This window comes from Salvelinus fontinalis, chromosome 26 (genome assembly GCF_029448725.1).
Source record: "Salvelinus fontinalis isolate EN_2023a chromosome 26, ASM2944872v1, whole genome shotgun sequence".
NCBI classification, from domain to species: domain Eukaryota; kingdom Metazoa; phylum Chordata; class Actinopteri; order Salmoniformes; family Salmonidae; genus Salvelinus; species Salvelinus fontinalis.
Window position 1 is genome coordinate 40,371,170 of NC_074690.1, and position 287,207 is coordinate 40,658,376.

The window sequence follows — 287,207 nt, forward strand, 5'->3', positions numbered from 1 at the left end:
CACCCTAGACCCACTCCAATTTGCTAAGCGCCCCAATAGGTCCACAGACGATGCAATCGCCATCACACTGCACACTTCCATATTACATCTCAACAAGAGGAATACCTATGTAAGAATGCTGTTCATTGACTACAGCTCAGCATTTAACACCATAGTACCCTCCAAACTCACCATTAAGTTCGAGACACTGGGTGGTCCTGGACTTTCTGACGGGCCGCCCCCAGGTGGTGAGGGTAGGAAATAACATCTCATGCTGATCCTCAACACTGGGGCCCATCAAGGGTGCGTTCTCAGCCCTCTCCTGTACTCCCTGTTCACCCATGACTGCGTGGCCATGCACGCCTCCAACTGAATCATCAAGTTTGCAGACGACACTACAGTGGTAGGCTTGATTACCAACAACGGCAGGAGGTGAGGGCCCTCGGAGTGTGGTGTCAGGAAAATAACCTCTCACTCAATGTCAACAAAACAAAGGTGATGATCGTGGACTTCAGGAAACAGCAAAGGGAGCATCCCTCCATCCACATCGATGGGACAGTAGTGGAGAAGGTGGAAAGTTATAAGTTCCTGGGTGTACAGATCCCGGACAAACTGAAATGGTCCACCCACACAGACAGCGTGGTGAAGGCGCAACAGCACCTCTTTTTATATAAAAAAAAATGTAACTAGGCAAGCCAGTTAAGAACAAATTCTTATTTACAATGACAGCCTAGGAAAAGTGGGTTAACTGCCTTGTTCAGGGGCAGAACGATCAATTTTTACCTTGTCAGCTTGGGGATTTGATCGAGCAACCTTTCCGTTACTGGCCCAACGCTCTAACCACTAGGCTACCTGCCGCCGCAACCTCATGAGGCTGAAGAAATTTGGCTTGTCACCTAAAACACTCACAAACTTTTACAGATGCACAATCGAGAGCATCCTGTCGGGCTGTATCACTGCCTCGTACGGCAAATGTTCCGCCCACAACCGCAGGGCTCTCCAGGGGGTAGTGCGGTCTGCACAACGCATCACTGTGGGCAAACTACCTGCCCTCCAGGACACCTACAGCACCCGATGTCACAGGAAGGCCAAAAGGATCATCAAGGACAACAACCACTGCCTGTTCACCCCGCTATCATCCAGAAGGCGAGGTCAGTACAGGTGCATCAAAGCTGGGACCGAGAGACTGCAAAAACAGCTTCTATAGCAAGGCCATCAGACTGGTAAACAGCTATCACTAACATAGAGTGGCTGCTGCCAACATACAGACTCAAATCTCTGGCTGTCACGATCGTGTGGAGGATTGACGGACCAAAACGCAGCAGTAGGAAAATAAGCCATATTCCTTTTAATGAATACGAAGGCAAAACGAAACAAAAACACTTATACACTAAACAAAACAAGAAAACGATCGTGAAGCTAAGAATGAAGTGCACACACAGGCTACAAACGTATAACATAGACAATTACCCACATCAAATGAAAGCCTATGGCTACCCTAAATATGGCTCCCAATCAGAGACAACAGAAATCAGCTGTCTCTAATTGGGAACTCATTCAGGCAACCATAGACTCTCCTAGAAAACTAAACCAACATAGACACAGCTAGACACATGCACTCAACACAAACCCATACACTACACCCAACACCCCCTTTACCATATAATCACCCAAAACCGACAAAACACAAACATTCCCCATGTCACACCCTGACCTAACTAAAATAATAAATAAAACAAAGAATACAAAGGCCAGGGCGTGACATAACCCCCCCCCTTAAGGTGCGAACTCCGGGCGCACCAGCACACAGTCTAGGGGAGGGTCTGGGCGGGCTTCCTTCCACGGTGGCGGCTCCGGCACTGGTCGTGGTCCCCACCCCACCACAGTCACTAACCGCCTCCTTAGCTTCCTCCAAATGACCCCCCTCCACATTAACCCCACTGAATTAAGGGGCAGTTCCGGACTAAGGGGCAGCTCCGGACTAAGAGGCAGCTCCGGACTAAGGTGCAGCTCCGGACTAAGGGGCAGCTCCGGACTAAGGGGCAGCTCCGGACTAAGGGGCAGCTCCGGACTAAGGGGCAGCTCCGGACTAAGGGGCAGTACCAGGGTAAGGGGCAGTACCAGGGTAAGGGGCAGTACCAGGATAAGGGGCAGCACCAGGATAAGGGAGAGCACCAGGATAAGGGGCAGCTCCGGACTGAGGAACGGCAGCTCCGGACTGAGGAACGGCAGCTCCGGACTGAGGAACGGCAGCTCCGGACTGAGGGACTGCAGCTCCGGACTGAGGGACGGCCCATGGCTGGCTGACAGATCTGGCTGCTCATGGCTGGCTGACGGATCTGGCTGCTCATGGCTGGCGGATCTGGCTGCTCATGGCTGGCGGATCTGGCTGCTCATGGCTGGCTGACGGATCTGGCTGCCCATGGCTGGCTGACAGATCTGGCTGCTCATGGCTGGCTGACGGATCTGGCTGGCTGACGGATCTGGCTGCTCATGGCTGGCTGACGGATCTGGCTGCTCATGGCTGGCTGACGGATCTGGCTGCTCATGGCTGGCTGACGGATCTGGCTGCTCATGGCTAGCTGACGGATCTGGCTGCTCATGGCTAGCTGACGGATCTGGCTGCTCATGGCTAACTGACGGATCTGGCTGCTCATGGCTAACTGACGGATCTGGGTGCTCATGGCTGGCTGACGGATCTGGCTGCTCATGGCTGGCTGACGGATCTGGCTGCTCATGGCTGGCTGACGGATCTGGCTGCTCATGGCTGGCTGACGGATCTGGCTGCTCATGGCTGGCTGACGGATCTGGCTGCTCATGGCTGGCTGACGGATCTGGCTGCTCATGGCTGGCTGACGGATCTGGCTGCTCATGGCTGGCTGACGGATCTGGCTGCTCATGGCTAGCTGGCGGATCTGGCTGCTCATGGCTGGCTGGCGGATCTGGTAGATCCTGTCTGGTTGGCGGCTCTGGCAGATCCTGTCTGGTTGGCGGCTCTGGCAGATCCTGTCTGGTTGGCGGCTCTGGCAGATCCTGTCTGGTTGGCGGCTCTGGCAGATCCTGTCTGGTTGGCGGCTCTGGCAGATCCTGTCTGACGAATGGCTCTAGCGGCTCCTGACTGACGAACGGCTCTGACGGCTCGGGACAGACGGGCGGCTCTAATGGCTCGGGGCAGACGGATGGCTCAGATGGCGCTGGGTAGACGGATGGCTCAGATGGCGCTGGGTAGACGGATGGCTCAGATGGCGCTGGGTAGACGGATGGCTCAGATGGCGCTTGGCAGACGGGCAGTTCAGGCATCGCTGTGCAGACGACAGACTCTTGCCGGCTGAGGCGCACTGTAGGCCTGGTGCGTGGTGCCGGAACTGGTGGTACCGGGCTGGGGACACGCATCTCAGGGCTAGTGCGGGGAGCAGGAACAGGGCATACTGGACCCTGGGAGCGCACATTAGGCCTAGTGCGTGGTGCCGGAACTGGTGGTACCGGACTGGGGACACGCATCTCAGGGCTAGTGCGGGGAGCAGCAACAGGACGCACAGGACTCTGGGGACACACAGGAGGCTTGGTGCGTGGTTTATGCACTGGTGGTAAAGGGCTGGAGACACGCACCATAGGGCTAGTGCGTGGAGGAGGCACTGGTGGTACTGGGTAGGGGCGGGGAGGTGGCGCCGGAAATACCGGACCGTGCATGCGTACTGGCTCCCTTGAGCGCCGAGCCTGCCCAACCTTACCTGGTTGTATGCTCCCCGTCGCCTGACCAGTGCGGGGAAATGGAATAACCCGCACCGGCCTATGTAGGCGAACCGGGGACACCATGCATAAGGCTGGTGCCATGTATGCCGGCCCGAGGAGACGCACTGGTGACCAGATGCGTTGGGCCGGCTTCATGACATACGGCTCAACGCTCAGTCTAGCCCGGCCGATACGTGGAGCTGAATTGTACTGAACCGGGCTATGCACGTGTACAGGAGACACCGTGCGCTCTACTGCGTAACACGGTGTCTGCCCGTACTCTCGCTCTCCACGGTAAGTACAGGGAGTAGGCGCAGGTTTCCTACCTGACTTCGCCACACTCCCTTTAAGGCCCCCCCCAAGAAATTTTTGGGTTGTACTCACGGGCTTCCAGCCTTGTCTCCGTGCTGCCTCCTCATATCGCCTCCTCTCGGCTTTAGCTGCCTCCAGCTCTTCACGGGGAAGGCGATATTCTCCCGGTTGTGCCCACGGCGCCTAACCATCCAGTATCTCCTCCCATGTCCAAGAATCCTGTGTAGATGGGTCCTGTTGCCGCTTTACATGCCGCTTGGTCCTATATTGGTGGGTAATTCTGTCACGATCGTGTGGAGGATTGACGGACCAAAACGCAGCAGTAGGAAAATAAGCCATATTCCTTTTAATGAATACGAAGGCAAAACGAAACAAAAACACTTATACACTAAACAAAACAAGAAAACGATCGTGAAGCTAAGAATGAAGTGCACACACAGGCTACAAACGTATAACATAGACAATTACCCACATCAAATGAAAGCCTATGGCTACCCTAAATATAGCTCCCAATCAGAGACAACAGAAATCAGCTGTCTCTAATTGGGAACTCATTCAGGCAACCATAGACTCTCCTAGAAAACTAAACCAACATAGACACAGCTAGACACATGCACTCAACACAAACCCATACACTACACCCAACACCCCCTTTACCATATAATCACCCAAAACCGACAAAACACAAACATTCCCCATGTCACACCCTGACCTAACTAAAATAATAAATAAAACAAAGAATACAAAGGCCAGGGCGTGACACTGGCCACTTTAATACATGTAATAAATTTATTTAAAAAAGGTATCACTAGTCACATTAAATAATGTCTACATATCCTACATTACTCATCTCATATGTATATACTGTTCAATACCATCTACTGCATCTTGCCTATGCTGCACGGCCATCGCTCATCCATATCTTTATATGTACATATTCTTATTCATTCCTTTACATTTGTATGTATAAGGTAGTCGTTGTGAATTTGTTAGATTACTTGTTAGATATTACTGCACTGTCGGATCTAGAAGCACAAACATTTTGCTACACTCGCATTAACAGCTGCTAACCATGTGTATGTGACCAATAACATTTGATTTGATTTGAAATGTATTACATAGGCGTAAATTAAATAGATTTTATGTACAGCACTAGACGGATCAGATCCTAGAGAGATGTTAGTACCTATGGCTACAAATAGGCTATTGACGGAGCTTAATATGCTTACCCAATAATAATGCACTAAATCACAGATTCATTTGTCACACATCATGAAACACATTGAGGCAAAAATGACAGACAGTAGCCTAGTTGTAAAATAGAACTCAGTTGATTGAACATAAAATAGATTGAAATATGATTGAAATAGCCTATATAGGCCCATGTATATTGGAATTCAGTCATCTGGGTTTTCATTTGAAACATAATTTTATCCTTCACTTGTTTGTAACAATTGCAAATATTTTTGCAACTTCGTTTTGAAGGTATCGGCAGTCACAATTAGACAGATCAGATCACAATCAGACATCTCGACGCTAGGTTTAGCGGATATCTTCTGTAAATAAAGTGACGCGGAATGGAAAAAAAGATCTAACTATGCACCCCCAAATAAATCGTTTTTTCGTTAACTATGTGAACGGTACAGGCCCCTTCTCACATCCACATACATATCTCAACGAATAATGAACACTGCACCTATCCAATATATGTCACAATGATTAAAAGGGTAGGCTAGGCCTAAATATTTATATTAAAGTTTGACCAACAATTAGCCTGTGGGTTACATAAAAAGCAACAATAAACCTAATAATTCATGAAATCAGCATTTTGTAATAACCAAAAATAATTTGTCACTGATATTGTCACACAGCCAAACCTACAGCAAATAACACTGCATTCTTTTAGGTAGACAACCTTAACATATTCTTCAACGAATCCAGCAACTTCAAATGAATCAACTTCAAATGAGTTGTTTATCTAAACAGATCCATTTAACAACCTTTGGATTTCTAGTCACTGGATATTGATTACCAATCGCATCGATAGGACATAGGCCACGCTGATCAGTATTCTGCCCACAGTCCGTCGGTCGTTGCACGCCAAAAGCAATCCCCTGTTATGACGAAAAGCAGAAACGGTAGCGTAAACATGTGGAAGTCCGTTTTTTATACTTCAGACACCACCAAGACCTAGAGCGCAATTATTGCTAATTTATTGTGTTATAACTATAGCCCTAAATATAATGTGTGAGAGGCAATATCTCGATATCATACGGGCGTAGGCCTATCAAAATAAATAGAGCAACCAACCTAGCCCCACACCCCTACAGACAAATATACTTTCCCGTTTCCGGAAAATAGACTATGAACAATAAAAATAAACTATGAACACAAAATTGATTTCATAGACGAGGTTTTAGGCTTACTTACTGTTTTTTTTAGGAAATAACCATGCCGAACATTGAGAAGTGTATGAATTTGGTCAATAAATCGAATGAGTAAATCAATTGATTTAAAAAATATATATAGTTAAGTACCAGTACTACCCATAAGGAGGAAGATTTGTGTGGTTAAAAAATTAACGTTTATTCAGTTTTATTTATTAGTAACTAGAGTCTCCTATTACAAAACTAATAATGATTCCAAATTATGTTTAATACGATTTAATATGGATAATATTATAAATTGAATACACATTTATTTTTTTACCTTTCAAAACAACAGGTTGACTCTCGTGGTTTCTAAAAGCACTGTATTATTCCCTAGAAGACTTGTAAAAATATACATTAGCCTAAATAAAATCTAAACTAAATATTTTCTACTAAAGCTGAAAAACTTCTAGCAGAAGATCTTAATAAATAAGGAGGCCTGCCAGTATATTAATCAAAAGGAATTCAAATATTTTTTTTAAGGCCCAAACATTTATGCATTGCCTAGATAACACAGATGCTCAAACTTCTAGTTTACTTTTTCTATCTATTTTCCACACACAAGGGTTTTCCTGACGTAACATTAAATTGGTTAGTTCCATCTTACCAGCCAGACAACACTGACAACAGGTGCCCGTAAAACTCACAGCTGGAACATCTGATGTCTTCATCTCCTGAAATCTTCGTTCAACGGCTACCATTTGTTGATATCAAAATGGGTGTGATGTTCAGTTGTATATATTAAGTGTTTCTAACAAATTCCTTTGAGGTGTACCGTTCAATTTTAACTTCATTTTATCCCATCTAAATGTAAGATTCAATATATTTTCAGAAGGGCCATGGTCACATGAGAGACAAGTGTGCAGCCATCGTGCAATCAAAAGTGATCTAATTCATGAACAGGATTATTAAACTAAATTCCTTTATTGTCAAAGAGACAATCTTACATAGTTGCATCCTTATATGCGTATCATTTCTCTAAATTCTGCACAAAAAAAGTTATTTACAGCATTTGTGCGGTAGTCATGTATTTTTTCTACTAGGGCGTACGTAGTTCTTGTCACAACCAACAAATAAAATACGTACAAAATAAGTAAAGTCCATTGGAACTGATAGGCCTATCTGTATTTGGTTGTGTCCATCTGCCACACTTTAAATCACACATCACATTTTACCGTAGTTATTCAAAATGTATTTTATTTTGCAATACTGTGAACATCAAAATAAAGAGTGGATTGGACATGTTTCCGCATCACAGTGCTGTATTGTGGACAGGAAAGAAACGTCAAGATTCGATAGCCTCTCAGTACATCAAAGAACTAGCACATACAACAGGGCCAGAAAACAACCATCTCAACGTGTAGAAAGTGCAAACGAGCTGGGTCATATAGCTACAGGTCCATGGTCTAAAGCTGAATTTCAACTTCCACAAAGGGCGCACACGCACACACGCGCACGCACGCACACACAGACACACACGCAGTACCCTATAGCGCCACACACACACAAACACACACACACCTACACATACAGTACCCTATAGCGCCTCAGAGCCAATACCCAGGGTAAAGAAGCGTTGTGCATGCCGAGGTAACGGATTCTCTGGCTATCCAGCGGGCATTTATTTCCTGGTTGCAGTGGGTCATCGATAGAGGGAGAGTAAGGGAACCCGGGGAGACACGTTCACACACTGCATGCTTTTTCGAAGCTGCAACAGTGTGACCAGTGAAACCTCTACCTATACCCACTTTATTCAGGATAAGGCCTATACGCTTCAAGGTATGGTCCATTGCCTGGTATTTCCTTATACTGTATGATCAAATGGGAATGACATAATATTTACCAAATAAAAACTATTTTGTTTATTTCAGATTTAATGGAGAAACGACTGTGCTGAATTCTCTGAAATAAGTGACCAGAAAGTAGGCCTTTGTAAATCATGAAAATACAATCTGAAACCGGACTGTTAAAATGAAGTTCCCAAATACAAGCAATTATAATACAATTGTAATGTTGCATACGCAAATGCTATAAACAAGTATTATGATTAGGATTATTATTTGTATTATTATATATATTTGATTATTTTCCAGTCTGTCCTGATAAATTAAAGAAGGTTAGTAGGATGGAATCCTATGGTCACAAGTTAAATAAATATCTGAAAACAATATAAACGTGTTTTTACGCGAGATCAGAACTATAAAATAGCATTTTATATAGAGGAACAACTTGTTTATTAAGTCTACGTTCACGTGTCCATCTTGTCTTTTGTGACGAACAAATATCTCGACGTACCATCCGAGTGAACCTCAGAATGCCCGGCTGGAGATGAGAGGGAAACGATTCAGAACAGGAGACCGTCCTCTCTTTTTCCTTACCATCGCCATGCACGGCGTTAGGATCCTAACTTTGTGACCTCTCCATCCCTCCACCCCTTAACAGGGCCAGGCCACGTCATTAATCTCTGTCAATCAATACATTGATCAGGTTTATCACTAAGCGCATAAATGCCAAACCATTCACTCCGTGGGAAACACAGTTTATTTAGAAGGGGCACTTGTGTGCCGAGTGAATAAAATGTAATTGTGTATATACTGCAGTAAAGTACTCAGAGAGATATATTGTTACTTTTACATTGAAATCTCTCTCTCTCTCTCTCTCTCACACACACACACACACACACACACACACACACACACACACACACACACACACACACACGCAGGTGTCTGCCTTGAAGTCCTTATATACTCCTCACACACCACTACAGTGTGGTCTGTCTGTGAATCCCACACGACTATCATGCGCGTAACCGACACAGTTCTAAATACACAGGGGGCGCGCTCACATACACACTGACACGCGGCTCAGCCAGTTTTCAGTGGAAGCGCTGTTGGACAAGGGATGAGATATAGCCTACGAGCGCCTATGACACAGGACACCAACACATGTAACGTGGACGAGGACTATACTCGATATTTAACCACATTGGATCAAGATAAACTATTTACAAAAAACATGTTGGATTGACTGGGGGAAAACTCGTTTGGTAATATTATCGCTCCAGGAAAGCGAGAGGGAGGAGAGTGAGCGCGTGCCTCTGTCTGTTTGTGTGTGTGTGAGTGAAAGGAGCGAGAGAGGGAGGGGAGGGAGGTGGGATCGGGAAAGATATATTCTTTCAGCGATGGAAGTCACAATGGAAAACCTTGGCAACCTTCACGGCGTCTCGCACTCACAGGCGGGGGACCTGATGAGCTCCTCACACGCTCGGCAGTCCTCCGCCCCTTCTCACCGGAACCTAGTTTCTCACGCGCACGGCCGGTCGGCGATGGTGTCCAGCATGGCCTCGATACTGGATGGTACCGGGGACTACCGGACAGACCCCTCGTCGCTCTCCGGCCACCTTCACCCGGCCATGAGCATGTGCGAGTCCGGGATGAGCCTGAGCAACACCTACACCACCCTGACACCTCTCCAACACCTACCTCCCATATCCACCGTCTCCGATAAGTTCCACCACCCACACTCCCACCACCACGCAGCCGCCCAACAGCGACTCTCCACGGGGAATGTCAGCGGGAGCTTCACGTTGATGAGGGATGACCACCGGGGGCTGGCGTCTATGGGCAACCTATACTGCCACTACCCTAAAGATATGTCCGGCATGGGCCATGGGTCCCTCTCCCCGCTGTCCAACGGCCTCGGCTCTTTGCACAACTCCCAGCAGACGCTCTCAGCCTACGGTCCAAGTGCTCACCGCTCCAATGATGCCAAGATGCTCTCCCCGGTGACAGGCTTCGAGTCCCACGCCGCGATGCTGTCTCGGAGCGAGGAGCACATTGCCAGGAGTTTAGGTGGCCATGGGCACGGCATGATCTCCAACCTCAACGGGATGCACCATACGCACAGCCACCTCCACTCCCAGGCCAATGAGGCAGCGATGCTGGCCGAGCGGGAGAGGCACGGCGCTGGGCCCGGCCAGGGAGGAGGGTCAGGCGGGCAGGCGGAGGAGATCAACACCAAGGAGGTGGCTCAGCGGATAACAGCGGAGCTGAAGCGATACTCCATCCCCCAGGCGATTTTCGCCCAGAGGATCCTATGTCGGTCCCAAGGAACCCTCTCGGATCTTCTGCGGAACCCCAAGCCGTGGAGTAAACTCAAGTCCGGCAGGGAGACGTTCCGGAGGATGTGGAAGTGGCTCCAGGAGCCCGAGTTTCAGCGGATGTCTGCCCTTCGGTTGGCTGGTAAGATGCATCTGGTCTCACTGCCGATGTCGTGTGGGCTTCGTATTGAACAGTCAATCGTAACCAATTGACGTTTTGCGCTTATTAAAAGCACATGTTCTCGCTTTTGTCAAACTCGCTCTATTTAAACAGCTAGCTGTATAGGCTTATGTAATACATTTGATATGCTATACAAAGCACTTGTTTTATGCTGAAGACTTAAACGAACTTTATCAGACAAAAACCTCAACTTCCAAACGATTCAGCACCATGGACAGCGGTCAGTGTAAAACGGTTGCGAGCAAAGCTACTCACGAGACCAAGTAGCCTAAATGGTTTGCCAGGAGAACTTCAGAGCGAATCTTTCTCTCTTTAAATCACAGTTTTAGAGAGATATCTGCGGTACAGTAAAAGTGATTGCACGGTATCCATGTCACCATATGTTGGTATGACACGTTGCAAGAGAAACCAGCTGAATGCACTGTCTTACGCCTCAGCCTAATGTTAACAGGGTTTATGTACCCATATAGCCAAATATAATCACTGAGAGGACCTGGGCATTGTCATATAAGGCTAATATGATGTCCACAAGGTCCTCGAGATAGAGGGAATGTGTGCTCTCTAATGCGCCATGCCGGGTGGGTGTGTGTCTAAAACATGTCACCCTGTCCATCGTGGGTCTCTCTAGTAATTCCCATGTGTTCCAAACATGTAACTCACACAGTAACTCTCTCTCATGGGTCCCGTGTGCTCCACCAGCTTGAACATGGAGGCATATAAACTAGTCGCGCGGGAGGAGAGCGCGTCAGCGGCGCGTGACCTCTGGCTGCTGATCAATACGCGACGTCCCACTCTACCCTTTAAAATGTGGCACCCGAATCAATATTCGAATCCGACCTGAAAGACAGCCAACCACACGGCCGCGCCGGCTTTTCATTTAGACCCTTAACGGTCTAAAATTAGACTACATATGGGTTGTCTGTCTACAACTGGCTTCCCTCTGCTTCGATGACGCAGGTTTTAGTTCATGCCATATTTAAAATCCTATGGGGCCTATCCCTTGGGCATAGAAACACATCTACTACTCAAGTAAAATACAAAGTATTTTCGTTCAAAGGACATTTCTTGCTTTTGGCAATACTAGTAGGCGTATTGCCAACCCTAAATAATCGAAATAAAGGCCACAAACGCGTCCATTTTATTTTTATTAGATTTGCTCTCTGCAGTTAATTGGTTTGATTAATTGATCAGATTATGGTTTTACATTTTACTTATTGTCCAATCAATAGTTTAAAAACGAGAGACATTCGAAATTAGTGTAAGAGAAAAATGACAATAATTGAATCAATAAATAATTCACATTTATAGGGAGAGTTGTTTTTCCAAATGGTTATCTTATTTCTGAGAAGATGTATATTTTTAGTGTAAAACAGGAGGGGATGTTTTGAGGCAAAACCTTCATGCTCGGTCCACACCACTGAATAAATGGGCGTCCCCTATCGTCCTCATCCTGTATAATTTCAGAATAGTCCAGACATTTTATTTAAGAAACGACGAGGAATTTCCGTTTATGGCCAATGCTTTAATATTTTCGAATGTCTTTTCCAATTTACTCAAAAACAGGCAGTTGAAAAAAGAAAAACAACATCCGTGGCTTTTCACTGTTCTAATCTGTCAAATCAAAATCACTCTGACCAATGTAGGCGTGTGTAAATTCCCTTGCCAATAGCGGCCAGAGGGGTTGACTTTAGTGCCCCTCCCCATACCACCGTTTTCAATTAATTCAGGTACATCTGAATGGCTGGTGAGGCTACTGACTCATGAAAAGTGTGTGCGTAAGCCTTTGTGCGTGTGTATGTGTGTGTATGTGTCAGCAAGCATGTGTTGAGTGGAAATGTGGATCTCACCAATCTCGCTATCATACCATACACATTTGTAAAAGCATTGAACCGACACAAAAACGGTTTGAAGCTCAGACTGGATCAGCAGGCTAGCGCAGGGGTCCGTAAGGACAGCCTTTGGGAAGGTGTTGGAGCTTCTAGCAGGTTGTCGGAGATGGTGTTGACACCACCAGATCGTGTTCTTGTAGCATATGATTTTTCCCAGGTGTTACAGTCAATAACTGATTCCTCTGCACTGTCACACTGTATACATGGTGTTGGGATCCCAAGCTGCAGGCCAGACAGTGTTAGAGCTGTCTGAACTTGTACAGCCACATACCGGATACAGGTGCAACCTTTTCCGTATAGGAAGCATATTTAATAAATAGTGAAAAGGCAAGACAGATAGCTGGAGCCAGCAGCCATAATAGTGTGGAGGGCCATTCATAGTGTAGCTTTGTCCTTTCCCTGTTTGCCTGGCTTCGCAGATAGGAGATCAATAAAGCTGCTTCCAATTCCCAACCCCCACTCTCCTCTCTCTCTCTCCCTCTGTCTCACTTTCTCTCCCTCTTTGTCTCTCTCTCTCTCTCTCCCCCTCTTTTGTCTCTCCCTCCTTCTCTGCAGTACATCACACAAATGCAACCTATAATCCATTATGATTGCCATTGCCGCTAGCACTGGACTGGCTGCTTCAGTGGATTGGAAACCCACACACTGCAGGACAAAGAGTTGAGGGATAAAGCTGGAGGATAGAAGGAGAACCGTCTGATAAAATATGACAAAATGGGCAAATAATTGCGAGTTGGAATAGTTCCAAATCCATGTAGCAGTATTCTGTCTGTACATGTGAATTTGACTTTTGCCCACTGATATTAAGTTAGGATTCGGCCAATGGTGTACCGCAGTTGCCTTTGTGGTTCATTCTTTCTCTGCGACGGTGTCAGTTAGTGGTCACAAATCATGGTCCTAGAGAGCTACAGGGTTGGCATGCTTTTGCTCCAGCCTAGTCCCAACTCATATAATTGAGCAAAAAGGAGACCTGGCCAAGAAGGCAGATCTACATAGAAATAACCCTCGCAAGACAAAGGCAGTGCTTTTTTTTTTAGGTATATAGAGCCAGTTAGGCAGCTATCCTTGGTCCTGATGATTCAGACTGCTGTGGTTCTGAACGGACAGCTGGGAACATTTATTCAGATGCTGGCCCCAGGTTTCTGTTTCGTGACAGTGGACGTTGACTTGGATAGAGTGAACAACCTCATCGTACATCAGATGTTGCTTGGTTATATTCATCGGGGTTCAATGCTCAGAATTGTGTTGTTGTTGTTATTAGAAACGTGATATACAGAATGGATTGATAGAGATACGTTTTTGGAAGAACACTATGTATATATACCCTTACGTCTCTGTGTTGTGGGGGCGCCCATACCCTAACACTGCCAGCTGGGAGAGCAGGCGTTGATCGAGGGTTGGTGAGTTTGGGCTTTGTGTCAACAGGCAGATAGAGGTAGGGTAGAGAAAGGATCAATAGAGACTTTAATAATTGATAAGAATGAGGGAGAGGGAGATGGAGGAGAGTAGGAAGGGAAGGAGGAGAGTGGTGTAGCCCTTGTAGCGGATTCGCTTCTGGGTAAGCAAAGTCAAATGTGTGGTTAACAACACGCAGCGTCAACCACAACCCAACATATGTGTGGTAGCTACAAACAGAAGGGTGTACAACATGCTGTTTTTAACACCTGTAGGAAAATAACAAAATCACATCTCAGACAGTAAAATAACTGGGTTACTTAAGAATGCACTGTTTAAATGTGTTGTTAACTCCGACGGCATACTAATATCCAAACACTTTCTAATCGAACTTTTATTGAAACCTGAAGGTCCTTTTATGATAAAGAATCTCTTGTAGAAAGGCTACCTGGCCAAGAAGGCAGATCTACATAGAAATAGCCCTCGCAAGACGAAGGCAGTGTTTTTTAACAGGGGGATTCTAGTGTATGTAGTCAGCCATAGTAATGATCTGTTTCTGCTTATGTCAGCAAATCGACCTCAATGCAATCCAAGGTTGTGATGTCATTAGATTTTTAAAGGTTGTTATGGTTTATGGGGTATGTAATGTATCTTTATGTGGGCATGCAAGCACATTTCACTGTGTGTGTGTGTGTGTGTGTGTGTGTGTGTGTGTGTGTGTGTGTGTGTGTGTGTGTGTGTGTGTGTGTGTGTGTGTGTGTGTGTGTGTGTGTGTGTGTGTGTGTGTGTGTGTGTGTGTGTGTGTGTGTGTGGTGTGTACGTGTGTGATTGGGTTATAGAGTGTGTCTGCACTATACATTGTTCAGGCTTATCTGACTCCCTCTGAATCAGAATCGATTTCCTCTCCCCTCCCTCCCTCCCTCCCTCCCTCCCTCCCTCCCTCCCTCCCTCCCTCCCTCCCTCCCTCCCTCCCTCCCTCCCTCCCTCTCTGGCACTGCACCAGCAGCGCCAACCGAGCAGATCTGTCCAACTCCTCCTCATCCCCTGTCCTCCCCCTCCTCCCCCCTCTGCATCACAGGCTCCCCCATCAATGGTCTTCCCTGCTACTACAGAGCAAACACCACATGTTTAGTAACACCCTGCATGCACTGGACCACAGAGCATATCACACTACATCAATGCAGTAACCTCCATACAGTAGGCTAAAACAATGCATGTTATATATGTATATATATAAGGCCAATAAGTCAATATTTGCATGACATACACGCCTCATATTCACATTTGGGGTTTAATAGAGGAATTAATTTGAACATTTTAGATGAAAAAAATGAATAAACGCTAAATGCAGTCCAATTATGTAGCCTAATACAATGTTGTGAAAGACTGGGTAGGATCAGTTCTATTCAGAAAAAAAAACGTGGACAAACACAGAATATGAAGAGGTTGAGAAGTAAAGTAAACCTGAGTAGATTAGGTCAAAAATGTTCTGATGGATGTCGAATGACACGCTCAGCTGTGAGGGTTCGGGCTGGGAAGGCGCAGTCCAGGGTTCTTCTGTACATAGTTCTCTCGGCAAGTGAGGCGCTGTCTGGGGTTCTGAAGAGTATTCGGTATGCTTTTGAGGCGCTGTCCGTGGTGATGACGAAAGTTCTGTGTGCCTATGAGGCGCTGTCCGTGGTACGGAAGAGTGTTCAGAGTGCGGATGCGCGCTGTTTGTGGTCGACTGTTCGGTCGACTGGGGCCTCATTTATCAAACGTGAGTACATTTCTCACTCAATTCTGGCATACATGGAGATTCTAGAATTTGCGTTTGGTGCTCATCAAATTATTGGGATTTATCAAACTGTCCCACGTTACATAAATCAGAGCCATACTATACACTGAGGATACCAAACATTACGAACACCTTCCTAATATTGAGTTGCACCACTTTCAAACTAAAAAGGCATTCTGCCTTTAGCAAGTGCCAAACCCTGGCCGCGCATATTACACACTTCTAAAGAATATATGAAATGTTGTTCAACATTTCGTTTATCCTGCCATGGTATATATGGGCGCTGAATTGAAATGGTCTATGATATCCTATCGCACAGCAATACTATAGCCTACGAATACCAAATATTTTAAATGGGCTACCAGTCTATTTACTTTCGAGCTTGGCTATTAAATGAGCTATGGGTAAGAGCATCTGCTAAACGACTCAAATGTAGGCCTAAATGTAGAAGAAACACATTAGGCTACATGCTGCTATGTGACCTCCTTACCAACGGCAAATGCACCTGTTTTATCATTAGGCCCACGTTTGAATGTTTTTATTACCCTCCCAATTATTATAATTCCCGTGCATCAATCACCTCCAAATAACAACATTTGCTTGCAAAAAAAACGGATGGACCACTAGAAGTTATACAAGCATACACATGGCCTGAGAAACGCACACTCTTGCGTCAAGTTCACATTTTATAAATACCAATCTTTATGCGAGAACTGGCGCACGCAAGGTTTAGAGTCTTTTATGTGCCTTCGCACCTTTGAGCGTTGTCCATAGTTCTGGGGGAAAGTTCTGTCGGCTGACGAGGCGTTGTTTGGGATTCTGAACAGAGTTAGCATCAAAGGACAACAGCATTCGTATTTGCATTCTCACTGGAGCTTGTAGACTTCATTAGAAAGCACAAGATTTCATCAAAAATAAATGAAGTGATTCATCGAAATAAAACCATTTTCTATTTGGTGGCAACATTGTACCCCTTAAAAAAAAACTGTCAAGCTGACCTAGCCAGTCCATAGTCCCCAAATTCCCCATTTCAGTTTTGTAAACCCTGCAGTGCAATCACTAGGCTACTTGAAACTTGAAACCTGTGTGTGTGTGTGTGTGTGTGTGTGTGTGTGTGTGTGTGTGTGTGTGTGTGTGTGTGTGTGTGTGTGTGTGTGTGTGTGTGTGTGTGTGTGTGTGTGTGTGTGTGTGTGTGTGTGTGTGTGTGTTAATATTTTCAGTGGGGTTGACACCTATTCTCAGGTTTAGAATGTACAATCATAACACTTAATTCACACAACTTCAATTAAATGCAATCCAAGACGAAAACAAAATACAACGGCAACAGCAACACCGCTTTCGCATAATATAACGGGTTTAAGGATTCAATTATTCGACTAAAATGTACAAAAAGAAATGGAGCAACTATGACATAAATACTTCAATCCTGCATGATATGATTAATCCATACAATTTCTAAGTGTATTTTTAAAGACACGAATCAGCATTGTCACGTCAGTAACTTTTCCCTCTTTTCATGAACATTTGTATGAATAAATACGCATCACCGATTTCTTTGTTTCACTAATTTTATTCATTTATGAAATGTTAACTTTTTTGCTCCAAATTATTATCATTTAAATGTTTTCCATAATTTGGAGGAAAAACGAAATAATTTTCGGAGCTCTAAAGGCCCTTATTTGAACCTTATAGCCAAATGAATTTTGCATTAAGAGCCCGTGACCTATATGCAATATATTTAGGCATATCCTTTTCAAAACCATAGCTTATAAACACCATATAAACACCATACGAATAAACTGCTTTGAACAAATCTCGTGTGCACAATAGGATAGCTTTTAAATTACATAACAAACTAATAAACAACACACCAAACTATTCAGAAACCGTATTGTCCTATATCAAATGGCTACAGGAAGTAGGCTCTTTAAATTGTGATTATATTTAGAATTATTGTGAATTATTTTTCCAAACATGCATTATTACAATTTGCAAAAACGTCTGCAATGAATAGCTAATGTTGGCTAAAATGTGAACGCATGTTGGTGTAGCAAGTACAAGGTAATTCAACTGCAATAATGCTTGGCTTGTAGACTTCATTAGAAAGCACAGGATTTCATCAAAATTAACGAAATGATTAATCGAAATCAAACAATTTTCTATTAATTACGGCAGCTTCTAATGTAACATTTTGTGACGGCTGTACAGTTGCTGTTGCATGTCTTTGTGGGAATCCAACCGTTGACTTTACAGCAATATATGGGCTCTAATCAAGACAACCAATGAGCGTAGATCCCAGAGGTGTGACCGACAGTGATTGATTGACATAAACTGTTTCTCGCCTGCAGTAGTCCGGCCGGTAAGGGAGAGGGCTCATCTCACCGCACGCAAAACGCGATCACGTCATTCCGCCCCTGCCTCGGTCCCAGGCACGCCCAGGCTCAGGGGCACACCACTATAGCAGCATGGTGCGGTCAGTTATGAAACACACACACACACACACACACACACACACACACACACACACACACACACACACACACACACACACACACACACACACACACACACACACACACACACACACACACACACACACACACACACACACACACACACACACACACACACACAGAGAGAGAGCAAGAGAGAGACACACACTTACTGTAAAGGGTGACTGAACTTCCTGATTTGGCCTTGTTTTAGAGTTGGTTCATTATGAAAGGCTAGTGGCTATGACTGAATTCAAACCTAGGTTGGTTTCAGGGTGTGGTTTGATGTGGGTGTCTCCAATTAGCTTCAGCTGGCTGGTGTGCGACAGTGACAAATATATATAAATATACATTTTCAACTGCATTTACTAAAACAACAACAATACAATACAAAGACTATACAAATGGCTGCTCCCATGAGCGGGTGCCCTGGTCAGTGGGTGCGCTTGCTCCCACCCACCCCGAGAAGCCTGCAGAGCGAAGCCCCCGGCCCAAAGGGATTTTCCAAGGGCGGGAAGGACCAAGCTTTGCCTGACTCCCGGGTGGGCATGGAAGCGAGCGCACCAATAATCACCAGGACCAGCACCAGAAACCAAAACATACATAACTAAACACATCCCCACCCTCACCCCTGATTGGAGGACCTCAAACATTTATACTGTGCATTTGTGTATGTATTTATTCCAACACTCGTTCATTCCAGCCACAGATCACCCCATCTTTCACCGTAAATCGCCATTCTACCATTTCCTCTTGCAATATATCCCTCCATTCTCCCATGGTGTCTCACTAGGGACTTGTACCTCCCCATCTGCAGCATTTCTGCCCGAAATTGCACCAAAAATGTAAATGTTACCAAAGAGCACAATGATATTTCCTATTGACTGACTGTGATCCTTCAAATCCCCCAACAATACAGTTTGCGGGTTCATTCACACCCTGATATTATAACCTAACAACCATTCCTGGACCTGACTCCAAAAACAAGCCATAGATGGACAGTACCAGAAGAGATGCTGTATTGATTCTGTTTCCATGTTGCAGAGTCTGCACCGGTCTACTGTTTAATGCCCCATATACTGACCTTTCTTTTTGTAGTGAGAATTTTATCAAATGGCTTAAATTGAAAAGAACAGTGGCAAAGTTGGTTTGACTTTTGGATAGCCTATCTCCGGGGCTGGTTAGGGCCCTTCAATAAATTCCACAACGTACAGTGTCTTCAGAAAGTATTCACATCCCATGACTTTTTCCACATTCTGTTGTGTTATAAGTTCAAGAGTAAAAATGTGCTTAACACATCACATAATACGTTGCATGGACTCACTCTGTGGGCAATAATAGTGCTTAACATGATTCCTGAAAGACTATGTCATCTCTGTACCCCACACATACATTCTGTTTGCAACAAGGCACTACAGTAATACTGCAAACAAATTGTCAAAACAATTCACTTTTATTCCTTAATACAAAGTGTTATGTTTGGGGCTAATCCAATATAACCCATTACTCAGTACCACTCTCTATATGTTCAAGCATGGGGGTGGCTGCATCACATTATGGGTATGCTTGTAATCGTTAAGAACTGGGGAGTTTTTCAGGATAAAAAAAATAATGGAATGGAGCTAAGCACAGGCAAAATCCAAGAGGGAAACCTGGTTCAGTCTGCTTTCCACCAGACACTGGGAGACGAATCCAACTTTCAGCAGGACAATAACCTAAAACACAAGGCCAAATCTACTTACGAAGAAATCTACTTACGAAGAAGACAGTGAATGTTCCTGAGTGGCCGAGTTACAGTTTTGACTTAAATCTGCTTGAAAATCTTTGGGAAGACCTGAACATTTTGGTTTAACAATGATCAACATCCATTTCGACAGAGCTTGAAGAATTTTTAAAAGAATATGGGGCAAAGGTTTCACAATCCAGGTGTGGAAAGCTTTTAGAGACAATCCCAGAAAGACTCACAGCTGTAATCGCTGCCAAAGCTGCTTCTACAAAGTATTGACTCAGGGGTGCGAATACTTATTTAAAGGAGCTATTTCTGTATTTAATTTTCAATACATTTGCAAAAAATGTCATTATGGGCTATTGTGTGTAGATGGGTGAGAATTATATATGTTTTAATACCTTTTGAAATCAGGTTGTATCACATGAAAATGTGAAATAAGTCAAGGGGTATGAATAGTTTCTATTCCAAATTTAGCACAGGCATTACGATCAGGTTGTGTGCATCTGCACTTTAAATTAATTATTACTTGTGTGCTGCCAGCTGTGGGCATGTGGGCAGGATTGAAACAAACCCAACTTTTACGTTGTGATGCAGTCACGACCACAAGTCTCACATAGCTCAGTTTTGGACGAGACTGACTTTATAACCAAAATTATCCTATTTAAACTTTGTAGTCAATTTTGACAGTAGAATAAATGTTTCTGAAGCGATGCCACGTAGGCTGTTCTCGAAATGAGAGGTTGTTTTTTAGGGGCAGTTGCTATTTAAAGCAGAAAGGGCAAAATATACAACAAGTTCTGACCTCAGAATTAGATGTTCATCCACATTTCTCAAATTTCAATGTTGTTGGATATCATGGCCGGTTGTTATACAGCCTGGATTTGAACCAGGGTGTCTGTAGTGACGCCTCCAGCACTGAGATGCAGTGCCTTAGACATCTGCACCACTCGGGAGCCCTACATTTAAAGGTTAGGGTTAAGTTTAGGCATTAACTCCTAAATCTTAAGGTTAGGCATTAACTGCGACTGGTTAAGGGTTAAGGTTTAGGATAGGTGTTACATTTTTTTCTCAAAACCAACTTTTTATTGTTGGATTCCAACATGCAACCTTGGGCACCAACGTTTAGCAACAGAGGCAGATGCTTACGCCCATCCGCCATGCCCATCCACAACGCCCAAGCAAAACTGAACCCGACTTGAAGTTAACAGCACTCATTGTTGCCCCTAGTGGCCAGTTTCCACGTCATCTCCCGACGTCTTCAGACATGGATGGACGTTGAATACTGACTTGAATCACGGGTGACCTGGCTGAGATATAAGGAACCCTTTAAAAAGTAGGCAAACAGTAATTTTAATCAAATACATATTTCAACAATCACACCTAAAATAATAAATATGCCTGGACCTGTTTATCAGTGGTGTAAAGTACTTAAGTACAAATACTTTAAAGTACAACTAAAGTCATTTTCTGGGGTATCTGTACTTTACTTTACTATTTATATTTTTGATTACTTTTACTTTTACTTCACTACATTCCTTAAGAAAATGTTGCACTTTTTACTCCATACATTTACCTTGACACACAGAAGTACTCGGTACATTTTGAATGCTTAACAGAACAGGAAAATAGTCCAGTTCACGCACTTATCAACCGAACATCTCTGGTCATCCCTACTGCCTCTGATCTGGAAGACTCACTAAACACACATGCTTTGTTTGTAAATGATTTCTGAATGAGTGTGGCCCTGGCTATCTTTAATTTTAAAAACAAGAAAATGGTGGTGTCTGGTTTGCTTAATATAAGGACTTTGATATGATATATACTTTTACTTTTACTTTTGATACTTAAGTACATTTTAGCAATTACATTTACTTTTTATACTTAAAGTATATTTTAAAGCAAATACTTTTAGACTTTTACTCAAGTATAATTTTACTGGGTGACTTTGACTTTTACTTGACTTTTTCTAATAAGGTATCTTTACTATTACTCAAGTATGACAGTTGGGTACCTTTTCCACCACTGCTGCTTATACATAATCACTTGCTCACCAACGTTTCGGTCAACATTTTTGCAGTTTTCACATGCCTTTTGGGATCTTCTTTCAGGCCTATTACGCAAATGTTTTAGATAAGCTTTTGCTATTGTTATAAACCTATACAAATCTAGTTACTCTCTCCAAAATGGTGCTCGGAACATGAGGGTTTTTATTTCACAAACACATCGATATTTGCATGTTTTTTATGTAGGCCTACCCTTGGGCCTCCTGCAGCCTAAATTACAGTATGTCCCTCATGATACCAAGCCCAAGGGAAATCCCTATACGGTAACCATCTCTCAATGCCCTAAGCCCTATGTTACTATCTTACACTCTGAGCCCTGGATAACTAGGCCCCATCTACCTCTCACATCTCTGTCATTTCCTGTACACTCTCAAGAGTTATAGCTCACAGTAAGGAAGTACAATTCGATCAACTACCTGCTACCCTTTTCATCTTTAAAGGGTAAGAAGCTTGAGTTTTTACTCACCAATTTAGGTAACTTAGGTGTAGTCACGATCCGGTTACCTATAAGTACAAACACACTTCTGTTTTTGGGTTGTTACGTATTTATTCACTTATTTCCGTATAACATCTAAACTACCGACAATGCACTATTTCTCAACTACATATGGAGGACCTATTCTGCGCTACCGAGTTCGTATGCTAGCCTGGAAGCTAGCTCAAGCTGGTTACGGTTAGCCACACCTCATGCTATTCCGGACTTTGTGGATGTGTTGTCTAGTGGAAACCCATTGGCATGGCAGGCTCTGATGCTTTCTTGCCGTGAGCTCAAAACGAAAGAGAAAACCATATCTGCTTGATCTAATTGTGTAGTACCTCGTCTGTTCTCCTTTCTTTGTTTTGTCAACTTTTTGTCATGTTTTCTGTGAAGTAGGCTGCGGGAATTTTGTAACTTTTCCCACCTTGGCTCAGTGCTAGCGCGCTAGCTTACTGATATCTGGAATCTATCTATGTTGAATTTTGGCCCAGTGAAGCGCCCACCCCCTACTTGCTTTGGGAGCTAACTCAGCCTGCAGTCTTTTGAAAGTTTTACCATCGGATGGTCTCTGCTTGATCTTTGCGTTTAATCTGTGGTTGTGTTTTAGTTGTATTAGTTGTGTTCTAGCAGGTCTCCAGTAGTTGGGCTATGTTGCCAACCATAACCATGGTGATTGGCTAGGGTGGCTAGGCTAATAGCTAGTTGGCTAAATAGCTAACATGAGCTGGCTAGCCAGTTTGCTGGCTAAGATAACTGCATATAGCTAACAATCTTTGATAACTGGTTGGATAGTGTAATGTATTTCCAAAACTTTGGTTTACTTTAATGTAGCTGTGAGCTAGATGTTGATAGCAGCTGGCTGACTCATTCAGTGCTAATGTAACATTAGGGCTAACATTAGCAGGCTAGTAGAGCTAACATTAGCAGGCTAGTTGGATCACAACCTTGCAAGTTGATTTGTAACAACAATACATTTATAAAATATTAGCTTGTAAATTGGCTGAAAATTCAATTGAAACCAGTAATCATGAGTGCAACGATTTGGTTTCATTAGAAGTTTTACATTTGAAGTTATTTCTGCTGGAGTTTACATTAACAGGGTGTAGGCTGGCTTGCAGGGTCCTCCATATTAGAACACACACCGGAAAAAACATTTTCCGACATGACCTCTGTATTTTTCGGAATTCTAATCAGTTTTATGTAATTACTCAAAAAATAGAAAAGTGAGGTATAACTTTGCATTGGGATTTATGATGTGTATACTAATGCAAATCCACATGTTACATGTGGTTACGTTTATGTTACCTACCCTTTAAATGTGTGACATCACGTGTACATGTAAAGGTGATGATTATGAAGAGTAAAGGGAGGCCAAACTTTATTTTTTTTGTTATTTAACCTTTCACAAACAAATTATAATGCATTGGAAGGGAAGAGTATGTCTTCAGTGTGGGTCTTTACGGATATATAAAATCAAAGTTATTTGAATGCCCTGGTATCTGCACAAACAACCCTGGAGTTTAGTTTCCGGGCTGGTTAGAACAGATTCTAATAACCCAGTGGCAGTCATACCAAAACTAAAAGCAGAGGAAGCACCTTTGACCGGAATTGAAAGTTACAGATTGTGGTTTGAATGGTCCATGATTAAGTTGGGTTGATTAGAATTAGGCTTAACCCGAGAGATGTAAGTATATGTGGATAATATAGCCTGCATTTGTAGGGCCAATATAATAATATGTAATCCTCCCAGTCCTTTGTTCGTTTTAGTAATATTAACATGATATATTAATATATGAATATTGAATTCAAACATAATATATTGTACTGACCATTATAAGTATGTGTTAACTTATTCTACAGAAGATTTTCAATGTAGACCTACACTGCACCCTGGGGTCTGCCGCCCAAGTGTTTGCGATGTTATTGGTTGAGCTAATGGGAGAGAAAGGAAGGGGAGAGTGGTGTTGGCATTGTAAAATGGCCGGTAGCAGCAGCTGTTTGAAAACATGCATTACGTATTGAAGTATCAGTATATTAGCACTAGTATTCAGTCATTACATTAGTCAGTATTGAGTTGGGTTGGAACGTCACTTAGAAAGCCCGGGGAGAGCTTGGCATGGCCGAGCCTGAACCAATTGAATAAACGTTCCATGGAATGGTTTTGAAGCGTAGATCAATCAATATGGGGACTATCAATCTGAGGGCAAATGAAAACAATTGAGATCAACAAGGGGAGCTAACAGACGAAGCAGACCGGAGTGGATGGACTTCTGCTGCTTTGCTTTTAGCCCAAAATAGGGAGGAAAGGGTAACACTATAGAGTTAAAGTGTGAAGTGTGTGTGTGGATCCGCCAGTTGTTGTTAATGCCAAACTGAAGACTTGGAGAGACAAAATGAGTTAAGTAATTACTAACCTATAGGGCTGTGGAAAACAAACAAACCTGAAAGATATCATACAGTGCATTCGGAAAGTATTCAGACCCCTTCACTTTTTCCACATTTTGTTGTTTTACAGCATTATTCTAAAATCGATTTTTAAAAAAATGCTCTCATCAATCTACACACAATACCCGATAATGACAAATTGAAAACAAGATATATATATATATTTTTTTAATTTTTGCAAATGTATTTAAAAAAAAAATTGAAATACCTTATTTACATAAGTATTCAGACACTATGCTATGAGACTCGAAATTGAGCTCGGGTGCATCCTGTTTCCAGTGATCATCCTTCAGATGTTTCTACAACTTGATTGGAGTCCACCTGTGGTAAATTCAATTGATTGGACATGATTTGGAAAGTTACACACCTGTCTGTTTAAGGTCCCACAGTTGATAGTGCATGTCAGAGCAAAAACCAAGCCATGAGGTCGAAGGAATTGTGTGTAGAGCTCCGAGACAGGATTGTGTCGAGGCACAGATCTGGGGAAGGATACCAAAAAATGTCTGCAGCATTGAAGGTTCCCAAGAACACAGTGGCCTCCATCATTCTTAAATGGAAGAAGTTTGGAACCACTAAGACTCTTCCTACAGCTGTCCGCCCAGCCAAACTGAGCAATCAGGGGAGAAGGGCCTTGGAGGTGACCAAGAACCCGATGGTCACACAGACAGAGCTCCGGAGTTCCTCTGTGGAGATGCGAGAACTTTCCAGCATGACAAACATCTATGCAGCACTCCACCAATCAGGCCTTTATGTTAGAGTGGCCAGACGGAAGCCATTCTTAAGTAAAAGGCACATGACAGGACGCTTGGAGTTTGCCAAAAGGCACCTAAAGGTCTCTCAGACCATGAGAAACAAGATTATCTGGTCTGATGAAACTAAAATTGAACTCTTTGGCCTGAATGCCAATCGTCACGTCTGGAGGAAACCTGTCACCATCCCTACGGTGAAGCATGGTGGTGACAGCATCATGTGGTGGGGGTGTTTTTCAGCGGCAGGGACTGGGAGACTTGTCAGGATCAAGGGAAGATGAACGGAGCAAAGTACAGAGAAATCCTTGATGAAACCTTGCTCCAGGGCGCTCAGGACCTCAGACTGGGGTGAAGGTTCACCTTCCAACAGGACAATGACCCTCAGCACACAGCCAAGACAACACAGGAGTGGCTTCAGGACAAGTCTCTGGATGTCCTTGAATGGCCCAGACAGAGCCTGGACTTGAACCCAATCGAACATCTCTGGGGAGACCTGAAAATAGCTGTGCAGCAACGCTCCCCATCCAACCTGACAGAGCTTGAGAGGATCTGCAGAGAAAAATGGAAGAAACTCCCCAAATACAGGTGTGCCAAGCTTGTAGTGTCATACCCAAGAAGACTTGAAGCTGTAATTGCTGCCAAAGGTGCTTAAACAAAGTACTGAGTAAAGGGTCTGAATACTTATGTAAATGATTAATTCTGTTTTAGTTTTTTTTATACATTTGCTAAAATGTCTAAGAAACAGTTTTTGTTTTGTAAATGTGGGGTATTGTTTGTAGATTGATGAGGAGAAACTTTAGAATAAGTCTGTAATGTAACAAAATGTGAAACAAGTAAAGGGGTCTGAATACTCCGAATGCGCTGTATATGAGATTGAATGCAAAATACATTTCAGAAAATAAATGGCAAGACATTTGGAGTAATGGTGATGTATGGGGCGGCAGGGTACCGTAGTGGTTAGAGTGTTGGACTAGTAATCGAAAGGTCGAAAGTTTGAATCCCCGAGCTGACAAGGTACACATCTGTCATTCTGCCCCTGAACAAGGCAGCTAACCCACTGTTCCTAGGCCGTCATTGAAAATAAGAATAACCTGCCTAGTTAAATAAAATTATTTAACTAGGCAGCTTTGCTTTGCTTTCAGAGACAAAAACACAAACCACACACACTCACATTGCTCCCCCACAAACATAGCCTAAAAGAAGTAGCATGTCCTTTCACCCATGGAATTAGCTGTTAGGGGTTCAAAGGTTAGGGGGGTGGGATGACCTGAAATATTCTGCTTTTACAAACTGTTATGCTGTTCTCAAATGAAACGCAATACCCTGCTCTTGTTAAAGCTTTTAGAATGTATTAGTTCAGTCAGGTTGCTCAAGATCCAAGGCAATTGACTTCCGTCCAGATACCCAGGACGTTGCCACCAGGGACCCTGCCACTAGGGAAAATGGTGAGCACTATTACCATCAAGTAGTCCACGAGCTCCGGGCCCGAGGGTCGGATGTTAAATTCCAGCGCAAGCCACGCGTTTATATATTTTTTTAAATAAAAGTATTACCCTACCCCAAACCATAACCATTTCGAAGGAATGCCTAAACTTAACCGTCAAGTTTTTTCTGTTATTTTTTCTGTTGTTTTTTCTGTTCCCTTTTTTAAATTGTTTAATTTCACCTTGATTTACCAGGTAGGCCAGTTGAAAACAAGTTCTCATTTACAACTGCGAACTCGCCAAGATAAAGCAAAGCAGTGCGACACAAACAACAACACAGAGTTACACATGAAATAAACAAACGTACAGTCAATAACACAATAGAAAAAATCTATATAATGTGTGTGCAAATGAGGTAAGATTCGGGAGGTAAGGCAATAAATAGGCTGTAGTGGCGAAGTAATTACAATTTAGCAATGCTGTAACCCTATCCCAGACCATAACCCTTAACCCTTCGGAATGAATGCCTAAACTTAACCAGTTGTTTCTGTTGTAACCGTAACCCTATCCCAACCTTAACCGTTGAAATTTGACGTCTGGGAAAACTTCAGAATTGTACATATTGGAGAAACTTGGACAATCGTCGGAATCTGAAGTCAAATTAGTTAAACCGTGAGATGTTGACAGTATAGGGCCATACACACACATCAACCGCATTACCAAATCAGTCAAATCATTCACAAACACAGACACACACACACTGGCGCGCGCGCAAACATACACACACACACACACACGAACATGCAGCTTTCACTGCCGACCAACCAAAGAAAGTCTGCTGGCACACCCGTTACTTTCCCGTATACACCTCAATGATTTTGTTAAAAGGAAAAGCTATATAAATTGCTCTGATTCTGATTTTTAAATTAAAAGTGTTGAGATTTGTCTTATTTTATGATCTGCAATTCATGCCACTGTTTCAGCACACACACATTGATCACCTCCACACAGTCATATTTGTTTACTGGTGTTGTCTAAATTCGCCGTTCAGTCATCCATAATTTTCATACAGCACCTCAACATTGCAGAGAGCATTACTCGCACACACGGTCATGCACGCACGCACGCGCACACACACGTTGTGAGAGGAGGAAAGGCATTCCTTTGTGTTGTTCCACAGCTTTGGTAGTATTTTCACAAGAATGTGGTGCATTTTCAAAACTCTTACAAAACTCCAAACTGGAAACACTTGTAATGCAACCAGTCTTACATTCAAAACCTTTCATTGTGCATCCATTTTGTTTGTATACATCCAATTGGCGACAGATTTTCATGCGAATATTCTAAAATCCGCATAAAAACAATATGCGCATTTTCCCACCAGAAATGTTTCTATCAGATTGACTTGTTAGGGATAAAATACTGTGCGTGATGACCCTTGATATTAATTACCAGAATAAAACCCTGGATATTTATTGGAAAAGAGCATCAAGCTCATCACCATGCACTTTCAATCACCCTGTAAAGTTCATCATCATTTATGTAATATATAGGCTGATAAACTGCATGCTTTCCCCACGAGTTGTAGTGGGAGGACCACACAACATGTCATTGTGTGACACTCCAAATATATTTCGATATGATGGTTATTATATCAAAAGCCTATTTGGCCATAAAAGCGTTTCCGCCAACATTTCTCGCATAATGAATTTTACCGAAACAACAAAAAAGTTTTTTGTTGTTGGCATTCCACCAGCCCTGTCATTAAATGTTTTATCCGACATGTACCTACTCTACTCGCATAAAAACGTTGGATCGGAACCTGGTTACTGTGAAATATAATGAGTACATTGGTTTAATCACCAAAACACAACACAATTATATCAATCACTTATTCCAACTACATTTGAGATACATGTTTCAAATGCTAGAGTACTCTAAATGACAGTACATTACACTATATTCACATTAGGCAATACATATGCATTACCCATTACAATGAACTGAACATCACGTGTCTATAATATGTTTGATAAAAGGTCTGATCATTGAAGACATCTTTCACAATGTAATCAAATGAAAGAAACATAACGTTTCTTGAGCATTTGGCAATAGGTTCTCTCGTAGAAAATATCGCAGGAAATATCCTCATTGTTCATGCCCCTGAGAAAAATATTTTGGGCATGGCGAATTCAAACCTGCCATAGGTCTGGATTTAAATCATTGTATGCCTCATCCATGGCCTTGAAGGAAGGTTGGTACGCTCATGGGGATGGCAATCATACACCGTCCACTTTTATTGTAATCATGTATTCTATTTTACAGTATTGTATTTTACTTATGTATTGTAGTGGTTCAGACAGTCTGTCCACAATTGCTTTTCCTCCCGAGATAAACCATTTATTTTCTGGCTGTCTGTCACATGCTCGCTCATGTTCTCTCCCCCGCCGTGAGTGGACGCGCGCGCGTGCACAAGCCCACACACGGGTGCACATGCGCGCGCGCACACACACACCGCGGGCTCGCAGATCAATACGGATCAATTGGGTGGGGAAGGGAGCCCTGATTACTGGACCACGTGTTCAGGAGAAAACCGCGGAAAATCGATCATTGCAGCTTTTAGACCAGCAGCACAGAACAGCTCAGAAACCCTAGGCCTAGTATTGCACCCGACAAAGCAAGAAGATACTCTCTACTCCACCGCTCCAAAAGCTACCAATGTAGTTTAAAGATGAACAAAAGGCCGACCACAGCAAAGGCAAACAGTATGGTCCAGTTCCAACATCTCGTGGTGTAGGCGAAACTACAGTGATTAGGCGAAACAATAGAAATAAACTAAAAATGCAATAACCAATGACATGCAGCTTTCACTGCCAACCAACCTTTGTAGGCTAAGTCGCGAAGAAAGTCTGATGCTACACCCATTATTTTACCTGCATACCTCAGTGATAATGCGAAAAGGAAAAGTTGTATAGATTACTCTGATTCGCGATAATTCAATTAAAACTGTTGAGATTTGTCTTCTTTCACGATCTTCAATTTATACCACACACACGTCCTTGTGGGGACCAAACAATTGATTCCCATTCAAAATCCAATTTTCCCTAACCCATAACCGTAAACCTTAACCTAACCCTAAACAAAAACACACGCACACACACACACATGAGTTAGTTCAGTTAAGATGAAAAATCCGTTGCCATACCCCCTTCACATCCCACTCATGTCTCTCTCAACATCACATCATGTCTACATTGGGTAATTAACTCTACACCCCTCCTCCCATCCCCAGTTCATTTTCATCTGTCTGTCCACCCATAGTGCTGCGCAGATTGACTCATAACCCACGGTTCTATATGTGGGGCGGGTTGAATTAAGAGAGAACAATCCATAAATGTATAATTCTTGTCCTTTTGGACCTAACTTTATGCGTGCCATATTGCCTACGCGCCAATTGCCAAATGCTTTTGGTAACGGGCAGAAAAAGTTCATGTATATCCACTGAGGCAAAAAGGACTTAGTCAGAGTTTAATTCAATAAGAGAAACGCCAGAAAAGTCATGTTTGGGAAAGATGTGGTGAAATGGAAAGAGCCGATGATAGCAGTGCTGGCTATGTTATGTGTGATGTAGTTAGAGGATGATAGCAGTGCTGGCTATGTTATGTGTGATGTCATTAGAGGATGATAGCAGTGCTGGCTATGTTATGTGTGATGTAGTTAGAGGATGATAACAATGCTGGCTATGTTATGTGTCATGTAGTTAGAGGATGATAGCAGTGCTGGCTATGTTATGTGTGATGTCATTAGAGGATGATAGCAGTGCTGGCTATGTTATGTGTCATGTAGTTAGAGGATGATAGCAGTGCTGGCTATGTTATGTGTGATGTAGTTAGAGGATGATAGCAGTGCTGGCTATGTTATGTGTGATGTAGTTAGAGGATGATAGCAGTGCTGGCTATGTTATGTGTGATGTAGTTAGAAGATGATAGCAGTGCTGGCTATGTTATGTGTGATGTCATTAGAGGATGATAGCAGTGCTGGCTATGTTATGTGTGATGTAGTTAGAGGATGATAGCAGTGCTGGCTATGTTATGTGTGATGTCATTAGAGGATGATAGCAGTGCTGGTTATGTTATGTGTGATGTAGTTAGAGGATGATAACAATGCTGGCTATGTTATGTGTGATGTAGTTAGAGGATGATAACAATGCTGGCTATGTTATGTGTGATGTAGTTAGAGGATGATAGCAGTGCTGGCTATGTTATGTGTGATGTAGTTAGAGGATGATAGCTGTGCTGGCTATGTTATGTGTGATGTAGTTAGAGGATGATAGCAGTGCTGGCTATGTTATGTGTGATGTAGTTAGAGGATGATAGCAGTGCTGGCTATGTTATGTGTGATGTAGTTAGAGGATGATAGCAGTGCTGGCTATGTTATGTGTGATGTAGTTAGAGGATGATAGCAGTGTGGCTATGTTATGTGTGATAATTATAAGGCGCTTTACACATTTTACAGTCACACAGATGGGTACTTCAAATAGGCCCGAGGCACTTCAAGGGAACTGTAGCCTACAGTTCAGATTGGTTCAATGGGAACTGAAGTCTGGACACTGATTGTAGTTCTATAACCTCTTACATAGCCTTAATATTAACTCCTGTCGAATTAAGTATTACTTGCAGTAAAATGATACACTAAATGGACATTTTGACACGGGGAACAGGAGTGGACAAATATTATTTATTTATTTCAGCATCTTCAGAGAATGCAAATGCACAGTTAGGGACCATCTGCAGAGGCTCTATCTTTATCAGCATCATAAAAGCTGATAGTATTTCAACCACATGAAATTTGCATCCAAGCCTATCTAAAATATTATCCAAAACATGTTGGGTCTTTTTCACAGCTTTCTGTTTCTTTTAATACAACTGGTGAAACTGATGTCATTTTGAAATTTTGCACAGAAAATCATTCCCATTTTTTTTTGTTATTGCATTTTCTCCCCGGTGCCTTAAAGGCCTTTACTCCGCGAAAGAAGCGTGGATGACAGAGAAAACTTCACGCATGTCAACTAAATTGAAGTGTTGATTCTATCGACTTATGCCATTATTGTGGTGAGAAAGGGTTTATTTAGTCTTCTAGGGCAACATATAATCACAGAAGAGATGCTGCATGTATCTAATTATAGACAGATGATTAACAAATGGAGAGTTTGGGACTATAAGGTTCTATCTGCAAAAAGATGATTCTGAAATATCTGGCTTTAAAATTCCCGAACCCTCATTGGTTTGAATGGTGTCAGCCATGTTTGAATTGTATTCTTTTCAACTTATCAACATGAATTAGGTAGTTAGAGTACTATATAGAGAGGTAGAGACCATTGAACAGAACAAGACAATGTCAATAACTACATTTGGACAAAAATGCAGAAAGAACCTTATAGTCCCAAGCTTTTTCGGGATAGAAACCTATCTAAACTAGGCAACAACAAGAAATCCTGCACTCCCTGTCAACAAAACGTTCTGCTGTCTCTGACTGTAGCCTACAGTGCATTTTCTATATTTTGCGGGTTAGGGTCAGATTTTCCCTTTATCACATATAGTTGGGCATTTGCGTATAGATTATTAGCAATTGCGAGCAGGTGCAGGTGAACAAACAGTTGAACCTCGCACTGCTATCCTCCCACTCTATCACTCTCACCTCTCCATCACCTAAACACCCTGTCCCTTCACTATATTAGTCCTTCATTGGATCCCTACATCCCTCTATTTCGCCATCATTCCACCTGACAATCTATGTACATCCATCCATCCATCCATCCATCCATCCATCCATCCATCCATCATCTCACTTTACTTTATCTATCCATTCACCCCATTCTTGACACTGCCTGCATCCCTCCTTCAATATTGACTATTTTATGTAGTATGTTCCTGTTTGAAATAGACTTTTGTATTATCAATGTTACCAGTAAAATCAGGGTCAAATTCAACAGTGTAGGGGGAAATACACTTGGAAAGACAGGAGGAAATTAAACTCTCCCCCTCTTTTCTCTCCCTCTCTTCTCCCCCTCTGTTCTCTCCCTCTCTTCTCCCCCTCTGTTCTCTCCCTCTCTTCTCCCCCTCTCTTCTCTCCCTCTCTTTCCCCCTTCTCCAGCCTGTAAGCGGAAGGAGCAGGACCAGGGTCGCGAAAGGAACCTGGTCCCCAAGAAACAGCGGCTGGTGTTCACCGACCTGCAGCGCCGCACGCTGGCGGCCATCTTTAGGGAGAACCGCCGGCCCTCCAAGGAGATGCAGATCACCATCAGCCAGCAGCTGGGCCTGGAGCTCTCCACCGTCTCCAACTTCTTCATGAACGCACGGCGACGCTGCCACGACCGCTGGGGGTCCACCGGAGGCGCTGAGGGGAACGAGCACGGGGATGTGCATGGGAACGTGCATGGGCACGGTCACATGCACGCTCATGGGAACAACAACAACGCCGGTTCATCCACGGCGCAACCGGGTACCTCCTCTGCTACCGCCTTCTCCAAGGAATGAGAGAGAAGGGAAGGGGGTGGGAGAGGATGGAGGGGTTTGGATCTAAAGCAGTGGTCGCTGACCCTGGTGTGCAGGCTTTTTGTCCAGCTCAGCTGATTCAACTCCTGGTCTTGATGAATAGTTGATGAATTGAATCAGGTGTCTATGACCATTGGTCTGAAGGTGTTCTCTTTCTGTGTGGGATCTCACCCTTTACTCCATTTTGTTTGTCCATCAGAAACCAATGAGAAACCAACAGGTCTGAGAGCAGAAGGGTGTATTGGTGTCCCAAATTATCCTCAGACCCTTAAGTTTGAGCAAATCTGTCTCTAACCCCCCCCCCCCCGCCCCCCCCCCCCCCCCCCACAAAATGAAAATAAAAATAAGATACGGAGTCTAAAATAGCTAAGATAAGGTAGTCCCACAGAATAGCTTTGTCCTCCTTTTTTGGATTGATAAATCCACAAGCTGAAGTCTATGACTAATGGGCCAAGCAAATACACCAAAGACAACCCCATGACAATAGACCTGACTGCACAGCACCAGTGGCCATGTGTTTAAAACAGGCAAGTATAAACAGTCAGACATGTCCTCTCTTCTTCTGCTCAGTCAGAAAAACACATATTTCACTGTGTGTTTGTGTGTATGCTATGCACTTGCATGTGTGCTTGTGTTTGTACAATCACACTCCAGCAGTGTGGTTTCTCTGCAGCAATCTGGTCTGCTATGCAAGTGCAACAGTGCCACCTGCTGGTCGTTTCAGCACACTGTTGCGAGTGAGGAGGTATCTGACTCCATGCACACATCTCAATAGTCTAACGGTCTCCTTTCCTTCATCTGCACTGATATAAAATACCTAGAAAGGTGAAAGCCAAACACCAGGAGAACAATCATTACACTGCTTTCACCTATTTTGCACTTTCAGGTCAGCGCAGATGAAGAAGAGGTGACATGGGGAGACAGACATGCACACACGCACATGCACACACGCACACGCATATGCACATGCACATGTGCATACCCACACACAGCCTGAACTGCTTTGTTTTGGGAACAGAGGACATGTCCAAAGACTATCATCCATAGTCATAGTCATATTTTGATTTTGATTTGATTTGACTAAGATTCCATATTTTGTATGGCTGTTAACTATGTAGCTACTGGAAGGTATGTTCAGGTACCAAAGAGTTACAATCAAATGGGAAAAATCTGGACCTTATTGAGTGTTCGATTGAGGTAACAGGAGGGGACTGCCCTGCTCTAGTGGCCAAACACAAGGGTCAAACGTCACAATATAATTTGAGTGCCAATGACATTTACCCTTTTATGATAATCAGAGAGAGCAGGTGCAACTACTTCCCTTACCATGCCCCCTAGTGGGCGGCCAGTGCCATAGCAACCAACAAATCATTCTAGATCCTCCCATAGAGAACGAGCTCTATGGGAGATGTGGTTATTCCATTTCTCACAAGAATGGATTAATAGATCTTATCAATACTAACCAAAACATACTGAAAATTAACTGTAAATAAACTATGGCTTTCGAGCTTTAGCTCTCTGTCTTCCCTCCCCCTCCCCCTCCCCCTCCCCTTCTCCTCGCCTCTCCTCTCCTCTCCTCTCCTCTCCTCTCCTCTCCTCTCCTCTCCTCTCCTCTTTCTTTCTATAATATTGATGCGGGTAAAAAGTAGTACTATAGACACAAAGTTTCTCTTTCTTGTGACTATTGTGCTCTGTAGTGCTGGAAATACATGTAAAGAAGCACCTTGTTAATAAAACATAAAACATAAAAAATAATAGTTAAAATAAAGAAAATCTACATGGAAAAGACTGATCATTCACAAACGAAACAACGGAACACAACAGAATGACTGTGCATATTTGTTCATACTTGTGTGATGAAGTAGATGGACTCCTAGCTGGACTTACCGAAGGACCTCTATGACCTCTGAACTTTTACCCCTGAACTGGACTGCCACCTGCATTCCTCTCTGCTGAAAGCTCCAATGAGGGGGCACCGAATTGGGCGGGGGAAGGAATGACAATGTCACTTCCTCTTTAACCTCTTGTTTCCTGTTGGAGAGGTCTAGTGGGGGACATACTGTAAAAGGCAGGAATCAGGAAGATATATTTTTTCCAGGTTACCATGGAAACCGATGTGCTCCTTTTCCTTCCACTTGTGTAGCATCTTCTAGCGGGCGATAATCATATTTAAGGTGGAGATGCGAACAGGGACTATGGGGGGTGTAGAGCACAGGAGGTTGGTGGTACCTTAATTGGGGAGGACAGGCTCGTGGAAATAGCTGGAGCAGAATTAGTAGAATGGTTTCAAATACAATTCCATCCGTTCCCGGGCCTTATTATTATGAGCCGTCCTCCCCTCAGCAGCCTCCTGTGATATAGATGGGTCTCACTTAGAGGCAGAGAAGAGACCTATAGGTGTCCAGGGAGAGATTTGTAGGTTTGTAGCGAGGATGTTTAAAGCATTATGTTCAAATCCAAAGTGAAGCTGAGACATGATAGAGACACCGTGTGGCTACCTCACAGAACAGAGTGGACTGTGACACAGCCACGGATACCAAAGATACTTCAGCTGCCGGTCTGACGCTAGACCCAGGACTCAATCCTAACACACACACATATACATATAACACATATATATATATATATATATATGCACGCAAATACACAGACATACAGACACAGACAGACAGACAGACAGACAGACAGACAGACAGACAGACAGACACACACACACACACACACACACACACACACACTGTAAATCATAAACCCGCACACAGAGCAGTTGCATTGCATATTGACCACAGGGAGGTGGTAGCTATGCAGACAGAGTTGAGTGCCTTTTTCCTTCAACCGCGGGTTGGACTGCTCTGAACACACACATGCACAAACAGACATGCACAGAAGTACAAATGTGCACAGACACTCACCTCATTAAGCGCATGCCAAGGTGTAGGGGGGCACATACAGGATGGAACGGTATACACAAGCTTAGAATCAACTCCCATTGGAATTCAAAAAGCACTTTGCTTTGTACATTTTATTACTCCTATTATTTATTCATTCTTACCTCAACCAAAGGATCACATGGGTCATTGAATGAGACACATTTGACATGGGTGGTGTTGGTTTGATCAACAGAGAGCCTGTGTTTGTGCACGTGTGTGTGTGTGTGTGTGTGTGTGCGCGCGCCAGTGCGTGCAAGTGTGTATGTGTGCTTGCAGTCGGATGTTAATGTGCCCCGGGTATGGAGGTGTGTCTGTATTTTGTCACACACACACACTCCTACCAGAGATATTTTTGTGTAATTTATAGCGGGAGTGTGAGTGTGCCACGTGATGTGTCTGCACTTTCTGTGATCCAAAACCACACCCTCAGATATCTCTCTTTAACTGGCTAGCATTGGGGTAAATCAATGGCCAATCAGCTACTCCCAAAAACATACAGTGTTCCACCGCACTCCACTCTAACCCTCTTCACCTAACCCCTGTCCCGGCCCTAACCCTCTTCACCTATCCCCTGTCCCGGCTCTAACCCTCTTCACCTATCCCCTGTCCCGACTCTAACCCTCTTCACCTATCCCCTGTCCCGGCTCTAACCCTCTTCACCTATCCCCTGTCCCGGCTCTAACCCTCTTCACCTATCCCCTGTCCCGGCTCTAACCCTCTTCACCTATCCTCTGCCCCGGCTCTAAACCTCTTCACCTATCCCCTGTCCCAGCTCTAACCCTCTTCACCTATCCCCTGTCCCGGCTCTAACCCTCTTCACCTATCCCCTGTCCCGGCTCTAACCCTCTTCACCTATCCCCTGTCCCGGCCCTAACCCTCTTCACCTATCCCCTGTCCCGGCTCTAACCCTCTTCACCTATCCCCTGTCCCGGCTCTAACCCTCTTCACCTGTCCCCTGTCCCGGCTCTAACCCTCTTCACCTGTCCCCTGTCCCGGCTCTAAACCTCTTCACCTGTCCCGGCTCTAAACCTCTTCACCTATCCCCTGTCCCGGCTCTAACCCTCTTCACCTATCCCCTGTCCCGGCTCTAACCCTCTTCACCTATCCCCTGTCCCGGCTCTAACCCTCTTCACCTATCCCCTGCCCCGGCTCTAAACCTCTTCACCTATCCCCTGTCCCAGCTCTAACCCTCTTCACCTATCCCCTGTCCCGGCTCTAACCCTCTTCACCTATCCCCTGTCCCGGCTCTAACCCTCTTCACCTATCCCCTGTCCCGGCCCTAACCCTCTTCACCTATCCCCTGTCCCGGCTCTAACCCTCTTCACCTATCCCCTGTCCCGGCTCTAACCCTCTTCACCTGTCCCCTGTCCCGGCTCTAACCCTCTTCACCTGTCCCCTGTCCCGGCTCTAAACCTCTTCACCTGTCCCGGCTCTAAACCTCTTCACCTATCCCCTGTCCCGGCTCTAAACCTCTTCACCTATCCCCTGTCCCGGCTCTAACCCTCTTCACCTATCCCCTGTCCTGGCTCTAACCCTCTTCACCTATCCCCTGTCCCGGCTCTGGACCTCTTCACCTATCCCCTGTCCCAGCTCTAACCCTCTTCACCTATCCCCTATCCCCTGTCCCGACTCTAACCCTCTTCACCTATCCCCTGTCCCAGCTCTAAACCTCTTCACCTATCCCCTGTCCCGGCTCTAACCCTCTTCACCTATCCCCTGTCCCGGCTCTAAACCTCTTCACCTATCCCCTGTCCCGGCTCTAACCCTCTTCACCTATCCCCTGTCCCGGCTCTAAACCTCTTCACCTATCCCCTGTCCCGGCTCTAACCCTCTTCACCTATCCCCTGTCCCGGCTCTAAACCTCTTCACCTATCCCCTGTCCCGGCTCTAACCCTCTTCACCTATCCCCTGTCCCGGCTCTAAACCTCTTCACCTATCCCCTGTCCCGGCTCTAACCCTCTTCACCTATCCCCTGTCCCGGCTCTAACCCTCTTCACCTATCCCCTGTCCCGGCTCTAACCCTCTTCACCTATCCCCTGTCCCGGCTAGCTTGACAACTAGGCAGGCATGTGTAGACAATTCATCCCAATATACCTCAAATCTTTAATATAAAGGTTACGTAGTAAAACAATGACAACGTTATTAGCAATGAGAGTCATGAGTCACTGCTAAAATAATTGTTTTTATTCATGGAGATTATGTACTAGAAGCCTTTTTACTGTTTGATATGGTTTGTTGATTTATTGATTTATTCCTCTGTATCCTGTTATGAGGGAGACTGACTGTAACTAAAAGTAATGGGATGGGTAAAGAAGAATGTGGGAAAGATAGAAGGTAAAAGCTGACGAGTTGTGGAAAGAATAGGGAAGTAATGTGGTAGGGCTGTAGGGCAGAGGGGAAATGAGGTAAACTGTGCGGGTGGTATGGTGTAAGAAGATAGGATTATGGGTAGAGGGGAAGTGTAGGGTGTAAGAGTTGTAGGGTCAAGTATAAGGGAGGCAGGGTGTGTTTAAGGCCATAGGGGAAGGATGGTGAGAGGGTTCTATGGCATAAGGAATGGTGTGAGGGGAAGGGTGGTAGGTTGTAAGAAATCTAGGGTGGAGGTGTATAGGTAACGTCCAGTATGTAGGGAAACATCAGGGTATAGGACTAAAGAATGGAAAAAAAATACAGGATAGTAAATAAAAAATGTTCATTTGAAAACCAACAACGACACATTGTGGACAAATAGTGTTCCTTTTTTTATTTTCTTATTTCTTTTCTTTAAAACTACAGCTTTGTAAGCCAACTGTCTCCTGTGTGTGTTCAAGTGATCCCCATATTAAAAAGAGAACCAATCCACCAGAGCACCTCTGTTGTCAGGGGCGACGCGAGCGATTCTTATATGCATGGATATTATATAGCTGTATAGAAACTGCAGGATGAAATGTACTCCCGGGGAAAGGAGAGGGCGAGAAAAGGAAAGAACGACTGGGGCTGGAAAAGAGAAGTTAAGAAAAGAAAAGGGGTGATGCCATGTGACGCTTTCTTTTCTTTCAGTTGTTACTTTGTTTGTGCTGGTTGTGTATGTGTTGTGCGTATGTACTGTATGTGTTGTCTCTTCCTCCCCGACTCTGTCTTTCTTCCTGGTCTGTTGTGTCTGTTGTTGTGTTTGTAACCCTGTCCTGATGTATGCTAGTGAGGGATGATGGTGATCTTTTGGTCTATTCTCTGTATTATTTTATGTGTATTCACTACTTGTTTCATGTTGTTGAATTGAAGGCACCTGTGTGTATCTCTCAAACCAGCACTGTCCTGAAGTAGTGCCCTGGGCGCCTGACTGTTTTTGCATTTACCAAAGCTAAGATAAAGTGTAATGCAGAAGCAGACTGGCACTCAGGCTACTGAAATAGGCTCATGTATATGATGTAAGGCATCCATTTTTGCTCCAGAGTGCAGGAGAGTCCCAGCGCTCTCTCAGCCCTTGTACAAAATGTTCTCTCCCTCTTCCCTTACCTGCCAATCAATCAGAACCAAGTGTCATTGTGATGGTAGAAGACAATCAATTTCCAATAAAGAGGAGAGAAATGGAGAGAAAAGACGGAGAAAGGCAGGCAGAGAACTGCTGAACGGGACGGGAGGTTAAGAGGAGGAATGGCTCTCAGGGTGAAACAGCCATTGTGTGTGGCCCCTCCCCTTCGGCCTTCAACCTTTAGGATTGACCTCTGCTGCAGAGGTCAAGGTGCCAGGGACTCTCCCCAAGGATAATCTGACTGGTTAACTGGACATTTAGTCAAAGATATTTTTCAAATGCCTAAATACACACAAGACATGTACACACCTACACACACACACACGCTCATGTACTACACACAGACACACGCACTGACACATTGAATTGGACTGGACTGGATATGTGAAAGTAATAAGGTGCTGGGCTTACACGCTTACAGTGTGGAGTCTCCAGTGTGTTGCTCTCACATATCAAGCCCTGTAACAAACACATAGTACCCTTTAATTCATTGATTGGTTTAATGATTACTTGATAGATTGGCCCTAGGGTTAGCTACCAATTTCTCAGAAATTGAGTTTCTCCAGGCTCAGAAGTAATTCTAGTCACATCGTATGTGTATTGTGACTAGATGTTGATTTTAAATGTTCATGTACTGGTTCCCTTTAGCACAGAATTCTTTGCAAACACCACAATGTTCCCATCTACCTATCTAGATCCATTCACTCAGGGTTCTGTGACTCTAATGATATACCACAAGACTTATGAGAGCAGACATCCGTGTGAACGCACACGCAGACAGACACACACACACACACACACACACACACACACACACACACACACACACACACACACACACACACACACACACACACACACACACACACACACACACACACACACACACACACACACACACACACACACACACACACGCTATTCTAGTATTTACCAATATAGTCCATACAATCACACACACTGCCTGAGAGCCATTCTCCCGTCTCTATTCCACAGTAGCATAGAGAGCCTGTGCAGTTACTCATGATTTTCGCCTGCTGAGACCCTTAATGAGTAATGACTGTAACAGAAAATACCCAAAGTGAAAAACCAGTATGGGTCAAATGTGTGTTTTGAGTAATTAAATAAATAAACAAACAATTGGATGGTAGTCCTATCTTTGATTTTCATTGAAGTGAGAGAGAAATTAAAACATGTTTTCGGTCTGTGCAACACATTCTAATTTATAGACAATGTGTAGAGTTTTCTGGCTTGTTTTGGCCTTTGACCTCAAAAGTTTGGGGTCACTTAAAAATGTCCTTGTTTTTGAAAGAAAAGCAACATTTTTTGTCTATTAAAATAACAAAAAATTGATCAGACATTGTTAATGTTGTAAATGACAATTGTAGCTGGAAACGGCAGATTTTTTATGGAATATCTACATAGGCGTACAGAGGCTCGTTATCAGCAACCATCACTCCTGTGTTCCAATGGCACGTTGTCTTAGCTAATCCAAGTTTATCATTTTAAAAGGCTAATTGATCATTAGTAAAGACTTTTGCAATTATGTTAGCAGAGCTGAAAACTGTTGTTCTGATTAAAGAAGCAATAAAACTGGCCTTCTTTAGAATAGTTGAGTATCTGGAGCATCAGCATTTGTGGGTTCAATTACAGGCTCAAAATTGCCAGAAACAAAGACCTTTCTTTTGAAACTCCTCAGTCTATTCTTGTTCTGAGAAATGTGAGAAATTACCAAGAAACTGAAGATCTCGTACATCGCTGTGTACTACTCCCTTCACAGAACAGCGCAAACTGTCTCTAACCAGAATAGAAAGAGGAGTTGGAGTACATTAGAGTGTCCAGTTTGAGAAACAGACGCCTCACAAGTCCTCAATTGGCAGCTTCATTAAGTAGTACCCGCAAAACACCAGTCTCAATGTCAACAGTGAAGAGGCGACTCCGGAATGCTGGCCTCCTAGGCAGAGTTGCAAAGAAAAAGCCATATCTCAGACTGGCCAATAAACAGAAAAGATTAAGATGGGCAAAACAGACACTGAACAGAGGAAGATTGGAAAAAAAGTGTAATGGACCGACAAATCTAAGTTTGAGGTGTTCGGATCACAAAGAAGAACATTTATGAGATGCAAAAAAAATGAAAATATGCTGGAGGAGTGCTTGACGTCATCTGTCAAGCATGGTGGAGGCAATGTGATGGTCTGGGGGTGCTTTGGTAGTGGTAAAGTGGGATATTTGTACAGGGTAAAAGGGATCTTGAAGAAGGAAGGCTATCACTCCATTTTGCAACGCCATGCCATACGCTGTGGACGGTGCTTAATTGGAGCCAATTTCCTCCTACAACAGGACAATGACCCAAAGCACAGCTCCAAACTATGCAAGAACTATTTAGGGAAGAAGCAGTCCGCTGGTCTTCTGTCTATAATTGAGTGGCCAGCACAGTCAACGGATCTCAACCCTATTGAGCTGTTGTGGGAGCAGCTTGACCGTATGGTACGTAAGAAGTGCCCATCAAGCCAATCCAACTTGTGGGAGGTGCTTCAGGAAGCATGGGGTGAAATCTTTTCAGATTACCTCAACAAATTGACAACTAGAATGCCAAAGGTCAGCAAGGCTGTAATTGCTGCAAATGGAGGATTATTTCAATTAAAAATGATTATTTATAACATTGTCAACATATTGACTATATTTCCTATTCATTTTGCAACTCAACAAGGACATTTCTAAGTGACCCGAAACTTTGGAACGGTAGTGTTTTGAAGGATCTTGCGAGTCATCTAGCTTAAGTTTCAGTATTGGGATGCACAGGAGAGGATAGTCCTTATCAGATGATACTGCTGCCCTCTAGTGGCAAATAACCAGAATGACCAGACATATTGTGTGTCTCCGTGAGTGTGTGCATGCTGTGCACGTCAGTGTGAAATTGAATTCATATTGACTTTAAACCAAGAGACAGATGTAACAGTGTAACGACATGCTTTAATGACAGAAAATAGATATTATTTTACAAGACAGACAGTATAAAACATATGTACAAATAAAAAAGCCTCCAGATAGTCGAGAGACAGATGTATAGATATGTACCTCTCCTACAAGTCAAGTTGCTGTGTGACTGGCTGAAATGGATTGAACACTTAGAGAATATATGCTAGAATATTATAGATACTTCCTATATCCTACACAACCATACCTACAGTATTTAAAAATCAACAGCTATTTTACTCTGTCAGGCATGGCAGAAGAGGTCTACAGATAAGATGACATGGTATATATATAGTATGTACAGTTCTGTTCTCCAAAGCCAAGGGTCCAAGCACTATTTGCAACAGGAAGTGGAACAGTACTTAGTATTTAGCATACTTCCATATCTCCATTGAATTAGAATTGTGATTTTGAGATTAGAACCTTTCCCCTGTAACTGTGTGTGAGTGTGTGTCCCTGGGATAACCTTCAGGTGGAGCGACGGAGTTCAGCACCCATTTCGAGGTTCCTCCAGTAATACTTCGAAAATATGAAAGGTTCCAAACTTAACCAGGCTATATCGCCAGGATGAAGCGAAGCTTTAACATTGTAGACTTGACCAACAAAATACTTTACTACAATGAAACAAACAAATAGAGAGACAAACGGAGAAGCCACAATGTGCGTGTTTCTCATAATGGTCTTGAGTCGCTCCACACAACAACCTGAAATGGCTGTTCTTTGAGGTTGCACAGTGACTCCTTGGGAAGGTCCACTTTGGGACCTCAGAGAGATGTCCAGCTAGAAATTAAAAGAATGAAGAAGAGATAAGGAAATCTATGGTGGTCCCATGGTGGGAATTTGAATGTTGTAGTACAGAGAGACTTATTTTATATCTGAACTCTTCTTAGGAGTGGGAGAGGCTAAGTACAGCAGCTCAGACCTGGTAGAGAGAGATTCTCTTCCGGACACCGTCTTGTTTTGAAATAAATTACATCATAATAACGTTGAACATAATATTGGAGATTAGAAACCTAGGAATGAGTGCTGGTCAGACTGTAAAGTATCCCTCCTCCCACTCCTGAGGTTTGAATCCTATTCTTACACGGCATTTATCTGAGTCACACATTCATGAAATGTAGTCCTACAGTAGAACCTATGCACAAAACAAAAGATTCCTTTAATTAGTCCTTCATTTACATTTCAAAATATACATGATCTGAGGTACTACAAGATCAAAATCACCTGAGGTAAGTCTCTCTGTATTCACCTAGATCGGTTCTTGAGGACAGGAGTCCGTTTTTTTAATGGCAGTTGGGTTTCACTCAAGTCCCATGGCTAGCCTCCCGGGTGGCGCAGTGGTCAAGGGCACTGCATCGCAGTGCTAACTGCGCCACCAGAGTCTCTGGGTTCGCGCCCAGGCTCTGTCGTATCTGGCCGCGACCGGGAGGTCCGTGGGGCGACGCACAATTGGCATAGCGTCGTCCGTGGTAGGGAGGGTTTGGCCGGTAGGGATATCCTTGTCTCATCGCGCTCCAGCGACTCCTGTGGCGGGCCGGGCGCAGTGCGCGCCAGCCAAGGGGGCCAGGTACACGGTGTTTCCTCCGACACATTGGTGCGGCTGGCAATATACACATATCGACCAAACAGCCTGTGTGATGATGAATAGTTCTGTATTTATTTTTTTATTTATCTTTTTAAAATATATGTTTTCCTTTATTATTCCTTGCAAACCCTACCACCCCTTCCCTAATTGGAGTAAACTAATAAACAATAACACTTAGGCTTCTACTTCCAACTTGTACATACTATATACATTTTACAGACACAATCTATTTTACAATAGTTACATTTTGTTTGTTTTTAGTCCTGGCCTTCCTCTATTTCTGATGTCCATCCAGTTTGATTTCTATTTTGATTGGTGGTTTTAAGTTTGTATCCATCAAAGTTGATCATAGCAAAGAATAAAATACTTTTTTACATTTCACGCTGTGTAGTCACAGGAATCAGGACTAACAAAGCCAATGCAATGGCCTGTATTACAAATGGTGGGCCTACCACTTGGATGGGTATTCATAAAATTCCATTGTGGGTGTGACATGGTAGGCTACACCCCAGTAAGCACAAGCCAACATCTTTTGGACGCCTTTTTTTGGTCCTGTTCAGACCGGACATCTTTTTTTTGTGTTTTACAAACGGTAGGCTTACCACATATATGGGGATTCATAAAATGATATTTCAGGCAACACTGTAGGCTACACCTCAGTAAGCATGGAACGAAACCGACGCCTTTTGGATGTCTTTTGTTGGTGCAGTCTGGATCGGCCTTGATTTCCACATCCACGGACATTGATTTTTGGTTCAGTCCGGACCAAATCGGAACCAATCATAGACGTCTATGTTTGGTTCAGATTTTGTGCGGTCTGGACAAGCCTTGATTTGGCCAAACATAGACGTCTATAAATTACTTATTTTCAACTTTCATTCAGAACCAAAAATGTGCCTGATTTCAACATCCAGAAAATGAATGTTTTCAATGTCTGGAAAATACGTATTTCCACCTTTCATTCAGAACCTAAATTGAATTTAACTTCAACGTCTGGAAGTTACGTCTTTTAGACGTCTTGTCAACGTCATTTTGCTTAATGGGATTATTCTAGTTTTGAGGGGGCTGCATTTTCGGGGGTCTTGCCTAGGGCAGCAGAACGGACCTGCTTTGGGTAAGCTATCTGTGGGGCTAGTTAGGGACCGTCAATAAATTACACAATGTAAATGGGACAATATTTTCATGTTGCACATCTGTTGGTCTCATTAAATGCTTTCAATATTTGTATATGAATTTCTACAATTTATAGTTAGTTTGAGGTCTTTAAGTCATTGCAATTGGAGCTATTTTCATTTAAAAAATAGGGATATCGAATGTCAAACAAAATTGACCATGGGCATTATCATGTGGTAGAGTGCAGACCGAATTGATGATTACTTGTGTGCTGACAGATGTAGGCATGATTGAAATAAACCCAACCCAAGGAAGACTGTTACAGTACCCTTCATTCTGTAACGTACACATTTTCCTAATTATCTCGCAAATCTCAGTTTTGGACGAGACTGACTTTATGACCAAAATTATCCTATTTACACTTTGCAGTCAATTTTGACATTCAAAGAAATGTTTCTGACTAATATCGATGCCACGTAGTTCGTTTTCGACCAGGTAATTTGTTTATTGCTGTCAGTTGCTCATTAATTCACAGACAGTCTGAGCCACAGTCAATGGAGCAAATTTCAGATAAATAAATGTTCTTTAATCTGTACATCTCTCTCATGTCTACAGGTATAGCACAGCTATGATGTCAAACACTCAACATTCTATTGAATTACTGTTTTTATTAGTAGGATATCAAATCAGTAAAATACTGACTTGCGAAGCTTGCAGTCATTTTGTTTTCTATGACAGTGTTTTGTCATGGGTAGTGACAAAAGTTGTTACAATGTCATTTGAGATCCAGTGCAGGCATATAATGCTCCCATCAATAACGTAGTTTGTGAACTTGGTCAATGCATGTTATCTGATATGTCCCACTCTCACCTCTAGGGGCCAGTGTGGGCATACTGAAAGGGGGGTGACTGTCCACAGCAGTGTTCTGATCAAGGCTTTATTGATGTAAATATCATGGTCTGTTTACATATTGCCTCTTGTGTGTTCCTTTAAAATAGTGGGTCCTTATTTGTTATGGGAATAGATTGCTTGAACCGTGTGTCATGGTAAGTCGACCCAAGGAAATAGCGACCTTGACAAATATTTGAGTCTGTGGAGAACATGGTTCTCTGCTGCAAAGACAATACTAAGAGGACGTTACCTATGAGAGCGAAACGTTCACAAAACCAGCTCCAAACCTCTTCCCTGGGATCATATTTCTTATTATCTCAGCCCAATTAGTTCAGTGATATCTTGAATGGCAAGTCTAATATCAGACCTAATTTCCTTTGAAACATGTTGTTGAGAGGATGATTGAAGATAAGGGAAATGGTAACATAAAAATTGTGTGAGGTGAGTGGTTAAAATACTCTTCTATCCTACTTTTCTACCCAAATAAGGGTGCTAAAAACTAATTATTTTGATGTTGTTATTAATGGGCTAGGGAGGGGTGGGTGATTAAGGCCTCTGTAATCAAGAGCAGAACCCCACTGCTTACCCTAACCTTGGTGTAAAATAGAGAAAAATCTATATATTTCAAAAGTTGTCCTGTAGCTGTTAAGGATCCCCCTTTTATCTGAGACTATAGTTTGTGTTTTTCATCAGTGCATTCTCTGGGCCAAACATAAAGGGGTTTCCCATTAGGGGCTATCCTATTACAGGGGCTGCTGAAAAAGAGATGTCTCGCCACTAACAACTAACACACAAGCACGCACACACACACACACACACAACACACTCCACAGGCAAGGACAAACTGGGGGAGGCAGAGGGGAGAGCTCAGCCAAGATTCTCAAGACTTTCTCAAGACGAGACACTCGCTCAGTCAGTCTGATGTCTCCCATTCTCCCGTAGAAACACGAAAGGCTACAAGTATATTCCGTCTAGAACACTATCGTGTTCTCCGTGTTCTATTCAGGAATGTTACAGTTGAATAGGGAAACTTTTTGTCAGTCCACCCTTTAAATGTCATCCATTAGAATCAATTAGAATGTGCAGCACGCTCCACAAAGGGCTAAATGAATAGGTAACCTAGGAAACGAGTACTCTCGCTCAGGTAGAGAGGTAGAGGGATGGAGATATAGAGCAGGTTGAGTGAAGTTCAAAAGGCTCTCAGTTTGAAGTGCACCGAATGAAGTACACTACAACCCTATTTCCACTTACAGTCAAGGACCCTTGAAGGTCGAATGGATTTCATATGTATGCAAATGCTTATCTTCAAACCTGAACAGCAGTACCTACCAGGGAGAAAAAAATAACAAACTATTCTCCCCTTGACACAATAAAAAAAAACGGAGATGTGCTCGTCTCAGATGAGTACAGAATGTTTTCGGGTTTGGATCAGATTTTTTGAGCGTTCAAACAGTATTTCCCTCTTTTCTTTACTGTTGTGGGTTAGTGACTTGGACAGAATATTTGCAGACATGTTACATACATGTAGTCTTGAGGTTTCTGTACCCAGAAAAATATTCCAGAATGCAGTGTGTAGTTGGAATGGAAGGTTATAGAAGCAGGAGTTTGGGTAGGGTGGTTCCAAGAGGGGAACCAACGTTTCAAGGAACCTGGGTCACCACTTATCATTATTTCAGCTGCATAAGTCCCTGCTCCACGATTGATAACATTACTCAGAGCAATGACTCAAAACACAACAATATCGAATCACCGGCCAGATAGAACATGTGTCTACTGCACTCTTAGAAAACAATTTGCTGTCTAGAACCTAAAAGGGTTCTTTGGCTGTCCCTGTAGAATAACCCTTTGAATAACCCTTTTTGGTTCCAGGTAGAACCCTTTTAGGTTCCATGTAAAACCCATTCCACAGAGGGTTCAATATGGAACCAAAAGGGTTCTACATTGTACCAAAAATAGTTCTACCTAGAGCCAAAAAGGGTTCTCCTGTGGGGAGAGCCGAAGAACACTTTTGGAACCCTTTTTTCGAAGAGTGTACCACACGACCATACTCCAGCCTAGTTACTGTGGATGGGAATAATGAGGTCTGGGCATGAACTGATGAAGAAGAGAAGGAGGGAAAGATAACAAAACGAAATACCTTCCTCGAATCCTTCCATCTGTGATTGACGTTCACACCATCAACAACACAACAACGGGAATATGGAAAACTACAGGATTGGAATGAGAAACATCAGGTGAGTTATGACCTCTATTCCCAAGACCGGAGCCAAGATGGATTCTCACACGTCTCTTCTGGCAGAGAGAAAACCAGACAAATGTCCTAATCTATTTCCATTCAGCCTCATTAAACTTTAATAAATACAGAACTATTCATCATCACACAGGCCGTTTGGTCGATTTGATCTACAGATGTACTACAGGATAATTTTAGAGCCTTCAGAATGAATCTGATTCGAAAGCATTGTGACCTTGCGTCCAACACTAAACTCCTTCTAATTTCCTAAACTTTTATCCGCATCACGGCAAAAGGTTAATTCTCCACACGCATGCATGCGCGCACACACACACACACACACACACACACACACACACACACACACACACACACACACACACACACACACACACACACACACACACACACACACACACACACACACACACACACACACACACACACACACACACACACACACACCTTCAGTAATGGAAGCTCATGTTGAGAAAAGGAGTAATCTCTTTGACAGAGTCTAAGTGGTTAATGGTAAACAGTTGACGTAAATGGTTTATGGAGAACAGAAAGGAGAGAACTAAACGAATGAAAACAGACCACATCATAATAAATCCCACTGTACTCTCCACTATATGATGCATATGGCATGGACAGGGTTCACACGACTTAATTTACATTTTTTGTTATCGGTCTCCAGCCCGGGACCCCTCCCACAGGAGGACCAAGTGGGGGTGCAGGATGCGGGATAGAGAGGGGACATACTGGTCTAGTGGGGCACAGACATTTGATAATAGGAGGCTGTCCTGGAGACTATACCTCTGTAGTGTTGTGAGTGATAATATGGGGCTGTCCTGGAGACTATAGCTCTGTAGTGTTGTGAGTGATAATATGGGGCTGTTCTGGATACTGTAGCTCTGTAGTGTTGTGAGTGATAATATGGGGCTGTCCTGTAGACTATAGCTCTGTGGTGTTGTGAGTGATAATATGGGGCTGTTCTGGATACTGCAGCTCTGTAGTGTTGTGAGTGATAATATGGAGCTGTTCTGGATACTGTAGCTCTGTAGTGTTGTGAGTGATAATATGGGGCTGTTCTGGAGACTGTAGCTCTGTATTGTTGTGAGTGATAATATGGGGCTGTTCTGGATACTGTAGCTCTGTAGTGTTGTGAGTGATAATATGGGGCTGTTCTGGATACTGTAGCTCTGTAGTGTCGTGAGTGATAATATGGGGCTGTTCTGGATACTGTAGCTCTGTAGTGTTGTGAGTGATAATATGGGGCTGTTCTGGATACTGCAGCTCTGTAGTGTTGTGAGTGATAATATGGGGCTGTTCTGGATACTGTAGCTCTGTAGTGTTGTGAGTGATAATAGGGGGCTGTTCTGGATACTGTAGCTCTGTAATGTTGTGAGTGATAATAGGGCGGTGTCTCACTATCTATCTGGTTGTCTACGCCACTCTACCAGCAGAACTACAACAGATGGTCTTATGATGATTCTGATAGCTCACAAAAATGGTAATGGTTATAACAATGATCACTATACTTGCGCGTGTATCATACAGCTACTGCTATCCGTTGTAGGATACGAAAACTTCCAGCACTAATCTAATGCTATTGCTTTATAATGAAAACTGTACATTAGTAGCTTCATAAAGGATTTATGTTTGTACATACAGTATTGCTAGAATGTTATCCTGTAAACTGTGTGTGTGTTTGTGTGTGCGTGTGTGTTTGTGCATTAGACTATGTGTATATATATATATATATATATATATATATATATATATATATATATATATATATATATATGTATATATATATATATATGTATATATATATATATATGTATATATATATATATATATATATGTATATATATATATATGTATATATATATATATATGTATATATATATATATGTATATATATATATATATATATATATGTATATATATATATATATATATATATATATATATACATATATATATATATATATATATATATATATATATATATATATATATATGTATATATACAGTTGAAGTCGGAAGTTTACATACACCTTAGCCAAATACATTTAAACTCAGTTTTTCACAATTCCAGTCAGTTACGATCACCACTTTATTTCAATAATGTGAAATATCAGAATAATAGTAGATAGAATGATTTATTTCAGCTTTTATTTCTTCCGTCACATTCCCAGAAGTCAGAGGTTTACATACACTCTATTAGTATTTGGTAGCATTGTCTTTAAATTGTTTAACTTGGGTCAAACGTTTTGGGTAGCCTTCCACAAGCTTCCCACAATAAGTTGGGTGAATTTTGGCCCATTCCTCCTGACAGAGCTGGTGTAACTGAGTAAGGTTGTAGGCCTCCTTGCTCGCACAAGCTATTTCAGTTCTGCCCACAAATGTTCTATTGGATTGAGGTCAGGGCTTTGTGATGGCCACTCCAATACCTTGACTTTGTTGTCCTTAAGCCATTTTCCACAACTTGAAGTATGCTTGGGGTCATTGTCCTTTTGCAAGACCCATTTGCGACCAAGCTTTAACTTCCTGACTGATGTCTTGAGATGTTGCTTCAATATATCCACATAACTTTCCTACCTCATGATGCCATCTATTTTGTGAAGTGCAACAGTCCCTCCTGCAGCAAAGCACCTCCACAACATGATGCTGCCACCCCCGTGCTTCACGGTTGGGATGGTGTTCTTCGGCTTGCAAGCATCACCCTTTTTCCTCCAAACATAACGATGGTTATTATGGCCAAACAGTTCTATTTTTGTTTCATCAGACCAGAGGACATTTCTCCAAAAAGTGTGATCTTTGTCCCCATGTGCAGTTGCAAATCGTAGTCTCGATTTTTTATGGCAGTTTTGGAGCAGTGGCTTCTGAGCGGCCTTTCAGGTTATGTCGATTTACTGTGGATACATATACTTTTGTACCTGTTTCCTCCAGCATCTTCACAAGGTCCTTTGCTGTTGTTCTGGGATTGATTTGCACTTTTCGCACCAAAGTACGCTCATCTCTAGGAGACAGAACGCATCTCCTTCCTGAGCGGTATGACGGCTGCGTGGTCCCATGGTGTTTATGCTTGGGTACTATTGTTTGTACAGATGAACGCGGTACCTTCAGGAGTTTGGAAATTGCTCCCAAGGATGAACCAGACTTGTGGAGATCTACAATTTTTTTTCTGAGGTCTTGGCTGATTTCTTTAGATTTTCCCATGATGTCAAGCAAAGAGGCACTGAGTTTGAAGGTAGGCCTTGAAATACATCCACATGTACACCTCCAATTGACTCAAATGATGTTAATTAGCCTATCAGAATCTTCTTAAGCCATGACTTGATTTTCTGGAATTTTCCAAGCTGTTTAAAGGCACAGTCAACTTAGTGTATGTAAACTTCTGACCCACTTTAATTGTGATACAGTGAATTTTAAGTGAAATAATCTGTCTGTAAACAATTGTTGGAAAAATTACTTGTGTCATGCACAAAGTAGATGTCCTAACCGACTTGGCAAAACTAAAGATTGTCAACAAGACATTTGTGAAGTGGTTGAAAATCGAGTTTTAATGACTCCAACCTAAGTGTATTTAAACTTCCGACTTCAACTGTATGTATGTGTGTGTGTGTGTTTGCCCTCTATATGACTTTGTGTTTGTCTTGAGAAAAGGTTCTGTGTACTTCTGAATGAGTGCGAACATGTGATTGTGAACGTTTGTGTGCATGCTTGCATGTATAAAAGTGAGTATGTGCTCTGCACTGCATGTGACTCTGAGTGTGTCGTGACTTCCATGCTGCTCCCCTGGCAGCTGTGTGGAGGTCAATTCTGTCCCAGCACAGCCGAGGGCAGTCGGACGGGAGCAGGGCTAGAGGGAGGTTAGAGATAGGGGGCATATACAATCCCTTCTCCACCTCCCTCTCCCCACATCCCGCAGTGGTATGGTAGTAGTATTATTCAAAGGTTAGAAAGAGGAGGCATAAACATACTCCCTCTCCCCTTGTCCCACTAACCCCACTACTCCCTGCTGCACTGGGCTGTGTATTGGTTGTCATGATTACCATGCGGCCCGTGCCCAATGGGTTAAGCTTCCCAACCAAACCCTTGGGGCGTCGGGCCGTCATGGCAACAGTCGGCCAGTGTCTTTGTTCCAACTCACACAGCTAACCTTGTTGCAAACGGTCACGTCTGAAAGTAAAGTGGGCCCAATTTAGAATATATGGTCAGAAAATACTTCCTTCTACATGTTTTTTAATGTTTCTTCTGATCTTTTTTTGTCATGAATTTGAAAGGGTCAAATGATTGAAGTAATTTTCTGGATTCATTTCACTTGGATTCAATATCTATCTGGAGTCCTTGTCTCAGCACATCCTTCCTCAGTTCAGCTGTGGCCTTGATGCTGTCTTATAAATGTGACAATGGAAATCGTATCCCAAATGTCTTACAAAAATGGCTTGTTTTTATTCAATACTATAATCTTATTACTATACAACTTACTTTAAATTGCAATATTTACATGCTATTGCAATATTTCTCAAAAAGGCAGAATTTAAGAAAGCAAGACTACAAATACTGTGATAAGTTGATGGCCGTGTCTCTCCATGCCCTCTGTGCAATGACCACTACAAGTACACAGCTTCCAGGAAATCCTTTTCACTTCCTGTGATGTCACTTCCTGTGAGAGAGACATAACTACAAGCATTTCACAACACAGTAATCACCCAGTAAAAGATCAAACTAAATTCTTAACTTCTATAATTCTTATCAAGCTCAACGACAATGTTATATTTTTTCATTGGAAAGTTCTTATAATTATCTTAAATACACATTTGTACCACAAGCTGAATAACACCAGTAAGAGCTGGTGAGATCAAGGTCATCATCAAATCGAATCTGGCCATGTGTGAATACTGTATGGATTTAATTTAATTATTAAAAAAAAATCTTTGCGAGTCAGCGGAATGTGTTTTGTCAAACACATTTCCGGGACATGCTTATGCCTCCCCTGTCTGGCCCTTGGCTGCGTTGTTTCATATCATCTTCATGTTGAATTTCCGGGCCCCTCCAGCACTACCCGTGGCCGCAGGCCCCTCGGCCTTCCGGAAAGGGGTCTCCACTGTGAAGTTGTTCTTGCGCTGGCCCCGCCCCCTGCTCCATGCGAACAACAACAGGAAACAGAAGAGCACCACGCCTAGGAAGGTGATGCAGCCCATAGCCGTGGAGACAAGGATGGTGGTCAGGTCCAGGGTGAACTTGAGGAAGACACGCGTGCTGTTCAGGTTTGTGTCGTTGAAGAACTCGCCGCCGTACAGCGAGCGGTTGGCGAAGAAAGCCGACGCGGCATCCAGCGGCGCGCCCCGGACGGTGAGCATGGCAAAGTAGGTGTCGTTGCCGCCGGCGTTACTGGCGATGCACATATAGGTGCCACTGTCGGTGACCTGGGCATAGCGGATCTCTAGCGTCCCTCCTGGGAGGACAGTGATGCGGCCATTGCTCTTGGCTGTGATTATTCGGCGCTGAGGGGAGATCCACATGATGTTGGGGGCGGGCTCTCCCACGGCACTGCAGAGGAAACTCACTGGCTGGCCCTCACGAGCCGTCACCTAGAGGAATGAATGAATATATAAATGAATGAATGAATTAAGTATTAGGCACAAAAATGAAACAGGCAACAAAGCTGTAAGTACAACATATCAATGTGTACCTACACTGTAGTTACATTATGCTTACGTGTACAGCAAAGTGAGATAATAACTCTTACCTGTTGAAGTTTGCGGTTGCGTATCTTGGGCTTCTGGCATGTGAAGTAATCGAAGAGCGCTGAGTCGGTGAAGGTGCTAAGGCTATACCCCTGCACCTCCTCTGGCCCAGCGCACACGGGCACCCTGCCGTCAAAGTTGAGGGTCTTGCGTCTCTGCAGGATCCACAACAGACGGCAGTCACACAGCAGCGGGTTCCCGTCCACCCGCAGCGTCTCCAGACTGTTGACAGAGTGGAACGATCTCTCCTCCAGGGTCTGGAGTTGGTTGGAGGAGAAGTTGAGGACCCGGATCTGTCTGAGGCCTCCCAGGGAGTGGGGCTCCACTGTAGCTAGGCCCGTGTTCACCATAATCAGCTCCTTGAGCCTCAGCAGGTCCCTGAAGGCCCAGGGCTCCAGGGTGGTGATGGGGTTGAAGGACAGGTTGAGATGAGTGAGGTGGATCAGGTTCCTGAATGAGGACGAGGGGACGGAGGTGATGTTGCTGTTAGTGATGGACAACCAGGACAGGTCCAGGCCCTGGAAGCTGAGCGGGGAGATGTACTCCAGATAGGGCCAGTTATCGATCTCCAGTCCCCGCAGGTTGTTAAGCTTGCGGAAGTTGTGGTCTTCTAGGGCGGCGATGCTGAGGTGCCGTAATCGCAGAGTGACCAGGCTGCGTAGGTAGGACAGTGTCTGGCCAGAGATGGACGTCAGGTTGCAGTGCTCGATGGTCAGGTCCTCCAGCCCCAGCAGACCAGAAAAGGCCTTCCAATACAATCAGATTGAACTTGATTAGATGTGAGTGCCAATTGTGGACACATAATATAATCAGTAAAAGGTTAGAGAAAGTACTTGGAAAACAGATGGATAACAGTTTACCTTATGAGAGATGTAGACCAGGTCGTTGTCTCCCACCTCCAGGTGTCTCAGACTCCTCAGGTCCTGGAAGGTGTAGTCCAACAGAATCACCATCTTGTTCTCACTCAGGTCCAGCGTGGTCAGGTTGCCCAGCTTGGCGAAGGCCCCCATGGGTACAAGCTTCAGCTGGTTCGCCCTCAGCCGTAACACCCGGAGGCTCTGCAGGTTGGCGAACGCGTTGGGCTCCAGCGTGGCAATGAGATTCTCACTCAAGTCCACTTCTTCAAGGTGTGGGTACGGTGCCAGGTCGCCCATTTCGACCCAGCGGAGCCGGTTCCGGCTGAGGTCCAGGAGGCGGGTTTCCGTAGGGACGCCCTCTGGGATGCCGGTGAGGCGCCGCCGTTGGCACGAGACTGACCGGATCTGGGCCGAGCACTCGCACCGCGGCGGGCATGCCTGGCAACTACCTGGCAGCAGGGATATAATGGTAACCAGCAGCAGGGCCGGCCCCCAGAGACTCACCCACCGCCACGGCGTCAGGGACCACACACCGGGGCCCAGGGAGCCAATCATGGTCTGACTTTTAGCCTATCACAGGCAGGGTCAGTGTACTACACACCTATAGGGAAAGGGAGACAGAGGGAGGAGAGGTTATTGAGAAAGCTTGGGAATAAAGAGTAGAGGAGTAGGGAGGAGAAAGGGAGAAAATGTGGAGGAGAAGGTAGATAAAGACAGAGAGAGGGAGGTTGAAGAAAGAGAGGGAAAGATGGAGAAAAATAGAAGGGAGAATTAAGGTAAGAAATTGAAGAGATGGGGAAGGGATAATGGAAAGTACAGACAGAAAAGAGTGTGGGTGAAGGGAGGAGAGGAAGACAGATGGACTAGTCTTTTAAAACACCTATCAACACATTTATGTTCATAAAAATTACATTCAGTGTCCTGGATAATCCATGCACCTTACTATACAACTGTCATTATGCCCCTGACAACCAGAGAGCTTAGACATCACAGCTACTTTACAAAGCATTAAACCACCACTGACACCATCACTTTATAGCACATTATTTCGTTTATGATAGTTAAAACACAGATGTAGGATCTTAATTGGATCACCGTTCAATACAGAAAATATTAAACTTGTATTTGAGGTTTAAAAAGACTTATGAAGTTTGTAATTTCCAGACTTTTAGACTTGATTTCCCATTATGAAAAATGTATCAACCCCTACAAAAATGTCCATTAATTATAATCCACATAATAATTCCCATTTCCTGTTGCTGCAGGATTATTTTCCTGCTGTAGCAAACTGGCTCAAATTAAGATCCTACATCTGTAGTGAGGATACTTGTTCATTTATCTATGAGTGTAGCAGTAGAACAAGGGCATTGGGAATCACGGGAGTGAGAAGCAGCCTGTGAATTCATGCATGTTTCCTCCCCTTCTTTCCTCCTCGCTATGTGCTTTCTTCGTACCTCGACACACACGGAATTCATCACACACAACATACGATGCGATGCGAAGAGACAACAGGGTTAGCGTGGAAACATCCCCTGAAATGCCTGTAAAATCTGTGTGTATGTGTGTCACAGTGACATGAACACGACGTTTTCTTCATACAAAGACACACACATTTTACAGACATTTCAGATAACGTTTTCAGGCAAACCCCGTTGTCTCGTTGCCACTATGAGTCCTTCTGTGGTAATGTGTGTGCAAGCGACTATGAGTGTGTCTTTGAATGTGTCCTTTTACTTTGAATAAATAAAAAATGCATGTTGTTCTTCTCTCCACAAAAAAAGCAAAAAAAGCTCATGCTTAAATGTTCCTTCAAGCAACCTGTCAAGTCGCCCACTCAATGTTGAGTGATTTGCCAGAGGACACCAGCCAAAAGGTTCAGAACGTTCAGTACTGCCCCAATACACACACACACACACACAAAGGTTCAGCATTGATCGCACCGATTCTCATTTACATCAACAACCTACGGATGAGCTACAGGTGATTAGGTTGCCAAAGTCAGTGACCTTGGTTGAACATTTTATAAAGAGGATGTGATGACAAGTTGGTGTTTTTATATTGGAACCAGGACCCAGACTTCACCAGGCCCCTGGCTTACAAACCTAGAGCTCCATCTCATTAGTCCTGTATCTCATTCCCTCCAGTGAAACACTAGAAGAAAGCTGAGATCAGCTCAACACAATTAGCACATCAGAGATAAATGGGAGCGGGATCGACACTGACACCTGTGGAACACCCTGTCAGGGATCAAAGATGAAACAGGTACAGTGCAGCCTGTTAACAGGAATTAAAGAGCCACACAAGAATCTTATTATGAGGAAACACTGAAGATTTTTTATTCTCTCTAAAATCTAAAGGCAGCTATTTTAAAAAGACCATGATTAAAGGATTGATGATGCAAAGTACTGGCTTCACTTAGCTGTTATTAGCGGTGAAACACCATGAAAAAAGCAGACATTTAAAACTTCTTTAGGATTGGTGCGTACGGTTGAGCTAACGTAGGCTAATACGATTAGTATGAGATTGTAAGTAACAAGAAAATGTCCCAGGACATAGACATATCTGATATTGGTGGAAAGCTATTATTACAAATTATTGTTAAACTAACTGCACTGTCCAATTTACAGTAGCTTTTACAGTGAAAGAATACCATGCTATTGTTTGAGGAGAGTGCACAGTTTTGAACATGAAAAGTTATTAATTAACAAATTAGGCACATTTGGGCAGTCTTGATACAACATTTTGAACAGAAATGCAATCGTTCATTGGAACAGTCTGAAACTTTGCACATACACTGCTGCCATCTAGTGGCCAAAATATAAATTGCACCTGGGCTGGAATAATACATTATGGCCTTTCTCTTGCATTTCAAAAATGATGGTACAACAAAAATACAAAAGAAGGTTGTTTTTTTCTTTGTATTATCTTTTACCAGATCTAATGTGTTAACATTCTCCAACATTCCTTTCACATTTCCATAAACTTCAAAGTGTTTCCTTTCAAATGGTACCAAGAATATGCATAACCTTGCTTCAGGGCCTGAGCTACAGGCAGTTAGATTTGGGTATGTCATTTTAGGCGAATAAAAAAAAAAGGGTCCGATCCTTAAGAGGTCTGAGTCTGAGCTGCATTAAAAGTTGGGATCTTAAAGGGATAGTTCAGGATAATATCTTCCCCGATGAACTAGTGGACACCATTTTTATGTCTCTGTGTCCATTATGAAGGGAGTTGCTAACTAGTGTTAGCGCATTTGATAATTAGCATTAACTAACATTAGTTAACATTGGCTCACAAAACTACCTCTAACTTCCTTCAGAGACGGACAAATGGTATCCACTAGTTCAGCTGACAGAGGAAGTAAATAAAAATCCTGAATTATCCCTTTAAGATGAATGAGAAGGAGAGGGTGTTATGATATATTACACTGCATTTACTGGAGGGATGTTAAAAAGCACTCTGAAGATTGGTTGTGTTTCATGCAGAGCTAAACAGATTAATAATATATGTGCTAGTTTGTGTTTATCGGGCACCATTCAAGGGTTGAGTCACGGGGGCAAAGAGCCATCTTTCTGTCTGTTTCAAAGAGAAGAAAAATATTTTTAACTACTTGCATAGTTATTTCCTTAGGACTATTTATTTGCAGCTTTGATTGAACTTTGGGCAAGCAAAGTTCTCCCACATTTGGATGAGAGACAACACTCACTGGAAATTGGGAAGGAATTGTTATGCCTATTTCTGTAAAATGATCACAAAAAAACTATCAAATTTGAGGCTTTCTACAAAATCCCAGCAAAGGCGTATTTGATCTTCTGAAAATCGACAAACTTCAAACCCAATCAACATTCTCCTTAGATGAAGAGCAAATATGAGGTAGGATTACGAGGTTCATCTTCTATATGGTAATACTCTATACATTATGCTGTATATTCCTTCAGGTTCCTAGAGAGAATACACGGCATAACTGAAGCATGCATGAGAGCACCAGCTCTCTCCGTAGCCGATGTGAGCAAGACCTTTAAACAGGTCAACATTCACAAAGCCGTGGGGCCAGACAGATTACCAGGATGTGTACTCAAAGCACTCGGACCAACTGGCAAGTGTCTTCACTGACATTTAAACCTCTCCCTGACCGAGTCTGTAATACCTACATGTTTCAAACATACCACCATTATCCCTGTGGCCAAGAAAGTAAAGGTAACCTGCCTAAATGATTACCGCCCCGTAGCACTCACGTCGGTAGCCATGAGGTGCTTTGAAAGGCTGGTAATGGCTCACTACAACACAATCATGCCAGAAACCCTAGACCCACTCCAATTCACATACAGCCCCAACAGATCCATAGATGACGCAATCTCAATCACACTCCACACTGCCCTTTCCCACCTGGACAAAAGGAACACCTACTGTATTTTATTTTTTTTTTCACCTTTATTTAACCAGGTAGGCAAGTTGAGAACACGTTCTCATTTACAATTGCGACCTGGCCAAGATAAAGCAAAGCAGTTCGACACATACAACAACACATAGTTACACATGGAGTAAAACAAACATACAGTCAATAATACAGTGAAAATAAGTCTATATACAATATGAGCAAGTGAGGTGAGATAAGGGAGGTGAAGGCAAACAAAATATATATATAAATAAATAAAAAATATATAAAAAGGCCATGGTGGCGAAGTAAATACAATATAGCAAGTAAAAAAATAACATTGGAATGGTTGGTTTGCAGTGGAAGAAGGTGCAAAGTAGGGATAGAAATAATGGTGTGCAAAGGAGCAAAATAAATAAATACAGTAGGTAAAGAGGTAGTTGTTTGGGCTAAATTATAGATGGGCTATGTACAGGTGCAGTGAGAATGCTGTTCATTGACTACTGCTCAGCGTTCAAAACCATAGTGCCAACAAAGCTCAGCACTAAGGACCCTGGGACTAAACACCTTCCTCTGCAACTGGATCCAGGACTTCCTGACGGGCCGCCCCCAGGTGGTAAGGGTAGGCAACAACACATCTGCCACTCTGATCCTCAACACTGGGGCCCCTCAGGGGTGCGCGCTTAGTCTCCTCCTGTACTCCCTGTTCACCCACGACTCCGTGGCCAAGCAAGACTCCAATACCATCATTAAGTATGTTGATGACACAACAGTGGTAGGCCTGAACACCGACAACGATGAGACAGCCTATAGGGAGGAGGTCAGAGACCTGGCAGTGTGGTGCCAGGACAACAACCTCTCCCTCAATGTGAGCAAGACAAAGGAGCTGATTGTTGACTATAGGAAAAGGGGGGCCGAACAGGCCACCCATTAACATTGATGGGACTGAAGTGGAGCGGGTCGAGAGTTTCAAGTTCCTTGGTGTCCACATCACCAACGAACTATCATTGTCCAAACACACCAAGACAGTTGTGAAGAGGGCACGACAACACCTTTTCCCCCTCATGAAAAGATTTGGCATAGGTCCCCAGATCCTCAAAAAGTTATACAGCTGCACCATCGAGAGCATCCTGACCGGTTGCATCACCGCCTGGTATGGCAACTGCTCACCATCTGACCGTAAGGTGCTACAGAGGGTATTGCGTAAGACTCCAGTCACAGACTCCTGTCAAAGACTCAAGTCTGTTCTTTCTGCTATCACACGGCTAGTCATCTCTCTTCCTTCCAGGCTTTTTTTTTCTTTTTTTCCCCTAGGCTGTTTCTTCTCTGGACTTTATATTGCGAATGGCAACTTTCATAAATTAGGGTCATTACCGCCACCGACCTAGTTAGTCTTTCAGTCACCTACGTGGGTATAACCAATGAGGAGATGGCACATGGGTACCTGCTTCTATAAACCAATGAGGAGATGGGAGAGGCAGGACTTGCAGTGCGATCTGCATCACAAATAGAACTGACTTCTATTTGGCACACGCAAGCAATGTGGGTGCAATAATTGAATAATATAGATTTCGAAATGTATTTTGCAATGCTCGGGCACGCGACGTGAGCGGTGTAGTCAGGGTATTAGTGTCAGGGTAGGCAAGAGGTCAAAACCGGGAGGACCAGAAACAACAGAGACTAGGAAAAACAGAAACTCGGAAACACGCTGGTAAGCTTGACAAGACAAGACAAACCGGCAACAGACAAACAGAGAACACAGGAATAAATACACTGGGGATAATAGGGAAGATGGGCGACACCTGGAGGTGGTGGAGACAAGCACAAAGACAGGTGAAACAACTACAGTGAATAAAAAATGTTGATGTAGGGCACACACACACACACACACACACACACACACACACACACACACACACACACACACACACACACACACACACACACACACACACACACACACACACACACACACACACACACACACACACACACAAAGCCCCTGGTAAACCCACACAGATTGCTGCCTGCTCTCAATCTTAGCCTGAGGCCTATCTGGAAGAGGTCCCCGTCTCGATAGAGAGCTTGAATACACAACTAGAGCTCAAGTTTAGAAAACCAGCCTCTCTCTTTCACACACAGGCACACAGACACACAAACGTCCCCGCCCTGTCAAAACATAGCACAGCCAGACACCTCATATATCTGAAGGCTCCTGCCTGTTTTATGATAGCTGGAAATTGAATTTTTGGGGGGAACGTGACAAATATAGCAACTTCTTCATGACACAACCTCTGCAGCAACAGATGAGCGATCCAAATACCCGGCCAAGCTTCACTCTCACTTCATTGCAAACCAGCTTAACAAGACCACTGAACAACCATTCTCATAACTTGTACCAGATTATGGGTGTGTATGTGTGTAAGTGTGTGTGTGCATGTGTGTCTGCATGTGTGTGTGTGCGCCTGTCTGTTAGTGTATGTGTGTATGTGCCCTTGCCTGGCTTCTCTGGCTGTTATTCAGTGTGATGGAGGAGGTCTGTAGGTCTCCTCTCCCCTGTGTCATCCTACGGTTCACTGACTGAGTCACTGCATGAATGAGGACTGTGAACAGGGCCAAGGGCAGACCTCCCCCAGAGGCTCCAGTATACTCCATTCCATCACCTCCCCTTCTCCTCCCCTAGATCACTGCTCCGTTTGTGGGGTGAGTGATGGAGGCAGTGGGGCCTCTGTCTGTGATGGCTGGTCCTTTAATCCAACTAGCTCTCACAGTCTCATGTCTGAATTAGACATTCATCCATGTTTCTTCCAATGTCAAATTTAGAAGTGTTTAAGGTGAAGTTTAGGCATTAACTCAGCATTTTTAAGGTTATGGTTAAGTTTAAGCATTAACTCCGAATTTTTAAGGTTATGGTTAAGTTCAGGCATTAACTTCGAAATGTTATTAAAGGTTTGAGATAGGCTTAAAACAAAATTCTCTTGTTTTTTTCTATCATTGGATTTGAACATGCAACCTTTGGCACCAGAAGCAGATGGTTATGGGCAGTTGGTGCTTATGCCCATCCACCATCCCTGCACTCAACACCTTAGCAAAACCGAAACCTACTTGAACGTAACAGCGTTACGTGGCCGGTTTCCATGTGCTCTCAGACACGGGTGGATGTTGAATACTGACTTGCATCATGGGTGACCTGTGACCTGTATCACTATCTGCTGTCGCAAACTATAAATACTGTAGATAAGTGTTGTCATTGCAGTTGGTATAGTGTTGTCTGTCTTGTTGATGTACTGTATGTGTTGTTACTGTTGTTGATTCATTGTTGTTAGTATACTCGTGGCATTAGCCTGTCCATCTGTAGGATACCTCAGGTATGTAGGATACCTTCATTTTTGACTCCCATTCTCACAGACCAGACAGGTCTACAGCCCTGTTCACATGCATAATTAGTGCAGCCAGATGGCAGTAGAATATCATGATCTCCTAAAAATAACATTTGGAAATAACACATACGGAAATCGAATTCAAATCAAACCCAATCGAGCTACCAAACATTAATAACTAACTTTGTAAATTGAATATGCAGACAAGATTGTGAAAATATTGATGCGAAAACTACAGTTTCTGTCTGGCTCTCCTCATTACTAGGCTGTGGGTTGGTTTGAGAGCTCGTTTCACCACCTGCCTAGACGCGCATGCACACACGCACACACGCACACACGCACACACACAAACACACACACATACACACACGCACACACGTGCACAGGCACAAACACACCGCCCAGCTGCGCCCCTCTGTTGGTCAGGGCAGCACACCAGCAGTACCCAAACTCACACAGTGTTGTGAATGTCACACCAGCCAGATGTAAAGACTCCTCCTGAGGGAGATGAGAAGGGGTAGAGGAGCAGAGCCATCACTAGTCCCCAAACACACAGAACAAACACGATCCCACACTTCACCCAACACTGGCCAGATGTCCACGCAATACCACTGGCAAATTTGATTCAATCTGTTCAGTGTTAACAGGCGATTACCGGCAACTGCATAGCATGTCATTGCTTTTGTTTCGGAGATGTTGGAGGTGCAACTGCGTTGGAGCTGTCCAGTCGGTTAGCGGCTGCTGTTGTGGTCATCTGTCCTTAAATCCCCCCCCGCATTAGAAGTTCAGAACGAGAAAGTGTATCGAAAAATACAATATATAGACAATATATGGAAATAATGACACTCAATGAAAATAATGAAATGATATAATAAGGATTTATATCAGCCTTTTTGTCACAGATTCCAATGTTTGAGCTTGTAACACGGCTGCATAGGATTTGTACTAACGTGACTCGGTGCATCCAATGGCAATGTCTGCGATAGGGATAATGCCGGGAGCCGCTTCACCGAAACAAAAGCTATAATATGCGGGTTAATGGTTAACTGATTGAATCTAGGCCTTTACCTTTGTTCATACAGGTTAGTCGCAATAAGATGAATACTAACTTGAGGGACCATGTCTATGTTCTCACAGCCCCATGTCCCTTCTGCCCTACGCTCACTCAGTTTTATCTTCTAAACCGGGGGTCGGCAACCCAAATGAGAGGAGCCATTTTAAAACTTCTGGTCACAAATGATTGAATATTTCAGTGGATTCTATGTCATATAATTTTACATATCTGAACCAATCATTATAAACAATTACTTCAGTAGATGCTGAAATATACAGTTGAAGTCGGAAGTTTACATTCACTTAGGTTGTAGTTAAAACTCGTTATTCACCCACACCGCAAATGTCTTGTTAACAAACTATAGCTTTGGCAAGTCAGTTAGGACATCTACTTTGTGCATGACAAGTAATTTTTCAAACAATTGTTTACAGACAGATTATTTCACTTATAATTCACTGTATCACAATTCCAGTGGGTCAGAAGTTTACATACACTAAGTTGACTGTGCCTTTAAACAGCTTGGAAAATTCCAGAAAATTATGTCATGGCTTTAGAAGCTTCTGATAGGCTAATTGACATCATTTGAGTCAATTGGAGGTGTACCTGTGGATGTATTTCAAGGCCTACCTTCAAACTCAGTGCCTCTTTGCTTGACATCATGGGAAAATCTAAAGAAATCAGCCAAGACTTCAGAAAAAAAATTGTAGACCTCCACAAGTCTGGTTCATCCTTGGGAGCAATTTCCAAACACCTGAAGGTACCACGTTCATCTGTACAAACAATAGTACGCAAGTATAAACACCATGGGACAGCGCAGCCGTCATACCGCTCAGGAAGGAGACGCGTTCTGCCTCCTAGAGATGGACGTACTTTGGTGCGAAAAGTGCAAATCAATCCCAGATCAACAGCAAAGGACCTTGTGAAGATGCTGGAGGAAACAGGTACAAAAGTATCTATATCCACAGTACAACAAGTCCTATATTGACATAACCTGAAAGGCCGCTCAGCAAGGAAGAAGCCACTGCTCCAAAACCGTCATAAAAAAGCCAGACTACGGTTTGCAACTGCACATGGGGACAAAGATTGTACTTTTTGGAGAAATGTCCTCTGGTCTGATGAAACAAAAATAGAACTGTTTGGCAATAATGAACATTGTTATGTTTGGAGGAAAAAGGGGGAGGTTTGCAAGCCAAAGAACACCATCCCAACTGTGAAGCAAAGGGGTGGCAGCATCATGTTGTGGGGGTGCTTTGCTGCAGGAGGGACTGTTGCACTTCACAAAATAGATGGCATCATGAGGTAGGAAAGTTATGTGGATATATTGAAGCAACATCTCAAGTCAGGAAGTTAAAGCTTGGTTGCAAATGGGTCTTCCAAATGGGCAATGACCCCAAGCATACTTCCAAAGTTGTGGCAAAATGGCTTAAGGACAACAAAGTCAAGGTATTGGAGTGGCCATCACAAAGCCATGACCTCAACCCTCTAGAAAATGTGTGGGCAGAACTGAAAAAGTGTGTGCGAGCAAGGAGGCCTACAAACCTGACTCAGTTACACCAGCTCTGTCAGGAGGTATGAGCCAAAATTCACCCAACTTATCGTGGTACGCTTGTGGAAGGCTACCCCAAACGTTTGACCCAAGTTAAACAATTTAAAGGCAATGCTACCAAATACTAATTGAGTGTATTTAATCTTCTGACCCACTGAGAATGTGATGAAAGAAATAAAAGCTGAAATAATAATTCTCTCAACTATTATTCTGACATTTCACATTCTTAAAATAAAGTGGTGATCCTAACTGACCTAAGACAGGGAATGTTTACTAGGATTAAATGTCAGGAATTGTGAAAAACTTTAAATTAATTTGGCTAATGTGTATGTAAACTTCCTACTTCAACTGTATATATATATTTTTACATCTCAGAACATGCATTTGGGGCTGCTGTAATATTGACCAAAGGTCAAAGTCATATTGTTTGAAAATATTCAGTAGGTCCCATACACATTTGTGTAGATTTTCTTCCTCATTGTTAGACATGGAGAGCTGAGGGAACATCAAATACATTTGTATTTGTCACATGCTTCGTAAACAACAGGTCTAGACTTAGACTGAAATGCTTACTTATGGGCCTTTCCCAACAAAGCAGAGAAAGAGAAAATAACAAAATAATATGACAGTAATAACTCATAATAATAAAAGTAATAATGGACACAATGAGTAACGATAACTTGGCTATATACATTGGATACCAGTACCGAGTCCATGTTGCAGGGGTACGAAGTAATTGAGGTAGATCGGTACGTATGGGCGGCAGGTAGCCTAGCGGTTAAGAGCGTTGGACCAGTGACCGAAAAGTTGCTGTTTTGAATCCCCGAGCTGACTAGGTGAAAAATCTGCCGATGTGCCATTGAGCAAGGCACTTAACCCTAGTTGCTCTGGATAAGGGAGTCTGCTAAATTACTCTAATTGAAATGTAACTAGGAATAAAGTGACTAGCCAACAGGATAGATAATATAGACAACAGTAACAGCATATGTGATGAGTCAAAAAAGTTCACGTAAAAAGGGTTAACGCAGATAGTTTGGTGGCTTGGGTGTAGAAGCTTTTCAGAGTCATAGGGCTGAAGGAACATAGGTCAAACCCCCTTTTAGGATATCAACATGGTCATTTTGAGAGACCTGCAAGAAGCTAGTAGTTGTCAGTGTCATGTTTTGTCTTTGATCTTCATGTCTTGTCCCTGTGCTTCCCTCTGCTGGTCTTATTAGGTTCTTTCCCTCTTTCTATTCCTCTCTCTCCTCCTCCCTCTCTCCCTCCCCCGCTCTCTCTCTCTATGTTCCGTTCCTGCTCCCAGCTGTTTCTCTTTCTCCTAACGACCTCATTTACTCTTTCACACCTGTCCCCTATTTTGCCCTCTGATTTGAGTCCCTATTTCTCCCTCTGTTTTCTGCTTCTGTCTTTGTCGGATTCTTGTTTGATGTTTGCTGTTCTGTGTCCTTGTTCCGCCCTATCGTGTTTTTGCCTTCATCAGATGCTGCGTGTGAGCAGGTGTCTAGTGGTCGCGTCTCCAGTCGTTCATCTCAACTGACGAGAGGATTTCAGTTTTCCTGTTTTGTTTTTACCTTAGATATATCAGGAGTATCGTTTTTTGTCTAAGACTGGAATAAAGACTCTGTTTCTATTACGTCGCTTTTGGGTCCTCCTTCATCAGCATAACAGAAGAATCCGACCAAGAATGGACCCAGCGACTACGGATTCTCTCTACACTACCGTCAAGTTCCAGGGAGCAATGCTCGGCAGACACGAGCAGGAATTGTCTGCTGCTCGTCATGCCGTTGAGACCCTGGCCGCTCAGGTTTCCGATCTCTCAGGACAGTTTCAGAGTCTTCGTCTCGTACCACAAGCTACTTCCTGGTCTTCCGAGTCTCCGGAACCCAGGGTTAATAATCCACCATGTTACTCTGGACAGCCCACTGAGTGTCGCTCCTTTCTCACCCAGTGTGATATTGTGTTCTCTCTCCAGCCCAACACATACTCTGGAGAGAGAGCTCGGATCGCTTACGTCATATCACTCCTTACTGGGCGGGCTCGGGAGTGGGGCACAGCTATCTGGGAGGCAAGGGCTGAGTGTTCTGACGTTTATCAGAACTTTAAGGAGGAGATGATACGGGTCTTTGATCGTTCAGTTTTTGGGAAGGAGGCTTCCAGGGGTCTGGCTTCCCTATGTCAAGGTGATCGATCCATAACGGATTACTCTATAGAGTTTCGTACTCTTGCTGCATCCAGTGACTGGAACGAGCCGGCGTTGCTCGCTCGTTTTCTGGAGGGACTCCACGCTGAGGTTAAGGATGAGATTCTCTCCCGGGAGGTTCCTTCCAGCGTGGACTCGTTGATTGCACTCGCCATCCGCATAGAACGACGGGTAGATCTTCGTCACCGAGCTCGGGGAAGAGAGCTCGCGTTAGCGGGGCTTCCCTTCTCCGCATCTCGACCATCTCCTTCCATCGGCTCAGAGACTGAGCCCATGCAGCTGGGAGGTGTTCACATCTCGACTAAGGAGAGGGAACGGAGAATCACCAACCGCCTTTGCTTCTATTGCGGTTCTGCTGGACATTTTGTCATGTCATGTCCAGTTAAAGGTCAGAGATCATCAGTAAGCGGAGGGCTACTGGTGAGCGCTACTACTCAGGTCTCTCCATCAAGATCCTGTACTACCTTGTCGGTCCATCTCCGCTGGACCGGGTCGGCTGCTTCCTGCAGTGCCTTGATAGACTCTGGGGCTGAGGGTTGTTTTATGGACGAAGCATGGGCTCGGAAACATGACATTCCTCTCAGAGAGTTAGGGAGGATCACACCCATGTTCGCCTTAGATGGTAGTTCTCTCCCCAGTATCAGATATGAGACACTACCTTTAACCCTCACAGTATCTGGTAACCACAGTGAGACCATTTCTTTTTTGATTTTTTGTTCACCTGTTACACCTGTTGTTTTGGGTCATCCCTGGCTAGTATGTCATAATCCTTCTATTAATTGGTCTAGTAATTCTATCCTATCCTGGAACGTTTCTTGTCATGTGAAGTGTTTAATGTCTGCTATTCCTCCTGTTTCTTCTGTCCCCTCTACTCAGGAGGAGCCTGGCGATGTGACAGGAGTGCCGGAGGAACATCATGATCTACGCACGGTCTTCAGTCGGTCCAGAGCCAACTCTCTTCCTCCTCACCGGTCGTATGATTGTTGTATTGATCTCCATCCGGGGACCACTTCTCCTCGGGGTAGATTATTCTCTCTGTCGGCTCCCGAACGTAAGGCTCTCGATGATTATCTGTCTGCTGAAGGCATTCAGATGGATCCCGCTAAGGTCCAGGATGTCAGCGATTGGCCTGTTCCTAAGTCACGTGTCGAGTTACAGCGCTTTCTCGGTTTCGCTAATTTCTATCGGCGTTTCATTCGTAATTTCGGTCAAGTGGCTGCCCCTCTCACAGCTCTGACTTCTGTCAAGTCTTGCTTTAAGTGGTCTGGTTCCGCCCAGGGAGCTTTTGATCTCCTCAAGAAGCGTGTTACATCCGCCCCTATCCTTGTTACTCCTGACGTCACTAAACAATTCATTGTCGAGGTTGACGCTTCAGAGGTGGGCGTGGGAGCCATTCTGTCCCAGCGCTTCCAGTCTGACGATAAGGTCCATCCTTGCGCTTACTTTTCTCATCGATTGTCGCCATCGGAATCCGAGGGGATTCTCCCTGAAGGGCGTGTTGTCGGGTTGACTGTCTGGGGAATTGAGAGACAGGTAAAGCAAGCACTCACTCACACTGCGTCGCCGCGCGCTTGTCCTAGTAACCTTCTGTTCGTTCCTGTCTCTATTCGTCTGGCTGTTCTTCAGTGGGCTCATTCTGCCAAGTTAGCTGATCACCCCGGCGTTCGGGGTACGCTTGCTTCTATTCGCCAGCGGTTTTGGTGGCCTACTCAGGAGCGGGACACGCGCCGTTTCGTGGCTGCTTGTCCGGACTGCGCGCAGACTAAGTCAGGTAACTCTCCTCATGCCGGTCGTCTTAGACCGCTTCCCATTCCTTCTCGACCATGGTCTCAGATCGCCTTAGACTTTAGTACCGGTCTGCCTTCGTCTGCGGGGAGGACTGTGAGAGCCGCCAATTAACGTAGGATTAAGAGTCCTAGGTATTGTCGCGGTCAGAGAGTGTGGCTTTCCACTCGTAACCTTTCCCTTACGACAGCTTCTCGCAAGTTGACTCCGCGGTTCATTGGTCCGTTTCGTGTCTCTCAGGTCGTTAATCCTGTCGCTGTGCGACTGCTTCTTCCGCGACATCTTCGTCGCGTCCACCCTGTCTTCCATGTCTCTTGTGTCAAGCCTTTTCTTCGCGCCCCCGTTCGTCTTCCCTCCCCCCCTCCCGTCCTTGTCGAGGGCGCACCTATTTACAAGGAACGGAGGATCATGGACATGCGTTCTCAGGGACGTGGTCAACAGTACTTAGTGGATGGGGAGGGTTTCGGTCCTGAGGAGAGGAGTTGGGTTCCATCTCGGGACGTGCTGGACCGTTCGTTGATTGATGATTTCCTTCGTCGCCGCCAGGGTTCCTCCTCGAGTGCGCCAGGAGGCGCTTGGTGAGTGGGGGGGTACTGTCATGTTTTGTCTTTGATCTTCATGTCTTGTCCCTGTGCTTCCCTCTGCTGGTCTTATTAGGTTCTTTCCCTCTTTCTATTCCTCTCTCTCCTCCTCCCTCTCTCCCTCCCCCGCTCTCTCTCTCTATGTTCCGTTCCTGCTCCCAGCTGTTTCTCTTTCTCCTAACGACCTCATTTACTCTTTCACACCTGTCCCCTATTTTGCCCTCTGATTTGAGTCCCTATTTCTCCCTCTGTTTTCTGCTTCTGTCTTTGTCGGATTCTTGTTTGATGTTTGCTGTTCTGTGTCCTTGTTCCGCCCTATCGTGTTTTTGCCTTCATCAGATGCTGCGTGTGAGCAGGTGTCTAGTGGTCGCGTCTCCAGTCGTTCATCTCAACTGACGAGAGGATTTCAGTTTTCCTGTTTTGTTTTTACCTTAGATATATCAGGAGTATCGTTTTTTGTCTAAGACTGGAATAAAGACTCTGTTTCTATTACGTCGCTTTTGGGTCCTCCTTCATCAGCATAACAGTCAGCATACAAAGCACAGGGTTCATCCTGAGCATGTATGAACTGTTTTTTTAGCTCTGTCTGTGTGTCCACAAATACATACGTCTGTCTGACTCTGTCTGTCTGTTTCCATCACTGTGCTGGTATCAGGTAGTTTGTGTGTGTGTGTAAATAGGTCAGACATGTCAACTGGCACGGCTGGTATATGGGCCGTAGAGCATGGTCCTCCCTAAAGCCCAGCCTCTCTCTCCATAAGCCCTGCCTGGGTTTAGAGTCAGCAGCCTGCTCAACCATCCACAAATACACAACTACACAGTAAACATTTACTATCGCTAGAAACAGGGATAAACACACACACACACACACACACATGCTTTATAAGCCTCGTAAACCTTCTCACACAAACCCAATTTAGTAGCAGTCAGGCGAGCGCAGTCATCCAGTCAGCAGGATATGCGGAGAGCTTCTACATTTCTTGTCACGAGACAAATAGAGGCGGGAACTTGACAAGTCTTGACTTTCCCGGGGAAAGCTGACAGATAGTGCTTTCCATAGCTAAGTACCAGTAAGTCCCATAGTCAATCCATGCTTAGTTTGCCCATTTTAAGCCCAAGCCAAGTGTAGCACAGGGCTTAGCATCACATTCCCATTGCTTTACTGTGGCAGTCCCACGGCCTCAATATGAGGTCACATAGAGAGAGAGTGAGAGAGAGAGAGAGAAGGAAGGAAGGAAGGAAATGGAGAGAGAGGAAGAGATTTCGGTAAAAGCCGGAAAATATAAACAATGACCAAGACAGACACGAGTCCTCACATGAGCCTCGGCTCATTACAGAAACAAACACATTAACGAATCACAATAACAACCATAAATAAGAGTCAGAGAGACAGGTTACCTTAATGGTGATTCATATGTCCAAAGTTTTAGTCAAACGTTCTGACGAGGGCCATAGGATAATGTCTTCCTGCTAAATAAATCAATACAAATATCAGTTTTCAAAATAAATATCTCCATCTCTTAAACTTGGCCAGAAAGCCTATGATAAGATTTGTCACAGTCAAAGTTTTTGTGCATTGCATTTTTTGTGGGAGATTTCTATCTATATTTGATTGAAGAGTGCCTGTATCTTTAAAATGAATTACTGCATATCGATCCAAGGAAGGTATCCAAAAGCTGTCATTGACATTTGGAAGTTGACAGGCCAAATTTTCTGGCTTTAATGCCGACCAGCATTGTGTTTTGGGAAAGGGGTGTGGAGAAGAGCGCCAAGTTGTCAGGTGGCATGCTGTTAGCTATAAGTGGACCTCTGCTGCTCACTTTGGGCTGGCCACAAACGTGTCCAGCAGACACGCACACACGCAATCACACTAGCACGCACACTCACACACACACACACGAGCGCGCACACACACACACAAACACATACCGCATGCAGGCACCCACACATAGACATGGACACACACTGCAAGGTAATAGCATCCCTCCATGGCAGGCACCACTGTTTATGACGTCAGGTGCAACCGATGAATATGGGGCACATTCTGTATGCTCTCCATGTCAAACAATGAGTGAGAGCGAAAGAGTGTGTGAGCGGCAGAGGTAGAGAGAGAGAGAGATGAAGCGTTGAAAGACAGAAAGAGAGAGATGGGAAATTGAGAGAGGCGAGAGAGAGAAATGTAAGGAATAAAGGCCACCGGGAAATTCTTATGTGCTGATGACACAAACCTCTCTGAATGGAGATGATATGTGAAGGACAGTCTCTCTTTCTCTCGCTCTCTCTCTCTCTCTCGCTCGCTCTCTCTCTCACCGTTCAAAAGTTTGGGGTCACTTACAAATGTCCTTGTTTTTGAAAGAAAAGCAAAAAAATGTGTCCATTAAAATAACATCAAATTGATCAGAAATACAGTGTAGACATTGATAGTTAATGTTGTAAATGACTATTGTAGCTGGCCAAATCCAGCTAAAATAGTCATTTACAACATTAACAATGTCCACACTGTATTTCTGATCAATTTGATGTTATTTTAATGGACAGAAAATGTGCTTTTCTTTCAAAAACAAGGACATTTCTAAGTGACCCCAAACTTTTGACCGGTAGTGTTTATCTGTCTCTCCCTCTCTCATCACATCTTAGATAAGCAAGCATACCACATCTCTGATAGTACAAGGAGCTCTTTTTTAAAAGCCTGCAAATCGCACTGGAACTAGACATCAGCTAGGATGTCTGACACATCAGGTACAACTTCTGACATCCACAAAAGAGCAGAAAACAACAGTCAAAAATATATATTTTTTATATATATATGTAGTTTCCTGATTCTTATATCTCTCAGATATAGGACCGATACTTTAAAACACAGTTTAAAACATACTTTCTTTTGAGTTATTGTTTCTCTATGTATGAATCTGTTATTCAGTCCGATTCTAGGGGCTAATTGCAGTAAGGCTTAGACTTTTAACCTTTCCACGTGTGAGTTCCAAACTGTCGCCCCCAGCCTGAGTTTTTTTGGGGGGTGATGTCAGAATGTTCTGTTCCAAAATGTGATCGTTACGCAGCAGGACAGTGAACCCACGCTGCCCTCAAACCAAGGCACGCTGCCTGCTAATTATCTATAGGCTACGTTACAACTTGACAATTTCAAATGATTTGAATTGAGCGTGTTCCGCCTCCTCATTAATTCACATAAGGAGTAACCCATTTCACTGTTGCGGACAATTTATGTTTGTGGCTTTACTGAGCCGGACAAACGTCTCTCTGATGAGAGCCCAAGCTCTTCCCCCGTGTTTCCCCAGATCAAGTATGCAGACGTTTGCGCATCTCTAGTCAGAACGGGCTTTTCACAAACTTTTCCCCCCTGGCACATTTTCTGGCTGACTCTCGCATTGCCTTCATTTTTGTTTTCCTTATAAATAATAACTTTGGACACGTGTGTGTTCCTATCAAAGTAAATGCCTGCTTTTCTGTATATTGTGTTGTCGTTTCTACAGTAGCACACATGGTTTCCATGTGTTTGATGTTGTTCCGTTCACTCCGTTCCAGTCAATATTATGAGCCGTCCTCCCCTCAGTAGCCTCCATTGGTGTGTTTGTGCACATGTGTGTTTATCTGTGTGTGTGTGTGTGTGTGTGTGTGTGTGTGTGTGTGTGTGTGTGTGTGTGTGTGTGTGTGTGTGTGTGTGAGAGAGAGAGAGTGTGTGTGTACGTGCATGTGTGGATTGTGGTGTTAAGCATAAAAGTTGCAATTTATTATTCAATACAGCACTCTAAGGGGAGTACACAGCCCGAGACAAAAAGGAACTAAGTGAGTCTTTGTGTGTCCCACTGTGTGTGTGTTTGTGTGTGTCCCTCTCCCCTTGTGTTGTAACAAGCCTAGAGACAGAGTGGAGCTCACCCTGTCCCATAACTCTCAGTAATAAGTCTGCTACCAAGAGAAAACAAAGAAACGATCAGCTCCTAGGTGTGTGTTCCTTCACCCTCCCAGTTTAATCAACCCCTATTAATATGAACGGGACCTTCCATTTCTCATTGTGCTATCATTGTCTCTCTGCGAGCGTCTCGACACACCCATTCCTCACTCGGTTATCTCACACACACACGGACACACACACACTCACATTTTGGAGGTGTGCACAGTGGATCACCCCATTGGTTTGGACCCCGCCCCTTGCTCACTTTAAAAAAAATATTGGCATCCTCTTCCTGTTGGTGATGAGCTTGAAGGGACCAATAGTGTTGAATGCTGAACTGTAATCAATGAACAGCATTCTCACATAGGTGTTCCTATTACCCAGGTGTGTTTGGGCCATATGAATTGCGATGGAAATAGCATATTCCGTGGATCTATTGGAGGGGTAGGCAAATTGCAGTGGGTCCAGTGTGTCCGGCATTCGGGTCTTGATGTGGGCCATGACCAGCCTCTCGAAGAACTTTATGATGACTGGGTGATAGTCATTTAGGCTTGTCACCTTGGTTTTCTTGGGAACTGGGATGATGGTGGTCTCCTTGAAACAAATGTGACAGGGACAGGTTGAAGATATCCGAGAAGACGCCTACCAGCTGGTCAGTGCACACTCTTAGGACACGGTCAGGGATGCCATCTGGACCCACGGCTTTGTAAGTATTCACTCTCTTAAGAGTTTTCCTGACATCAGCCTCGGAGAGCGAATGTACCTGGTCGTCAGGATCAGCTAGCGCCCTCCTGGAAGTCTCGGTGGTGTCTGCCTCGAAGCGAGCATAGAATGCATTAAGCTGGTCTCTGAGGGAGGCTTCGGTGGGCACCACACAGCTGGATTTGCCTTTGTAGTCCAAGGATAGCCTGTAGTCCTGGCCACATGCGTCGCTAGTCTGAGTTATCAAACAGTGATTCAAATTTCAGGCTATATTGTCTTTATGCCTCCCGAATGGATTTGCGAAGCTCGTACCTGTTTGCCTTGTAAGCATCATGCGCAACCGACTCATTAAGGTTCGTTTGGCTGACATTGAATGCTGCAGTACGGGCTCTTAGCATGGCAAGGATTTCTCTGTTCATCCAGAGTTTTTAGTTGGGGTATGTCCAGATTGTTATTGTGGGTACAAAGTACAACAGAATCAACACATTTCCTGATAATTCCTGTGACTGACGTGACTGACGTGACTGACGTGACTGAAGTCTGTACAGAAGAGAAAATATTCCAAACCATGCATCCTGTTTGCAACAGATCACTAAAGTAATACTGCAAAAAATGTGTCAAAGCAATTCATATTTTGTCCTGAATACAGAGTCTTATGTTTGGGGAAAATCCAATACAACACCTTATTTTTAAGCACAGTGGTGGCTGCATCATTTTATGTGTATGTTTGTCATTGTTAAGGACTGTGGAGTTTTTCTGGATAAAAAATAAAATACTAGAGGAAAACCTGGTTAAGTCTGCTTTCCACCAGACACTGGGAGCTGAATCCACCGTTCAGCAGGACAATAACCTAAACCTAAAACAAAATAACCTAAAACAAAATAACCTAAAAAACAAATCTATACTGGAGTGGCTTGTCAAGAAGACAGTGAATGTTCCTGAGTGGCCAAGTTACAGTTTTGCCCTAAATCTACTTGAAAATCTATGGCAAGACCTGAAAATGGTTGTTTAAGGTTGTTTTTTCATACATTTGCAAACATTTAAAAAAGACACGTTTCCACTTCGTCCTTACAGGGTATTGTGTGTAGATGGGTGAGACAAAATATCCATTCAATCCATTTTGAATCCAGGTTGTAAGACAACCAATACATCAAGGGGTAGGAATACTTTCTGAAGGCACTGTATATTATTGTTTACTAGATGTTATCCTAGGACCATTGACTATTAACTATTCTGTAACCACTCACTTTTCAATCAGGGTTGATCGGAAAATGCTTTGTTCAAAAGAAGACATTGTATCATTGCATCTTTGTACTCCCTGACAAAGGGCATGCAGCCGAAACGCGCCAGAGCTTTTAAATCTTGGTTCCATTGACATACAAACAAAGGCATTTTAATTCATTATATGAAAAATGCCTTCGTCCTCCTTTCTTTTTGGTGACCAATTTACCCCTTTTACCAAAGACCACTACAAAGACCACTACAAAGACCACTACTAATGTGTCCCCTAGCTGTGCCTTCCTTCTTTTATTCCATGTCTCATGGATAACGTTGTCTCAGAATCAGATAGGAACCTTTTCACAACATTCCCTAATGGACATCAAAATACCTTATTATAACGTTATACTGTGCCCAAACCCGGGACCTGTACTGAACGTCCTCTGATGGTCCTGAAGTTAAAGTCATGTTTTAATGTTCCTAGAACGTTCTCAGAACGTCAGTGGGACCTAATGGGAATGTCCCCACATGTCCGTAGGATGTCCCCTGTTTGCTGGGCAAGCACAGCCAAACAGCTATAGCTGCTGTAATTGTTATTGTCGCATATGGATGCACAATGAATCTACTGTATCCATAAAAACACACACAGATGGTGGTCCAGGAGGAGATAGGGAGGTGATGAGTAAGAGAAAAGGTTGGAGGTGGGTGATTCATGACATGATTCAGCCTTACTTCCCCCTCTCTACTGCCCCAGATGTTATGCTAATGTGATGATGCACTCATACACACACACACGCACGTACAGGCACACACAGAAACAGACACTAATAATTCTAATGAAGGATGGGTTGTTGATGAGTATGATTGGTTAACAGACCTCGTCATGCTCTGTCACAGCGGTAGGGATGCTTGTTCTGGACTCACTGGGGATCCAGTAGTCTGAAGTGTGGCTATCTGTCCTTGTCTTGGGCTGTTAGTTCCCATCCTTTCACAGGACAGGAATTTCTGAAACAGGGTGCAACTCAAAAGCCTAAACTCACCTCTCCTTGTCTCCTTTCCTCCATTTGAACTGACTGGGCAGCCATATTGCTTAAACTTGCCTGTCAGTGCAGATGAAGGAGATGAGACAAGGAGACAAGGTCATTTTACACTATTGAGATCTACCCCTGTGCTGAGAACACTCATATGTGTAGACTCATAAGTCCATAGCTGCAGTCAGTGGCACTACAAGAAGATCATGCTGTGGAACGTGTCCCTTAAGAGCAGGGCTGGAGATAACGCCTGTAGAACGGAACATTTAATTAGCTTTGGCTTAGCTAATGACTTAGACACCTTGCAGTGATGTGACCTGCTTTTCTCTTTGACTCACACACACATACTGTATATATGCACACTGCCAGACACACACATGGGTCCCCAAACACGCAAAGGCACACACACACACACACACACACACACACACACACACACACACACACACACACACACACACACACACACACACACACACACACACACACACACACACACACACACACACACACACACACACACACATACACACACACACACACACACACACACACACTATACATTTGAGGCAAAATGGAAGGGAGATTTTCCCAACATTGCAGCTTTGGGACACCGGGAGCAGTGTAAACAACAAGACTCACCATGCAGCCACTAAGTGCTTGAACATTGTTTTTGCTGAGCTGTTGAATAAAGTAACACTCTGCTACTTCTGTGCCTGTCAACAAAACAAAGAAACTCCTCAACATTCCTCCGAGATGACACACCTATGCGAATCACACAGCTGATCAGCTCTCATATGACACACACACACGTGTAATTCCATACATTCTATTTCTACACTGTGACATCCCTTTTTACCCCCCCTCCAGTGCCTAAAGCAGTCACGTGATTGGGTTCAAAGGTCAAGTCTGTGCTCTTTTACTGTAAATCCCCAGTCGCTGGGAAGTTTGCACCGGTCAGTGGGCAGACAAGGGAGGTTGTTGGGGCTAAATGGGGAAGGGACTGGTATACATGATGACCAGAGCTATGTCTTTCTGGCTTCCTTCCTTGCGGCTTCCATTAAGAACAGAGAGCCATGGCATGCCATCATTTAGGACATTGCGCTGCCATACGTAAGTGAGCAAGTCTTTCTGGGTGAGATGAAGAAATCTCTGTGATTAGTAGATTGGCATTGTGCCCGCTAGTACACAGATAACAGACTTACAAGCCACTTACTCTTGTGTGTGTTTGTGGGTGTTAGTGTGTGTTTGTGTATGTGTGTGAGTGTGTGTGTGTGTTTGAGTGTTTGCGTGGTGTTGTATGTGTGTGTGTTTTTGTGTCGTGATTCAGTCATTTATTCTGGCATGCGATTGTTTGTGCTAAATTCTAATTAGCTAGTGAGAGTAGAGGTTATTTAGACTCTTAATACAATTAGGAAGACAGAGAATGAGAAAGAGAGATACAGAGAGAGAGAGAGAGACAGAGACAGAGAGTGAGAAAGAGAGATACAGAGAGAGAGAGAGACAGAGACAGAGAGTGAGAAAGAGAGAGAGAGAGAGAGAGAGAGAGAGAGAGAGAGAGAGAGAGAGAGAGAGAGAGAGAGAGAGAGAGAGAGAGAGAGAGAGAGAGAGAGAGAGAGAGAGAGAGAGAGAGAGAGAGACAGCAAACCCCGACAAACTCTGAAGTAACCCTGAAGTTAGGCAACACTTTTTAATGACTGTACAGTAGTCTATACTTAATAAAGCATTTATAATTGATTAGTAAATTGTTTTTTCATCACTTATTAATCATTACTTTATTCATAAGATGTTTAATATAGGTCCTTATGAGATTTTTGTGAGGCCTCATCTAAAGTGTGGGCTAATTATACTTTATAAATACTTTATTCATGTTTTGAGTGACCAGTGTAATTTTTCACAAAAAGATAGACATGCCATTGGTAGACATTCCAGCAGTACCTGATGCTCCTTTAGGTCTGAAAAGAACATATCAATGGTAAAAGAATAAGCACACAACACAGGACGTTTAAGGAAATATACAGGATATGTATACATCCATTTAATTCACAAAAACAACTGTTGCAAGGACATGTTGAAGAGTTCTAATGTGAATGTGCTGCTGATGTTGTCAACCTTGCAATATCGAATGAATCATTAATTAGTGAGGTATAGCCTGCGCTACACAAAACAGCTGGCCGGACCGCAAAGTTTTCCTCTAGCGGATTTTTCATTACTACTGATATGTGATATATAAATGTTACATGTATGATTTGCAGGTATACATATTACATGTATAACCCCTAAATGCTTCCAGTGTGTCAGTCTTTGAACTATTTTCACACATGGCTTTGCTTGGCAAAATGGATTGCTCTGAGTGACTGCAATCCACACTTTGGTTTTGGTAGAAAAGTCACTGCCAAGAAATACTAACGGACATAAAACATGATCATACACAGCATAGTAACACATCACACCATTCCAAGCATTTTACTGTTTTGGAATACAATGTTCAATATGCTTAAAGATTCTCTATTTTGTGCTTATTGTTTAACCCTTGATATGCTCCAAGAGCGTCAGGTACTGCCGGAAGTTCTACCATTGCCAACTCCATCTTTTTTTGTGAGAAATTACACTTGTCACTCAAACTATTCATGAAGTATTTATAAAGTATAAAATAGCCCACACTTTAAACGAGGCCACACAGAAAGACTTAAATAATGATTAGTAAATGGCTTTAAGGACCTACAGTATATTGAACATCTTATGAATGGAGTAATGATAAATAAATGTTGAAGAAACTATTAACTAATCCATTACAAATACTTTATTACGCGGAGTTATTATAAAGCGCTACCTGAAGTTATAATTTGAAACATAAGAAAGCCAAAGTCCTGGCTAAAACACAAGAGCCCGTCACTGATGAAATGGTCCGAGAGAGAAAGAGAAAACAGGACAGGCAATGAGCATCAGCCAACACACAAACTGATTTCTGTGATCCAGAATGTTGTGTCAGGAAATGACAGAGTTCATATCTGATGTCCTGTAAAGGAATAACGACTGATTAGAAACAAAATAGCTGCTGCGGTGAGAGATTGCATAAAACATCCTCATCTCACTGCCCCAGACTGGCCATAGATTGATGATAAGAAAAGGAATTCTGAGTAAGGAAACATTTCCCTTGAGGACTTTCACCTGAAAGAGACGAGGCCTATTCACCCTGTGTGTGTGAAATTGTGTGTGTGCACGCAAGTGTGTGCGTGTCTGTGCGTGTGCACGTATGTGTGAGTGTTCATTTCCCTGGAGGTTTTTTACCTCAAAGTGAGCAGCCCTTCTAATGCACCCTCTGTGTGTGTGTGTGTGTGTGTGTGTGTGTGTGTGTGTGTGTGTGTGTGTGTGTGTGTGTGTGTGTGTGTGTGCGTGTGCGTGCATGTGCGTGTGCTCATTTCCTTGTGGAATTAAAGAGAAAAGGAATTAATTCAATCCTCTCTCTCGTTAGACAGGTGAAAACTGGGAATTTAAAACAGTGACTGACTAACTGAGGAGAGGGGGAAGAGAGGAGTGTATGTGAAAGGTTGAAAGAGAGAGTGGCGATAGTGATGGATAGAGAGTGGCTGATGAAAGTACATACAGAGAGAAAGGGAGGGACACGGAGAGGAAGAACATTACAATGAAGAAGAGAGAGAGACAAATAGAAAGAGATAGACAAATAGAGAGAGAGAGAGAGAGAGATAGCCAGAGAGAGAAGGGTGACGAGGAAGCGAGAGATAGATAAATAGAGTGAGAGAGAGTAATGACAGGGGAAGGTCAACTCCATTCCAGACAGAGCCAATCTAATGGATGCAAAACAGCTTGTATATCATTCCTCATACTATAGGAGAGCAGAGAGTAGGGCGTGGGTGGGTGGGTGGGTGGGGGTGGGGCTGGTCTAACTCAAGGTGTCATAAAAATATTTTCACATGACTCTCCCCTTCTACTGTAAAATAAATTGCACACCCCTCTTCATATAATTACCCCAAAATAATGTTTACGGCCACAAATAACAATAAATGTAGCGACCCTGTGTTTATAAACGTGGCCACTTTCAGAATGCTTTTGTGGCACAGTTGAAAGTGGCGTATATTCATGTATGCGAAGGCAAGCCAGGCTGCCCCAAAAAAATTTACCACTAAAATGTTTTGAAATAAATAAAATAATTGATCTTTCATCTCTCTGTGTTTCATAATTTTCCTTCAATTCGCAGGTGCTGAATATATCTCACAAGAGAAAGCATCCGAGACAGCGCACCTCTGTCTCTCTATGTGTAGGCCGTCTATCTGATACTGTCTGATCCAAACGAGTATGACATTGTTGCCGCCCGTAGCATTGAAGGCAAGGGAAGCAAGCGAGCATCTGGCCTCCCTTGACAAAAACAGTATAAAAAATGTGCCAATCAGCACTGAGCTAAACTTAGCGAGCTCAACTGTGAATGGTGTCAGGGAAGCCAGCTTGGATCTGGCATCACTCCTATCAAATCCCATTGAGAGTATATGTCATAGCCAGCTAAGTAAAATTGTCCCTTTCCTAAATTAGCCATGGATGGAGATAGGGGTTTGGACTTGTGGTTTTACTTAATTCTCCGTACTGGCCAACGATTACAACGGCGATTCTGATCCAACCATTAATTCATACATTGTTGTGCCCCTGGCCTGAGAGGATGGAAGATCAATATGTAGCTAGATGGTGAAGGCTAATGTTGGTGAACCTACCAGGTTTTAACCTAACTTACTAGGTTCTAACCTAACCTACTAATGTTGATGAACCTACAATGAACCTACCAGGTACAACCCCTCATCCGTAAACACAGGCACCCTCTTAGATATCATCCTAACCAACCTGCCCTCCAAATACACCTCTGCTGTCTTCAACCAGGATCTCAGCGATCACTGCCTCATTGCCTGCGTCCGTAACGGGTCTGCGGTCAAACGACCACCCCTCATCACTGTCAAACGCTCCCTAAAACACTTCAGCGAGCAGGCCTTTCTAATCGACCTGGCCGGGATATCCAGGAAGGACATTGACCTTATTCCGTCAGTAGAGGATGCCTGGTTATTCTTTAAAAGTGCTTTCCTCACCATCTTAAATAAGCATGCCCCATTCAAAAAGTGTAGAACCAGGAACAGATATAGCCCCTGGTTCACTCCAGACCTGACTGCCCTTGACCAGCACAAAAACATCCTGTGGCGTACTGCATTAGCATCGAATAGCCCCCGCAATATTCAACTTTTCAGGGAAGTTAGGAACTAATATACACAGGCAGTTAGCAAAGCAAAGGCTAGCTTTTTCAAACAGAAATTAGCATCCTGTAGCACAAACTCCAAAAAGTTCTGGGACACTGTAAAGTCCATGGAGAATAAGAGCATCTCCTCCCAGCTGCCCACTGCACTGAGGCTAGGAAACACTGTCACCACCGATAAATACGTGAAAATTGAGACTTTCAATAAGCATTTTTCTACGGCTGGCCATGCTTTCCACCTTTTCACCATGCTTTCCTACCCCGGTCAACAGCCCTGCACCCCCCACAGCAACTTGTCCAAGCCTCCCCCATTTCTCCTTCACCCAAATTCAGATAGCTGATGTTTTGAAAGAGCTGCAAAATCTGGACCCCTACAAATCAGCCGGGCTAGACAATCTGGACCCTCTTTTTCTAAAATGATCCGCAGAAATTGTTGCAATCTCTATTACTAGCCTGTTCAACCTCTCTTTTGTATCGTCTGATATCCCCAAAGATTGGAAAGCTGCCGTGGTCATCCCCCTCTTCGAAAACCAACTTAACAAACAGATCACCGACCATTTTGAATCTCACTGTACCTTCCCCGCCATACAATCTGGTTTCCGAGCTGGTCATGGGTGCACCTCAGCCACGCTCAAGGTCCTAAACGTTATCATAACCTCCATCGATAAGAGAAAATACTGTGCAGCTATATTCATCGACCTGGCCAAGGCTTTCGACTCTGTCAATCACCACATTCTTATTGGCAGACTCAACAGCCTTGCTTTCTCAAATGACTGCCTCGCCTGGTTCACCAACTACTTTTCAGACAGAGTTCAGTGTGTCAAATCGGAGGGCCTGTAGTCCGGACCTCTTGCAGTCTCTATGGGGGTGCCACAGGGTTCAATCCTCGGGCCGACTCTTTTCTCTGTATACATCAATGATGTTGCTCTTGCTGCTGGTGACTCTTTGATCCACCTCTACGCAGACGACACCATTCTGAATACTTCTGGCCCTTCTTTGGACACTGTGTTAACTAACCTCCAGACGAGCTTCAATGCCATACAACACTCCTTCCGTGGCCTCCAACTGCTTTTAAATACTAGTAAAACTAAATGCATGCTCTTCAACCGATCGCTGCCCGCACCTGCCCGCCCAGCATCACTACTCTGGACGGTTCTGACTTAGAATATGTGGACAATTACAAATACCTAGCTGTCTGGATAGACAGTAAACTCTCCTTCCAGACTCACATTAAGCATCTCCAATCCAAAACTAAATCTAGAATCAGCTTCCTATTTCGCAAAAAAGCATCCCTACTCATGCTACCAAACATACCCTCGTAAAACTGACTATCCTTCCGATCCTTGACTTCGGCAATGTCATTTACAAAATAGCCTCCAACACTCTACTCAGCAAATTGGATGCAGTCTATCACAGTGCCATCCATTTTGTCACCAAAGCCCCAAATACTACCCACCATTGCGACCTGTATGCTCTCGCTGGCTGGCCCTCGCTTCATAGTCATCGGAAAACCCACTGGCCCCAGGTCATCTATAAGTCTTTGCTAGGTAAAGCCCCGCCTTTTCTCAGCTCCCTGGTCACCATAGTGGCACCCACCCGTAGCACGCGCTCCAGCAGGTATATTTCACTGGTCACCACCAAAGCCATTTCTTCCTTCAGCCTCCTTTCCTTCCAGTTCTCTGCTGCCAATGACTGGAACGAACTGCAAAAATCACTGAAGTTGGAGACTCATATCTCCAAGCACCAGCTGTCAGAACAGCTCATAGATCACTTCACCTGTACATAGCCCACCTGTAATTAGCAAATCCAACTACATCATCCCCATACAGTTATCTATTTTATTTATTTTGCTCCTTTGCACCCCAGTATCTCTACTTGTACACTCATCTTCTGCACATCTACCATTCCAGTGTTTAATTGCTAAATTGTAATTATTTAGCCACTATGGCCTATCTATTGCCTTACCTCCGTTATCCTACCTCATTTGCACCCACCGTTTATAGACTTTTTCTATTGTATTATTGACTGTATGTTTGTTTATTCAATGTGTAACTCTGTGTTGTTGTTTGTGTTGCACTGCTTTGCTTTATCTTGGCCAGGTCGCAGTTGTAAATGAGAACTTGTTCTCAACTGGCCTACCTGGTTAATAAAGGTGAAATACATTTTTTCAAAATTAAATAAAAAATGTTAACTAGCTAACGTTGCCCTTGAAGAGAACTTAGGCTAGCGAGAAAGCATTTTAGCCAGGTAGCCTAGGACCCTTTGATCGTTGGATCATTTTCTAGGGGCTTTACTGGCATGGGAAACATATGTTAACATTGCCAATGCAAGTGAAGTAGATAATATACAAAAGTGAAATAAACAATAAAATGAACAGTAAACATTACAATCATTGAAGTTCCAAAAGAATAAAGGCATTACAAATGTCCTATTATGTATATATACAGTGTTGTAAAGATGTGCAAATGGCTAAAGTACACAAGGGAAAATAAATAAACATAAATATAGGTTGTTTTTACAATGGTGTTTTTTCTTCACTGGTTGCCCTTTTCTTGTGGCAACAGGTCACAAATCTTGCTGCTGTGATGGCACAGTCTGGTATTTCACCCAGTAGATATGGGAGTTAAACAAAATCGGGTTTGTTTTCAAATTCTTTGTGGATCTGTGTAATCTGAGGGAAATATGTGTCTCTAATATGGTCATACATTTGGCAGGAGGTAAGGAAGTGCAGCTCAGTCTCCACCTCATTTTGTGGGCAGTGTGCACATAGCCTGTCTTCTCTTGAGAGCCAGGTCTGCCTACGGCGGCCTTTCTCAATAGCAAGGCTATGCTCACTGAGTCTGTACATAGTCAAAGCTTTCCTTAAAGGTTAAGTTTGGGTCAGTCACAGTGGTCAGGTATTCTGCCACTGTGTACTCTCTGTTTAGGGTCAAATAGCATTCTAGTTATGTCTGTTTTTTGTTAATTCTTTCCTATGAGTCAAGTATTTATCTTTTTGTTTTCTCATGATTTGGTTGGGTCTCGTTGTGTTGTTGATAAATCCTTCTCGCTTCTACACTCTCCTCCTCTCACCTTTTCCCTTTGCTTGTGGACTTCAGTGCACAGCACATCAGCTGTCTGTGACCAGGCAGAAATAACTTCCCAAGCCAAACCTTCATATCATAACCGCTTAACGATACACACAGCCTACGTCGTTGTCACCATATTAGTATGGCCCCGGTGGCAATACATTTATAAAACCAAAAGCTTACCTTGACTTGTAAGAGTTCCAGTGTTGAACAGCCATAGCCAGCTAGGTAATATAGCATCCCTCTTTGTTTGAGCCGGGGGTTTGAGTAGGCTAAACCAGCTAGCTGCATTTGCTAGCTAAGTAAGTGGAAATTAAAATGGAAAGAAATAAGAAGCATAGCTGGCTCTCTCTCTCTTTTCAACTATTGTCTTTTTTCTGTTTGAGTCAACTCCTCACCACATTTTATGCACTGCAGTGCTAGCTAGCTGTAGCTTATTCTTTCAGTACTAGAGTCATTCTCTGATCCTTTGATTGGGTGGACAACATGTCAGTTAATGCTGTAAGAGCTCTGATAGGTTGGAGAACGTCCTCCAGAAGTGCTAATTACTGTGTAAGTCTATGGAAGTGGGTGAGAACCACAAGCCTCCAGAGGAGGATGGAAACTAGCTGTCCTCCGGCTACACCATGGTGCTACCCTACAGAGTGCTGTTGAGGCTACTGTAGAGCTTAATTGAAAATGTATTTAATAAATTATTTGGGAGCATGTGAATATATTTAGTATAGTTTTATCTAAAATGGATAGATTCTTTAATGTTTCACTGTCCATTCACCCCACGGTCCCGTGTGGCTCAGTTGGTAGAGCATGGCGCTTGCAACGCCAGGGTTGTGGGTTCATTTCCCATGGGGGGACCAGGGTTCAATTCCCACGGGGGGACCAGGATGAATATGTATGAACTTTCCAATTTGTAAGTTGCTCTGGATAAGAGTGTCTGCTAAATGACTTAAATGTACTGTTATTATTCTTTATGAAGGGCCTCCCGGGTGGCGCAGTGGTCTAGGGCACTGCATCGCAGTGCTATCTGCGCCACCAGAGTCTCTGGGTTCACGCCCAGGCTCTGTCGCAACCGGGAGGTCCACGGGGCGACGCACAATTGGCATAGCGTCGTTAGGGAGGGTTTGGCCAGTAGGGATATCCTTGTCTCAGTATGTAAATGTATGCACTCTACTGTAAGTCGCTCTGGATAAGAGCGTCTGCTAAATGACTAAAATGTAAATGTATGAAATTCACTGAGGAGGATGGTCCTCCCCTTCCCTCCTCTGAGGAGCCTCCACTGATATACACAGTACAAATATTTTTTTTAAGTGACCGGGATTGCACAATAAAGTCAGGGAACTATTTATATTGTGGTCCCTATTTTCTACATAAATACATATACAATTACATAGATAACAGACACATTACAGAGATACAGACCCAAAAAATTATGACCTCCAGATGAGTATGAGAGGGGAGTTTAAGTACAATTCTTCCAAGCTTGTTTTGGTTGGTCTGTAGCTTATTCTTTTGATGTTTGGGGCTGCTGGTGAACCATGATGTGCAGGCATAATAAAAGTGACAATAGACTAGCACAGTCTTTAGGGTGCATGTAGCTAGAAAATAACTTTTGCGATTACATTTCTATGTAGGCTACCGAAAACAAAAATAAAAGTTAAATGGATTTCCATTGCAACTCTAGGCCTACTGATGGTTTTGTCACAGAAAATGCTGCATAGGTACAGGCATGTGCCCACTCCGAAATTGGCACATGCCGTCTAGCCGACAGCTGTCAGATATTGCAGCATACATGAGATAATTTAGGACAAAAGTGTGAGATTATGTACTTCACTCGCATAAAAAAGTTTGTCTGGAAACCTGATTCATTTCAAGCCACTTTGAGGACGCTGGAATTTTATTTTGGATGAACATGACTACAGGAGACTTTTGAAGTCGCCTCATCAGATTCAAACATTGTGACTGTGTCACATCCTGACCTTAGTTCCTTTTTTGTGTCTCTATTTTAGTTAAGTCAGGGCGTGAGTTGGGGTGGGCAGTCTATGTTCTTTTTCTATGTTGTTGTATTTCTATGTGTTTGGCCTGGTGTGGTTCCCAATCAGAGGCAGCTGTCTATCGTTGTCTCTGATTGGGAGCCATATTTAGGTAGCCTGTTTTTCATTGTGTGTTGTGGGTGATTGTTTTCTGTCTTAGTATTAGTTTCCAGACGGAACTGTTTCGGTTGTTCTTTTTTGTTAATTTTGCATTTTAGTGTTCAGTGCATTTTAATAAAATGACGAACACTTACCACTCTGCACATTGGTCCGATCCTTGCTACTCCTCATCCGACGAAGAGGAGATCCGTTACAGACTGGTTGTGTTTATGCCACATTTAAAAGGTGACACATTTTAAAACTTAAATGATAAATGTTTAGGTTATAATGAAGCGTTAGGTTGTAATTGCGTGAGGAATAGCTGCTCGGATTGTTGAGGAGTCAGAGTGCTCGTTAAGCTTTCCTGAATAACTGGGCCTGCCGGGAGCATACTGTACAGTGCATTCGTAAAAGTAGACCCCGTCACTTTTTCCACATTTTGTTACGTTGCAGCCTTATTCTAAAATTGATCAATTAAAAACACATCTACATCAATCTACACACAATACCCCATAATGACAAAGCAAAAACAGGTTTTTAGATGTTTGTAAATGTTTGTAAAAACAGAAAAAGCTTATTTACATAAGTATTCAGACCCTTTGCTATGAGACTCAGAATTGAGCTCAGGTGCATCCTGTTTCCATTGATCATTCTTGAGATATTTCAACAACTTGATTGGAGTCCACCCGTGGTAAATTCAATTGATTGGACATGATTTGGAAATGCACACACCTGTCTATATAAGGTCCCACAGTTGGCCGTGCATGTCAGGTCAAAGGAATTGTCCATAGAGCTCCAAGACAGGATTGTGCGAAGGCACAGATCTGGGGAAGGGTACCAAAACCTTTCTGCAGCATTGAAGGTCCCCAAGAACACAGTGGCCCCCATCATTCTTAAATAGAAGAAGTTTGTAACCACCAAGACTCTTCCTAGAACTGGCCCCTTGGCCAAACTGAGCAATCAGGGGTGAAGGGCCTGAGTCATGGAGGTGACCAAAAACCCGATGGTCACTCTGACAGAGCTCCAGAGTTCCTCTGTGGAGATGGAAGAACCTTCCAGAAGGACAACCATCTCTGCAGCACTCTACCAATTAGGCCTTTATGGTAGAGTGGTCAGACAAAAGCCACTCCTCAGTAAAAGGCACATGACAGCCCGCTTGGAGTTTGTCAAAAGGCACCTAAAGATCTCCCAGACCATGAGAAACAAGATTCTCTGGTCTGATGAAACCAAGATAGAACTCTTTGACCTGAATGCAAAGTGTCAGGTCTGGAGGAAACCAGGCACAGCTCATCCCCTGGCCAATACCATCCCTATGGTAAAACATGGGGGCGGCAGGTAGCATTGAGCCAGTAACCGAAAGGTTGCTGGATTGAACCCCTGAGCTGACAAGGTAAAAATCTTTCGTTCTGCCCCTGAACAAGGCAGTTAACCCACTGTTCCCCGGTAGGCCGTCATTGTAAATAAGAATTTGTTCTTAACTGACTTGCCAAGTTAAATAAAGGTTAAACAAAACATTTAAAAACGTAAATGCTGCGGGGATGTTTTTCAGTGGCAGGGACTGGGAGACTAGTCGGGATCGAGGGAAAGATGGACAGACGCAGGTCGCCTTATTGTTCCTAGAATTTCTAACCAAACAGCTGAAGGCAGGGCTTTCTCCTATATAAATCATTTTTTATAGATTGGTCTGCCTATCCATGTGAGAGATGCTGTCTCGGTCTCGACCTTTAAGTCTTTACTGAAGACTCATCTCTTCAGTAGGTCCTATGATTGATTGTAGTCTGGCCCAGGTGTGCGAAGGTGAACGGCAAGGCACTGGAGCGACGAACCGCCCTTGCTGTCTCTGCCTGGCCGGCTCCCCTCTCTCCACTGGGATTCTCGGTCTCTGACCCTATTACGGGGAATGAGTCACTGGCTTACTAGTGCTCTTCCATGCCATCCCTAGGAGCGGTGTGTCACTTGAGTGGGTTGAGTCACAGATGTCATCTTCCTGTCTGGTTTTGCACCCATCGGGCTCGTGCGGTGGAGGATATATTTGTGGACTATACTCAGCCTTGTCTCAGGGTAGTAAGTTGATGGTCTGTTTATATCCCTCTAGTGGTGTGGGGGATGTGCTTTGGCAAAGTGGGTGGGGTCATATCCTGCCTGGTTGGCACTGTCCTGGGATATAGTCGGACGGGGCCAGCCTCCAGTATCTATGATGGCGTAGTTTATGTGCCGGGGGGCTAGGGTCAGTCTGTTATATCTGGTGTAATTCTCCTGTCTTATCTGTTGTCCTGTGTGAATTTAAGTATGCTACCTCTAATTCTCTCTCTCTCCCTTTCTCCCTTCACTCCCAGAGGACCTGAGCCCTAGGACCTGAGCCCTAGTACTACCTGGCCTGATGACTCCTGGCTGTCCCCAGTCCACCTGGTCATGCTGCCGCTCCAGTTTAAACTGTTCTATGGAATCCTGACCTGTTTACCGGACGTGTTACCTTGTTCCGGACCTGCTGTTTAGACTCTCTCTCTCTCTACCGCACCTGCTGTCTCGACCTCTGAATGCTTGGCTATGAAAAGACAACTGACATTTACTCCTGAGATACTGACCTGTTGTACCCACTACAACCACTGTGCTTATTATTTGACCCTGCTGGTCATCCATGAACGTTTTAACATCTTGAAGAACAATCTGGCCTTCATGGCCATGTACTCTAAAAATCTCCACCCGCCACAGCAAGAAGAGGACTGACCACAACACAGAGCCTGGTTCCTTTCTAGGTTTCTTCATAGGTTGCTGCATTTCTAGGGAGTTTTTCCATGCCACCATGCTTCTACATCTGCATCTTTTATATCACTTTATGACATCTTCGGATGTAAAAAGGGCTTTATAAATACATTTGACTGAATGGAGCAAAGTACAGAGGCATGCTTGATGAAAACCTGCTCCAGAGCGCTCAGGACCTCAGACTGGGTCGAAGGTCCACCTTGCAACAGGACAATGGACCTCAGCACACAGCCAAGACAAAGCAGGAGTGGCTTTGGGACAAGTCTCTGAATGGCCTTGAGTGGCCCAGCCAGAGTTGGGCCCGGAATTGAACCCGATCGAACATCTCTGGAGAGACCAAGCTTCATGCTTCATACCCAAGAAGACAAAGTACTGAGTAAAGGGTCTGAATACTCTACAAGGTGTTGAAAGCGTTCCACAGTCAATGCTTCTCACAGTTGTGTCAAGTTGGCTGGATGTCCTTTGGGTGGTGGACCATTCTTGGGTCCCCATTGTAAGGCTGGAGCTGAATGCACCATGTGAATGTTCTTCACAATGCATCTGACAGTATATTGCTGTTCAGTTGTTGATAAAATGGCTACTGTGGATCAAAACTATTTGACAGGGAGCTAAGCGCCGTGGTTTGAGATGCACAGTCAATTTCAGTATGCAAGTGATATAGATAGGTATGTTTACGTGGATGGGATACTTGGCGCGGTATGTAAGCAGTGTAGCCAATGGGATGTTAGACACAGTGTGTAATCACGGCTCTACCAGTAGGTACTGTATGTGTACGTGGAGGGGATGCTCAGACCAAAGAGAGGTATTTGTATGTGGATCAGCAGTAGAGTGCGCTGTGCACATGGATGGATGGGTTGTGTGCAGTGTGTAAGCTCTATTAGTAGGTACGTGTACGTGGATGGGATGTCGACTGCTCTGTATAATTGCACTGCTCCATGGGTAATGATGACCCTGTTGAACTGTGTGCTGATTGGCTCCCTGGCTCCCACGCTGTAAAGGCTCAACCAATAGGAACTGTCGCTAGGGTTTCAGAGCTAAGTGTAAGAGAGAGAGAGAGAGAGAGAGAGAGACTGACTGCCTGAATCTCCATCACACCAGGTTCACACACAAACATGCACAGTTGTGGAGATTCTGTAAACAAGGACCTTGGCAAACACAGCACAGCAAGGCGACAACATAGCGAGGGGGGTTCAGGGACAGGCAAGGAAAAGAAGACAGAAGAGATTGAATGATATGGAAAAAAAAGAGGAGAGTGCGCAGAGGTGGGAAAAGAAGGGAAGAGATGTGGGAAAAGAGGAGAGGAAGCTTGAGGCTACAGTGTCTTCTACTCTGTGCTTTCTACTGGGGTTATTGAGAGGTCAGAGATGGTTTGCTGAATGAGAGCAGACTGGTGAAATAGTGGAGACATTCTGGGGACACAGCATTGCTGCCAACCCTTACGGAAAAGTGTTCCAAAAATAAGTTTTCATGTGATCACATGATTTCATGTGAAGTTAATCCAATAACGTGTGACAGTATGTAAAGCAACATGTGATAACATGAAACACGTGGTCCTGTGTGGCTCAGTTGGTAGAGCATGGTGTTTGCAACGCCAGGGTTGTGGGTTCATTCCCCACAGGGGGACCAGGATGAATATGTATGAACTTTCCAATTTGTAAGTTGCTCTGGATAAGAGCGTCTGTTAAATGTAAACTACACGTGAAAACACTTGAACTATTCCAAAAACATGATATAATGTTATATTCCACAAATCATGTGAAATTCTTTTTCTGTAAGGGAATCCTCATTACATTCTCCACCCCTGTTACACACACACGCACACGCACACGCTCACACTCACACTCACTCACTCACTCACTAACCAGTTGAGTTTTGATCAGATTGCCTGCGGGTCCCTCGTTAGCACCGAAAAGTGGATGTGATATCCAACCTCAGTTAGGGCTGAGGCTCGAAGGCTCCAGAGCTTCGGCAGGCAGCCCAGGGGAGATAGTGCTGTGGTCAGAGTGTGCTTATTACCCTCCACACATCTTGAGGGGAGCTCAGGGACCTGGCCCGAGCAGACACACAGACACTGAGAGATGAGGCCTCTCTCCAGGGGATAATCTGTTGACAGACAAGTCTCAGGCTGGAGTTCATGCTTGCCCTTTCTCTCTTCCACTCACTCACCCGCTCTTTTCTCCTATCCACATGTCCTCCTCTGTCTCTCTCGTTCACTCTCGCTTTTACACTCATTACTTTACTCTCTCGTTCTCTCTCTCTCTCTCTCTCGCTCTCTCTCTCGCTTACACACACTCCTCTCTGCCAGAGAGGTCACAGCTGATGTCCCAATGATGTCCAAGTGGACCGAGAATAATCAGTCTGTGTGCGCACAGCTGCTTGTGTGCACATGTGCTTGTGTGTGTGTGTGTGTAATCTCCCCATGCCTTCTGTGAACAGGGGTATCAGATTCACCGGCGGCCTGTCATGAGGGGATTTAAAATTATGACCAGGACAACAGGCATTCCTCCGCCCCTCCCTCTTTCCACCCATCCTCTCCACTCCCTTCCACTTAACTTTACAGATCTGTCTTCCAGCAATGAGTAGCAGAATAACCGATGGATTTTGCGAATGCGCAACACCCGTTGAATATGACTGGTCTGTCAGAAAAATAACGTAATTCAATTGTTGCCAGCAGCACAGTTACAGTCTCACCAATGTTCTAGATAACATGAAAGCCTAACCAGCTCTGCTAGGGTGAGAAAAATGGCTAGAGTGAGGTGTTTTCTCATTTATGTCTGGAAGTAGCTAGCAAGCTAGCCAACTTTAGCCAGTTACCTTGGGTGCTTGACTGCTGTTGTGAGGTCTGAACGCTCGGTTCAACCCTACACCTCGTCCAGTGTGCGCTCTGAATGCTCCGAGCGAAACGCTCTGAATTTACGAACGGATAATATGATAACGCTATGAATTTATGATTACCCAGAGCACACTCTGAGCGCACTCTGGCACTCCAGAGTGAATTTACGAACGCACCCATAATGACAGCAGTCATATTCGCCTGTGTTTGCGATGTCATATGGCCATTAGGTGGGTGTTTGTGTTGTCATATTGGCCAAATAGAACTTGGCCCGTGATATTTTTTGGGGGTCCTAACGGCCATTTAAAATGAGAACTCTGATTGTGACGTCATAATGGACATTTGAGATTAGAACTCGGGTTGTGTTTGTGATGTCATAAGAGCAGAACTTTGTGTTTATGACATATAACAGTCATTTACATTCATAACAGGGTGTGCTTGTAATATTATAATGGCCATTGGAGATCCGGCACGGAAACAACACCTGTCACTCATGAGTTTCTTCACATCATGTCCTAGAAACTCAAGATTCTTAAAGACTTCTAAAACAGAATAAACTAAGCGTTTCTAAATCAGATGAAAGGCTTTTGGTTTTGGGAGAACACTGATAAATAATAGAAGAACGCTTTTTTGGGTAAATAATGGTGAGGTGCTTTTTTGCGTCTACCCATAAACTATTCAGATAGCATAAAATAACCACAAACAGATGCCCTAAGACGTTATACAGAGACGTTATACACAGACGTTATACACAGGACAATAAATATGCAGTACTGCAGAGGCCACATGTGCACACACAGAGGGAGGCACGTACACACATACTGTAGATATATTGATGCACCACAGGCATATGCACACAAAGAAATAGCTGATTTTATCCGAGTATCTCAACCAATCCCGTACCTCCCCATCTGCTTAGTATGCGCTGCACTTTATCCGAGGACGGATAAAAGTAAAAAAAAATCTGTTCTGTTCTTCCAACAGCGGGACAAACGAAGTGGGGGTGGGAGGATAGAGGGAAAGAGAAAAAGAAGGGAGCGAAAAGAGCTTGAGGAAAGATGATGACAGCTCCCAGTGTTGAAAATAGTTTCAAGTTTCAAGTTCTATTAGTCGTATGTACCCTGAATAGCGACGTTCCAAAACACTTTTTTTTTTGTGATCCTAATTTTGCCCGGAACACATTAATTATTAATTCTGGACCAATGACACGCGGAGAGAGAGACAAAGAGTCAAAGCTCTATTCTGATTCACATAATAAATTCATGAATCAATGTTAAAATAAGGAGGAGGAGAGAAGGAGAGGGAGAGAGGTGACGAGAGAGCCAAGGAATCAGAGGCCTCATGAGCTTCGAAGGGGGAGAGAAAAGGGAAATAGAAAGTGGAGAGAAGGTTAAGAATTTGTTCTTAAGTGACTTGCCTAGTTAAATTAAGGTTAAAACAAATACAAGAGGCACAGAGAAACAGAACAGCACACAAAAGCCAGGAAACGGACAGACTGCAGACAGGCTGAGATGAAGAGAGAGCTGTGTAGAAACAAATGAAAAGAGAGAGGGTGAATTGATCTTGTGTACAAACGTAGATCTTGGTCAACACAGATAAAGTACGGAGGCTAAATGAGATGTGGGAGTACAGGAAGAATGAAAAAGAACCCATTTCTTTTGTTTTAAGGGAGGTGTTTGTGAGTGTAGACTGGGGTGAAAATCCAAGGTGAAATACTGAAAAGAGAGACCTGTATAAGAGAGATGTAGCAACCAATATATACTTCTAAAAGCACAACATGTAGACACAAAGCAGACATTTTTATCTATATCAAATGTTAAAAGAGAATTTAGCTTTTTCCTTTACAGCCGAATCATTATTTGTATGTAACTGGAAAGGGAAAGGGGGACACCTAGTCAGTTGTACAACTGAATGTGTCTTTCGCATTTAACCCCTCGTGTTATAGAAGGGTCCAGACACGATTTCACTTATTCTTGAGACACTTACCCCAACCAGCAAGTCATTTTCGGATCCTCATTGTGCAGTACAGAAGAAGCATTTTCAAGAAAAAAAATATGAACAAATACTCCAAAAACACCAAAATACTTCCTTTTAGAAATGGAAAAGCTCTCAACATAGTGATACAGATGGTGTAACACACAAAATTGAACATTTTCCGCAAAGTTCTATTCCATTTTGTTGTGACTCAAACAAACCTCTGCGTCCATTCTAGCAGCAGGCTTCACAGAGAATGGAACAACTGAATAGGGGAAACAGCTCTAGTTGCACAATATGGAATATAACATTGTGGATAAAGTTCAGACTGACAATTGCATGTGTACAATATCTAAAGACCTGCATTACTATACTGAGAGCTTTTTGTTTCTAAAAAGAACCTACTTGGGTGTTTGTGGAGCATTTGTTCATGTTTTCGCAGAGCCCCAGTACTGCACAAGGTCCTGTGAGGTAAAAAGGTCCTGTGAGGTCCTGATAGAGAGAGAAAAAGAGAGAGAAAAAGGGAGCGAGCGAGAAATTATAAAGACAGCGAGAGAGGATATAGAGGCAGAAGAGGATGGAGATACAGAGAGAGAGAGATAGAGAGAGGAGGACAGAGACAGAGAGAAGGATAGAGACAGAGAGAGAGGAGGCATCTTGCCGCGGGTCATTTTACTCTCTGTGCTAATCATTGTCACCCAAACAAGCCAGAAGGACAGAGAGTGTCAAGGGATTTACAATGCCACACACACACACACACACACACACACACACACACACACACACACACACACACACACACACACACACACACACACACACACACACACACACACACACAGTCACGCAATGCCAAAATACAGTATAGCATGCTATTCTTAACTCTCGTACACATGTACACAGACAGTACACATACGTACAAACACACACATGCACGCACGCACACACATGCTCTCTCCTTTCTTTCTCTCTCTGACAGAAATACTGAGATACTGTAGCAGCATGCACAAGCAATAGCCTAAAAGAAAATGCCACTTTCATCTCCACACTACTCCACAATCCACTTAAAGGCCAGCAAGAAAAACGTAAGGAAAACATTGAGTTGACTGTGCAATGCAGTGTATGATTCGACACAGTTTTATTTCATAGTAAGTGGAGCAGCTAGGCAAAGCCAAAGCATGAGTGTGTGTGTGTGTGTGTGTGTGTGTGTGTGTGTGTGTGTGTGTGTGTGTGTGTGTGTGTGTGTGTGTGTGTGTGTGTGTGTGTGTGTGGCTCATAACAATGGCTGGAATGAAGAGAATGTAATGGCATGGAAACCATGTGTCTGATGTTGTTGACACCTTTCCCCGGATTCCGCTCCAGTCATTACCATGTGCCCGTCCTCCCCAATTAAGGTGCCACCAACCCCCTGTGGTGAGCACGTCCGTGTGTGCGTGTTTGTGTGTAACTTGCACTTTAGTATCATATATAGTCACAGCGTATGTGACAAAGAAAAAGGACACTGTGACCGCTGTATGCCTCCGGTCCCTGAGGAGTATGATGTCTGTGTGTGTGTGTGTGTGTGTGTGTGTGTGTGTGTATTGTATATTCACATTGGTGAACTGCCTTCAGGCTTTCGCACGGCCTGTTTGTGTTGCAGTGAGGCAGAACTAACGTCTGAAGCACTGCGCCCTCACATCATTGTGTGTGTGTGTGCGTGCACGCATGTGGATGTGCGTGTGTTTGCATCTACAGTGGAGGCTATATCAGCTGCGGCGTCAAAGAATACTACGAAGCACTTATCTACAAAACCACCCAGTCTTAAAGCACCCTATTCCCTACAAAGTGCACTGCTTTTGACCAGAGCCCACTACATAGGGTATAGGGTGTCATTGGGTGCCATCCAACCTGGAATACCTGATGGTAAAATGCTGACCCTTCTATCTCCCGATAGTCGTGACAATAACAGATGAAAACTCTGTCTACATCTCAAGCCAACATCTCACTGGCACTCAATGATCTGTACGAGGCTCTAAACAAGCAGGAAACTGCACACCCAGAGGCTGCACTTATTGTTGCCGGGGATTTTAACTCTGCATTACTAAGGGCCCTCAAGGCCCTCCCCCTTACCCCCCTTTGGCAAATCAGATCATAACGCTATACTCCTACTTCCTGTATACATGCAAAAGCTCAGGCAGGAAGGGCCTGTGACACGCTCAATAGAGAAATAGTCAGATAAAGTGGAGGTTACGCTACAAGACTGCTCTGTTGGCACGGACTGGAATATGTTCTGGGACTCTGCCGATGGCTTTGACGAGTTTTTGACTTCTGTCACCGTCAACATAAGAAAGTGCATCGATGACGTTGTCCCCACAATGAAAGTTTACTGCTTTCCCAACCAAAAGCCCCGGATGAACAATGAGATACGGACAGAGACACAACTTCTAAAATCTTACATTACACAATGATTCTGTAGTTGATCCTGCCCTGCGTTTCTCGATTATCGTTGGAAAAAAATGCAGACGTACAAACAGTGAGTTGCTTTATTAGTGTGCACATTATTATGTGCAGAAACACCACAAAAGATACGAAGGCGCAGAATATGGATTTAATATGAAATTATCTTTTTGGTTTCTGTCAAGGTAGCACAAAGATGTAATATTGGTGGAGTTAGTTTTTAGCCCCGGTTCCCTGTGTGAGTGGAGATTTGACCAAAGGAATGATCTAGAATAAGCAAACTCCGCTCATCTGGGGCATTGGGCCATGTAAAACAATCTTGCCCATTTAAAAGGCAGCCACGTTCTCTCCACAGCTCCTCTACTCTGTCTTCCATCACTTCGGTCCACACAATGCGTGTTGCTTTCTTCTTCGCCATCATTGTTTTGGTCTCACATGCTGAGTGCTCATTGGCTAGTGGCAGCAGTCCTTGCCCAATCACGTCGTGGCACTGCTCATACTACATTATCGGGACATCCAACAGGGGTCTGGAGAACGGAAAAGCCATCATCGGTGCGTCCTTGACCTGCTCAAACTATGCGAGTCCCGATGTACTGATCCTAGCCCAAGTTCATAGGATTTCACCCCATCATGAAAATGTGTCTGGAATGGCAAAAACATGGTGAATTCGAGGCAAAATCATGAAGTGTATCCCCAGCATAACCCTGAGGCTACAGTTGAGGATAAGAACGCTTAGAAGAAGTCCCACTACCTCCACAGGCCATCAAACATGCTGAAAGACAATACAGGAATAAGGTGGAATCCTACTACACCGGCTCCAACGCCCGACACATGTGACAAGAACTACAGTCTATTACGGATTATAAAAGAGGACCAAGACTTAAACTACCCAACGATGACTCCTTATCAGACGAATGTAATGCTTTTATACGACTCCTTATCAGATGAATGTAATGCTTTTGTACACGCTTCAACAAAAACAACACAGAGCCTTGCAAGAGGGCACCCGCTGTTCCAGAGGATTGGGGGATCTCGGTCTCCAAGACTGACGTTAGTAAGACTTTTAATCGGGTCAACAATCGTAAGGCTGCAGGGCCAGACGTTATTCAAGGTTGCGTCCTCAGGGCATGAGCAGACCAGTTGGCTGGCATCTTCACAGACATTTTCTACCTATACTTTATCTCAGTCTATAATCCCTACATGTTTCAAGCTGACTACCATCATTCCTGTTCCCAAAAACTCCAAGGCAATGTGCCACAATGACTACTGCTCTGTAGCAGTCATATCAGTAACCATGTCATCATGAAGTCCTTTGAAAGGCTGATCATGGCACACATCAACTGCATCATCGCAGACATCCTGGACCCACTCCAATTAGCATACCACCCCAACAGATCCGCAGATGACGCAATCTCAATTGCACTCCACACTGCTCCCACCTAAACAAGAGAGAATTCTGTTCATCGACTACAGCTCAGTGTTCAACACCATAGTGCCCTCTAAGCTCATCAACAAGCTCGGCACCCTGGACCTGAACACCTCCCTTTGCAACTGGTGAGGGTAGGCAAAAAGCACCTCCGCCACACTGACCCTCAACACGGGGGCCCCACAGGGTTGTCGGCTTAGTCCTGTACTCCTGTACTCCCTGTTTACCCACAACTGTATGGCCACGCATGACTCCAACTCCATTATCAAGTTTGCTGACGACATGACGGTGGTACGCCTGATCACTGACAATGCTGACACGGGTGGAGGTCAGAGTCCTTTTAGTGTGGTGGGGCAGCAGTGGAGCTTCAAGTTCCTCTGCGTGCACATCACTGAGGACTTAACATGGTCCTCCCACACCAGCACAGTCGTGAAGATGGCACGACACTGCCTCTTCCCTCTCAGGAGGCTGAAGAGATTTGGTATGGGCCCTCAGGACCTTTTACAGGTGCACAATCAAAAGCATCCTCACTGGTTGTATCACTGCCCTCAAACGCAAAGCCCTACAGAGGGTGTTGCGGAGGGCCCAGCGCATCACTGGGTGCGAGCTCCCGGCCATCCAAGACATTCATGCCACCTGAGCCATGGACTGTTTTCTCTGCTCCAGTCCGGTAGGCAGTACCGGAGTATTGGGTCTCGGACCAACAGGCTCAGAGACAGCTTCTTTCCCCAGGCAATAAGACTGTTGAATAGCTAGCTACCCTTCTCCCACAGATTATCCACACTGACTCTATGCTCATCCACAGGTCTCTACCATTCAGGCACACACTCCTACACTGACACTCTTCTCGTTCACGCATACACACATAGCTACATACACACACTCTCATGCACCCATGCTCAAACACTCACTACTGAGGCCACACATATGCTGCCATAGTGATTATAGTGACTACTATTACCATTCACTGGTGCTACGTTGATTATTATGATTATTATTACCATTCGTATTTATCCTGGTACCAGCCACTTTCTACCCCTTTTCTATTATTGTGATTATCATTATCGTTGGTATTTATCCTGCTACTAGTCACTTTACCCTTGTTTACATACCTACATGTACATACTGTACCTACCTCAATTATTCCAGCACATTGGATTTATGGTACTGGCACCGACCTGTATATAACTGCATTATTGTGTTTCTCTTCTTTTTTCCCCTCTTGTATTTGATATGTTTTTCTTCTTATCCATAGGGAAATTCCATGTTAAAGCAATTCTACCGAGACTCTTTTTTTCACTTTAAAATGTATGCCAAACATATCAACCACCAACAAAAAATGGCCATTAATAATTCAAATTTCCTGTTGCTGCTGGATTATTTTCCTGCTGTAGCAAACTGGCTCAAATTAAGATCCTACATCTGTACAACTCTATGCACAAGATTACTTGGAACTATTGACACAGTAAAAAAAAAAATATTTGGGAGAAACTGTGCAGACGCAAACAGTGTATCTGCACAGATCTACCTGTAAATGTGAAATTGTTAAAAGATGTCCTTGTGCATAAAGTTCTATGGTTTATTAAATCAATGGTTTTAGTCTCAGCGTATTTCCGTTACCATGGACCCATATTATTACCCTTTATTCTGCATTGTTGGGAAAGAGCTTGTAAGTTAAGCATTTCACTGTACTGTTTTACACCTGCGTTATCCTGTGCATGTGACAATAAAACTTTGAAACTTGAAACATGTGTGCACATTATACACGTTTCTCTCACAGCATGTTTCTAATTGTGAGGATAAAGGGTCTCTGGACAAACCTCTGAAGTGTACTGGAAGGAACATGTCTATAGCAGTACTTTACAAACAACAGGACTGCACTTAATAAGCCAAAGGAGCACAGAGTATCAGAGCGGACAGGTCATAGAGATTGAACACTGATTAACACTCTCCTTTAAGCTCTGCTAGTCTTTCAAGAGCCATTCATCTACTGACACACACACACACAGAGAGAGACAGAGAGAGAGAGACAGAGAGACAGAGAGACAGAGAGACAGAGAGACAGAGAGAGAGAGAGAGAGAGAGAGCGAGAGAGAGAGAGAGAGAGAGAGAGAGAGAGAGAGAGAGAGAGAGAGAGAGAGAGAGAGAGAGAGAGAGGATAAGGTTGAACGTCAACAGCTAAATCACCAAGCAAACAGCAGATAGAGAAAACACAAAGACATGTGTGTGTAAACATCGATAACTCTGATGTCGATGTGTGAGAGAGTGGAACAGGGCATGTGTGTGTGTGTGGAAATACAACTAGACACACATACACTAGAAAACCCTGGTATGAGAGGCCATCCCCCAGTATTATGTTGCATCTCACCCCCTGCCCTCCACTCCCGACCAACAGATGGCATCAGATGCCCCCACCCCCCACACACACAGTGATATCGACAGAGTCTAAACTGTAAGGCATAACAACATACAAACACACACTGAGACACAGCCACAAAAGATGGAACCTCACTGCATTTATAAATGGCAAAAGAATCCAGCAAATTGAATTAAATCCACTCCCTCTCTCCTCCTACAAAACCACAACAATCTCAACTACGTCAGCCGGCCAGGACACTCTAAACATGAATCCAAATGGCCGAAGGTTATATTTTGATAAAACATTTCAATTTGCCACAGCTTACTGAAAGCATAGCTGATCTGATGACTAACCCTGGGCTTAACAAATGACAGACAGAGTTCGAGCAAACTTTCACACCCCCCCACACGCACGCACGCGCACGCGCACGCGCACACGCGCACACACACACACACACACACACACACACACACACACACACACACACACACACACACACACACACACACACACACACACACACACACACACACACACACACACACACACACACACACACAGTAAAAGGACATTACACACACAGATACATTCATGTTCAAGGTCGCAGACACACAGGCAAAAGAGGAAAGGAAGGAAGCGGAGGAAGGTGAGAGGAAAGGATCCATCTAACAACAAACGTTCCCACAAATTTAGAGAACTTTCCCTTAAGAATCTCATTAGGTCATTAACTAGCGTTTTCATAGGAATGTTCTCGTGATCTGCAAGAAATGTTTTCAAGAGACCATTCCTTTAAAAAACCCTGTATGTCTTAGCCCTTAGATCGCAATATCTACTAAGGTAGCAAATGGAATTGTTTTAAGATGGTCATAAAATGTTTTATTTAGACATTTGATTTGGAATTTTGGTGGAGGTCATTTTGTCATTTTGGGCTCTGGTAGTGCTCCTCCTTGCACAAAGGCGGAGGTAGCGGTCCTGCTGCTGGGTTGTTGCCCTCCTACGGCCTCCTCCACGTCTCCTGATGTACTGGCCGGTCTCCTGGTAGCGCCTCCATGCTCTGGACACTACGCTGACAGAAACAGCAAACCTTCTTGCCACAGCTCGCATTGATGTGCCATCCTGGATGAGCTGCACTACCTGAGCCACTTGTGTGGGTTGTAGACTCCGTCTCATGCTACCACTAGAGTGAAAGCACCCCCAGCATTCAAAAGTGACCAAAACATCAGCCAGGAAGCATAGGAACTGAGAAGTGGTCTGTGGTCACCACCTGCAGAACCACTCCTTTATTGGGGGTGTCTTGCTAATTGCCTATAATTCCCACCTGTTGTCTATTCCATTTGCACAACAGCATGTGAAATTTATTGTCAATCAGTGTTGCTTCCTAAGTGGACAGTTTGATTTCACAGAAGTGTGATTGACTTGGAGTTACATTGTGTTGTTTAAGTGTTCCCTTTATTTTTTTGAACAGTGTATATATACTATATATATATGTAGATGTCCTAGCCGACTTGCCAAAACTATAGTTTGTTAACAAGAATTTTGTGGAGTGGTTGAAAAACTAGTTTTAACTGTATATTTATATTTTTATATATATATAAATATACAGTTGAAGTCGGGAAGTTTACATACACTTAGGTTGGAGTCATTAAAACTAGTTTTTCAACCACTCCACAAAATTCTTGTTAACAAACTATAGTTTTGGCAAGTCAGTTAGGACATCTACTTCGTGCATGACACAAGAAATTTTTCAACAATTGTTTACAGACAGATTATTTCACTTATAATTCACTGTATCACAATTCCAGTGGGTCAGAAGTTTACATACACTAAGTTGACTGTGCCTTTAAACAGCTTGGAAAATTCCAGAAAATAAGTTCATGGCTTTAGAAGCTTCCAATAGGCTAATTGACATAATTTGAGTCAATTGGAGGTGTAACTGTGGATGTATTTCAAGGCCTACCTTCAAACTCAGTGCCTCTTTAATTGACATCATGGGAAAATCAGCCAAGACCTCAGAAATAAATTGTAGACCTCCACAAGTCTTGTTCATCCTTGGGAGCGATTTCCAAACGCCTGAAGGTACCACGTTCATCTGTACAAACAATAGTATGCAAGGGACCACGCGGTATGACGGCTGGGACCACGCAGCCGTCATACCGCTCAGGAAGGAGACACGTTCTGTCTCCTAGAGATGAGCAAACTTTGGTGCGAAAAGTGCAAATCAATCCCAGAACAACAGCAAAGGACCTTGTGAAGATGCTGGAGGAAACAGGTACAAAAGTATCTATATCCACAGTAAAACAAGTTCTATATCAACATAACCTGAAAGGCTGCTCTGCAAGGACTGCTATAAAAAAGCCAGACTATGGTTTGCAACTGCACATGGGGACAAAGATCGTACTTTTTGGAGAAATGGCCACTGGTCTGATGAAACAAAAATAGAACTGTTTGACCATAATGACCATCATTATGTTTGTAGGAAAAAGGGGGAGCCTTGCAAGCCGAAGAACACCATCCCAACCGTGAAGCACAGGGGTGGCAGCATCATGTTGTGGGGGTGCTTTGCTGAAGGAGGGACTGGTACACTTCACAAAATAGTTGGCATCATGAGGCAGGAAAATTATGTGGATATATTGAAGCAACATCTCAAAACATCAGTCAGGAAGTTAAAGCTTGGTCGCAAATGGGTCTTCCAAATGAACAATGACCCCAAGCATTCTTCTAAAGTTGTGGCAAAATGGCTTTTAGACAACAAAATCAAGGTATTGGAGTGGCCATCACAAAGCCCTGACCTCAATGCTATAGAAAATGTGTGGGCAGAACTGAAAAGGTGTGTGCGAGCAAGGAGGCCTACAAACCTGACTCAGTTACACCAGCCCTGTCAGGAGGAATGGGCCAAAATTCACACAACTTATTGTGGAAAGCTTGTGGAAGGCTACCCAAAATGTTTGATCCAAGTTAAACAATTTAAAGGCTACCGAATACTAATTGAGTGTATGTAAACTTCTGACCCACTGGGAATGTGATGAAAGAATTAAAAGCTGAAATAAATCATTCTCTCTACTATTATTCTGACATTTTACATTCTTAAAATAAAGTGGTGATCCTAACTGACCTAAGACACATCATTTTTGCTAGGATTAAATGTCAGGAATTGTGAAAAACTGAGTTTAAATGTGTATGGCTAAGGTGTATGTAAACTTCCGACTTCAACTTTGTATATATATATTTATATATTTTTTTACCCAATTGGTAGTTACAGTCTTGTCCCATCGTTGCAACTCCCGTACGGACTCGGGAGAGCCGAAGGTCGAGAGCCGTGCGTCTTCCGAAACACGACCCAGCCAAACCGCACTGCTTCTTGACACAAGGCCAGCAGAACCCGGAAGCCAGCCGCACCAAACGTGTCGGAAGAAACACCGTACACCTGGCGACCGTGTCAGCGTGCACAAGCCCGGCCCGCCAAAGGAGTCGCTAGAGCCCGATGGGACAAGGAAATCTTGGCCTGCCAAACCCTTTCCTAACCCAGATGATGCTTGGCGAATTGTGTGCCGCCTCATGGGTCTCCCAGTCACGGCCAGCTGTGACACAGCCTGGGATCGAACCCGGATCTGTAGTGATGCCTCAAACACTGCGATGCAGTGCCTTCGACCGCTGCACCACTTGGGAGGCCCCCACAAATAGATTTTAACAAACAATTGGTCCCCCCAAAAATTAGGCCCTACGTTGAATATCAAAATCCCGATGTGGCCCTCAAGCCCAAAAGTTTGCCCACCACTGGTCTAGGAGAAACAATGGCTGCCGAGAAGTGGTAGGCCATACAAGCTCACAGAACGGGAGCGCCGAGTGCTGAAGTGCATAACGCGTAAAAATCTTCTGTCCTCGGTTGCAACACTCACTACCGAGTTCCAAGTTGCCTCTGGAAGCAACTTCAGCACAAGAACTGTTCGTCAGGAGCTTTATGAAATGGGTTTCCATGGCCGAGCAGCCTAAGATCACCATGCACAATGCCAAGCGTCGGCTGGAGGGGTATAAAGCTCGCCGCCGTTGGACTCTGGAGCAGTGGAAACGTTCTCTGGAGTTCTGAATCACGCTTCACTATATGGCAGTCTGACGGATGAATCTGGGTTTGGCGGATGCCAGGAGAACGCTACTTGCCCGAATGCATAGTACCAACTGTAAAGTTTGGTTGAGGAGGAATAATGGTCCGGGGCTGTTTTTCATGGTTCGGGCTAGTCCCCTTAGTTCCAGTGAAGGGAAATCTTAACGCTATGTTATACAATGGCATTCTAGATGATTCTGTGCTTCCAACTTTGTGGCAACAGTTTGGGGAAAGGCCTTTGAAGTTAGAACCTCACTGCATTTATAAATGGCAAGAAAATCCAGAAGATTGAATTAAATCCACTCCCCCTCTCCTCCTACAAAACCACAACAATCTCAACCATGTCAGCCGGCTAGGACACTCTAAACATGAATCCAAATGGCCGAAGACTATATTTTGACAAAACATTTCAATTTGCCACAGCTTACTGAAAGCATAGCGGATCTGATCACTAACCCTGGGCTTAACAAATGACAGACAGAGTTCGAGCAAACTTTCACACCCCCCCACACGCACGCACGCACACACACACACATAAGGACACACGGTAAAAGGACATTACACACACAGATCCATATATGTTCAAGGTCGCAGACACACAGGCGAAAGATGAAAGGAAGGAAGCAGAGGAAGGTGAGAGGAAAGGATCCATCTAACAACAAACGTTCTCACAAGTGTAGAGAACTTTCCCTTAAGAATCTCATTAGGTCAAGCGAGGTCCATACAGAAAGGGTTTGTTGAGATCTGTGTGGAAGAACTTGACTGGCCTGCACCGACTGCATTCCACCTAATTGCCCAACAGCAGTGCCAGACCTCACTAATGATCTTGTAGCTGAATGGAAGCAATTTCCCTCAGCAAATGTCCAACATCTAGTGGAAAGCCTTCCCAGAAGAGTGGAGACTGTTATAGCAGCAAAAGGGGGACCAACTCCATATAAATGCCCATGATTTTGGAATGAGATGTTCGACGAGCCATGTAGTGTATTTGTTTGTCCAACGGTTTGGTCTGGACAGTCGGTTTTGTGGAGAAGACCTCTTTGAAATGAGGATATCCGCGACAGTTAGCTCAGACTCCTGCTATAAAGCTTGTGGATGTCGAAGAGCCAAACAGCTGACATTGTTGTTTGTAGAGTCTCTTTCAATATTGGTGACAGATTAGTTTATAGCTCACACGGTTTGGGTTTTACCAACTATTTTGTGACTATGTTCTTGTCCGGATCCTCTCATGTGTAGAAAAATCAGTTTTCACAAGCCCCATATTAGGGAATAGGCTCAAACCTTATATCGGCGGAAAGAGGGGATTGAGCTGCAGCCACTACATGAAACAGTAAGTCTCTAGAAAAAACACACAGGGAGCTATTTAATATTCAAAATGACTTCACCGTGCGATGGACGCACGTATGTGTCAATCGGCTCTAGGGGGATTCTAAGTCAAATAGAATGTGGTTAACATGTTCTCAGAACTTAAGATATTAATGTTCTATACATGTTTCAAATCAACTCAAGTTACATTTGTCAGATGCTTCGTAAACAACAGGTGTAGACTAACAGTGAAATACTTACTTATGGGCCCTTCCCAACAATACAGAGAGAAAAAAGGAGAAATCATAGAAATCATATATAACAAGAAGGAATTTAGTACACAATGAGAAACAATAACTTGCCTATATACACAGGGTACCAGTACCGAGTCGATGTGCAGGAGTACAAGGAAATTGATTTAGATAAAACCCCTTGACCTTATCTACATTTTGTTACGTTACAGCCTTAAATGTATTAAATACATGTTTTTCCTCAGCAATCTACACACAATACCCCATAATGCAAAAGCAAAAAAAGTTTAGAAATCTTGGCAAATTTATTAAAATAAAAAACAGAAATACCTTATTTACATAAGTATTCAGACCCTTTGCTATGAGGCTTCGAAATTGAGCTCAGGTGCATCCTACTTCTATTGATCATTCTTGAGATGTTTCTACAACTTGATTGGAGTCCACCTGTGGTAATTGTTGTTGCAGAGATTGTTGTCCTCCTGGAAGGTTCTTACATCTCCACAGAGCAACTCAGGAGCGCTGTCAGAGTGAACAACAGGTTCTTGGTCATCTCCCTGACCAAGGTCCTTCTCCCCTGATTGCCTAGTTTGGAGATTCCAAACGTCTTACATTTAAGAATGATGAAGGCCACTGTGTTCTTGAGGTCCTTCAATGCTGCGAAAATGTTTTGGTACCCTTCCCCATATCTGCGCCTCGACAAAATCCTGTCTCAGAGCTCTATGGACAATTCCTTCGACCTCATGGGTTAGTTTTTGCTCTGACATGAACTGTCAATGGTGGGACCTTATAGAGAGAGGTGTGTGCCTTTCTAAATCATGTCCAATCAAATTGTAAAAACATCTCAAGGATGATCAATGGAAAAAGGATGCACCTGAACTCAATTTCGAATCTCATATCAAAGGGTCTGAATACTTATGTAAATAATATATATTTTTTAATATATATACATTTGCAAAAATGTCTAAAAACCTGTTTTCACTTTGTCATTATGGGTTATTGTGTGTAGATTTATGAGGAACATTTAAAATGTAATCCATTTTAGAATAAGGCTGTAACGTAACAAACTGTGGAAAAAGTCAAGGGGTCTGAATCCTTTCCAAATGCACTGTATGCTAATATGGCAAAAATGTGCCAAATATGTCTAAAATTAGCTAGCTAACCAACAACTTTAATGATGTACTGTATTTGAGAGACAACAAGTGCTCACTGTGCTAATTAATTTATATTTTCAATAAACATTGGAGACAAAAATATAATTTTCATGTTTCTAAGCCAAACCCGTCTGTTTTGCCCCAGAGTTGCACATGTATCGTTTTTTTCCCATTACAACCAAATGTTATTACACCAGATAGTGTATATTAATGTCATTATTAATGTCACCTGAGTGTACAATACATTAGGAACACCTTCCTAATGTTGAGCTGCTCCACCTTTTGCCCTCAGAACAGACTGAATTTGTAGGGGCATACTCTACAAGGTGTCAAAAGCATTCCACAGGGATGCTGGCCCATGTTGGCTCCAATGCTTCCCACAGTTGTGTCAAGTTGGCTGGATGTCCATTGGGTGGTGTACCATTCTTGATTCATTCTGGAAAACCCGGCAGTGTTGCAGTTCTTGACACACTCAAACTGGTGTGCTTGGCACCTACTGCTATACCCCGTTCAAAGGCACTTAAATCTTTTGTCTTGCTAATTCACCCTCTGAATGACACACACACACACACACAATCTATGTCTCAATTGTTTCAAGGCTTAAAAAATCCTTCTTTAACCGGTCTCCTCCCCTTCATCTACACTAAGTGACATCAATAAAGGATCATCGCTTTCAAATGGATTAACCTGGTCAGTCTACGTCATGGAAAGAGGTGTACCTAATGTTTTATACACTCAGTGCCAAGAATGTGAGAGTCGGGTGACTCCCTAGACACTTATGTAGATGAAACAACTTGATAGGTAAGAAACAAGTTGAATGCAATTCAAAGTCAATCTCAGCTCTGCTGAAAGTACACTCAAGAAAAACAATTTCATTGATCATAGTGATTGAGGAGTATGATTAAAACAGGTTAACTTGCCACACCAACATTAGACAACTACACAAAAAGCCCTTACATTTCTGAAATAAACCAATCAAATCAATGATGAGAATAGTCTGATTAACCAAAAGCTAACACGGACATGGTGGCGTAGCGGGAAGATCGGAATACCGTGAACCAAGAGGTTGTGAGTTCAACTTCCAGGTGACAGCATGTTGAATAATAATTACTGTATAAATGAGCATGTGCAATGTAATCATCTACGGCAAAGTGTGTCAAATATGTACTGTGAGTGGAAAACACTGTATGTTAAAAGCACTGAGTGAGTATCCCAAACCTTGCCAAGAGACAAAGAGCTATGAATGGATCAGTAGCTGACCAATCAGGGCCTTGATTGGCTCGGCAACATTAACAAGGCATGATGTGTAATGACGAACAATTTTGGGGGAGAGAACGTTTCTTTGGGACCATCAGGAGACGTCCTGACAACTGATATACAGAAATGTCCTGCAATGTTCCCATGAAATGTGTCTTGAACATTAATATCACATATTCTGAGAACATGGCAAGCATGTTCTGTGTATGTTTGGTGGGATGTTGATATTCTCCTAACCCACAGAAAATTGGACACATTCATCTTCTTGCAACGTTCCCACGAGACATGTCTACAACATTCATGTTAAGTTCTGAGAACATGTTTACCACATTCCGGGTACATTTTATTTTACACGAAGGGGATGGTCTCATGTAAATAGTCCTTGCACGTCACTGGAACACTCCTATGAAAACGTTAGGTAATGACCTAATAAGACTCTTAAGGGAACGTTCTCTAAAGTTGTGGGAATGTGTGTTGTTAGCTGGGGCACACGCACGCATACACCCTAGTTAGACAGGTGAAACAGTTCGACCCACATTAATCATTCAATGAAGGACAAGGAACACGTGTCCTGACTTCCAGAGAACAGGTGGTGAGGAAAGGGAAAGGCAGCCAAACACCACCACGTGAAGAGACGTGAGTCCTTCACTCTTTGTGAACAGGTGATGGGCCGTGAGATAACATTACTGGAGACTGAATATACACTCTCAGGAAAAAAAGGTGCTATCTAGAACCTAAAAGGGTTCTTCCGCTGTCCCCATAGGACAGGGATCATCTACTAGATTCAGCCGCGGGCTGATTTTTTTCTTGAGAGGATGGTCGGGGGGCCGGAACATAATTACAAATAAATTGTACACTGCTAATTGACAGCAAGAAGCACAAACAGATATAATATTGGAATAAAACATAATTTCAAACCTTGTTTGCTTTTGTTTATGATCACGTGTCTCTCTATAATTCGTGGAAATACTTGGGAACAGATTTCCCAAATTAAAAACACTTGAAGCTGATTTGCTGGCATTTTTTACAGTTTCTTTTTCTCCAACAATGAAAATGAGAATTAAAAAAAAAATATATTATTTTGCTCAGAAAACTTGGGGGGCCAAATAAAACCACCCGCAGGCAAAATTCGGCTGGCATGCCGCCAGTTGGGGAACCCTGCCATAGGAGAACTCTTTGAAGAACCTTGTTTGGTTCCAAGTAGAACTGTTTTGGGTTCCAAGTTGACCTTTTTCCACAGAGGGTTCTACATGGAACCCAAAAGGGTTCTACCTGGAACCAAAACGAATTTGACCTGGAATCAAAAAGGGTTCTCCTATGGGTACAGCCCCAAAAACTTTTTTTCAAAGAGTGTAGGCTGATAGACAGAGAGTTTCAGGTCAGCCATCCAGCCACCAATTTATCCAGCCACCACCATAGACTGGAAAGATATAATGATCTTATTATGCCCAATGATTAGAACAACCAGCCAAGAAAACCTCTGAATGAACAAGAGATCTTTCAAAATAAGACAAATGGAGTGATCAATTCTCTGGCCTGTGAGTCACATCTGAGAAAATGTAGCCAAGAAATTAAATGAAAGTATATCAAATGGAATAAGAGGGAGATGAGAGAGAGTGTTAAGTCTGTTCTTCCAACTCTATTTTTATCGTGACCTAGTTATCCAACACAATAACACAATAGCTAGAGGGCTAACTCCTGGTTACACATAGAGCAGGGATGGGCAACTTTGACGGGGTTGGGGGCCACAAAAAATCAAGAGAGGCCGCAGTGGCTGCCGGGGCTGCGTACCCACATATACAGTGGGGACAACAAGTATTTGATACACTGCCGATTTTGCAGGTTTTCCTACTTACAAAGCATGTAGAGGTCTGTAATTTTTATCATAGTTACACTTCAACTGTGAGAGACGGAATCTAAAACAAAAATCCAGAAAATCACATTGTATGATTTAATTAATTTGCATTTTATTTTATTAGTTGGCTAGACAAACTTACCAATGTACATTTTATTTTTGCTGAAATGTGCTAATTGAATCAGTGACTGACATAAGAAGAAAAACTGCACCTTGTCTATTCTACAACTCTAACTGTCAACAGCAAGTTGAGACCCCAACGGAGATCGTAAAAATTTGTATTATCATATTGTGTGTGGGTGCTGTGTGCTGTGTGGGTGCTGTGTGTGTGTGTGTGTAATTGACCTTCCTGGGTCTGATAGCTTCTTCTCCCCTAGCACGTTAGACAGACTGTCAGTTCCCATCTTTGTGCCAACCAGGCTAATTATATAATCCTCCACACCCAAAGAATGTGATTGTGTGTACGTGAGTGTGTGTGTGTTGAAGTCACCTTCTGTGGGCTAATTGTAAAATCCTGAACACAGAGGATGACCTCAGCATGCTCACTATGGTTACCAATGTTTTTCAAGGTCAAAAGCATTAAACGGGCAGGCGTGCCCCCCCAACACACACACGCACGCACGCACGCACGCACGCACGCACGCACGCACGCACGCACGCACACACACACACACACACACACACACACACACACACACACACACACACACACACACACACACACACACACACACACACACACACCCCTTTCTTCCAAACCTTTCCTCTTTTAATCCCCCACCTCCCCTTCCTCCTTTCCACCTCTTACTTCACTCCCTCTATCCCTCCCTATCTAGGCAACCTTCAGATACACTCCTCCCTTCAAATTCCCAGCCCTTCATGGTTCTGACCGTTTTCCTCCATTACGTTTTTTACAGCTTCCAGGGACAGAGGAGACCACCACAATGGACAAGAGGATTTCACTCTGCTAACACTCTCTTTTTTTTCATTTCTCTCGCTCTCTTTATCTCTTATCGCATCCCCTTCTCTTTTTCTCATTCTCTCCTCTTCCAAAGCCTAACTCCCTGTGATGTTTTATGTGTGAGGTCCCTGCAGGTTGGCTAAAACCACTCTCTCTCCTCCCTCCCCTCTCCTTTTTCCCTCCCTCTCTCCCCATGGTTAGCAAAAACCATCACAGCTTTCTCTCTACACTCCCCTCTCACTATCCCCCTCTCTCCCCAGGTTTGGGTAAATTGTCATCTCCCTGCTGTGCCCTGAAACCAGAGAGACATCATTATTCTCTGCCCCATCAATGAAGAGGCTAAGCATTTCACATCCTTTTGCGTTGTCCTGCCCCATTTAAATTCCTCATCCCACCTTCTACTCTGTTCATTTTCTATTTTCCTCCCTCCTCTCTTTTTAGTCTTTTCCTCATTCCTTTTATCTCTTTATGTTATCACCTATATACTGTACATCCATTTTCCACCTAATTCTCACTACATCGTTATCTAATATCTCTCTTTCCACCTTTTCACTCCATAATTTTCTATCTTCCTCCCTCAGTCTCTGTCTCTTTGAACCATTCCTCTAGCAGTGGGAAGCTTAGCAACAGCAGCAGGCATCCTTCATGCTAACTCCACTAAAGGGATTATAGGGGTGTGTGTGTGTGTGTTTATGTGTTTATTTTGCACATGTATCTGAGAGAGAGAGAGAGAGAGAGAGAGAGAGAGAGAGAGAGAGAGAGAGAGAGAGAGAGAGAAAGGTTGTTACTGTTGTCCCGTTGACAATTTTGATTCTCATTTTTATATTGTAAATATCCTAAATAAGCTTTGGCAATATGTACACTGTTGCGTCATGCCAATAAAGCAAATTGAGTTGAAGAGAGAGAGAGAGAGAGAGAGAGAGAGAGAGAGAGAGAGAGAGAGAGAGAGAGAGAGAGAGAGAGAGAGAGAGAGAGAGAGAGAGAGAGAGAGAGAGAGAGAGAGAGAGAGAGGGAGAGAGTCAGCTGGACTGACTCTCTGGTGTTGGACCTCACCAACTAAGCTGACACCAGCACTGCTTCAAAAGAAAGAATTCCAATAAACAAAATCATGAACCAATCAAAGGACTCATATATACAACATTGGAAAAACGAAACAAAATCCCAAAGCCGACTAAATTGCTATCTGACCCTAAACAGAGAATATGAATTGGCTGAATATCTCTACTCTGTCAGAGATACGAAGCAGAGACAGATCCTTACCAAGTACAGGCTGAGTTACCACCGATTGGCAATAGAAACATAAAAAGACATGGCTACCCAAAGAGGAGCGTGTATGTGGTCACTGCACGACAGGGTATGTAGAAACAGAGATGCACTTTCTCCTTTACTGGGATAAATATTCCTCACCAAGAGATTCATTATTCACAGAAATGTCTACATTTATTCCAAATTTTAACTTATTAAACCCAGAGGAAAAACTAAAAATACTCATGGGCGAAGGAGCAATGGCTCCTCTTGCAGCCAAATATGTATTTGCCTGCCATAGCCTGAGGGACACTGAATAATAACATCTGCATAGTAAGCAGTATTATGACTGTTACTTATTATGACTGTTATTGTTATTACTGTTATTGTTATTACTATTATTTTTGTTGTTTATCATTCCAAGTAGTAATGGTATGGGTGGTAATGGTAATGATAGCAGTTTAATGATGGTGGTGGTGGTGGTAGTGGTAATGATGATAGTAGTTGTAGTACCAATGTAATGGTGAAGATGACCGTTATTTAGTTATAAGTTAGTTATAGTTTCATTTTTTTATTACATTACATTCGAAAATTGACTGTTACCATTTTATTGTTACTATTTTTATATTTAATTTTGTATTATTATTTACTGCCATTCTATATTATTATTTGTCATTGTTTATAATTTTATTACAACGTATACAATATACATTGTAATAAAATTATAAACAATGACAAATAATAATATAGAATGGCAGTAAATAATAATACAAAATTAAATATAAAAATAGTAACAATAAAATGGTAACAGTCAATTTGCTTTGGCAATATTGACACAATGTGTTTCATGTCAATAAAGCAGCTTGAATTTGAATTTGAATTTTGAATTTGAGAGAGAGAGAGAGAGAGAGAGAGAGAGAGAGAGAGAGAGAGAGAGAGAGAGAGAGAGAGAGAGAGAGAGAGAGAGAGAGAGAGGTAAATGCATTAGGCTCCACTGGCAGGACTCCACTGTGTAAGTGTGTGTGAGAGTGTGTGATGGTTCAGGGTGGCCATATGGAGGGCTGAATTTCAGAGGAGAGCAAAGTTGGCCTGGACTCCCTTCTATTGGATATCTCTATCTCAAAGGGAAATGTCTGGCAAAATAATGGCTTCATATGAGAACACAAAAAATAATTGTTGAGGAGGATCTGGGCATGCAGGGAAATTCATTAACGTGTTTGTCATTCTATTAGGGGCGTTACAATGCAGATGTACAAGTCGATGTAACTCACCTGGCTGATATGTGAATGTTACATTTCTCTAGCCAGACTAACCCCCCCCGAGCCTTGGCATCACACAGGGAAACACTCCGACACAACAGGAGATAGAGGGAGAAGATGATGACTGACCAGATAGAGTGAGGGAGAAGGAGAGAGAGTGTGTGTGTGTAAGTGAGTGAGAGTAAGTGAGTGAGTGAGTGAGTGAGTGAGTGAGAAAGAGAGAGAGAGAGAGAGAGAGAGAGAGAGAGAGAGAGAGAGAGAGAGAGAGAGAGAGAGGAAAGGAATAGAGATGGAGAAAGCTGTAGAGTAAAAATGGTATGATATACAGTGCATTCGGAAAGTAGTCAGACCCCTTGACTTTTTCTACATTTTGTCACGTAACAAGCCTTATTCTAAAATGGATTAATTACAAAAAGATCCTCATCAATCGACACACAATACCCCATAATGAAAATCAAAACAGGTTTTTAGAAGAAAAAAAATGCAAAAACTGAAATATAACATTGACATAAGTATACAGACCCTTTACTCAGTAGTTTGTTAAAGCACGTTTGGCAGCGATTACAGCCTCGAGTCTTCTTGGATAAAACACTACAAGCTTAGCACACCTGTATTTGGGGAGTTTCTTCCATCATTTTCTGCAGATCCTCTCAAGCTCTGTCAGGTTCGATGGGGAGTGCCGCTTCACAGCTATATTTAGGTCTCTCCAGAGATGTTCGATTGGGTTCAAGTCCGGGCTCTGGCTGGGCCACTCAAGGAAATTCAGAGACTGAACCTTAACCTCAGTCTGAGGTCCTGAGCGATGTGGAGCAGGTTTTCATCAAGTATCTGTACTTTACTACATTCATCTTTCCCTCGATCCTGACTAGTCTCCCAGTCCCTACCGCTAAAAAACATCCCCACAGCATGATGCTGCCACCACCATGCTTCACCGTAGGGATGGTGCCAGGTTTCCTCCAGACCTGACGCTTTGCAATCAGGACAAAGAGTTCAATCTTGGTGTCATCAGACCAGAGAATGTTATTTCTCATGGTCTGAGAGTCCTTTAGGTGCCTTTTGGCAAACTCCAAGCGGGCTGTCATGTGCCTTTTACTGAGGAGTGGCTTCCATCTGGCCACTCTACCATAAAGGCCTGATCGGTGGAGTGCTGCAGAAATGGTTGTCCTTCTGGAAGGTTCTCCCATCTCCATATAGGAACTCTGGAGCTCTGTCAGAGTGACCATCAGGTTCTTGGTCACCTCCCTGACCAAGGCCCTTCTCCCCCGATCCCCAGATCTGTGCCTGGACACAATCCTGTCTTGGAGCTCTATGGGCAATTCCTTCGACCTCATGGCTTGGATTTTGCTCTGACATGCACTGTTAACGTGGGACCTTATATAGACAGGTATGTGCCTTTCAAAATCATGTCCAATCAATAGAATTTACCACAGGTGGACTCCAATCAAGTTGTAGAAACATCTCAAGAATGATCAATGGAAACAAGAAGCACCTGGGCTCAGTTTCGAGTCTCAGATAAAATAAAATCAGATTTTATTGGTCACATACACCTGGTTAGCAAATGTTTATGCGACTGTAGCGAAATGCTTGTACTTCTAGTTCTGACAGTGCAGTAATATTTAACAAGTAATCTAACAATTCCACAACAACTACCTAATACACACAATTCTAAGTAAAGGGATGGAAAAGTATATGTACATATAAATATATGGATGAGCAATGAACGAGCGACATAGGCAAGACGCAATAGATGGTATAGAATGCAGTATATACATATGAGATGAGTAATGCACGATTTGTAAACATTATTAAAGTGTCATTTTTAAAGTGACTTGTGGATTCCGATTGGTCAGACCAGTGTTGAAAAGTTCTAGTCACGGGTACATCCTGTTTGAGTTTTTGCCTATAGGACGGTAGGAGCAAAATGGAGTCGTGGTCGAATTTGCTAAAGGAAGGGCGGGTTAGGGCCTTGTATGCATCGCGGAAGTTAGAGTAGAATTTAGGTAGCCTTCTGAAATTTGCTTTGTTAAAATCCACAGCTACAATAAATGCAGCCTCAGGATATATGGTTTCCAGTTTGCATAGAGTCCAGTGAAGTTCCTTGAGGGATGTCGTTGTATCGACTTGAGGAGGGATATACACGGCTGTGATAATAACCGATGAGAATTATGGTCGGCATTTGATTGTAAGGAATTCTAGGTCAGGTGAACAAAAGGACTTGAGTTCCTGTATGTTGTTACGATTACACCATGAGTCGTTAATAATGAGGCATACACCCGCGCCCTTCTTCTTCCCAGAGAGATGTTTATTTCTGTCGGCGCGACGCATAAAGAATCCCAGTGGCTGTACCGACTCCAACAACGTATCCCGAGAGAGCCATGTTTCTGAGAAACAGAGAATGTCATAATCCTGGAAGTCTTTCTGGAAAGCAACCCTTGCCCTAATTTAGTCTACCGTGTTATCTAGAGACTGGACATTGGCGAGTAATATACTCGGAAGTAGTGGGTGGTGTGCACACTTTTGAAGTCTGACCAGGAGGCCGCTCCGTCTACCTCTTCTGCGGCGACGTTGTTTTGGGTTGGCCTCAGGAATCAGATCCAATGTCCTGGGTGGTGCAAACAGAGGATCCGCTTCAGGGAAGTCGTATTCCTGGTAGTAATGTTGGTAAGATGACGTCGCTCTGATATCCAGTAGTTCTTCCCGTCTGTATGCAATAAAATGTAAGATATTCAATGTAAGAAATAACACATAAAAAACGAAATACTTTCTTGAGGACTAGAAGCGAGGCGACCATCTCCGTCGGCACCATCTTTAACAGAAAAGGGTATGAATACTTATGTAAATAAGGTATTTCTAAAACCTGTTTTCACTTTGTCATTATGAGATATTGTGTGTAGATTGATGAGGAAAATTATAATTTAATCAATTACACAATAAGGCTGTAACGTAACAAAATGTGGAAAAAGTCAAGGGGGTCTGAATACTTTCCGAATGCATTGTAGCAGTGACTCATTTCAGGACACTAGCCATATTTCGCTTGTCACTCCTTCACAGGAGAGGTATTTGAAGAAGAACTGCAAAAATGTTGCTAAGGCTCTCCACAGTCTTGAGGACCGAGTTTTGAAATCAGTGGAGTGTCCGGTGGAAGCAGAGTATGATAGCTGAGGAGCTGGAGAAAATTCAGTGAAAAACAATATGACCTGCACCAAAGTCAAATTAGGATAGAACTTTTTTCCAAATTCTAAAATTCTCCGGTAGAACGCCCTGATTTTAGTTTTTCACACTCAAAACCATAAGCTATTTTCTGTAATTAGCTCGCCATTAACTTGTAAATAATGATCTTGCTGTGAGTTTATTTTCCTGTAATAATGAAGACAAATTATCTAAGGTTAAGACTTTGTCAGCTATATGATATGGTCATGTTCCGGTTCCGGTTGGAGCGAGTAGTCGCATCCCGCTTCGCTCCACAGGTAGTATTACATTTAATTTAATTTCATTACAGTACAACAGTTTGATTTGTTTGATCTTAGCTAGCTACATAGCCGTCTTTGTATCAAAGATAATTGTGCAGTTTAGAGTAACTATCGAGGTTCGCTAGCCAGCTATTTTCGTCCTTCTAACGTAAGGTAACGTAGTCAACACTGCTAGCTAGCCAGCTAGCCACCGAATAGCAGCACTGTAGAAACTATTACATTACAACGGAACGACTTGATTAGTGTAGTGTTAGCTAGCTACATAGTTGTCTTTGCTGTCTTTGTATCTAAGATAATTGTGTAGTCTAGAGTAATTATCGGTTAGCTAGCCAGCTATTTTCGTCCGCCGCGCTGCCGTTCTCCTACCTAGTCAACACTGCTAGCTAGCCAACTTCTACCGAATAGCAGCACTGTAGAAACTATTACATTACAACGGAACGACTTGATTAGTGTAATGTTAGCTAGCTACATAGTTGTCTTTGCTGTCTTTGTATCTAAGATAATTGTGTAGTTTAGAGTAATTATCGAGTTTACCTAGCCAGCTATCGAGGTTACCTAGCCAGCTACACTTTCAAACAAAGTCAACAACGCAGCCACTGCTAGCTAGCCTACTTCACCAGTCAGCAGTACTGTATCATTTTAATCATTTTAGTCAATAAGATTTTTGCAACGTAAAGCTTAACTTTCTGAACATTCGAGACGTGTAGTCCACTTGTCATTCCAATCTCCTTTGCATTAGCGTAGCCTCTTCTGTAGCCTGTCAACTATGTGTCTGTCTATCCCTGTTCTCTCCTCTCTGCACAGACCATACAAACGCTTCACACCGCGTGGCCGCGGCCACCCTAACCTGGTGGTCCCAGCGCGCACGACCCACGTGGAGTTCCAGGTCTCAGGCAGCCTCTGGAACTGCCGATCTGCGGCCAACAAGGCAGAGTTCTTCTCAGCCTATGCTTCCCTCCAGTCCCTCGACTTCTTGGCACTGACGGAAACATGGATCACCACAGATAACACTGCTACTCCTACTGCTCTCTCCTCGTCTGCCCACGTGTTCTCGCACACCCCGAGAGCTTCTGGTCAGCGGGGTGGTGGCACTGGGATCCTCATCTCTCCCAAGTGGACATTCTCTCTTTCTCCCCTTACCCATCTGTCTATCGCCTCCTTTGAATTCCATGCTGTCACAGTTACCAGCCCTTTCAAGCTTAACATCCTTATCATTTATCGCCCTCCAGGTTCCCTCGGAGAGTTCATCAATGAGCTTGATGCCTTGATAAGCTCCTTTCCTGAGGACGGCTCACCTCTCACAGTTCTGGGTGACTTTAACCTCCCCACGTCTACCTTTGACTCATTCCTCTCTGCCTCCTTCTTTCCACTCCTCTCCTCTTTTGACCTCACCCTCTCACCTTCCCCCCCTACTCACAAGGCAGGCAATACGCTTGACCTCATCTTTACTAGATGCTGTTCTTCCACTAACCTCATTGCAACTCCCCTCCTAGTCTCCGACCACTACCTTGTATCCTTTTCCCTCTCGCTCTCATCCAACACTTCCCACACTGCCCCTATTCGGATGGTATCGCGCCGTCCCAACCTTCGCTCTCTCTCCCCCGCTACTCTCTCCTCTTCCATCCTATCATCTCTTCCCTCTGCTCAAACCTTCTCCAACCTATCTCCTGATTCTGCCTCCTCAACCCTCCTCTCCTCCCTTTCTGCATCCTTTGACTCTCTATGTCCCCTATCCTCCAGGCCGGCTCGGTCCTCCCCTCCTGCTCCGTGGCTCGACGACTCATTGCGAGCTCATAGAACAGGGCTCCGGGCAGCCGAGCGGAAATGGAGGAAAACTCGCCTCCCTGCGGACCTGGCATCCTTTCACTCCCTCCTCTCTACATTTTCCCCTTCTGTCTCTGCTGCTAAAGCCACTTTCTACCACTCTAAATTCCAAGCATCTGCCTCTAACCCTAGGAAGCTCTTTGCCACCTTCTCCTCCCTCCTGAATCCCCCCCCCCCTCCTCCCTCTCTGCAGATGACTTCGTCAACCATTTTGAAAAGAAGGTCGACGACATCCAATCCTCGTTTGCTAAGTCAAACGACACCGCTGGTTCTGCTCACACTGCCCTACCCTGTGCTTTGACCTCTTTCTCCCCTCTCTCCCCAGATGAAATCTCGCGTCTTGTGACGGCCGGCCGCCCAACGACCTGCCCGCTTGACCCTATCCCCTCCTCTCTTCTCCAGACCATTTCCGGAGACCTTCTCCCTTACCTCACCTCGCTCATCAACTCATCCTTGACCGCTGGCTACGTCCCTTCCGTCTTCAAGAGAGCGAGAGTTGCACCCCTTCTGAAAAAACCTACACTCGATCCCTCCGATGTCAACAACTACAGACCAGTATCCCTTCTTTCTTTTCTCTCCAAAACTCTTGAACGTGCCGTCCTTGGCCAGCTCTCCCGCTATCTCTCTCAGAATGACCTTCTTGATCCAAATCAGTCAGGTTTCAAGACTAGTCATTCAACTGAGACTGCTCTTCTCTGTGTCACGGAGGCGCTCCGCACTGCTAAAGCTAACTCTCTCTCCTCTGCTCTCATCCTTCTAGACCTATCGGCTGCCTTTGATACTGTGAACCATCAGATCCTCCTCTCCACCCTCTCCGAGTTGGGCATCTCCGGCGCGGCCCACGCTTGGATTGCGTCCTACCTGACAGGTCGCTCCTACCAGGTGGCGTGGCGAGAATCTGTCTCCTCACCACGTGCTCTCACCACTGGTGTCCCCCAGGGCTCTGTTCTAGGCCCTCTACTATTCTCGCTATACACCAAGTCACTTGGCTCTGTCATAACCTCACATGGTCCCTCCTATCATTGCTATGCAGATGACACACAATTAATCTTCTCCTTTCCCCCTTCTGATAACCAGGTGGCGAATCGCATCTCTGCATGTCTGGCAGACATATCAGTGTGGATGACGGATCACCACCTCAAGCTGAACCTCGGCAAGACGGAGCTGCTCTTCCTCCCGGGGAAGGACTGCCCGTTCCATGATCTCGCCATCACGGTTGACAACTCCATTGTGTCCTCCTCCCAGAGCGCTAAGAACCTTGGTGTGATCCTGGACAACACCCTGTCGTTCTCAACTAACATCAAGGCGGTGGCCCGTTCCTGTAGGTTCATGCTCTACAACATCCGCAGAGTACAACCCTGCCTCACACAGGAAGCGGCGCAGGTCCTAATCCAGGCACTTGTCATCTCCCGTCTGGATTACTGCAACTCGCTGTTGGCTGGGCTCCCTGCCTGTGCCATTAAACCCCTAAAACTCATCCAGAACGCCGCAGCCCGACTGGTGTTCAACCTTCCCAAGTTCTCTCACGTCACCCCGCTCCTCCGCTCTCTCCACTGGCTTCCAGTTGAAGCTCGCATCCGCTACAAGACCATGGTGCTTGCCTACGGAGCTGTGAGGGGAACGGCACCTCAGTACCTTCAGGCTCTGATCAGGCCCTACACCCAAACAAGGGCACTGCGTTCATCCACCTCTGGCCTTCTCGCCTCCCTACCACTGAGGAAGTACAGTTCCCGCTCAGCCCAGTCAAAACTGTTCGCTGCTCTGGCACCCCAATGGTGGAACAAACTTCCCCACGACGCCAGGACAGCGGAGTCAATCACCACCTGAAACGCCACCTCTTTAAGGAATACCTAGGATAGGATAAAGTAATCCTTCTACACCCCCCCCCCCCCCCCTTAAAAGATTTAGATGCACTAGTGTAAAGTGGCTGTTCCACTGGATGTCATAAGGTGAACGCACCAATTTGTAAGTCGCTCTGGATAAGAGCGTCTGCTAAATGACTTAAATGTAAATGTAATGTCATTATTTGAACTGGCTTAATGTGACTTAACGTTAAGCTAGCTAGCTAACAAGCTAGAAACGAACCAAAACATTGTTTTTTAAAGTTGCTTTTAGTTGCCTGATTTGGCAAATTGACGTTTACTAAATGTATTGGTGTTAAAATACACCAGTTATGCTTTTTGGGACCACCAGGCTGCTGATGTCATGCAGCCTGTTGTTTTTGTGTATATACTTTTTCATTACGACAACGACAAGTTCATGATGTCACTCCGACAACTGTATAGGGTAGGCCGTCATTGTAAATAAGACTTTGTTTACAATGACGGCCTACCCTTTACAGGTTAAATAAATTCAAAATAAATAGCTACAGGCATGTCGATAGACGTAGTATAAAACAGCCTTTAGTCTTGAAATCTTTTTTTAGTACACTACCGTACTCACTGTTAGCACATGGCCTCACGTGAATCCTTAAAGTGATGGGTGGGGCTAAGGCTTAAGAGGGTGTGAACGATGCCGAATGGGTGTAGACAAAGAAGAGCTCTGCAGAACGCGTACCAAAACATGATCATGATCACTTATGCCAGGTTACGACAGCTGACTTAACACGGTCAGTATTAAGGTTGTTAGCAGCCACCAAGCCAGCCATAGCTAGTGTTGCTTCTGCCCCAAAACACAGCAAGCCGATGTTGTTGTTTTACCACAAAATACATGTAATCACTGTGGTGATTACTAGATTATTATCATGTTATTACCAGGGCTGGACATAATCTACAGGAAAGGAATATCATTACAGGTGGCTTTGTAATGGTATAAATATAAAAAAGCTTGCAATTCAAGCCTCCCTGCTAAAGCCTACTATATATTCATTATAATGTGCTGACCCAATGGCGCAAACAGCATTACAGCTTGACCACATTTCCATTACAGGGCTAATACAGTGCAATGGACAGAGAATGCAAATACAGCCAAACAGAGACGCTGCTATAGCAACCCAAAGTTTACCCTACAAACACTATTTTAGAGTGTACCCATGGGTATACTTCATTTTCAAAAAGTGCTACATGAAATTTGACAGCGTTACGCTACAGGATTGATGTGTTTACATAATCAAGACAGCCATTGAAATCTGTTATGAAATGCTGCTGCCGGAATAACAGAATTTATGACAGAGGGCTGAGCTACAAACCCAACTATACCAATTCCACATACAGTAGGCTATCAATCACTTATCTGGCTGGATACAATACAGCTACCAAAACAATCCACTGCAGACAATCATTCAATATTATTTGATGACTGTCAAGGTAAGCTCCAGGTAAATACTCGCTCACATTCATCCACAGGTTAAAAAAAAAGCACACTCCTTTCTCCCTCTCTGATCTGATCTCGCTCTCTTAACCCTGGAGATATGAGAGTGAGGAGACAGGGTCAGGGTTGGAAGAGGTCCTCATGATGACACACCGACAGGAATATATTCTCAGTGTGCGTATACATCTGTGTGTATGAGTGCGTACGTGCAAGTATGTGATTGCATCTGTGTGTGTGTGTGTGTGTGTGTGTGTGTGTGTGTCTTTGTGTATTATGAGTGTGTGTGTGTGTTTGGCTTAGTAGAAGTTAACTCACCCAGGACTGAAGCGTGGACTTTGTTCCCTCCTCATTTTTGTGTGTGTGTGTGTGTGTGTCCGTGTGTGTGTGTTCCCCGGCACTGTGTCCCTATCTCCTCTCTGTCCATAAGTTTGATTAGCTCTTCATGTGCCAGTCTTCCTCTCCTCCAATCCTCAGGTCTTCAGATCCCTTCTTCTCTCTTCGTCAGCCTCCCTCTCTCCCTCAGCCCCAGGCATCAGCAGCTGTGCCAAACACGCCACTCATCCCTCTTTTCTTTGCTCTCTCCTTCTGTCTCTCTTCCCCGTTTGTGTATTTTGCAAACAAACAGACAAACACCTTTTTCCCAGCTCCTTGTTATTCAAGAATAAGTCCCAGAGAACCAGGTGGAGGGGGGTCTGTGAGATCTCCTCCCCAGAGAAGGTGCTCCTCAGTGTGGGTGTGTACTTACCGTCTCCCCTGGCATGGGTCTGGTTCTCTGTGTGTGTGTTTGTGTGTGTATGAGAGAGGGAGCATGTTGGCTCTGTTGCTGTAGCTGTTGCTTCTGCCTCTTTCACAGCGTGTGTCTCTATCAGTGTGAGCGTCTCTCTCTTTTTCTCTGTCTCTCTCTGTCTCTCTCTCCTCTCTGTCTCGCTCTCTCCCTCTCTGTCTGCTGCTCAGGCTGTTTGGATTCGCAATCGGCTCTGCCACCAGGCTCAGGGCTTAGGGATCCTCTAGCAAGAGCTGGACGTGAACAAAAACGTAGAGGGAGAGAGAGAGAGAATAGAGGATTTCAACTGGTCTGTATTTGGCACATTGTAAAACACATGTCATAAATGTCAACCAATCACATGTTTGAGAGAGGGAGCGGGAGAGAGAGACAGAAAAACAGAGGGAAAAGAAGAGAGAGAAGAGAGAGAGAAAAAATGGAGCGGGAAACAGAAAGGCAAATTGGCAGACAGAAAGAGAGAGGGGAGGATTTATATCGTTATATGTCGATTGGAAATTATGTCGGGAATACTGTGTAGCCAGGGACGGGGGATTATTGGGAATGATTGTGTCCGATAATGATGAGCAAACACGTTGAACAGTGAAACAGATTTTGTGTTCGTTACTGTGAACATCTCCCCTCATTGTCAATGGAGCGTGGACGGAGCTAGCACACACTCACAATCATTTCATATCACTGTTCCACCCATAGAGAGCCAGTGTACTTTATACGAGATTCACACAGACCTGCCTGTGAAATATGGATGAGTATGTTTTTGTGGCAATTTGTTAAATCAGCTGGATTATGGCCCAGAGAGAGAAGAAGAGAGAGAGATAGAGGAAGGATGAGATGGAGAGAGAAAATAGGCATTTTTATTGTTCTGTCCTTCTGCCCTGTCAGAGTGGATAAAATCCTCAGCCAGCTGGGTTCCGGCAAAGACACACACATATATATCCCCCAAGACATGCACATATCTCGCCCACACACACATATATCCACCAAGACACAAACATACCCCCCCCACACACACACACATATATCCCCCAAGACATGCACATATCTCGCCCACACACACATATATCCACCAAGACACACACATATCCCCCCCACACACACATATATCCCCCAAGACACGCAGATATCCCCCAAGACACACACATATACCCCCCCACCCACACACATATATCCACCAAGACACGCAGATATCCCCCAAGACATGCACATATCTCGCCCACACACACATATATCCCCCAAGACATGCACATATTTACATTTACATTTAAGTCATTTAGCAGACGCTCTTATCCAGAGCGACTTACAAATTGGTGCATTCACCTTATGATATCCAGTGGAACAACCACTTTACAATAGTGCATCTAACTCTTTTAAGGGGGGGGGGGGGGGGTTAGAAGGATTACTTTATCCTATCCTAGGTATTCCTTAAAGAGGTGGGGTTTCAGGTGTCTCCGGAAGGTGGTGATTGACTCCGCTGACCTGGCGTCGTGAGGGAGTTTGTTCCACCATTGGGGTGCCAGAGCAGCGAACAATGGTGGAACAAACTCCCTCACGACGCCAGGTCAGCGGAGTCAATCACCACCTTCCGGAGACACCTGAAACCCCACCTCTTTAAGGAATACCTAGGATAGGTATACATATCTCGCCCACACACACATATATCCCCCAAGACAGGCAGATATCCCCCAAGACACACACATATCTTGCCCACACACACATATATCCCCCAAGACACGCAGATATCCCCCAAGACACACACATATCTCCCCACACACACATATATCCCCCAAGACACGCAGATATCCCCCAAGACACACACATATCCCCCCCCACACATGTATATCCCCCAAGACACGCAGATATCCCCCAAGACACACACATATCCCCCCCACACACGCATACATACACCAAGACACGCACATATCCCCCAAGACACACACATATCCCCCCCACACACACATATATCCACCAAGACACGCGCATATCCCCCAAGACACACACATATCCCCCAAGATACACACATATCCCCCCCCACACACACATATATCCCCCAAGACACACACACACACGCTCTTTGGCACATACCCACACTCCCACACTTCCTGTATGCCCTTAAAGTCAGTTAAGAGCTCATCACAGGAAAGGAGAAGTGTGGCCCTTGATCTAGAGGCCAAGGGTCTGGCATCTCAATAACCTCACTGGCGTCCAAGGCCAAGGAATACCTGCTACCCAGCTAATACACACACACACACACATGAAGGTGCATGTACATGCACACACTCACACACATGCACACGCACAGACACACAAACAGATACATGCTCACAAACACGTACCCACACACACACACCCCTCTCACACACCCCTCTCATTCACATGCACACTCACGCATATATAGTTCCAGTAAAACGTTTGGACACACCTACTCATTCAAGGGTTCCTCTTTAAAAATATATCTATATACATTGTAAAACTATGAAACCATGAAATTACACATATGGAATCATGTAGTAACCTATTTTTTTTTAAATCTAAATATATTTTAGATTCTCAAGGTAGCCACCCATTGCCTTGATGACAGCTTTGCACACTCTTGGCATTCTCTCAACCAGCTTCACCTGGAATGCTTTTCCAACAGTCTTGAAGGAGTTCCCACATATGCTGAGCACTTGTTGGCTGCTTTTCTTTCACTCTGCGGTCCAAACCATCTCAATTGGGATGAGGTCAGGTGACGGTGGAGGCCAGGTCATCTGATGCAGCACACTATCACTCTCCTTCTTTTTCAAATAGCCCTTACACAGCCTGGAGGTGTGTTAGTTCACTGTCCCGTTGAAAAACAAATTATAGTCCCACAGCGCAAACCAGATGGGATGGCGTATCGCTGCAGATTGCTGTAGTAGCCATGCTGGTTAAGTGTGCCTTTATTTAATTTAACCGTTATTTTACCAGGTAAGTTGACTGAGAACACGTTCTCATTTGCAGCAACAACCTGGGGAATAGTTACAGGGGAGAGGAGGGGGATGAATGAGCCAATTGTAAACTGGGGATTATTAGGTGACCATGATGGTTTGAGGGCCAGATTGGGAATTTAGCCAGGACACCGGGGTTAACACCCCTACTCTTACAATAAGTGCCATGGGATCTTTAATGACCTCAGAGAGAGTCAGGACACCCGTTTAACGTCCCATCCGAAAGACGGCACCCTATACAGGACAGTGTCCCCAATCACTGCCCTGGGGCATTGGGATATTTTTTAGACCAGAGGAAAGAGTGCCTCCTACTGGCCCTCCAACACCACTTCCAGCAGCATCTGGTCTCCCATCCAGGGACTGACCAGGACCAACCCTGCTTAGCTTCAGAAGCAAGCCAGCAGTGGTATGCAGGGTGGTATGCTGCTGGCATTGAATTCTAAATAAATCACAGACAGTGTCACCAGCAAAGCACCCCCACACCTCCTAATCCATGCTTCACACCGGGAACCACACATGCAGAAATCATCCGTTCACCTACTCTGGGTCTCACAAAGACACGGCGGTTAGAACCAAAAATCTCAAATTTGGACTCGTCAGACCAAAGGACAGATTTCCACGGTCTAATGTTTCTTGGTCAAAGCAAGTCTCTTCTTATTGGTGTCCTTTAGTTGTGGTTTCTTTGCAGAAAATGAACCATGAAGGCCTGATCCCTGCAGTCTCCTCTGAACAGTTGATGTTGAGATGTGTCTGTTACTTGAACTCTGTGAAGCATTTATTTGGGCTGCAATTTATAAGGGCACAAGGCGAGACCCAAATGCAGACACAGGAGGCAGATGGTAGAGTGCTGATATTTATTACAACAAAGATAGTAGGCAAAGGCAGATCGGGGAAAGGCGAGAGTTCATCAACCAGGTCAGAGTCCAAACAGTACCAGACAATAGGCAGTCTCGAGGTCAGGCCAGGCAGGGGTCAGAAAAAAGTCCAAAACAGTACAAGGGGATAGGCAGGCTGGTAGTCAGAACAGGCAGAGAGGTCAGGCAGGTGAGTTCGGAGTCAGGACAGGCAAGGGTCGAAACCAGGAGGACAAGAAACAAACAGAGACTGGTTGACAAACCGCTGGTTGACTTGGCAAACAAGACAAACTGGCACAGAGAGACAGCAAACACAGGGATATATTCCGGGGATAATAAGCGACACCTGGAGGGGGTGGAGACAATCACAAGGACAGGTGAACCAGATCAGGGTGTGACACAATTTCTGAGGCTGGTAACTCTAATGAATTTATCCTCTGAAGCAGAGGTAACTCTGGGTCTTCCTTTCCTGTGGCAGTTTTCTTGAGAGCCAGTTTCATTATAGCGCTGGATTTTTTTTGAGTCTGCACTTGAAGAAACTTTCAGTTCTTGAAATGTTCCAGACTGACTGACCTTCATGTCTTAAAGTAATGGTGGACTGTTGTTTCTCTTTGCTTATTTGAGCTGTTCTTGCGATAATATGGACTTGGTCTTATACCAACAACAACAAAAAATCTGCATACCACCCCTACCTTTGTCACAACACAACTGATTGGCTGAAACACATTAAGAAGGAAAGAAATCCCACAAATTAACTTTTAACAAGACACACCTGTTAATTGAAATGCATTCCAGGTGACTACCTCATGAAGCTCATTGAGAGAATGCCAAGAGTGTGCAAAGCTGTCATCAAGGCAAGGTGGCTACTTGAAGAATCTCAAAAATAAAATATGTTTTAATTTCATTTTTTTGGGGATACTACATGATTCCATGTGTTATTTCATAGTTTTAATGTCTTCATTATTTTTCTACATTGTAGAAAATCGTAAAAAATAAAGAAAACCCTGAAATGAGTAGGTGTATCCAGACTTTTGACTGGTACTGTATGTACAGTTTATATACACCTTAGCCAAATACATTTAAACTCAGTTTTTCACAATTCCTGACATTTAATCCTAGTAAAAATTCCATGTCTTAGGTCAGTTAGGATCACCACTTTATTTTAAGAATGTGAAATGTCAGAATGATACTAGAGAGAATGACTTATTTCAGCTTTTATTTATTTCATCACATTCCAAGTGGGTCAGAAGTTTACATACACTCAATTAGTATTCGGTAGCATTGCCTTTACATTGTTTAACTTAGGTCAAACGTTTTGGGCAGCCTTCCACAAGCTTCCCACAATAAGATGGGTGAATTTTGGCCCATTCCTCCTGACAGAGCTGGTGTAACCGAGTCAGGTTTGTAGGCCTCCTTGCTCGCACAAGCTTTTTCATTTCTGCCCACACATTTTCTATAGGAGTGAGGTCAGGGCTTTGTGATGGCTACTCCAATACCTTGACTTTGTTGTCCTTAAGCCATTTTGCCACAACTTTGGAAGTATGCTTGGGGTCATTGTCATTTGGATGACCCATTGCGACCAAGCTTGGCTTCCTATTCCGCAACAAAGCATCCTTCACTCATGCTGCCAAACATACCCTTGTAAAACTGACCATCCTACCAATCCTCGACTTTGGTGATGTCATTTACAAAATAGCCTCCAAAACCCTACTCAATAAATTGGATGCAGTCTATCACAGTGCCATCCGTTTTGTCACCAAAGCCCCATATACTACCCACCACTGCGACCTGTACACTCTCGTTGGCTGGCCCTCGCTTCATACTCGTCGCCAAACCCACTGGCTCCAGGTCATCTACAAGACCCTGCTAGGTAAAGTCCCCCCTTATCTCAGCTCGCTGGTCACCATAGCAGCACCTACCTGTAGCACGCGCTCCAGCAGGTATATCTCTCTGGTCACCCCCAAAACCAATTCTTCCTTTGGCCGCCTCTCCTTCCAGTTCTCTGCTGCCAATGACTGGAACAAACTACAAAAATCTCTGAAACTGGAAACACTTATCTCCCTCACTAGCTTTAAGCACCAGCTGTCAGAGCAGCTCATAGATTACTGCACCTGTACATAGCCCATCTATAATTTAGCCCAAACAACTACCTCTTTACCTACTGTATTTATTTATTTATTTATTTTGCTCCTTTGCACCCCATTATTTCTATCTCTACTTTTTTCTATCTATACTATCTCTACTTTTTATTTTTTTTATTTTTTACTTGCTATATTGTATTTACTTCGCCACCATGGCCTTTTTATATTTTTATTTATTTATATATATATTTTGTTTGCCTTCACCTCCCTTATCTCACCTCACTTGCTCATATTGTATATAGACTTATTTTTCCCTGTATTATTGACTGTATGTTTGTTTTACTCCATGTGTAACTATGTGTTGTTGTATGTGTCGAACTGCTTTGCTTTATCTTGGCTAGGTCGCAATTGTAAATGAGAACGTGTTCTCAATTTGCCTACCTGGTTAAATAAAGGTGAAATAAAAAATAAAAAATAAAATAAAGCTTTAACTTCCTGACTGATGTCTTGAGATGTTGTTTCAATATATCCACATAATTTTCCTACCTCATGATGCCATCTATTTTGTGAAGTGCAACAGTCACTCCTGCAGCAAAGCATCCACACAACATGATGCTGTTACCCCCGTGCTTCACGATTGGGATGGTGTTCTTCGGCTTGCAAGCATCCCCCTTTTCCTCTAAACATAACGATGGTCATTATGGCCAAACAGTTCTACTTTTGTTTCATCAGACCATAGGACATTTCTCCAAAAAGTACGATCTTTGTGCAGTTGCAAACCGTAGTCTGTCTTTTTTATGGTGGTTTTGAAGCAGTGGCTTCTTCCTTCCTCCTCATTTTACTGTGGATATAGATATTTTTGTACTTGTTTCCTCCAGCATCTTCACACGGTCCTTTGCTGTGGTTCTGGGATTGATTTGCACTTTTCGCACCAAAGTACGTTAATCTCTAGGAGACAGAACGCGTCTCCTTCCTGAGAGGTATGACGGCTGCGTGGTCCCATGGTGTTTATACTTGCGTACTATTGTTTGTACAGATGAACGTGGTACCTTCAGGCGTTTTGAAATGGCTCCCAAGGATGAACCAGACTTATGGAGGGCTACAATTTTTTATCTGAGGTCTTGGCTGATTTCTTTTGATTTTCCCATGATTTCAAGCAAAGAGGTACTGGGTTTGAAGGTAGGCCTTGAAATACATCCACAGGTACACCTCCAATTGACTCAAATGATGTCAATTAGCCTCTCAGAAGCTTCTAAAGCCATGACATAATTTTCTGGAATGTTCCAAGCTGTTTAAAGGCACAGTCAACTTAGTGCATGTAAACTTCTGACCCACTGGAATTGTGATACAGTGAATTATAAGTGAAATAATCTGTCTGTAAACAATTGTTGGTGAAATTACTTGTGTCATGCACAAAGTAGATGTCCTAACCGACTTGCCAAAACTCTAGTTTGTTGACAAAAAATGTGTGGAGTGGTTGAAAAACGAGTTTTAATGACTCCAACCTAAGTGTATGTAAACTTCCGACTTCAACTGTATGTATGTATAAGCTGGAAGTAGAAGCCTAAGAATTGTTGTCCATTAGTTTACTCCAATTAGGGGAGGGGATTGGAAATGATGCAGACAATTACATTGACAGAAGCAGCAATCCATCTGCAATATTAAAGCTGATCTACCCCCTAAAAAAATATTTAACAATAATAATACTTGTTTTTTTCAACACACACTAACAATTTACCCCCCTTCCCACATTGCTTTCTAACACACTGCACTGTGTATGGTATGTGTATGGTATATGTATAGTATTACACACACACTGCATATGGCTGGTATTATCCATTAGTCATGTCATCTAAGAACGCCATGAATCATAGACAGTAAGCTGACTCAGACAATGGAGACAACATCTCTGTTGAGTTTTAATGGCTTATTTAATTAGATTCTGGTGCCTGGAATAACAGAATTGAGTTGGATTCCGGTATGGGCGAAATATAGCCTACTACTGTATGAGTTGATTGTGTTAAGTCACTTTGGATAAAATCATCTGGTCATTAAAATGCCATAATATCCTATTATCTTATATCCTAGTACATTATATTGTACATCACATCATATCACACCCAATATTACCCCACCACCAAAACCATAAAAATACATAATATAAAGTAATACCCTCACTCTCCTTCTGAGGTTCAGTTTCACTCTGGTTGACATTTGCAGCCGGACAGGGTGAGCTACAGGGTGACATTTGAGAGAGCTGAGGGGCTCCATAAATATCTGAGATTTATGACTATTACAGAATGATGTTACACCCTGTGATCGAGCTGGCTACCGTGAAGTCAAACACAACATACCAGAGCAAAGGCTGAAGTAGTATGGAAAGCAACAGAATGAATAAAGTAGTGGGAGTTGTCAACAGGATCCATTTGTGATGTATTGTTAGTTGTTGTTTTGGCAACTTTTCTGCGTATTTGTGCCTCGTCAGAATGAAACAGTGAGTCAGAGAGGCCAGACAGTCAGGAGACAAGAGACATTAACCCATACGGTCATGCATACCACACACAATCACAAACACACACGCACTCGTACACATACTCACACACATCTCATATGTAGTTATTCCCCTCTCATCCCCCTCTTCAAAGGGGGAGACACTCTAGAACCAAACTGTTACAGACCTTTATCTATCCTACCCTGCCTTTCTAAGGCCTTCAAAAGCCAAGTTAACAAATAGACCACCGACCATTTCCAATCCCACCGTACCTTCTCCGCTATGCAATCTGGTCTCCGAGCTGGTCATGGGTGCACCTCAGCCACGCTCAAGGTCCTAAACGATATCATAACCGCCATCGATAAAGACAATACTGTGCAGCCGTATTCATCGACCTGGCCAAGGCTTTCAACTCTGTCAATTATCGCATTCTTATTGGCAGACTCAACAGCCTTGGTTTCTCAAATGACTGCCTCGCCTGGTTCACCAACTACTTCTCAGACAGAGTTCAGCGTGTCAAATCGGAGGGCCTGTAGTCCGGACGTCTGGCAGTCTCTATGGGGTTGACACAGGGTTCAATCCTCGGGCCGACTCTTTTCTCTGTATACATCAATGATGTCGCTCTTGCTGCTGGTGATTCTCTGATCCACCTCTATGCGACGACACCATTCTGAATAGTTCTGGCCCTTCTTTGGACACTGTGTTAACTAAACTCCAGACGAGCTTCAATGCCATAGAACTCTCCTTCTGTGGCCTCCAACTGCTCTTAAATGCAAGTTAAACTAAATGCACGCTTTTCAACCGATCGCTGCCCGCACCTGCCCGCCCGTCCAGCATCACTACTCTGGACGGTTCTGACTTAGAATATGTGGACAATTACAAATACCTAGGTGTCTGGTTAGACTGTAAACCCTCCTTCCAGACTCACATTAAGCATCTCCAATCCAAAATTAAGTCTAGAATTGGCTTCCTATTTCGCAAAAAAGCATCCTTCACTCATGCTACCAAACATACCCTTGTAAAACTGACTATCCTACCAATCCTTGACTTCAGCGATGCCATTTATAAAATAGCCTCCAACACTCTACTCAGCAAATTGGATGCAGTCTATCACAGTGCCATCCATTTTGTCACCAAAGCCCCATATACACCCACCTCTGCAACCTGTATGCTCTTGTTGGCTGGCCCTTGTTTCATATTTGTCGTCAAACCCACTGGCTCCAGGCCATCTATAAGTCTTTGCTAGGTAAAGCTCCGCCTTATCTCAGCTCACTGGTCACCATAGCAGCACCCACCCGTAGCACGCGCTCCAGCAGGTATATTTCACTGGTCACCTCCAAAGCCTATTCCTCATTTGGCTGCCTTTCCTTCCAGTTCTCTGCTGCCAATGACTGGAACGAACTGCAAAAATCACTGAAGCTGGAGACTCATAGCTCCCTCACTAACTTTAAGCATCAACTGTCAGAGCAGCTCACATATCACTGCACCTGTACATAGCCCATCCAACTACCTCATCCCCATATTATTATAATTTTTGTTTTTCTCCTTTGTACCCCAGTATCTCTACTTGCACATTCATCTTCTGCAAATATATCACTCCAGTGTTTAGTTGCTAAATTGTAATTACTTCGCCACTACGGCCTATTTATTGCCTTACCTCCCTAATCTTACCTCATTTGCACACACTGTATATAGATTTTTTCCTATTGTGTTTTTGACTGTACTTTTGTTTATTCCTTGTGTAACTCTTTATTGTCGTTTGCGTCACACTGCTTTGCTTTATCTTGGCCTGGTCGCAGTTGTAAATGAGAACTTGTTCTCAACTGGCCTACCTGGTTAAAAAAATGTGGAATAAAAAAATGTAATAAAAATATGACCCAATTCCCAGTGGTGTGTACTCATGGATGCCAAGGGAAGCCAGCCCCCCCCCCCAAAAAAACGACCAAGAAAAATAAAGAATATGTATAAAATAATATATATATCTCACTGGAAAAAGCCTCTGAGTGAGCGAAACAGCGCCCCATCTTTCTCAGTATGTGTAGCCCATCTATCTGATGCTGTCTGGTCAAAAAGAGTATGACATTGTTGCCACCTGTAGCATTGAATACAGGGGAAGCCAGCGAGTGTCTGTCCTCACTTGATTTTTATTTTTATTTTTATAATAGCCAATCAGCATTGAGCTATACTGACAGTCACATCATATTTAGGTTACATTGATTGGACTAAATCGTTTTTGGTATCTTTTAGTTGTCATTGTATTAAACTAAGCAGAAGTGATTTGATGATGTTGAAATTGAAAAGGTGCTGTAAAAGTGGAGGCAGCTCCTGTTGCGGTAGCTCTCCGTGGTTCTAAATCAATGGTTGTTTAGTCCAAAAATGTCAGAAACATTAACTTGTTACATGCGAAATGCTTTGTGGACAGATGTTGCTCTCCGGTTTTGTGATGAAACAAAGGTGTGGTTGAATTTACTCTGCCACTGTCTCTTCTTATTGTGGCAAGGCGTACGAACTAACAGGTTATAGAGCAAACAATGCAATTATCAAAATGCAGAAGTTGTAATATGGCTTTTCTTTCTGGCTTGGCTACACAAGTGATTTTACCCACTCACTGCTACTACAAATTCAACTGATAACATTACACCTACAACACACCCTCCTAACTTCCTCATACTGTATAATACCCACAGCCAGAGATATACAGCTCTAAACAGTCTGTTCTCCATGTTGATACCAAGATGTTCCATGACACCCTAACAAGGTTTATAAAATGGAAACCTTCTGGAACATATAACGCCAACTTTTTGTTCACTGAAATTCTAGGGGATTAGATTTAAAGACCTGTGTAGCTTTGTTATTTTAGGAAGGGGAAAAAAATACAAAAAGACAGAGATAAAACTATGAAACTGTCTCTGTCTTATATTAACGCCATGATCTTGCTCTTAACACTATCATTTCAGTGTTGGTATCTGACTCAATCCCCCTTGTAAAATAACAGGTGCTTCAATCTGCACAGCTGCCAGTGCTTAGTAAATCTTGACTTTTCTCTCATGCAAATGCTTAGTAAATGATACTCTCCGTCTCAATTGAGTTTGACTAACTCTGTACCTGGCTCTGTAGTTATGTCGTAGATAACCCAGAACTCAGCCAACACTCACAGATAACCAGCTTTTTCACCCCACCTGTGCCTGCTACGACCATGACACATCAGGTAATGATTTATTCTGTTTTTACTTCTGTTTTTACTCTATTAAATATAATTCAATTCAAAGGGCTTTATTGGCATGGGAAACATACAGTTGAAGTCAGAAGTTTACATACACTTTAGCCAAATACATTTAAACTCAGTTTTTCACAAATCCTGACATTTAATCCTGGTAAAAATCCCCTGATTTAGGTCAGTTAGGATCACCACTTTATTTTAAGAATGTGAAATGTCAGAATAATAGTAGAGAGAGTGATTTATTTCAGCTTTTATTTCTTTCATCACATTCCCAGTGGGTCAGAAGTTTACATATGATTTATTTCAGCTTGTATTTCTTTCATCACATTCCCAGTGGGTCAGAAGTTTACATATGATTTATTTCAGCTTGTATTTCTTTCATCACATTCCCAGTGGGTCAGAAGTTTAAATACACTCAATTAGTATTCGGTAGCATTGCCTTTAAATTGTTTGACTTGGGATTCGGGCAGCCTTCCACAAGCTTCCCACAATAAGATGGGTGAATTTTGGCCCATTCCTCCTGACAGAGCTGATGTAACTGAGTCAGGTTTGTAGGCCTCCTTGCTCACACACACTTTTTCAGTTCTGCCCACACATTTTCTATAGGTTTGAGGTCAGGGCTTTGTGATGGCCACTTCAATATCTTGACTTTGTTGTCCTTAAGCCATTTTGCCACAACTTTGGAAGTATGCTTGGGGTCATTGTCCATTTGGAAGACCCATTTGCGACCAAGCTTTAACTTCCTGACTGATGTCTTGAGATGTTGTTTCAATATATCCACATAATTGTTTTGCCTCATGATGCCATCAATTTTATGAACTTCACCAGTCCCTCCTGCAGCAAACCACCCCCACAACATGATGCTGCCACCCACATGGGAGGTTTTGGAGCAGCGGCTTCTTTCTTGCTGAGCGGCCTTTCAGGTTATGTCGATATAGGACTCCTTTTACAGTGGATATAGATACTTTTGTACCCGTTTCCTCCAGCATCTTCACAAGGTCCTTTGCTATTGTTCTGGGATTGATTTGCACTTTTCGAACGAAAGTACGTCCAATTCTAGGAGACAGAACGCGTCTCCTTCCTGAGCAGTATGACGGCTGCGTGGTCCCATGGTGTTTATACTTGCATACTATTGTTTATACAGATGAACGTGGTACCTTCAGGCGTTTTGGAAATTGCTCCCAAGGATGAACCAGACTTGTGGAGGTCTGCAATTTCCTTTCTGAGGTCTTGGCTGATTTCTTTTGATTTTCCCATGATGTCAAGAAAAGAGTCACTGAGTTTGAAGGTAGGCCTTGAAACACATCCACATGTACACCTCCAATTGACTCAAATGATGTCAATTAGCCTATCAGAAGCTTCTAAAGCCATGACATAATTTTCTGGAATTTTCCAAGCTGTTAAAAGGCTTAGTGCATGTAAACTTCTGACCCACTGGAATTGTGATACAGTGAATTATAAGTGAAAAAATCTGTCTGTAAACAACTGTTGGAGAAATTACTTGTGTCATGCACAAAGTAGATATCCTAACCGACTTGCCAAAACGATCGTTTGTTATCAAGAAATTTGTGGAGTGGTTGAAAAATGAGTTTATTACTCCAACCTAAGTGTATGTAAACTTCCGACTTCAACTGTATGTTTACATTGCCAAAGCAAGTGAAATAGATAATAAACAAAAGTGAAATAAATAATCAAAGATTATTACAAAGTTTTAGAGTAATTCAGACATTTCAAACATGATATTGTGGCCATGTACAGTTTTAGAACGGTATGCAAAAACAAATAAACACAAATATGGGATCTATTTACAATGGTGTTCGTTTTTCACCGGCTGCCCTTTTCTTGTGGCAACAGGTGACAAATATTGCTGCTATGATGGCACACTGTGGTATTCACCCAATAGATATGGGAGTTTATCAAAATTTGATTTATTTTCAAATTCTTTGTGGGTCTGTGTAATCTGAGGGATATACAGTGCATTCGGAAAGTATTCAGGCTCCTTCCCTTTTCCACATTTTGTTACATTACAGCCTTACTTTAAAATGGATAAACAAAAAATATATAATCAATCTACACACAATACCCCATAATGACAAAGTGTTTTAAAAAAACAGAAACACCTTATTTACATAAGTATTCAGACCCTTTGCTATGAGACTCGAAATTGAGCTCAGGTTTATCGTGTTTTCATTGATGATCCTTGAGATGTTTCTACATCTTGATTGGAGTCCACCTGTGGTAAATTCAATTGATTGGACATGATTTGGAAAGGCACACACCTGTCTATATAAAGGTCCCAAAGTCAGTAGACAGGATTGTGTTGAGGCACAGATCTGGGGAAGTGTACCAAAAAATGTATGCAGCATGGAATGTCCCCAAGAACAAAGTGGCCTCCATCATTCTTAAAATGGAAGAAACTGAACAATCAGGGGAGAAGGGCCTTGGTCAAAGAGGTGACACTCTGACAGAGATCCAGAGGTCGTCTGTTGAGATGGAAGAACCTTCCAGAAGGACAACCATCTCTGCAGCACTCTACCAACTAGGCCTTCATGGTAGAGTGGCCAGACGGAAGCCAGTCCTCAGTAAAACGCACATGACAGCCCGCTCAGTGTTTGCCAAAAGGCACCTAAAGGACTCTCAGAGCATGAGAAACAAGAGTCTCTGGTCTGGTGAAACCAAGATTGAACTCTTTGGCCTGAATGCCAATCGTCACATCTGGAGGAAACCTGTCACAATCACTACGCTGAAGCATGGTGGTGGCAGCAGCATGATTTGAGGATGTTTTTCAGCAGAAGGGACTATGGGACTAGTCAGGATTGAGAGAAAGATGAACGGAGCAAATTATAGAGGGATCCTTGAGGAAAACCTGCGCCAGAACAATCAGGACCTCAGACTGGGGGGGTGAAGGTTCACCTTCCAACCGGACAATGACGCTAAGCACACAGTCAAGACAACACAGGAGTTTCTTCAGGACAAGTCTCTAAACGTCCTTGCTGAGTGGCCCAGCCAGAGCCTGGACTTGAACCCGATCGAACATCTCTAGAGAGACCTGAAAATAGCTGTGCAGCAGAGGAGAGGATCTGCAGAGAAGAATGGGAAAAACTCCCTTAAATACAGGTGTGCCAAGCTTGTAGTGTCAAACCTAAGAAGACTCAATGCTGTAATTGCTGCCAAAGGTGCTTCATCATAGTACTGAGAAAGGGTCTGAATATTTATGTAAATATCATATTTCTGTTTAGAATTTTTTTATACATTTGCAAACATACAACAAAAAAACGGTTTTTGGTTTGTCATTATGGGGTATTGTGTGTAGATTGATGAGGGGGAAAAAACAATTTAATCATTTTAGAAGAAGGCTGCAATGTAACAAAATGTGGAAAAAGGCAAGAGGTTTGAATTCTTTCCGAATGCACTGTATGTGTCTCTAATAATGCCATACATTTGGCAGGATTTTAGGAAGTGCAGCTCAGTTTCCACCTCATTTTGTGGGCAGTGTGCCTGTCTTCTTGAGAACCAGGTCTGCCTACGGCGGCCTCTCTCAATAGCAAGGCTATGCTCACTGAGTCTGTACATAGTCAAAGCTTTCCTTAATGTTGGGTCGGTCACAGTGGTCAGGTATTCTGCCACTCTGTCGAATTGTGTTGCTGATGCTATTCTGGCCACCACCTACAGAGAGATTAACCTAGAGAAGAGTCCCCTAAGCAAGCTGGTCCTGGGGCTCTGTACACAAACACAAACAGACCCGAAGACCAGCTTGCTTAGGGGACTCTTCTCTAGGTTAATCTCTCTGTAGGTGGTGGCTTTATTATGGAAGGTTTGGAAATCGCTTCCTTTTAGGCGGTTGTAGAATTTAACAGCTCTTTTCTGGATTTTGATAATTAGGCCTAATTCTGCTCTGCATGCTTTATTTGGTGTTTTATATTGTACACAGAAGATGTTTTTGTAGAATTCCTCATGCAGAGTCTCAATTTGCTGTTTATCCCATTTTGTTAAGTCTTGGTTGGATTGCGGACCCCAGACCTCACAACCATAAAGGGCAATGGGTTCTATAACTAATTCAAGTATTTTTTGCCAGATCCTAATTGGGATGTCAAATTTTATGTTCCTTTTGATGGCGTAGAAGGCCCTTCTTGCCTTGTCTCTCAGATCGTTCACAGCTTTGTGGAAGTTACCTGTGGTGCTGATGCTTAGGCCGAGGTGAGTATAGTCGTTGTGTGCTCTAGGGCAACAGTGTCTAGATGGAATATGTATTGGTGGTCCTGGCAACTGGACCATTTTGGAACACCATTATTTTTGTCTTACTGAGATATACTATCATGGCCCAGGTCTGACAGAATCTGTGCAGACGTCTAGGTGCTGCTGTAGCCCCCCCCCCCCACCTCACCCCCCTCCCACCTCACCCCCCTCCCTCCCTCCCTCTCTCTCCTCCTTTCTCTCCTCATCCCGCACCCTCTTACCTCCCTGTCACCCCCCCCCCCACACACACACACAAACAAACACTCCCTCTGTCCCCCATACAGAACGATAGATAGATCAGTGCTGACAGCTTCATTAGTGGTAGCATTAGAGAGGCGGGAGAGAGTTAGCTGTTAGCGATGATGTGAGCCTCTTATCAGTGGAAACAGTCCTGTACGTTAGCAGGGTGGAGAGTAGGGAGAAGAAAGAGGTGAGGGGTAGATGGAGTGGGAAGAGGTGATGGGAGTGGGGGAGAGGTGGTTGAGGTATGTGTGGGGAGGTGGGGGAGGGGCCTGTGATGGGGAGGAGGCGATAAAGGGCGATGAGATGGGGGAGAAAGGATTATAAGACCGGGGAATGCAAAGAGGGGATGGGGAGTACAGGTGGAGAATACAGCACATGGATTAGTAAGGAACTGAGATATGGAGAGGAGAAAGGGGGAGAGAGGACGATATTGGAGGGGAAAGTCTAAGGGGAGAAAAGGGGTTATGTGGAGCCGTTGGAGGACCGCGATGGAGGAGGAAAGAAAAATGAAAGGAAGGATCTGGATTTGACTGGGGAAGGGGGCCTTGGATGGAGGAGAGGGGAGGAAGCGGTGAGGAGTCAGAGAAGGTCAAGGTGGTGTGTCCCAGCCCTGCTCCTCTGTATCTCACTCCCACTCTCCCTCCATACAATTGACCTTGCCCTTTACCAACCTTGATGTTGACCTTTTCATTAAATATTTTTTCTCTATCACTTTCCCTGCGTTAACACCTACTGGACCCACTTTACCGCACCCCATGAAACCCCACAGTTATTTATAGATACCAGGTCATTTTTATGCGCACATTATAATTGTGCAATATAAATGAAATGAGTGGAATGAAGATGCTAGTTCAAGGTGATGTTCTAAGACAAGTGGACTAGCTGCCATATTGATGATACCATCTTTCAGAATGTAGTGTCTTTCTCAAAGTTCTATCCATGCTATACATTTGACAAGGCTGCCATATTGGACTGTGGGAAAATGGGGGCAGGCCTACATAAGACAACAGACCACTTTTAGTCTTAATTTCTTGTATTGATGACGTAGCTCTCTCCAGAAATATTGTTCCTGTCCACACAGCCATTAGGGTTCTCCATTCAGTGCACAGACAGAAAGAAAGAACTCTCTGGGAAAAACAAAGGTGGAGGGGTATGTCTCATGATTAAAAACTCATGGTGTGATTGTGGTAACGTACAGGAACTCAAATCCTTTTGTTCTCCCAAGATAATTTTTTCTTTGGTTATTGTCACTGCCGTGTATATTCCCCCCAAGCCGACACCACGACGGCTCTCAAGGAACTACACTGGACTTTGTGCAAACTGGATACCTCATATCCTGAGGCCACATATATTGTAGCTGGGGACTTTAATAAAGGAAATCTGAGGAAAATACTCCTCAAATTCTACCAACACATCTCCGGTGCTACACGCGGAGAAAACACTCTTGCCCATTGTAACGCTCCCTTCCTGGGATGTCTACAAGGCCCTCCCCCACCCTCCCTTCAGCAAATCAGATCACACCTCCAGGCTGCTCCTCCCCGCCTATAGGCAGAAACTTAACCAGGAAGCCCCTGTGGTAAATGAAAACTGTGGATAGATGATAGCATTAGTGCAAAACTGAAAGCGCAAACCACCACATTTAACCACGGCAAGGGGACTGGGAACATGGACGTGTACAAACAGACCAGCTTTGACCTCCGTAAGGCAATCAGAGGCACAACGACAGTACAGGGAGTGGAGTCGCAATTCAATCATTCAGACAGGAGAGATGTGCCAGGGACTCCAGGCAATCACAGGTTATAAAGGGAAAGCGAGCCACGTCGCCGACACCGACGCCTCACTCCCAGACAAGCTAGACATCTTCTTTGCCCGCTTCGAGGAAAACAACACAGAGCAACTGACATTGGCCCCCACCCCGCTGTGTGCTCCCGATCTCGACGTGAGACATTCAGATCAAATCAAGGTTTATTGGTTGTGTACACAGTTTAACAGGTGTTATAGTGGGTGCAGCGAATTTTTTATGTTATTAACTCCTAGCAATGCAGTAAAATATATAAAAAAATGCAAATGTAAGGAAAAGAAAAAGACAAAAAAGAAATCAAGAATGGTGGTGTAACGGCAGTCTAGCTCTTCCTCCTCTTCGGACGAGGAGAGGCGAGAAGGATCAGAGGACCAATGTGCAGCGTGGTAATTAGACATAATGAATTTAATCAAACAAAACAAGACACTATACAAACTGACAAAACACACTAACCGTCACAGTCCCGTGTAGCACCAACACTGACACAGGAACATAGAATTCCCACCCAGCTCACGTCCTGACCAACACTAAACAAGCAAAACACATACGAACTCTGGTCAGGACGTTACAGGTGGGACGAATCTGATACTTAGCCTACTAGTCTGATCTCTTATACTGGGCCTACTAATACTAAAATAGCACTGTAGCAGTAATCGAATGCAATCTATACGTATGTACACTGTGATAATTTACACAAGATCAGCTAATAATGATATGTACAGCAGTAGATATACTAGAGTAGGCTATGTCAAGAATCCAGTGTATAAATAAATATGCAGTGTGTACAAACAGTGTAACTACAATTTTGGAAAAGTTTTGGAAACCCTGACCTCGCCCTCCTGGACAAGAGGAATACCTATGTGAGAATGCTGTTCATCGACTACAGCTCAGCCTTCAATACCAAAGTGCCCTCCAAACTCGTCACCCATGACTGCGTGGCTACGCACGTCTCCAACTCAATCATCAAGTTTGCTGACAACACAACAGTGGTAGTCCTGATTACCAAAAATGACGAGACAGCCTACAGAGTGGAGGGGAGAGCTCTGGTGGAGTGGTGCCAGGAAAATAACCTCTCCCTCACGTCAACAAAATGAAGGAGCTGATCGTGGACTACAGGAGACAGCACAGAGAGCCATCCCCATCGACAGGGAGAGAGGGTCGAAACCTTTAAGTTCACTGAGGACCTGAAATGGTGCCTCTTCAACCACAGGAGGCTAAAGAAATTCATCTTGGCCCTTAAGACCCCCGCAAATTTCTACAGATGCACCATCAAGAGCATTCTGTCGGGCTGTATCACCGCCTGGTACGGCAACTGCACAGCCGCAACCGCAGGGCTCTTAAGAGGGTGGTGTGGTCATCCCAAATCATCATCGGGGGCAGACTGCCTACCCTCCAGGACCTCTACAACACCTGGTGTCACAGGAAGGCCAATAAGATAATCAAGGACCTCAGCCACACAAGCCACAGCCTGTTCACCTCACTACCATTCAGAACAGTGTTTCCCAACTCCGGTCCACGAGTACCCCCGACAGCACACAATTTTGTTTTAGCCACAGACAAAAACACCAAATTTAAACCTGTCAAGGGCTTGATGATTAGTTGACTAGTAGAATTACGTGTGCTTATTCGGGGCCTCAACAAAAATATGTACTGTTGGGGGTAATTGAGGACCAGAGTCGGGAAACACTGATCTAGAAGGCGGCGACGGTACAGGTGCAACCAAGCTGGGACCGAGAGACTGAAAAACATGTTACCATGATTGCGGATAATCCTGAATGAATCATGAATAATGATGAGTGAGAAAGTTACAGAGGCATAAATATAAACTTCTGTAATACTTTTGGTTCCCTAAAATGAAGGGACTATGTACAAATACCCACCAATTAAAGCTGTTAGTCTGCACTTGAACTTCATAGTCATTGTATCATTTTAAATCCAAAGTGCTGGAGTACAGAGCCAAAACAGCAAAATTGTCACTGTCCCAAAACTTTTGTAGCTTACTGTACTGTATGTACTGTATTCTAGTCATGGCTCATTCTACAGCATATATACAGAACAAAAATATAAACACAACATGTAAAGTGTTGGTCCCATCATGCGCTGAAATAAAAGATCCCCCAAAAATGTCTATGTGCACAAAAAGCTTATTTCTCTCAAATTTTTGCACAAATTTGTTTACATCCCTGTTAGTGAGCATTTCTCCATTGAAAGGTGTGGCATATCACCAAGCTGATTAAACAGCATGATCATTACACATGTGCACCTTGTGCTGGGGACAATAAAAGGCCACTCTAAAATGTGCTGTCACACAACACAATGCCACAGATGTCTCACATTTTAAGGGAGCGTGCAATTGGCATACTGACTGCAGGAAATGTCCAACAGAGCTGTTGCTAGAGAATTTAATGTTAATTTCTCAACCATAAGCCCACCTCCAACGTCGTTTTAGAGAATTTGGCAGCACATCAAACTGGACTCCCAACTGCAGGCCGCAGAGTAAACATGCCAGCCGTGGACCATCCGGCTTCTTCAACTGCAGGATCGCCTGAAGACGGGGGGTGCTGAGGAGTATTTCTGTCTGTAATAAAGCCATTTTGTGGGGAAACATTCATTCTGACACCCATTCTGATGCCACCCATGGCTGCGCCTCTACCCAGCAGAAGAGGCCGGTGGGAGGAGCTATAGGAGGACGGGCTCATTGTATTGGTTGGAATGGAATTAAACTTTGATTTTATTTATGGTCATTTTGTATTGAGGATTTATTTATTGAGGTGTAGGCTAGTTAGCTGTTTAGCATGGTGTTTTATTGATGATGTATCTAAAGTGTGTGTAGGCTAGTTAGCTGCTTATCATGGTGTTTTACTGATGGTGTATCTAAAGTGTGTTTAGGCTAGTTAGCTGCTTATCGTATGCACATATATTTTTATGTGTATCTCCATGTATTTTCCTGTGTGTTATGTATTATTTTTGTTCTACAACGAGGACCAAATTGGAAATACGTTTTTTTACGCTTTCGTGTGTCATCCTTTTGGTTTCTTGTACTTTTAAAAACTGTACAAATTGTTTTACATTAAATAAAATCAAAATCAATCACTATAACTTATCACGCTGTCATCCCTAAGAATTGGGAGCATAAGGTAAGCACATCTTAGATTCAGCATGCACTTTGGAGCCACCTCAACCTCACCCTCTATCTATCATACTGTGTCCTGTCCCCTGATTGGTTCGTGGTGTGACCCATACATCTCCATACAGGCACAGGGCGACAGCTGCACGTCTCTAGGTCATTCTCACACACACACACACACACACACACACACACACACACACACACACACACACACACACACACACACACACACACACACACACACACACACACACACACACACACACACACGATGCTCTGATTCCAAAGAAAAAAGAAACAGAGTATAAAGACATAACATGTTATTCACACACTCTCAAGGAGTGCCTGCAAAGGCACTGTGGGGGGACCAACTTTATCACACTAACAGGACCTACTTTATCTCACCCCAAAAACCCAACAGCTCTTTACTGATATCTGATCAGTTTTATAGCCACATGATAATTGAGCCATAGACATAAAATGAGTGGAATTGAGATTCCAGTTCAAGGCAAGTGGACTAGCTGTCATATTGGTTGGATCTTTTGAAATGTTTGAAGATTCGATCATAGATCAAGGATCATAGCATCTTTCAGAATGTAGTGTCTTTCTCAGTGTTCTATCCATGCTATAACTTCTACACTGTTTCCATCTTGGATGGACTACTAGCCTGCTATTTGGTAGAAAAAGCACGTTCTATACCCATTATAATACGTCCCTTTTTCAGGACCCTGTCTTTCAAAGATAATTCGTAAAAATCCCAAAACTCAGTGAGTGCTCAGACTGTCCGCAATAGGCTGAGACAGACTGGACTGAGAGCTTGTAGGCCTGTTGTAAGGCAGGTCCTCACCAGACATCACCGGCAACAATGTCGCCTATGGGCACAACCCCACCGTCGCTGGAAGAGACAGGACTGGCAAAAAGTGCTCTTCACTGACAACTTGCGGTTTTGTCTCACCAGGGGTGATGGTCGGATTCGCGTTTATCGTCGAAGGAATGACCGTTACACCGAGGCCTGTACTCTGGAGCGGGATCGATTTGGAGGTGGAGGGTCCGTCATGGTCTGGGGAAGTGTCACAGCATCATCGGACTGAGCTTGTTGTCATTGCAGGCAATCTCAACGCTGTGCGTCACAGGGAAGACATCCTCCTTCATGTGGTACCCTTCCTGCAAGCTCATCCTGACATGACCCTCCAGCATGACAATGCCACCAGCCATACTGCTCGTTCTGTGCGTGATTTCCTGCAAGACAGGAATGTCAGTGTTCTGCCATGGCCAGCGAAGAGCCCGGATCCCAATCCTATTGAGCACGTCTGGGACCTGTTGGATCAGAGGGTGAGGGCTATGGCCATTTCCCCCCAGAAATGTCCGGGAACTTGCAGATGCCTTGGTGGAAGAGTGGGGTAACATCTCACAGCAAGAACTGGCAAAGTGCTGGTGCAGCTGGTGGCCATACCAGACACTGACTCTTACTTTTGATTTTGACCCCCCCTTTGTTCAGGGACACATTATTCAATTTCTGTTAGTCACATGTCTGTGGAACTTCAGTTCCGTTCAGTTTATGTCTCAGTTGTTGAAGATGAATGTGGAAGTAGAGATACTGAGGTGCAAAAGAGCAAAAACAATAAATAACAATATGGGGATGAGGTAGTTAGGTGGGCTATTTACAGGTGCAATGATCTGTAAGCTGCTCTGACAGCTGATGCTTAAAGTTGGTGAGGGAGATATGAGTCTCCAGCTTCAGTGATTTTTGTAATTCGTTCCAGTCATTGGCAGCAGAGAACTGGAAGGAAAGGTGGCCAAATAAGGAATTGGCTTGGGGGGGGTCATCAGTGAAACACACCTGCTGGAGCGCGTGCTACGGGTGGGTGCTGCTATGGTGACCAGTGAGCTGAGATAAGGCGGGGATTTACCTAGCTAAGACATGTAGATGACCTGGAGCCAATGGGTTTGGCAACGAATATGAAGCGAGGGCCAGCCAATGAGAGCATACAGGTCGCGGTGGTGGGTAGTATATGGGGCTTTGGTGACAAAACGGATGGCACTGTGATAGACTGCATCCAATTTGTTAAGCTGGGTGTTGGAGGCTATTTTGTAAACGACATCGCTGAAGTCAAGGATTGGTAGGACAGTCAGTTTTACAGGGGTATGTTTGGCAGCACGAGTGAAGGATGCTTTTTTGCGAAATAGGAAGCAGATTCTACATTTAATTTTGGATTGGAGATGCTTAATGTGAGTCTAGAAGGAGAGTTTACAGTCTAACCAGAAACCTAGGTATTTGTAATTGTCCACATATTCTAAGTCAGAACCGCCCAGAGTAGTGATGCTAGATGGGCGGGCAGGTGAGGGCAGCGATCGGTTGAAGAGCATGCATTTAGTTTTAATTGCATTTAAGAGCAGTTGGAGGCCACGGAAGGAGAGTTGTAATGGCATTGAAGCTCATCTGGAGGTTAGTTAAAACCTTTTCTCAATAGGGGGGCGCTATTTTCACTTTGTAAAAAATCGTGCCAAAATTAAACTGCCTCGTACTCTATTCTAGCTCGTACAATATGCATATTATTATTACTATTGGATAGAAAACACTCTCAAGTTTCTAAAACCGTTTGAATTATATCTGTGAGTAAAACAGAACTCATTTTGCAGCAAACTTCCTGACAGGAAGTGAAAAATCTGAAATCGAGGCTCTGTTCCAGGGCCTTCCTATTAATTTGTCTGAAATCTATGGATATACATGCACTGCATACGCCTTCCACTAGATGTCAACAGGCAGTGAGAGGTGGAATGGGGTGTCTAGCTTGATCTGAGGCCGAACAAGAGCTTTTGGAATGACGTGTCTGGAAATTTCATTGTCTTCGAAGGCGCGAGAAGGAACCCCAGATTGCCTTCTGAAAAGCTTTCGGCATACACGTTAGATATCTCCGGCTCTGATTTTATTTGATAGATGTGATAAAAACATCATAAAGTAGTTTTTTTAAACAGAGTTATATCAGTTTATTGAACGTTTATTGCGAGTTTTGGAATTTTCTTTTCTTTGCGTCATGTGAAGTTGGGCACGTTTGCGCCACATGGCTAGCTATGGTTGCTAATTCGACAGGAGAAGAGGACATTCTAAAACCAAACAACGATTATTCTGGACAAAGGACTCCTTGTACAAGATTCTGATGGAAGCTCAGCAAAAGTAGGAACCATTTATGATGTTATTTCGTCTTTCTGTGGAAAATGTTTAGTCATATTTTCCGCACTTATTGCGGGCGCTGTCTCGCTATAACGTAAGCTGTATGTCATACTAAAGTTATTTAAAAAATATCTAACACAGCGGTTGCATTAAGAACTATTGTATATTTCATTTGCTGTACAACATGTATTTTTTTAGTAAAGTTTATGATGAGTTATTTGATTAGATTAGGTGACTGTCCAAAATATCTCCAGAGAATTTTGTGCATTTTGACTACGTATTCACATTGTAAAACCACGATTTGTACCGCTAAATATGCACATTTTCGAACAAAACATATATGTATTGTGTAACATGATGTTATAGGACTGTCATCTGATGAAGTTTGTCAAGGTTAGTGAATAATTTTATATCTTTTGCTGTTTTTTTGCGATCGCTACCTTTGCGGTGAATGAATGCGGTTGTGTGTTTGGCTATTGTGGTAAGCTAATATAATGCTATTTTGTGTTTTCGCTGTAAAACACTTAAAAAATCTGAAATATTGGCTGGATTCACAAGATGTTTATCTTTCATTTGCTGTACACCATGTATTTTCGTAAATGTTTTATGATGAGTATTTAGGAATTTCACGTTGCTCTCTGTAATTATTCCGGCTGCTTTGGTGATATTTTTTATGGTAGCTGCAATGTAAAACTATGATTTATACCTCAAATATGCACATTTTCGAACAAAACATAGATTTATTGTATAACATGTTATAAGACTGTCATGTCAAGTTGTTTCTTGGTTAGTGACTAATTATATCTCTATTTGGTCGGTTTTGTGATAGCTACCTATGCGGTAAAAAAATTGTGAAAATATGTCTTTTGCTATTGTGGTTAGCTAATAGAAATACATATTGTGTTTTCGATGTAAAACATTTTAGAAATCGGAAATAATGGCTGGATTCACAAGATGTGTATCTTTCATTTGGTGTCTTGGACTTGGGATTTCATGATATTTATATGCTAGTATTTACTTGTGGCGCTATGCTAGGCTATGCTAATCAGCTTTTTTACTGATGAGGATGCTCCCGGATCCGGGATGGTGACCAAGTAGAAGTGTACAAAGAAGGGCCAGAAGTATACAGAATTGTGGCGTCTGCGTAGAGGTGGATCAGAGAATCACCAGCAGCAAGAGCGACATCATTGAGGTATACAGAGAAAAGAGTCGGCCCGAGGATTGAACCCTGGATAAAGGTCTGTAACAGTTTGGGTCTAGAGTGTCTCCCCTTTGAAGAGGGGGATGACCGCGGTGGCTTTCCAATCTTTGGGGATCTCAGATGATACGAAAGAGAGGTTGAACAGGCTAGTAATAGGGGTTTAACAATTGCGACGGATAATTTTAGAAATAGAGGGTCCAGATTGTCTAGCCCAGCTGATTTGTTGGGGTCCAGATTTTGCAGCTCTTTCAGCACATCAGCTATCTGGATTTGGGTGAAGGAGAAATGGGGGAGGCTTGGGCAAGTTGCTGTGGGGTGTGCAGAGCTGTTGACAGGGGTAGGGTTAGCCAGGTGGACAACATGGCCAGCCGTAAAAAAATGCTTATTGAAATTGTCAAATATTGTGGATTTATCGGTGGTGACAGCCCCAGTGCAGTGGGCAGCTGCTCTTATTCTCCATGGACTTTACGATGTCCCAGAACTTTTTAGAGTTTGTGCTACTGGATGCAAATTTCAGTTTGAAAAAGCTAGCCTTTGCTTTCCTAACTGCCTGTGTATATTGGTTCCTAACTTCCCTGAAAAGTTGCATATCGCGGGGGCTATTCGATGCTAATGCGGGACGCCACAGGATGTTTTTGTGCTGGTCGAGGGCAGTCAAGTCTGGAGTGAACCAAGGGCTATATCTGTTCCTAGTTCAAAATGTTTTGAATGGAGCATGCTTATTTAAGCTGGTGAGGAAAGCACTTTTAAAGAATAACCAGGCATCCTCTACTGACGAAATGAGGTCGATATCTTTCCAGGATACCCGGGCCAGGTCGATTAGAAAGGCCTGCTCGCTGAAGTGTTTTAGGGAGCGTTTGACAGTGATGAGGGGTAGTCGTTTGACCGCGGACCCATTACGGACTCAGGCAATGAGGCAGTGATAACTGAGATCCTAGTTGAAGACAGCAGAGGTGTATTTGGAGGCAGGTTGGTCAGGATGATATCTATGAGGATGCCCGTGTCTACGGATTTGGGGTTGTACCTGTTAGGTTCCATGATACTTTGGGTGAGATTGAGGGCATCTAGCTTAGATTGTAGGACTACTGGGGTGTTAAGCATATCCCAGTTTATGTCACCTAACAGTACAAACTGAAGATAAATGGGGACTGAGGGGGGTCTATAACAAGCGGCAACAGTGAGAGACTTATTTCTGGAAAGGCGGATTTTTAAAAGTAGAAGCTCGAACTGTTTGGGCACAGACCTGTATAGCATGACAGAACTCTGCAGGCTGTCTCTGCAGTAGATTGCAACTCCACCCCCTTTGGCAGTTCTATATTGGTGGAAAATGTTGTAGCTGGGGATGGAAATGTCAGAATTGTTGGTGGCCTTCCTAAGCCAGGATTCAGACACGGCTAGGAAAACAGGGTTGGCGGAATGTGCTAAAGTAGTGGGGGAAAAACACTTAGGGAGGAGGCTTCTGATGTTAACATGCATGAAACCAAGGCTTTTACGGTAACAGAAGTCAACAAATGATAGCGCCTGGGGAATAGGAGTGGAACTGGGGGCTACAAGGCCTGGGTTAACCTCTACATCACCAGAGGAACAGAGGAGGAGTAGAGTACGGCTAAAGGCTATAAGAACTGGTTGTGTAGTGCAGGGACAGAGAATAAAATGAGCAGATGTCTGGGCATGGTAGAATAGATTCAAGACATAATGTACAGACAAGGGTATGGTAGGATGTGAGTACAGTGGAGGTAAACCTATGCGTTGCATGACAATGAGAGGTTTCGTCTCTGGAGGCATCAATTAACCTAGGTGAGGTCTCCTCTTCTGTGTGGGTTGGGAGGAAAGAGCTATCTAAGGTATTTTGAGCGGGACTGAGGGCTCTACAGTGAAATAAAACTAGCCAAGACCGCAATAGACAAGGCATATTGACATTAGAGAGAGGCATAAAGCAATCATAGGTGTTGATCAGGAGAGCTAAGACCTCAACGGTTAAATGGCGATGAATGGGCAGAGCGGGTCAGTTAGGTACATACAGGACCTGAGTTCGAGGCTGGGGCCGACATGATGTACCGTGCTATTGAAACAGTCCAGGGGGCATCAGCTGTGTAGCCGAGTGATCATAGGGTCAAAAGAGCAACAATGGGTGAGTCAGGGTGCTGTTCGGTTGTCACTACTACACTGGGCGAGCAGGTGACACAGCGTTCAGAAAAACTAGCGGGCCGGGGCTAGTAGATGGTTCTTCGGCGATATCGTAACAGAATAGCCTGTTGAGACCACATCGGGCGATCACGTCGGCAGTCCAGTCGTGATGGATCGGCGGGGCTCCGTGTCGACAATAAAGGGTATTGTAGCCCTAGAATTAGCTGGTATATGGGCCTAGCTCGAGGCTAGCTCAAGTCAAGCTGGTGCTTGCTTCGGGACAGAGGTGTTAGCTAACAGTAGCCACTTGTTTGCAGCTAGCTAGCTGCGATGATCCGGCGTAATGATGCGGTGTAATGAGATCCAGACGGGCAGGAATCCGGTGATATGATAGAGAGAAGCAGTCCGATATGCTCTCGGTTTATGTCGTGCTGTGCAGACTGGCAGGTGATTGTCCGAGCTAAGGCTGGCTGATGCCGGGGGAAAAAAGGCGAGGAGCGCTAGCCATGGCTAACAAAGACTAGTAGCTAGTTAGCTGGCTAACTCCTGATGGAAGTTCCAGTTATAAGGAATAAAAATAGCAGATCCGTACCACATTGGGTGAGGCGGGTTGCAGGAAAGTATATTTAGTTCGTAGACAGGAAGTGAGATGAAGATATGTACGAAAAGACCGGCTATTTACAAGGGATAAGACACGGGATAAGACAAAGAAAGATATACACGTCCTACTGCGCTGGCATCTTTGATTAGATGCCTTCTCTTAGAGCAAAAAATTATAATTCACAAATATTATTGAGAGAGTGTCAATGAGAGCGGTAGGGAGGGGGAGAGAGTGAGAATAAGAGAGAGTGAGAGGAGTTTCGTTCTCTGGCTGCTCTCTTTCAGGAAGGACCAGGATGAGTGGGCAGCGAAACATCGTTTACCAGCACAAACAGCTTGTGTGTGCGTGTGTGTGTGTGTGTGTGTGTGTGTGTGTGTGTGTGTGTGTGTGTGTGTGTGTGTGTGTGTGTGTGTGTGTGTGTGTGTGTGTGTGTGTGTGTGTGTGTGTGTGTGTGTTTAGGCGTGTGGGTATGTGTGTGCTTGTGAATTTGCGTGTGTGTGTGTGTGTGCATACGTATTCAGCTTTTCACCTCTGGCACAAATCACATTATATAACAGTCCTGAAATCAGAAGACACTATGCCAATAGCAGGTTGACGTTTATTGTCATGAATCTTGCCCTGGAGGCAGGACTGAGCGATTTCCCCTAGATGGGCCAACTACAAAGTCAAAATATGCTATATGGTAAAAATGCATGAAAACCTAAATTTGCTTTTTGGTCTTAATTTAAGGTTAGGGTTAGGCATTAGGGTTAGCAGTATGGTTACTTTGCAGGGCTGCCTCCAGAACAAGATTCATGACAGAAAACGTATTGCATGGCAATACAAACCAATAGCTTTGATAACACCACCAGCAGATGCAAATTAGCTTTTAAGCTAGCAAAATAGCAACGTTAAGTGCAGATAAGCCAGTTGTGAGATTGAAATATCCTACATTCCAACCAGAGATGAGGTGTGAGTATTTGTAGAGGGGATGGGTTACTGAATTGCAGACAGGAGTCTAAACAGCGGCAGGCTTACTCCTGGGAGTGGGGGAGAGGGGGGGGGGGGGGGGGGTGTAAATGGGTGTATTGTATTGCGCTGTTTCTATAGGCCCCATATAGAAACAGACTGAAGTGGGGTGCAGTAGGTTACATGCCCAAACCCCCCTGGACACATTAGGTGCTGCCTTGGTTGGACCGCAGATTAGGAGAGGATAAAGTGGTCTGAAGTGGAATAAAATGGGCTAAACTTGGCCTTGGTTGGCCTACTTACCACCACCAGTAACCCCAACAGCCTAGAGGCAGACAGAAAGACAAAGAGACAGAGACAGAAAGGTAAGACTCAGAGTGGACACAGTTCTATTTTTTGTTCTATTCTCTTATAGATGTCAATATGAGCTGTCATCTGTAGCGTGTGTTTGTGAACACATTAGAAATAGAATCACAGATGCTCTCCTGCATGTGAGATCAAAGGTGTGGGTGTGTGTGCGCGCGCACCTTGCATACATTCCCGCTTCGTTGGGTCCATAGTTGCCGTGCTGACCTCCACATTGCTAGGCGCAGCGGGACGACAGACACTGACCATGATGTCATCAAAGTATGAGCGACCGCGGTGTCAGCCATCTGACTGTGGCCATCTGTTTAGACCTACATATCACTGTACACCTCTTCACACACACACACACACACACACACACACACACACACACACACACACACACACACACACACACACACACACACACACACACACACACACACACACACACACACACAAACACACGGTAGGTATTTATGCCTAAGGGGCATTCATGTTAGTCTTTTCTCAAATACCATACCAGTACTGAAATCAAATACTTCTAAATACAAGGATGTTTTTGGACTTCGTAGTTACAGTACAGTAATGTTCTATGCTTAAATAGATTTTAATTTCTGCAAAAGCAGAGGAAGGTCCAACCCGTCTATCAGCCCTACAGCTGCTGTGCCCGCCAGGTCAAGTGTGTGTGTGTGTGTGTGTGCACTCAGGTGCGTACTTATGAGTGTGTGTGCGTATGAGCGCAACGTGTGTGTGTGTTTGTTTGTGAAAAATATGTGAAAAATGCAGCTAATTGGATGTCCTTCAGGATTAATCTACTGTCTTTAACCTTTCAGATCTCCATGGAGATGCCTCAAGGCCTACAGTCAGGCTAAGCTTTTTCAATCCTGACTGTGTGTGTGTGTGTGTGTGTGTGTGCACTTACTTCCTCTAATAAGCCAATTCTGCATTCACTGATAATAATTTGTGACACATTGAGAAAATGTATTATGAAAGTGATGCATAAATAGGTACACACCAGAAGGCCTACTCTATGTGAGGCAACAGGTTCCATTCTGGCCCATTCAGACTCAATTACAGGACATCTGTGATGTGATATTATAGGAGACACCCCATACCTGGATTCCTGGAGACTCACAAGCTGTACATAACTAGTGACGGGTAACAGGTAACTGCCAAAATAAAGGAAACACTTAGTATATGGTATATATATAAAGCAGATACCTCCACACGTGTGGTTCTTGAGTTAATTAAGCAATTAGCATCCCATCGTGCTTAGGGTCATGTATAAAATGCCCAGTTGCCCGTTATTTTGGCTAACATGGCTAAGAAAAGAGATCTCAGTGACTTTGGAAGAGGGGTCTCAAAGGAGCATATGGGGGTTTAAAGTGTGTGTGTGTGTGTGCTGAACACTTACGGGAGATTCTGGAGCGGCGTTTGAGACACCACTATAAAAAACAACAACAAATGAAGTAATTCCTCATAGAGGAATGGTGTCGGATCCCTCCAATAGAGTTCCAGACACTTGTAGAATATATGCCAATACACATTGTAGCTGTTTTGGCGGCTTGTGGTGGTGTCTGCAGAATCTCCCATACGCGTTCTATTGGGTTGAGATCTGAACTCTTTAAACCCCCTATGCTCCGTTGAGACCCCTCTGAGAGCTCTTCTTCTCGTAATTGTAGCCAAAATAATTGGCACATTTTTAAACATGACCCTAAGCATGATGAGAGGTTAATTGCTTAATTAACTTTAGGAACCACACCTGTGTAGAAGCACCTGCTTTCAATAAACTTTGTATCCCTCATTTACTACAGTGTTTCCTTTACTTTGGCAGTTACCTGTTTATTGGCCCTTTATTTTGATACTCAATATACTGTGCCTGTATGATTGTGACCAACTTGTCTCTTGTAGTACAGCAAAGGCCTTGGGGAGGAAACGAAACTTTAATGTTCTTTACAGTCCAATTCTCAGAAGAGTCAATTAAATGAGATAGAGATGACAAAATAATTGTGTGTGTGTGTGTGTGTGTGTGTGTGTGTGTGTGTGTGTGTGTGTGTGTGTGTGTGTGTGTGTGTGTGTGTGTGTGTGTGTGTGTGTGTGTGTGTGTGTGTGTGTGTGTGTGTGTGTGTGTGTGTGTGTGTGTGTGTTGTGAGAGCATAGAGGCAGCGGGCTGGAGAGCTCTGCTGTACCTAGTCAAACTCAAGAGTGCTACGCCCTGATTAAAAACCCCTGAGAGCACACAGACTTCCTTGGGCCAAGAAACATGAGCAATGGACATTAGACTGGTAAAAATCTATCCTTTGGTCTGACAAGTTCAAATTGGAGATTTTTGGTTCCAACCGCCGTGTCTTTGTGAGAAGCAGAGTAGGTGAATGGATGATATCCGCATGTGTGGTTCCCACCGTGAAGCATGGAGGAGGTGGTCTGATGGTGTGGGGGTGCTTTGCTGGTGACACTGTCAGTGATTTATTTTGAATTCAAGGCACACCTACCACATCATTCTGCAGCGATACACCATCCCATCTGGTTTGCGCTTAGTGGGATTATCATTTGTTTTTCAACAGGACAATGACCCAAAACACACCTCCAGGCTGTGTAAGGGCTATTTGACCAAGGAGAGTGATGGAGTGCTGCATCAGATGATTTGGTCTCCACTATCACCCAAACTCATCCCAATTGAGATGGTTAGGTATGAGTTGGAACGCAGAATGAAGGAAAAGCAGCCAACAAGTGCTCAGCACACGTGGGAACTCCTTCAAGATTGTTGGAAAAGCATTCCTCATGAAGCTGTATGAGAGAATGCCAAGAGTGTGCAAAGAGTGGCTACTTTGAAGAATCTCAAATCTAAAATATATTTAGATTTGTTTAACAATTATTTTGTAACTACATGATTTCATATGTGTAATTTCATAGTTTTGATGTCTTCACTATTATTCTACAATGTAGAAAATAGTAAAAATAAAGAAAAACCCTTGAATGAGTAGCTATGTCCAAACTTTTGACTGGTACTGTAAGATAGTCTAGCTTGCTGCATTTTCAGATATTATATGTTTCTGATTTAGTCAGAAAGTCATTTTAATTTCAAGTTAAGGCATACTATTAGCTAGCTAGCTAACGTTAGCTGGCTGGCTCGCTAGCTAACGTTACATGTATGATCTGTGTAGTAATATTATTTGTATCTCAGAGCCATTTGCGTTTGTCATGTGTACTCCCTCTCCGGCCTCTAGGTCATCAGGCTGCTGATTATCCCGCACACCTGTCACCATTGTCTCGTGCAGCTGCGCCTCATGACACTCACCTGGACTCCATCACATCCTTGATTATCTTCCCTATATCTGCCACTCCCCTTGGTTGTTTCCTCACGTGTTATTGACTATCATGTTGGTGCGTTGTTTGCTATGTGTTTGTTTCATTTGTTAAATCGCTCACTCCCAGGACTTGCTTCCCGACTCTCAACGCACTCGTTACAGCATTGCTAGTTATAGCCTAATGTTAGCTAGCTAACATTTACCTGGTTGGTTAGATACCTGCAGATTCATGCAGGGTAGTAACACGAGTTGGGATTATTGTTTATTGTCTAGCTAGCTAGCTAGCTACATGTCTAAACAAAACTCCACTATGCAAGTAACCACTTCACTACACCTTCTGTATCCTGTGCATGTGACAAATAAACTTTGGTAAACACATACTATAATCATATAAAATCAGAGCCGGTAATGTGAAGAACATGACCTGCACCAAAGTTATATTAGGATATAATGTTAGGCCAACGAGACAGTATCCAAGTTGTAAAATTGCCCTGCTTTACTTCACCACACTCACAACCATAAACTATTTTCTGCGATTGGGTCGCCATTAACCTCTTGGAACTATAGGGGGTGCTGTTCCGCATTAGCATATTTGTGTCTCCAAATTAAACTGCCTCGTGCTAAATTCTTGATCGTACAATATGCATATTATTGTTATTATTGGATAGAAAACACCTTCTAGTTTCTATAGAAGTTGAAATTTTGTCTCTGAGTTGTACAGAACAATTTCTACAGCACTTTTCATGACAGGGTTCAGATTTCAATTTTTTTTACCTCTGATCTGGGGTCTGTTTTTAAGGCGACAGTGAATGCTATGAAGAAACCGACACTGCCTACGTCTTCCTCTGGGTGTCTGTACGTCATCACGCTTTCAATGGAATCGATGGGATATTCACAGCCAGTATAAAAGACCAAAATGTATAGAGACCGCCCTTTCTCGTCGTGCGCCTGAAGCGTGAAGGGCATCGGACCTGCCTCGTTCCAAATCGTTTTCTAACCAGCAATATTTCTCCGGTCATGTTTTCACTCGTTTTAGGTGTTAAAAACATCAAAATGTAGTTAATTTGAACCGTTTTATAGCAATTTATATCCGTTTAGTGCGATTTTAGAGGAATTTATTTGTTGTGCACTCTGAAACTTTGGACACGTTTTGGGGTGTCGGTCGTTGGTGGTGGACATTTCGAAGGACAGAGGACATCTATCGACCAAAAGACGTTTATAACATAGAAAGGATACATTGCCCAAGAATCTGATGGAAGAACAGCTCAAAGTAAGCAATATTTAATATGATAAATCGTGTTTCTGTCGAAATATTTTAAACGCACATTTCGCCATTTTGTTTGGTATAGCTTCACTTGGCGAACCCTGTATTGAAAAGTAAGGATAATTTTAAAAATGTAAATCAGCGGTTGCATTAAGAACTAATTTGTCTTTCGATTCCTGTAAACCCTGTATTTTTTAGTCAAGTATATGATTAGCTATTAATTAAACCAGATCACTCTGAAAGATGGCGACCGACATTTTCAGGCTTGTTTTGCTACTATTTTCATTGTGTAACCACGGTTTTGTATGGCTAAATATGCACCTTTTCGAACAAACTGTATATGTATATTGTAAAATGATGTTACAGGAGTGTCATCGGAAGAATTCTGAGAAGGTTAGTGAAAAAATTAATATCTTTTGGCGATGTTGACTTTTATCGCTCACTTTGGCTAGAATCAATGCTGGGCTGCTATGTGCTATGTGCTACGCTAATATAACGATTTATTGTGTTTTCGCTGTAAGACACTTAGAAAATCTGAAATATTGTCTGTATTCACAGGATCTGTGTCTTTCGATTCGTGTATGCTGTGTATTTTTACGAAATGTTTGATGATTAGTAGTTAGGTAAACACGTTGCTCATTGTAATTATTCTAGTCCATTTGTGACGGTGGGTGCAATTGTAACCTATGGCAGCTACCTGAAATATGCACTTTTTTCTAACAAAACCTATCCCATACCATAAATATGTTATCAGACTGTCATCTAATGAGTTTTTTTGTTGGTTAGGGGCTATAAATATCTTAGTTTAGCCGAATTGGTGATGGCTACTGGTGTTGGTGGACAAATAAAAGATGGTGGATTATGCTAATGTGTTTTTAGGTAATAGATGTACATCTTTACATATTGTGTCTTCCCTGTAAAACATTTTAAAAATCGGAAATGGTGGCTTTATTCACAAGATCTGTATCTTTCATCTGGTGTCTTGGACTTGTGATTTAATGATATTTAGATGCTACTATCTACTTGTGAAGCTATGCTAGCTATGCTAAACAGTGTGTGGGGGGTGGGGGGTGCTCCCGGATCCGGGTTTCTGAGGCAGTAGAAGTTAACTTGTAAATAATTATCTTTCTGTGAGTTTATTTTCCTGTAATAATGATGACAAATGAGCTGAAGTGAAGACGTTGTCAGCTATATGATATGGTCATTATTTGAACTGGCTAGCCAGCTAACTTAACATCGTTAGCTAGCTAGCAAGCTAGAAACGAACCAAAACATCGTTTAGAATGTTGCTTTTAGTTGCCTAGTTTGATAAATTGACATATACTAAATTCATTTTTAAATGGGTTTTAAACGGGTGGTTTTATTGGTGTTAAAATACACTAGTTATGCTATTTTGGACCACAAGGATGATGATGTCATGCAGCCTGTAGTTTCTGTAGTTTTTGTGTTTTTCATAACGACAACGACAAATTTGATTCGGACGACAATAGAATGCTCATGAATCACTGCGACAACTGTCAATAGACGTAGTATATACCAGCATTTTGTCTTGATATCTTTGGTTGTTTAGTACATGGCCTGAATCCTAAAGAGATGGCTGTGGCTAAGGCTTAAGAAGGTGTGAACGAGGATAAATGGGTGTAGACAAAGAGCTCTCCAGTAGGTTTACCAAAATATTCAAGGTCCATTTTCTCAAAGTAAGATTACAAGTTTATCAACTTTCAAAGCAGAATTACTTTCCCATTGTTCTTCAAATGTAGTGTTTGGAATACCATTTTCTAGCTCTGAGTCTTTACTTTTGTCCAATGTAAAAAACACAATTTCAGATGTTGTTACATAAGACCGAATCGAGCCGGTCGTTCACACACGCACACACACACACACACTCTCTCTATTAGACAAGTACTTGTTCTCTCTAATACAAAACACATTTTCTCTATGGCCTGCTCTGTTCTGACTCTCCTGAATACATCTCTCCTCAGGGCTGAACTGAATACATTGTGCGTAATGTTAGGTTGCAGTCCTCAGTGTAAAACAGCAGTATAAACCATTACCCACGAGCTTCGAGCGGACAGGGCCTTGACTGACAGCAAGCAGCAGTCACCTCCGCAGGGTGAGAGAACAACTATTCATTTTTAATTTCCATATTCCTCCACCTTTCTAACCACAGTCCTCCATTTCCGCCCCATCCCTCTCTCTGTCTTTTGTCCCCAACCTTTTCGTTCTGCACTTCCATCATAGCCTTCTGGCCTGACAACTACCCCGTGATCATCTCTGAGTGGTCGTACAGAGAGAGAGAGAGAGAGAGATACAATTATTTTCTCACCTCTATCTCTATCCCCATCCCCCTCTTTCCCATAACCCTTTAACCTGAAGCTTTCAAGAGCCTAGTCCTGAAGACATAGTCATTTCCGCAGGGAGAGAACTACAATTAATTCTTAACCTCTTTCAGAACCCCCTCTTTCTAACCTTTCCCTTCATCCTGTCTTTCACTGCACTGCACCTCCCCCCTTCCAATCCTAGCCAGGTTAGTATTCGACATTCATCCATGTCTGAGGACGTCGGAAGATGACGTAGAAACCGGCCACTAGGGGCAACAGTGAGCACTTCTACCTTCAAGTAGGTTTCGGGTTTGCTAGGGAGTTGTTGAGAGGGATGGCATTGTGGCAGTAAGCATCTGCCTCTGATTCCAATGTTGGTAAGTTTGATTCCAATGATAGAAAGTCATTTTTTAGATATTGTTTTAAGCCTATTCTAAACCTTAACCCTTACCTTAACCATTCACAGTTAATGCCTAACCTTTAGATTTTGGAGTTAATGTGTCACATCCTGACCTTAGTTACTTTTTATGTCTTTGTGTTAGGTTGGTCAGGGCATGAGTTGGGGTGGGTAGTCTATGTTCTGTTTTCTATGTTGTTGTATTTCTATGTCTGGCCTGATATGGTTCTCAATCAGAGGCAGCTGTCGATCGTTGTCTCTGATTGAGAATCATATTTAGGTAGCCTGTTTTCCCCATTTTGGTTGTGGGTGGTTGTTTCCTGTTTAGTGTTTTGTTTCACCTTTCAGGACTTTTCATTTGTCGTTTTTGTTGTTTGTCAAGTGTTTTCGTATTTTATTTAAAAAATACGACCACTTACCACGCTGCACCTTGGTCCTCCTCTCCTTCTCCAGACGACAAGCGTTACATAATGCCTAAACTTAACTCTTATCTTAAATATTCTGAGTCAATGCCTAAACTTGAAATTCAACGTTTGACGCACAACTTCTAAATTTGACGTTTGAAAAACATGGATAAACGTCGAATTCTGACATGAGACTGTGAGAGGTAGTTGTGCAATCCATGCCCTTACTCCACCACACACAAATGAAACTTGTTTCAGTTTTGCCTCTATTTTACTGTAACCCCTCCAACCATCCACGTTTCATTGCGGACCGATTTCCCCCTCACTCCCCCAAGCCTTATCCTCCATTAGTCCACTTCCTTGTTCCTGTTCTACTTCCTGTCCTTGTCATGTTTCACCTCCCAGGATCTCCTCTGGAGGAGAAGAGGACAATTAATCACCTCGGGTACACCTCTGTCCCCTGGCCCTTACACACACACACACACACACACACACACACACACACACACACCCCTGACAGTAGCCCCTCCTCTCCTTCTCATTTAGTCTGCTTATATAAGAGTGTCCAAGGAGAGAGACAGGGGGAGAGGAGGAGTAGGAGATGGAGTAGAATTAAGTGAGGGAAAAGGGGACAGGCACACAAGGTCAATTCCACAATGAATAGAAAGAGGGAACAGAAGAAAAGGAGGGAGGGCCTGGAGAGGAAATGAACGAGGGAACAGAGAAAGGAAGAGGGTAGTGGGAGAAATTAAGAATAGACCTACGGCAAAGAAAATAGAAAGAAAAGATGAAGGACAGGAGAAGAAGGAAGAGAGAGAGGAGGGAGGCTGTGTTTGGCCTGTTGACGTTGGCCTCTTTTCACTCTGTCTAAATACCCCATTGTAGGACACACACACACACACACACACACACACACACACACACACGCACACACGCACACACGCACACACGCACACACGCACACACGCACACACACTGATTGGTGTGCCAATGAGTGTTAAGTCTCAGTGTGGACAAATAGGCAATTTAGTCCAGTGGCTCAGATGAAACTACCCAAGTATTAGATATGCTTAAAAGGTTGATATTTGGTTGCATTGTCAACCAAACACAATTCAATAATATTTTGTATAAACAGCAAATAGCCAAAAGTTAAGGCTATCTTACAAAGTAATCTAACAGCATTTATTCAACTTTAAAAAGAATAACACATACATGGCCACATTTTGAGGTTAGCCAACTGTAACTATGTCTTCCTATGTAATCATAGAAAGTGTCCATATTCAAGATAGAATGCAAAAGTCTCAGGTCTGTGGAGAATTTCACAATTGGTGTGCGCAGAATGTGCGCAGAATCTTGAACAGCATTTATCACTTGCATGATGTACTTTTAATGTAATCTCAACTGCAATCCAGGTCATTTGGTTGTGCTGTTAGATGAAGCACAGTGATAACACATTAAGTAGTTGTATTAATACAAAACATCAGTTTAATATTTTATCTGTTTGGTCTATTCCCCTCTGAAAAGGACAGGCGCAATGGCTGTGAGAGAGTAGTTAGCCATGAGTCCTCATGTACTACAATCTGGTGTGTGTGTGTGTGTGTGTGTGTGTGCGTGCGTGCGCGTGTGTAAGAGCCAGGGGACAGAGGTGTACCCGAGGTGATTAATTGTCCTCTTCTCTTCCAGAGGAGATCCTGGGAGGTGAGACATGACAAGGACAGGAAGTAGAACAGGAACGAGGAAGTGGACTAATGGAGGATAAGGCTTGGGGGAGTGAGGGGGAAATCGGTCCGCAATGAAACGTGGATGGTTGGAGGGGTTACAGTAAAATAGAGGCAAAACTGAAACAAGTTTCATTGTGTGCCCACGAGAATAGTAAACAAACAAAAATTTGACCAACTGGGGACATTTTGTTGGTCCCCACAATGTCAAATGCTATTTCTAGGGGGTTTAGTGTTAAGGTTAGAATTAGTGTTAGAAATTAGGTTTAGGAGCTAGGGTTAGTTTTAGGGTTAGGGTTAGGAGCTATGGTAAGGGTTAAGATGAGGTTTTTGGATAAAGGTTAAGGTTAGTATTAGGGTAAGAGTACGGGTTTGGGTTAGCGTCAGGTTCAGGGTTAGGGGTTGGGGAAAATTGGATTTAGAATGGGACTGAATTGTGTGTCCCTACAAGGTTAGCTGTACAAGACTGTGTGTGTGTGTGTGTGTGTGTGTGTGTGTGTGTGTGTGTGTGTGTGTGTGTGTGTGTGTGTGTGTGTGTGTGTGTGTGTGTGTGTGTGTGTGTGTGTGTGTGTGTGTGTGTGTGTGTGTGTGTGTGTGTGTGTGTGTGTGTGTGTGTGTGTGCGTGCGTGCGTGTGTGCAGTGATGCATAGCCCATATCTCTGAGCCGGACAGCTCATAATAAGGCAATCAGAGGGCCTGATGGAGAGTATTATCTCCCAATGGGAGAGCGGCTGACATGATGATGTCTTCTGCTGTGAACAGGGCTAGCGTAGCAGGGCTAGCGTAGTATAGGCCAGCCATCCAACAGCTGAGCTCATGACAGTGACAACCAGGTCCTTGGTCTGGCTCCTTAAAAGCAATAGGCTGGGAAAGGAAATGCGTCTTTTGTTGACACCGCATCAGGGCTGTCGGAAAACGTGTGGGGAGGCGGCATTTGCCACAGCACTTTTCAATCAGGTGTAGCCGCGCCACATCACTTTTGATTTAGTTCAATAAAATATATTGAAGCGAAGCGTTAAAAAAAGAGGGGCAAGTGCAGTGCACTTGCGCACAATTTCTCTGTTCTTCACATCCAGTGCTGCTGCAGGCTCTTTGTGTTTCTTGACCAATCACATTTACGGAAATCGCAGGTCACGTGGGCCGGCCACAATGCTTAATGCAGCGCTCTCCAGTTACCTCCGGTATATATTTAGCAAGTGTGATAACACATCACTACAAGCAAAAACTCTTACATACATGTAGCAGCCTACACCTAAACATTAGCAATCTGACATGCTGTATGGCATGGAAATGAGAAAACGTTTCCGTCGGATCAACTCTAGGCTACTAACAACCGCAGCTGCATGGTCTAGCTAGCCAATGATTTATATAAACCCTAGAAGACTAACAGGGAGGCTGTTTTGAAGCCACCGTGCCTCCAGCTTGGCACTCACCCACCAATATTTTGGAAGCTATAAAAATGCATTTATTCATGTTTACATTTGTTTTTGCCACGCTTATTATATCACAGACGCCTTAATGCATACTTTTACATTATATTATGTGAGCTAAACATGCAATTTTGTGTGAAAACAAATTAGAAAAATGTTTTCCTTAACATATATATTTTGGAATGTAATATTACTGTCCCCACTACAATAACAAAAATATTTGAATACATGTAATTTTGTCGTTGAAAATTGTAATTTAAATACTCTAGAATTCCATGAATTTCTATGGACTGCTTCTTCTGGGGAGTGCTAGGGCCGACCAGTGGTTTCAAAGCCTCTCACTGCCAATACAAGGCATCAGCAATCCAGGGTTTATATACATCATTTAGTCTATCCTAGTATGCGCCCTAGTATGCACCTCTAGCCAGGGTAAATTAAGCGGTAATGTTGTGGATATTCAGCCCATTTGACTTTTGAGAAAAAGTGAATCGGATCACATTTGATTGATATATTCAAACTTGACAAGTCTACATACAATTTTTCAATTCAAAATTATTCACCAGAATTAATCAATAATGGGGTGGCAGGTAGCCTAGTGGTTAGAGTGTTGGGCCAGTAACCGAAAGGGTCCCCCGATCTGACAAGATAAAAATCGGTTGTTCTGCTCCTGAACAATGTTCTCCGGTAAGAGACAGTTCTCTCACTGTTCTCCGGTAAGCCGGCATTGTAAATAAGAATTTGTTCTTAATTGACTTGCCTAGTTAAAAAAAACGTTTTTTTTTTTTAAATAAACACAATATCTGACATAGACTGTGAGTACATTGTTCATTAGGCCTACAGTTGCATAGGGCAGGGCTACACAATGCAAACCTGCATAAAGCAAGCTCAGCCCTGTGAGTTTATTGTCCAACCAGGTTGCTTTCTCTGTGTTTGTGTATAGGATAGTCCTTCTTTAAAATATAATTCATATGACAAGTACAAGGTTGCTGCAGTTTGACAGGGTTTTCATCCTCCCCAAGGCCAGGAGTTTTTCCGGGAGATTTTTAAAACCATGTGACCTGATTAGAAAAACTCTGGTCCCATCATAGCCCATATGAAACCTTTTTACAACAGATGAATAACGTCATACCATATAAGGCCCAGAGTTTTACTTGATTCGGTTACCAGATCAGGAAAAATTACGGGCCCCAGAATGTTTTTTTGCTCCACACACCTCTGGGACCAATTTTGGATACACAAATCATTAATTGGAAAGCTGAAATATATGTTAATGACACCACGTCATCATTGGAGATATGTAGCGTTAATGCTAATCGGTTTATGATCTGATATTACATAGCAGCATAACTACGAGATATACAGTATACTTTTGTTGACATTCTTTTAAAGATACTTGGTATAGCTGATATTGTATAGTAATATAATTGGCTTTTGGAAACAGTTAGAAACATAATTGTTCTGTTAGAGGTAATAGGTTGAAGGTACAGCGTTTCCCTCTCAAGCGGAATGCCTGAGATGTCTGATTCACAATCAATCATTCACAGCTATACGCAAAGCACAATACACAATGATCACACTCTTATTGCTCACTGCAGGTGCACACACACTGACACACAGGTCTACATACACAGAATTGCACATGGAAACACACAAGCGTGTACATATCCACAAACAAACGCAAACACAAGTAAACACATGCATTGGACTCATTTTAATGATTTTCCCTTTTTTGTTTACAATTCATTAATCGCCTACTTATAGTTATCTTGTAAGAACTATAGGGGAGAGTTGGGTAAATTGAGCCCCCCTTGTTTCTAGGAAATCATACACAAAAGTACAAATTTAACCAAATATTTAGGAAGAGGTCATCATTTCATGGTATCTGTGAAGGAAGAAACCACATAGAAAAAGTGGTAATCAGGTTAGGTCCAAAAAAACAGATTTTCACCAAGTCAAATTAATTTATTGTGTTAGAGGTTTCATGATGCTTGTATCTAAACCAAAGTAGATCATTATAAGATTGTTATTGTCACGGATACTAAGAGTGGCGGGTAGGAGTCAGGCGCAGAGAGCAGAGGGTTCAGTGATTTGTAGATTTATTTCCCTGGCACAAAACGGTCACGCATAAACACTGACCAGCCCAAACACAGGGCAAACGATCCGGAGAAAAAAACACATCCACAACCGACAGAGAACACAAATAATCCCGCACAAACCTAAGCGGGCCTAACAGGCTTAAATAGACCAAAAATCAAGAAACAAAAATGAACAGGTGCAACTAATAAGACTAAACTAACAGAAAAGGAAAAAGGGATCGGTGGCGGCTAGTAGACCGGCGACGACCATTCAACCAAGAGAAAATTCGCCTTTCATTCAAAGAGACCAGTACACAGAGACCACTTTTTTAGACAAGTCATGTCTTCCAAACTGTCATGTTTACATGAATTATGATTAATTCCAGGGATACACAACATCCTGAAATACATGTAGATATCTTTGTTAGGAAGAATACTACATTTCCATTGACGGAGTGATGCAGAATGTAAAAGAATGGCTCCACTTACCCCACTCTCCCCTACAACTATGGGATTCACATGATATAAAGACGTCACTGCACCTAAACATAAATCTTGTTCACAAAAGACTTTCTAACATGAATAACCAGGGATAAAAAGACCTGAGGGAAAATACCTGACATGACTATGGGGTTGCGTTCATAAAGACCTAAGAGTAGAACGAGAGAATGAATGAATACAGGCAGCATTGGAGCATGCTCAAATCTGGATTCACAGCCTATAGTATCATGTTCCGTGGATCCATTCGCCTATACAGCTGGAAATATGTACAACAATTAGTGTGTGAACGCAAATCAGACTCAAATTAAGCCCATTTCCACATACCCCGAAATACATTTAGCTTCTTTTGCTCTGTGTGCTCATGTGTGACCATTTAAAGAAGAGCTAGAAAGATGTCACCACATATGCACATGAACGCACGCACACACACACACACACACACACACACACACACACACACACACACACACACACACACACACACACACACACACACACACACACACACACACACACACACACACACACACACACACACACACACACAGCATCAGAATCACAGATGCTCGCCTGAGTGTGAGATCAGAGGTGTGTTGGCGTGTGTGTGTATGTGCGTGAGCATGTGTGTGTGGGCGGTTGGTCAGTGTGTGTGTGTTATTTGTCGATGTGTATCTGTGTGCTGTGCAGTTTGTCAGATTGAGTGTGTTTTGTGTACAGAGCTTTGCCAATGCCAAACAGCCATTAATCACGGTGGGGTGAGGGAGCAATCCATTCTCTGTCTGCAGGGCTGGCCAAGGGAAACCTGACAGCGGTAAGGCTCAAAAGTGACTGGGGACCCATTCCAATCACTCCAATAATGTATCCTTCCTTGCTTAATTCCTTCCCTTCTTAATCCCTTCCTCCCTGCCTCCCTCCTTTCCTCACTAACTCCCTTTTGTGTGTCTATTAACTGTTCTTCCTTTGATCTCATCTTCTATTATCTTCTATTGCCTGCGGGTCAAGTGCACAGCTGTCAAGCCTTTCCATCTGAAATGCGGAGACAGACAGATGGGGTTCCTGTTGTGTGAAGAGCTCCTTTAATCCTCCACAAGTTTCCACCCTAAGCACACAGCTTCTATAAGGAGGGAGCGGGGAAAAGAAGGAGAGATGCAGAGACAGGTAGAGACATTCAAATTGAGAAAGACACAAAGCAAATAGGCAAGCAGAGACAAGAGAATTATGCAGAGAGAGAGGAGAGAGGGAAAGCGAAAGCGTGAATCCACATACCAGTTATTTATTCAAGATATGTTACTTGCATTGTAATTGTATCATATTGCTTTAGCAACATTCAATTGTCCCTTCCTTTCCAATAAAGCTCAAATTGAATGTAATATACTGAAAAAAATATACAAGTGCAACATGTAAAGTGTTGGTACTATATTTCATGAGCTGTTGTGCATAAATTTGTTTACATCCCTGTTAGTGAGCATCTCTCCTTTGCCAATATATTCCATCCAACTGACAATAAAAGGCCACTCTAAATGTGCAGTTCTGTCACATAACACAATGCCACAGATGTCTCAAGTTTTGAAGGAGCATGCAATGGGCATGTTGACTACTGGAATGTCCACCAGAGCTGTTGCCAGAGCACGGAATGTTAATTTTTTATCCCATTTTCTCCCCAATTTTCACGGTATCCAATCGCTAGTAATTACTATCTTGTCTCATCGCTACAACTCCCGTACGGGCTCGGGAGAGACGAAGGTCGAAAGCCATGCGTCCTCCGAAGTACTACCCAACCATGCCGCACTGCTTCTTAACACAGCGCGCCTCCAACCCGGAAGCCAGCCGCACCAATGTGTCGGAGGAAACACTGTGTACCTGGCCCCCTTGGTTAGCCGGCACTGCGCCCGGCCCGCCACAGGAGTCGCTGGAGCGCGATGAGACAAGGATATCCCTACCGGCCAAACCCTCCCTAACCCGGACGACGCTATGCCAATTGTGCGTCGCCCCACGGACCTCCCGGTCGCGGCCGGCTGCCACAGAGCCTGGGCGCGAACCCAGAGACTCTGGTGGCGCAGCTAGCACTGCGATGCAGTGCCCTAGACCACTGCGCCACCCGGGAGGCCCTTACATCCGTCTTCTTCGCCTGTGGGAACGTCTGAGACCAGCCACAAGGACAGCTGATTAAACTGGGGAGTATTTATGTCTGTAATTAAGCCCTTTTGTGGGAAAACTCATTTCGATTGGCTAGTCCTGACTCCCCAGCCCACCCATGGCTGCACCCCTGCCCAGTCATGTGAAAGCCATAGATTAGGGCCTAATGAATTCATTTCAATTGACTGATTTCCTTACATGAACTGTAACTCAGTAAAATCGTTGAAATTGTTGCATGTTGCCCTTATAATTTTTGTTCAGTATGAAATATAATTGACATTTCAGCTAGACAGAGAGAGCGAGGTGGGAGAAAGAGCCTGAGTCACTCTTAGTGTTCATACAGCAGTGGGTTGAGAGAGGCGTGTAGCTGAAGCTTTAAAACAATGACCTTCTCCCAGAACGAGGATTAGACACACGACGTGTCAGAGGGAGCTGGGGAGGCCTACAAAACAACTCTGAGGAAGGACAGGTGACGCGCAGATGTTGACACATGGCCAGGAGACCCGGGTTTCAATCCATGCAGTTGGTCACATAGAAGAGTACATGTAGGGTTCCTCTGCCTAAGATAACAATTGATACTCACATTCATCATCAGATGGCGCCGGAGGAGATGGCCGACGTTTTACGGTCTCCTAACCAATTGTGCTATTATGTGGGGCTTTTTGCGATATTTGTAAATGATTCTGTACATAATGTTTCTGCAACTGTATCTTACGGCAGAAAAGAGCTTCTGGATATCAGGACAGCGATCACTCACCTCGGATTAGACAAAGATTTTTTCAACAACAACAAGCAGGACTCACACGATATTCTCCAAACACCCAGCAGGGCAGACATCCCAATTATTCGCATAAGGATGCGACGCACTTTCAAGCAGTCACTTTAACCATATCTACATGTACATACTACCTCAATCAGCCTGACTAACCGGTGTCTGTATATAGCCTTGCTACTCTTATTTTCAAATGTATTTTTGCTGTTGTTTTATTTCTTTACTTACCTACACACACACACACACACACACACACACACACACACACACACCTTTTTTTCCCCCCGCACTATTAGTTAGAGCCTGTAAGCAAGAATTTCACTGTAAGGTCTACACCTGTTGTATTTGATTTGATGGTTGCAGACTCGTTTTGAGATTTAAACTTTACAAACACAATATTTTGCTTCCAAAATATCCAAGACATTGCCTTACCAATGCAAATGAGCATGTCATCATCAATGTTTGTTGCCAACACGGAGGATAAAGTAACTGTGCATTGATAGCTCCAGAACTACTGTATCTGCAGCATATTCTAACAGACATTCTATCAAATTCCCCCTGTGCCATTCTATCTGTTCTATTATGTTCCCTCTGTGGCCGTCGCTCTCTGAATCTGGAGAGAGAAATGAGGGCCATTGGCATCACTGTTCTGATCTACCTCTGTAAGTGCTTTCACAGAGAACGGGATGTGAAATGCTGCCGTCAAATAGCTGTAATTATCTACAATCAGCCGTCTGCCAGTGGCACGCTAAAAGGCTCTTCACCATCCCGCTGCACACACAAACAACGAGAGAGAGAGAGAGAGAGAGAGAGAGAGAGAGAGAGAGAGAGAGAGAGAGAGAGAGAGAGAGAGAGAGAGAGAGAGAGAGAGAGAGAGAGAGAGAGAGAGAGAGAGCTTTTCTATGATAATATTTAACACTGCACTGTTGGGAAGGGCTTGCAAGGTAAGCATTTCACTCAACTTGTGCATATGACAAATAAAATGTGAAACTTAAAACTGAGATGGAGGACAGAATAGAGAAAATTACCCAGAGAAAAAATAGAGGGAGGGAGGGAATTCAGAGAGAGAAAGAAAATCATAGAACAATAAAAGCGAAATCGGTAAACTCGAAAATCATGTAGCGAGAATATAAGGTTAAGGTAGAATGGACAGAGGGAGAGAGAATGAGAGTGAGACAAAAGCAGAGAGGAATGAGACAGACAGAACGAAAGAGAGATCAAGGAGAGCAAGAAAGGGACTTCCGGTGACGCAACTTAGGAAATGGCCGCCTAGTTTTTCGTACCGCACAAGGGTAAGGTATTTCCCCCCTAAATTCAAGTATTTACTCTGAGCATTATAATAACTTACACAAAATGGAAAATGGGGAAATAGGAAAAGGTCATGGAGCTACAACAATAGCCCGTAACAAGACAGCAGAAGATATAATCTTTGACGAAACAGAGATGGCTAATGCTCGTGCAAATAAGCTAGCAGCAGCAAAAGAACCCTCATTTCGTGAGGTGATAAAGGAGGAATTGCGCAAGGCGTTCACAGGCTTACGAGAGGAACATCGAGAAGATGTACGAAAATAACTAAATGAGTTCAAGAAGGACATTAACAAGAAACTTGAAGAAAACAAAGAACTTCACAGCATATCTACAAGAATGGGGGATGCAGAACAGCGCATAGGGGAAATTGGCACATGGAACACTGCAGTCAAGGAAATACTTGAACAGTCATTGAAAAGTCATCACGCACTACAGGCAAAAGTGACAGAACGCAAAGGTTTTTCACGTCGAAATAACATTAGACTTTATTCCGTGGCAGAGGGCACAGAAAAAGACTATGTCCAAATTCGTGGAGGGTCTAAGAAATACTTGAAGACGACACTGACCTGGGAATTGAGAGAGCATGCCGAGCTCTGTCGTCAGAAGCCCTCAGCGGCGCCCTACCAGGATCCATAGTTGTACGGTTCCTACAATTCTCATTCAAAGAGAAAGTCCTCCGCGCTGCCTCTTAACTTCCAAGGCCAATGAGTGTTCTTTGATCATGACTATGCGTGAAAGATACTGAAAAGAAGGAAGGAATACATCGAGAAAGCACTTAAAGAGAAAGGTATTTGCTTCCAGACATCATTCCCGGCAGAAATGCGGGTATATGCCTCCCGGGTGGCGCAGTGGTCTAGAGCACTGCATCGCAGTGCTAACTGCGCCACCAGAGTCTCTGGGTTCGCCCCCAGGCTCTGTCGCAGCCGGCCGCGACCGGGAGGTCCGTGGGGCGACGCACAATTGGGCTAGCGTCGTCCGGGTTAGGGAGGGTTTGGCCGGTAGGGATTTCCTTGTCTCATCGCGCTCCAGCGACTCCTGTGGCGGGCTGGGTGCAGTGCGTGCTAACCAAGGGGGCCATGTGCACGGTGTTTCCTCCGACACATTGGTGCGGCTGGCTTCCGGGTTGGAGGCGCGCTGTGTTAAAGAAGCAGTGCGGCTTGGTTGGGTTGTGCTTCGGAGGACGCATGACTTTCGACCTTCGTCTCTCCCGAGCCCGTATGGGAGTTGTAGCGATGAGACAAGATAGCAATTACTAGCGATTGGATACCACGAAAATTGGGGAGAAAAGGGGATAAAAAAAGAAATAATAAAAAAAAAAAAGAAATGCGGGTATATCTGGATAATGACCCCGTTAGATAGGAGCAGGTAGACGAGGCAGCTGAGGACCTGAAGTCGAGGGGCATCCCAGTGGAGTACACCGCCAGGAGAAAGGCGTCTTCACCGGCAGAAAGACTCGAGGCCCTCCAATGGATCGTTGTTGGCGAGCAGAGTCACGGAAAAAGAGGGAAATCACCTCAGGCGAGAGGACGTTCACACCCGAGAGAGACTTAGGCATTTCCAACGAGAAGGTGGCAGACATTGAATTGGATTTAACATACTTAATAGTTACCGCGAGCTGTTAAGACATATTGGGTTGTTCCGGTTGACCTTGCAATAGGTAAAATGTCTCACCTATTTTCCCCCAATGCTGAGCAAGGGTATGTGTTCTCATCCCCTCAAACTCCAGAGACAAGAGATAGTCCTCTGACATGGGTGTCCAAATAGCAAAGTATTTCCCCACTTTGGTTTACTTTTTTATTGTTCTTGTTTTTCATTCATTTTTAGGCTCATATTCAGCAGGCAGTTATGGTGCCCAGGTTTTTTGGTATATGTTGATGCATCATCGGGAATTTAAGGTCATATGTCTCAATGTAAACGGACTGCGGAGTGCCATCGAGAAGTAAGGTAATAGCAAAGATGAAACGGGAGAGAGTTGACATACTATTCTGGCAGGAAACTCACTTATCCCCTCCTGAACACGAAAAACTCAAGAAAATGGGATATAGCAATACCTTTTTTTCTTTTTACAAAATGGGTGGACGGGGCGTTGCAATCTTGATCCCAAATTCAGTTCATTTTGAGTTTATATTCTAAATAAAATACAAGGAGGGTAGATTTATACTTGTTAAATGTAAACTGGATAACAAGGAAGTTACATTATTTAATGAATACACTCCCCCGGGGAGTGACATGGTCTTCTACAGGAAGGTGTTTGATTTAATTGCCACAGAAACCTCTGGCACTCTTATCTGTGGATGTGATTTTAACACGATTTTAAACTCAAAATTGGACAGCACAAATCAAAATAGGAAAATTAGCCTAGCTGCTAAAAAGATGAATAGGATATTGCAGGATTTAGGACTGCTTGATGTATGGCATGACATCCACATGTCAGATAGGGAATATACTGTTTACTCAGCCCGCCACACTGAATACTCCAGGATAGACAACTTTTTCATGTACAATGCAGATAGACACAGGCTTAAGGATTGTAGGATTGGGCAGAGCGACTTATCAGATCATAATGGAGTTTACCTTACTCTACACCTTGATAGCAAACCAAGAAATACTCTATGGAGGCTTAATACAAGCATGCTGAATGATCCAGCATTCAAGGAATCAATAGACAGAAAGACAGAAATTAACATCTATCTGGAGAATAATGATAACAGGGAAGTACAGTTGAAGTCAGAAGTTTACATACACTTAGGTTGGAGTCATTAAAACTCGTTTTTCAATCACTCCACAAATTTCTTGATAACAAACTATAGTTTTGGCAAGTCGGTTAGGACATCTACTTTGTGCATGACACAAGTCATTTTTCCAACAATTGTTTACAGACAGATTATTTCACTTGTAATTCACTGTATCACAATTCCAGTGGGTCAGAAGGATACATGCACTAAGTTGACTGTGCCTTCAAACAGCTTGTAAAATTCCAGAAAATTATGTCATGGCTTTAGAAGCTTCTGATAGGTTAATTGACATCATTTGAGTCAATTGGAGGTGTACATGTGGATGTATTTCAAGGCCTACCTTCAAACTCAGTGCCTCTTTGCTTGACATCATGGGGAAATCAAAAGAAATCAGCCAAGACCTCAGAAAGGAAATTGCAGACCTCCACAAGTCTGGTTCATCCTTGGGAGCAATTTTCAAACGCCTGAAGGTACCACGTTCATCTGTACAAACAATAGTACGCAAGTATAAACACCATGGGACCACGCAGCCGTCATACCGCTCAGGAAGGAGACGCGTTCTGTCTCCTAGAGATGAACGTACTTTGGTACGAAAAGTGCAAATCAATCCCAGAACAGCAAAGGACCTTGTGAAGATGCTGGAGGAAACAGGTACAAAAGTATCTATATCCACAGTAAAACGAGTCCTATATCGACATAACCTGAAAGGCCACTCAGCACGGAAGAAGCCACTGCTCGAAAACCGCCATAAAAAAGCCATACTACAGTTTGCAACTGCACATGGGGACAAAGATCGTACTTTTTGGAGAAATGTCCTCTGATCTAATGAAACAAAAATAGAACTGTTTGGCCATAATGACCATCATTATGTTTGGAGGAAAAAGGGGGAAGCTTGCAAGCTGAAGAACACCATCCCAATCGTGAAGCACGGGGGTGGCAGCATCATGTTGTGGGGGTGCATTGCTGCAGAAGGGACTGGTGCACTTCACAAAATAAATGGCATCATGACGGAGTGAAATTATGTGGATATATTGAAGCAACATCTCAAGACATCAGTCAGGATGTTAAAGCTTGTTTGCAAATGGGTCTTCCAAATGGACAATGACCCCAAGCATACTTCCAAAGTTGTGGCAAAATGGCTTAAGGACAACAACGTCAAAGTATTGGAGTGGCCATCACAAAGCCCTGACCTCAATCCTACAGAAAATTTGTGCGCAGAACTTATTGTGGGAAGCTTGTGGAAGGATACCTGAAACGCTGACCCAAGTTAAACAATTTAAAGGCACTGCTACCAAATACTAATTGAGTGCATGGAAACTTCTGACCCACTGGGAATGTGATGAAAGAAAATAAAGCTGAAATAAATCATTCTCTCTACTATTATTCTGACTTTCCACATTCTTAAAATAAAGTGGTGATCCTAACTGACCTAAAACAGGGAATTTTATTAAATATCAGGATTTGTGAAAAACTGAGTTTAAATGTATTTGGCTAAGGTGTATGTACACTTCCGACTTCAACTGTATCTCCTGCTACATTGTGGGATGCAGCTAAGGCAGTAATTAGAGGAAAGATCATTGCCACATCATCTCTCAAGAAAAAGATTAAAGCACAGAAACTGCTGAAATTACATGAAACATTAAGAAACTTAGAATAATCTTATAGTCATTACAAAGACCCTCTTATATTACAAGAGATTCAAAAGGTAAAACAGGAGACTGACCAGATGTATAGTAAAGATGTAGAGAAAAAGCTCAGATTCCTGAAACAACAAAATTATGAAGCAGGCTCAAAGGCACCAAAATTACTAGCATGGAGACTCAGGAAACAGCAAGCACAGAATACAAGTTTCAAAATAAAAGACCCCAAAACAAATAAATTTACGTGCAAATTGGATGAAATACAGAATGCATTGAATCATATTACACAAATATGTACAAGCAACCAGAGAAGGCAGATGCACAGATAATAGAGCATTTTGTGAACTCACTCACTTCCTGTTGAATCTGCAGACGTGTTGCTGTGCGTTTTGTTGCTGTGCGTTTTGCTGCCAACTTTACTTTACTTTGCTAGCTGACAACTTTACGTTTTTTGTTTTGTTTCTGTTTTTAATTACCGTTTATATTTTTAGTTTTTCCATCGCAACTTTTTTCCCTCATTCAACTTTTTCACTCCGGACGCTTTATCTGGACATGGTTCGTCAACACCTTCAACAGCCGAAGCTAAGTAGTAACATTAACATGATGTCTTCTAATTGCAGTCGCTGTACTCATAATATACAGGAGAACGATCGCCTTACGGCGAAAATAGCTGTGCTGCAAGCCCAGCTTCAGACGCAATCGTTAGGCAAGGGTATTTTCAGTGTAGGAAAGGAAGAAACAGCGTCTGTGCCACCAGTAAGTACAGATAGTAACGTTAGTATAAATCCCCCCGCACAGTCCCCGCAGCCGGACAACTTTCTCATGGCTTCTGGAGGGAAATGCTGTTGGAATGCTCAACCGGTGTCGCTCATTCAGCCGACAGAAACTTTCAACCGGTTTTCCCCATTATGTAGCGAGTCGGAGTCTGAGTCTGAGTCTTCTCTTGTCTCTACTCCTCCCGTTACGGGGTCTGAGACGCCGAAGGCTCCCACCGTTAGCTCTGACAAATTGAAAACCCTAGTCATTGGCGACTCCATTACCCGCAGTATTAGACTTAAAACGAATCACCCAGCGATCATACACTGTTTACCAGGGGGCAGGGCTACCGACGTTAAGGCTAATCTTAAGATGGTGCTGGCTAAAGCTAAATCTGGCGAGTGTAGAGAGTATAGAGATATTGTTATCCACGTCGGCACCAACGATGTTAGGATGAAACAGTCAGAGGTCACCAAGTGCAACATAGCTTCAGCGTGTAAATCAGCTAGAAAGATGTGTCGGCATCGAGTAATTGTCTCTGGCCCCCTCCCAGTTAGGGGGAGTGACGAGCTCTACAGCAGAGTCTCAGCACTCAATCGCTGGTTGAAAACTGTTTTCTGCCCCTCCCAAAAGATAGAATTTGTAGATAATTGGCCCTCTTTCTGGGACTCACCCACAAACAGGACCAAGCCTGACCTGCTAAGGAGTGACGGACTCCATCCTACCTGGAGGGGTGCTCTCATCTTATCTACCAACATAGATAGGGCTCTAACTCCTTTAGCCCCACAATGAAATAGGTAGCAGGCCAGGCAGCAGGCTGTTAGCCAACCTGCCAGCTTAGTGGAGTCTGCCAATAGCACAGTCAGTGTAGTCGCTCAGCCATACCCATTGAGACTGTGTCTGTGCCTCGACCTAGGTTGGGCAAAACTAAACATGGCGGTGTTCGCCTTAGCAATCTTATTAGGATAAAGACCTCCTCCATTCCTGCCATTATTGAAAGAGATCGTGATACCTCACATCTCAAAATAGGGTTACTTAATGTTAGATCCCTCACTTCAAAGGCAGTCATAGTCAATGAACTAATCACTGATCATAATCTTGATGTGATTGGCCTGACTGAAACATGGCTTGAGCCTGATGAATTTACTGTGTTAAATGAGGCCTCACCTCCTGGTTACACTAGTGACCATATCCCCCGTGCATCCCGCAAAGGCGGAGGTGTTGCTAACATCTACGATAGCAAATTTCAATTTACAAAAAAAAAAATGGCGTTTTCGTCTTTTGAGCTTCTAGTCATGAAATCTATGCAGCCTACTCAATCACTTTTTATAGCTACTGTTTACAGGCCTCCTGGGCCATATACAGCGTTCCTCTCTGAGTTTCCTGAATTCCTATCAGACCTTGTAGTCATAGCAGATCATATTCTAATTTTTGGTGATTTTAATATTCACATGGAGAAGTCCACAGACCCACTCCAAAAGTCTTTCGGAGCCATCATCGACTCAGTGGGTTTTGTCCAACATGTCTCTGGACCTACTCACTGCCACAGTCATACTCTGGACCTAGTTTTGTCCCATGGAATAAATGTTGTAGATCTTAATGTTTTTCCACATAATCCTGGACTATCGGACCACCATTTTATTACGTTTGCAATCGCAACAAATAATCTGCTCAGACCCCAACCAAGGAGCATCAAAAGTCGTGCTATAAATTCTCAGACAACACAAAAATTCCTTGATGCCCTTCCAGACTCCTTCTGCCTACCCAAGGACGTCAGAGGACAAAAATCAGTTAACCACTTAACTGAGGAACTCAATTTAACATTGCGCAATACCCTAGATGAAGTTGCACCCCTAAAAACGAAAAACATTTGTCATAAGAAACTAGCTCCCTGGTATACAGAAAATACCCGAGCTTTGAAGCAAGCTTCCAGGAAATTGGAACGGAAATGGCGCCACACAAAACTGGAAGTCTTCCGACTAGCTTGGAAAGACAGTACCGTGCAGTACCGAAGAGCCCTCACTGCTGCTCGATCATCCTACTTTTCCAACTTAATCGAGGAAAATAAGAACAATCCAAAATTTCTTTTTGATACTGTTGCAAAGCTAACTAAAAAGCAGCATTCCCCAAGAGAGGATGGCTTTCACTTCAGCAGTAATAAATTCATGAACTTCTTTGAGGAAAAGATCATGACCATTAGAAAGCAAATTACGGACTCCTCTTTGAATCTGCGTATTCCTCCAGGGCTTAGCTGTCCTGGATCTGCACAGCTCTGCGAGGGCCTGGGATCGGGAGAGACACTTAAGTGTTTTAGTACTATATCTCTTGACACAATGATGAAAATAATCATGGCCTCTAAACCTTCAAGCTGCATACTGGATCCTATTCCTACTAAACTGCTGAAGGAGCTGCTTCCTGTGCTTGGCCCTCCTATGTTGAACATAATAAACAGCTCTCTATCCACCGGATGTGTACCAAACTCACTAAAAGTGGCAGTGATAAAGCCTCTCTTGAAAAAGCCAAACCTTGACCCGGAAAATATAAAAAACTATCGGCCTATATCGAATCTTCCAATTCCTCTCAAAAATTTTAGAAAAAGCTGTTGCGCAGCAACTCACTGCCTTTCTGAAGACAAACAATGTATACGAAATGCTTCAGTCTGGTTTTAGACCCCATCATAGCACTGAGACTGCACTTGTGAAGGTGGTAAATGACCTTTTAATGGCGTCAGACCGAGGCTCTGCATCTGTCCTCGTGCTACTAGACCTTAGTGCTGCCTTTGACACCATCGATCACCACATTCTTTTGGAGAGACTGGAAACCCAAATTGGTCTACACGGACAAGTTCTGGCCTGGTTTAGATCTTACCTGTCGGAAAGATATCAGTTTGTCTCTGTGAATGGTCTGTCCTCTGACAAATCAACTGTACATTTCGGTGTTCCTCAAGGTTCCGTTTTAGGACCACTATTGTTTTCACTATATATTTTACCTCTTGGGGATGTTATTCGAAAACATAATGTTAACTTTCACTGCTATGCGGATGACACACAGCTGTACATTTCAATGAAACATGGTGAAGCCCCAAAATTGCCCTCGCTAGAAGCCTGTGTTTCAGACATAAGGAAGTGGATGGCTGAAAACTTTCTACTTTTAAACTCGGACAAAACAGAGATGCTTGTTCTAGGTCCCAAGAAACAAAGAGATCTTCTGTTAAATCTGACAATTCATCTTGATGGTTGTAAAGTCGTCTCAAATAAAACTGTGAAGGACCTCGGCGTTACTCTTGACCCTGATCTCTCTTTTGACGAACATATCAAGACTGTTTCAAGGACAGCTTTTTTCCATCTACGTAACATTGCAAAAATCAGAAATTTTCTGTCCAAAAATGATGCAGAAAAATTAATCCATGCATTTGTTACTTCTAGGTTAGACTACTGCAATGCTCTACTTTCCGGCTACCCGGATAAAGCACTGAATAAACTTCAGTTAGTGCTAAATACGGCTGCTAGAATCCTGACTAGAACCAAGAAATTTGATCATATTACTCCAGTGCTAGCTTCCCTACACTGGCTTCCCGTTAAGGCAAGGGCTGATTTCAAGGTTTTACTGTTAACCTATAAAGCGTTACATGGGCTTGCTCCTACCTATCTTTCCGAGTTGGTCCTGCCGTACATACCTACACGTACGCTACGGTCACAAGACGCAGGCCTCCTAATTGTCCCTAAAATTTCTAAGCAAACAGCTGGAGGCAGGGCTTTCTCCTATAGATCTCCATTTTTATGGAACAGTCTGCCTACCCATGTGAGAGACGCAGACTCGGTCTCAACCTTTAAGTCTTTACTGAAGACTTATCTCTTCAGTAGGTCATATGATTGAGTGTAGTCTGGCCCAGGAGTGTGAAGGTGAACGGAAAGGCTCTGGAGCAACGAACCGCCCTTGCTGTCTCTCCAGGGCCGGTTCCCCTCTCTCCACTGGGATTCTTTGCCTCTAACCCTGTTACTGGGGCTGAGTCACTGGCTTGCTGGTGCTCTTTCATGCCGTCCCTAGGAGGGGTGCGTCACTTGAGTGGGTTGAGTTACTGACGTGAACTTCCTGTCTGGGTTGGCGCCCCCCCTTGGTTGTGCTGTGGTGGAGACCTTTGTGGGCTATACTCGGCCTTGTCTCAGGATTGTAAGTTGGTGGTTGAGGTTATCCCTCTAGTGGTGTGGGGGCTGTGCTTTGGCAGAGTGGGTGGGGTTATATCCTTCCTGTTTGGCCCTGTCCGGGGGTTTCTTCGGATGGGGCCACAGTGTCTCCTGACCGCTCCTGTCTCAGCCTCCAGTATTTATGCTGCAGTAGTTTATGTGTCGGGGGGCTAGGGTCAGTTGGTTATACCTGGAGTACTTCTCCTGTCTTATCCAGTGTCCTGTGTGAATTTAAGTATGCTCTCTCTAATTCTCTCGTTCTCTCTTTCTCTCTGAGAACCTGAGCCCTAGGACCATACGTCAGGACTACCGGGCATGCTGACACCTTGCTGTCCCCAGTCCGCCCGGCCTTGCTGCTATTCCAGTTTCAACTGTTTCTGCCTGCGGTTACGAAACCACAACCTGTCCCAGACCTGCTGTTTTCAACTCTTAATGATCGGCTATGAAAAGCCAACTGAGATTTATTCCTGATTATTATTTGACCATGCTTGTCATTTATGAACATTTTGAAAATCTTGGCTCTCTCTAATTTTCTCCTTCTCTCTTTCTTTCGGACGACCTGAGCCCTAGGACCATACGTCGGGACTACCGGCCGTGGTGACTCCTTGCTGCCCCCAGTCCGTCTGGCCTTGATGCTATTCCAGTTTCAACTCTTCTGCCTGCGGTTATGGAACCCCTACCTGTCCCAGACCTGCTGTTTTCAACTCTTAATGATCGGCTATGAAAAGCCAACTGAGATTTATTCCTGATTATTATTTGACCATGCTTGTCATTTATGAACATTCTGAAAATCTTGGCTCTCTCTAATTTTCTCCTTCTCTCTTTCTTTCTCTCGGAGGACCTGGGCCCTAGGACCATGCGTCGGGACTGCCGCCCGTGGTGACTCCTTGCTGTCCCCAGTCCGCCTGGCCTTGCTGCTATTCCAGTTTCAGCTGTTCTGCCTGCGGTTATGGAACCGCCACCTGTCCCAGACCTGTTGTTTTTCAACTCTTAATGATCAGCTATGAAAAGCCAACTGAAAATTATTCATGATTATTATTTGACCATGCTTGTCACTTATGAACATTTTTGAACATCTTGGCATAGTTCTGTTATAATCTCCACCCGGCACAGCCAGAAGAGGACTGGCCACCCCTCATAGCCTGGTTCCTCTCTAGGTTTCTTCCTAGGTTTTGGCCTTTCTAGGGAGTTTTTCCTAGCCACCGTGCTTCTACACCTGCATTCTAGCTGTTTGGGGTTTTAGGCTGGGTTTCTGTACAGCACTTCGAGATATTATCTGATGTACGAAGGGCTATATAAAATAAAATTGATTGATTGAAATTGACTTGATCTCCCCTGAATTGGGACAGAGCAAAATGATAGACTTACTTCAGAAATTACTACTGAAAAAATTAATAAAGCAATATCTCAACTAAAAGTAAACAAGTCTCCAGGCACTGATACCTTCTCTTCAGAATGGTTCAAAGCCTTCAGAGAACAACTAACACCTCTACTTCAGGCCTGTTTTAACTGTACTCCATCGTGGAGAGGCCGTCATATCTGTAATCCCAAAAGAAGGTAAAGATAAGAAGGAATGCAGTTCCTATAGAACTATTGCAATTCTTAACGCGGATTTTAAACTATATGCATAAATAATAGCCAAAAGAATGGAAGACATAATCCCAGAATTGATTGACGGGGATCAAACGGGTTTCATACAAAATAGACAGACACAAGACAACATCAGGAGAACACTACATGTCATGGACCACATTACTCAGAATAAGACCAAGTGCTATATTACATCAGTCTAGATGCAGAAAAAGCATTTGATTCAGTGGGATGGGATTATCTATTCCAAGTTATGGAAAGATTTGGTTTCAACAAAGAACTGATATAGTTCATCAAAAAACTGTATTCATGTCCGACTGCTAGAATAAAGATAAATGGACATTTGTCACAAACGGTAAAATTAGAGCGAGGGGCAAGACAAGGCTGTAATCTTTCACCCACGCTCTTCGCCTTCATCGAGTCGTTAGCACAGGCAATAAGACAGGACCCAACCTTAGAGGGAGTAACAATAAGAGGCAGTGAACATAAGATATGCATGTATGCTGATGACGTTCTGTTATTCCTTAAAGACCCAGGCTCAAGTGTACCAAGATTGATGGATGTTTTACAAACATTTGGAACATATTCAGGGTATGTGCTTAACGTACACAGGACCCAAGCCCTAGTATATAATTATACTCCACAGGAAGAGCTGAATTGTAAACTTCCAGTGGACCTCTCCATCCATTAAATATCTTGGAGTAAATTTACCAAGCGATACACTCAAACTTCATGGCATGAATTACGATCACATCAACAAGAAAATATATAATGACCTGGACAGGTGGAATTCACTTCCCTTGGATCTTAGTCGTAGAATCAAAATGAACATCCTGCCGAGGTTACTGTATTTGTTCCAATCACTGCCCATAGAAATCCCACCTAAACAGTTTAGGGATAAACGGATAGCAAGGTTTATCTTGAACAGTAAGAGACCAAGAACTAGATATACAACTTTACAATTACCAAACCTAAAATATTATTTTGTATCAGCCCAATTGAGACCTCTGGTGTGTTGGTGCAATTCAGAATACGAATCCAAATGGAAAGACATGGAGACTACTTTGACAGAGACATCCATACAGTCAGTTTTGGGAAATAAGGACATGGTCATAGAAATATACAAAATCCGTGGATGAATTTCTCTCTTAAGACATGGTTTAGGGTAGTTAAGCAAAATCATTTAGACAGAGAGGTCAAACTGCTGAGTTGGCCCGCATTCGACCCCAGCTTCATCGCTGCAACTCAGGACAGCAGATTTAAACAATGGACGCAGAAAGGCATCACATCATTCAGTACAATTATAAGGAATGGGGGCCTAGAGAACTTCCAGGACCTAAGTAAAAAAACATGGCTTGGATAAACAAGACTTTTACAGATAACTACAAGTTCGACACTATTTCTTAAGGGAGATAAAAGTGATTGACCTTCGAGCACCTCAATTAATCCAAGTATTCACTAACGCATACAACTTGGGGAGTAACAAAAAAACGATTTAAAATCTTTACTTGGGTATTCAAGCCTCAAATAAACATTCTATAAACTATATTTAAACAGAAATGGGAGGAGGAACTTAACATTGAAATAACTGATGAAACATGGTTGCACATATTAGAGACTCAACAAAGCTCCACCAACTCAAGATCATGGAGAGAATTATGTTGGAAGAATGTTATACGTTACTTCATAACACCTAAACTAAAATCAAAACAGACTGGCTCCCTACACCCTTTTCGGAGAGAATGCGGGCAATCAAGGGTGGATCAATCTCAAATATTTTGGTCCTGCCCCGCAATCAAAACTGACTTGGGAGTTTGACATAGAACAAACCAGGACACAATGGATAGATATTGTTAAAGAAACACACCATATGGAGCGTGTGACCTTTGCTTTAAAAACTCAAGAGGAGAGAGGTCAGGAATACTGGGGAAAATGGGTTGCGTACTTTGTCTAATTAAAAGATGTAACTAATGTAACTAATCTGATGAACACATGATGTGCGCTGTAACTGCCAGATCTTTTTGTGTAGTTCTTTTACTTTATTAGTACTTTCCTTATGTTCCTCAATAAAAACAAAGTAAAAAAAAAGAAAAGGATAGGGATTAAGTGTTTAATAGTCACATGTACAGGGTTGCAGGTGTGATTGCAGGGTACAGTGAACATCTTAGGCTCCGAACTCCAACATGCAGGACTGAAATGAAATAATGAAAACGATAATAGAAAAACAATAACAATAGAAACAGCACTATATACAGTACCAGTCCAAAGTTTGGACACACCCACTCATTTAAGAGTTTTCTTTATTTTTACTATTTTCTACATTGTAGAATAATAGTGAAGACATCAAAACTATGAAATAACACACATGGAATCATGTAGTAACCAAAAAAGTGTTAAACAAATCAAAATATATTTTATATTTGAGATTCTTAAAAGTAGCAATTCTTTGCCTTCATGACAGCTTTGCACACTCTTGGCATTCTCTAAACCAGCTTCATGAGGTAATCACCTGGAATGCATTTCAATTAACAGGTGTGCCTTGTTAAAAAAAAAAATGAATTTCTTTCCTTCTTAATGCGTTTGAGCCAATCAGTTGTGTTGTGACAAGGAAGGGGTGGTATACAGAAGATAGCCCTATTTGGTAAAAGACCAAGTCCATATTATGGCAAGAACAGCTCAAATAAGCAAGGAGAAATGACAGTTCATCATTACTTTAAGACATGAAGGTCAGTCAATCCAGAACATTTCTAAAACTTTAAAGTTTCTTCAAGTGCAGTTGCAAAAACCATCAAGCGCTATGATGAAACTGGCTCTCACGAGAACCGCCACAGGAAAGGAAGACCCAGAGTTACCTCTGTTGCAGAGGATAAGTTCATCAGAGTTAACAGCACGTCAGATTGCAGCCCAAATAAATGCTTCACAGAGTTCAAGTAACAGACACATCTCAAAATCAACTGTTCAGGAGACTGTGTGAATCAGGCCTTCTTTGTGAAATGCTGCAAAGAAACCACTACTAAAAGACACCAATAATAAGAAGAGACTTTCTTGTGCCAAGAAACACGAGCAATGGACATTAGATCGGTGGAAATCTGTACTTTGGTCTGATGAGTCCAAATTAGAGATTTTTGGTTCCAACCGCTGTGTGTTTGTGAGACGCAGAGTAGGCGAACAGATGATCAACGAATGTGTGGTTCCAACCGTGAAGCATGGAGGAGGAGGTGTGATGGTGTGACGGTGCTTTGCTGGTGACACTGTCTGTGATTTATTTTGAATTCAAGGCACCATTAACCAGCATGACTACCACAGCTTTCTGCAGCGATACGCCATCCCATCTGGTTTGCGCTTAGTGGGACTATCATTTGTTTTTCAACAGGACAATGACCAAAAACACACCTCCAGGCTGTGTAAGGGCTATTAGACCAAGAAGGAGAGTGGTGGTGCTGCATCAGATGACCTGGCCTCCACCATCACCCGACCACAACCCAATTGAGATGGTTTGGGATGAGTTGGACCACAGAGATGGCTACTTGAAGAATCTCATATATAAAATATTTTTTAATTTGTTTAAAACTTTTTTGGGTTACTACATGATGTGTTAATACATAGTTTTGATGTCTTCACTCTTATTCTACAAGGTAGAACGTGTTAAAAATAAAGAAAAGGCCTGGAATGCGTAGGTGTGTCCAGACTTTTCACTGATACTGTACATCATAACTGTAGCAGTGAAGAAATAAATGTCCATTGGGATGGAGCCAGAGTAAAGACTGATGAAGGGGTGGGGGTAAATTACCATAGGGTGAGTAGGATGGCCAAGTTAAATAAAAACAATAACAATTATTATAAAAAAAGTAAATAATATACATATTAACAACTGCAAGAGTGATGAATATCATTGGGGTGGGGGGCAGAATAAAATTAAGTTGGGGGGGTGGGGGGGAATGTCCACAGGGGGAGCAGCGTGTAAGGTAAGTGACTGTTGTGGGGGGGTCCCTATGTGTCCCCACTTGAAGTGGTGTGGAGAGAAAATGTCCATAGGGGAAGTAGCGGGTGGGGGAGGGGGTGCACGTATCACCCTCTTAAGCGACTTGTGATCCGCAGGCGGTGGAATTGCTGTACCAGGCTGTGATGCAGCCCGACAGTATGCTCTTGAAGGTGCTCGGGTAGAACACTGTGAGGCACCTCGGGGACAGGCCAAATTTCGTCAGCATCCTGAGGTTGAGGAGTCATTGTCGTGCCTTCTTCACCACAATGTCCGTGTGGTTAGACCATTTCAGCTTCTCTGAGATGTGTACGCAGAGGAATAGGAAGTTATTGACCGTCTCCACGGCGGCCCTGTTGATGAGGATGGGGACGTGTTCAGCCTGGTTCCTCCTGAAGTGCACAATCAGCCCCTTAGTTTTGCTAATGTTGAGGGAGAGGTTATTTACCTGGCACCACGCCATCAGAGTTCCTACCTCCTTCCTGTAGGCTGTCTTGTTGTTTTTGGTAATCAGGCCTACTACTGTTGTGTCGTCAGCAAACTTGATGATGGAGTTGGGTATACAGGAAATACAGGAGGGGACTGAGGACACACCCTTGTGGGGCCCCCGTGTTGAGAATCAATGTCGAGGAGGTAATGTTGCATACCTTCACCACCTGTGGGTCAGGAAGTGCAGGACCCAGCTACATAGGAAGGAGTTCAGACCCAAGCTTTGTAAAGAGCTTCTAGGGCACTATGGTATTGAAGGCCGAGCTGTAGTCAATGAACAGCATCCTCACATATGCATTCCTGTTGTCCAGGTGGGTAAGGGCAGTGTGCAGTGCAACGGCGATTGCGTCATCCGTGGATCTGTCAGGGCGGGAGGACAATTGGAGAGGGTTCGAGTGTGCCGGATAGGAAGGAAGTGATATGGTCTTTGACTAGCCTCTCGAAGCAATTTATGATGACAGAAGTGAGTGCTACTATTCTGTAGTCCTTCAGTTCAGTTACTTTCCCTTTCTTGGGCACAGAGATGATAGTGGACATCTTGAAGCAGGTGGGTATAGCGGCCTGAGCTAGGGAGAGATTGAAAATGTCAGAGAACAATAGGCTAGGGAGAGCTGATAGAACATGACAGCGACAGAGAGAGAGGAAAGAGTGTCAGAGTCAGAGACAGCTACCCTGTGAAAGATATCCATTCTAATGAGATCACAAATTAGGCCACTGATGAGCTGAATACTAAAGCAGGCTAAGGTGTGATAACTACACTGGCTCATATCTCTAACAAGAATATCTCTCTCCAAAAGCTCATATCATACCTTCATACCTTCCAAAAAGCCCACAACTCTTCCTAAAGGCTCACAACTCTTCCAAAAGGCTGTTATCTTCTCCAAAAAGCTGTTATCTGCAGACGTCGGCGTCTTTTGAGACAGAATCAACACACAAATCAATCTGGGTTGCAGTAACTAGCGTGGAAAGAGACAATTTCATCCCCCCACTCCTTCTTTAAACCCCCAGACTGTCTCAAAACAGTTAGGGGGAGAGTCAGAATGCCTGACTGGGCCTTTGAGTTTTTTTGAGGAGAGTGGATAACATGGAGAAAGGATGGGGGAGAATGGGGATTGAGAGAAAGAAGTAAGGGTGAGTGAGAGGAGAGCAAGCATTATTTGACAGTACTACTGTTGTAGAGACTAAAGGGGAAAAGTCAGAACATGGTTTGAATCAATGACCCTACAGTGCAAGGTCAAGTGCAGTACCTCCTGTACCATAAAGTTCCAGACCTCTTGACAGATGCTGTGGGGTTACACAGGGTAGATACACTGTAATAGAAGGGTCAGAGTAAGTCCACATGAATCAGCTGTGATGCACCTGACAAACACATGAAGAAAGAATGAGTGTAACGGTTCTCCTCCTCCTCTTCAACCGAAAAGGAGGAGTAGTGATTGAACCAAGGCGCAGCGATTTGTGAATACATAATTTAATAAAGACACGACAAAACAATGAAGACAGAAAACGACCTATACTTGAATAAACTACAAAATAACAAAACCGAAATGTATAGACAGACCTGAACAAATATGAACTTACAAATAACGCGAAGAACGCACGAACAGGGAAAATAGACTACACAAAAGAACGATGAACAAACAAACCGAACAGTCCCAAACCGAACAGTCCCGTATGGTGCGACAAACACTGACACAGGAGACAACCACCCACAACGAACACTGTGAAACAACCTACCTAAATATGACTCTCAATTAGAGGAACGCCAAACACCTGCCTCTAATTGAGAGCCATACCAGGCAACCCTTAAACCAACATAGAAACAGACAACATAGAATGCCCACCCAAACTCACGTCCTGACCAACTAACACATACAACAAACTAACAGAAATAGGTCAGGAACGTGACATAACCCCCCCCCCCCTTAAGGTGCGAACTCCGGGCGCACCAGCACAAAGTCTAGGGGAGGGTCTGGGTGGGCATCTGACCACGGTGGTGGCTCAGGCTCAGGGCGAGGTCCCCACCCCACCATAGTCAATCCCAGCTTACATCTACCCCTACAAATGACCACCCTCATATTACACCCACTTAATCTTTTGGGTAACATCGAGACAAGGGGCAGCACCGGGATAGAGGGATAGCTCAGGACAGAGGGATAGCTCAGGACAGAGAGATAGCTCAGGACAGAGAGATAGCTCAGAATAGAGGGGCAACTCTGGACTGAAAGGCAGCTCCAGACAGAGAGACAGCTCTGGACTGAGGGGCAGTTCTGGATAAATAGCCGCTCTGGGCTGAGGGACAGCTCATGACTGGCTGACGGCTCTGGACGCTCATGGCTGGCTGACGGCTCTGGACGCTCATGGCTGGCTGACGGCTCTGGACGCTCATGGCTGGCTGATGGCTCTGGCAGATCCTGTCTGGTTGGCGGCTCTGGCAGATCCTGTCTGGTTGGCGGTTCTGGCAGATCCTGTCTGGTTGGAGGACCTGGCAGATCCTGTCTGGTTGGCGGCCCTGGCAGATCCTGTCTGGTTGGCGGCCCTGGCAGATCCTGTCTGGTTGGCGGCTCTGGCAGATCCTGTCTGGTTGGCGGCTCTGGCAGATCCTGACTGACTAATGGCTCTGACGGCTCGGGACAGACGGGCGGCTCTAATGGCTCGGGACAGACGGATGGCTCAGACGGCGCTGGGGAGACGGATGGCTCAGACGGCGCTGGGGAGACGGATGGCTCAGACGGCGCTGGGGAGACGGATGGCTCAGACGGCGCTGGGGAGACGGATGGCTCAGACGGCGCTGGGGAGACGGATGGCTCAGACGGCGCTGGGGAGACGGATGGCTCAGACGGCGCTGGGGAGACGGATGGCTCAGACGGCGCTGGGGAGACGGATGGCTCAGACGGCGCTGGGAAGACGGATGGCTCAGACGGCGCTGGGGAGACGGATGGCTCAGACGGCGCTGGGGAGACGGATGGCTCAGACGGCGCTGCGGAGACGGATGGCTCAGACGGCGCTGCGGAGACGGATGGCTCAGATGGCGCTGGGGAGACGGATGGCTCAGACGGCGCTGCGGAGACGGATGGCTCAGACGGCGCTGCGGAGACGGATGGCTCAGATGGCACTGCGGAGACGGATGGCTCAGACTGATCCTGTCTGGCGGAAGGCTTTGGCTGCTCCTGTCTGGCGGAAGGCTCTAGCGGCTCCTGTCTGGCGGAAGGCTCTGTAGGCTCATGGCAGACGGGCGGCTTTGCAGGCTCAATACAGACGGGCAGTTCATGCGGCGCTTGGCAGACGGACAGTTCAGGCGCCGTTGGGCAGACGGCAGACTCTGGCCGGCTGAGACGCACTGTAGGCCTGGTGCGTGGTGCCGGAACTGGAGGCACCGGACTGGAGACACGCACTTCAAGCCTAGTGCGGGGAGCAGGGACAGGGCACACTGGACTCTCAAAGCGTACTATTTGCCTGGTGCGTGGTACCGGCACTGGTGGCACCGGGCTGAGTGCACGCACATCAGGACGAGTACGGGGAGAAGGAACAGTGTGTACAGGGCTCTGGAGACGCACAGGTGGCTTAGTGCGTGGTGCCGGAACTGGAGGCACCGGGCTGGAGACACGCACCATAGAGAAAGTGCGTGGAGGAGGAACAGGGCTCTGAAAACGCACTGGAAGCCTGGTGCGTGGTGTAGGCACTGGTGGTACTGGCCTGGGGCGGGGAGGTAGCGCCGGAAATACCGGACCGTGCAGGCGTATTGGCTCCCTTGAACACCGAGCCTGCCCAACTTTACCTGGCTGAATACTCCCCGTCGCCCGACCAGTGCGGGGAGGTGGAATAATCCGCACTGGGCTATGTAGGCGAACCGGGGACACCATGCGTAAGGCTGATGCCATGTAAGCCGGCCCAAGGAGACGTACTGGTGGCCAGATATGTAGAGCCGGCTTCATGGCACTTGGCTCAATGCTCAATCTAGCCCTACCAGTGCGGGGAGGTGGAATAACCCGCACTGGGCTATGCACACGTAAAGGAGACACCGTGTGCTCTACTGCGTAACAAGGCGTCTGGTACTCCCGCTCTCCACGGTTAGCCTGGGAAGTGGGCGCAGGTCTCCTACCTGCCCTTGGCCCACTACCTCTTAGCCACCCCCCCCCCAAGAAATGTTTGGGTAGTACTCACGGGCTTTTCGGGCTTCCGTGCTAGACACGTCCCCTCATAACGCCGGTTTTGGGCTTGATTCTCCGGTCTCCAGCCACATCTCTTTGCTGCCTCCTCATACCATCGCTCCTGGGCTCGCGCTGCTTCCATCTCCTCACGAGCGTGGCGATATTCCCCAATGTGCGCCCAAGGACCTTTTCCCTCCAATACTTCCTCCCAAGTCCATGAGTCCTGATTTCTTGGCTGCTGCTCGAACTCATGCTGCTTGGTTCTGGATAGGTGGGTGGTTCTGTAACGGTTCTCCTCCTCCTCTTCAACCGAAAAGGAGGAGTAGTGATTGAACCAAGGCGCAGCGGGTTGTGAATACATAATTTAATAAAGACTTGACAAAACAATGAAGACAGAAAACGACCCATACTTGAATAAACTACAAAATAACAAAACCGAAATGTATAGACAGACCTGAACAAATACGAACTTACAAATAACGCGAAGAACGCACGAACAGGGAAAATAGACTACACAAAAGAATGATGAACAAACAAACCGAACAGTCCCATATGGTGCGACAAACACTGACACAGGAGACAACCACCCACAACTAACACTGTGAAACAACCTACCTAAATATGACTCTCAATTAGAGGAACGCCAAACACCTGCCTCTAATTGAGAGCCATACCAGGCAACCCTTAAACCAACATAGAAACAGACAACATAGAATGCCCACCCAAACTCACGTCCTGACCAACTAACACATACAACAAACTAACAGAAATAGGTCAGGAACGTGACAATGAGAAAGAAAGAGAGAGATAAAATGTGTTTTTCAGCATATATGATAGCTTATGCATACAGTTTCTGTCACCAGAAAACTGTTGAAATATCCATTCGAGTGGGACGGCAAGTGTGTGTGTAAATCTGTTTTTGAGTGTGTGAGATAGCCCATCCTTACCTATCCCCGCTAGGCAGTCTCTGAGCTCTATTTGAACAAACCTAGAGGAAAATATCGCAATTTAATGGGGGAAGGGGTGGTCCAAAATAGTGGAGGGTTGTCAAACAGTTTATTTTGGTCTGGGGAGGGTAGTGTGTTTTTTTTCAGTGGTTTACATTCGATATTTGCATGTTTTACTGTATAATTGCTTCCATCCTAGCCACATTTCCTCATCTGCTTACATGCTGCTACCCTTTATCAAGGTACTTCCCTGTGCTAACTTTCGCTATACCACAGGTCACTCTACCAGTCTAACAGCTATCCTTCACTCTATCGACCATTCATAGTGACAATAGTGGTAGGTGGATCGTTTGTCCAGATCTGCAATAGGCTAACCAGCAATCACACCACATATAAAAGCATTCAAAGCTGCATCAATTCTAATATGAATCGACAAGAACAAATAGGAATAGCTGATAGGCAGCGGAGAGGCCAGGTGCATCATTGCGCATGAAAGTACAGTGATGACATGACACACAACTCAAAAATCTCCCCTATTGATCTTGTTTAGGGACAATACAATTATCCTACCTAGACTAGCCTACAACACCACAATGCAATGAATAATTGCATTATTGTTTTCAAGTGGTTAAGTGAAAATGTTATTTGAATAACGGCGCAAAAGCCCTGTGATTTGCATGTTTCATTCGATTTGGATCAGTTGTGTCTACTCTTGACAGTATATTAGGTCAGTAAGGAACAGTAGCGAGCCAGTCTGGCTGTATTTTTACTTCTGATACTCAATGCGCTGCCTGTTGCAGATCATCATTGTCCTAAGTCGTCCTAAAATAACAGTATGCTCCCGGCAGGCGCAGTTATTCAGGAAAGCTTAATGAGCACTGTGCCTCCTCTCCAATTCGAGCGGCTATTCTTTGGGCACTTAGAACCTAACGCTTCAATATAGCCAAAATATTTCTTATTTAACGTTGTCACGATTCCCGCCGAGGGTGGCTCCCCTGCCTGTTCGGGCGGCGCTCAGCGGTCGTCGTCACCGGCCTACTAGCCGCCACCGATCCCCTTTTCCCTTGTCTGTTGGTTTAGTCTTATTAGTTGCACCTGTTTTTTTTTGTATTTGTTGATTTCTGGTCTATGTAAGCCTGTTAGGCCCGCTGGGGTTTTGTGCGGGATTATTTTGTGTTCACTGTCGGTGTTGGATTTATTTTTCTCTCCGGATCTTTTTGCCCTGTGTGTTTGGGCGGGTCAGTGTTGCTGCACCCTGTGTTTGGCGTAACTGTTTGTTTTTGACGGAGAGAATTAAATCTTCTATTATTGAACCCTCTGCTCTCTGCGCCTGACTCCTACAAAAAAACAGAAATATCACATTCACAAAAGTATTCAGACCCTTTATTCAGTACTTTGTTGAAGCACCTTTGACAGAAAATTACAGCCTTGAGTCTTCTTGGGTATGACGCTACTAGGTTGACACACCTGTATTTAGGGAGTTTCTCCCATTCTGCTCTGCAGATCCTCTCAAGCTCTGTCAGGTTGGATGGGCAGCGTTGCTGCACAGCTATTTTCAGGTCTCTCCAGAGATGTTCGATTGGGTTCAAGTCCGGGCTCTATCTGGGCCACTCATGGACATTCAGAAACTTGTCCCGAAGCCACTCCTGTGTTGTCTTGGCTGTGTGCTTAGGGTCGTTGTCCTGTTGGAAGGTGAAACGTCGCCCCAGTCTGAGGTCCTGAGCACTCAGTAGCAGGTTTTCATCAAGGATTCTCTTTACTTTGCTCCGTTCATCTTTGCCTCGATACTGACTAGTCTTCCAGTCCCTCCCGCAAAAAAACATCCCCACAGCATGCTGCTGCTACCCCCATGCTTCACCATAGGGATAGTACCATGTTTCCTCCAGACGTGACGTTTGGCATTCAGGCCAAAGAGTTCAATCTTGGTTTCATCTGACCAGAGAATCTTGTTTCTCATGGTCTGAGAGTCCTTTAGGTGCCTTTTGGCAAACTCCAAGCGGGTTGTCATGTGCCTTTTACTGAGGAGTGGCTTCCGTCTGGCCACTCTACCATAAAGGCCTGATTGGTGGAGAGCTGCAGAGATGGTTGACCTTCTGGAAAGTTCTCCCATCTCCAAAGAGGAATTCTAGCATACTGTCAGAGTGACAATCGGGTTCTTGGTCACCTCCCTAACCAAGGCCCTTCTCCCCCGATTGCTCTAGGAAGAGTCTTGGTGGTTCCAAACTTCTTCCATTTAAGAATGATGGAGGCCACTGTGTTCTTGGGGACCTTAAATGCTGCAAAAACATTTTGGTACCCTTCCCCAAATCTGTGCCTCGACACAATCCTGTCTCGGAGCTCTACGAACAATTCCTTTGACCTCATGGTTTGGTTTTTGCTCATATAGACAGTTGTGTGCCTTTCCAAATCAAGGACATGTAGGCCTAAATATGACTAATTTGGCCAATATCCCTTATTTATTGATAGCGCTGGCTGTGCCGGGTCTGATCTGAATGAATGTCTAGTAAATTTCTCAAATGTCCGGTGAATTAAAAACTTTACGTTCACGTTGTCCAATGCCAAATTTTCCTAATGTAAACTCTTCAATTAGAAAGATTTTAAAAAATATATATTTTAGAATATTCGCATGAAAATCAGTCTCCAATTGGATGGAAACCTAGCTATAGACACTCTAAAGACTATGGCAAAGACTCTAGTCCAGTGTCATTTTGATTATGCCTGCACATCATGGTTCACCAGAAGCCCCAAGCAGGCTAAATAGCCTAAAGCAACAGACCAGCCAAAAAAGCTTGTAATAATTGTACTTAAACTCCCCCCTCATATTCATCTGGATGTTGAGCATTTTTTTTCTGTATCTCTGTATCTATGTAGCCTAATTGTATTTAGCCTTTTTATGTAAAAAAAAATTGAGATGACAACAGAAATAAGTCCCAGACTTCATTGTGCAATCAAATCAATTCAAATTGTATTTGTCACATGCGCCGAATACATCAGGTGTAGACCTTAGCGTGAAATGCTTACTTACAAGCCCTTAACCAACAATGCAGAGTAACAAAATATTACCAAATAATAAAAAATACAATACAAAATAAAAAGTAACACAAAATAATAACGAGGCTATATACAGGGGTGTAACGGAATTCTTCGTCCTCCTCTGACGAGGAATAAGAAATGTCGGACCAAGATGCAGCGTGGTGAGTATCCATTTTAATGTGAATACTTGAAACAAACAAAATAACGAATAAACGAACGAAGACGAAACAGTCCCGTAAAGTGACAACACAAACACAGGAACACAGAAACAATCACCCACAACCCACAATACAAAACAGGCTCCCTAAATATGGTTCCCAATCAGAGACAACGACTAACACCTGCCTCTGATTGAGAACCATATCAGGCCAAACACATAGAAATAGACAAACTAGACATACAACATAGAATGCCCACTCAGATCACACCCTGACCAAACAAAACATAGAAACATACAAAGCAAACTATGGTCAGGGCGTGACAAGGGGGTATCCGTACCGAGTCAATGTGCGGAGGTACAGGTTAGTAGAGGTAATTGAGGTAATATGTACTGTACTTGTACAATGCTGTGAAAAAGTATTTGCCCCCTTTCTAATTTTCTCTACTTTTGCATATTTCTTATACTGAATGTTATCAAATCTCCAACCCAAGCCTAATATTATATAAAGGGAACCTGAGTGAACAAATAACCCGACAATTACATACTTATTTCATTTATTTCATAAGCAAAGTTATGCAACACCCAATGGCTCTGTGTGAAAAAGTAATTGCCCCCTTACACTCAACTACTTGTACCACCTTTAGCTGCGATGACCGCAACCAAATGCTTCGTTTAGTTGTTGATCAGTCTCTCACATCGCTGTGGAGGAATTTTGGTCCACTGTTGTACACAGAACTGCTTTAAATCAGCAATATTTGCGGGTTTTCAAGCATGAACTGCTCATTTCAAGTCCTGCCACAACATCTCAATTAGGATTAGGTCTGGATCACACCATCCCGCTACCACCACGCATGTCCGTTGGTATAAGGTTCTCACTATGGGATGTTTTTCGCCAGGCATAATGGGTGCCATGTTTTTGACAATTTTTAGGGTATTCCTCTGGCACCGCCTGGTATAGAGGTCCTGGCAGGAAGCTTGGCCCCAGTGATGTACTGGGCCATATGCACTACCCTCTGTAGCGCCTCTTCACGACTATCTTGGGGTGTTTGGACCATGATAGTTTCTTAGTGACGTGGACACCAAGGAACTTGAAGCCCTCCTTTTCCTATAGTCCACGATTAGTTCCTTTGTCTTGCTCACATGGAGGGAGAGGTTGTTGTCCTGCTGAAGCTGCAACAAAATTACATACATATATAGTTTCTTACTTGAGAAGTTCTGTTACCGAAGTCCCTCAATTGTTTATGAAAAACAGTCCCTATTCCCGCTTAACATTGCTCTATACATGACACATGTATGCATCGCATGCAAGTGACCAATAGAGCCTGACCTATAACATATCATAATCACATCAATAAATAGGTTATAAACTCTAACACCACCACGCATGTGGAAGCATATTGGATGCAGAGGAAACGGACAAATGTTTACTGGTTGCTCAGGAGGGAAGGGGAAGTCCGACGTGTGGAACACATTTTACTTAGTTGTGGAAGCTTACAAAATTTTAATTTTAATTGTACTGTTGGAAGAGTGTAAACGACACAAAAAATATAAGTGTACCAGAGAATCTGTTCTAACTAGAGGTCGACCGATTATGATTTTTCAATGCTATATTGAAATATAGGCCTAAGTTATGGTATTAAGACGGCTAAACAGGATGCTCTCTTAGGCCCGATGGCGGTTATACAAGACCACTCTACTAAGCCTACTGATGATAATGACATTACTTATTATTATAATGATGATCATAATAACAATAGTAAAAAATAACAATAAGAAAGAGATCAAGAAAAATGAGGGTGTAGGAGCTGATGTGTAAAAAGCAGGTGCTTTTAGATTTCAATCTTATATTTCTGACCGTTTGGAACAGTGTGAACAACACTAAATAAGTGATAAGTAATACCAGAGAGTCTGTTTAATTTTTTTTTTTAAAAGCCTTTATTACAGCATAGCAAAGCTTAAAAACCTGCCGAAATTGTGAAATTGCTTTATCCAACATGTTGCAGTTGTGCGAGGCTTACAGCTCACGGAATCAGTAGGCTATCAAAACAAACACTCAAACAGGCAACAGATGCAGGATCTGTCTTGTTTTTGTAGATGTGGATGATTTATAAAGCCAGGCACATTTAACAGTTAGGCTGTTGATTACAGACCTAATTAAGTTGGGGTTTCCTCTCTCCTCACTGTTCTTAGAAAATTAAGTCAAGGGCTGTTTTCGCTCCTAACTCTGCTGCTGCCTCCGCTGCATTGTTCTCAACACCAATATGCTGCTTAACTCTGCTATTATACACATGGCAACATTGTCTAGGAAAAGGCGGCAATTCAACTGTGCACTGAAGATTAGGCTATGTTTCAGAACTGCAGACAGCGACCACTATCCAATGCGGGTGAAAGTGCGTCATAAAATAATATAATTTGTATGAGTGTTGCACCTAGGGTTGCAAAATTCCAGAAATGTTCAATAAATTCACTGGTTTTCCCCAAATCCTGGTTGTAGGATTTCGTATTTCCTGTTTATTCCATCCTGATTCCAGCACACCTCCATACGGGATTTTGGGAAAAGCAGGGAATTTATTGAAAGTTCCAGTAATTTTGCAACTCTAGTTGCACCATTGTTTTTTACAACCATATGCAATTTTCAGATGCATGTCTTAGAGTGATGGACTGTGCCATCCCCACAGCCTCAGATTAGTCCACTGAGATGGGTGCAAATCAGATTGGTGTCTTGTGCACCATGAAAATAAACATCTATTTGCGACTGCTCAACTAAAGAAATCTCAGTCGACCAAAATGGGGCCAACTCTAGTAGGGAGGGGTGTGTTGTTGTTTGTCGAGATTGACATCGTCTATTACTGTGTTTCGAGCAAGAAAACCATGAGAGTGAAGTGCCTGAAGTCGGTATGCTTTGTTCATTGGTTGCGTAGTCCATTGGCACAGAGGAAAATATGTTGCAAATATTTTATATAATGATAAATATGGCATCAAAATGTAAAAAATCTGATTTCCCTCTAACTGATCATTGATCCGAGTGTGATGAAACAAGCAGGAAGAATGCTCTCATCTCTGGTGGTCGGCGAACCCCAAACCTTCTGGCCTGTAGCCCTGCATGGGATCAACTGTACCACAAAAGCACGCAAGTGGCAAAGTCGATATCATCATTTACAAACACAGGACCGCTACAGTTATTGTTATTTGTGCTCGTAAACATTATTTGAGTTAATTCTATGAGGGGGGAGGGTGTTCCATTTTTTTACACTACAAGGGGAGGGTCATTTGGAAATATTTTTAAAGCTGGGGAGAAGGGTGCATATATTTTTCATGACACCTTGAGTTGGATCTGTCCCTAACTCAATGGTAAATCTTAGCGCTGGCGGTAGCACTATAGGTCCAGGGGTGTGTCAGAAACATTTTTGCTATTTTCACAGCGGGAATTATGGATGCAGTAGTGCTCCACGACTAAATATTGGGTTGCTTCAACTTATGTATTTACAGTCTTTTATGTATTGCATTGTCATCATCTCCAATTCAAATGTTATTCCATCATAGCCTAGTTTGTTAAAGGTTCCGAACATTCCTTCTGATTCCCATGTAAAATAGTTTTTTGAGTGCCAAAAATATAATCCATAATATTTGTTTTGGAAAAGCTAAAAATTTGAGAAAAAGTTATTTCTCTCTCAACTACCAGGAAGGTTGAAAAGACAGGCTGAGTGTTATGTTGTGTTTATGAGCTCGCCTTGACTGAGCTCTTTGAAATGCCTATGTCAAAAAAATTGGATGCAGTGAGCAGCGTTGCAGTAAAATCATCTCATGCCAATTTGGTGATACACCAAAGCAACTCAAACAACAATGAAATTGCATCAACTATGTAAAGAAAATGTACGGACATCTCCTGTGATCACAACCCAGGTTGTGCAGAAGAGGACTGGCCACCCCTCAGATCCTGGTTCCTCTCTAGGTTTCTTCCTAGGTTTCTGCCTTTCTAGAGAGTTTTTCCTGGCCACTGTGCTTCTACATCTGCATTGCTTGCTGTTTGGGGTTTTAGGCTGGGTTTCTGTATAGCACTTTCTGACATCTTCTGATGTTAAAAGGGCTTTATAAATACATTTGATTGATTAATTGATAGAGAGGGAGATTTAGTTTTCCTCCATTTCCACTAATCTGCCCGCAGCCCTGTTCTGTTAGCACACAGTGAATCACTCAGCCACGGAGTGGGAGGGTAAGGTCAAGCTGGACGGAGGAAAGGGGTGGAAATAAATTAATTGATGAGTGGTGAGCCATCATCGGGAAATGAGTTTATCAAGGTGTCAAGTTCATTGAGGAACTCTCTAAGGGCACCTGGTGGGCGATAGATTACAACAATGTTAAGACTGAATCGACAAGTGACAGTGACAGCTTGGAATTCAAATTAGCAGATGGACAGGTGAGAGAGGGAGAAAAGAGAGTCTCCACTTAGGAGAAATGAGTAACCCTGTGCCACCACCGCGACGACCAGATGCTCTCAGACTATGAGAGAACACAGAGTCAGAAGACGAGAGAGCATCTGGAGTAGCAGTGTTCTTTGGGATAATCTATGTCTCCGTTAGGGCCAAGAAGTGTAGGGACTGAAGATTAACTCAGCCTTATTGACCACAGAATGGCAGTGCCAAACACTGCCAGGGACTAAGAATTACACTTTGGTTGTGTGCACAGGGTACACTAAATTAGAAGGGTTGCAGCCACAGGGGTGGGGAGCGTCTGTAAAATATACAGGGAGAAGAGCAACTGTGAAAGAAAGCACACACATACATGCCAGCGCTACAAAAGGGCAAAATGAGATCATCCGAAACTAATTAGGTAAGATTCTCAAGTGAGAGAGAGGTATGGAACCTTCCTCTCTTTCATTCCTCAAACAATTCCACAGAACATCTTTCTTTCTTTTTTTCTCAATATGACAATTGAGTAACTTTGCCACCCCTGTCCTTAAGTACATTTAAAACCAGATACGTTTAGACTTTCACTGAAGCAGTATTTTACTGGGTGAATAGTCATTTTTTTATTAAGGCGTCTGTTCTTTTACTCAAACGATAATTGACAGTTGAGTACTTTTTCCACAACTGGGGGCTAGGCCTTGTCACTTCCTGACCATAGTTTGCTTTGTATGTTTATATGTTTTGTTTGGTCAGCGTGTGATCTGAGTGGGCATTCTATGTTGTATGTCTAGTTTGTCTGTTTCTGTGTTTGGCCTGATATGGTTTTCAATCAGAGGCAGGTGTTAGTCGTTGTCTCTGATTGGGAACCATATTTAGGTAGCCTGTTTTGTCTTTTGGTTTGTGGGTGTTTGTCTTCCGTGTCAGTGTTTGTCGCCACACGGTGCTGTTTCGTTTGTTCACATCGTTTATTGTTTTGTTTAGTGTTCTAAGTTTAATTAAAAACATCATCATGAACAGTTACCACGCTGCGCTTTGGTCCTCCTCTCTTTCTCCCGAAGACGATCGTTACAGGCCTACTCTAAATTGCATTATGCCTGAGCAATGGACATGCCAAAAGTCGTCAATAAGCAATATTCAATTCACTATTGATAAGGCATAAATAGAGAGTGAATCATTTTGAATCGAATTCTAATCCAAACTAAACAACAACCCATTTAAAATAGGCTATATAACTGTAAACAGTTACAGGCATCATAATTGCTCCCCATGGGCATATAATAATAAGGCAACGCAGTCTAGGGAGGAGTTCACGCACATCCAACCATTTCACAAAAGATGGACAAAGATCCAATATTAAGAGAAAGGGGGAATGTCCACACACCGTTATATTGCTACAAAATATAAGGTTTTATAAACGTAATGGAACCATCTTATAGATCGCATTCACACTTCTCCAGAAATAGCAGACGTCTCCTAAATTGCATTGCATGCGAGCCATGGATTATCTTCATAAAGCCAGGACGGTGAATTATTCGAATATGTTTTTTTTATAAAGTTAAACGAAAAACAAGTAATCCGTTTTTTTTTATACGTGTGGTTGGTCAGGGTGGATGGGTAGACATATAACGCAAACGTCTAGCAATCCAAAGGTTTCGTGTTTGAATCTCATCATGGACAACTTTACCACTTTTTAGCTACTTTGCAACTACTTAGCATGTTAACTAACCTTAACCCTAAACTTAACCCCTAACTCTAACCCCTAGCCTAGCTAACATTAGCCACCTAGCTAAAATTTGCGTTAGCCACCCATGCAATTCATAGCATATCATACAAAATGGATGATGGACATCCACAAATTCATACATACCATACGGAATGTAACATGTCATAATTTCAGTGTCCTGAATTTACATGTACTACGTTACGTCTACCACTGAGTCCAGGTTGAGAGTAAGGGCATTTGTATTGCATTTATTATGAATCCCTACTCTTCCTGGGGTCCAGCAAAATTAAGGCAGTTATTAATTTGAAAAACATTACAATAACAGATTTCACAACATATTAAGTGTGTGCCCTCAGGCCCCTACTCTACTACCACATATCTATAACGTGTGTATAGTGCATATGGTATCGTGTGTTATCGCTGTGGTAGCTGATGTGTATAGTGTTTAGTGTTGAGTCATCCACAAACATAGACATACGCTTTACTCAAAGCCAGCGGCATGTCATTAATAAAGATCGAAAAAAGTAAGGGGCCTAGACAGCTGCCCTGGGGAATTCCTGATTCTACCTGGATTTTGTTGGAGGCTTCCATTAAAGAACACCCTCTGCGGTCTGTAAGACAAGTAACTCTTTATACACAATATAGCAGTGGGTGTAAAGCCATAACACATACGTTTTTCCAGCAGCAGACTATGATCGATAATGTCAAAAGCCGCACTGAAGTCTAACAGAACAGACCCCACAAACTTTTATCATCAATTTCTCTCAGCAAATCATCAGTAATTGGTGTAAGTGCTGTGCTTGTTGAATGTCCTTCCCTATAAGTGTGCTGCAAGACTGTTTTTTTGTTTACTGTAAAATAGCATTTTTTCCAAAAGTTTACTAAGGGCTGGTAACAGGCTGATTGGTTGGCTATTTGAGCCAGTAAAGGGTTTTTTACTATTCTTAGTTAAGGTAATAACTTTTTCTTCCCTCCAGGCCTGAGGGCACAAACTTTCTAGCAGGTTTAAATTGAATATATGGGGAAAAGGAGTGGCAATATCGTTCCCTTTTATCCACAGTAATTTTCCATCCAAGTTGTCAGACCCCGGTGGCTTGTCATTATTGATAAACAACCATTTTTTCACTTCGTCTACAATTTGAGTTATTCCAAATTACAATGCTTGTCTTTCATAATTTGGTCAGATATACTTGGATGTGTAGTGTCATATTAATTGTATTTAGACAAGATTAGGAGGAGGATTTCCTCTACCTAGACACAGAGACAACATCTAATAGACAATAGAAATCACAGGGCTGAGCTTGCTTTATACATGTTTGCATCATGCAGGCCTTTGCAACTGTAGGCCTTATAAAAAACAATCTGTCATCACTATTATGTTGATTTATTCATTCCCGTTAATAACTTTGGATTGGAAACTAATAGGCAGCCTAGCCAGCCCAATGTTGAATATAAACCAAATTTGATCACGTTCACATTTTCTCCTGACACACAAATGGACTATAAATACATAACGTTACCAATTAGTTTACCCTGACCAGATGGACAGCATACATAGCCTGTATGCAGCTGCTCTTATTAGTAGCCTACAGTTGATCAGACTGAAAGATTGTCTCCCCATACAGCATGTCAGATCTCATGTCAGATGTTTAGGTGTAGCCTAAGCTGCAGCAACATTACTGTAATAAGTTTCTGCTTGTGTCTGTCCAGACTGAGTGATCATGTGTTATCATCTTTGCTAAATAAATACCAGAGGAAAGTGGAAAGCCTACTTGAGCGGGCAAAAAAAACGCGCTGCTTCAACCTCTCTCTTTAATCTAACTTTTAATGGATGACGCGATGAAAGCTATCAAATCATTCTGAATTGACTTCGACATACCAGAAAATACAGTAGAAAGTTCCATATGTTCAGCAAGTAAAGCATTGAAAATGTGCAATTTCCGCTGCAAGCTCCTTGTAGTTGCCCTTGGTAGTGTCAGTGATTTTCCTGTGGCCTTTGTGGTCGATGCAGGCACACATAATAAAGCCATGAATAGCCATAGCATTAATCTCACCATCATTTTTATGAGAAAGCAACCAAAAACCAGGTTTCTCTTGTCATGGAAGGATTAGTATGGAAAGCCAAGTTGAAGCCGACATTAGATGTTGTAGCACAACACCCTTCCATTGAAGCGGTGGGAAACAAACAAAAGTGGCCACATCTCTAACAAAACCGCATCAAAAATGAAATCATGGATAATTATAAGGGAGTAGGTGAACTTATAAATTGCCTACATTAATTCCAGGGACTTTTCAAGGACCAAATTGAGGAAATGTCAGATTTTCAAGGTAGGCCTATTCCAGTACTTGGATTTCTGAGCTTCAAATTCAGGTAGACTACTTCAAGCCCCTTGTATTGTTTAAAATGACAGGTTTAACATGGCAACCAAAATGCATTTGTCATGTTATTTCATTACCATATCATATTGTGAAGAAGCCCACTAGGCTGTGTAATTTGTTGTCATTATATCTAGAATAAATCATATGAATAGCTTTGGGTGTTGCGCAATAGTTTATCCTACATAATTGCACACAGTAGACTCGGTGTCCAATCTGAGGCAAAAAAAAACATGAAAACATGAACTCTTGTCAAATCTAATGAGACCCTGCTGTAAATCAAGCAGACATCAACAGATGATCAACATCAATTCGCTAGGGATATTAGATCCAAGATGGATCCAGGCACAACTGTCTTCACCGGCGTAACCAATGAGACACCAAAATATCCTGGACATTCTGTTGTTGCATCTCATGCACTATCACAACAGCTGTTTGTCATTTGAATGTCATTCAGAAAATTCATTCCTGGATCAGATTATGGTGTGTAAAAAATATAATGGCGTAATTTAACAGCTTAACACCAAATGTGCATTCAACAAGTATTATGAATTATTATTGAAGAACCACGTTAATGACAGTATCGATTTAGGTTATACGCATCAAGGTAAGGTGACTATTTTGGTTAGAAGCATTCGATTTTGCAATCACATACATTTTGGGGGATTTGTGTGCCCATGAAAACTGTTTTCACTATGTAGCATAAGGACACACCAATTGTTAAGTAGTTACACTCTGATCACACCCCAGACAATGGATGCGCATACCCACACACACACACACACACACACACACACACACACACACACACACACACACACACACACACACACACACACACACACACACACACACACACACACACACACACACACACACACACACACACACACACACACACACACACACACACACACACACACACACACACAAAACTCCCTCCCTTTCTCTGGCTGTTGCTTTACTGATGGAGTAATTTGCAGAGATTGTACTGTGGTCTCTGGGGTGCAGTGTGTATTAATTACCATCTATTAATCTGCGCCTGTTCAGCCTTTGAGCCTCGCCACTCCACAGCAGTGATGCGCTGCCAATGCTTCACAGCGTCTGTCACAGCCCTAATGCCTGTAATAGGCTCTATACGATAAGGGCTCTGAAGCTGAAACCTGTTCTTTGGCACAAAGAGGGCGCTGATCTGAGACTGAGCTTAACATTCACACCACACACTCTCTGAGAGAAATCCTAATGTCATCAATAGCCTCTCGCTCAGAACAATAGCTTTTCTACTGGCCGTGGAACCTCAGTCTTCTTTTTATACTGCCTCAGTGTTTCCTCCCACCATCTATTCCCTTTGACTATTTCTCTCTGCCTCTTCCCTCTCTGTCTTTGTTGCTCTCTTTTCTCTCGCCCTTTCATATGGCAGTTGAAAAAGAAAGTGACAGATAAAGGTATTCATTAGAGAGCCAGGGTAGTTCCAACAATTCCAAAATAATTTTTGTTGCCTCCTCAAAACCACTTGAACAGATGAAACCACAGGCAAAGTAAACCGCAAGCAAAGCTTTCGTTTTCATGCACACTGCCTATGTAAACAGACTCAATTTGTGCACATTTATTTTACATCAGGGCTGTTAAATGTCGGTCCTGGAGGGCCAAAACACTTCTGGTATTCATCCTCTCTTTCTAATAAGGGACTAATTCAGACCTGAGACACCAGAGGGGTATACTATGAAGCAATCCAAGTCTACTCAGGGTTTTCTGAAGCTTGCCAGCTTCAGTTAGCTTTCCATTCCAGAGCCCTATACTATGTATGTGGTTTGTGGAGTTAGCGAGGTAACTTTGGTCAACTCTCAGTTCAACTCGGGATAACCGGTACCACGAAAGTGGCTCGCTCACCTTTTAGCCAGCTAAATTTCAACGAATCCTGGCAACGAATCCTTCAGAAATTACCGGCTCCCAGGCAGGCTACCTCAAGGTCAACTCCATTTATCCTGAATGAAGTGTTTGAGCCACGAGTTGAAGAAAAATGAAATCAGATTCCCGGAATCCCCTTCATTGGCGTCGGATTGCGTCGGCATCCCCTTCATTTGAGGAAGACAAATTATGAAATATTTTATTAATCAAATGTATTTTTTTGCATGTGTTAAAAAATAGTAATGTTAAAATATCACATGACACATTTTAATAATGACAGAATGCATTTGAACCTTCACACGGAGTAAAACGCTTGTATGACTTAATACAATTATTTTATCGACGGACGTGTGAAAAGAGGTGCTTGGGCAATGATAAGCACACCAAAGACGGTATTAACGATAAGTAATAAAACAAAGAAGGCGCTTCAACAAGCCTGCTGAATTTGCAAGATAACTTTTCTTTCATTGTGGATTTATGCCCTGTCATCACAAACAGGCGCACGGTCCAATCTGCCATTATATTAAAATAGCACGTTCTATTTTCCTTGTGCATTTTGCCATTTCTTTCAAGAAGCATTATACTGCAAATGATTATATTATTCTTAAAGTGGAACTGACAGTGTTTTATCTACTTTGCAGATATGAAACAATCATAATATTACAAAAAAAATATCATTCCCAGTTTGCTACAAAACCAATGTATAAGAGGTTTTCAAAATAGGTTACATTTGCCTCAACATTCCATCACGTACACTAAGGCATTGTTGGCAGAATAGATTGATGCAGTTCAATGCATGATTAACACAGTATAATTCACCAACACATTTGTTGGTAGTCCAAAACATATTGCTATCAGGTTGTAAATCCCAGCTGGCCTGGTACATTGTTTGTTGCCTCCCTTCGGGATGCACCGTTTCAGTTTCAATGGCTAAATATTTTGGACAAAAATGGACAAACGTAACTAAGGCTGGGAATGACAATACAATCAAACTAGCAATGATCACAAGTCAGTCATAACGTGGCTAATAGGCTAGCGTATCTATTTATGTAGCAAGCTAAAAATATGGCGCCTAATGTTAGCTAGCTACAGTAGCTAGCTGCTAGGATGATGTCATGTAATTGGAGGAGTGGTGAGTGACTGACTTTTTTTCCCGGTAGCTATGCAAAGCTAGAGATGCACGTGTCATTTGGTTAGTGAGGAAGAACTTGAACGACTGTTATCCAGTTAGCAAATCTCTTGTGTTCGCAAATTCACTCTGATGAATTTACAAACGCGCAACATCCAATGAATATGACCAGTGTCGGTAGATGTTGGCAAAGAAAGTAATAGTTAGTCATGAAAGATCTAGATAACATGTTAACAACCTAACCAGCTCTACTAGGGTGAGTAAAATGGTCAGAGTAAGACAGGGCCAAACAGGAAGGATATAACCCCACCCACTTTGCCAAAGCACAGCCCCCACACCACTAGAAGGATATCTTCAACCACCAACTTACCATCCTGAGACAAGGCCGAGTATAGCCCACAAAGATCTCCGCCCCAGCACAACCCAAGGGGGGGCGCCAACCCAGACAGGAAGATCTCGTCAGTGACTCAACCCACTCAAGTGACGCACCCCTCCTAGGGACGGCATGAAAGAGCACCAGTAAGCCAGTGACTCAGCCCCTGTAATAGGGTTAGAGGTAGAGAATCCCAGTGGAGAGAGGGGAACGCACGGGTGGTTCGTTGCTCGCGAGCCTTTCCGTTCACCTTCACACTCCTGGGCCAGACTACCATCAATCATATGACCCACTGAAGAGATGAGTCTTCAGTAAAGACTTAAAAGTTGAGACGGAGTCTGCGTCTCTCACATGGGTAGGCAGACCATTCCATAAAATTTGAGATCTATAGGAGAAAGCCCTGCCTCCAGCTGTTTGCTTAGAAATTCTAGGGATAATTAGGAGGCCTGCGTCTTGTGACCGAAGCGTAAGTGTAGGTATGTACGACAGGACCAACTCGGAAAGATAGGTAGGAGCAAGCCCATGTAACGCTTTGTAGGTTAACAGTAAAACCTTGAAATCAGCCCTTGCCTTAACAGGAAGTGTAGGGAGGCTAGCACTGGAGTAATATGATAAAAAAATTGGTTCTAGTCAGGATTCTAGCAGCCGTATTTAGCACTAACTGAAGTTTATTTAGTGCTTTATCCGGGTAGCCGGAAAGTAGAGCATTGCAGTAGTCTAAACTAGAAGTAACAAAAACGTGGATTAATATTTCTGCATCATTTTTGGACAGAAAGTTTCTGATTTTTGCAATGTTGTCCTTGAAACAGTCTTGATATGTTCGTCAAAAGAGAGATCAGGGTCCAGAGTAACGCCGAGGTCCTTCACAGTTTTATTTGAGACGACTTTACAACCATCAAGATGAATTGTTAAATTCAACAGAAGATCTCTTTGTTTCTTGGGACCTAGAACAAGCATCTCTGTTTTGTCCGAGTTAAAAAAGTAGAACGTTTTCAGCCATCCACTTCCTTATGTCTGAAACACAGGCTTCTAGCGAGGGCAATTTTGGGGCTTCACCATGTTTCATTGAAATGTACAGCTGTGTGTCATGCGCATAGCAGTGAAAGTTAACATTATGTTTTCGAATGACATCCCCAAGAGGTAAACATATATAGTGAAAACAATAGTGGTCCTAAAACGGAACCTTGAGGAACACCAAAATGTACAGTTGATTTGTCAGAGGACAAACCATTCACAGAGACAAACTGATATCTTTCCGACAGATAAGATCTAAACCAGGCCAGAACTTGTCCATGTAGACCAATTTGGGTTTCCAATCTCTCCAAAAGAATGTGGTGATCGATGGTATCAAAGGCAGCACTAAGGTCTAGTAGCACGAGGACAGATGCAGAGCCTCAGTCTGACGCCATTAAAAGTAGTTAGTTCCGGAGTTCCAAATTAAGCAGCAGCAGCTGAAAAGATGAGCTCCTACAAATATTGAAATTTAAATGTTTTTTTAGAGTAAAGTACATCGAAAAAAATCAAAAGAAAACTGCAAACTGAATAGGAGACCAAACAAGCAGCAAACAAAGAAGAAAGGCTTTTGAAAAAGTAACAATTTTTTCATAAAATTATATCGTTTTCTTAGCTAGCTAAGTTGTTTACCTGTTGCTAGGCAGTTGCTAGGGACATTCCTGGAAGAAGCTAGCTAGCTAACAAGGAGTGTCTAGTTGGCAGAAGAGAAGAAGGGACAAAGAAGGGACAAAGTGGGACAAAATAAGGACAGAAGAAAAGGGAAAGGGGGAAAAAGGGACATTGAGGTGAAGCAGTCCTCTAAAGACACAAAAGACAATAATACAAGAAACAACACTTCTATTGCCTCTCCCTCTTCGATACGCACTTCCGGGTTGGAGCGAGTAGTTGCATTCCGCTTTGCTCCACAGGTAGTATAACATTTCATTTCATTACAGTACAACAGTTTGATTTGTTTGATCTTAGCTGGCTACATAGCCGTCTTTGTATCCAAGATAATTGTGTAGTCTAGAGTAATTGTCGAGGTTACCTAGCCAGTTAGAGGTTACCTAGCCAGCTACACTTTCAAACAAAGTCAACAACGCAGCCACTGCTAGCTAGCCTATTTCACCAGCCAGCAGTACTATATCATTTTAGTCAATAAGATTTTTTGCAACGTAAGCTTAACTTTCTGAACATTCGAGACGTGTAGTCCACTTGTCATTCCAATCTCCTTTGCATTAGCGTAGCCTCTTCTGTAGCCTGTCAACTATGTGTCTGTCTATCCCTGTTCTCTCCTCTCTGCACAGACCATACAAACGCTTCACACCGCGTGGCCGCTGCTACTCTAACCTGGTGGTCCCAGCGCGCACGACCCACGTGGAGTTCCAGGTCTCAGGCAGCCTCTGGAACTGCCGATCTGCGGCCAACAAGGCAGAGTTCATCTCAGCCTATGCTTCCCTCCAGTCCCTCGACTTCTTGGCACTGACGGAAACTGGATTACCACTGATAACACTGCTACTCCTACTGCTCTCTCCTCGTCTGCCCACGTGTTCTCGCACACCCCGAGAGCTTCTGGTCAGCGTGGTGGTGGCACTGGGATCCTCATCTCTCCCAAGTGGACATTCTCTCTTTCTCCCCTGACCCATCTGTCTATCGCCTCCTTTGAATTCCATGCTGTCACAGTTACCAGCCCTTTCAAGCTTAACATCCTTATCATTTATCGCCCTCCAGGTTCCCTTGGAGAGTTCATCAATGAGCTTGACGCCCTGATAAGTTCCTTTCCTGAGGATGGCTCACCTCTCACAGTTCTGGGTGACTTTAACCTCCCCATGTCTACCTTTGACTCATTCCTCTCTGCCTCCTTCTTTCCACTCCTCTCCTCTTTTGACCTCACCCTCTCACCTTCACAAGGCAGGCAATACGCTTGACCTCATCTTTACTAGATGCTGTTCTTCCACTAATCTCATTGCAACTCCCCTCCAAGTCTCCGACCACTACCTTGTATCCTTTTCCCTCTCGCTCTCATCCAACACTTCCCACACTGCCCCTACTCGGATGGTATTGCGCCGTCCCAACCTTCGCTCTCTCTCCCCCGCTACTCTCTCCTCTTCCATCCTATCATCTCTTCCCTCTGCTCAAACCTTCTCCAACCTATCTCCTGATTCTGCCTCCTCAACCCTCCTCTCCTCCCTTTCTGCATCCTTTGACTCTCTATGTCCCCTATCCTCCAGGCCGGCTTGGTCCTCCCCTCCTGCTCCGTGGCTCGACGACTCATTGCGAGCTCACAGAACAGGGCTCCGGGCAGCCGAGCGGAAATGGAGGAAAACTCGCCTCCCTGCGGACCTGGCATCCTTTCACTCCCTCCTCTCTACATTCTCCTCTTCTGTCTCTGCTGCTAAAGCCAATTTCTACCACTCTAAATTCCAAGCATCTGCCTCTAACCCTAGGAAGCTCTTTGCCACCTTCTCCTCCCTCCTGAATCCTCCTCCCCCTCCTCCCCCCTCCTCCCTCTCTGCTGATGACTTCGTCAACCATTTTGAAAAGAAGGTCGACGACATCCGATCCTCGTTTGCTAAGTCAAACGACACCGCTGGTTCTGCTCACACTGCCCTACCCTGTGCTTTGACCTCTTTCTCCCCTCTCTCTCCAGATGAAATCTCGCGTCTTGTGACGGCCGGCCTTCCAACAACCTGCCCGCTTGACCCTATCCCCTCCTCTCTTCTCCAGACCATTTCCGGAGACCTTCTCCCTTACCTCATCTCGCTCATCAACTCATCCTTGACCGCTAGCTACGTCCCTTCCGTCTTCAAGAGAGCGAGAGTTGCACCCCTTCTGAAAAAACCTACACTCGATCCCTCCGATGTCAACAACTACAGACCAGTATCCCTTCTTTCTTTTCTCTCCAAAACTCTTGAACGTGCCGTCCTTGGCCAGCTCTCCTGCTATCTCTCTCAGAATGACCTTCTTGATCCAAATCAGTCAGGTTTCAAGACTAGTCATTCAACTGAGACTGCTCTTCTCTGTGTCACGGAGGCGCTCCGCACTGCTAAAGCTAACTCTCTCTCCTCTGCTCTCATCCTTCTAGACCTATCGGCTGCCTTTGATACTGTGAACCATCAGATCCTCCTCTCCACCCTCTCCGAGCTGGGCATCTCCGGCGCGGCCCACGCTTGGATTGCGTCCTACCTGACAGGTCGCTCCTACCAGGTGGCGTGGCGAGAATCTGTCTCCGCACCACGTGCTCTCACCACTGGTGTCCCCCAGGGCTCTGTTCTAGGCCCTCTCCTATTCTCGCTATACACCAAGTCACTTGGCTCTGTCATATCCTCACATGGTCTCTCCTATCATTGCTATGCAGACGACACACAATTAATCTTCTCCTTTCCCCCCTCTGATAACCAGGTGGTGAATCGCATCTCTGCATGTCTGGCAGACATATCAGTGTGGATGACGGATCACCACCTCAAGCTGAACCTCGGCAAGACGGAGCTGCTCTTCCTCCCGGGGAAGGACTGCCCGTTCCATGATCTCGCCATCACGGTTGACAACTCCATTGTGTCCTCCTCCCAGAGTGCTAAGAACCTTGGCGTGATCCTGGACAACACCCTGTCGTTCTCAACTAACATCAAGGCGGTGACCCGTTCCTGTAGGTTCATGCTCTACAACATTCGCAGAGTACGACCCTGCCTCACGCAGGAAGCGGCGCAGGTCCTAATCCAGGCACTTGTCATTTCCCGTCTGGATTACTGCAACTCGCTGTTGGCTGGGCTCCCTGCCTGTGCCATTAAACCCCTACAACTCATCCAGAATGCCGCAGCCCGTCTGGTGTTCAACTTTCCCAAGTTCTCTCACATCACCCCGCTCCTCCGCTCTCTCCACTGGCTTCCAGTTGAAGCTCGCATCCGCTACAAGACCATGGTGCTTGCCTACGGAGCTGTGAGGGGAACGGCACCTCCGTACCTTCAGGCTCTGATCAGGCCCTACACCCAAACAAGGGCACTGCGTTCATCCACCTCTGGCCTGCTCGCCTCCCTACCTCTGAGGAAGTACAGTTCCCGCTCAGCCCAGTCAAAACTGTTCGCTGCTCTGGCACCCCAATGGTGGAACAAACTCCCTCACGACGCCAGGTCAGCGGAGTCAATCACCACCTTCCGGAGACACCTGAAACCCCACCTCTTTAAGGAATACCTAGGATAGGATAAAGTAATCCTTCTAACCCCCCCCCCCCTTAAAAGAGTTAGATGCACTATTGTAAAGTGGTTGTTCCACTGGATATCATAAGGTGAATGCACCAATTTGTAAGTCGCTCTGGATAAGAGCGTCTGCTAAATGACTTAAATGTAAATGTAAATGTAATTAAAAGGTAATTTACCACCTTCACAAGTGCAGTCTCAGTGCTAAGATGAGGTCGAAAACCAGACTGAAGCATTTCGTATACATTGTTTGTCTTCAGGAAGGCAGTGAGTTGCTGCGCAACAGCTTTTTCTAAAATTTTTGAGAGGAATGGAAGATTCGATATAGACCGATAGTTTTTATATTTTCTGGGTCAAGGTTTGGCTTTTTCAAGAGAGGCTTTATTACTGCCACTTTGAGTTTGGTACACATCCGGTGGATAGAGAGACGTTTATTATGTTCAACATAGGAGGGCCAAGCACATCGCCAGCAGCATACCACCCTGCATACCACTGCTGGTTTGCTTCTGAAGCTAAGCAGGGTTGGTCCTGGTCAGTCCCTGGATGGGAGACCAGATGCTGCTGGAAGTGGTGTTGGAGGGCCAGTAGGAGGCACTCTTTCCTCTGGTCTAAAAAATATCCCAATGCCCCAGGGCAGTGATTGGGGACACTGTCCTGTATAGGGTGCCGTCTTTCGGATGGGACGTTAAACGGGTGTCCTGACTCTCTGAGGTCATTAAAGATCCCATGGCACTTATCGTAAGAGTAGGGGTGTTAACCCCGGTGTCCTGGCTAAATTCCCAATCTGGCCCTCAAACCATCATGGTCACCTAATAATCCCCAGTTTACAATTGGCTCATTCATCCCCCTCCTCTCCCCTGTAACAATTCCCCAGGTCGTTGCTGCAAATGAGAACGTGTTCTCAGTCAACTTACCTGGTAAAATAACGGTAAAATAAATAAATAAAATAAAATGAAGCAGCTCTTTAAGCAGTTTAGTTGGAATAGGGTCCAGTATGCAGCTTGAAGGTTTAGAGGCCATTATTATTTTCATCATTGTGTCAAGAGATATAGTACTAAAACACTTAAGTGTCTCTCTTGATCCTAGTTCCTGGCAGAGTTGTGCAGACTCAGGACAGCTGAGCTTTGGAGGAATACGCAGATTTAAAGAGGAGTCCGTAATTTGCTTTCTAATGATCATGATCTTTTCCTCAAAGAAGTTAATGAATTTATTACTGCTGAAGTGAAACGCATCCTCACTTGCGGAATGCTGCTTTTTAGTTAGCTTTGCGACAGTATCAAAAATACACTTTTGATTGTTCTTATTTTCCTCAATTAAGTTGGAAAAAAGGATGATCGAGCAGCAGTGAGGGCTCTTCGATACTGCACGGTACTGTCTTTCCAAGCTAGTCGGAAGACTTCCAGTTTGGTGTGGCGCCATTTCCGTTCCAATTTTCTGGAAGCTTGCTTCAGAGCTTGGGTATTTTCTGTGCACCAGGGAGCTAGTTTCTTATGACAAATGTTTTTAGTTTTTAGGGGTGCAACTGCATCTAGGGTATTGCGCAAGGTTAAATTGAGTTCCTCAGTTAGGTGGTTAACTGATTTTTGTCCTCTGACGTCCTTGGGTAGGCAGAAGAAGCCTGGAAGGGCATCAAGGAATCTTTGTGTTGTCTGAGAATTTATAGCACGACTTTTGATGCTCCTTGGTTGGGGTCTGAGCAGATAATTTGTTGCGATTGCAAACGTAATAAAATGGTGGTTCGATAGTCCAGGATTATGAGGAAAAACATTAAGATCTACAACATTTATTCCAACGGGACAAAACTATGTCCAGAGTATGACTGTGGCAGTGAGTAAGTCCAGAGACATGTTGGACAAAACCTACTGAGTCGATGATGGCTCCGAAAGCCTTTTGGAGTGTGTCTGTGGACTTGTCTGTGGAAAAACAGCTTCTATCTCAAGGCCATCAGACTGTTAAACAGCCACCACTAACATTTAGTGGCCGCTGCCAACATACTGACTCAACTCCAGCCACTTTAATAATGGGAATTGATGGAAACTATGTAAAAAATGTACCACTAGCCACTTTAAACAATGCCACTTAATATAATGTTTACATACCCTACATTACCCATCTCATATGTATATGTATATACTGTACTCTATATCATCTACTGCATCTTGCCATCTTTATGTAATACATGTATCACTAGCCACTTTAAACTATGCCACTTTATGTTTACATACCCTACATTACTCATCTCATATGTATATACTGTACTCTATACCATCTACTGCATCTTGCCTATGCCGTTTTGTACATCACTCATTCATATATCTTTATGTACATATTATTTATCCCTTTACACTTGTGTGTATAAGGTAGTAGTCGTGGAATTGTTAGGTTAGATTACTTGTTGGTTATTACTGCATTGTCGGAACTAGAAGCACAAGCATTTCGCTACACTCGCATTAACATCTGCTAACCATGTGTATGTGACAAATACAATTTGATTTGATTTGATTTGACTTTTCCATGTGAATATTAAAATCACCAAAAATTAGAATATTATCTGCTATGACTACAATTAATGTTGTTTAAGGTGTGCCCAATTCACAGTGTACATAGAGGTGGTCATCTGTTTTAGACAGAATATACAGTACCAGTCAAAAGTTTGTACAACTACTCATTCCAGGGTTTTTATTTTTACTATTTTCTACATTGTAGAATAATAGTGACGACATCAAAACTATGAAATAACACATATGGAATCATGTAGTAACCAAAAAATGTTTAAAAAATCTAAATATTTGTTATATTTGAGATTCTTCAAAGTAGCCACCCTTTGCCTTGGTGACAGCTTTGCACACTCTTGGTATTCTCTCAACTAGCTTCATGAGGTAGTCACCTGGAATGCATTTCAATTAACAGGTGTGCCTTGTAAAAGTTAATTTGTTGAATTTCTTTCCATCTTAATGCGTTTGAGCCAATCAGTTGTGTTGTGACAAGGTAGGGGTGGTATACAGAAGATAGCCCTATTTGGTAAAAGACCAAGTCCATATTATGGCAAGAACAGCTCAAATAAGCAAAGAGAAATGACAGTCCATCATTACTTTAAGACACAAAGGTCAGTCAATTCGGAAAATTTCAAGAACTTTGAAAGTTTCTTCAAGTGCAGTTGCAAAAAACAGAAATTGTAGCCCAAATAAATGCTTCATATAGTTCAAGTAACAGACACATCTCAAATGTTCAGAGGAAACTGCGTGAATCAGGCCTTCATGGTCGAATTGCTGCAAAGAAACCCTACTAAATGACACCAATAGGAAGAAGAGACTTGATTGGGCCAAGAAACACAAGCAATTGACATTAGACAGGTGGAAATCTGTCCTTTGGCCTGATTAGTCAACATTTTTGATTTCTGTTTCCAACCGCTGTGGCTTTGTGAGACGCAGAGTAGGGGAATGGATGATCTCCGCATGTGTGGTTCCCACCGTGAAGCATGGAGGAGGAGGTGTGATTTTGCTTTGCTGGTGACACTGTCTGTGATTTTATTTTTAATTCAAGGCACCATTAACCAGCATAGCTACCACAGCATTTTGCAGCGATACACCATCCCATTTGGTTTGCACTTAGTGGTACTATCATTTGTTTTTCAACAGGGCAATGATCCAAAAGACACCTCCAGGCTGTGTAAGGGCTATTTGACCAAGAAGGAGAGTGATGGAGTGCTGCGTCAGATGACCTGGCTTCCACAATCACCCGACCTCAACCCAATTGAGATGGTTTGGGATGAGTGAAGGTAAAGCAGCCAACAAGTGCTCAGCATATGTGGGAACTCCTTCAAGACTGTTGGAAAGGAATTCCAGGTGAAGCTGGTTGAGAGAATGCCAAGAGTGTGCAAAGCTGTCATCAAGGCAAAGAAGAATCTCAAATATAAAAACATATTTGGATTTTTTTTGGTACTACATGATTCCAAGTGTGTTATTTCATAGTTTTGAGGTCTTCACTATTATTCTACAATGTAGAAAAACTCTTGAATGAGTAGGTGTCCAAACTTTGACTGGTACTGTATATACAAACATCCATGAGATGTCTTGCTTTCTCTACCGTCTCTGCTGTTGGTCAACAGCAGATTTGATTGGCCCTGCCCAGCTGCCCTACATCCTCCTTTCTGATGCTCCTCTCCATTACTCCAGTACAGTGAGTGCACTTCTCTAATGACAGAGCTCCTTTTCAGCTGCTCTTCAGCCAGGCTCTAAAGCAGGACCTGCCGCTCCCCTCTCTGCTTCTTTTCTCTCCTCCTTCTCCCTCCCTTTTCCTCTCACTTCTTTCCTCTCCTCTCCTGTCACCGTGGGTGTCCACTCAGCACAGGGTCTTATTACGTGGTTATCAGCCACCCCACCAACACCTGTGCCTGCTACTCCAGTATCAAGTACTGCCAGCTCTAATGACTGGGGCTGTCATTACCTAGGGACATCATTTGCCTCGCCCCAACTCATCACCAGAGAAAGAGACAGGCATGCACTGTACACACACTCACACATACACACACCTACCCACCTACTCTATTCACCCTCACATGTACTCCAATAATCTACCTCTTCATTCTTTGCTGACTCAATCCTCTTCCCTTCAAGAACTACACCTGCTGCCACAACACAGAAAATATAAGCCTGCCAGGATCCTCTGGAGGCTCTATTAATAAGATCAATGAGCAGCAATGCAAGGCCTGAACTTGATGGAAAACAATGTAGCTTCACACTAACGTAACCAAAGAATAGTGCGGTAACACACCATGAATGTGGATGTGTCAGCCCACCTCTGGGACAGTTGCTCATTACAGGCCACTGCATGTCAAGCCCCAAAACTCTCTGTTCTGCCCTTTATTCTCAGGCGTCACTCCTCTGCTTTCCTCTCCTCCGGTGGGAGAATGGTGGATGGATCACCACCCAGATGAGATGTCTGAACAGTCGTCCGCCTGAGGCCTGAGTGAGAATTTCTGTATTTTCCCACAGAACTAGGGAGGGTATGTACATATGGTACAGTACATGCAGTGGTTTGTGGGAGATCAAAGGTGGGAAGTAGACAAATAGAGAGAGAGAGCAGAGTGAAAAATATCAAAGAGAACAAATGCATTGATTTCGACCTGTATCAGAGGAGGCCTGGAGTTTCAGTTGTTATAGCTTCTATCTACCCCAACATGTCCTGGACACTACTGCTGAATAATATCAATCAGATGATAGTCCAGTCTTGAGATGTATTATTCAGTATAATGCTCATCTATAACCATCCTTACAGGCCTATAGAAATGTCATTTCAGAGCCAAGGAGGTGGTAAATTGTTTGTACACGTTACTTCTTCACTTTCATTTTATTCCATCAACCAATTTTGACCAACTCCCACAGAAACGTCCTTTCACACTTCTGTCCTTGGTCTGAACATTAGAATATTTGAACATTCTAATTCCGGAACACGTTACTCCGTATGCGGAATCCTCCTAGATTAGAACAGTTTATCCCACTCTGCTGGAGGCAGATTCGTGATTCCCCATCACTAATCTACAGCATTCTGAAGAGATCTGCATTGAATGGCTTTACCCTCACTCTCTCCCGGGAAAAACGCTCCGGAGGCGGTGCAGAAAAAAATCCAGAAGCAGTGATTCATACTCCACTTCTTTTTTTTTTTTTACAGGCTTTGCCTGCCTTCTCGTCAGGTTTTGTGATGACTGTAACTCTCCTGCAGGGAGAGATGAAGGGATGATGAAGGGATGATGATGATGATGGAGGGATAGAAAAACTTCTATCCCTCCATCATCATCATCATCATCATCCCTTCATCCATCCCAGTTCCGTAATCCTCCTTTTCTTCAAATGTTTTAGAAGTGCTATGTCCTCTGGTCTTAAATCCCTGCATGTTACTGAGGCAGGCTTGAGGGATGAGAAGGCATGATAAGTTAAAATACCAAAATAAACAGTATTTATTTATACTCTTTTCTATTTTATTCCCTCTTAATAATCACAGGTACAAACTTTAGACAGTATTGGTACAAACCGTAAATGGAGCATATCCGGCACAATGCAGTAATGCACTGTCACATTGCAAATTGCTGTTACAGCCATTATCACTACAATCTGTGGCTGTGTTCCTCATCGTCAGACTGTCGCTGACTGTTCGACAATAGAGTTAACAATTAACAGTCACACTTACTTAGTCTGTGAAGTCATCATATCCTCTAACTGGCAGCCAGGTAATAAGAGCTAATGGGATTTTACGCTTCATACTGTCCCGTAGGGAGGCAGGGCATAGAGAGGGTCGAACATGGTGGTTGACAGACACAGTCACTTTGCCCTCTGCGCTATTTCTTCATTACATAAGGTCAAAAGCGGCAGATTCAGAAGCGCCACATCCAACCCGAGCACGCCCATTTGAGAGAATTTGAGACACAGGGAGTTCGGAGACTTTGTTAGCCCACTTTACCCAAAACTATTTCCGTATGGGTCTTCCGTAGACCTTGAAACAGTCCCAAGACGTTGGGACAAACTTGGAAGACTTCTCCCTACTGTACTCCCGAGTGGTGCAGCGGTCTAAGGCACAGCACCTCAGTGCTAGAGGCATCATTACAAACCCTGGTTCGATCCTGGGCTGTATCACAACCGGCCATGATCGGGAGTCCCATAGGGCGGCACACAATTGCCCCAGCGTCGTCCTGGTTAGGAGGGGGTGTCGCCGGGGTAGGCCGCCATTGTAAAATAAGAATTTGTTCTTAACTGACTTGCCTGGTTAGATAAAGGTTCAATTAAAACATTTTAACTCACAGCACTGACAAGAGAAAGTCACTCTGATTTCCCTGGTTATTTCAATCGGATTAAATTAGGGGAAAAACACACAATCTTGTTGATCAAACGAATAACTCAGTCCGCTCTCCGGTTCTTACAAGGTCATATCCTGAGGACCAATCAATGATGACAAGCCAACTAAGCGAAACAAAAAAAATGTGCACTTGGTCAATTAAGTCAGTAAGATTTCTGCATTAAAACTTCCAATGCAAACATTCCATCAATGTACAGTATGGGTATGAGAGACTGCAGCATATACAGTAGTGCATAATGCCTGGTATAGAATCTCAGGGTCATTCAACGAGCCTTAGAGGAAAACCAAATAACGAGTCTTAGGGGGCCAAATAAATAACAACACCATGTTTCTTATGTAGTGCACTACCATGCAGACGCATCAATAGCAGTACACTATAGGGGGAGTAGAATTTCCAAGTAGTAGTTTATCTGAAGAATAGGGTGTAATTTGAGCCACAGATCCTGTCCACTGTACCCGATAGAGGGTGACCATCTTCAGGCACCGTCCGGATCACATGCAGTACCAAGAACAGCTCAGCCAACAACAACACCACTACTCAGCCTTCCTCCCCACTAGCTAATCCTGCTTCCCAGCTCTTTTCTCCCGTACCCCAAATCCTGTCCCAAAGCCTTCCCCATCCCTTCTAAAACCCCCTCCAACACTGTCACCAAAACAAATTATTCAGCATTTTCTCATTTTTCTTGAGTTAATATTGCGTATCACAAAAGGACACACATTGAAATGTGCATATTCTCTCTAAATGTGACTATTAGGTAACACAGCTGACTGAAATGCACTGGATACTTCCACCACCTGAATCAGCCCCAGCTTGGCCTCTACTGTACCTCTGGCCTTGTACAGCTCCCTGGTGGCCGATTCTGCAAATGACACCCTCATTTTTGCAGGTTACTGGAATAATGAGCGAAGGATTTTAGGTTTACGAATGTTTTTCGTATAAGGGCTGAAGATGTAACATGCGTTTCCCAAAACACCACGCAGAGAGAACGTTCGCTCAAGTGCGTAGTTGAGGCGTGTCGTGTAATGATAGGATCAAAAGGACGGTAGCGATGCTCTATGATCAGTCTTTTCCATTCAAATCATACTTTAACATTAGAATTATTCCACAATACTGACGACGGATCAGCTCATGGAGAGATTACAGGCCTAGGCATATGGCTGAAAATATTGCGGTTTATCGTAGGCTACCATATAATAACGCACTAAATCACCGATTTGGCACACATTGTTACACATCATGAAATAAATTGAGGCAGAAATTAGACAGTAGCCTACAATTAGCAAAATAGAATACATTTATTGAACATGACATTGATTTCAATATGATTATTTAGCAAGCGTTGTTAAGTGCAACTTTAGAAACTATGGTTTTGGTGAAACAGCTCTGAGATTTAACAAAGGTTCCAACGATACATTTAGACATAAGATGCTTTTGGGAAACCGGGCCTAGTTGTCACCCATAAAGCTTGATACAAATAAAACATCTTAGTGTTGACCCAAAATATCAAAGTCGAATTCTAAGCATCCATGGGTAACTTAATTGATAAATAAGGAAATAATTGACTCGGGTGGGTTCATGCTGGTCTGAAACAAAAGCCTGCATACAAAGCAACTCTGCAGCATCAAGAGCGGCCTTTCCTGATTTAGCATAACCCTGGCTTTGCTTTCTCCCTCCATCCCTATTTCTCTCTCTGGATTTGGCAGCTGGCATGTAGTCCACCCAGCCTTGTTCAACCCCACTGGCTGACACAAAATGCTTTTTATTTTTTATTTCTCTAGGCTGCACCTGTGCTTGGCTGTCACCCTCCACACAGAGGATGTCTCTACCACCACCCCAGCCCTGCTACGGGACAACTGCTCGTGATAAAGGTCCTTGGTGTTTTCTGGGGGACGCCTCATGTCGAACCAGGTAAGACACACACCGTCTGAGTTCAAGGGTTAGAATCGTCCATGTGATTGGAGTGGCAAGCTGCTACCATAGCTAGAACATCAATGTATCTCTGCAATTCTGTGTATCTAGAATGTCTCTGTCTATAGTTTGGACCAGGGTTTCTTAAACTTGTTCAGCCTGGGACCTAAATTCGAAATTCTGTGTTTTCCTGGGACCTAAGCTTAGGAAAATATGCAACTGTATTTCAATATCAGTACATGTCATTGCCCTTATGCCTAAAACAAATGCAATACAGACAAATAACAAATAAAGTAAATATAAAATAGCTATTCATGTTTATTTTCCCCCCATTAAAAACACTCCTACATATCTGTCGAGGTTGGAACGGTTGCTGTTAAAATACAATAAATAATTTTCCTTCGGAGCTGGAAAAGACGGATTGATCACATGACACAGATGTATAACATTACACAAACAAACACACAGGCTCCGTTTTTGACAGTGCAACCCTAAGTAACAGTACAGATGAAAAATGATCAGGCCTACTGTACATCTTACTGTAGAACGTATGGTTGAAAACAAATCTAGGTTGGAACTGTTGTTGTTAAAATACAATAGATCATTTGTATTCTGAATTGGAATTAACTGACTGATCACATCACACAGATCTAAACTAGAAAACACACACTATCCTAATGAGAAGTGTGTGTCTGGTTGAAGTTTTCAACAAGCATGTCTATTCTGGGCTCAGTTTTGGACACTGCAACCCTGAGGTCGTCCTCAGCATTGAGTCTGTTTCTGTACTTGTTTATTAAGTACGCCAGAGTTGAGAACCCTGACTCACACAGGCATGTGGTGACAAACTGGATCAGAACATCTACTGCTTTCTCAGTCAGGCAGGAGACCACTTCCTGCTGTAGATGAGCAACCCAGAACTGTGTGAGTGTGTTTGCCTCAAAAAGCATCTTGCTTCAATCAGTTTATTCCAGTTCAGACAAAAAAATATTACTTGTATTTTAACCGCAATAGTTGCAACCTAGATGTGTTTTCACCAATCATTTTTACAGTAAGATGTACAGTTGGTCTGATCATTTTTCATCTTCATAAACCCCGCAAAAAAAGAAACGTCCACTTTTCAGGACCCTGTCTTTCAAATATCATTTGTAAAAATCCAAATAACTTCACAGATCTTCATTGTGAAGGGTTTAAACATTGTTTCCCATGCTTGATCAATGAACCATGAACAATTACAGTTTTTCTCAATTGCTAAAACACCATTTCTGAAACCTTGCTCCATTTCCTGAAAACATTAAACACAAAACCTCATCTTCAAGCACTATTTACATAACCTCTGACTCCTCTCGCAAAATGAAACATTCGCCTCAAAACAGTTTGACCTGTGTTCAAAATCAAACACTGCTCTCAAATCATAAACAAAGTGATCAACATGATATACACTCTCAAGCAGTCTTAAACAATACACTGAAAAATTGAAAACACATTGTTCAAAACATACAATTATCAGGGAGAAGTACATTTTTAATTAAAAAAAATATTCATATTTTTCCGTCATTGTCTTTTGATGAACGAAAACATATTCTATCATAGTAGCTCAAAATTGATCAGAAATTACTACTCTGCTTTGCAATTTAGTTTTTTGTTCTTCCTCCTCCTTGTACCCCTATTTTTACAGTACTGTACCCTGCATCTCACAAACTTGTCCTTTGTCTCTGTGATACTGTAATTCTTGTTCTTTGTTGATATGAACCTGCAACCAGTCAAAATCTATTGAGCAGTCAGTACTGTTAATAAATGGAAAGCACAATGTTCAGGGCCATACAATTTGTCCATTGTACAGTATACAGCCTACAATGCACTGTACTACAGTATACAGCCTACAATGAACTGTACTACAGTATACAGCCTACAATGCACTGTACTACAGTATACAGCCTACAATGCACTGTACTACAGTATACAGCCTACAATGCACTGTACTACAGTATACAGCCTACAATACACTGTACTACAGTATACAGCCTACAATGCACTGTACTACAGTATACAGCCTACAATGCACTGTACTACAGTATACAGCCTACAATGCACTGTACTACAGTATACAGCCTACAATGCACTGTACTACAGTATACAGCCTACAATGCACTGTACTACAGTATACAGCCCACAATGCACTGTACTACAGTATACAGCCTACAATACACTGTACTACAGTATACAGCCTACAATACACTGTACTACAGTATACAGCCTACAATACACTGTACTACAGTATACAGCCTACAATACACTGTACTACAGTATACAGCCTACAATGCACTGTACTACAGTATACAGCCTACAATACACTGTACTACAGTATACAGCCTACAATGCACTGTACTACAGTATACAGCCTACAATACACTGTACTACAGTATACAGCCTACAATGCACTGTACTACAGTATACAGCCTACAATGCACTGTACTACAGTATACAGCCTACAATGCACTGTACTACAGTATACAGCCTACAATACACTGTACTACAGTATACAGCCTACAATACACTGTACTACAGTATACAGCCTACAATACACTGTACTACAGTATACAGCCTACAATACACTGTACTACAGTATACAGCCTACAATACACTGTACTACAGTATACAGCCTACAATACACTGTACTACAGTATACAGCCTACAATACACTGTACTACAGTATACAGCCTACAATACACTGTACTACAGTATACAGCCTACAATGAACTGTACTACAGTATACAGCCTACAATACACTGTACTACAGTATACAGCCTACAATACACTGTACTACAGTATACAGCCTACAATACACTGTACTACAGTATACAGCCTACAATGAACTGTACTACAGTATACAGCCTACAATACACTGTACTACAGTATACAGCCTACAATACACTGTACTACAGTATACAGCCTACAATACACTGTACTACAGTATACAGCCTACAATACACTGTACTACAGTATACAGCCTACAATGAACTGTACTACAGTATACAGCCTACAATACACTGTACTACAGTATACAGCCTACAATACACTGTACTACAGTATACAGCCTACAATACACTGTACTACAGTATACAGCCTACAATGAACTGTACTACAGTATACAGCCTACAATACACTGTACTACAGTATACAGCCTACAATACACTGTACTACAGTATACAGCCTACAATACACTGTACTACAGTATACAGCCTACAATACACTGTACTACAGTATACAGCCTACAATACACTGTACTACAGTATACAGCCTACAATACACTGTACTACAGTCTACAGCCTACAATACACTGTACTACAGTATACAGCCTACAATACACTGTACTACAGTATACAGCCTACAATACACTGTACTACAGTATACAACACTAAAAGAGACAAAAATCAAAGGAGTAAACATGTGATCAATGTGCTTCTTCTTGTCGACATCACAAGCAATATTGTCCCTCCTGAGGCAACGGGGGAAGAAGCCTCTTGTGTGCCATATCCAGCCCTGACATGATTCCTCACCTATATCACCACAGGCTAAATCCATGGCTTGCAGCAGATTTACTCTGGCGTAGGGTTGTCTATCATACACTTTCCATCTCCAAGATGAGAAAAACTCCTCAATCGGATTCAGGAAAGGCGAGTATGGAGGGAGGTACAAGTTCATAAACTGCCCATTGATGTTAAACCATTCCCTTACCTGAGCAGCTCGGTGGAAACTGACATTGTCCCACACTATCACATAGGTGGGAATGGGATTCTCATTTAGCTCTTGACCCTGCTGCTCTTGAACCTGCTGCTCAAATAAAATATCTCTTAGATTGGCAATAAATCTTAGGTGCTGGGTGTTCTATGGCCCGAGTGTAACATGGTGATGTAGAACACCATGGTTGCTGATAGCAGCACAGATTGTGACATTGCCACCTCCATTGACCAGGGACTTCAACAATGGCCCGCTGTCCAATCATGTTTCGGCCTCTCCTTCTCTTTGTTAGATTGAAGCCTGCTTCATCGACAAAGATGAACTCATGGGGTCTGTCCAAGGACTCCAAGTCAAATATTGTCTGTGTAGAAATACAATATACTGTATGTAGGATTTTGTAAGTCGTACAGAGACAGTGCTATACTGTAGAGTACAATTAGGCTTCTGATTCACATACATTGTATGTACTGAAGAGTAATGTCATTCACATTGTCTACAGTACTAACACATACTATCTGGATTACAGTAAATGTTTCTTAATGTACACTTACTTGCACATACTGAGCTCACAGTTCTTTCACCCTTGGTGAGTTGCGCTCAAAAGGTACTCTGTATACTTGTTTCATTCGCATCCTGTTACGATGGAGGACACGGTCAATTGTGGAAATTCTCACACTGTCAATTCCCTGGAAGTGTGTGTTGTCTTGTATCACTCTTTCCTGGATTTCTCTGAGTCGTATTGCATTATCTTGAAGGACCATGCCAACTATAACGGCCTCTTGCTCCCGAGTGAATATAGCTGTCCTTCCACCTGCATCTGGCAGGTGGAAGGACTCTACAAAAAGTAGTTGTGCAGTACAAAACATATTCATGCAGTACAATACATAGTGATTAACTTTACAAATGTCTATTGAAACAGCTGCATATAGCGTAGTACAGTAAATTTGCAATTACAAAAATACAGTAGTATACTGTACCTGTTCTCTTCTCTGAATGTCCTTACTATGGTTGACACAGACAATCGGCTCAAATTGGGTTGCACTCTAAGTCCTGCTTCCCTCATTGTCAGTCCATGGACAAGAGCATGGTCTATAACTGTTGCTCGAATTTCATCAGATATTTCCACTCTTTGTCTTCCTCTTCGTCCTCCTCTTCCTCTTTCTTGATCTCCTCCTCGCATACGCACTCATCCTCGTCCTCTCACATTGTTTCTTCTATCCATTCTCAGACTTTCTCCTTCCCACCTTCAAAAACCTGTTTGCTCTCTGAACTGGCTTATATTGGTTGTGTCGCATCATTTGAAACAGGTTAAATCAGTTTTAAGGGGTTGTGTTCAATCAATGACATGTGTTCTCTATTTGTATTTGATTGCTGCCACTTGTGTTTACCAGTATGGATGACATGTGCATTAGAGTGCAGAATGTGTTTTGAGAATGAGAATGTCTTTAGAGTTTTGCTGAAAAGTCTAAGTGAGATCTGCAAATTGTGTTTTACCATATGAAATGGTTTAAGGTATTGACAACAGACTGCATAATTAGCTAAATGAGTCCAGGCAACTGAGAACTTTGTTCAGCCAATGGGTTTTAGTGTTTTAGCAATTGAGAAAAACTGTAATGAACATGCACCTGTGGAACGGTCGTTAAGGCACTAACAGCTTACAGACAGTAGGCAATTAAGGTCACATTTATGAAAACTTAGGACGCTAAAGAGGCCTTTCTACTGACTGAAAAACACCACAAGAAAGATGCCCGGGGTCCCTGCTCATCTGCGTGAACGTGCCTTAGGCATGCTGCAAGGAGGCATGAGGACTGCAGACGTGGCCAGGGCAATAAATTGCAATGTCCATACTGTGAGACACCTAAGACAGCGATACAAGGAGACAGGACGGACAGCTGATCGTCCTCGCAGTATCAGACCACGTGTAACTACACCTGCACAGGATTGGTACATCCGAACATCACACCTGCGGGACAGGTACAGGATGGCAACAATAACTGCCCGAGTTACACCAGGAACGCACAATCCCTCCATCAGTGCTCAGACTGTCCGTAATAGGCTGAGAGAGAATGGACTGAGGGCTTGTAGGCCTGTTGTAAGGCAGGTACCCCAGACATCACTGACAACAGTGTCACCTATGGGCACAAACCCACTGTCACTGGACCAGACAGGACTGGCAAAAAGTGCTCTTCACTGACAAATCGTGGTTTTGTCTCACCAGGGGTGATGGTCGGATTCAGGTTTATCGTCGAAGGAATGAACATTACACCGAGGCCTGTACTCTGGAGCGGGATCATTTTGGAGGTGGAGTGTCCGTCATGGTCTGGGGAGGTGTGTCAGAGCATCATCGGACAGAGCTTGTAGTCATTGCAGGCAATCTCAACGCTGTGCATTACAGGGAAGACATCCTCCTCCCTCGTGGTACCCTTCCTGCAGGCTCATCCTGACATGACCCTCCAGCATGACAATGCCACCAGCCATACCGCTCGTTCTGTCCGAGATTTCTTGCAAGACAGGAATGTCAGTGTTCTGCCATGGCCAGCGAAGAGCCCGGATCTCAATCCCATTGAGCACGTCTGGGACCTGTTGGATTGGAGGGTGAGGGCTAGGGCCATTCCACCCAGAAATGTCAGGGAACTTGCAGGTGCCTTGGTGGAAGAGTGGGGTAACATCTCACAGCAGGTGGCCACACCAGATACTGAATGTTACTTTTGATTTTGACCTCCTCTTTGTTCAGGGACACATTTGTCCATTTCTGTTAGTCACATGTCTGTGGAACTTGTTCAGTTTATGTCTCAGTTGTTGAGTCTTATGCTCATACAAATATTTACACATGTTAATAAATCTTCTTGTCAATAGGGGGGCGCTATTTTCACTTTGGAAAAAATTGTGCCCAAATGAAACAGCCTCGTACTCTTTTCTAGATCATACAATATGCATAATATTATTACTATTGGATAGAAAACACTCAGAAGTTTCTAAAACTGTTTGAATTATATCTGTGAGTGAAACAGAACTCATTTTGCAGCAAACTTCCATACAGGAAGTGAAAAATCTGAAAACGAGGCTCTGTTTCAGGGCCTGCCTATTCAACTGGCTTTTTATCGATATGCATGCACTTCATACGCCTTCCACTAGATGTCAACAGGCAGTGGAAGGTGGAATGGGGTGTCTAGCTTGATCTGAGGCCGAACAAGAGCTTTTGGAGTGACAGGTCCGGAATTTTTTTTGTCTTCAAAGGCGCGCGGCGGAGCTCGACATTGTCTTCTGAAAAGCGTTCGGTTTACACGACGAATATCTCCGGCTCTGATTTTATTTGATACATATGATAATAACATCATAAAGTAGGTTTTTTTCAACCGAGTTTTATCAGTTTATTCAACGTTTATTGGGACTTTTGGAGTTTTCCGTTCTTTGCGTCAAGAGAGGATGGGAATATTAGCAACCTTGGCTAGCATTGTGGCGCGAATTCGACAGAAGAAATGGACATTCTAAAACCAAACAACGATTTATTCTGGACCAAGGACTCCTTGTACAACATTCTGATGGAAGCTCAGCAAAAGTAAGAAAACATTTATGATGTTATTTCATATTTCTGTGTAAAATGTTGACTCCTATTCTCCGCCGTTTTGGTGAGCGCTGTCTCACAATAACGCAAGCTGTATGTTATGGTAAAGTTATTTAAAAAAATCAAACACAGCGGTTGCATCAAGAACCAGTGTATTTTTCATTTGCCATACAACAAGTATTTTTATGTAAAGTTTATGATGAGTTCTTTGGTCAGATTAGGTGAGTGTCCAAAATATCTCCGGATATTCTGGTGAATCGATGCTACGTATTCACAATGTATAACCAGGATTTGTAGCTATAAATATGCACATTTTCGAACAAAACATAATTGTATTGCATAACATGATGTTATAAGACTGTCATCTGATGAATTTGTTCAAGGTTAGTGATTAATTTTATATCTTTTGTTGGTTTTTGCGAAAGCTACCTTTGCGGTGAACAAATGCGTTTGTGTGTTTGGCTATTGTGGTAAGCTAATATAATTCTATATTGTGTTTTCGCTGTAAAACACTTTAAAAAATCGGAAATATTGGCTGGATTGACAAGATGTTTATCTTTCATTTGCTGTACACCATGTATTTTTCATAAATGTTTTATGATGAGTATTTATGTATTTCACGTTGCTCTGTAATTATTCTGGCTGCTTTGGTGCTATTTTGATGGTGGCTGCAATGTAAAACTATGATTTATACCTCAAATATGCACATTTTCGAACAAAACATAAATGTATTGTATAACATGTTATAAGACTGTCATCTGATGAAGTTGTTTCTTGGTTAGTGACTAATTTTATCTCTATTTTGTCGGTTTTGTGAAAGCTACCTATGCGGTGGAAACATGGTGAAAATATGCGGTTGTGTGTTTGGCTATTGTGGTTAGCTAATAGAAATACATATTGTGTTTTCACTGTAAAACATTTTAGAAATCGGAAATGATGGCTGGATTCACAAGATGTTTATCTTTCATTTGCTGTATTGGACTTGTGATTTCATGAAAATTATATTATATCCCTGTCCTGTTAGGCTAGGCTATGCTAGTCAGCTTTTTTGATGAGGAGGATCCCGGATCCGGGAGAGAGAAGCGGTAGAGGTTTTAAGTTTGCTGAACATAAACGCAGTTGACAGTGAGAGGACGTTTCTTTTTTTGTTGAGTTTATATACTGTTACTTAGGGTTGCACACTATCAGTAGCTAGCTTGCTTGCTTGCTTTGGCTAACGTTAGCTATTAGCTGTGTACAAGGGAATTGTTTGAAAGAGAAACTCACTTCTACTACTATGAGAGATAGTACTCCCTTATTTCTGCTTATCATCATCACCTGTTATAAAATGACAACAATGCCATGCTAGAGTGAGTAAAATAGTCTGAGGTGTTCTCTCATTTGTGTCTGGAAGTAACCAGTGTAACCGATGTGAAATGGCTATCTAGTTAGCGGTGGTGCGCGCTAGCAGACTTTCAATCGGTGACGTCACTTGCTCAGACCTTGAAGTAGTGGTTCCCCTTGCTCTGCAAGGGCCGCGGCTTTTGTGGAGTGATGGGTAACGATGCTTCGAGGGTGACTGTTGTTGATGTGTGCAGAGGGTCCCTGGTTCGCGCCCGGGTCGGGGCGAGGGACGAACTAAAGTTAATTAAACTGTTACACCAGCAAGTTAGCCAGTTAGCTTCAGTGCTTGACTGCGGTTGTGAGGTCAAAACGCTCGGATCAACCTTACTCATCCATTCTACACTCCGAATATACAAAAGGACATTCTGACAACTCTGAATTTACGAACGCGCACTCTGGCACTCCAGATTGAATTTACGAACACACCCCAAGAGAGAGAAACTCATCGCTGTATTTGCTTTTCATGATGATTGAGTGCAGTCAAAATGTGTGGCTAGCTTGACTCCATTTGACGGCAGTGAGGGATGGCGAGTATTAATGACAAGTCATTGGCCGACAGCACATCATCTGCTGCTGAACGACAACGCTGCAGCGTGTGGGTCGTGGAGTGATCTTCAAGAAAACTGCAGAAAAAATATCTGGTAAACCACGAAGCACACGGGCATTTCCCTCCCACTCGGCAGCTGCCAAACTGACACTGCTGCTAAGCAGAGAGCGCACTGAACAGAGCGCATTTGCACTAGGCCAAATCAATTCCAGTAATTCATGAAATATTGCTACATTTACTCTAACACTTCGCGACCCACCCTTAACAGGTCTGCGACCGACTTTGGGTCGCGACCCATACTTTTAAGAAAGGCTGCTGTAACACATCGTGACCCACAATTAACAGGTCCGTGGGTCACGACATATACTATAAGAAAGGTTGGCTTGGACTCATCCCTATTTTTAGGACTGTTATACAATTATTTCAGGGTTAGATCAGAAATGTAATGTCCTCAACTATGGCTTCAGTCGATTAGAATGTAATCATTTAGGGCCTCAAGTTATTCACGTCCTAAAGAGGTTGGTAGGAGGCCTTTATTGCTTTGTTGTTGTTGCTTTACTACGGTATTTAGGTCTATTACAAAGCAATTGAGCATGCAATAGCTGTAATGTGTTGGTTTATACACAATCTATTTTTGTAATGACTGATTATATAATAGCTGATCTACAGATCTGCAATATGTGAATAATGCAATTACATATCTATTGACAACAAGCAAAAATAGCACATCTAACAATACAGACTGTGCCAGTCCTATAAATCTCTTTCTCTCTCCCTCCCTTTTCCCCACTCACCCTCTCTTTCTCCCTCTATCCTTTTCTCTCCCTGTCAGGGCAGAGATGGAAGAGAGTTTTGAGATGTTTGAGGAGGAGTTAGGCAGGCCAGAGCCTCCCCCTCAGAAGCCTGTCAGACAGGTCCGCAGACCAGTTCCGGGTAAGGAACACACACACACATACACACACACATAAACACACACACACAAAAACACACACACACATACACACACATAAACACACATAAACACACACACACTTTGGTGTAGACCACTGATGCAACTAAAACTCACTGACCGCAACAAAGAGCATGAGTCAGGCACTGTTTTAGTTCCTGTGGCAGACCATCAATCAAAGATTGCTAAGTATTACTGAACCAGGAAACATGAGTGACACAACCAAGCATTGCGATGGCTTTTCTCCTTTACCAGCTGTGTGATCTTTAGGTACACTACATGACCAAAAGTATGTGGACACATGCTCTTCAAAAACCTCATTCCAAAATCATGGGCATTAATATGGAGTGGGTCCCCCCTTTGCTGCTATAACAGCCTCCAAACTTCTGAGAAGGCTTTCCACTTGCGTTCATTTAGCCACAAGAGTATTAGTGAGGTCGGGCACTGATGTTGGGCGATTAGGCCTGGCTTGCAGTCGGCGTTCCAATTCATCCCAAAGGTGTTAGATGGGGTTGAGGTCAGGGATCTGTGCAAGCCAGTCAAGTTCTTCCACACCAATCTCGACAAACCATTTCTGTATGGACCTCGCTTTGTGCACTGTGGCGTTGTCATGCTGAAACAGGAAAGGGCCTTCCCCAAAATGTTGCCACAAAGTTGGAAGCACAGAATCATCTAGAATATCAAATAAAAAATCGAATCAAATCAAATGTGATTTGTCACATGCGCCGATTACAACAGATGTAGACCTTACCGTGAAATGCGTACTTACAAGCCCTTAACCAACGATGCAGTTCAAGAAATAGAGTTAAGAAAATATTTACTAAATAAACTAAAGTAGAAAATTAAAAGTAACACAATAAAATAACAATTACAAGGCTATATACAGGAAGTACCGTTACAGAGTCAATGTGGGGGTACAGGTGTGTCGAGGTCATTTGTACATGTAGGTAGGGGTAAAATGACTATGCATAGAAAATAAACAGTGAGTAGCAGCAGCTAAAGTTAAACAATTTAAAGGCAATGCTACCAAATACTAATTGAGTATATATAAACTTCTGACCCACTGGAAATAAAAGCTGAAATAAATCAATCTCTCTACTATTGTTCTGACATTTCACATTCTTCAAATAAAGTGATGATCCTAACTGACCTAAGACAGGGAATTTTTACTAGGATTAAATGTCAGGAATTGTGAAAAACTGAGTTTAAATGCATTTGGCTAAGGTGTATGTAAACGTCCGACTTCAACTGTAGGTCCTGGATGGCAGGAAGCTTGGCCCCAGTGGTGTACTGGGCCGTACGCACTACCCTCTGTAGCACCTTACAGTCAGATGCCGAGCAGTTGCCATACCAGGTGGTGATGCATCCGGTCAGGATGCTCTCGATGGTGCAGCTGCGTAACTTTTTGAGGATCTGGGGACCATTGCCAAATCTTTTCAGTCTCCTGAGGGGGAAAATGTTTTTTCGTGCCCTCTTCACAACTGTCTTCATCTGTAGGTCCTGGATGGCAGGAAGCTTGGCCCCAGTGATGTACTGGGCCGTACGCACTACCCTCTGTAGCACCTTACAGTCAGATGCCGAGCAGTTGTCATACCAGGTGGTGATGCATCCGGTAAGGATGCTCTCGATGGTGCAGCTGTAGAACTTTTTGAGGATCTGGGGACCATTGCCAAATCTTTTCAGTCTCCCGAGGGGGAAAAGGTTTTGTCGTGCCCTCTTCACGACTGTCTTGGTGTGTTTGGGCCATGATAGTTCGTTGGTGATGTGGAAACCAAGGAACGTGAAATTCTCAACCCGCTCCACTACAGGCCCGTCGATGTTAATAGGGGCCTGTTCGGCCCGTCTTTTCCTGTAGTCCACTGTCAGCTCCTTTGTCTTGCTCACATTGAGGGAGAGGTTGTTGTTCTGGCACCACACTTCCAGTGCTCAGTTCTCTGACCTCCTCCCTATAGGCTGTCTCATTGTTGTCGGTGATCACTGTTGTGTCGTCAGAAAACTTAATGATGGTGTTGGAGTCGTGTTTGGCCATGCAGTCGTGGGTGAACAGGGAGTACAGAAGGGGACTAAGTACACACCCCTGAGGGGCCCCAGTGTTGAGGATCAGCATGGCAGACATGTTGTTGCCTACCCTTAGCTTATTGATGAGACTAGTGTGCACTATGGTGTTGAACGCTGAGCTGTAGTAAATAAACATCATTCTCACATAGTTGTTTCTTTTGTCCAGGATGGAAAGGACAGTGTGGAGTGCGATTGAGATTCCGTCATCTGTGGATCTGTTGGGGCGGTATGCGAATTGGAGTGGGTCTAGGGTGTCCGGGAGGATGCTGTTGCAGCCTTTCGAAGCACTTCATGGCTACCGAGGTGAGTGCTACGGGGCGATAATCATTTAGGCAGGTTACCTTCGCTTCCTTGGGCACATGGACTATGGTGGTCTGCTTGAAACATGTAGGTATTACAGACTCGGTCAGGGAGAGGTTGAAAATGTCAGTGAAGACACTTGCCAGTTGCTCTGTGCATGCTTTGAGTACACTTCCTCGCAATCTGTCTGGCCCCGCGGCTGTGTGAATGTTGACCTGTTTAAAGGTCTTGCTCACATCGGCTACAAAGAGAGTTATCACACAGTCATCCAGAATAGCTGGTGCTCTCATGCTTGCATCAGTATTGCTTGCCTAGAAGCGAGCATAAAAGGCATTTAGCTCATCTGGTAGGCTCGCATCACTGGGCAGCTGGCGTTTGGGTCTCCCTTTTTAGTCGGCAATAGTTTTCAAGCCTTGCCACATCCGACAAGCGTCAGAGCCGTTGTAGTACGATTCAGTCTTAATCCTGTATTGATGCTTTGCTTGTTTAATGGTCTGAGTGCATAGCGGGATTTCTTATAAGCGTCCGGATTAGTGTCCCACTCCTTGAAAGCGGCAGCTCTAGCCTTTAGCTCGATGCAGATGTTGCCTGTTATCTATGGCTTCTGGTTGGGATATGTATGTACGGACATTGTGGGGACGACATTGTCGATGCACTTATTGATGAAGCCGGTGACTGAGGTGGTATACTCCTCAATGCCATTGGATGAATCCCGGAACATATTCCAGTCTGTGCTACCAAAACAGTCCTGTAGCGTAGCATCCGCGTCATCTGACCTCTTCCGTATTGAGCGAGTCACTGGTACTTCCTGCTTTAGTTTGTGCTGACGTTGCTTCCAAAGGCAGTTTAGAACTCGATAGTAAGTGTTGTAACCAAGGACAGGCAATTTTTATGCGCTACAGCACTCGGCAGTCCCATTCTATGAGCTTGTGTGCCCTACCACTTCACGGCTAAGCCGTTGTTGCTCCTAGACGTTTCCACGTCACAATAACAGCACTTACAGTTGACCGGGTCAGCTCTAGCAGTGCAGACATTTGATGAACTGACTTGTTGGAAAGGTGGCATCCTATGACGGTGGCACGTTGAAAGTCACTGAGCTCTTCAGTAAGGCCATTCTGCTGCCAATCTTTGTGCATGGAGATTGAATGGTTATGTGCTCGATTTTACACACCTCTCAGAAACTGGTTTGGCTGAAATAGCCAAACCCACTAATTTGAAGGGTTGTCCACATACTTTTGTATATATAGTGTAACTGCCAAAATTAAGGAAACCTTGAGTAAATGAGGGATACAAAGTATATTGAAAGCAGGTGCTTCCACACAGGTGTGGTTCCTGAGTTAATTAAACAATTAAAATCCCATCATGCTTAGGGTCATGTATAAAAATGCTGGACAGGCCCAGTTACCCATTATTTTGGATACCATGGCTATGCCCCCATAAAATGACAATTCCCCCATCCACAGGGTCCGAGTGGTCACTGAATGGTTTGATGAGCATGAAAACGATGTAAACCATCTGCCATGGCTGTCTTGATGTTAACTTTTACTTGGTACTCATCCCGGATCCGGGAGCACCCTCATCAGTAAAAAAGCTGACTAGCATAGCCTAGTAAATACTAGTATCTAAATATCATGAAATCACAAGTCCAAGACACCAGATGAAAGATACACATCTTGTGAATCCAGCCATCATTTCTGATTTTTAAAATGTTTTACAGGGAAGACACAATATGTATTTCTATTAGCTAACCATGATAGCAAAAGACCCAACTTTTTTTTCTCCACCATTTTTTTACTGCATAGGTAGCTATCACAAATTCGACCAAATAAAGATATAAATAGTCACTAACCAAGAAACAACTTCATCAGATGACAGTCTGATAACATATTTATTGTATAGCATATGTTTTGTTAGAAAAATTTGCATATTTGAGGTATAAATAATAGTTTTACATTGCAGCCACCATCACAAAATCTCACCAAAGCAGCTAGAATAACTACAGAGACCAACGTGAATTACCTAAATACTCATCATAAAACATTTATGAAAAATACACAGCGTACAGCAAATGAAAGACCAACATCTTGTGAATCCAGCCAATATTTCAGATTTTTTAAGTGTTTTACAGCGAAAACACAATATAGCATTATATTAGCTTACTACAATAGCCAACCACACAGCAGCATTGATTCATGCACGTTAGCGATAGCGAATAAACCAGCAAAAGATATTACATTTTTCACTAACCTTCTCAAAACTTCATCAGATGACAGTCCTATAACATCATATTACACAATACATATATGGTTTGTTCGAAAATGTGCATATTTAGCGGCACAAATCGTGGTTATACAATGAGAATAGTAGCCAAACTGCAAACAAAATGTCGGGAGAAATCTTGGGAGAGGCACCTGATCTAATCAATAACTAATCATAAACTTGACTAAGGGTGGCGCAGTGGTCTAGGGCACTGCATCGCAGTGCTAGCTGCGCCACCAGAGTCTCTGGGTTCACGCCCAGGCTCTGTCGCAGCCGGCCGCAACCGGGAGGTCCGTGGGGCGACGCACAATTGGCATAGCGTCGTCCGGGTTAGGGAGGGTTTGGCCGGTAGGGATATCCTTGTCTCAGTATGTAAATGTATTAAAATGTATGCACTCTACTGTAAGTCGCTCTGGATAAGAGCGTCTGCTAAATGACTAAAATGTAAAAAGGTAAAAATGACTAAAAAATACAGGTTGGACAGCAAATGAAAGATACATTAGTTCTTAATGCAACCGCTGTGTTAGATTTTTTAAATTAACGTTACTATGACATACAGCGTGCGTTAAAACGAGACCGCACCGAAATTAATGGCGGAATAATAGTTTAACATTTTTCAACAGAACAACGAATTAACATCATAAATAGTTCTTACTATTTGATGAGCTTCCATCAGAATCTTGTGCAAGTTGTCCTTTGTCCAGAATAATCGTTGCTCGGTTGTAGATTGTAGTCTTCAACTTTGGAATTAGCAGCAAACATTAGCCATGTGGCGAAAACGTGTCCAACTCACCATAACGCAGCACAAACAAAATACCGAAAATCGCAATGTACTGATATAAACTGATATAACTCGGTTTAAATTAACTACATTATGATGTTTTTAACACCTATATCGAATAAAATCAGAGCCGGATAAATCTAACTCCTATAACGAGAGCTTTTCAGAATGCAATCCTGAGGTCTGTCTCGCGTCATGACGAACGTTGAAAAGATTGCCACCCCGGTTCCAAGAGCTTTTGTACGGCCTCAGATCTACCTAGATACTCCATTCCAATTCTCACTGCTTACTGACATCTAGGGGAAGGCGTATGCAGTGCATGTCGACCCATAGATTACATGCAAATTAATAAACTGACCCTGGAACAGAGTGCCCGATTTCAGATTTCTCACTTCCTGACAGGAAGTTTGCTGCAAAATGAGTTCTGTTTTACTCACCGATATAATTCAAACGGTTTTAGAAACTAGAGAGTGTTTTATATCCAATAGTAATAATAATATGCATATTGTACGAGCAAGAATTGAGTACGAGGCAGTTTAATTTGGGAACGAATTTTTACAAAGTCGAAATGGCGCCCCCCTATTGAGAAAAGGTTTTAAGAAGCTTTTACATAAAGTGTACTAAAACCATTATGGGCCCTATTTCAGAACACCGGTATCTAATTACGTGATTGGTGTAGCCTGGTGGTATCAGCATACCTCTACATATTCACCATGCCATTGAAATATGATATCTGGTCCTATGAGCACCGTAGTGTGAATTCACCTCACAGAGACGTATTGGGGGAGTTTCAACTACAGTAACTTACTGGCAGCAGAGCTCCTATCCTTAAAGCAAGGGAGGTTAGTTACAACTGAGTATACATTGTCTTTCTTCCTCTCATTTCATTTCTCTCATACTCCTTCACTTACCGCATTTTACATCACTAGCGGTGAGACTTAGAGTATACAGTACCAAAACCCTGTCTATCCCTGCTAAATGTGACAGATTGTCACGTTCCTGACCTTGTTTTCCTTTTGTATAGTTGTGTTTAGTGGGTCAGGACGTGAGCTGGGTGGGCAGTCTGTGTTGTTTGTTCTATGTTAAGTGTCAGTGTTAATTGACCTTGTATGGCTCTCAATCAGAGGCAGGTGGTTGACGTTTTCCTCTGATTGAGAACCATATATAGGTAGGTTGTTTCACATTGTTTGTTGTGGGTGGTTGTCTTCCGTGTTTGTGTCTGTACACCACACGGGACTGTTTCGTTTGTTTGTTTGTTTGTTGTAGTCTGTACCTGTTTGTGCGTTCTTCGTGTTATATGTAAGTTCTCATGTTTTAGGTCAGTCTACGTCGTTTATTTGTTTTTGTAGTGTGTTAAGGAGTTTTCGTGTTTCGTCATTCTTTAATAAATAGTCATTATGTATTCATCACCCGCTGTGCCTTGGTCCGCTCATTCACCACAAGACGACCGTTACACAGATGGATGTAACATGATGCTTCTAATACTATACTAAACAAAAATATAAACACAACATGTAAAGTGTTGGTCCCATGTTTCCTGAGCTGAAATAAAAGATCCAAAAAATGTGTAACACGCACAAAAAGCTTATTTCTCTAAAATGTTGTGCACACATTTGTTTACATCCCTCTTAGTGAGCATTTCTCCTGAATAAACAGCATGATCAATACACATGTGCACCTTGTGTTGGGGACAATAAAAGGCTACTCTAAAATGTGCAGCTTTGTCACTCAACACAATGCCACAGATGTCTCAAATGTTGAGGGAGCATGCAATTGGCATGCTGACTGAAGGAACGTCCACCAGAGTTGTTGCCAGATCATTTTATGCTAATTTCTCTACCATAAGTCGGCTCTAACATATTATCGATTGTAATTTGAACGTACAGAGATACCATAACGAGATTCTGAGGCCCATTGTCATGCCATTCATCTGCCGCAATCACCTCATGTACGGCCCCATGTTGCAAGGATCTGTACACAATTCCTGGAAGCTGAAAATGTCCCAGTTCTTCCATGGCCTGCATACTCACCAGACATGTCACCCATTGAGCATGTTTGGGATGCTCTGGATTGACGTGTTTGACAGCGTGTTCCAGTTCCCGCCAATATCCAGTAACTTTGCACATCCATTTAAGAGGAGTGGAACAACATTCCACAGGCCACAAACAACAGCTTGATCAACTCTATGTGAGGGAGATGTGTCACGCTGCATGAGGCAAATGGTGGTCACACAATATACTGACTGGTTTTCTGATCCAAGCCCCTACTTTTTTAAAGGTACCTTTGACCAACATGCATATCTGTATTCCCAGTCATGTGAAATCCATATATTAGGGCCTAATTAATTAATTTGAATGTACTATTTCCTTACATGAACTGTAACTCAGTAAAATCATAGAAATTGTTGCATGTTGCGTTTATATTTTTGTTCATTGTATTTTATGTGGTTATCTGGTGGTCAACATAGCCCCTGGCTAACTGATCTGTTTCTTTGCAGAAATGTATGCTCAGGAGAGAAGAAGAACCCTACAGGAACAGACCATGCCTTCTCAACAGGAACCTCCAGTCATGCAGCAGCAAGTCCCCAAGATAATGCCCAGAGAACCCAGTGTCCCCGGCAGAAGCAGTGAGCCCACCTCTCTCTCTCCTCTGTCTCTCTCTGCCCTTGATATCTCTCTCTCTCTATCTCTCGTTCTCTGCCTCTCTCTCGCTATCTCTGTCTCTCTCTCACAATAACATGACAAAGTCACCTGATTTATCAGTGGTGGAAAAAGTACCCAATTGTCATACATGAGTAAAAGTAAAGATACCTTAATAGAAAGTTACTCAAGTAAAAGTGAAAGTTACGCAGTAAAATACTACTTGAGTAAAAGTCTAAAAGTATTTGGTTCTAAATATACTTAAGTACCTAAAGTATAAATCATTTAAAATTCCTTATATTAAGCAAAGCAGACAGCACCATTTTCTTGTTTTTAAAATGCATGGATAGCCAGGGGCACACTCCAACACTTTACAAACAATGCATTTGTGTTTAGTGATTCCGCCAGATCAGAGGCAGTAGGGATGACCACGTATACACTTGATATGTGTGTGAATTGGACAATTTTCCTATCGTGCTTAGCATTTAAAATGTAATGAGTACTTTTGGGTGCCAAGGAAAATGTAGGGAGTAAAAAGTACATTATTTTCTTTAGGAATGTAGTGAAGTAAAAGTAAATAAAGTAAATAGTAGTCGGTCTCCTGATTGGTGCTGCGGTCTAAGGCACTGCATCACAGTTCTTGAGGCGTCACTACAGACCCAGGTTCAATCCCGGGCTGTGTCGCAGCCGGCCGCGATCGAGAGACGCATGAGGCGGCGCACAATTGGCACAGCGTCGTCCAGGTTAGGGGATGGTTTGGCCTAACGGGATCTCCATGTCCCATCGTGCTCTAGCAACACCTGTTGCTAGAGCACGGCAAGAACAGCTCAAATAAGCAAAGAGAAACAAACGTCTATCATTACTTTGAGACATGAAGGTCAGTCAATACGGAAAATTTCAAGAATTTTAAAGTTTCTTCAAGTGCAATCGCAAAAACCATCAAGTGCTATGATGAAACTGGCTGTCATGAGGACCGCCACAGGAAAAAAAGACTCAGAGTTACCACTGGTGCAGAGGATAAGTTAATTAGAGTTAACTGCACCTCAGTTTGCAGCCCAAATAAATGCTCCACAGAGTTCAAGTAACAGACACATCTCAACATCAACTTTTCAGAGGAGACTGCGTGAATCAGGTCTTCATGGTCAAAATGCTGCAAAGAAACCACTACTAAAAGACTTGCATGGGCCAAGAAACATGAGCAATAGACATTAGACCGGTGGAAATCTGTACTTTTTTTGGTTCCAATCGCCGTGTCTTTGTGACGCACAGTAGGTGAACGGATGATCTCTGCATGTGTGGTTCTCACCGTGAAGCATGGAGGAGGAGGTGTGATGGTGTGGGGGTGCTTTGCTGGTGACACTATCTGTGATTTATTTAGAATTCAAGGCACACTTATCTAGCATGGTTACCACAGCATTCTACAGCGATATCCCATCCCATTTGGTTTGCGCTTAGTGGGACTATCATCTGTTTTTCAACAGGATCTTGACCAAACACACCTCCAGGCTGTGTAAGGGCTATTTGACCAATAAGGAGAGTGATGGAGTGCTGCATCAGATGACCTGGCCTCCACAATCACCCAACATCAACCCAATTGAGATGGTTTGGGATGAGTTGGACCGCAGAGTGAAAGAAAAGCAGCCAACAAGTGCTCAGAATATGTGGGAACTCAAGACTTTTGGAAAAGCATTCCTCACGAAGCTGGTTGAGAGAATGCCAAGAGTGTGCAAAGCTATCATCAAGGCAAAAGGTGGCTACTTTGAAGAATCTAAAATCAAAAATATATTTTGATTTGTTTAACTTTTTTGGTTACTACATGATTCCGTATGTGTTATTTCATAGTTTTGATGTCTTCACTATTATTCTACAATCTAGAAAATACTAGAAACAAATGAAAACCCTTGAATGAGTAGGTGTGTCCAAATCTTTGACTAGTACTGTATATATAAATAGTAAAGTAAAGTACAAATACTCCAAAAAACGACTTAAGTAGTACTTCAAAGTATTTATACTTAAGTACTTTACGCACTTTACATTACGACACTGTGATTTATGCTGTTATAAACCGTGTCTTTCACTCTGTCTCTGTATTCGTCAGTGTCTCTGCGTAAGGCTATATCCCCCCAGAACCTGAGCCAGATAGAGACACCATGGGAAGGGTTCACACTTAACCGCTGTCTGCTCATAGCTATCACAATCCTGCTGCTCAGCTCCGGCTTTCAGAAACTAAATGGCAAGTACACTAGTGTGGACCACGGCCCACTACACTTACTATATACAATTATGTTGAGTTGTTAAAGCACAATTAATATACATTTTGGGGGTTAAACTTTAACTCAAACCAGTCAGTAACAATGACACATACAGACACACATTTTTTTGTAGGTTTACATCCATAATGTGAGCGCCTTGTCATCCTATAGAAACCATTAAAGGTCGACGGGCTGTGGAGGAAGAGGAGTTATGCTGATGCGCTGACTGTGAGGCAATCTCTGCATTGAGACCCAAAGTCCAACCACAGGAGGTAGTGGCACAGAAACAAAATACTCTCCTGTCTCTCCGGGCTCAGAATCCTCATTCCCAACATGGTATGAATTACAGGAGATTTGCTGCAAAGTGCCACTCCTAAAGGCCTGCAGTGTGTACTGGTTTTCATCTGCACTTTGCAGATCAGCTACTGCTGTCACTGACGGTTAGCTGGAGCATCCATTCAAATGGCTGGCTTCTCAAGGACGTTCAGGTGACACCGGGTGTGTATGGAATCATACTTCTATAATATTTAGTAGGTATGAGTATATGTGAACATTTATTAGGTAGTGTACACATATGGGGTAGTATGCTGATTATGCTTGAAAGACTAAGATGGCATACGACATTCAGTGAAATAATGTGTATGTGACCTCTACATTCCTCAAAAAAATAAATATTATACCCCTGAATCAGAGGAGGCTGGTGGGCAGAGCTACAGGAGGAGGGGCTCAATGTAAGGGCTGTAATGAAATAAATGGAAGGGTATCAAACATAGGACCGAGTCAAACATGGTTTCTCTATTTATTGATTCCAGCCATTACAATGAGCCCGCCCTCATATGGCTCCTCTCACCAGCCTCCTCTGCCCTGAATGCATTGAGGGCTGAGACCTCTGTGTCTCGTCGATGAGTGATGTGATTGTATGCTGAAGTTTGCAAACAAACTATATACTATACGGAACATAAATATACATGTAAAGTGTTTGTCCCATGTTTCATGGGCTGAAATAAAAGATCCCAGAAATGTTCTATATGCACAAAAGCTTATTTCTCTAAAATGTTGTGCACAAATGTGTTTACATCCCTGTTAGTGAGCCTTTCTCATTTGCCAAGATAATCTATCCACCTGACAGATGTAGCATATCAAAAAGCTGATTAAACAGCATGACCACCTTGCACTGGAGACAATAAAAGGCCACTAAAATGTCCAGTTTTGTCACACAACACAATGCCACATATGTCTCAAGTTCTGAAGGAGCGTGCGATTGGCATGTGATTGGCATGCATTTCCTTACCATAATTCACCTCCAATGTTATTTTGGAGAATTTGCAGTACGTCTACCTTGCCTCACAACTGCAGACCACGTGTAACCACGCCAGCCCAGGAGCTCCACATCCGGCTTCTGCACCTGTTGGATTGTCTGAGACCAGCCACCCGGACAGCTGATGAAACTGTGGGTATGCGCAACCAAAGATTTTCTTCACAAACTGTCAGAAACCGTCTCAAGGAAGCTCATCTGCGTGCTCGTCGTCCTCACCAGGGTCTTGACCTGACTGCAGTTTGGCATTGTAACTGACTTCAGTGGGCAAATGCTCACCAAATGCTCACCTTCGATGGCCACTGGCATGCTGGAGAAGTGTGCTCTTCACAGATTAATCCCGGTTTCAACTGTACCGGGCAGATGGCACACAGCGTGTAGGCGAGCGTTTTGCTGACGTCAATGTTGTGAACAGAGTGCGCCATAGTGGCGGTGGGGTTATGGTATGGGCAGGCTGGATTGACCAGCGTGTTCCAGTTCCCGCCAATATCCAGCAGCTTTGAAGAGCCATTGAAGAGGAGTGGGACAACATTCCACAGGCCACAATCAACAGCCTGATCAACTCTATGCGAAGGAAAGGTGGTCACACCAGATACTGACTGGTTTTCTGATCCACGCCCCTACCTTTTTTTAAAGGTATCTGTGACCAACAGATTTAAATCTGTATTCCCAGCAAGTGAAATCCATAGATTAGGGCCTAATTTATTTATTTAAATTGACTGATTTCCTTATATGAACTGTAACTCAGTAAAATCTTGGGAAATGTTGCATTTTTATATAACGTAGTAATGACCATTTCCTGTTTCCTGCAGCCTGAGACCTCTCTGTATGAGGTGTTGTTCTGGTGGTTACCTGACTTTAATGACGAATATGATGACGGGGAAACCAAACAGCTTCGATTGAAGAAGGGGGTCAGAGAGAGGTCCCTGAAGGGCCTGAGAAGCAGTGGAACACCAGAGAGAAGACTTTTCAAAGGCAGAGAGGGGGAGGAAAAGAGGGCTAAGAGAGAGAGGGATGAAGAAACTAAGCTGAAGAAAAAGGGAAAACAGGTAAAGCTGAGAGGGGAGGAAAAATAAGTGGTGGAAGATGGAGGAGGAAGTTAAACCCACGATACAAAAGTTTAAGAAATGAAAAGACAGCAAATCATAGGAGGGCAAATGGCATGCTGTCTGATGAAGAATTAAGTAAAGGAATACAACAGTAGTTCTACATAATAGTCAAATAAGGTAATGTGGATGGGCATCATTGTGAACACTTATGGGTTCTCTGCACAAATTAATGTTCCAACTATAATTGCTGCTGGCTCATTGGCAGCCATTGCAAGTGCCAGTCAGAAGAGAAGCATGACTGATTTCCCAGTCTGCCATGTCTTTGTTGCTTAGAATATTGTTCAGTGATGCCGTTTTGAAAATGTTGGTTTGTATTATAAAGTTGAGCAAGACGTCTCATTTGAGTAATTGTATACCAACCTGCACATGTCCTCTATGCTTACTGTAATTGTTCAATGTATGGTTATTTTGACCCTTGATTGTTGTTGTTACTGTTGTTCCATTGACAATATTATTATTTTAATTGTTAATATTGTAAATCTCCAAAGTAAGCTTTGGCAATATGCACATTGTTACATCATGCCAATAAAGCAAATTGAATTGCTTTATTGGGGACTCTTTGTAGGGACTATGGGAATGTTTCAGACTGCCTATTACTGCTGGGCAACTGTTAAACATTTTTTAATAAAAAAAAAAATGCTTTCATCGAAAATCCTTGTTCTGCTTCCCTAATTGTAAATAAAGCTTTCCCTGTTATGTATCATATCTTTGCCTCTAAACACATTTTATTTTCAGCCAAGCACACAGAGAAAGATCGTGATATACTTTTCCACATTTTTTATTATAAAAAAGAATCTTAAAATATGTTGTTTCATACACAGAACTCAACATTTACAATACAGGATCCTATTAATATTGGTGCCATCACAAAGTGCCTAAAACAATGGATATCTTCCTATAGCCACACTAGCATAACACTTAGAACGCTTGCACATTATATTGCCTCATTCTAAAAATGGTATGATAGTGTGGATATTAGACGAGCATGATAAATACAATGCCTTGGCAACTGTGTACAAAACCTATTGAATATGGCCCATTTTACATCTGTAGACTATATGTAGGTATACAAAGTTTCTTCCAGAGTTTAGAAAAAGTACATCGTACAATGAAACAGTACACTTGACATAGTCCTAAAACAGGGCACTGTTATAGCAACCAAATGATAGGCAAACAATCTAACAGAAGGATGATGTGCTGGTTGGAGATCAGTTGTTTCGATGGGGCATTCCTTCATGGCTGTCAGAGGGGAGTGGGGGTCTCATCAGGGGTGGCATACCCATCCCGGGGCCACTGTGTTGCATTTGATGGTGGTGGTGCATCTGGGGAGGGCCGGGGGCGCCAGGGGGTAAAGGGGGCATATTCATCCCCCCTGGAAGTGGAGGGGGCATGGGCTCACTGGGGGGTCGAGGCCCCATCCCACTCATCAGGGGAGGGGGGCGCTTTATACCCATGGGGGGTACGGGTCCGCTGGGTGGGGCGAGGGCTTTCTCCATCTTGAAGTGGAACTGGAGGAAGAACTGGAGAGGGACGGTACATTCAGTTGGATTCCATTAATACCTAAATATCCTCCAAAAACCAAGTCAGATAAAACCAACCATGGGACTGTCAACACCAGATGTACTTCACCTGTTTTGTATCTTTGTTCCAGTGGGTCCAGAAGCGACTCTCGCCTTTATCAATCTCTCTGCTTGGCACCTGCATAAATATAGAAGATACAAAAAGGTATGAGGTAAAAAATGAAAAGAAACTGCAACTTAAAATCTTAACCGTCATTTGGATTGAAGGGCTCCACAGGAAAACAGAACGAAGCACAGACAAATGAGAGTGATTGGGGATTTTCTTAGGTCCAAATGAAGACACCCACATACCTTGAAGGCGATCGTCTCGTAGGGCTCTGCAGCCAGTAGAAGGTACTGCCAACGACGGTCTGGGGGCTCGATGCGCTGCTCGTATGCAGACATGAAGCGATGCCTGGGTCCTATGCCCTCTGCTATCTCTGGGTAATCAATCTGATAGGGGAGGAAGAGAAAGTAGCCAGTGTCTCAGAAATTGCAGCCCACAGTGCCAACTGTAACGTTTGGAGGTGGAGGAGGAATAATGGTTTGGGTTAGGCCATACATGTTGTTGTATTAAATCATGACAGTCTATAAATTGTGCATTTAGGCTGTGACTTACTTAGAATGAAATACAAATTAAACAGTGCCTTTGAATTCATTTTTATAATTCATGCAAACGACACCATTCTGTATACATCTGACCCTTCTTTGGACACTGTTAGCAAACCTCCAAACGAGCTTCAACATCATACAACACTCCTTCCGTGGCCTCTAACTGCTCTTAAATGCTAGTAACACGAAATGCATGCTCTTCAACCGATTGCTGACCTCACCCGCCCGCCCGACCAGCATCACTACTCTGGATGGTTCTGAATTAGAATATGTGGAAAACTACAAATACCTAGGTGTCTGGCTACACTGTAAACTCTCCTTCCAGACTCACATTAAGCATCTCCAATCCAAAGTTAAATCTAGAATTGGCTTCCTATTTCGTAACAAAGCCTCCTTCACTCATGCTGCCAAACATACCCTCGTAAAACTGACTATCCTACCGATCCTTGACTTCGGCGATGTCATTTACAAAATAGCCTCCGATACTCTACTTAACAAATTGGATGCAGTCTGTCACAGTGCCATACGTTTTGTCACCAAAGCCCCATATACTACCCACCACCACGACCTGTATTCTCTCGTTGGCTGGTCCTTGCTACATCTTCATCACCAAACCCACTGGCTCCAGGTCATGTGTATTTCACTGGTCATCCCCAAGCTCAACACCTACTTTGGCCGCCTTTCCTTCCAGTTCTCTGCTGCCAATGACTGGAACAAATTGCAAAAATCACTAAAGTTGGAAACTTATATCTCCCTCACTAACTTTAAGCGTCAGCTGTCAGAGCAGCTTACCGATCTCTGCAGCTGTACACAGCCCATCTGTAAATAGCCCATCCAACCAACTACCTACCTCATCCCTATATTTGTCTTTGTTTTCTTTTTCTGCTCTTTTGCAGACCAGTATTTCTACCTGCACATCCTCATCTGCACATATCACTCCAGTGTAAATTGCAAAATTGTTATTACTTCACCATTGGTCTATTTATTGCCTTACCTCCTTACTTAATTTGCACACACTGTATACAGACTTTTCTATTGTGTTATTGACTGTACGATTGTTTATCCCATGTGTAACTCTGTGTTGTTTTTGTTGCACTGCTTTGCTTTATCTTAGCCAGGTCGCAGTTGTAAATGAGAACTTGTTCTCAACTGACCTACCTGGTTAAATAAAGGGGAAATAAAATAAAAAAATATTTCATTTTTAGAAACACGAGTTTGGCCAGTCTGTGGCTTCAGGCTTTTGGGATAAATGTCTCAGATTCCACAATGATTCTTTAGTTGTGGACACTACATCACTGCACTCCCTCTTGGACCTCATCGTTGTAAGTCACCTTGATTTAGCACCTGTGTGTTTAATTAGTTTCTTTATGAAAATATTTAACAAACTCCATGACATTAGCAAGGGGCTATTTGCAGCACACAAGTAGACTACAAATGCATGGGGCTGGCATGCCCTGAGCTTGTGATGTGAGCGCTACTGGAGCGAAATTGGAGCAAGCGAGAATGCCAACGCTCCAGCCTTTGGGAATCTCGCTCTAAGCTCCAGTCAAATTGGGCACTCTCCGCTCCTCGCCAGCTCCGCTCACATACTCTGATTCAGACTCACCTGGAAAAGTAAAGACTGTTGCCCGCTCTCTGGATCTCTCTGTTTTGTTACTGTTGAGAAGGGAAATAATATCAATACATTTCAGTACATTACATTAGATTGTTCTAGAGTCATCAAATCCTTTGAGAGCCTGATGATGACTAAATCAAAACACATAATAACCTACCTTTGTACCCCGGTCGACCAATTTTCACAAATTTCTTGACCTCAACCTTCACTTTTTCGGGGGCTGGCTGGGCGGGAGCTTCTTTTGCTTCTTTGGCTGCTCTTCTTGCTCTGCATTCAACAAAATAGAGAAGTGAGCAAAACCAAACATAGACAGTGCTAAAATGACACAAAAGTAGTAGTAATCCCTATGTACTTACAAATTCGTTTGATGCTTCTTTCCCTGTGTATGGGCCAGGTAGCTGCCCTGTAAAGAGAAAACAATAATGGTTAAAATCTGTAATTCAAATGACAATTGATCATCATATAAAGAGTTATGTTAAAATGAGCACTTCCTTACCTCATTGTTGTGGAGTGTCAGACACAGTTTACACTCATAAGAGCCCAGATGGTTCTTCATGAAATAGGGGTCCTTGTTGATGTCAATGGTCTCCAGGGCCAGCTGGCGGAGCCGCTCTCGCCGGTCCCGGTTGCTCTCTGAGGAGGACGCCACCCCACCACTCCCCGTCTTGCCCCCAGCTCTGTGTTGGAAATCCATTTTGCAGGGCAATGGATTCACTCACAGTCAAAACACTCAACCACCTCCTGGACAGCTGGTCAAACACTCAAGGTAGACGTCTTCACTCTGGAGAAACATATTGGGGGGAAAAAGTTTAACATAATTTTTTTTTTAAATCATGTTTTTTCACTTGTGCATTTGGGGAGAATCTTTGGGGGAAAAAATAAGACTTGAAATTGTACCAAATTATAACATTTGTTCAGCTTAGCTAACTAGTAACATTCGCAGCCCATGGCACCTAGCTAGCAATTAGGGTGCAACTAGCCAACTATCTAAAGCTACTATTCAAACGTAGTTTGTTACATACATTTCTACACCAAAAGCAAGAGGCATAACAATGCATGTAATAACACTATTATAAGACAACTACTATAGGCTATAGTACAGCTATCTTATACACTCGGTTTTGGTGCAGAGGGTGGATTAGCTAGCTATGCTAATATTAGCCTGTGTTAGCTTTGTTGAGGTAACCGGCAAAGCAGCTACGACTTTAACGAACAAAACGGGACTTCTTTTCATATCTGTTGCTGTAGTAAATGTAGGTGCATCTTATCAAATTAATGGAATATCTTTAATATCTAATTTACCACAGAATTACTCGTTTTTAAACTCACCAATTCCTCAACGTTTGCGTCACGCCGTTCACAACGTAAACACTAATGCGCATAGGCAAACTTCCGTTTCGTACATGTGTATAACTTTATTGACAAAACTACACAACACACAGTTCAAAACAATGTATTTTTGCTATGTGTAACGAGATAGTTCGGCAGAAACGTGAATATTTTAAGTTAAGCCTCTCTAAAATACAAGACGTCCGTTTATCTATAATGTATAGCGTATAATGTTCAAATGCGTATTTTATATTGTTTTATTTATCAGGGCAAGTCAGTTAACAGTTAACAGGAACAGTGGGTTAACTGCATTTAAAAATATATATATATATTTGTTTTATTACCAATGTAGAAAAAGTCTGTATACATACAATAAGTACATAAATAGACAATGATAAAATATGCTAGGGGGTACAACAAATTACAGATTATGCAAAGACCTTAAAAGAAACACACATATTGATTGTTTTAACAGCTTTCTTATTAGAAGAATGTAGAATGGTCTTAATGTACTGCTCAAATTCCTTATAGAAAACACGGAAGAGTGTTTTTTATTAGAGAATTGACATTTATGAATGTGAAATTTTGCCATTAGCAAAATTAGATTTATGAGGTAAAATTGTTTTCCTTTATCTTTATTACGGTTAAGGAAACTGAGCAGCAAATTCTCCCATAACAAACAAAAGTCATCAAGAATATTAACAATTATAAAACTGGGAATATCTTTCCATAATTGTACATGTAAACAATGCCAAAATAAATGTGAAACTGTTTCTGGATGCTCAACACAAAAAGTACAATCAATATTAATGTATTTTGGAGTTTCTTCAGGTAATAATTCGCAGGGTAATACTTATGGATCATTCTTAAAGAGACCTCTTTGACCTTGTTAACAAGCAACTATTTGTATGGTAATAACCAGACTTTTTCCCAACATATATTAGTGACCAATGTATTCCAGTAACTTGTGACATAAGGATTGGATACAATCTCCCTTTGAAATAAAGCACTGTTGTTCTGAGGGAGCAAGGAGAAACATTTTCCCTATTGGAGAGTCAACTGGATTAAGCAAGGGTAGTAAATAACATGAGAGTTCCAGATATCTGCCTTGTTCAGGGGCAGAATAACAGATTTTTACCTTGTCAGCTCAGGGATTCGATCTTGGAACCTTTCGGTTACTAGTCCAACGCTCTAACCACTAGGCTACCTGCCACCCCCATTTAGCAGGGTAACAAGGGCACAATCTGAGGCGATACAACTATTACCCATGTCTTTAAACATTTGTCCATTAACAATGACTGGATAATTTTACATGGATGGAAGTGCAGCCGATTTTGGGGTTGGATAATCCTCGCTAGAATAGAAGAAAATGGAGTCTAAAAGGTAACAAGTTAAAATCGGAATGACCAAATACTCCTTGCAAACCCAGAGAACCTTGGATGTTTTTAATCTTGTGAGGGACTTGATTTTGGCTTATTCTGAAGTAGTATAACATTTTATGTTGTCTTATTCTGAAATAGATGTATAGAATGGCGAAAGGGAGGAGTAGTCACGAGGAACACGGAGGGCATTATGGTGTGGTGGATACGGAAAATCATGGGGAAAAGAGAGACCAGTCATATATGGGAGTGAATCGTTAGACTCGGTGGCGAGATACATGGAGTACAGTGGAGTTATCTTCATCATGTTTTGTTTATAATTAAAACATTTGGGTTGCTGATTAAGATCTAGTATAGTGAATATTAACGAAATGTACACTTTCTCTTCCAGGATAATGGGGGTAGTCATTTTCTGTTTCTTTAAAATGTTTCCAGAGACTAGTTCCTCTGTCCAGTGTCTGTGTTCTTTTGCCCATTTTTATTGGCCAGTCTGAGATTTGGCTTTTTCTTTGCAACTCTGCCTAGAAGGCCAGCATCCCGGAGTCGCCTCTTCACTGTTGATGTTGAGACTGGTGTTTTGCGGGTACTATTTAATGAAGCTACCAGTTGAGGACTTGTGAGGACTTGTGAGGCGTCTGTTTCTCAAACTAGACACTCTAATGTACTTGTCCTCTTGCTCAGTTGTGCACCGGGGCCTCCCACTCCTTTTTCTATTCTGGTTAGAGCCAGTTTGCTGTTCTATAAAGGGAGTAGTACACAGCGTTGTATGAGATTTTCAGTTTCTTGGCAATTTCTCGCATGGAATAGCCTTCATTTCTCAGAACAAGAATTGACTGATGAGTTTTAGAAGAAAGGTCTTTGTTTCTGGCCATTTTGAGCCTGTAATCAAACACAAAAATGCTGATGCTCCAGATACTCAACTAGTCTAAAGAAGGCCAGTTTATTTGCTTCTTTAATCAGAACAACAGTTTTCAGCTGTGCTAACATAATTGCAAACGGGTTTCCTAATGATCAATTAGCCTTTTAAAATAATAAACTTGGATTAGCTAACACAACGTGCAATTGGAACACAGGAGTGATGGTTGCTGTTAATGGGCCTCTGTACGCCTATGTAAATGTAATACCCTTGTTAAAACCAGGTATAGAGTTTATTTGTTATAATTAATTGGTATTAATTAAAAAGGTGATCGTATTGCTCCTGAATTTTAATGTTGTTAATGCATTTCTTTTGAAGAAATATTTATTTAATGTATAAGTGGTTTACTTTTCAGTTTTGACCAATAAGGTAGCTTGTTAAGCTGAGGCCAATGGGAGAGTGGACCAGGTTAACAGGAGGCCTGAGAAAAAGAAACGTTGAAGAAAGAGGGAGAGACGTTGAAAGTGATGGAGAGACATTATCAGTGTTGGTGAAGAAAAACTATGAAAGAAGATGATAAAAATAGAACAAAACCCATATCTACCGAGCTTTGAAGGGAAATATTTATTTTATTTTATAAGAGAGTGTTATGATTTTGTTAAGAAAGACTTAGTAGAGACTGAAGCTGCTGTCTCATTGTGGAGGTATTTGACAGCTCGAGGTTAGCCTAGCATCGTGCGAGACCTGGAGAGAATTGCTTGTGGAAGATTAATGAGTTCATGTTTCCATGGGATATCTGTTGCTGCTAAGGAGTACTGTTGGCATTGATAGCTGTGCTTGCTGTGGATCTTGTGGATCTTGTGAAGACACCTGCACAGAACTGCTATACTTCGCTGAGGAAATATCTACATGTAGTGAGTAACCACAACCGTGGGGTGTTTCGGGACTTTATGTGTTTTTTTATTTTTTTTTAGCTCCAACGGGTTTAAAAACTTCTTATGGCTTGGGGGCAGTATTTCGACGTCTGGATGAGAAGTGTGCTCAAAGTAAACTGCCTGTTACTCAGGCCCAGAAGCTAGGATATGCATATAGTTGGTAGATTTGGATAGAAAACACTCTAAAGTTTCCAAAACTGTTAAAATAAATGTCTGTGAGTATAACAAAACTAATATGGCAGGCGAAAAATCCATCCGGGAAGTGCGATTTTTTTGATGTGGGTAGTTCAATTGAAAGCCTATTGAGTATCTAATGGGTTAGGACCCAGATTGCAGTTCCTATGGCTTCCACTAGATGTCAACCGTCTTTAGACATTGTTTCAGGCTTGTTTTCTGAAAAATTAGGAAGAATGAGACCTTTCTGTCAGTGGACTGAGGAAGCATGCAGTGCTGGTTTGTGCTCGTGATCGTGTGCGCTTCCTTCGTTGTTTTTCCTTTCTATTGAATACGCTATTGTTTGGTTGAAATATTATCAATTATTTAGACAATTGACAACCTGAGGATTAATTATAAACATAATTTGACATGTTTCGACAAACTTTACCGGTACCATTAGGATGTATTCGTCTGCATGTTTTGACCTCCTTTGAGCCAGTGGATTACTGAACAAAACGCGCCAACAAAACTGAGTTTTTTGGGATATAAAGAGGGACTTTATCGAACAAAACAAACATTTATTGTGTAGCTGGGACCCTTTGACTGCAACCAGATGAAGATCTTCAAAGATAAGTGATTAATTTTATCGCTATTTCTGACATTCGTGACTCCTCTACTTGGTTGGAAAATGTTTGTATGCTTTTGTAAGCAGGGCGCTGTCAGATAATCGCATGTTATGCTTTCGCCGTAAAGCCTTTTTGAAATCTGACAAAGCTGCTGGATTAACAAGAAGTTCATCTTTAAGCCGATGTAAAACACTTGTATTTTTGTGAATGCTTATTATGACTATTTCTGTATTTTGAATTTGGCTCTCTGCAATTTCACCGGATGTTGTCGAAGTGGGTCGCTAGCGGAACGCCTGCGCCAGAGAGGTTAACCAACACAAAAACATCCTATGGCGTTCTGCATTAGCATCGAACAGCCCACGTGATATGCAACTTTTAAGGGAAGTTAGAAACCAATATACACAGGCAGTTAGAAAAGCCGAGGCTAGCTTTTTCAAGCACAAATTTGCTTCCTGCAACAGGAACTCAAAAAGTTCTGGGACACTGTAAAGTCCATGGAGAATAAGAACACCTCCTCCCAGCTGCCCACTGCACTGAGGATAGGAAACTCTGTCACCACTGATAAATCCACTATAATTGAGAATTTCAATAAGCATTTTTCTACGGCTGGCCATGCTTTCCACCTGGCTACCCCTACCCCGGTCAACAACACTGCACCCCCCACAGCAACTCGCCCAAGGCTTCCCCATTTCTCCTTCTCCCAAATCCAGTCAGCTGATGTTCTGAAAGAGCTGCAAAATCTGGACCCCTACAAATCAGCCGGGCTAGACAATCTGGACCCTTTCTTTCTAAAACTATTTGAAATTGTTGCAACCCCTACTACTAGCCTGTTCAACCTCTCTTTCGTGTCGTCTGAGATTCCCAAAGATTGGAAAGCAGCTGCGGTCATCCCCCTCTTCAAAGGGGGGGACACTCTTGACCCAAACTGCTACAGACCTATATCTATCCTACCCTGCCTTTCTAAGGTCTTCGAAAGCCAAGTCAACAAACAGATTACCGACCATTTCGAATACCACCGCACCTTCTCCACTATGCAATCTGGTTTCAGAGCTGGTCATGGGTGCACATCAGCCACGCTCAAGGTCCTAAACAATATCTTAACCGCCATCGATAAGAAACAACACTGTGCAGACGTATTCATTGACCTGGCCAAGGCTTTCGACTCTGTCAATCACCACATCCTCATCAATGATGTCGCTCTTGCTTCTGGTGGTTCTGTGATCCACCTCTACGCAGACGACACCATTCTGTATACTTCTGGCCCTTCTGTGGACACTGTGTTAACAACCCTCAAGACGAGCTTCAATGCCATACAACTCTCCTTCCATGGCCTCCAACTGCTCTTAAATACAAGTAAAACTAAATGCATGCTATTCAACCGATCGCTGCCTGCACCTGCCCGCCCGACCAGCATCACTACTCTGGATGGTTCTGACTTAGAATATGTGGACAACTACAAATACCTAGGTGTCTGGTTAGACTGTAAACTCTCCTTCCAGACTCTTCCAGACATCAAACATCTCCAATCCAAAGTTAAATCTAGAATTGGCTTCCTATTTCGCAACAAAGCATCCTTCACTCATGCTGCCAAACATACCCTCGTAAAACTGACCATCCTACCAATCCTCGACTTCGGCGATGTCATTTAAAAAATAGCCTACTCAAATTGGATGCAGTCTATCACAGTGCCATATATTACCCACCACTGCGACCTGTACGCTCTCGTTGGCTGGCCCTCGCTTCATACTCGTCGCCAAACACACTGGCTCCAGGTCATCTACAAGACCCTGCTAGGTAAAGTCCCCCCTTATTTCAACTCGCTGGTCACCAGAGCAGCACCCACCTGTAGCACGTGCTCCAGCAGGTATTTTTCTCTGGTCACCCCCAAAACCAATTCCTCCTTTGGCCGCCTCTCCTTCCAATTCTCTGCTGCCAATGACTGGAACAAACTATAAAAATCTCTGAAACTGGAAACACTTATCTCCCTCACTAGCTTTAAGCACCAGCTGTCAGAGCAGCTCACAGATTACTGCACCTGTACATAGCCCATCTATAATTTATCCCAAACAACTACCTCTTCCCCTACTGTATTTATTTATTTTGCTCCTTTGCACCCCATTATTTCTATTTCTACTTTGCACATTCTTACACTGCAAATCTACCATTCCAGTGTATTACTTGCTATATTGTATTTACTTTGCCACCATGGCCTTTTTTTGCCTTTACCTCCCATCTCACTTAATTTGCTCACATTGTATATAGACTTCTTTTTCTACTGTATTATTGACTGCATGTTTGATTTACTCCATGTGTAACTCTGTGATGTTGTATGTGTCGAACTGCTTTGCTTTATCTTGGCCAGGTCGCAATTGTAAATGAGAACTTGTTCTCAACTTGCCTACCTGGTTAAATAAAGGTGAAATAAAAAAAATGAAATAAATAACGACACAGGGCGGGACACAGATGCAGACACCGGAGGCAGATGGTTCGATATTTATTGAAAAACAAGGGGCAGGCAAGAGGCAGGTCGGGGACATGCAGAAATTCATAAACCAGGTCAGAGTCCAGAAGGTACAGGGCGGCAGGCAGGTACAGTGTCAGGGAAGGCAAAGGGTCAGAACCAGGAGGACTAGAAAACAGAACCTACGAAAAACAGGAGCATGGAAAAACACACTGCTTGGCTTGACTTGACCAGACAAACTGGCAACAGCCAGATAGGACTGGTATAAATACACAGGGAATAACGGGAACAAATGGGAGACACCTGGTGGGGGGTGGAGACAAGCACAAGACAGGTGAAACAGATCAGGGTGTGACACCGCGAGTCAAAACCTGGATTTGTCCAACAAGATATGCTAATTTGTGTTCTTACAGATGGTGCTATAGGGATGTAAATAGTTATTTCTACCATGCTGATCAATGGGAGTATGCTCAGTATCAATATTATGAAAAATGTACTCTGACTTAGAATTATTTATATTTTTAATGTCTTTTGAAACTTTGTAATTTTTCTTTTAAATTGAGAGAAATCTGAAAATGGGGGAATGTGAGAGAAAAATTACATATTTACCAGATTTTTTTATATTAATAGTTAACAATTAATTCTTAACAAATAGTAAGACATTTTGGTTCTACTAATGCTGTGTTTTTAATGATCTCCACACTAGCTCCCTGCAGCTACTGGGCGTATGGTCAAGGACATGGGTTTTACTAGAGAGTGTTGGGTCGACCAGTCTCATTATTGCAATAATTAATCGATGTTAAATAAAGATTGATTGTTTGAATAATTGTCCAAATCTCTCTCAGTATACATGAAATTCCAATATACAGTACCAGTCAAAGGTTTAGACCCACCTACTCATTCAAGGGTTTTTCTTTATTTTTACTATTTTCTACATTGTAGAATAATAGTGAAGACATCAAAACTATTAAATAACACATATGGAATTATGTAGTAACTGAAAAAGTGTTGAACAAATCAAAATATCTTTTATATTTGAGATTCTTCAAAGTAGCCACCCTTTGCTTTGAGGACAGCTTTGCACTCATGGCATTCTCTCAACCAGCTTCATGAGGAATGCTTTTCCAACAGTCTTGAAGGAGTTCCCACATATGCTGAGCACTTGTTGGCTGCTTTTCCTTCACTCTGCGGTCCAACTCATCCCAAACAATCTCAATTAGGTTGAGGTCGGGTGATTGTGGAGGCCAGGTCATCTGATGCAGCACTCCATCACTCTCCTTCTTGGTCAAATAGCCCTTACACAGCCTGGAAGTGTGTTTTGGGTCATTGTCCTGTTGAAAAACAAATTACATTTACATTTAAGTCATTTAGCAGACGCTCTTATCCAGAGCGACTTACAAATTGGTGCATTCACCTTATGATATCCAGTGGAACAACCACTTTACAATAGTGCATCTAACTCTTTTAAGGGGGGGGGGGGGGGTTAGAAGGATTACTTTATCCTATCCTAGGTATTCCTTAAAGAGGTGGGGTTTCAGGTGTCTCCGGAAGGTGGCGATTGACTCCGCTGACCTGGCGTCGTGAGGGAGTTTGTTCCACCATTGGGGTGCCAGAGCAGCGAACAGTTTTGACTGGGCTGAGCGGGAACTGTACTTCCTCAGAGGTAGGGAGGCGAGCAGGCCAGAGGTGGATGAACGCAGTGCCCTTGTTTGGGTGTAGGGCCTGATCAGAGCCTGAAGGTACGGAGGTGCCGTTCCCCTCACAGCTCCGTAGGCAAGCACCATGGTCTTGTAGCGGATGCGAGCTTCAACTGGAAGCCAGTGGAGAGAGCGGAGGAGCGGGGTGACGTGAGAGAACTTGGGAAAGTTGAACACCAGACGGGCTGCGGCGTTCTGGATGAGTTGTAGGGGTTTAATGGCACAGGCAGGGAGCCAACAGCGAGTTGCAGTAATCCAGACGGGAGATGACAAGTGCCTGGATTAGGACCTGCGCCGCTTCCTGCGTGAGGCAGGGTCGTACTCTGCGAATGTTGTAGAGCATGAACCTACAGGAACGGGTCACCGCCTTGATGTTAGTTGAGAACGACAGGGTGTTGTCCAGGATCACGCCAAGGTTCTTAGCACTCTGGGAGGAGGACACAATGGAGTTGTCAACCGTGATGGCGAGATCATGGAACGGGCAGTCCTTCCCCGGGAGGAAGAGCAGCTCCGTCTTGCCGAGGTTCAGCTTGAGGTGGTGATCCGTCATCCACACTGATATGTCTGCCAGACATGCAGAGATGTGATTCACCACCTGGTTATCAGAGGGGGGAAAGGAGAAGATTAATTGTGTGTCGTCTGCATAGCAATGATAGGAGAGACCGTGTGAGGATATGACAGAGCCAAGTGACTTGGTGTATAGCGAGAATAGGAGAGGGCCTAGAACAGAGCCCTGGGGGACACCAGTGGCAAATGATAGTCCCACTAAGAGCAAAAAAGATGGGATGGCGTATCGCTGCAGAAAGCTCTGGTAGCCACACTGGTTAAGTGTGCCTTGAATTCTAAATAAATCACAGACAGTGTCACCAGCAAAGCACCCCCATTCTTCACGGTGGGAACCACACATGCAGAGATCATCCGTTCACCTACTCTGCGTCTCACAAACACATGGCGGTTGGAACCATAAATCGCAAATTTGGACTCATCAGATTTCCACCAATCTAATGTCCATTGCTCGTGCTTCTTGGCAAGTCTCTTCTTATTATTAGTGTCCTTTAGTAGTGGTTTCTTTGCAGCATTTCGACCACGAAGGCCTGATTCACACAGTCTCCTCTGAACAGTTGATGTTGAGATGTGTCTGAACTTGAACTCTCTGAAGCATTTATTTGGGCAGCAATCTGAGGTGCAATTAACTTTAATTAACTTATGCTCTGCAGCAAAATAGAGAGAGATCCTTAATGAAAACCTGCTTCAGAGTGCTCAGGACCTCAGGCTGGGGTGAAAGTTCACCTTCCAACAGTACAATGACTCTAAGCACACACCCAAGTCACTGCAGCAGTGGCTTCGGGACAAGTCTCTGAATATCCTTGAGTGGCCCAGCCAGAGCCCGGACTTGAACCCCATCTAAAATCTCTAGAGAGACCTGAAAATAGCTGTGCAGCAACGCTCCTCATCCAACCTGACAGATGATCTGCAGAGAAGAATGGGAGAAACTCCCCAAATACAGGTGTGCCAAGCTTGTAGCATCATACCAAAGAAGACTCGAGGCTGTAATCGTTGCCAAAGTAATTCTATTACACTAGATGTTTGTCGTTGAACCAAGGTCTAGAAATGAAACACCATGTAGAATAAACATGTTTAACCCTTTATTAAATAATTAATAATGCAAGTTTAGGTAATATAGGCTCTGCTTCTTCAGGGTAGCTCACTGCCCTAGTAAAGTGTCAACATATAAAATGTCCTACAAGCAGTGAGCACAGTAAAGTATGCCAATCCCCTCAGCAGGAAAACAGACCCTAACAGGTGAAGGCTGGGGTGGTGGTCGGAGCAAAATAATTAAACACATACTAGCAGTAGAAGCAAGCGGCAGCAGGATGTGAGAGCAGAAGCGGTCAGCTTAAATAAACCACCAAATAAGCTAAGTGATTGTTACTAGCATCTAATTGCGTTAGCTGAGGCGGGCACTCTGGTTCCCTTTTTGAACTGGCAATCTTTGGGCAAAATTCAAATAGGGTTTTCAAGCTCTTCAAGCTACTGAATCTGGCTGGTTAACAAGATGGCAATGTTTCAAAAAGGCCTAGCTTGTGCATCACTATCAATAGCTATCACAAGTGAACAGGAAAAAAGAATGGATAGCTAACTGATTCTTACATGTACTACTAAAGTTAAAAAGCTTATGATTGGTGTAAACACTGGTGAGAGAGAGTTTCCTTCCACCATATTTTTATATGATATGATTTATTTGACCATTTAAAAAACACAATATAACCACATGTGTATACAACGCAATTGAAAATCATCCAGGATAACACAAAAAAGTGAAAAAACGTATTTCTATTGTGTTCCTCTTGTTAACAAAATATATGAGTCATCAATGAACAACAAATGAACGATGGGAAAATAATTGTGTCTCTAGTCAGCTTTGGATGTTTGGTAAGAAAAGGCAGTTTGCCTTGAGCAAAGGGTGCATCGATTGTACAGTAGGCCTACAGCCGGGGAGAAAGTCAATCTGTCAGACAGGGCAGGAGCTCTTCATCAGGGTCCCTCTCTTTCTCCGACATTCTCAGTTCCTCCATAGCCACTCCTCCATAGGTAGCTGATCCGTGCTACATGTGAGCTACACGCGAGAAGACATTTTCCACTTTGACAAACGTGTACAGGTAGCACAGAAGAAACATGCTATACACCCGAAGAAAGGTCAACTAATCCAACTGGCATTTGAGGGGGATTTTATAAGAAGATTTCAGGAGAATTGAATGATAGATTACTCAGGAAGTTGGAGAGAGCACCAAGGAAGCTGCAACTCATTTGAAAAGGTAAGATTGAAACAATCTAGCTGGTTGTTTTTTAAAATCAAAATCTTGCTTTAGTGTGTCAATTGTGCTGATAGAGCGCTGCGAGATTTCGTGCCATTCAACCTGTCACTTCTTGGTCTGAAGCATTTTTTGAACTCGTATGTTTACTGTGGTACAACGTGATATAAGCAGAATTCAATATAATTCCAATGCAAGAACCCAAATGATGCCCCTGGGTATGAATACATTTCGGTATGCTACATTCTATTATGTTTTTCTTGATAAACCTATTGGATTTCATTACTGTAAATGGAAAAGTACGTATTGGAAACGTGTTTATGGTATACTGGCATTGCTAAATTGATTATGTGGGTCGAATTTGATTGACAGAAGTGTATTGTGCCATACTGGGTTGGAGAGTAACGGATTACATGTAAACGATTGCAAAAACTGTAATCCGTTACATTACCATCAAAATTATTATAATCAGATTAGATACTTTTGAAAAATGTGATTATTACTTCAAGGATTACTTTAAAATTCAGAAAGGATGCTTGCAAAAAACATATTTGACACTTCTCTGTTTTCTCAATGACATTCAAACAGCTTTGAAAAATAGAGCAAGTTTAAATTTGTTCAACATGACATTAAATCAGAGACCACAATGATGACATCCCAAATGTGTTTGATGGATCTAGGGAAAAGAGCAGGAATAGGCCTTCGTAGGCTACGGTCCAAACTATGTCTTCCAATGGAGCGACTGCTGGTGGCATCCAAAGATTATCCAACTTGAATAAACGCTTGGAGATAAGGATGACAGCAGTGGTGTAGTCAATGGCGATAATTATTGATATCTACTTAGCGCATTGATAGGAAAAGGGTTAGGCTTAGCTAAAATGAATAGAAGGTTAGGATAAATAACTTGGTAGGTTAGAAGAAATAAAGAGAATTAGTTTAAGATTAGGAAAGGGGTTGGGTTTAGGTAGAATGGGCAGCAGGTTAGGAGAATGAGGTTAAGGCTAGGGAAAGTGTTGGGGTTAGGCTTAACTAAAATGCTACAGTTGTCAACAATTGACTAGTCATGCACCCCAATCAGCCACGCAAAACTGTCTTGAGTGGCATCAAATCTGCCCAATTAGCTGATTCCCTTTCTTTACACCTACTTATGTTGATCCTCCCACTTCTGTTGACACACCCACTTTCAGACACACTTCATCATGTATGCAGTTACCCATGACTCGTCAGAATCACTTCTGCCTGTGTGTTCCCTTGACAACGCAAAATGTGTGATTCAAAAAAGTGACGTCACCGCGTATTTCCCATGTTCCTTTGCGAATCCCAGTCAAGCGTTTGTTGGTGAAAACATTAGTCTCCGTCTGGGCTGGAGAATAAAGAATATATATTTTTCTCCACATAAATCTCGCCAGACAAACAATAATCTCCGATTCAGTTCATAACTGAGTCTTTCACGCTGCACGGTAGGTCAATTTGAAAAATGTTTGTGTGAGAAACAAGTTCGAACGTTTGGAGATTGATAGGTTGCTAACGTTAGCGAGGTACTAACGTTACTGGTCAGCGAAAGGAACAGCTATGTGATTTATGACTAGCATGGCTTTATCGTGCTAATTGTAGTTAGCTTTCTACAATCAGTGGCTTTAGAGTCGTCGAATAATTTTATTTTTGGACGGTGTTTGAAAGTGGCTTTCATATTGGCTCAAGTCTTTAACTATAATATGGCTAGCTAGTTCAAGGTCCTATCCGGCATTCTTGAACTAAAGATCTAACACTAGTTTTCTGCCAATTAAAATTGTAACGTAGACCCTTGGGCTTAGTTTAGAGAGAACATAAGTAAGCAATGCCAACAGTTTTCTGTTGATGCACGACAGAAGCAGTTGCATATGGCTCTATGATGAAACTGGCTCTCATGAGGACCACCACAGGAAAGGAAGACCCAAAGTTACCTCTGCTGCAGAGGATAAGTTAATTACAGCCAGCGAGATTAGTGCGCCAGCTAGTCAAATCTCCGCACAAAACAACCCGAATAGCTAGGTACAATTTACAGAAAACAAAACAGTGCTTTGGAACTAAGTATTGAGTTAATCTACATCAATAGGCAAAGCCCAGTATCACGTAGGATATGCATAATGTGCAGCTGACAAGTACACTATATATATACAAAAGTATGTGGACACTCCTTCAAATGAGAGGATTTGGCTATTTCTGCCTCACCTGTTGCTCAATTTTATACACCTGTCAAGGTGTATAAAATTGAGCACACAGCCATGCAATCTCATAGACAAACATTGGCAGAAGAATGGCCTTACTGAAGATATTTGTGCCTTTCAACGTGGCACCGTCATAGGATGCCACCTTTCAAACAAGTCAGTTTGTCAAATTTCTGCCCTGTTACGGCTGCTCCGGTCAACTGTACGTGCTGTTGTGAAGTGGAAAGGTCTAGGAGCAACAACGGACAGCCGTGAAGTGGTAGGCCACATAAGCTCACAGAACAGGACTTCCCAGGGCTGTAGCATTTAAAAAATCGTCTGTCCTCGGTTTCAACACTCACTACCGAGTTCCAAACTGCTTCTGTTCTGGCGTGGGTTACCATGCCAGAACAGCTTTCTGGCAGGCTTCTTGAAGAAGACAGATCTCATCCATGTCACCAGTGATGCAACTTCAGAGAAGTATTTGTAGTGCTGCCAGATCTCACCCACCAGATTGATGAAATGGCAGAGAACGGTAACATGGACACTGTTGGGCATCACTCCTTTCAGAACCTCCTTTTATGTCTTCAGGCAGTAGGAGGCATTATCTGTGACCACTGCCCAGGCATCGTTCAGGTTGATGGTTGCTGTGGAGGGAGGCTAGTACAGCTGGGAAAACGTTGAGTAGAGGGTGCGACAAAACCTTTTCCCCCTCAGGAGACTAAAGATTTGGCATGGGTCCTCAGATCCTCAAAAGGTTTTACAGCTGCACCATCGAGAGCATCCTGACGGGTTGCCTCACTGCCTGGTATGGCAACTGCTCGGCCTCCGACCGCATGTCACTACAGAGGGTAAGCTTCCTGCCATCCGTGACCTCTGTACCAGGAGGTGTCAGCAGAAGGCCCACAAAATTGTCAGACTCCAGCCACCCTTGGCATGGAATGTCCTCTCCGCTACTGTACGGCAAGCGGTACCGAAGTGCCAAGTCTAGGTCATAGAGGCTTCTTAACAGCTGTTACCCCCAAGCCATAATACTCCTGAACAACTAGTCAAATTGCTACCCAGACAATTTGCACCCCCCCCCCCCCCCCCCCCCCCCCCCCTTCTTCTACGCTGCTGCTACTCTGTTATTATCTATGCCTAGTCACTCTAATTACTCCTACATGAACATATTACCTCGACACCGGTGCACCCGCACATTGACTCTGTACCTGTACCCCCTGTGTATATAGCCCCGCTATTGTTATTTACTGCTGCTCTTTAATTATTTGTTATTTTTATATCATTTTATTTTAATATATAGGTATTTTCTTAACTACATTGTTGGTTAAGGGCTTGTAAGTAAGCATTTCACCTGTTGTTCGGCGCATCTGACAAAGATAATTTTATTTGATTTTAAGCTCTTAGCTTTTGGACTCTGGAGTGATGCATCGCGCTTCACCATCTGGCAGTCCGACGCGCGAGTCTGTATTTGGCGGATGCCTGGAGAACGCTACCTGCCCCAATGCATAGTGCCAACTTAAGTTTGGTGGAGGAGGAATACTGGTCTGGGGCTGTTTATCATGGTTCGGGCTAGGCCCCTTAGTACCAGTGAAGGGAAATCTTAACGATACAGTATACAATGAAATTCTAGACAATTTTCTGCTTCCAACTTTGTGGCCCTTTCCTGTTTCAGCAAGACAATGGCCACATGCACAAAGCGAGGTCCATACAGAAATGGTGTGGAAGAACTTGACAGGCCTGCACAGAGCCCTGAACCATCAAACACCTTTGGGATGAATTGGAATGCTCTTGTGGCTGATTGGAAGCAAGTACCTGCAGCAATGTTCCAACATCTAGTGGCAAGCCTTCCCAGAAGAGTGGTAGCTGATATGACAGCAAAGGGGTGACCAATTCCATATTAATGCCCATGATTTTGGAATGAGATGTTCAAGCAGGTGTCCACATACTTTTGGTCATGTAGTGTAGCTATGATATTTGTGAATGTAAATCCGTGCTATATAATTTCCTATTCCTTTACAGCTATGGACCAGGACTATGAGTGTCGGCTGCTCAGGCAGATCAACATCCAGAACGAGAATGCCAGCCCTATTGTAAGTGGATTGACTTTTTAAAAGGTATTGTCTGTACTGTTTATTATTCTGTATTGGCTTGTGTTGTCCAATATCATTCTGTATTGAGATGCTATGATGTTCCCTTGTTTACATCTTGCAAATATCTTAGAATTCAAACCTCAAGATGGTGTCTAAATGTATTCATGTATGCATTGCTTGGAACACACTTAGCTGACCACAGAATGTTCAGGGATTTGGAGAGTGAGTTTTAGTTCAATTGATGTGACATGGGGTGAAGGTAATCTATCCAGAGATACTAGTGATGTTAACGTTTCAGTCTACAGGTTAATTTGGCGGAATTAAATTGGCGCGTGTGTGTATTTTCGTTAGTTGTCATGTATCTCATTTATCACACAGCCTAGTTTGTGGAGCGGAATAGCCTATCACCTGTCAGACAGAGCGAGAGCAGCTCATCGGAAATGTGCTGCTGGAGTGAAACGTGCTTTTGTAAGCCCAGTCATTGCGCCACCAATAATTTTAAATGCACATATTTTGATGGCCACGATTTAAAGCGCTATTTTTATGAACTTGTAATTAAATCGCGCCTCCCATTCGAGTGCATAGGCTTTTACCAACGGTAGACAGGCTATCAGCGCGTAACTAGAGAGTATAACTGCATCCAAAATAACACCGTCGACTGCAGTTAATGCACTTTTACTGCAGTTTCACAACTGCTATCTTTTTTTTGGTAAGGGTAGCCAAAATCCAACGATAGAAATGTGGAGGAAATGATTTTATAAAGGCCGTTAACCAGAATATTTCTCCTTCTGTTTTATTGGTTTTCATATAAACTTTATTTAGTTGTCCAGAAGCCGAAGGTACAATCCTAGTCATATTAGCAACCCATGCTAGTTTTGGCTGTTAGATTTCCCCTCTTCTCTAAGTTTAACAGAGATTTTCATGAGTCACATATGGAACTGCTCGCCATCAGGTGCTCTGTTTAAAACTGTGTTTTCCAACTAATTGCATTTTGGGAAATGTTAAATTATGTTTTAATTGCCTGCGTCATTACAGGAGTTGCGTGTTCAATAATAGGTTATATATATATACACATATATACACACACACACACACACAGTGGGGCAAAAAGTATTTAGTCAGCCACCAATTGTGCAAGTTCTCCCACTTAAAAAGATGAGAGAGGCCTGTAATTTTCATCATAGGTACACTTCAACTATGACAGACAAAATGAGGGGGGAAAATCCAGAAAATCACATTGTATGATTTTTTTTTTATGACTTTATTTGCAAATTATGGTGGAAAATAAGTATTTGGTCAATAACAAAAGTTGATCTTAATACTTTGTTATATACCCTTTGTTGGCAATGACAGAGGTCAAACGTTTTCTGTAAGTCTTCACAAGGTTTTCACACACTGTTGCTGGTATTTTGGCGTATTCCTCCATGCAGATCTCCTCTAGAGCAGTGATGTTTTGGGGCTGTTGCTGGGCAACACAGACTTTCAACTCCCTCCAAAGATTTTCTATGGGGTTGAGATCTGGAGACTGGCTAGGCTACTCCAGGACCTTGAAATGCTTCTTACGAAGCCACTCCTTTGTTGCCCGGGCGGTGTGTTTGGGATCATTGTCATGCTGAAAGACTCAGCCACGTTTCATCTTCAATGCCCTTGCTGATGGAAGAAGGTTTTCACTCAAAATCTCACGATACATGGCCCCATTCATTCTGTCCTTTACACGGATCAGTCGTCCTGGTCCCTTTGCAGAAAAACAGCCCCAAAGCATGATGTTTCCACCCCCATGCTTCACAGTAGGTATAGTGTTCTTTGGGTGCAACTCAGCATTCTTTGTCCTCCAAACACGACGAGTTGAGTTTTTACCAAAAAGTTATATTTTGGTTTCATCTGACCATATGACATTCTCCCAGTCGTCTTCTGGATCATCCAAATGCTCTCTAGCAAACTTCAGACGGGCCTGGACATGTACTGGCTTAAGCAGGGGGACACGTCTGGCACTGCAGGATTTGAGTCCCTGGCGGCGTAGTGTTACTGATGGTAGGCTTTGTTACTTTGGTCCCAGCTCTCTGCAGGTCATTCACTAGGTCCCCCCGTGTGGTTCTGGGATTTTGCTCACCGTTCTTGTGATCATTTTGACCCCACGGGGTGAGATCTTGCATGGAGCCCCAGATCGAGGGAGATTATCAGTGGTCTTGTATGTTTTCCATTTCCTAATTGCTCCCACAGTTGATTTCTTCAAACCAAGCTGCTTACCTATTGCAGATTCAGTCTTCCCAGCCTGGTGCAGGTCTACAATTTTGTTTCTGGTGTCCTTTGACAGCTCTTTGGTCTTGGCCATAGTGGAGTTTGGAGTGTGACTGTTTGAGGTTGTGGACAGGTGTCTTTTATACTGATAACAAGTTCAAACAGGTGCCATTAATACAGGTAACGAGTGGAGGGCAGAGGAGCCTCTTAAAGAAGTTGTTACAGGTCTGTGAGAGCCAGAAATCTTGCTTGTTTGTAGGTGACCAAATACTTTTTTCCCACCATAATTTGCAAATAAATTCATAAATCATACAATGTGATTTTCTGGATTTTTTTTGTCATTATGTCTGTCATAGTTGAAGTGTACCTATGATGAAAATTACAGGCCTCATCTTTTTAAGTGGGAGAACTTGCACAATTGGTGGCTGACTAAATACTTTTTTGCCCCACTGTATATAGCCTTTTTACTTTAAGATGATAGGTTTGCTATTGTTGCATGTTTCCATTAACGTCTTATGGCTGCAGGGGCAGTATTGAGTAGCTTGGATGAAAAGGTGCCCAGAGTAAACTGCCTGCTCCTCAGTCCCAGTTGCTAATATATGCATATTAGTATTGGATAGAAATAACTGAAGTTTCTAAAAAATGTTTGAATGATGTCTGAGTATAACAGAACGCATATGGCAGGCAAAAACCTGAAAATCCAACAAGTGGAAAATCTCAGGTTTGTAGGTTTTCCACTCATCGCCTATCGAATACACAGTGGTATATGGGTCCGTTTGCACTTCCTACGGCTTCCACTAGATGTTAACAGTCTTTAGAACCTTGTCTGATGCTTCTACTGTGAAGTGGGGCCGAAGGAGAGGGGAATGAGTAAGGTCTATCATGACCTGACCATGCACTAACCATGCGCGTTCATGTGAGAGCGAGCTCTGTTCCATCGCACTTCTGAAGACAATGGAATTCTCCGGTTGGAATATTGTTGAAGATTTATGTTAAAAACATCCTAAAGATTGATTCAATACATCGTTTGACATGTTTCTACTGACTGTTACGGAACTTTTTGACATTTCGTCTGCTTTTAGTGAACACGCTTCGTGACTTTGGATTTGTTTACCAAACGCGCTAACAAAAGTAGCTATTTGGACATAAGCGAACAAAACAAACATTTCTTGTCGGTTCCTGGGAGTGCATTCCGACGAAGATCAGCAAAGGTAAGTGAAGATTTATAATGCTATTTATGACTTTTGTTGACTCCACAATTTGGCGGGTAACTGTATGGCTTGCTTTTGTGGCTGAACGCTGTTCTCAGATTATTGAATATTGTGCTTTTGCCGTAAAGCTTTTTTGAAATTTGACACAGCAGTTGCATTAAGAACAAGTTTATATTTAATTCTATGTAAAACATGTATCTTTCATCAAAGTTTATGATGAGTATTTCTGTTATTTGATGTGGCTCTGCAATTTCTACTGATATTTTGGAAGAATTTCTGAACATGGCGCCAATGTAAACTGAGATTTTTGGATATGGATATGAACTTTATCGAACAAAACATATATGTATTGTGTAACATGAAGTCCTATGAGGATCATCAGAGTTTAGTGATTAATTTTATCTCCATTTCTGTGTTTTTCTGTGATTTTGCGGTGACCTAACATAATCGTTTGTGGTGCTTTCGCTGTAAAGCCTTTTTGAAATCGGACACTGTGGTGGGATTAACAATAAGTGTATCTTTAAAATGGTGTGAAATGCTTGAGGATTTTTAATTATGAGATTTCTGTTTGAATTTGGCGCCCTGCACTTTCACTGGCTGTTGTCATATCGATCCCGTTAACGGGATTGCAGCCGTATTAAGCTGTTAATGAAAAATGTATATTCCTTGTATGCATGTATAGTGTTTTCTGTTGGCCACGACATTTTAGTGTTTTGCAAAAATGTAACCTGGTTAACAAGGGTAGGTTAGTTGGCAGAAAAGTGTACCGTCATTTGTGTCACCCGAGATCCAAATCCCCTGATAGTAGATCAGGAGTACGAGTAGGCTATACTTGCCCCGACATGTACGAGAACCTGTTAGTGTATTTAGTTTTGCAGAACTGTATATGGAACATAATGTTAGGCTAAGCAAAACACACTGTCAGTGTTTTGAAGATCAAAGCTACTGAACAAAGGCTGGATTTCCTCAGATCACTGAGAATCGTCTGATCCTGGCTCCTCCCTAACCGGGATAATAACAAAACTGCTTTGTGAAGACTAAAGGGAGTGTCTGTGTGAAACTAGGGCTTTGCTATTTAACACAGTGTGTGAAGTCTAAAAGCTAAGGTTTTATTAAAATAGTCTATTTTATTCAGGTCCCCTGGTGTTTTATCTAAATTAAAGAGGTCAATCACCTATGATTGACCTCTTCTGTTTACTTAATAACAAGTTTTATCCCTCCCCTCTTCCTGTGGAAACCCATTAAAAATAGACCTTATGCTACATGTATTTCTTTCAATCGTATTTCTATTGAACAGTTTATCTGCAGGAATATTTCTGCCATTGAATTCCTTATGCAGGCCACCTACGCTTTGTTTTGGGCCACCTACAGTACCAGTCAAAAGTTTAGAGATACCTACTCATTCAAGGGTTTTTTGTTATTTTGACTATTTTCTACATTGTAGAATAATAGTGAAGACAGAACTATGAAATCATGTTCTAACCAAAATATCTATTCTTCAAAGTAGCCACCCTTTGCCTTGATGTTAGCTTTGCACATTCTTGGAATTCTCTCAACCAGCTTCAGCTAGAATGCTTTTCCAACAGTCTTGAAGGAGTTCCCACATATGCTGAGCACTTGTTGGCTGCTGTACCTTCACCCTGTGGTCCAACTCATCCCAAACCATCTCAATTGGGTTGAGGTCGGGGGATTGTGGAGGCCAGGTCATCTGATGCAGCACTCCATCACTCTCCTCCTTGGTCAAATAGCCCTTACACAGCCTGGCGGTCTGTTGGGTCATTGTCCTGTTGAAAAACAAATGATAGTCCCACTAAGCGCAAACCAGATGGGATGGCGATTCGCTGCAGAATGCTGTGGTAGCCATGCTGGTTAAGTGTGCCTTGAATTCTAAATAAATCACAGATGGGTCACCTGCAAAGCACCCCCACAACTCCTCCATGCTTCACGGTGGGAACCACACATGCAGATTATCTGTTCACCTCGTCTGCATCGCACAAACACGGTTTGAACCAAACTTCTCAAATTTGGACTCATCAGACCAAAGGACAACTGTCCACTGGTTTAATGCCCATTGCTCATGTTTCTTGGCACAAGCAAGTCTCTTCTTATTGGTGTCCTGTAGTAGAGGCTTCTTTGCAGCAATTCAACCATGAAGGCCTGATTCACGCAGTCTCTTCTGAACAGTTGATGTTGAGATGTCTGTTACTTGAACTCTAGCATTTATTTGGGCTGCAATTTCTTAGGCTGTTAACTCTGCTGCAGAGGATATGTTCAAAGAGGTAACCCTCTGTCTTCCTTTCCTGTGGTGGTCCTCATGAGAGCCAGTTTCGTCATGGCTCTTGATTGTTTTTGAGACCGCATTTGAAGAACATTTCAAAGTTCTTAATTCTCTGCATAGATTGACTTTCATGTCTTAAAGTAATGATGGACTGTTTCTTTTTGGTTGTTTGTTCTTGCCATAATTTGGACTTAGCCCTATTTGGTAAAAGATCATCTTCTGTATACTACCACTACCTTGTCACAACACAACTTATTGGCTCAAAAGCATTAAGGAAATCAATTCCACAAATTAACTTTTAACAAGGCACACCTGTTAATTGAAATGCATTCCAGGTGACTACCTCATGAATCTGGTTGAGGCTGCCAAGAGTTTGCAAAGCTGTCATCAAGGCAAAAGGTGGCTACTTTGAAGAATCTAAAATATCTTTTGATTTGTTGAAACCCTTTTTTTTTTATCAGACATGATTCCATATGTGTTATTTTATAGTTTTGATGTCTTCAATATTGTTCTACAATTAGAAAACAGTAACAATTAAGGAAAAACCCGTTAATGAGTAGGTGTGTCCAAAATTATGACTGGTACTGTATATAAGGTCCCATGGTTGACCGTGCATGTCAGAGCAAAAACTAATCCACGATGTCAAAGGAATTGTCCGTAGTGCTCCAAGACAGGATTGTGTCGGCACAGATCTGGGGAAGGTTCCCAAAAAATGTCTGCAGCATTGAAGGTCCCCAAAAACACAGTGGCCTCCATTCTTAAATGGAAGAAGTTTGGAATCACCAAGACTCTTCCGAGAGCTGAGCAATCTGGGGAGAAGGGCCTTGGTCAGGGAGGTGACCAAGAACCCGATTGTCACTCTGACAGAGCTCTAGAGTTCCTCTGCGGAGATGGGAGAACCTTCAAGAAGGACAACCATCTCTGCAGCACTCTACTAATCAGGCCTTTATGGTAGAGGGACCAGACAGAAGCCACACCTCAGTAAAAGGCTCATGACAGCCCGCTTGGAGTTTGCCAAAAGGCACCTACAGACAAGATTCTCTGGTCTGATGAAACCAAGATTGAACTCTGGCCTGAATGCCAAGTGTCACTTCTGAAGGAAATCTGGCACCACCTCTACAGTGAAGCATGATGGTGGCAGCATCATGATGTGGGGATGTTTTTCAGATGCAGGTACTGGGACACTTGTCAGGATCACTGGAAAGATGAATGGAGCAAAGTACAGAGAGATCCTTGATGATAACCTGATCCAGAGTGCTCAGGACCTCAGACTTGAGCGATGGTTCACCTTCCAACAGGACAACGTCCCTAAGCACACAGCCAAGACAACTTAAGAGTGGCTTTGGGAAAAGTCTCAATGTCCTCCAGTGGCCCAGAGCCTGGACTTGAACCCGATCGAAGGTCTCTGGGGAGACCTTAAAATAGCTGTGTCAACAACGCTCCACATCCAACCTGACAGAGCCTGTGAGGATCTGCAGAGAAGAATAAGAGAAACTCTCCAAATACAGGTGTGCCAAGCTTGTAGTGTCATACCCAAGAATACTTGATGCTGTAATTGCTGCAAAAGGTGCTTAAACAAAGTACTGAGTAAAGGTCTGAATACTTATGCAAATATATTTCAGTTTTTTTTTTAATAGATTAGCAAAAAAGTCGACATGTTTTTGTTTTTTCATTATGGGGTAATGTGTGTAGATTGAGGGGATAAAAAAAAAAAAATTTTTTTTTTAGAATGAGGCCTAACAATGTGGGAAAATGTCAAGTGATATGATTACTTTCCGAAGGCATTGTGTGTTTGTGTGTGTGCTCAGCAGGAAAAGAAGCGTCCCTTTTTCAGGACCCTGTCTTTCAAACTTAACAGATCTTCATTGTAAAGGGTTTAAAGACTGTTTCCCATGCTTGTTCAATGAACCATGAACAATTAATGAACATGCACCTGTGGAACGGTCGTTAAGACACTAACAGCTTACAGACGGTAGGCAATTAAGGTCACAGTTCTGATAACTTAGGACACTAAAGAGGCCTTTCTACTGACTGAAAAACACCACAAGAAAGATGCCCGGGGTCCCTGCTCATCTGCGTGAACGTGCCTTAGTCATGCTGCAAGGAGGCATGAGGACTGCAGATGTGGCTAGGGAAATAAATTGCAATGTCCGTACTGTGAAACGCCTAAGACAGCGCTACAGGGAGACAGGATGGACAGCTGATCGTCGCTAGACCAGACAGGACTGGCAAAAAGTGCATCATCGGACTGAGCTTGTTGTCATTGCAGGCAATCTCAACACTATATTACAGGGAAGACATCCTCCTCCCTCACGTGGTACCCTTCTTGCAGGCTCATCCTGACATGACCCTCCAGCATGACAATGCCACCAGCCATACTGCTCGTTCTGTGCGTGATTTTCTGCAAGACAGGAATGTCAGTGTTCTGCCATGGCCAGCGAAGAGCCCGGATCTCAATCGCATTGAGCACGTCTGGGACCTGTTGGATCGGAGGGTGAGGGCTTGGGCCATTCCCCCCAGAAATGTCCGGGAACTTGCAGGTGCCTTGGTGGAAGAGTGGGGTAACATCTCACAGCAGGAACAGACAAATCTGGTGCAGTCCATGAGGAGGAGATGCACTGCTATTTACACATGTTAAGTTTGCTGAAAATAAACACAGTTGACAGTGAGAGGACCTTTCTTTTTTTGATGCGTTTGTATATATGTGTATCTTTGAACTGACAATCACCAAAATACATTTGTCAGGGAGAATTTGAAATTCTTTTAATTTACCTGTATTGATTTTATGTTTTGAGCAAAGGAACACCGCTTTAGTCATGGTAGAATGGGAATTTAATTTCTCTCAGTATTTGCTATATAGGGCACTATAAAATCAGCGTTATGCAGAAAACGTGGACGGAATCCAGGCATTAAAATATAATTAAAAATGTATTATACTTATTAGAAAATAACTTAATTTGCCCAAGTTAATCATAATGTGGGAACAAAATGCTTCAGTAATTTGTATTTTCTGCCACTTTCTGAAACGGCACAGGAATGCCCATCTCTGTGTTAGTGAAACCCATACCGGTGGGGGTTTACATGACTTATACAGTATCTGCTGATATTTTTATTATATCTGGACCAAAAAAATATCATGAAATGATTGTGCTTAAAACAGCACTAACAAAGATACTCAAAGCTGATTTCTTAAATTTGAGGAAAGGACATTAATGTAAGCACCACATACAATGTAGGAGTACCAGAAAGACAATATATTTTTTGAAATAGATAAACTTACTCTATTGAAAGGAGGATCTACTGCACACAGATTCCAGCAAATAATTATTCTCTGAAGACTGAGCTGCCTTATACTAGCCAGCTGGAAAACAATGACATGGAAAACATTTTCAATGTATTGGTACTTAGCTATATTTTCGTAAATTGTAGGGCTGTAGCCACTGAATTCTGGTAGTAGTCACTAGAAAGGAAAGGAAAAACATCAATCACAACATTTACAGCTGGAATAGCGCTGCCTCTCGCCCAAGGCGTTGCCTCAGTGAATGGTATTTTCTATGCGGGATCTTTAAAGTTTAACTTTTTAAAATGGTAAGGTTTATGATTTAGGTTAGGGTTTAGCATAGGGACGTCCCAAGGATTCCTGTTAACACTACCCTCAGTGAACGGTGTCCACTACTCTCTCACTGCTGGCAAGATGGGGGTGACGAAACGTGAATTTGGACCAGTCCCTGACAAATGACAACCCATACATCAAAAAGTAGCCATGAAGCGCTATTTTGTAACCTGCTGTTTTTGTGTGTGTGTCTATATAAACATTTGAATGACAGAGCTTGAGGAATAAAATTTGCAAAGAGCAAATATAAAACACCAGATTTTTCCTGCTTCACTAAAGGGCTGCAACGTTAACATCAACAAAGTTGAACATTCTTAGCACGGCTTTACATTTGGGCACAGCATCAATTGTTTTTTACGACACCCAAAACCATACCATGACACTTAATGTAACAGTATATGGCCAGTGTGCATTTCTGGCACTTTATTGAGCTTCTATCTACGAAGCACTCAACGTAGAAGCAGTAACAGTTAGTAATTCACTGTCCTCCCCGACAAGTGTAGTTGCGTTGGGTGATCGTGTCCAGTATTGCTGTATCGCGCCAAGGCAAGGTGGGTTTATAGCCATGTAAAGCGTGCCCTATTAATTATTTGGCGATACAAATACATTCATAAAAGTCCAACCAATAAATCGGTCGGCCTCTAGTGGGGTGCGCGCGTATGTCTAGAGTGTGTACATTGTGCAGCCGTTTGCTATCATGCTAATGATAACCGTATGCTGGTAATGGATAGGTTTCCCCAAAAACCTTATTGATTTTAAATGTTAACCACAAAGTAGCCTATGCCTACCTGGCATAATGACATCATGATTATTTGTATCAATCAAGTGGCCATTTGTTTGGCACACTGCAATCACATGAGCGCTACAGAAACACTGCCAGCTAAACTAAACAACAGCATGGTGTGCACTTGCATTAAAGAATAACTACACCCAAAATTCTAAGTTTCTTTAGGTTTTTCGCACAACTCAAAAGTGGTCTCCTAATGTGTTTTAAAGGAATACTTCTGGATTTTGGCAATCTATTTCCCTAGAGGCAGATGAGGTCGTGAATATCATTTGTATGTCTGTCCTGTATGAAGGAAGTTGGTAGTTTTTGCGAGCCGGTGCTAACTAGCATTAGCGCAATGACTGGATGTTTGTGGTATATACAAATCTGTTTTGAGTAGATTGCCCTAGCTTTAAAACTGCAAACATTTTAGCTCCACTCCATGGAGAAACGTGTAGATTTGCAGGAAATTGGCTTAAAAAATAGTGTCCTCTTATGACGATTCCCCCTCTTACACTGTATCCTTCGCTCTTTCCCCCTGTAAAGAAGGCCATAGATGCAATGCGAGCGCTGACACCCACCAACTCCCCTCTGTCGTCACCAAGCAAACATGGCGACCGCTTCATCCCCTCCCGCGCCGGCGCCAACTGGAGCGTCAACTTCCACCGCATCAACGTGAGACCCCTGCAATGCACCCTGGGATTTTGTCTTCTGCCCTAAGTTTTACATCTGTGTTGATTGTATCACTTTCTGGGTTTCAGCACATGTAATCACTGTGTTGATGTTGTGTAGGAGAATGAGAAGTCCCACAATCAGAACAGGAAGACAAAGGATGGCACAACAGACACTAGCAAAGGTAACCCTCTTGACTCCTTTAAAGTCTCCTAAGGCACTTAATCTGTGTTGCTCATGCATGTCTGCTCACCCCCTCGGTCCTCCACTATTTCTCCTTTAGCAGACGGCCTGGCGTACTCTGCCCTGCTAAAGAACGAGCTGCTGGGGGCAGGCATAGAGAAGGTCCAGGACCCCCAGTCAGAGGATCGCCGCCTCCAGCCCTCCACCCCTGCCAAGAGGAGCCTCTTTAGTGTCCGTAGTAGGCCCTTATACATTCTGGGGCAATGGCGTCTTTTTCAAAACTACCAGGACTAGTGTACTGTATGCTGGAGTTAGCCACCTTTTTAATATTTGTTAGTCGTACTACAACGTGTTAACTTCTGATTCTGAATATGCCACTTGTGTGGGTTTACAGTATTCTGTCTGTGCCAAACGGTCTCTCCCTGAGGATGGCAACACGGTCTCTCCATACTCCCTGTCTCCTGTTAGCAGCAACAGGTAACCTTCACCTTCTCATACATTTGATATTATATGGCCAACAGTTATTTCTCCTCACCCTCTCATTCCATTCTAATGATATTACTCTTGGTGAAGAAGAGTCTCTTCTGTTTCACATTGAATGAGCAATCCAGCCCTCCTTGTCTCCCTCCAAGTCAGAAGCTGTTACGGTCGCCTAGGAAACCCACACGTAAGATCTCTAAGATCCCCTTCAAGGTGCTGGATGCTCCGGAGCTGCAGGATGACTTCTACCTCAACCTGGTGGACTGGTCCTCCCTCAACGTCCTCAGTGTCGGCCTGGGAACCTGTGTCTACCTGTGGAGCGCCTGCACCAGCCAGGTGGGGGTGTGGGGGGTGTTTGTGTTAAAGGGTAACTCTCAACCCAAATTTCAGCCTTTGCCCAACCCCTTCTGATTAAAAAAAAAAAAAAATGCATTCAGGTGAGAAGATGTGGGTGTGGGTAATTGCTCATGAATATTAATCTGATGAAATGAATGTGCATGGCAAGTAAATAGGGCTTTGGGCAGTTGGCTCAAGGTGGTAAGTAAGGTGGCGAGTTCCTGACATCTATTACCCCATGGGGTGCAAAAATAACCTTTGAGGTGTAAACTCCCATTTATTGCATATTGTGTTGGGAAGAAGTGCGATCATCACCTTAAACTAACATGAGGGGCTCAATTCAATCCATCCCGTATTGCATTATTACGCAGTAGCTCTTTTTCCAATGGTCAAATTAACTCACATATTTGTCTTAGGTACTGTGTAAAAACCTAAAATTACTACCAGGGCGACCCCCTCTTACAGGTATGCTTTCGCTTTTCAAAATTAGGAGTGTCTGGGCATGGGATGAATATTGTAAATAAAGCATTTGGAGAAGAAGAAAAAAATCTATCTACCCCATGTGGGATTAGAACTCACAACCATTGTACTATGAGCCAACTCTCATAGTGGACTGCGCCACCAATCTGTCATAGCATTCAGGGGAAAAATACAACTAGTTGACAGTTGTTCTTATGATGGATGTTAATTTAGTTTTTTAAATATATTTTCACACAAGTAGTGCACTGGGCCTTTACTAGCATTAACAGACCGATCTATACATATGTAGCTTGGGCAACAACAAATTCCAGCATCTCCACTTGGGCAAAGAAGTTAGTTGTATAATTAACAGTATCTTGCAGAATTCAATAGTTGAAATTGTAGGAGTTGTTTCCATGTCCCTTTCTCTACGATTCTTATTCTAATTGTATACAGAAAGAACAAAACCCCGACCTCAAACATTTACATCAAAAGGTAAAAAGTTATGGGCAAAGACACAAAACATCCACATTAAATATTTTTCTTGATCAAAAAAACAACAACTGAGTATTAATTTACCATCCATAAACAACTTAATGTACATTATTGTATTGTACATAGGCTGGTCATGTAGGTTTGTACCTGTAGACTTTCCATCGCCATGAAGAAAAACAATGCACAATACAGTAATTGAGTACACAGAAATAAGTTGCATTGGCAAAGTATTTCAAGAAACTGGAAAACATATCAAGCTTGTATTTTTATATTCAAGTATGTATTCCTTCAGATTAACTTTTTTGTACAAATAATTATTAGACTCAAGTTACAATTGCTGGTAAACACTCATACATTTTAGTTAAACCTTTCCTATATTATCAAAAATCGAATTAAATTGTATTTGTCACATACACGTGTTTAGCAGATAATGCGGGTGTAGTGAAATGCTTGTGTCTTTAGCTCTAACAGTGCAGTACTATCTAACAGTAATATCTAATAATACACACAAATTTAAAGGAATGGAATAAAGAATATATAAATGTTTGGGCAAGCATTGTCAGAGCGGCATAGACTAAGATACAGTATATACACTGCTCAAAAAAATAAAGGGAACACTTAAACAACACAATGTAACTCCAAGTCAATCACACTTCTGTGAAATCAAACTGTCCACTTAGGAAGTAACACTGATTGACAATAAATTTCACATGCTGTTGTGCAACTGGAATAGACACAAGGTGGAAATTATAGGCAATTAGCAAGACACCCCCAATAAAGGAGTGGTTCTGCAGGTGGTGACCACAGACCACTTCTCAGTTCCTATGCTTCCTGGCTGATGTTTTGGTCACTTTTGAATGCTGGCGGTGCTTTCACTTTAGTGGTAGCATGAGACGGAGTCTACAACCCACACAAGTGCCTCAGGTAGTGCAGCTCATCCAGGATGGCACATCAATGCGAGCTGTGGCAAGAAGGTTTGCTGTGTCTGTCAGCGTAGTGTCCAGAGCATGGAGGTGCTACCAGGAGACAGGCCAGTACATCAGGAGACGTGGAGGAGGCCGTAGGAGGGCAACAACCCAGCAGCAGGACCGCTACCTCCGCCTTTGTGCAAGGAGGAGCACTGCCAGAGCCCTGCAAAATGACTTCCAGCAGGCCACAAATGTGCAAATGTGTTTTTTTCTACCTTCTCCACCGTCAGGAAGTCCAGGACCCAGTTGCACAGGGCGGGGTTCAGACCCACGGCTTCAAGCTTAATGATGAGCTTGGAGAGTACTATGGCATTGAATGTTGAGCTATAGTCAATGAACAGCATTCTTACATAGGTGTACCTCTTGTCCAGATGGGATAGGGCAGTGTAGGATTGCGTCGTCTGTGGATCTAATGGGGCGGTAAGCAAATTGAAGTGGGTCAAGGGTGTCAGGTAAGGTAGAGGTAATATGATCCTTGGCTAGTCTCTCAAAGCACTTCATGATGACAGAACTGAGTGCTACGGGGCAATAGTCCTTTTAGTTCAGATTAGAGATGCACCCATATGAAAACATAATCCACCTATTTCTTTCACTTACTTGTAGGGATGTACGATATATCGGTGAGCATCTCGGAATCGGCCGATATTAGCTAAAAAATGCCAACATCGGCCCGATGTCTAGTTTAACACCGACGTGCAAATCCAATGTCAAAGCTGACGTGCATACCTATATGACGTAACAACTCCATGAAAAATACAGCGCTACACGGAACAAAAGCAGAGAAATTTTCAGCGCACACAACTAAACAAGTTCAAGTCGAGCTGTCCTTTAAAAGAGTAAGAACATTTCAGCGAGACAACTCAAAGGCGAACTCCATTAACACCAAGATAATGGAATTCATTGCCCTTGACAATCAACCGTCCTCTGTTGTGGATGATGTTGGCTTTCTCTGACTGGTCGAGCCCTGGTACACACTATTTTTCAGATGTTGCCCTACCAGAGTTACACAGTATTGTTGAAATTCACATCCATGAGCATCACTGCTGTTAGCTTCACAGCTGACATTTGGACCAGCGATGTCAGCCCCATGAGCATGGAGTCTGACAGCACAGTGGGTAAACGAGGATTTCATACTGAGGAAATATGTATTTATTGCATGCTCAAGAATGTGCTGGTTCTCAATCCGCTGCTGCCATTTCAATGGCATTTGAGAACATGTTTGAAACTTGGAAACATGAACACGCTCCATTCGAACAACTGACTAAAGAAATAAGCTCAATTGCATCTGCAGCAGACGTGATACCCTCTGTCATGTCATTGAAACGCCTGCTCGACAAAACTGCCGACACAGACCGTGGGGTTAACTTGCGAAAGTACTTGAGGCTGTGAACAAGCGATTGAGTGGCATTCTCTCTGAGTCTCTTTACTTTGTCGCCACCATGCTCGATGATAGGTACAAGGACCGCTACTTCGATGCAGACAAGAAACAGGGTTTACGTGAAACGTTAGACACAGCTGGACAAGATAGAAACGGACACAGTGACAGTGCGCACTGAGGAAGAGAGGCCATGGACAGACAGAGCTGAAACTTCACCGCTTGACATGTATGATGAAATCCTGGCTAGATTTACTATGAGAAGACCACAATATGTCACTTTTGTAACAAACTGTCAAAATGACGATCAGAGTTGACATGTTTCACTATAACTATGCCGGAACATCTGGTTTTCAGCAACAATAAATACAAAAAATAATGTAAGTTACTCTTTGATACACTGAAATCAGTGACCACCTTCTCACCGTGAGAAACGGCCTACTATTTGATGTTTCCATTTATCTCAAAGGCCTTTTGTAAGCTCTTTCATGTGATATGAGTTGGTAATTGACAATATATCAATTATGTCTTTTGGTCTCCAGGTGACGCGTCTGTGTGACCTGTCAGTGGAGGGGGACTCTGTCACGTCAGTGGGCTGGTCAGAGAGGGTGTGTATGTCTACTTGAGCTCCGATATGTTCTCATGTATACCCCTTATCAGAGCCATGTACTGTATTTATAGAGTTGGGACATTGAGACTTCTGCATTATGATGCATTTTCAGTGCATTCGGAAAGTACTCAGACCTTTTTATTATGTTACAGCCATATTCTAAAATGGATTAAATCGTTTTTTCCCTCATCAATCTACACATAATACCCCATAGTGACAAAGCAAAAACAGGTTTTTATATATGTTTGCAAATGAGTAAAAAAAATAAAAAATGTAAATCACATTTTGCATAAGTATTAACACTCTTTACTCAGTACTTTGTTGAAGTGCCTTTGGCAGCGATTACAGCCTCAATTCTTCTTTGGTATGACGCTACAAGCTTGGCACACCTGTATTTGGGGAGTTTCTCCCATTCTTCTCTGCAGATCCTTTCAAGCTCTGTCAGGTTGGATGAGGAGCGTTGCGGCACAGCTATTTTCAGGTCTCTCTAGAGATGTTCGATCGGGTTCAAGTCTTGGCTCTGGCTGGGCCACTCATGGACATTCAGAGACTTGTCCTGCAGTGTCTTGGCTGTGTGCTTCGGGTCATTGTCCTGTTGGAAGGTGAACCTTCGCCCCAGGCTGAGGTTCTAAGCACTCTGGATCAGGTTTTCATCAAGGATCTCTACTTTGCTCTGTTCATCTTTCCATCGATCCTGACTAGTCTCCCAGTCCCTGCCACTGGAAAATATCCCCACAGCATGATGCTGCCACCACCGTGCTTCACTGTAGGCATGGTGCCAGGTGTGACACTTGTCATTCAGACCAGATAACCTTGTTTCTCATGGTCTGAGTGTCTTTAGGTGCCTTTTGGAGACTCCAAGTGACCTGTCATGTGCCTTTTTACTGAGGAGTGGTGTCATTCTGGCCACTACCATAAAGGCCTGCTTGATGGAGTGCTGCAGAGGTGGTTGTACTTCTGGAAGGTTCTCCCATCTCCACAGAGGAACTCTGGAGCTCTGTCAGAGTGACCGTCGGGTTCTTGGTTACCTCCCTGACCAAGGCTCTTCTCCCACGATTTGCTTAGTTTGACTGGGCGGCCAGCTCTAGGATGAGTCTTGGTGTTCCGAACTTACTCCATTTAAGAATGATGGAGGCCACTGTGTTCGTGGGGTCCTTCAAATACGGCAGAAATGTGTTGTGTGTGCCTCGACACAATCCTGTCTCGGAGCTCTACGGACAATTCCATCAACCTCATGGCTTGGTTTTTGCTCTGACATGCACTGTCAACTGTGGGACTCCAGTCAAGTTGTAGAAACATCTCAAGGATAATTAATGCAAACAGGATGCACTTGAGATCAATTTCGAGTCTGATGGCAAAGGGTCTGAATACTTGCGTTGATAAGGTATTTCGGTTTTTATTTTTAATACATTTGCAAAAATGTCTAAACCTGTTTTCACTTTTTCCTTATGGGGTATTGTGTGTAGATTGAGGCAACATTTGTTTAATCCATTTTAGAATAAGGCTGTAACGTAACAACATGCAGGAAAAGTCAAGGGATCTGAATACTTTCCGAATGCACTGTACAGGACACTACAACATTCTATGGCAGCCATTGTTTGCACCCTACTACCATTACATGAGTAATATCTAAACAATGCTATATAACTGAATGAAAGAAATTCTGAAAGTTGGCCCAACTCGCTAAATATATGGCTCTGCCCCTTAGTCCACCCTATATCCCTTTGTAGTCATGTGTTTCTAGAGATTTCAGGGGGTGTGGTGGATTTGCCCTGATACCATGTCTGGTTATTGCATTGGTGTGTGTGGTTTCAGGGGAACCTGGTAGCAGTGGGGACTCATAAGGGCTATGTACAGATCTGGGATGCGGCAGCAGGGAAGAAGCTGTCTGTACTGGAGGGACACACAGCCAGAGTGGGTGAGTGGGAGTAGACTGATACTGCCCGTCTTACAGAGAGAACATGACAGCTTCTCCTTAGAGAGAGGAACAGTGGTGATGCACCATAGAAATAGATTGACACAGAATACATTATCTATTCATTCTATTGCTATGGCTTCATGTAAATATTTAGCGTTTAGTCAAAACAACTACGAAAACTGAGTGCATTTCAACTGTTTTGTATGATTTGAATATCATTTATTTGCAAACTTTCTCTCTAGGTGCGTTGGCGTGGAATGCCGACCAGTTATCGTCGGGCAGTCGTGATAGGGTGATCCTGCAGAGGGACATCCGAGCCCCACCCCTCCAGTCAGAACGCCGTCTCCAGGGACACAGACAGGAAGTCTGCGGCCTTAAGTGGAGCACAGACCATCAGCTGCTGGCCTCAGGGGGTAACGACAACAAGGTACATGCACAGACAAGACACCAGGGTTGGGGTCAATGCCATTTGAAATCAGGAAGTACATTGAAATTCTGATTCTCTCCAATGTTTTTCACTGAGGAAAATTTAGAATGTGGTTTATATTCTAAATTGACTGGAATTTAAATGGAATTGACCTCAGCCCTACACAGCACAGACCACCAACTACTGGTATCGGTGTAATTACAAGACACACACAGAAACACAAACCTGCAGTCTGACCTATCCCATCTCACAATAGTTAAACCCTCTCTTGTTTAACTACACTACTTATTTTATCCTTATCCTATAGCATTATTTTCCTAGAAAACTAACAATCCTTCCCCCTCCCCATAGCTACTGGTATGGAACCACTCCAGTGTTCTCCCGGTGCAGCAGTACACAGAGCACCTGGCTGCGGTGAAGGCCATCGCTTGGTCCCCCCATCAGCACGGCCTGCTGGCATCTGGAGGGGGCACAGCCGACCGCTGTATCCGCTTCTGGAACACCTTGACGGGCCAGCCCCTGCAGTGCACCGACACCGGATCCCAGGTGTGCAACCTGGCCTGGTCTAAACACACCAATGAACTGGTACGTAGCTGGTGGGTGCTTTTTGGGTTCATTCTTTGGGAAACCTGAACAGAAATGACAATGAAATGTGATTTTTTTTTAAATATATATATATATATGTTTACATTTGGCACAAAGAAGTGCCCTTTTAATGGATATAATTTATACATTTATAATAATTTATACAACTTTTTAAAACCCTCTTGAGTCAATTTCCACGACCCTGTGAACATTTTATTAGCATAACAATAAAAAAAAATCCCCATCAAAATCTGTCTTTTTAAGCTAGAGATTCACTGCGTCTGCAAATGGCAGCATTACACATCTGCAGTGGAAGATGGCCAAGCTACAGCGGTGTTTGTCAGACCATGAGACATCACGAAAATTGGTCTTCTCACACAAACGTCTGTATTGTCCGAACGGTTTGGGCTACAAACTAATATGACCTCTCTATGAAAGATGTTTTGTTCGAGGACAACCACAAGCTTTACAAGACTCGCCTGAAGTCAGCCCGGTACCAGTTTAAGGAATGGAGGACACTGCATGAACAAAAGTATGTGGACACCTGCTCGTCGAACCTCTCATTCCAAAATCATGGGCATTAATATGGAGCTGGTCCCCCCCCCCCCTTTTCTGCCATAACAGCCTCCACTCTTCTGGGAAGGCTTTCCACTAGATTTTGGAACATTGCTCTGGTTTCTTGCTTCCATTCAGCCATGAGCATTAGTAAGGTCAGACACTGATGTTGGGGGATTAGGGCTGGCTCACAGTCATCCCAAAGGTGTTAGATGGGGTTGAGGTCAGGGCTCTGTGCAGGCCAGTCAAGTTCTTCCACACAGATCTCGACAAACCATTTCTGTATGGACCTCGCTTTGTGCACGGGGGCATTGTCATGCTGAAACTAGAAAGGGCCATCTCCAAGCTGTTGCCACCAAGTTGGTAGTACAAAATCGTCTATAATGTAATTTTATGCTATAGCGTTAAGATTTCCCTTCACTGGAATTAAGGGCCCTGAACCATGAAAAACAACCCCAGACCATTATTTCTCCTCCACCAAACTTTACAGTTGGCACTATGGATTGGGGCAGGTAGCGTTCTCCTGGTATCCGCCGAACCCAGATTTGTCCATCAGACTGCCAGATGGTAAAGCGTGATTCATCAATCCAGAGAACATGTTTCCACTGCTCCAGAGTACAATGGCGGCAAGCTTTACACCACTCCTGTCGACGCTTGGCATTGCGCATGGTGATCTTGGGTTTGTGTGCGGCTGCTCCGACGAGCAGTTCTTGTGCTGACATTGCTTCAAGGCAGTTTGGAACTCGGTAGTGAGTATTGCAACCGAGGACAGGCGATTTTTACGTGCTTCAGCACTCGGCGTTCCCGTTCTTTGAGCTTGTGTGGCCTACCGCTTCACGGCTGAGCCATTGTTGCTCCTAGATGTTTCCTCTTCACAATAACAGCACTTAGTTGATCAGGGCAGCTCTAGCAGGGCAGAAATTTGACGAACTCACCTGTTGGAAAATTGGCATCCTATGACGGTGCCACGTTGAAAGTCACTGAGCTCTTCAATAAGGCCATTCTACTGCCATTTGTTTGTCTATGGACATTGCATGGCTGTGTGCTCGATTTTATAAACCTGTCAGCAACTGGTGTGGCAGAAATAGTTGAATCAACTAATTTGAAGGTGTGTCCACATACTTTTGTATATATAGCATACAGTGCATTTGGAAAGAATTCATACCCGTTGACTTTTTCCACATTTTATGTTACAGCCTTATCTAAATTGTATTATTTCTCTCATCAATCTACACACAATGCCTCAGCGAAAACTGTTTTTTCTGAAAAAAATCTAACTCTATTAAAGATAGAAAACAGAAATTCCATATTTACATAAGTATTCAGACCCTTTGCTATGAGACTCGAAATTGAGCTCAGGTGCATCCTGTTTCCATTGATCATCCTTAATGTTTCTACATCTTGATTGGTGTCCACTTGTGGTACTTGATTGTACATAATTTGGAAAGGCACACACCTGTCTATGTAAGGTCAAGGCACAATTTCTGCAGCATTGAAGGTCCCCAAGAACACAGTGGCATTCTTAAATGGAAGAAGTTTGGAACCACCAAGACACTTCCTAGAGCTGGCCAGCTAGCCAAACTGAGAAATCTGGGGAGAAGGGCCTTGGTCAGGGAGGTGTCCAAGAACCCGATGGTCACTGACAGAGCTCCAGAGTTCCTCTGTGGAGATGGGAGAACCTTCCAGAAGGACAACCATCTCTGCGGCACTCCAAAAAAAAAAAAAAAAAAATATTTAACCAGGTAGGCAAGTTGAGAACAAGTTCTCATTTACAATTGCGACCTGGCCAAGATAAAGCAAAGCAGTTCGACACATACAATAACACAGAATTACACCATGGAGTAAAACAAGGATACAGTCAATAATACAGTAGAAAAATAAGTCTATATACAATGTGAGCAAATGAGGTGAGAAGGGAGGTAAAGGCAAAAAAAAAGGCCATGGTGGCGAAGTAAATACAATATAGCAAGTAAAACACTGGAACGGTAGATTTGCAGTGGAAGAATGTGCAAAGTAGAGATAGAAATAATGGGGTGCAAAGGAGCAAAATAAATACAGTAGGGGGAGATGTAGTTGTTTGGGCTAAATTATAGATGGGCTATGTACAGGTGCAGTAATCTGTGAGCTGCTCTGACAGCTGGTGCTTAAAGCTAGCGAGGGAGATACGTTTTAGAGATTGTTTCCAGTTTTAGAGATTTTTGTAGTTCGTTCCAGTCATTGGCAGCAGAGAACTGGAAGGAGAGGCGGCCAAAGGAAGAATTGGTTTTGGGGGTGACCAGAGAGATATACCTGCTGGAGTGCGTGCTACAGATGGGTGCTGCTATAGTGACCAGCGAGCTGAGATAAGGGGGGACTTTACCTAGCAGGGTCTTGTAGATGACTTGGAGCCAGTGGGTTTGGCGACGAGTATGAAGCGAGGGCCAGCCAACGAGAGCGTACAGGTTGCAGTGGTGGGTAATATATGGCACTGTGATAGACTGCATCCAATTTGAGTAGGGTATTGGAGGCTATTTTGTAAATGATATCGCCGAAGTCGAGGATCGGTAGGATGGTCAGTTTTACGAGCGTATGTTTGGCAGCATGAGTGAAGGATGCTTTGTTGCGAAATAGGAAGCCAATTCTAGATTTAACTTTGGATTGGAGATGTTTGATGTGAGTCTGGAAGGAGAGTTTACAGTCTAACCAGACACCTAGGTATTTGTAGTTGTTCACATATTCTAAGTCAGAACCATCCAGAGTAGTGATGTTGGACGGGCGGGCAGGTGCAGGCAGCGATCGGTTGAAGAGCATGCATCTAGTTTTACTTGTATTTAAGAGCAATTGGAGGCCACGGAAGCAGAGTTGTATTGCATTGAAGCTCGTCTGGAGGGTGGTTAACAGTGTCCAAAGAAGGGCCAGAAGTATACAGAATGGTGTCGTCTGCGTAGAGGTGGATCAGAGACTCACCAGCAGCAAGAGCGACATCATTGATGTATACAGAGAAGAGAGTCGGTCCAAGAATTGAACCCTGTGGCACTGCCAGAGGCCCGGACAACAGGCCCTCCGATTTGACACACTGAACTCTATCCGAGAAGTAGTTGGTGAACCAGGCGAGGCAATCATTTGAGAAACCAAGGCTATCGAGTCTGCCGATGTGGTGATTGACAGTCGAAAGCCTTGGCCAGGTCAATGAATACGGCTGCACAGTATTGTTTCTTATCGATGGCGGTCAGGATATCGTTTAGGACCTTGAGCGTGGCTGAGGTGCACCCATGACCAGCTCTGAAACCAGATTGCATAGCGGCGAAGGTATGGTGGGATTCGAAATGGTCGGTAATCTGTTTGTTGACTTGGCTTTTGAAGACCTTAGAAAGGCAGGGGAGGATAGATATAGGTCTGTAGCAGTTTGGGTCAAGAGTGTCCCCCCCTTTGAAGAGGGGAATGACCGCAGCTGCTTTTCAATCTTTTGTTGTCTCAGATGACACGAGAGGTTGAACAGGCTAGTAATAGGGGTTTCAACAATTTTGGCAGATCATTTTAGAAAGAAAGGGTCCAGATTGTTACAAATCAGCCGGGCTAGACAATCAGGCCGTTATGGTAGAATGACCAGATGGAACCCACTCCTCAGTAAATGGCACATGACAGCCCGCTTGGAGTTTGCCAAAAGGCACAGAAAGGACTCTCAGAACATGAGAAACAAGATTCTCTGGTCTAATGAAACCAAGATTGAACTCTTTGGCCTGAATACCAAGCGTCACGTCTGGAAGACACTGTAGGGATGCTGCTAGGTTAAGCATGGTGGCAGCATCCTGCTGTGGAGATGTTATTCAGCAGCAGGGACTGGGAGACTAGTCAGAACATAGGCAAAGATGATGCAAAGTATAGAGAGATCCTTAATGAAAACCTG

The 287,207-nt window shown here is 43.4% G+C and overlaps 4 protein-coding genes across 8 annotated transcripts in view; 2 read left to right on the forward strand and 2 right to left on the reverse strand.

Annotated features, from left to right (window-relative positions):
* Positions 1–9,328: 9,328 nt before the first annotated feature.
* Positions 9,329–34,003, forward strand: LOC129824345 (hepatocyte nuclear factor 6-like). The gene is made up of 2 exons (XM_055883925.1): positions 9,329–10,696; positions 33,330–34,003. Exons 1-2 carry the CDS (start codon positions 9,637–9,639, stop codon positions 33,710–33,712), a joined length of 1,443 nt encoding a protein of 480 aa, XP_055739900.1. The 5' UTR covers positions 9,329–9,636; the 3' UTR covers positions 33,713–34,003.
* Positions 34,004–53,409: 19,406 nt separating this feature from the next.
* LOC129824346 (leucine-rich repeat and immunoglobulin-like domain-containing nogo receptor-interacting protein 3) lies at positions 53,410–243,064 on the reverse strand. Of its 3 annotated transcripts, XM_055883926.1 has the most exons (7): positions 242,703–243,064; positions 153,966–154,135; positions 153,742–153,763; positions 123,902–124,603; positions 55,592–56,189; positions 54,734–55,477; positions 53,410–54,575 (listed from the first exon to the last, which is right to left on the reverse strand). In XM_055883926.1, exons 5-7 carry the CDS (start codon positions 56,141–56,143, stop codon positions 54,003–54,005), a joined length of 1,869 nt encoding a protein of 622 aa, XP_055739901.1. In that variant the 5' UTR covers positions 56,144–56,189; positions 123,902–124,603; positions 153,742–153,763; positions 153,966–154,135; positions 242,703–243,064; the 3' UTR covers positions 53,410–54,002. The 3 variants fall into 3 exon arrangements, with proteins under 3 accessions (XP_055739901.1, XP_055739902.1, XP_055739903.1); XM_055883927.1 differs by lacking the exon at positions 123,902–124,603; XM_055883928.1 differs by lacking the exons at positions 123,902–124,603; positions 153,742–153,763; positions 153,966–154,135.
* A 1,533-nt stretch (positions 243,065–244,597) lies between these two features.
* On the reverse strand, positions 244,598–249,029 carry LOC129824347 (splicing factor 3A subunit 2-like). The gene is made up of 8 exons (XM_055883929.1): positions 248,951–249,029; positions 248,118–248,402; positions 247,978–248,024; positions 247,779–247,888; positions 247,613–247,662; positions 245,707–245,847; positions 245,465–245,533; positions 244,598–245,355 (listed from the first exon to the last, which is right to left on the reverse strand). The coding sequence occupies exons 2-8, from the start codon at positions 248,313–248,315 to the stop codon at positions 245,044–245,046; spliced, it is 927 nt and encodes a 308-aa protein (XP_055739904.1). The 5' UTR covers positions 248,316–248,402; positions 248,951–249,029; the 3' UTR covers positions 244,598–245,043.
* Positions 249,030–259,633: 10,604 nt separating this feature from the next.
* The window catches only part of LOC129824348 (fizzy-related protein homolog), a 33,630-nt gene continuing 6,056 nt past the window's right edge, over positions 259,634–287,207 (forward strand). The window contains exons 1-11 of one of the 3 annotated variants that reach the window (XM_055883933.1): positions 259,634–259,876; positions 264,082–264,152; positions 274,805–274,933; positions 275,051–275,114; positions 275,214–275,344; positions 275,508–275,590; positions 275,746–275,929; positions 279,769–279,834; positions 281,652–281,754; positions 281,997–282,181; positions 282,533–282,766. In XM_055883933.1, the coding sequence (XP_055739908.1) occupies positions 264,084–264,152; positions 274,805–274,933; positions 275,051–275,114; positions 275,214–275,344; positions 275,508–275,590; positions 275,746–275,929; positions 279,769–279,834; positions 281,652–281,754; positions 281,997–282,181; positions 282,533–282,766 (1,248 nt within the window). In that variant the 5' untranslated portion in view covers positions 259,634–259,876; positions 264,082–264,083. Of the gene's footprint in view, positions 259,877–261,190; positions 261,334–264,081; positions 264,177–274,804; positions 274,934–275,050; positions 275,115–275,213; positions 275,345–275,507; positions 275,591–275,745; positions 275,930–279,768; positions 279,835–281,651; positions 281,755–281,996; positions 282,182–282,532; positions 282,767–287,207 lie in introns of those variants that run through there. The other 2 variants (XM_055883932.1, XM_055883934.1) reach the window with 2 other exon arrangements.

What these genes read in the sequence shown, in the direction of transcription:
- LOC129824347 (XM_055883929.1), bottom strand. Translation starts at nt 248,315, where the DNA reads ATGGATTTCCAACACAGAGCTGGGGGCAAGACGGGGAGTGGTGGGGTG. An exon ending in AAGAAGCATCAAACGAATTT is followed by an intron (nt 247,889 to 247,977) that starts GTAAGTACATAG and finishes TGTTGAATGCAG; the next exon opens with AGCAAGAAGAGCAGCCAAAG. An exon ending in ACGAGACGATCGCCTTCAAG is followed by an intron (nt 245,534 to 245,706) that starts GTATGTGGGTGT and finishes ATATTTATGCAG; the next exon opens with GTGCCAAGCAGAGAGATTGA.
- LOC129824345 (XM_055883925.1), top strand. Translation starts at nt 9,637, where the DNA reads ATGGAAGTCACAATGGAAAACCTTGGCAACCTTCACGGCGTCTCGCAC. An exon ending in GTCTGCCCTTCGGTTGGCTG is followed by an intron (nt 10,697 to 33,329) that starts GTAAGATGCATC and finishes CCCCTTCTCCAG; the next exon opens with CCTGTAAGCGGAAGGAGCAG.
- LOC129824346 (XM_055883928.1), bottom strand. Translation starts at nt 56,143, where the DNA reads ATGATTGGCTCCCTGGGCCCCGGTGTGTGGTCCCTGACGCCGTGGCGG. An exon ending in TGGTCTACATCTCTCATAAG is followed by an intron (nt 55,478 to 55,591) that starts GTAAACTGTTAT and finishes TTGTATTGGAAG; the next exon opens with GCCTTTTCTGGTCTGCTGGG. An exon ending in GCAACCGCAAACTTCAACAG is followed by an intron (nt 54,576 to 54,733) that starts GTAAGAGTTATT and finishes TCATTCCTCTAG; the next exon opens with GTGACGGCTCGTGAGGGCCA.